The 243,218-nt window shown below is 37.5% G+C and overlaps 4 protein-coding genes and 1 long non-coding RNA gene across 17 annotated transcripts; 2 read left to right on the forward strand and 3 right to left on the reverse strand.

The window, feature by feature from the left end:
- Positions 1–30,765: 30,765 nt before the first annotated feature.
- Mstn (myostatin) lies at positions 30,766–37,372 on the reverse strand. The gene is made up of 3 exons (XM_069995654.1): positions 36,891–37,372; positions 34,781–35,154; positions 30,766–32,364 (listed from the first exon to the last, which is right to left on the reverse strand). The coding sequence occupies exons 1-3, from the start codon at positions 37,261–37,263 to the stop codon at positions 31,984–31,986; spliced, it is 1,128 nt and encodes a 375-aa protein (XP_069851755.1). The 5' UTR covers positions 37,264–37,372; the 3' UTR covers positions 30,766–31,983.
- CUNH2orf88 (chromosome unknown C2orf88 homolog) lies at positions 37,153–138,434 on the forward strand. Of its 12 annotated transcripts, none has more exons than XM_069995659.1 (4): positions 37,153–37,230; positions 80,864–80,911; positions 85,776–86,199; positions 135,689–138,434. In XM_069995659.1, exon 4 carries the CDS (start codon positions 135,845–135,847, stop codon positions 136,142–136,144), a length of 300 nt encoding a protein of 99 aa, XP_069851760.1. In that variant the 5' UTR covers positions 37,153–37,230; positions 80,864–80,911; positions 85,776–86,199; positions 135,689–135,844; the 3' UTR covers positions 136,145–138,434. The 12 variants fall into 12 exon arrangements, with proteins under 12 accessions (XP_069851760.1, XP_069851761.1, XP_069851758.1 ...); XM_069995657.1 differs by lacking the exon at positions 37,153–37,230 and adding an exon at positions 62,860–62,972; XM_069995660.1 differs by lacking the exon at positions 80,864–80,911 and having other exon boundaries at positions 37,158–37,230.
- Positions 53,747–62,516, reverse strand: LOC138809288 (uncharacterized). Of its 2 annotated transcripts, none has more exons than XR_011366774.1 (4): positions 62,445–62,516; positions 57,399–57,519; positions 56,478–56,868; positions 53,747–54,761 (listed from the first exon to the last, which is right to left on the reverse strand). It is a non-coding gene; the product is annotated as an uncharacterized lncRNA (long non-coding RNA). The 2 variants fall into 2 exon arrangements; XR_011366773.1 differs by lacking the exon at positions 62,445–62,516 and adding an exon at positions 57,867–57,938.
- Positions 138,435–139,222: 788 nt separating the features above from the next.
- On the reverse strand, positions 139,223–185,356 carry Hibch (3-hydroxyisobutyryl-CoA hydrolase). Its single transcript, XM_069995653.1, has 14 exons — positions 185,224–185,356; positions 177,995–178,037; positions 176,068–176,208; positions 174,988–175,072; positions 173,266–173,346; positions 171,834–171,886; positions 162,605–162,683; positions 159,057–159,202; positions 156,209–156,295; positions 154,337–154,395; positions 153,209–153,290; positions 147,272–147,391; positions 143,518–143,551; positions 139,223–140,418 (listed from the first exon to the last, which is right to left on the reverse strand). The coding sequence occupies exons 1-14, from the start codon at positions 185,256–185,258 to the stop codon at positions 140,303–140,305; spliced, it is 1,161 nt and encodes a 386-aa protein (XP_069851754.1). The 5' UTR covers positions 185,259–185,356; the 3' UTR covers positions 139,223–140,302.
- Positions 185,357–196,748: 11,392 nt separating this feature from the next.
- Inpp1 (inositol polyphosphate-1-phosphatase) lies at positions 196,749–226,044 on the forward strand. Its single transcript, XM_069995652.1, has 6 exons — positions 196,749–197,184; positions 213,936–214,210; positions 217,172–217,232; positions 220,008–220,208; positions 222,221–222,395; positions 224,183–226,044. Exons 2-6 carry the CDS (start codon positions 214,007–214,009, stop codon positions 224,739–224,741), a joined length of 1,200 nt encoding a protein of 399 aa, XP_069851753.1. The 5' UTR covers positions 196,749–197,184; positions 213,936–214,006; the 3' UTR covers positions 224,742–226,044.
- The last annotated feature ends 17,174 nt before the right edge of the window (positions 226,045–243,218 follow it).

Raw genomic sequence — 243,218 nt, forward strand, 5'->3', positions numbered from 1 at the left:
TGGTAGTCCTGCTGAATTAGGCTCAGAGGGTCTTACTCTATCTTTACAATTAGGACTAAGTCTGCAAGTTGTTTAACTGATCTGTGGTAGAGTCTCTCCCATGTCTAGGATCTTTGCTCAGACATTCTTGCTGACCAGTGTCTGTTGCATATGTCTTTTTCCATCATGTCAGCCTTTACATGTTCCCATAGTTAAAGGCAGAGCAACTGAGAGCATGAATGCATAAACATCAAATATTCTAACATCCCATTTGCCAGTGCAAGTCATATGGCTAAACCCAATGCCAGAAAGGGCCAGACTACAAAATTACATGGAAAACTACAGGGCATATTTTACTTGGGATTATTAATGTAATATACCAGAGATGATCAATAAAACTTTCCCCAATCATTCTCATGTTCAAATAAAATTATGAGAAGGAATTATAATGAAAATTTGAAACTAGAGATGAAAAGGAAGATCTAGAAATAGCTTGTTTTGGGGGCTGGGAAGGTGGCTCAATGGTAGAGCGCTTGCCTTGCATGTCTGAGGCCCTGGGTTCAATTCCTCAGCACCACATAAGAAAAAAGAAAAAAGCTGGAAGTGGTGCTGTGGCTCAAGTGGTAGAGTGCTAGCCTTGAGCTGAAGAGCTGAGGGACAGCGCCCAGGCCCAGAGTTCAGGTCCCGCGACCGGACCCCCCCCCGAAAAAAAAAGAAATAGCTTGTTTTAAAAAATAGTATATAATATGTACATAGCTTTTGACCTTTTCTACTTGTCCTACACATGTACTTGTTATTGCAAATAAGGGAAAGCATGGGACCTATGTTTCTTTGTGCCTGGCTTACTTCACTTAATATAATTTTTCCAAGTCTTTCCATTTCCTAACAAATGGGGCAATGTCAATCTTTCTGATGGAAGCATAGAATTCCATTATATAGAGAGATAGATAGATATAGATATATACCACATTTTGTTGATTTATTCATCTACCGAGGGGCATTTGGGTTGGTTCCATATCTTAGCGATGGTAAATAATGCTGCGATAAACATAGTTGTGCTGGTAGCCTTAGTATGGCCTTGTTTGTGATCATTTGGGTAAATGCACCAAAGTAGGATTGCTGGGTCATATGGGAGCTCTATGTGGAGCTTTTAAAAGCTATGTACATATGACCATATAAAATAATGTTAAGCAAAATGAACCCCAAGATAGGGACACAATTTTTTTCTTTCTTGCTATTGTTTCTAATGTATTTATAATGTTCCATATGATTTTTTTTGTTTCTTTGTATGTTCCTCCCCCACAGTATAACCCCTGTTTTCACTGTATTTGATGTCAGTGCCCTGCATCTTGTATATACACTTCTCTAATTTGGAGAGTGGTAGTGAAAAAGCAAAATGCTTAAATAAGGATACAGGTTGACCCATTGTAACAATGAGATGTACAAGACACTACCTTGAAAATGAACTTTACAACTTTGGCGGGGGTGTGGGGGGTATTTGTGGAAGTGGGAGGGCAGGGATGGTAGGGGAAAAACAAAGAAGGAGGCAACAATGTTCCATAGGAAATGTACTCATTACCTTGCACATGTAACTGTAACCCCTCTGTACAGTCATTTTATAATAAAAAACATACAAAAAAGAAATAAAAATAGTATTTCAAATTATTGTACTCCCGAGGTTCCTTTAAACATATTTAAATGAGTAAAATTAGTTTATTCCTAAATTCCAGTATTTATGATATGTCTAAATTATATTGTTATGACTACTTCAAGTTCTCAAGAATAATCTTAGATATAAATTAAAAATTTGTGAAGAGATAGATGTAGATTTAAAACACTGCTGGGAAAGATGAGAGAAAAAATTTGAAGAGTTGGGGCTGGGAAGGTGGCTCAGTGGTAGAGCACTTGCTTTGCTTGCATGAAGCCCTGGGTTGATTCCTCAGCACCACATAAGCAAAAAGAAAAAAGCCAGAAGTGGCGCTGTGGCTCAAGTGGTAGAGCGCTAGCCTTGAGCTGACAAGCTGAGGGACAGTGCCCAGACCCAGAGTTCAGGCCCCACGACCAGACTACCCCCCCCCAAAAAAAAATTGAAGAGTTTTGCTTTGGACTCTATTCCTGCTGTGGGTATAAACAGATGTTAACATGGCAGATGACAGAGATGTTGCTCAAATACAATGTTTAAATCTGAAATCTTTTTTAGGTTGATTTGAGGAAAGTATATAATGCTATGTTATGTTAGAGTCACTTACTCAAACTCCAGCAGCCATGATTGTCATCTTCTATTCAACTGTCAGCAGTTCATGTTCTGTCTGTATTTTCACTGGCAAGCAATAAAAAGTCTGGGATCAGCCTCAGGCATGTCAATAGCAGATACCTCAGTGTTTTCAAAATCACATTTCCTCAACCACAAGTGCATTTGTCATCCATGGGCTACATGCATTTAGTGTAGCAGAGGCTACAGCATGCATTCTAGATCTTGAAAATGACATCCTCTAGGGCCTCTCTTAATATGCATTTAATCATTCACTGGCATAACTTGGACTTTACATATCTTGACAGCTGGATCCAAGAGAGCTAGTCCTCTTCATTCCTAGGTCTGAAGTCCTAGAATACATTTCCATCCCATTTCATTAGGACATTTAAGCTAACTCCAGACAAAGTTTAAAAGTTGCAGATTCAAGGGAGGAGAAATGAACTCTACTTCTTGATGTGAGAGGGAGATGTGTGTGTGTGTGTGTGTGTGTGTGTGTGTGCGTGTGTGTGTGTGTGCACGCACACAGTAATAGATGGTCATTTATACTTATTTTTTAATTAATTTTGTTTTTATATCTACTTTTCCCTTAAAATCCTAGGTTGTTTTGTCCTAGCAGTCTTTAAGAGCTCTTGCTATGTCATAGATATCTGTTCATCTCTGTTAGTTACCTAAATGTGTCATAATTGTTAATTTGTGTATGTTATGCCAAATATGTAGTTTATTTTAATTTAGTCATACATTAAATATGCAATCTTAAAAGCTCCACTAATATTTTTTTATTATTTAGCTTTCTGTTACTCTGACAAAATGCCTGAGGTAAAAATCTTAAAAGGAGGATTTATTTTGGCTCAGGGTGTCTGAGGTTTCAGTTCGAGGTCATTTGGCTCTGTTGCTTTTGGGTTTGTGGTGAGGCAGTGCATCATGGTGGGAGTGTGAGGCAGAGATAAGTGAGAAAGGGAGGGAGGAAGAAAAAAAAGGAGGGATGGAAGAAGAGAAGGAGGGAGAGGAGAAGACAGAAAGCAAGAGAACACCAGGGTTCCCATACTTCTTTTAAGAACATACCCCCAATATCCTAATTTACTCTAACTAGCCCCTACTCTCTTGAACATTCCACTATTTCCCACCATGAGATCAAGAGTTGAATACATGGACATTTGAGGTACATTCTTGATCCAACCCATAGGATTCATTGTATATTTAAAAATTTGAAATATCTTTAATCAATCTGTATTTAAGTTTTTCTGTGATGTAACATTGGGACCAGAGTCTTGTATTGATTTATCCATTGACTCAGAACCCATGTATCAAATAAACCATCTTTTTTTCCCACTGAATTATGGATCATGTTTGTCACATAATATGCAGAATTGTTTCTGGGTTATTTTTCCTTTGAACTATTTTCCTGTTGACTTTTTAAAGTTGGCAAGTCAGTGTCATTAAGTCTATTTACACCATTGTTCATCTGTTACTAGCATCATCTCTAAAAATTTTCATCTTTCCAAATTGAAACTCTTTACCCAGTAAATATTAACTTTTCTGTTGCCTTTCAGGCCCCAGAAAATATTTTTCTGCTTTCTATAAATTTTATTACTCTAGGTACTTCATATGCATGAAATCATACAATATTTTTTCTTTTGTGGCTGGCTTATTCCATTTAATATAATATCTTCATTATGCTTTAAGGCTCATCCTTATAATGTGTCACAATTTCTTTCTTTTTTTGGGGGGGGTCCGGTCGTGGGGCCTGAACTCTGGGCCTGGGCGCTGTCCCTCAGCTCTTCAGCTACAGGCAAGCACTCTACCACTTGAGCCACAGCACCACTTCTGGCTTTTTTCTTTTTGCTTATGTGGTGTTGAAGAATCGAACCCAGGGCCTCAGGCATGCAAGGCAAGCGCTCTACCACTGAGCCACCTTCCCAGCCCACAATTTATTTATTTTAAAGGCTAATACTCTGGTGTACATAGATGCCACATTTTGTTTATTTATTCATTTATCAGTAGCCCTTCAAGTTATTCCAATTTTTGGCTATTGTGAACAATACTGCTATGCATATTGGTATACAAATAAATATCCTCTTGAGATTCTGCTTTCATTTCTTTTGTGTATTTACACAATGTTGAACTGTTTTATCTATTTCTAGGTCAATGCTATAGTGATTTCTGAGTGTTTTATACATTTTATTTTTAACTAAAAGGAATAACTTTGTTCTAAATGCTTATTGATATTACAAAGGCTATTATATGTGTTTTGTTGCATATATATGTTTTATTACAATTAATCACCTCACTAGATTCTTGTATTATTTCCAATAGAATTTTATTATAGCTTCTTGGGCTTGCTATGTTGTATTTTCAAGTATTTTAGGAGAGCTTTTAGTTTCAGAGTTATCCTGACCTCATTATGTAATTGAGGGAATTTTACACTGTTGCAACATAGAGAGTTACTCTTTTAAACATCTCTGAAAAAGGAATTTGCCATTTAATGTCAAGCTACGTGGTTGCTGATAGCTTCCATCTGTAAATGCCTTTACAATCTGTTTCAACCAATGACTAGATATGGTGTAGACACTAGAACACCCATTTATGCCAACACCAGACTTCCCTAAAGGGCAATATTTGCTCCAGAGTTTCCCATTGGGTGGAAATTGTCCAATCTGGATGAGATCTGAGTCTGTCTTTATCCAATCCTGCTTCTTCCTCTTTTTTTTTTTTAGGTATCATCCCTTTTGCATTTTCAATTGAAATAGCTATATCACTGTTCAAAATTATAACTGTTGTGCGAAAGGTCACATATTGATTTAACAATAAATATGAACATAGATTTAACTTCTTACATTAGTTTTTTTTTTGGGGGGGGTCTGGTCGTGGGTCCTGAACTTTGTGTCTGGGTGCTGTCCCTCAGCTCTTCAGCTCAAGGCTAGTGCTCTACCATTTGAGCCACAGCGCTACTTCTGGCTTTTTTCTTTTTGCTTATGTGGTGCTGAGGAATGGAATCCAGGGCCTCATGAATGCAAGGCAAGCACTCTACCACTGAGCCACCTTCCCAGCCCCTTACATTCATGTTTTTAAAATTAAAATTCACAAGAGATAGAAGGGAAGTAACAAAATATTTTCTCACCATGAATATCTTGCTTTAATTTTATATTTCCCTGGAGAGATGAGGGACTAAACAATATATTTCCCAGGGATTGAAGCATATCCTGTTATAAATATTTTAGTGTAAGCATCTGGCACCAAAAGGACCCAGAAACACATTTTAAAATGTGAATGTGATCTATTCTTTCTTCTTAGTATGAAAATCATGCTTTATCCTAGGAGCAAATAAATTTATACCTTAACTGGTTCTTATTAGTCTTCCAATTCCCTAAATAAGTGCAAATACATTTTTCTTGCATTGAATGATGTGCTGTAATTTTTTATTAAATTTGTTTTTATACTGTAGAGACAGAGCAGGAAAAAGTCATAAAAATCTAGATCCTGACACCTATTAGCTAGGTGACTTTTAACAAGTTATCAAAGTATTCTGAAGTTTATGCATTGCATAGAGAATGTTTATCTCTCCAGATCGCTTTTAAATTTAGAAGTTCAAGGACAATGTATACCAAATGGTAAGTCTCAAATGTCCTTTATGGTTTTTAGTTTTACTGTAAATAGAGATGAAAATATTGTAAATATTAGTTTTATTGTAAATAGGTCTTACACTAAGAGGCACAAACACACTTGCACTTGTTCATTTGTATCTAGTCTGGAGCCTTTTAATTTCTTAGGCTTTTTCATAACAGTAAGTAAAATGATGTCACTTCACAGTACTTGGTTGAGAGGACCTCTCAGAGAAGAGAACTTACAAAATGAAGAGAAGATATAGTATCTTAGACTTCAGCCCAATATCTGTGGTTCACTTTGGCTGAAGGTCAAAAAGAGAGATGCTTCCAAGATGCAATTTTATCTATTCCAAGCTTTTCATTTACATATAATTGATATTAGTATCTATTTATATAATATGATAATTATATCTACTACTTTATGTTATATAATCTATAAAATAAATGATAATGTGCTTTGAAAAGTTTTGAAATTTTTTTTAACCAGTTTATCCTAAGAGAAAGAGCATTGGAGGTAGAGAGCCCTGTTGGCTCCATAGGGGAGCTAGTCAGAACCTCTTCCGTTGAGTGCTGAATTCACTCCACAATAGTGTAGTAATTTGGAATAATTTTTGCATAGAAACAAAAAAGGCCCATTATAGAAGTAAATAAAGTGTCCATGATATTTTAAGATAAAATTACTCATCTATACCTAATGATCTTTGTAGTAATGTTTACTCTAAGAAAGGATGTGCTGACCAAACTTGCCCACTATCATGGAGCTAGTTATCCGAAAAAAAATCTATTTTTATTCCAACATGCTTCTTATGTTTTAAAAAGTCAAAACTTATAACTTCTGGAATTTTTTCTTGTAATACAACAATTGATTTTTGTTATAAGAGGCTTATCTACCTATAAACTTTGGTAAAAAGAAAAGCTACTTAGAAACTTCAAACATTAATAAAGTCTCAAAAGATCACATATGTTATCTGATGGATAATGTGTATTATTTTCCAAATTGTAGTTTGAATTAAAGATTTATTTGTTAGTTATAATATTTTCTAGTTGTCTTTTAGATGTTTCTCAAGAGGCTGTCAAAAACTCCATCAAAGTAGGAGAAAAATATTCATTTTTCTTGTACTAATTTTCATATATATATATATATATATATATATATATAAGGTCTATCTATTATTGTCTAATGAAGTTCTCCATGTCCTGCAGGGGGCACTAGATACAATAGTGACCATATTTGATGTTATGGTAGTACAAATGACATGTGTTGAGAGGTAGTGAGTTCATAGGACCGAATCCTGAGTGCCATGGCAGTGATACTAGAATTGTCACTTATAGACCCTAACAAATATGGGTTTGCTAGGGATACAATCCAAGGTCAACCAGTTTGCCTATAGAATCTTAAAATCTCTTTTAAAAAATATAGTTTTTATTATCTTTAAATAGTATACAAGCAGGTTTCCATTAAAGGCTTTTCAAAAAATGTTTAAACCATAAAAATAAGATTTGCAGAAGTGGTGTATGTTCATTTTTCACTGTATACAGGGAAGAAACAAAGGCAGAATTACATGTGCAGCTGTAGAATGAGCACAAATCCTGTGTGATAAAGAAACTCTACTGAATCTATTTAACACAAAGCATATGAAGGCATATTCAGTTATGACTGAGAATGGGTAGGGTTGGGAGAGAAGGAGGAGAAAATGATTGAAAGGGTGTCATTGATTAAGATGTCTTGGTACACATAAACTGCTATGTTGAGTTGAAACTCCTTTGTAAAACAACTTAATAAAACAACATAATATAAAGAGAGAAATTAAGAAAACAAGAAAAAATATGTCATTGAGGCCTAGAACACATTTGTTGCGGACCTAGAAACAGTCTAGGCCTACCAGAATTGGTATTTGAATTCACTAATGCTGATTCTATAGTCAACTGTAAGCCTCCAGAGCAGCTGGAGGCACCTACACAAGGTTCTAAATATCTGGTTCTGATCCAAATTCCACATCACAATTTAGTCCTTTCCTGTTTTTCGCTAGACCGTTGATATGTGATACTTAGAAATATCAAAATACATTTGTAATTGCTTTAAAGAAACACTGCCTAATCTTGGCTTTTCTCTACTTACTGTTTATTCAACACCCCCCAAATGGAACTTATTATCTTAGTTTTAAAAAAATCACATTCTTGGTCTATTTTTTTCTGGTTTTGGGGCCTGGGATCTCTCCCTGAGGCTCTCTGTGCTCAAGGTTAGCACTCTACTACTTGAGTCACAGCGCCAACTTATTCTGTTTATGTGGTACTGAGGAATAGAACCCAGGGCTTCATGTATGCTAGGCAAGCACTCTACCACTAAGCCATATTCCCTGCCCTCTTGGAGTATTTTTAAATTCAACTTTTGCATCACTATGTCTTTAGTTCTATAAGGTGAGTTATGGTCCTTATAAACACCTCTTTCCATTTTAGCTCTCACGTATTATCAGTTGGTAAATTCTAATGTTATTATTTACCAAATATCTTTTCAGGATTACCATTCTTTACTTAATGTTCATGCTGCTAGTCTACTACCACTCCATGCTAATAATAATAAACCTATCTGCAAATTGAATTTACTTAAGTCATATACTATTTAGTACAGGATACTGTTGCTTTAGGATCTGGTTCTAGTTATCTGTTGATCTTTAGTGGTTTTTTCTTCTCTCTTTCCCCATATCATGTTTCTGCAATAGGTGAGTATTTTATATACTTAAAATATTTGCATATTGTTAATTACACTTTGTATGCTTCCATGTATTTTGACAAGTGTGTAAATTATTTAACCACAACAGTCATCAATGAGCAGACAATTTTCATCACCTTCAAAGATGACTGATGCTATGTCTTTGTAGCTCATTTCTAATTCCTATCTCCTAGTGAACCTCACCTGTTTTTAGACATAAATTTTACCTTTGACAGAAGGTCATATAAATACAGTAAATGCAGTCTATAGCCTTTGAGATTCTTTTGCTTAATATAATAGGTTTAAGATTTTTTCAATTGTGTAGAACACTGAGTCTGAAACATTTATATTCATTCTACTTCACTCTCCTTCATCCCCTCGTATTTTTCATGACTTTGAGCACTCTTCCTCTGGAATGCCTTGCTAGCCTTATATCATTCAGTTATTCCTTAAAATTCCTTTTCAATTCCTTTGTCATATAACATGCCTACACAAGGTAGATTTTGAGTGTTTCTTTTTGTATTAGTAACTACTGTTAATGGCTAAGATTGGCAAACTATGTTCTGTGGACTAAGTCCACAGGCCAAATCTATTCCCATTTCCACCATCTCTTACCATCTCCTACTTTATGAAATTATATGAAACTATGAAGCTATAGGAGTTAGGGTTCAGTCAGGAAGACCGAAATCAAGTTAGGTACTTCAACATTGGTTTAATATAGGATAATAGTTTTTAAAATGTTAGAAGGATGGGTGAAGCATATGGAGAAGGTTGTGTTAACCACAACCTTGGAACCCACTTTCCTATTCAATTTATAAGAGCTGGGAGGCCACATGGCTCCTTTGCAGCTTCAGAATAAAAGAGAAAGAATGGTTCTTCTTGTCCACAATTGGCAGAATCTTGCAGTAATCCATTTGACAATGGAGTCTGCATAATGTCTTTTTTAAGCTATGGAACATGTGATTCTAAGGAGAATATACAAGTAATGTGGGAGCTGAGTGTCTGTGGATAGTACTTGGAACTTTGGCACACCTTTGAACTTAGTAGATACTTGGTAAGTGTTATGGAATTAAATTAACATTCCTGAACATCCTGAGTGCTAGGAATTTTACAGAATGTACAGATTAATAGAATCATTTCTTGCCTCCCCTTAGGGAGAGAGGCTGAGTGGTAAGCAATTGACTAGGCCACTGTTGAACTTACAAGGACAGTACTGAAAGAACAGAGGAAGGGATGCACTCATCTTGGAGGATGTAAAGGAGATGGAAGAAAATGGCGGCCAATTTGAAAGGGGTTTGAAACTGAGACAAGACTGAAGGAGATTTTACTTGAAAGGCAAAAAAAGAGCCATGGTACCAAGATGTGAGCACAAATGGCATTTTCAGATCTAGTACATATAGTTGATACTTTTGATGTTAAAGAACACAAACTTTTAAGATGAGAATTCAACAGGTGCAGTTGTTCATACTGTAATCCAAGCTACTAGGAAGGTGGAGATCAAGATGCAGTTTGAGACTAGCTAGGAAAAAACTTAAGACCCTAATTGCAATATATAAGATAGATGTGGTGGTAGATGCTGGAGTTCCCTATTGCAGTAGGATGACGGCAGTCTAAGGCAGGCTCAGGCTTGAGATGAGATCCCACCAAAAGGTTAACTAGAGCATACTTTGAGTAGTAGAGCACTTGCCTGGTTCAAGGCCCTGTGCTCAAGCCCCAGAAATGCTCCCTCCCAAAGGATTATTTTGTTATCCTATGAACATATTAATTTATCCAACTAATCTTTTCTTTATGGGTACTTTAGATAGATACTTCAATCTAACCCAGGTCCAAAATTTCATGGTTAGAATTTATCTAGCTTTATCTCATGCACTAAAACACAAGTACTAAAAATTGATACTTGGAAAGACTGTGTACATTAGCGTTAATTTTATGCCCAATACCATTTGTTAAAAGAGTGATATTTCATGCCCCCTAACCCTTGCCCTCACCCTACATGCCACATTATGTTCGAAACCCAAGCCTGACCATGCATGCACAGTGCTCTAGGCTTAGTGGAGTTATAACTCTGTTCTCATCACACTCAACTAGAGGTTTCAGCTAACCTCTTTCTTATCAAGTTTCACATGCTGTATATACCACTCACATTTTACATAGATACTGGAGTCTTTTTGCAGACATTTAGTTTTCATTTAAGCAGGAGGAATTATGAGAATGGTTTAAAATGATATCCTTATTTTTAAATTAAGTGATGTACATAAGGCTGCCACAATTAGCACCCAGAATTCAGTGTGACCTTTATGGCAGCTGGTGACACTCTAATACTTGTGAGTAGTGAGTAGTATCTAAAAGGTGAAAGGGCATATCTTCTTTCAATGTGCATATGTAATTGCAATCATTATTAATAGGAGTACATACTTGTGGATAATCCTGGAATGTATATTTATAATTAGGAACAGTTATGTGAATTTGATATAAGTATCTGCCATCAGTGGTGTACAATTATCAATTTATCTTGTTCATTTTGCAAGAACTATAAGTTCAGGGTAGCCTACTATTCTTGGGTGTCTTCTTGGGTGAAAAGTGCTTAGAATTTTTATTTACTTATTTTATGTACAATATTCAAAATCCATAAATTTGAATGTGAAAGTTTTTTGTATCTGTTTTATTTTATAGAATCAAGTTAGGCTTTGGATGACTTCAAAATGTAATTCTTAACAAGGACAACTTGTATGCCTTTAGTTTCAGGATCTTTTATGTAACTAGGTTGGCCTTGAATCCATGGTCCTCGTTTCAGCTTTCTAGAATATAGGTATATACCTTACACCCCACAACTACCTCAAGAGGAAAGGGTAGTTTTATTAGGCTCTGATACTCTCTGCATAGATGTGTTTCCTGGCTTCTCCATTTTTTCCCAATCTTTGTTTTGCTTTTATTGTATTTATTCCATGCCATATGAGAGATGGACAAAATTAGTGAAAAGAGGTAAAAATGAACATAAAGGCCTATTTATGTGGAAGACTTTATTTATGCTTTTTTGTATTGTTCATGAGTTATATGCATTAGAACAAAATGAAGAAATGGTTATTTTTAATTACACACATATTTGGGGTGCTGGAGGTTGAACCCAAGGCCTTGTGCATGATAGGCAATTTTCCTGAGCTACATCCCCAGTCCACAGAGGAAACTAGTACTAATGATTTAATAGGGTTCTTAATTTTCAAGCTTATTTTTCTCAAGATTAATTTTCAAATTAATCATTTTCATTTGTTCATGATGTCGATCTTCCTAAGACATGTTTTTGTGACAAAGCATGGAATCTTAGGAAGGGCTTTGTAATTTATATGGCAGACAAAACAGCTCTTTTTTCCTCTAGATAGTCACTGTGAAGGAAGGAAACTGTACCTGTTTTTTTCTCAGCTATATATTCCCTATGATTTTGCACTTGGTAAATGTTTGTTGAATTATTTAATATATAAGTACACTTACAAATCAGTGTAAGGAATGCATCAACAGAAAACAGGATGAAGTACATGAAATGTATCATTACCTAAATATAGCAATACAATCTAGTAAGTACAAATGGCTGGTAGTCATAAAATAAGTCAACTCTTTAAGAATTAAACAATATGGATGGAAATAGCTAAATATTTTTTCCAAAAATTTAAAATGCTTGTTTATACTCAAGTTTGACAAGGAAATAGAGAAAAGAAGCACTTTAGTTTCTCTGTTGATGAAAGTGAAAATGATTTCCATTCATCTTCAAATTAGTGTGGAAATATATATCAAATGTAGAAGATATGGATCTTTTATCTCAACAATTCTATAGTGTCTCCAAGGTTTATAGCTGCATAGAAGATCTGGAACTCTGAATATCTGTCAATGGAAAATATATTAAATAAACTATGGCTTGTTAAATAATGGCATCTCATGAATCTATTTTTAAATCTAGATGTACTTTTATTGATCTGCAGAAATAATGATAGATAATTGAGTAGAAACAAGTTATGATACATATAAAACATTTCTATATATAAGAGATTGGCAAAGTTTTTCTATAAAGATTAGGAGATAAATATTTTTAAGTTATAAAGTCTCTTATTATACAACCTTTGTTATAGTACAAAAGTGGCTAAGAACAATGTACAATTAAGAGAACATGGATATGCTCTAGTGAAACTATTTACATAAACAAGCAGTCACCTAAGTTCTCTGACTTTTATTGATTATATGCCCAATAATTATGTGTGTCTGTGTTTAAATTATGTATGAATATATGAATAAAGAGAATGAATATATATTTTTGGTTGTATTTTCAGTCATAGTAACTATCCATAGTTCTATGTGGGAGAATCATGCTGGTCTTTATATTGTTCTATATTGTTTGATTTTTGCAGACATTGCAAACCATCAAAAAATTATAAATACTTAAATAAACAGTGTATTTATTATTTCACAAAGAGTGAAGTTACCATTCAGAAAGACAGGTTAATAGCATAACTTGTTGAGGGGAGGGTTCAAAGATCTCCCATGTTTTATATATGTCAGATAAAGTAATGTCTTTAAAATTTTGTCATCAAATGTATTTCTGTTTGTCAGTTTTAATTTTCATAGAACACTCTCTGAACATAACATGCTGTCAAGAATTTCCTTACATTGTTGTATGGAATGTGGTTAACCTTGTAATGTTCATTAATTGCTTTATTTGGTTATGGTGGACTTGATTTGATTTTTGGTTGACTACACCAAAAATGACTTCAAGGGTTTCTTATTTTTATATTTAATTAATCCCTGGTGATGAATCACTTGTGTCTGATTCACTCTTACCTCATCCTGTTGTTACAATAAAACACCAGTGTAGATGACCAAAAACTTAGTTTGCCATTGTATTCACTATACAACCACATCATGGCTGTATCGTTGTACAAACTTGTTTCTTTACCAATTTCCATGTGCCTGTTTTATAGCCCTGCTCCATCCTGTTATATAGAAAGTGGCTAGACTCTCTAAGGTATATATATTTTAAATCTCAAACTCTATTAGCTAGGTCTCTTGGAATATATCACAAGTGATCCAATCTTGTAGCAAAATGTATGCATATATAATATGAAATTGTATATGTGAACATTTCATATAATGTATATATGTGTATGAACACTACTTCCTTGGTCCTTTTATTACTGGTATTGTTAGTTTTCTAGGTTTCCTCAAGGAAACACTTTATTCTCTTCTTTTCTCAAAACTGTCTCTGTGGGCATGCTCATGAGTTTGTACACCACCACACGTGGGGACTCATCTGAACATTTGTGGATGTAGATTACAAGTAGCCAATTCTCTTTGGGGATTTTTTTCTCACAACCATTTACAGTATGCAGTTATAGCTACTTTCATCTCTTTATGTAGGCTTTGCCCTTATAAAGATGGGCCTATAGATGGGCCAAATGTGTGTTTACTAATTTAGCTTTAACAGCTGGCTTACCCCACAGTATGTAATTCTGTGAATCTCCCTTTCCAACATTAGCACTTTGGCTCCTTTTGGAAATATGTGTTTGGAAATAGAGAAGAGAGAAAGCAGAGTAAGTTGCACGTGTCATTATTTAGGCAAGATTTGTACACACCTAAATAATTATTTAAAATAAAACAAATAGATGTACTTTGGAGTTTCAAGAAGGCAAAATTAGCAGTATTTAAAAATGTCTACATTAGAAGAGTAGAAGTAAAGGGTTCATCAAAGATTACTCAGTTTTTGGGATAGTGAGAATAGGGGGAAGAGATCCTCCTTTTCACCATGAAGTGCAAGACTTTCATCATCCACTGAAATATAAAATTGAGAATTCAGAAGTTGCGGACTTTAGCCTGACATGGTGGATTATGCCTCTAATTCTAGCTACTTAAGAGGCTGTAATAGGGAGGACTTTTTTTATAGCCAGCCTGGGCTATAAAATTTATAAGACCCTCCACATCTCAATCAATAAACATGGGGATGTGCTGGGTGCTTGTCAACCCAGCTATGTGGAAAGTATGAATAGGAAGATCATGGTTCAGAGAAGTAAATAGGACTGGGGCATGACTCAAGTGGTAGAATCCTGCCTAACAATCATGAGGCCCTGATTTCAAACCCCAGTCACCTCCCTTTCTTCTACTCCCCTTCATCCCCAAAAAAGACATAAAGGATGTCAGTCCTTTAGTCCTTCAGAATGAAGGATGAGTACTTGAAGCGGAAGAGAAAAGGCTTCAAGATGTGGAACTTTAATTTTCTATAAATTACAAATACTATAGAGGAACTAGAACACATCGGCTGAGGAGAGGAGAATTTGGAAAAGCAAGCTAACCTCTGAAAGCTAAGGGCTGGTAATGCCAAGGTAATGAATTTACCTTATCTTCATCATTCATCTGTTCTCAGACATTTCCTTTCACAGACTTGAAATTTTACATGCACTTGATGGACCAACATCAGCCAGCTTTTATGTTGTTAATAAATATTAAAGCAAAAATAAAACCCACTATTTTGCTCAAAATTTCAGAGCTCTCTTAAAATACTTTATTTTTCATTTGATAAGGGTACAAAATAAAGTCTAGACTCAATGTAGAAATTGTTAGCATAGAACTTTATTTTAAATTAACAAATGGCTTGAAATTCATAAACGCTAAACTTCTATTTAGAAGGAGGAACTCAGAAGCTGCTTGCTTAACTTCAACACCTTAGACAAACAGCCACAAATCACCAGTCAAGTGGAGTGCTTGGGCAACGAAGAATAGTAGTAACAGCATTGCTGAGCCTTACCATATGATAACATGCTTAAAAGGGCTTGGCAAATGACTGGGCTTCGACTGTCCTGGAGAGAATAATGATTTATGTTTAGTAAACAGGACAAACGCTGTCCTGGGATCTGCTTCTTTGAATTTTTAGTTTCTAAAATGTGCTAAGAAAGCACTGGAGTTTATGTGTTAGTTTCAGAATTTTAAAATCGATCATTTCAATGCCATTTCTAAAGATTTATCTTCAGTGTATATTGATGTTTTAGAATATTTTGTTTATGCATGTTTTAAAATATGCATCAGTCCTAAGCCTCAGGGGCAGTTATATGTAACTGAATACAATGATCTGAATTACTCAAATATTCACTTACTCTTTGGCAACATTAACTGTATTTTTCATCTGTATTCCATAGTTCATGCTAAGGAAATCTCACAAATTAACAGTAGGAATTTTCTCATTTACAGGAATTATAAATTTACAAGAATTTCAGGAATTGTACTAGAGCTGACATAAATCTAAATTATTTTATAAAGGAAGCTAAAGACCATATAAATCATGCCAAAAATACTTAGGATTGGGAGGACTAGATGCCTGAGGGAATTGGTAATTTGATCCAAAGCCTGTCACCTGTTAAAATTTATCCTGGGTCAGTAGTGGCTGAAAAATCCTCACAACCCAACAGGTGTTCAGGATCGTGTGTAAACTGAAGGGGCAGACTCGGTATAGTTCCTATTTGACACGTGTGTGTATTACTGAAACCACTGCAGCATTAATTGATAACTATGCTAGCAATCTTGATGGAGGTGCCAAGGACTAAATGGCCTGAACTCGTTTCACCCTACTAGTATGCCTTTTAATATAGGTTCAAGTGTGCTGTGTAGTAGAAAACTTGGTTAGGGCCTGTTCCTTTGACTAGATTATTCTTAAAATTGATCATAAATATTTTTTACAGCATATTCCTTCATCATAAATTTTATGGTACTTTCCCAGTGTAGTGGTTTTTCTATTTTTGAATCATCACAAAATATAGCTGCTTTTTAACTATTTTAATTATTTAAGCCCATTCTTTTCAACTATTCTCTATTTGAAATTTAATTTGGAGGTGCCAATATGCTCTTAAATATATAAGAATGTTACATCATCTGTAATTTAAATACCACCAGAAGAATTATTTTTCAATATTGTTAATATTAAGCTACTGTCCCTTATTGGTAAAGGAGGAAAAAACAAAGGAAAGATTTGATGTCACAGGTATAATATGGGAAGAAAACAATACCTTCTTTCTTACTAAATGATTATGGATCAATACACCTGAATGCATCCACAGTAATGAGATTTCAACCAAACAGAACAAAACAGACTTAATAGCATCCTATTGCTTTTATGAATTACATGTGCTCTAATTTCTATTCTTTAGCAAGAACATGATTACACTGATTTAAAAAGGCTGTAGTAGTATAGGTCTCTTGGATTTGTAGTTATAATTTTATTTTCTTTCTATATGTCTTTGCAGAATGTTACAGAAACACCATTGGGTATTTTAAAATATATTTGCAGCAAAATAACAAGTTTAGTGTGGAGTTTAAATTGTTTTTCCAGCAGAAAGAATAAATAGATGTTCCTTTTTAGTTTCATGGTTAACAGTATGTCTTTGCTGTATAGATGGTGAGGTTTAGAGACTTAACTTGTGAATCCAGAACAAGACCTATTATCTACTTGTGGGTTATATTCATGAATTAATTAAGATGTATATATAAACTAAGCAGTTCAAAGACTTCACAATAACAGATCAGGCTGACTAAAAATGAATTATTTATTCTGCTTGCTACTTTTTAAAACAAATATTCAAAACATTTCTGAAACATTTTTTATACTCTGCCTTTATATCTTTTTTAAAAAAAATTATTTATTTATGTTTTTATTGTGAGAATACCTTACAGAGGAGTTACAATTACATGGGCAAGATAACGAGTACATTTCTTATCAAGCATTGTTGCCTCCTCGTTGTTTCCCCTTCCCATCCCTTCCCATACTCCTCTCCTCCCCTCACCCCATCCTTCCCCCCACCCCCCACCAAAGTTGTTAAGTTCGTTTTTCGACATAACGACTTGTACATCACATTGTTGCAATGGGTCCACCTGTGTCCCTAGTTAAATGATTTGTTTTTTTCCCTTCCCTTCCACAAATTATAACAACATCAAATACAGTGAAAGTATGGAAGTATACTGTGGGGGAGGGACATACAAAGCAACATAGAAATCATCTTATAAATATGATAGAAACAATTGCATGAAAGGAAAAAAACATTTGAATACTTATCTTGGTGTTCATTCCACTAGCATCAACTTTTCTGACCTTTTCTGCTTGACTCAGACATATACTAGTTATTGCAAATAAGGGAAACCATGGGACCTATGTTTCTTTGGGCCTGGCTTACTTCACTTAATATAATTTTTTCCAAGCCTTTTCATTTCCTAACAAATGGGGCAATGTCATTCTTTCTGATGGAGGCATAGAATTCCATTGTGTATATATACCACATTTTCTTGATCCATTCATCTACTGAGGGGCATCTGGGTTGGTTCCATATCTTAGCTATGGTAAGTAATGCTTCAATAAACATAGTCGTGCTGGTAGTTTTAGTGTGGTCTTGTTTGTGATCATTTGGGTAAATGCCCAAAAGTGGGATTGCTGGGTCATAGGGGAGCTCTATGTGGAGTCATTTGAGGAACCTCCATACTGCTTTCCAAAGTGGTTGAACAAGTTTACACTCTCACCAAAAATGCAGTAAGGTTCCCTTCTGTCCGCATCTGCCTTTATCTCTTATTTCATGCTTTCCTGTCTCTTTTCTTTCTCTATTTGTTCTTATCCTATATCTTAAACCTCTTTCTTCTGGCTAGCTTTAGACTCTGTACATTCTTCTCTTATTCTCTTACTATCTCTTCCCACTCACATCTACTTTAACTAGACAGTATTGGTTTTGTTTGGGTTTGCTTGTGGTATGGTGTTTGAAGTTTGGTCTTTATACTCACCTATGACCAATTTTCCTCCATCTATTCTCAAATCCATTGTTCTTGTTCCAGAATAACTTTTCTTTTCTTCTTCTTCTTATTAAATAGTTTTACAAAAGGGCTAAAATTTCATAAGGCAGGTTATGAATACAATGCTTCTTGGTCAATGTCACCCCTTCTTTGGTTCTTCCCCATTTTCCCCTCAAGCATCCTCACCTAAAGACAGATATATTATGTATATAATATTTATTTATATAAAATCCGATATACCTTTCCTAAATATAAAGATAGAAAAAGTGGGATGAATAACTTGCTGGACTATTTCAACTGTCACAAAAATTGTCCTTATAACACTTTGTAATCTTTTTTTTTTTTGCGGGGGGTTGGGGGGGAGTCCGGTCGTGGGCCTGAACTCCAGGCCTGGGCGCTGTCCCTCAGCGATTCAGCTAAAGGCTAGCTCTCTATCACTTGAGCCACAGCACCACTTCCGGCTTTTTCACCACTTCCAGCTTTTTTTTTTTTTTTTTTTTTTTTTGCTTATGTGGTGCTGAGGAATCGAACCCAGGGCCTCATGCATACAAGGCAAGCACTCTACCACTGAGCCACCTTCCCAGCCCCACTTTGTAATCTCTTTACCTCCCATTACCACTGACAACTACTGATTTTTATTCAAACAGCATGTAGCCTTTTCCATGTGGCTTTTTCCACTTAACAAAAGCTTTTGATAGTCATTCATCTGTTACAGATATCAATAATTCAATCACTTATTGTTCAATTGCATTCCATTTATAGATATGCCACAATTTCCTTATCCCTTTAACATTTAGATAACACAAGTTGTGTTCCATTTAGGGTTATGAATGAAAAAAAAATGCTAAGCATTCACGAACAGATTTTGTTGTAGATGTATGTATTTATTTCTCTTAGATGAATACTTTTTTTTTTTTTTGGTCCAGTTGTGGGGCCTGAACTCTGGGCCTGGGCACTGTCCCTCAGCTCTTCAGCTCAAGGTTAGTGCTCTACCACTTGAGCCACAGTGCCACTTCCGGCTTTTTTTTCTTTTTTGCTTATGTGGTGCTGAGGAATCGAACCCAGGGCCTCATGCATGCAAGGCAAGCATTCTACCACTGAGCTACCTTCCCAGCCCTTAGATGAATACTTATACATGGACTTACTAACTCATGTCTTAAGTATGTTTGTTTTTACAAAAAAAATAGACAAACTTTTCCAAAGTAGAATATTTCAGTGAAAAGAGTCAATGCAAAAAAATTGTATCTAAATGTTTTGTTGTACATTTGTGTTACTAATAAATCTTTGTTTTAAAGGGCTTGGTTATTTTTATTACTCAAAGCAGTAGAACTCACTGAGGCAAACTATCAAGACATCTTATTGCTTACTGCTGGCAAGATCCTGGCTAGAGTTCTCTTGGAGAGACTGCTTGGTGGTCTTGCCAACTATGTGCTCCCAGAATCACAATGTGGCCATGGGCCATGGCACAATACAGCTGACTCAATCTTTGCAGCATGTTTGGATTTAGGAAAGTCAAGGCTTAAGTCAGGCTGGATGTTACAAGATTAAAGATTTCAGAAGATTTGTATTTTCTGGTTAAATGATGCTACCACTGAACAAGTAAGCTTTATAGGATAGTCAATTTTTTTTAAACTTCAAAAAATATTCTTGACATAAAGTATTTTGGAAAGAAAACATGAACAATAGCATCCTAATACATTTACCTTTACCTAGTGAAATAACTTTATTTAAAGTCATCATTCCTCATTTTTCACAATATTTCTAATTGTCGATTTTGAAAGCTTCTGGGTTAAACTGTGACAAATTGATCAACTGCATTAAAATTAATTAAAATTAATTCTTATTTTGATACAATATATGATCAGCATTTCTTTTTCTGCTACCATTTATTGATGTCACAATGCTAATGCCAACTGTCCTACTACAGCTTAGTCCTAATAGTTTGAAGAAAATTTCTAGAACAACTTTCTAGTAAACCAAATATATGGCCTGACTGAAGCAAGGTGCAAACAATGATACACAGAAAGAAGCAAATTTTGGCAGTTGATAAAGGAGGAAATAACTGTTTTGATATTTATAGCAAAAACTCAATTAAAATATAAACCAAGAAATTCTGAGATTATTTTTAAAGACAACCAAACAGCCTCTTAATAGTTATTCTGTTAATAACTCCTTGGCATAAAGAAGAATTCCAGTGAAAAATGACATAGTTCTACCTACCCAGGCAGACATTCTTGATTTATTTCCTGAATAATCAGAGTTGGTTACTTACAACTTTCTATGACTCAGTATGATTCTTTGCCATAGCTACCAAGACTAGAAGATGGATGTAGTCCCATATTAATATTTATTCACACGAAATGCCATGGTCAATCAGAATCAGAATAGGATGATAAAGGATGTAAACACAGCTTACATTTGCTTCAGAAGGTTGTTATAAATCTTAGATCTATCCATATCTAGAGTCAGTTGTGGCACACAGTCTTGTAATTTCAACAGAGGAAGCATAAGTAGGAGGATCACAGTCCTAGGCCTACTTGGGCAAAGAAAAGAAAACATCCTATCTGAAAAAAGCAAAAAGGATTTGGGAATATGGCTCTAGTGCTAGAGTCCCTACCTAGCAAGTGCAAATCCTGGAGTTCAAAAGTCTTAGAGATCCAAACTAACCCGAGGCCAGGGCCAAGAACTTGTAAACAGTCAGTAGCAACTCAAAACGGCTTGAAGACCTCTACATCATGCCTGAAACTTTGAAACAACTTCAAGATGGAGTAAGAGACATTAGAACCTATAGGCCTAGGCAGAAACTTTTGGAGAACACTCTCAGAGGCACAGCAAATAAGAGATGGTCTTGACAAATAGGATCACATCGAAATAAATGTTTTCTGTACTGCAAAGGACATAGTTACTGAACTAGAATGACATGATCTTTACCAGTTAGATATTTAACAGCTGTATTCCAAGAGGGTTCTCCTACCCAAAACATAAAATGACCTCAAAAAATTAACGACCCTTAAAACTAATAACTCAGTCAATAAAGGGGAAAGGAATTTAAGGGAGACTTCTCAGAAGACAAACAGACACAGGAGGAAAAGCTCAATATCCCTGCCCATACAGGAAATACAAATCAAAACAACTTTGAGATTCCATCTCATCCCAGTTTGATTGGCCACCAACAAGAATTTGAACAACAACAAATGCTAATGGAGATATGTGGAAAAAAGAATCCTACTGTTCTGTTGGTGGAGATGTAAACTAGTACAACCACTCAGGATAGGTAGTCTGGATGTTCCTCAAAAAAAAAAAAAACAACGAAACATAGATCTTCCCTATGAACCATCCATACCACTGCTGGGCATCTATCCAGAACAATTTTTTTTTCTTTTTCTTTTTGCTTATGTGGTGCTGAGGAATCGAACCCAGGGCCTCATGCATGCAAGGCAAGCACTCTACCACTGAGCCACCTTCCCAGCCCCTATCCAGAACAACTTAAGTCAGGCTAACGATACTTGCACATCCATGTTCATTAATGCATTATTCTCAATAGTCAAGTTATGGAAACAATCCAGATGCCCTACAATAGATGAATGGATCAAGAAAATGAGATACATGCACACAAAGTATTTTACTCATCCATTTAGAAAAAAAGAATATGTCATATGCAAGGAAATAGATGGACCTAGAACAAATTCTGTTAAGTGAGGTAGGCCAAACTCAGACCAACTGTGCATATTTTCTCTCATATGTGGAAGTTAGTTCTAAAATACAACTAGACATGAGAACTTATACAGGGATCTATGCATTTACACACAGTCAAATTAAGGAGGATACCCTTAGGTAGGAACCCAAAGACATAACTCCTTTAAATATTAAAGTATTATTTATCATAAAATGAATTCCATGAATGGAAACATGGGGATTTTTAGGTGGGGGTTGGGGGAACAAAGAGGAGACATGGGAATGGAAGGAAGAAGAATGAGCAAATGCAGTCATTGATTTCAATATATACTACGTGAAAAATAAACTATACGATCTGTGGGTAGGTTTAGGAGGGAGAAAATGGGGGAAAGTGAAAGAAAGGGTAACATTGTCCAAGAAGCATAGTACTCATTACTGGACATATGGATTGTAACCCCTTTGTACCACTTATTAATAATAACAATAAAGTGCTATATAGAGAACAAACATGGTGGCACAGACCTCTAATCTAGTTACTTGGAAGGTGGAAGAAGGAAGACTGCAAGGTCAAGGCCAACTCAAAAATGAGACAACAAAAGGCCTTTGGCATTGCTCAAATGATAGAGCACTTACCTAGCATGCATGAGGCCCTGGACTCAACCCTTAGTACATGGGCGGGGGGGGGGGGGCTATGTAGGATGGGGTGGGGTGAGGGAGAAGAAAAATGCTATGTAGAGATTGGAAGGGCAAATCTTTCACTTGGCTCTGAATTTTCCAAGTATGGAGACTTTCAGAGGGGGAAGGAAAGATAACTGTGGTCCAAAATACAGTAGTTAGGGACCTTGGGATAGATAGATTATCAGTAGCAAGTAATGTGAAAATTAAGAGCAGATAGCATTACAAAAACCATAGTGAATTTGGCTTTTAAGAGACAGAACTCATATATTATTTTAGGGGAAAAGTACCAGGGACATAATTGTTTTTGCAGCCACATCTCCTGGTATAGTGGAGGAAAGCTTTACTTCTTTGGTAACCAGAATGACATATTGAGCAGAACTAATCAACTAATGAAGTGGTTAGGGAGAAACTTTGTGACTTTGGGTACGAAAATGTATGCATTATTTTCCTCTGGAGTAAAGAGAGGGAGGCTCCAGTAGAGGTAAGGAATGATGTCCTAAAAGGACATCCAATTTCTAGAAAATTCTTCATTATAAAAATGAGCTGGAATATGTGGTTGAGCGATAAATATTGCCTAAAATGTATGAGACTCTTGGTTCCCTCATTACCACTGCAACAAAACAAAGTCAAAACAAAACAAAATAAAGTCAAAAGTAACAAAATAAAGTAAAAAAAAAGTCTCATCACATATAAAGGTCTAACTTTTAAATATACAGAATTTCAAAATTCCAGTAACTAAGTAGAAGAAAATAGAGGATAAGAACAGACAATTAAGAAAAAAAGGAATTACATTTTTTTTTGCCAGTCAGTCCTGGGCTTGAACTCAGGGCCTGGGCACTGTCCCTGAGTTTCTTTTGCTCAAGGCTAGCGCTCTACCACTTGAGCCACAGCACTACTTCTAGCTTCTTCTGTTTATGTGGTACTGAGAAATAAAACCCGGGGCTTCGTGCATACTAGGCAAGTACTCTACCACTAATGCACATTCCCAGCCCAAGGAATTACAGTTCTTAAGTCTGAAAAGGTTGATCATCTCACTCAAAATAGAGAAATGTAATGTAAAATCATGGCAAATAACCATTTTTTTAAAACTTACTCGACCAGAATAAGTAATGAATATGAGCAAAGTAGGTAACCTCATACAATATTAATGAAAATATAAATAGAATAACTGCTACAAGGTAAAAATTGTGTTACATATTAAAATTGAAGCGAGTTAGTAGAGTGGATCAAGTGGTAGAGCATTTGTTTAGGCCCTGAGTTCAAACCCAAATGTTACCAAAAAAAAAAAAAAGGAAAAATTTCAAGTTGGCAATAAAAATCATGAAAATGGTTTCATGATATATCATTAAAGACAGAGTATTGCCAGAGGTGTGGCTCAGCAGCAAAGCACCTGCCTAGGAAGCACAAGTTTGAGGCTCTGAGTTCAAACCCCAATATAGGAAAAAAACACAAAATTAAATATAATCATCTTCTTTGCTTCTGCAAAGAAAATTTCTCTTTCTTCTCCTCCCTTATTCCTTCCCCCCAATATACAGACACCTTTTTCTTCGCCATACATGGACAGCTTAACTACAACATCAATATTTAACTATGGTGCCAACTCAAAGTCTAAATGAACACAATGAGAATGGCAGAATGATGGCTAAAAAGAACAAAGGTCTTCATTGATATTATTAATCTCCTGATCATATCCTACCTATAGCTGCCTTATATCTGGACCTATGTAAAATAACACATTTATCTATTCTTTAAGCCACATTGGAATTGTGACTTCTGTTATTTGTAGAGGAAAATAATCTAAATAAATGTGTGTAGAATCCATGTCAATATATTCTGTGTATTTCTGTACATACATGCTGTATGTTTATGTATATATATAATGAATATGCTATTACTAGCTCTATTACAAACATTTCTGTATATTTGAAATGAGTTATTTTAATCTTGAAAATAATTTAAAATTGTGATTTTTACATAAATTTAAATTTCTGCATTTGTTTTGTTTTTTTTTTGATAAATTTTAGAAGTAAAGTCAACATATAGAACTTCTAAAGATCTAGTTTTTTATTTTTTAAAAAGACATTGAACAAACTAAGCAGAATTTACTTGAACAAAGACCAATTTGTTAATCAGGTGACCTTCAAAACCAGAAGAAATTTTTTTATTAATTTTTTTGTAAAAGTGTTGTACAGAGGGGTTACAGTTACATGAGTAGGGTAATGAGTACATTTCATAGCGAGCATTGTTACCTTCGCCTTTATTTTCCCCTACCATCACTTCCCTCCCCACCTCCCAACTCCTCCTGCTCTCCTGATCCCGACATTGTAAAGTTCATTTTCAATATAGTGTCCTGTATATCTCGTAGTCACAATGGGTCAGCCTGAATCCTCATTTAAGCGTTCTGCAGTATCCCTTCCCCTCCCCAAATTTCAAAGATTTTATATATATATATATATACAAATATATATATATATATATATATGTATATATATATACAAGGTGCAGAGCACCTTGTGAAAACAGGGGTTATACCATGGGACCATGGGGGAAAAACAAACAATAGAAAGAAAAGAATCACATAGTGTATTGTAAGTACATTAAAAACACTAGCAAGGAAAAAAGAAAAGAAAAGAAACCTCTTGTATCCCTGTCTTGGGATACATTTTGCTTAACATTATCTCATATGGTCATATGTGATATTCGACCTACTCTGCTTGTCCTAAACATGTACGAGTCACTGCAAACAAGGGAAACCATGGGACCTATGTTTCTTTGGGCCTTGCTTACTTCAATTAATATAATTTTTTCCAAGGCTTTCCATTTCCTAATGAAAGAGGCAATGTCATTTTTTTCTGATGGAGGCATAGAATTCCATTGTGTGTGTGTGTGTGTGTGTGTGTGTGTGTGTGTGTGTGTGTGTGTATCTCACACTTTCTTGATCCATTCATCTACTGAGGGGCATTTGGGTTGGTTCCATATCTTAGCTATTGTAAATAATACTGCGATAAACATGGTTGTGCTGGTAGCTTTGGTATGACCTTGTTTGTGATCCTTTGGGTAAATGCCCCAAAGTGGGATTGCTGGGTCATAAGGGAGCTCTATGTGGAGTCTTTTGAGGAGCCCCCACACTGCTTTCCAGAGTGGTTGAACAAGTTTACACTCCCACCAACAATGCAGTAGGGTTCCCTTTTGGCCACATCCCCTCCAGCATCTGTTGCTATTAGATTTCTTGATTATAGCCATTCTAGCTGGGGTGAGGTGGAATCTCAGCATTGTCTTGATTTGCATTTCATTTATGGCTAGAGAGGTTGAGCATTTCTTCATGTGTGTATTGGCCATTCTTATTTCCTCTTCAGAGAAGTCTCTCTTTAAGTCTTTAGCCCATTTGTTAATCGGGCAGTGGTTTCTTTGAGGATTTGTTGTTGGGGGATTTAGTTTTTTGAGTTGTAAGTATATTTTAAATATGAGGCCCTTGTCCATTGTATGGCTGGTGAAGATCTTCTCCCAGTCTGTGGGCTTTCTATTGATCTTGCTAGCTGTGTTCCTTTGCCTTGCAGAAGCTCTGTAATTTCATGCAGTCCCATTTGGCCAACCTTTCTTTGATTTGTTGTGCTTCTGGGTCTCTATTAAGAAAATTTCGGCCTTTGCCAAGAAGCCCTAGAGTTTCTCCTATTCCTGTAATGTTTTCATGGAGTCTGCTATTATTTTGAGGTCTTTGATCCACTTGATTTTGGTGCAGCGTGATATATACGGATCTAGTCAAAACCAGAAGAAATTTGAGAGCTCCACAAGGGGGCAGGCAGCATTTATAGAAAGAAAACAGAAACCACTTGATTGACAATAGATTCAACTTTACATTAATTGAGCAAGATCTGATCAGTTGATAAGATATGATTAACTGAAGTCAGCTGCTGTGATTGGCTAATATTCAACTATTTATTACAAAATACACTGCTTAAATAGATGCTTAATTTGTTAATGTACTAAGTTACAGTGAAGGGACTGATCAGGACCTTCACATCTATCATATCTATTTCTTATCACCCTTACAAATAACTCTAGATATTAATATAAAATTTTAGTAACATTTGTAGCATTTGTAGGTGAACAGGTGATAGGTCATTTTAACATACATTTTTTTATTATTAGTAAGAATTAACAATGCATATTATTAACAAGTTAAGTTTTCCCAGGGAGTTCTTTCAAATCAGAATCAAGAAAAATATTATAAGTATTTAGCATAGGCTTATGTACAATTAAAAAAAGAGTAAGTAGAGTAAGCCTGTTCCCATATTACACATAAAGATCTTTTGAATCCATAATTAGTAAGAATTTATTGTGAAAAGAGAAGCTTCCAATATCGATTCATTGATCTCTACTTCCTCACAGAAGTAGAGTCACAATGTACCCCACCTTTAAATTCATACTTTTAAGAATAAGGGAATATTGAACATCATTTTCTGAATAGGTCCAGAATGAAGATAGGCATCTTGAGTAATTCCAATGATGATGTACCTATCAAGCAAAAGTGGTAATAAAGTAAGAGAAGACTCGAGGAAAGAGCTGAAATTAGCTGAAATTAGTCTTTCAACAATTAGAAGGTTATATATTTTTCACATCTGAGATGTTTGTAAAAAAACTTTACAATAGTATTTGGACTTTTCATCTGATGTGTGCACCTAGCTTAGTCACTTTTCTTTTTAGTCATGAATCTGAGCCTCAACTTCCTTATTTTATAAATGAAGATAATTGTTGGGCACTAGTGGCTAATGACAGAAATCCGAGCTGCCTAGGAGCCTAAGACCTGAAGGACTTCAGCTAAAGGCCAGGCAAGGAAGTTTGAGACTCCATCTCCAAAAAAAAAAAAAAAAAAAAAAAAAAAAAAACACAGATGGATGTGTGAGTCAAATTTAAGAATGTTTTCTGAGCAAGCTGAGCAAGTGCAAATCCCTAAGCGCAACAAACAAAAACTACACAAACTACTACACAAATACAAAGAAAAGAAAAGGAAATGGAGATTTCCTTTGAGTATTTTTACATGTGTTGTCCAAGATCTTGTTCTTGACAGATTAAACAAGAGATATGGAGGCCAAACATTATTAACCAACTAATGTTACTACCAGGTAAAGTATATAAGTTATGTCTATGAATGTGTTCAAACTCTAGCTCCTGTCACAATGGTTCTTCAAATAAAATACAACCAGAAATCCTTGATCAAATATCTGATCAATCTGGCAGGGTGTATTGTACATACTATACATCTCTATCTGCAGAAGAAGCTACTGTGCTACCTCTCTTCCCATGAGAGGCCTACTTCATACAATTTGCTTCAGTCTTAAGGATGTACCTTAACCTATCAAAAGATGGAAATGAAACTAGGTTCCTTGTTCAACTTTGTGGGAATTCTGTCTGACTCTGTAATCATAAGGATACTTGTTTAATGTAAGATACATGTCCTGTAGCTTTTAGACTTTGGAATACATTTACTGCCTATCAAAGTACATCTAAAAGTAGGGGAACTATTCATGTCTGCTTTTCTTTGTTGTAATTTATACCTGGCCTGATTAAGAGCTGAAAATGACCTGAGATTTCTCTGTAGAACCTGTAACCTAGGTTCAGGCAGCCACCTAATTCCTCTTATGAAATAAGAATTAAGTCACCTTCTTCTTAAACTGACTAAGAAGTATGAAGCTTTTTAGAAAGATATTCGTGGCTTTGGAGGCCAAATAGTTGCCTCAGTGACTTCCTAATTATTTCCATTTAAGAATTTGGTTTTTCTCCAACTGCCACTTGAATGTGTTGAGTAAACTGGTGGTTTATTAATCCGCTTTCAGAAATGTATCTCAGCCTTAACAGGATCTGATGACATCATGTAGGCAAACCTTCTGTGTTGCTTTATTTTGGCATGGACTATTTGGAGGTAACACCAAAATTCCGAGTTCCCTAGGAACAAAGCCAAGAGACATTTAGCCATTTGGTCAAAGTTAGTATCCATGGGGGCAGATCTGGGAAACTGTTGTGGAGGATCTATGGCCAAAACCGCATAATCAAATTTGGTACTGAATGAGTCTTCATAATGTATTAGGAAAAACACATGATCCTTGGAAAGAAAAGTTGCAACTGAATAATGTTGAATGGTTAGGAAAACAAATTAAAAGGGAATAAATAAGTAAGTTAATTTTTTTTAATCTGCCTGAAAATTACCTTTAAGGTTAATTGAATCCAATAGATTTCTTTAGGATCCATTTCTGGGAGTATTTTTAATATATATTTTATTGTAAAGATATGTACAGAGGGGTTCCAGTTACCTGAGTAAGGTAGTGAGTACATTTGCTATCGAGCATTGTTACTTCCTCCTTTGTTTTTTTCCTCTGGGAGTATATTTCATAAGTTATTTCTAATGAATGATGTTTTGCATAGTACAATACAGAGGTGATAAAAGTTTTGGTTAAAGTTTATTTAAAAGACAGGATGTAGGTGTATGTAGGTACAATAAAAAAACACCAACTTGTTATGAAGCATATTACATTATTAAAACTTTCTTCTAGTAATCTAAAACTGGAATCAATGAAAGTTAAAGATTTGTCTGCTTCATTGTCATGCAAAATATTTCTGCCTTAGAAATATTAGTATAATATTAAACCTGATGTGAATTATTGCATCTTTATGAGTGAATCTAATAGGGTCTATCTATCATTGTTATACATACATTTTATGCCTGTCAGAAAAATTAGGTAGCCTACATAAAACCTTACACTCAAAAACATCATCTATTCCTGATAGGATGTGATATTCATTGGGATATTTTGACATATAAGAGTATTATATTTAAATATTCTCTCTAGCTAGTATTTTAAATGGGGGCAAAGATGATTTAGCTATAAACCACTCTTGCTATCTAATGCAAATATACTCATTTTCCAAAGACTGCCATTGTAAAATACCTTCTGGATATGAATGACCTAAATTAAGTACCGTTTTGGATTGCTTGACATGTTATTCAGGGATGACCAAAATAGATATAGTTTTCTTTGATATGTTTTGCAGTCTGTTTACTGGAACTGAATTACTATATAGTGTTATATATAATATTATATATAGTGTTCAACACTATATATCATAGGCCAGTCATGCTAGAATTTACATATCATTGCCCAAAGTTAAATTTGCTAGTGATAATATTGGTAGTATTCAGGTTTATTTTATAAAATGATCATTTGATTTTTAAAACAAAAATTTTATGACCTCCTCTATTAAACTTACTGAATGCTTTATGGCTAAGTTTCTAAACTGATATAAGTTGAGGGAAGGGATTGCTTCAAAAATGCTTAAGTACATTCATCAATGTACATAATACATTAATCATTAATCATTTAAATCTAGGTACTTTTGTAATTGTTTTTCTATCCAGTTTGGAAGTTGGTATTCCCAATCCTCAGATAAATGTTCTGGTACCATCAAGTGCTAGGTAAAAGATGGCGCTTCCCTGTGTCCCTCTGGCTTCAGTAGAACTTGTAACTCGAGGACAATACACCCTTGCCAACTGCAATGCATTTGGAAATTGAACCTATGAAAACATATAAATAGTTTTCAGGTCAAGATAGGGAGAAATAAGAGAGACAACTAGTGCTTGCTTTTGTATGTGTAAAGTAACTTGAACAGGACAACTTTAACAGGAATTTCACTCATGAAGACTATAGTAGCAGACCCAAAGAACCTCTTCTGCTAAATCATTAGACTTTTATAATAAAGCAAAAATTAGAAACCCACAACTAATCATTAGAACATAGACTGTTATGTCTTTCAAAAAATGTGAAAACACTTTAATATAATTTATATTGTTTCTACACAATAGATGTAGGAAATAATTTCACTTAGTGTAAGTACAATGATTAACAAAATCCCAATTTACAAAATAAAAGTAAATAAATGCAGAAATATATTCATTATCAAATTATAACATAAAATAACATTTTTTATTGAGATGTGTTTATTTGTCATTTCAGATAATGGAGTTAATCATTTTGGTATGCTTAGTAATATTCATAACTAATACAATAATGGAACGTTAAGATTGGAGTACAATGACAGTAAACCATTGAAATTTCACATTCACATTGTATAGCCACCGTGAATCCAGAAGTGAATGTTAATAATGTAAAAAAATATAAAATGATTGTAATATAACCATCTAACCATTAACATGTGGAGTTTTAAGACCACTGTTTAATCTGCTAATTTTCTCAGAAATATAAGCAGTTGCTCTTTTGTGATACATGACATGTCCTTGTGCCTTCATACTTAATTTGAAATATCTTTAGTGTAAAAATATACCAAAGTAAATAAAAAAGGAGACACCTATTTACAAAACAATATTGTATACATATTATATAAATGCAGTTATTTCAAAGTCTTTATACAATATTGATAGAATTAGTCATTTTTCATTATTTTACCACAAAACTGCAATGTTGCAAAGGCAGGTTGTAGTTTTGAGATTTTTGATAAAAATGAATACTATTTGGCTGCCTTTTAAGATACTGCAGTTTCTCCCAATATGCTACAGAATTGAAAGTTGATTTGTGAAAACATGATGCCTCTTTCATGAAAGAAAATCCATTCTCCATTTGGAGGTGATGAAAATGCACCTGAAGAAGGGAGAAACTTATTATTTAGCTGAATGTGTTTTGTTTGATAAGCCTGATAACATCAGTCTATTGTATTAGCACCATTGGCATGGATTGTTAATATGTCAAATCACAATAAGAATGGAAACTTGCACATGTTGTACCATCCCTACTTTTGTGGAATTTTTATCTTACCAAGTATGCTATCATACAATATAAATTCAAGTGTATAAGAATGTTTCAAAAGATGGTAAATAACAACCCTCCATTTTTACCAATATTATATATAGATTCTTTTCTGTAAATATTAAGCAGAACTGTAAAGAATTAGACTTTAAAGCAAACTCCTATAATTCATCAGAACAGAAGGAGAATTGCTTTGTTTCCTTGCCTGTGTTGTAGTTGTAATACATAGTACAATTTGATCTCCTCCTAGTTCAAAAACACTGGAAATCATAAAACTTCCCGTTATATGATTTGTTTTGATGGTTAAATGCCAACCATTGCATATATTCTCTCTTTAGTTCATATACTGTAACTTGTGCTTAAGTGACTAGAGCATACTCAAGGCCTATAGCCTGTGGTACATAATTTCACAGTTTCAAAATTGTTGAGGGGAAAACCTTCCATGTTTAAGGGAGCTATGAACTAATGTAAATCTCATGAGCATCCACAGCGGTCTACCACCATGGCTGGAATTTTCCCATATATTATTTGTTCTTTGCCATTAAAATATAGCATATTAATGGGTGACATTTTTGTAGGTGTACAGCAAGGGCCTGCTGAACCTCTGGGATTTGCTTGGTGTACAAGATGAGTATGAGGATATTTTTGTAAAAATACAAATTCACACTCTCCAGAGCAGTAATTAGCCTTGTATCTTTTGGGTGCAATAATCCAATCCCATCCAAAAGCTTCAAAATCCACAGTTAGAGGGTAACGACAGCATCGCGATTCTGTTGAGTGCTCATCACAGTCAAGGCCAAAATCTCTTCTGGATCTTTTTGGTGTGTCTGTTACTTTGACTTCTAAAAAGGGATTCTGCATGAAAAGAACAATTAGAATTAGAAAGAGAGACTGAAACACGTTTCTATCTAAAAGAAGTCATTATTAGAAGAAACCAATCATTCATATACCAAATTTATTTTTCACAAGTACAGTCTTAAGGATCTTAATCTACATTGGGCTTGATTTTCCTCTTACACAGTATAAAGAAATATACAGCAATATACATGTCCCTCAGATCAAATTGTTCTATGTTTTTTTGTTTATTTTACTTTTATCTTGACAGTACTGGCATTTGAAGTCAGGGCCTTACACTTGCTCACCAGGTACTCTAGCACTTCAGACATGTTTTCAGCCCTTTCGGCCTTAGTTATTTTTCAGGTAAGTCCTTGCATTTTACCTGGGTCTTGCCTTGCACTCCGACCTATGCTTCCTACATAGCTGGGATCACCAGTATATGCCCCACACCTGACTTGTTGGGTATGTGGAATTTTCCTAATTGTACCCAGGCTGGCACTGAACCTCAGTCATACTGATCTCTACCTCCAAAGTAGTTTGTATGATAGGTGTGAACCACTGCACCTAGGTTCTATATCTTTTCCATTTTTGTTTTGTTTGATTATCAGATATTCTGTTCAAATACTATTTTATTTTATTATTTATTCATTTTTTTTGGGGGGGGGTCCAGTCATGGGGCCTGAACTCTGGGCCTGGGCGCTATCCCTCGGCTCTTCAGCTCAAGGCTAGCACTTTACCACTTGAGCCACAGCACCACTTCTGGCTTTTTTCTTTTTTCTTATTTGGTGCTGAGGAATTGAATCCAGGGCCTCATGCATACAGGGCAAGCGCTCTACCACTGAGCCACCTTCCCAGCGATTATCAGATATTCTGGAGCATAGGAGATGTCTTGGAAATATGTCTGGGAAGAAAGAGAGGGGAGAAAGGGAGAGTGAAGAAGGGAGGGAAGAAGTAAGCATCCTCTCTAAATCACCCTTAAGCACATGTACTCTCCCTTTCTGTACATAGGTCTGGTGAGTATAGGAGGAATAGATGGCCTCTCCCATCCTCTTCCCTAGGTCTTTCTTCAGGGAACTTAGAGAATAAAAACCAGAGCAAAATAGCTACCTCTGCACAGCATATGGATTGAAATGGGCAAAAGGAAGGTAGGGTGATAAAGGAAGCTCTAGCTGTTCATATACTAATATAAAAAGTAAAACCCCTAAGAAAGAGGACAGATTCACAAGAAGAGATGGTGATATATCTCTTCTCTTTCTCTTTCACTTAAAATTATTTCTTTTCAGATATTCAAAGAGTAGTTTCTTAACCTTGGTATTGGCTCAGTCTTTCCATGCATTTAAGACTTTCCTTGTGCAAGGAAAAGTCTAGAGAATATGTCTTATTAACCACCTGCTTAATAATAAAAGCTTGCCAAATTTGCAACTTTGACAATTAAAATACCTATAAGAAGAATATTTTCTCAAATAATTGCAACTTTGACAATTAAAATACCTATAAGAAGAATATTTTCTCAAATAATTGCAACTTTGACAATTAAAATACCTATAAGAAGAATATTTTCTCAAATAATTGGTAGTAGTTTTTAAATCTTATATCAAAATTAAAATAGACCTGGTTGTTTCTCATGTGGAAAGTTAACAGTTTCAATAGATCATTTTGAAAATTATGTAGTCTTTTAAAGTATTTATTTTTAACTTATAGCAGATGAGATTTACTAATTAGGTATTTGCTATATCCTTGGCTTGATGTTATATAAATCAATCAGAATTCACTAAATAAACTATTACACAAGTAATCTAACCAGGTCAAAAGTAAGTTAATAAATGAAACTATAATTTTATTAGGGGTATTCAACAAAGTAAACTATACATGAATCACTTCATCACATCATTATCTTGTAAGTAGCATATTGAATAGGAGAATCTTACATGAAACCTTTCAATAAAATATGTCTATACATATGCATAGTTAATTTCTGTAAGTAAAACATTTTCATTTAATTTTTTCTGATTTATGCAAAGCCAAAATTTTTAGCACATTTAGGGGAAAAATGGGAGAGAAAAGTTTTGGTTTGTCAGGTATATATACTAGAATCTGCTATGTAGACTTTATATTTTAATCCATTTAACTATGTATCATATCAATGAAAAGTACTTTATACTTCATTCTAAGCTCAGAAAAACTCTTTATGAAATTAAGAACCATGATATAATTGTATTAAACCTTCATGCAAAGTAAGAGTAATGGGAATATTTCATGGGATATGAAATTGGACACCCACTTTTTATTGGGTACAGGGCTACCAACAGGGTAAAATACTTTTGTCTGGTTTATGAGCATGGGAAATTGGTATTTATGTCCCACTATTATTCATTCATTTTATGAATAAAATCCTAACTACGTTGTTAATAAGTTATTTTCAGTTATCACTTACCAGCCCATCCTCTCCTGGTCCTGGGAAGGTTACAGCAAGATCATAGCCATTCTCATCTAAAGCTTTTATTTCAATGCCTAAGTTGGATTCAGGTTGTTTGAGCCAATTTTGCAACACTGTCTTCACATCAATGCTCTGCCAAATACCAGTGCCTGGGTTCATGTCAAGTTTCAGAGATCGGATTCCAGTATACCTTGTACCATCTTTCATGGGTTTGATGAGTCTCAGGATTTGCACAAACACTGTTGTAGGAGTCTTCACGGGCCTCAGATAGATCCAGAGTTGGGCCTTTACTACTTTATTATATTGTATTTTAGAGCTAAATTTAAAGAAGCAACATTTGGGCTTTCCATCCACTTGCATTAGAAAATCAGCTACAAATAAATAAGGAAGAGTTATTGAAATTATTTCTCATGAAAATAGGAATAAAATCCCTCAATAATAATAATTGAGCATTTTTTTCATTTGGGAAAATGTATGCATGAAATATAATGTAGAACTTCATTCATGACTCAGAAAAAAATGCCAAAATAATTACTCCAGCTTTTTAGACTTCCTTGGATTTATGTGTTTTCAGCTGTTTTTAAGGAGTTCCCTTTCCAGACAATTGTGAACTAAAAGCTGTTTTGGGAAGGAATGAACAGTAGATGAAATTTTAAAATGATGATGATTAGAGAGAACAAGAGACACTGTGAAGGAACATCCACTTAGAATTCTTTGGGAATCTGAGTAGTTACACTTACTGAGCAGCTGTACCAATCAGTCTGGATGAAGAAACCCTTCCCCCAGGCCTGAATTACCTGGGGACAAGACACACTGAGCAACTTACTGAGCCTCAGGAATGAGCAGAAAATATAGTTCATCTGTTATATTTTGGCTCAAGATTAGCCTTTCAAAGGAACAAAATGAGGCAGAAATAACACAAAAACTTATTTTATTCAATTCATTTCCAAAGCTAGAAAGTATTATGCTTAGGATTAGCCTGTCATGGTTAGCACAAGCACTAAGAATTTCCTTTTGCTTAAAAAATTTGAGATAGGACTATTTGATGGTAGATCAAGTAAAAAAATACTTTTGAATGGTAACTTGATTATTTAATAAAGGAAACTATTTTGAAACACTTTCAAGTCTAAGTTAAAGTGAACAAAACACTGTATAAAAGCAAGATTCCTGATGGAAGGAACAAAAATCTTCCTTATCATGCTTACTCTGACAAGATACCTCTCTTCCTTTCCTGAGAAAGTATTCTTTCTAAGCTGACTGAAAAGATAGATGAACTATATTATCTTTCAGAAACAATATTGTTAGAGAGAAGATAGGTGTTAGTCCTCTCTTGCATGAAGAATAAAATATTTTGAGAGGTTACTAAGCAATGTAACTGCTTGGAAATACGCAGACAGGCTGCTCTCAATAAGAGGCTCATGACCGAGGTCCAAGTAGGACTTTATAAGCCATATGCTACCTGATTAAAATGTCTATTTCCTAGAGTTTTTCTGATATTATCTCATGATTATCATGATGGTATCTTTGCTTCATCATTGCCTTGACTAATACATTAAATATAACTTTTTTCTTACTGTTCAGTGGAATCGTTTTCACAGTTATTTAATTGGTGAGCAACATACAAAACTGTGGAAGATAGATTTAAACAACAGAAACCACTGTAGGTAAGCAGCAGTGCTCAAAGTAGCTTAAAGGAATGTCTTCTTATTTATAAAAGAACTTTTTCTAAATGCATATTTTAAACAATCCAAAGCAATTACAAAATGTCATGTAAGCTTTTAACTTTGCTGTAGTGTCTCCCAGTCCTTGCCTCGGAAAAAATAGACAGTGAAAACATAGGCATTCTATATTTTCCATACTAAACTGAACATTAATGCTGTATAAGTATTTAATTTTCAGCCCTTTAGTTCTATCAGGAAACATTTAATACAGCAGCTTTCAATCACAATGTATTTCTTAGGAAATCTCAAAAAAAAAAAAACCCTCTTTTCTCTCCCACTTACATAGAAGCCAACAGCTTGTTAAAAGAGCCTGAAAATAGATCTGTTTCTCATAAACAGTAGAACAGTCAGCAGAACTGTTGCTATACACTAACAGAACTACTTACACTCTGTAGGCATAGTAATGATTGTTTCTGTTGTTGCATGATAATCATCATCTTCCAAAGAACCATCACTGCTGTCATCCCTCTGGACATCGTACTGATCAATCAGTTCCCGGAGTGGAGGAGCTTTGGGTAAAAGTTGTCTTATGGCATCTTTGCTGATGTTAGGAGCTGTTTCCAAGCGAAGTTTACTGAGGATTTGAATTTTTATGGCTTCTATCCGTGAATATTTAGTGTTTTGTCTCCAAGTACATGCATTACACAGAGCCTCTTTTTCCACATTTTCTTTTTGTTCACTGTTCTCATTTAGATCCACGGGACCAGCAACAATCAGCATGAACAGGTAAATAGAAACATAGATTTGAAGCTTTTGCATGATTTAATTCAGCACAATCTTTTTTTTTCTGATTCTTTTTTCTTCCTTTTTCTTTTCTTTTGCTTTTGAGTAATGCCAAGCAAAATCTTAATGCATGTACAGTCAGAGAGACAACTTGCCACACCAGTGAATCTTGTATACTGTATTCCAAGTGGCTTTTTATATTCCTACTCAGATGAGACAAGTGTCGTCAGGATCTATGATTGGCTCTTGCTCCACAATGAATCTAGCTGTCAGAGGTTAAAACCCTGTCTGTCACAAGTCACCAAGCAGTATTTTGTTACAGTCGAGGGTGAGCTGATTCATTTGAGTACTTCATAGTCGAAATAAGTCCTCAAATAATGAAAGAAATGTAACATTTGGAAAATTAAAGTTTATGTAATCATATAAACTGTACTTGCCTTACTAATCTCTATAAAATCCTTGTTATAATTTAAATGAGGAAGTTTCTATTTACACTTTATACTTTAAATGTGAACTATACAAACTATTACTTTCTCAAAAGTTAGAATAATGTTTTAATGTTTAAGCAAGCATTTAAAGTAAACAATATCTTAGGTCACTTTTAGAGCTGTATAATCAGGGAAACAAAATTTAGGAATGCCTTAATTTTAAAAACAACAAAGTTAAGAATGTATTACCAATAAAAGATTTTCATCTGTAATTTGAGAAACTTGTTTTCCTGACTAAATTCTCAGCACTTGCTAAAATTGTTCTTACTATTTTGCATTGTGTTTGAAATTAGTTTTAAATCATTTACTGTTTCATTAATATGAAAATTATTCTTAATGGTGAGAATTATTTTATTATTCCCAATCTAAAGAATTAGATGATTATGTTATTCTTAGTCTAAAGAATTAGATTACTATCACTCAGAAGTATTTCTTCATTATTACCAAGAAGGTAATATCAGCTCATACAAAAATCCCAGCACTTATATTAAGAAGATAATGTATTTAGTAATTGGTATTGCAAGTTTAGTACAGTGTGTCTCCGTTTTCCAATAGTAAAACAGTGAAATATTTATTCTGTATGAATTGTACCAGAAGACTGTGAACACATTAAGGAGAAAGAGTGCCATAGCAGAGGGACAGCCTTTTGTTCTTTCCCAATACTGGGATAGGTTAGCATCCCTTTGCCAGTTTCTCATTTTGACCAGAGGGCAGACACCTGGCAGGGATTTGGGGTGAGATCTGGGAGCAGAGAATGGAGCTTTTTGTTCTCCCAACTTGAGTGGCCTCTATAGGGCTCAAACTCTCACCCTTGGCTTTGGGAGCCACAAGGTCTAATCAAATGAACTATTAAAGGGCAGAATAAACATGGCCAGTGAGAAACAGAAGATGTTTCCAGGCCACAGGAGATTTTCTCTTAGTACTTCTTTTGGGGACACTTGATTCCTAAGAGATTTAATCCATCACTTTTCTTTCCAAGACAGTGTAGTGCTCATATCAAATATTTATTTTTTAGGTCACTACCATTTTTGCACACTGTACACCAATTTACTGCCTCAGTGCACTAAAATGCAACTCAGGAGCCTGAAAAGTTAATGCATTTTCATCAAATTCTTAAAAGGCATCTACACCTCTTGAGAAAAATGGCCTTACATAATGCATTGGATTTGCCCATCATTAAAGATTAAGGAAAATCAGACACAAACCATATGCCCTCAGATTTTTAGATCCTCTTTGTTGTGGAACAATATTAGCTCAGGTTTATAAAGTTTTATATATTTGTTTGGAATTTTTATTCTGCAATATATAAATTTTTATAATATAATTATTGCAACATGCTACTAGACACTTCTGAATAAATCAAATCTTTTTTAATGTGCTTAGAATTTCATAGCAGTTGAGTGCTCAGTCAGTAGAGCCAGACAGAACCAAGTTCAAATCTGAACTTAAGTTACTTCTAACTATATGACAACAGGTGAGATAATACTTAACTTCTCATAGATTGAGTTTCCTCATACAGAATATTGGATATCATCTAATAATACATGTATATTGCTAAATATACCACTGTCATATGGCATTGCTAAATGTTGCAATGTCATAGTTATCATCATGTTGATGATAACTAGCACTTAGGGGCTTACTCTTGATTCCAGGTAAGCACGTTTGTTATACTTAAAATTATCCTTCACATAGCAGCTGCCAATTACCAGTGTACAAGGTAGGCCTCTGAAGAAAGTAAAGCAAGTTAAAAGACAAATTTCAGCTCTTGTTATTTATTCTTATTATCTGGAGTAAAACAAAGATTGTCCTTTGTCCATGCAGACAATTCTCATTATTATTGTTTCCTGGCGAAAATTTATTTATAAATATTAGTACTCCTGGTACTTTTACAGTTATTCGTTGACCTTGGGCAGAGTAAACACATTGAGACTTCTGACACAGAGGTTCACACTGAGACCAGGAAGGCAGAGCCTTTCTTTGCTGTTTCAGCTCTCATGGGACAAACAAGGATCCATCTTTCAGCCTGCATTTTTTGTTGGTTACATTTTGGTGTGTGGGTGTTTTTTTTTGTGGCTCATTTTGCTCTTTTAAAAACTGTCCCTAAACAGCATACAGAATGTGGTAGAACAGTGGCTGCCTGCAATAGTTACTGATGGACACAGAGCTTCTATTTCAGGTGAGAAGTTCTGGAGATAAAGTAGGGATAGTTGTACAGTAGTGTGAAAATGCTTTCTGTCCCCAAACCACACACTTAAAATTGGTTAAAAGAATAACTCTTATGTTAATTATATTATACCATAATTTTTAGAAAGCTGTTCTATGCCACAAGAAAAGATTGTACTGTAAAAAGTGCATGTATTAGACAAACGACTGAGGCATGAGTTTAGTGCTGTTGGAGGTGAGTCCAATGTTAATAAACAGATGCTTTAGATGAAGTAAGATGTCTTTACAAGGAAACACAAAACAAAGAGCCATATTAATTGATTTATTAAAACAAATTACAAGTACTAAGTAGCTCACCGAACCCTGTATTTCTCTGGCTTATTATTTGCTAATTCTTGAGAAACTAACTACCATCAATAATAATTGATGGTACCTAATAAACTTCTCTAGAGGATAATATTAAATGGGTCATGGAGTACCCCAACAATTTCAGGTCCTTTTTTAAAATAATATGACAAACTTGTAACTGTAACCCCTCTGTACAGTATTTTCACAATAAAAAACTTATTAAAAATATTATGACAAACTTCCTTCATCATATTACAAATACTTGCAGATGCTCTCAAAATACCTTTGAGAATATAAAATGTGTTTGCCAAAGCATGCTTATGATTTTACTCTTTCTAGATTCTAGAACTACTGAGTACACTAATGTACAGATCTACAAGAAGTTTAATAATATACATTTTTAAAAAAATGAGGCATTAGGAATTTGAATAAGAAGAGTTCATAATAAATTCAATTATTTGGAGAAAACACCCCGAAAGCAAACCTACCTTGTATCTGAATATTCTTTCCACTTCCTTTTAATAATCTTTACTATTATTCTTTCGTGATAATTCTTTTTTTGGGGGGGTGGGTCCGAACTCTGGGCCTGGGTGCTATCCCTCAGCTCTTCTGCTCAAGGCTAGTGCTCTACCACTTGAGCCACAGCGCCACTTCTGGCTTATTTCTTTTTGTGGTTCTAAGGAATCGAACCCAGTGCCTCATGCATGCAAGGCAAGCGCTCTACCACTGAGTCACCTTCCCAGCCCCTGTGATAATTCTTATAGTCAGAAAAAGGCTATAGGGTGCTTAAATCGCAACAACATGAGAAAAAAAGCCAACCCACATTGAACCACACTGTTACATGAACTGTATGCTCTAAAAACATTTTTAAGGTCCCCAAAGCCTTTTGTTTGTATAGGTCAAGTCTATGAATCCTTAATATATTTCCAAGGAAAGCTGAGACATTTTAGTGAATAGGTTTATGCAAGCGTACATTCTATTTGCTGACAGAGATGATATATGCCTCCATCATAAACCCTCCAGGAAACTCCATTGGACACATAAGAAAGAATGAGACAGAAAGACAAAAATAATTTGAATTATTATGAAAATACATTTTTACTTCACACACTGTTTTGGAATCGCATCTATAAGCTACATTCAGGGAACCCCAGCCCTAAAATAGTAACTTTTATACTATTACAGTTTAATATTTCCCCATTACTTGACTCCTGCTCTTCTAAATAACTGATTTTGCTTTTAATGAGATGAAACTTTCAAGTAGGGTAATTTTGAGGGCAAAGAATTACTTTGTTCTTTCTTGCTCCTGTACCTTGTGTATAATTACATGGGGAAATTAGTGTCTATTGAATAATCAAGCCAATGAATGAACAAATGTCTCCTTAAAACTCAGAAACATCAGCTCCTTGATTTTTCAGTAGTCTTAATTATATATTGGTAGACTTTACAAATGCCTTTGCTTGGATTATTAGTTTGCTCTGATTGTGGTTCATACTTTTCTATGTGCTCACTCAAAGTTGGTATTATTGGTCCGTGTGTTTTTGCCACCTGTACTTTGGGAGGGCACCAAGAGCACTGTGCACATTTGATGATCTGTGGCTACTGGAACTATGTGTCTCTTATGGGAGACAGTGTCAGGATCTGTCATGCTGGCTATGTCACTGCTGTTTAAGATGACCAGATCCTTTACACAACATAGATTCATATTTACTACATTTAATGTGCATTAAACATAACCCTAGAGGTTACACACACATTTTAACTCTCAAAGAAGCTGTGTGTGTGTGTGTGTGTGTGTGTGTGTGTGTGTGTGTGTGTGTGTATGTGAACAAGGCCAGGACAATATACTTTGACCAAGAGAGCCAGAAATCAATGTGTTTTACAGAATTCATTTTCTCTGTGTCTCTGTCTCTCTGTATATCTCTATCTCTCTCTTTCTCTCAGCTCCCAGAGAACCTGAGTTCCTTGTTTTTTTATAGATCTTAGATATTTATTCATATTCTAGGTGATCTAAATAACTATCTAGTATTTGAGTATTACTGCTATATTTTTTGTTCCAAGTGCTACAAATTCAAAGCTTAAATTTAGTTTTTTTTGTTGTTGTTTTACTTTCATTAAGTTTACGTCAAGTGCTGTCTAACACTAGAGAGGCTGCTTTTTATACAGTATTCATAGGAGATTTCAATTTTTCCTCCTTTAAAAGGGAATTATTGAACTATTCATGTTTGAATAGCTGATTCAGATAATGTTCTTATTCTAGAAAATGCAAATAAATATATCCATTTATGTCCAGTGCCCCAGGCTGTGGTTTATAGATGGCAAATCCTATAGGTCACTCATTTATGCCCTCTTCCCCCCCCCCTTTTTTTTTACCGGACTTAGAATTTCTTTCTGTTTATGTTGACTGTATGAACAGTGAAATAACATGTAAGAATATTTCAGATTGCCTCACATAAATTATACCAGTCTTTGTTTCATTTCTCATATTTGTTACATCATCACCAGTGATGTATAAACTGCTGTACCAGTGACTCCTTCCCTGAATTAAGAAAGTGTAAACTTCTGCTTGAAGCTGTAAATTTTCCTTACCAAATTTAAAGCAGTTAAACGTCTTTATAAATCTTCCAACAAGAAACTTTAATTTTATTTTCATTATATTTGGTGACCAATTTTCCTCATGATGGCTTAATTTGCTTTAGAAGAGTCACGTGGTTTCCAGGGCAGATGACAATATAGATTAAATTGGCAATGACATTGTTTTAATATCTAGGCCCTTACGGTTGGTGAGTTACATTTGAGATTTTCAAAGCTTTGGGTTTTTTTTTTTTTGAGGAACTTTAATACAGAATATGTTTCTGCAAAGAAAATAATTTTAATTGTTTTGTTTGAATGTTTAAAGTTTTATAGCATTTAAAACATTATTTTACTACCTTAGAATTCAATCTTTCCATGAGTGCTCAGAAACGTTTTCTTTTTTTTTTTTTTTTTTATTGTGAAATACCATACAGAGGGGTTACAATTACATGGGCAAGATAATGAGTACATTTCCTATCAAGCATTGTTTCCTCCTCCTTTGTTTCCCCTTCCCATCCACATTTTTTCCCCTTGGAATTGCCTAAAGCATTGCTTTCATAATTCACAGAGAGCTGGCTTTCAGAGCAGTTCTGTTCTCCAGATTCTTTGGTAAATTCCTACAAAGAAGCTTTTAAAAATATAGTTATTATTTATTATTCATTAAAAACTCATTAAACTGATTTTTGATAGATACTATGCCAGATATTTGAAGCAGGAAAAAAACTTTTTGCCTAAGGAAAATAATTTAATATTAGAAAATAAGGAATTTAGGATTGTTATATCTAATCTACTCATAAGCAGATGGAGAAATGGGCCCAGAAGGAGGCTAGGTGATGATGATGATGATAACAATTAAATTATAAATAATTTATTTCATTTGTATATTTGAAGGGAAAAGTATTCTTTTGTGTTGTTAATGTTTTCCTGTTCTAAAATTTGCAAAGCCAGGCCTCAGTCTTGTAGGTCAATGCTACAGTGGTACCCTTTGTTCCTAGATCCATTCATGGCTCTGGCTTGACAACTTAAAGATCCAATATGGCTGCTTTCAGCAATGAGTCTGTAGGGTTTAATGTCCACTGATTAAATGATTTTTGGATCTTTATTTACTCAGATACTAGAGGTTAGCTTTTGTTATACCATAGCACTGTTAGCTTGAGCTTCAGTATTTTAAATTATATTTTAAAATTTGCGAAATTTGAAATTAATCAGTCTATACTTTCTAGTCATTTTAATCACGAAGAGTTTTATATTTAATTTCTACTTTGTTTAAAAAATAGTTACAACCGTGAATTATAGTAGAAAAAGAAAGAAAGAAAAGAAAAGAAGGAAAGAAAGAGTAAAGAAAAGAAAGAACGAAAAAGAAAAGGAAAAAAAAATCATTGAACATGAACATTCTGGCCTCTGCTGGGAACTCTAAGAACTGCATCACTTGCACTCTGAAATTTTCCAAGGTCAAAAGAATTTTAGCATAAAGCTTAGATTCAGTTTTATATATATAGCTTTTCTCTTTTGTTCTGTCTCAGGCAGATTAATAAGACAGATTAATAAAATGATTGAGAATTGGATCTGAATTCAATCTAGGACATTTTTACATGACAAGTTGAATTTTAATCCTTGAGATAGAATACAGAAAGCTTCTACCTTTGTTTCAAATAAATAGAAAAGCAGTATTTTAAAACAACTTCACAAAAACTCAGAAGAGAAATCTGATGAATTAAGCAACATTCACACGTTTGATAAAATATGGTATGGTAAAGACTTCTTAAAAAATTTTGGCTCAAGTGCTGGGAAGGTGGCTCAGTGGTAGAGTGCTTGCCTTGCATGCATAAGGCCCTGGGTTCGATTCCTCAGCACCACATAAGCAGAAAAGCCAGAAGTGGCACCATGGCTCCAGTGGTAGAGTGCTAGCCTTGAGCTGAGGAGCTGAGGGACAGTACCCAGGCCCAGAGTTCAGGCCCCATGACCGGCAAAAAAAAAAAAAAAAATGGCTCAATCACACCCACTATATGTGGGCAAACATTGAATATATTTACATAAAGCATTGCCCTAGCTACAAAAGAGGGCAGGTAACGGTATCAACCAACACTTCAGCAAGCACAAAACCACAGAATGGAGCTGGAGTTGTAGGATAAGCCAGTAGTATGGTTGGGTATAGGTGATTATACATTGGAGACTGGGGAATAAAGAGTAACGATAGATAGATGGGACACCAGAAACAGGGCTATAAAGTCTCATCCAAATCCGTACTGTTCTGGTTCTAGGGCTTGAACCCAGGGCCAGGACACCATCCCTTTTCACTCAAGGCTAGAACTCTACCACTTGAGCCATGGCTCTACTTTCTGCCTTTTGGTGGTTAATTGAAGAGAAGCTTCTCATGGACTTTCCTATGTGGGCTGACTTGGAACTGAGATCTTCAGATCTTCAGTTGCTTGAGTAGCTAGGATTACAGATATGAGCCACTAGTGATGGGCAGATTATTAACCTTTATTTTCTTACTTATCATTTTTATTGTAAAGGTGATGTACAGAGGATTACAGTTGCATAAGTCAGGTAAGAAATACATTCATTTCTTTTTGAACAGTGTCACCTCTTCCCCTCTGAAAGTTGTATAGTTTATTTTCAACATAGTGCTTAGTATCACTGATGCATTTGTTTTCTCATCTGCAAAATGGAAATACCAGCCAAGCTATGGAAACTAAATGAGATCATGTAAGATACCAGAAGAGAAGAATTCAGGCAAGACAAGGATGTAATAAAAAGAGATAGGTAAGATTATTAGGAAAGAACTATGGCAAGGAAAGGAAATTATGTGGCATGGTTAGTTCAACCTCAGCCATCCTCAGGGTTCAGTCAGACCCAAACATTAGGTTTAAATAGAAGACAGTTTAGGAGAAGGGGAAAAAGGTAAATAGAGTTAAAAAGTTACGGTTGTAGATGTGGCCTCTCTGGTTATTATCTCAGGTCTGGTTCTCCCAGAGTCTAGGATCTGGAGAAGAATCTCATTATCCTCATTTGGGATCAACCTGGCTTCCCTGAGGTGATCTCTCAGCCTTCAGGGTGCATTCTGATTATTATTAGTTACTGTGTTTGCTTGAGGGCTATCTATCCTGAAAGACTATGCTATTCCTTAAAGTTCAGTTTAGTACTTTTCCATAGAAATATTAACAACCAGTCCTGACTTTCCTGGAACCCAAACTGGTTGCAAAGTGACTGTGGAGAGAATAGCCTAGAACAGTGACAACCCCAAAATGGAAGCACGGATGCCAGGCTTCCTTCCTCTTTTTGGTAGCAAAAAGAGATTAAGTTCCTGTTACAAATACAGATTGGAATCAAGTTGTCTCTATCAAGAAATAGAGTATATATTGAGATTGCTGTGAGAAATTCCTATCCCTAGGTCCATTCTATAGGGTGGGAGTCACCAGTGGATTGGGAAGTCTTCATTACAAGAGCGACCTTGTGATCTCCTCCATTTTAGATTCCCTTTGCATTCTCCATTGCCCATGGATAGTTGCTACCTGGCCCCTGGAATTGAATAAGTTCTTTTTAACAGTGACACTCACAAGACAATGTGTTGGAAATGAACTTTACAACTTTGGGAGGAGGGTTGGGGATGGAAAGTGGGAAAGATGAGGGAGGGATAACAATATTCAACAAAAAATGCACTCATTACCTTATGTATGTAACTGTAACCTCTCTATACCTCACCTTGACAATTAAATTAAATTAAAAAAATTGAAGTGTCAACATCTAATAATAACAGTAGTCCCTTGAAAATATTAATATCATTAAAAGTAATGTATATTAAAATCTTTACAGCACTGAAAATCATATACTGATTTTTGTGAGAGATGGATATAAATGACATAAATGATATGAGCAAGATAAAAAATCAAATGTCTAGAAAACTAGAAACAGTGGGTAAAGATATCTAGATCTATATCTACATATGTTACAAAATACAGAATTTTACTGAAATTGGCTACCATAATAATAAAATAATAAAAATCTAGCAATTGAAATAAGAAAAAATGATCTAAAATGATACAATTTATAATTTAGAAAATAGGAATTTGCAGTGCATTTAAATTACTGTACAGTTAGAAAACCTCACCATTCCAGCAGTGCAAATAATAAGTCAGTATCAAATCTGTTTATATCATTCATTATATACATAGAAGAAGAAGGAAAACATGACAATCTTGTGTGTGTGAATGGGTGTGTGTTTGTGTGTGCACACATGTGCACATGTGTGTGTGCCCATCCTGGGGCTTGAACTTGGGGCCTAGGTACTCTCCCTAAGCTTTTTTGCTCAAAACGAGTGCTCTAACACTTCAGCCTCAGCTCTACTTCTGACCTTTTGCTGGTAAAGTGGAGATAGAGGTCTCATGGACTTTCTTGCCCTGGCTGCCTTCAAGCAACGAATCTCAGATCTCAGCCTTTTGAGTAGTTAGGATTACAGGCGTGAGCCACTGGCACCTGCCCAAACATGACTTAATGGATTTCTACAAATCATTTGACATAATTTAAATGACTCCTCTAATTATCTCTATAGTTAAAACGTTTCAAAAGATATAAGTTGTTTTATTTATTTTTATGGAAGTATTAGGTAATACAAAAGAGACAAGTTAGAATAAGGATAGTATAAACCTAATAAAGCAAAATTCTCATTATGTTTGCTACTAGTATATTTTAATTTCTCTAAAAGAAAATTTAAAGAACCTTCCCAATCTCCCAATAGCTGGGATTTGGGATTACAGGTACACACTGCCATGCCCAGCATAAATGGTTATCTTGACCTTCATGAAGTCAGGAACCAAATTTATATTTATCAAAAATTAAATCTCAAAAATGAAATCATATGAGAAGAAAATGAGTGACCACCATGAACAGCAATGAAAATTTAGAGTGTCAGTCTTTGCAATATCTAGTATATGTTTGAGTCAAGCAGAAAAGGTCAGATAAGGTGATGTTAGGGAAATGAACCCTAAGATATGTATTCAAATGTTATTTTTTTCTTTCATGCGATTGTTTCTAACACATTTATAAGATTATTTCTTTGTTGCTTTGTATGTCCCTCCCCCACAGTATAAGCATCTTTTATTTTAACCCTTTTATTTTTTTTAAAATTAATGCTGTGGTCCATCTTGATGAGTGCTCCAAGAGCACTTGAAAGAATTTACATTCCATTGTACTTGCTTGCATGAGTCCCTAGATGTCAGTTAAATCAGGTAAAATAAGTCCTATCCATTTTTGCTTTTCATCTAATTTATTCTACTAGTTAAGAGTACTATTCAAAATTTCCAACTATGATGATGGGTTTGACCATTTTTCTTTTTAGTTCTGTCAGTTTTTGCCTTAATCATTTCAGTGCTCTGTGTCTTGAAGCTATCTGTGTCTTGCATACTGTAATTCCTATGTTTCCATGATCAATGAAATGGTGTTTTGCCATTATGAAATCTTTTTTATCTTGGGTAATATTCCTCTGTCCTGAAATCTGCTTTGCTTAATATTTAATTTATCCACTCCAGCTTTCTAGGATTAGTGTTTGTATAGCATGTCTTTTTATTGGCAAGGTGATGTAAAAAGGGGTTTCAGTTATATAAGTTAGGTAATGGAGTCTTTTTTCACGCATGACTTTCAAACCTATCTATAGCTTTATTTTTTAAAGTGTTTTTCTTGTAGATCACATAAATCTGGATCTTACTTTTCTATTCTGTCTTGTAATTTGTCTTCTCATTGGAGTGTTTAAACCAATTACAGTTTATGTAATTATTAATATGGCTTTAACAATATCTTCCTATTGTCTTATATTTGTTCCATCTGTTTTTTGTTCATTTTTCCTCTTTTGTGTCTTTTTTCCATTTTTTCTATATTGATTTATGAATTATTATTTTAGTAGTGGTTATTATCAAGTTTAAATAATATGTTTCTTTAAATTATCAACTTATCATAGTCTACTGGCAAATTGTATTTGACTGCTTTTCATGTGATATAAAAACCTTAACAGAATATACTTCATTTTTCCTCTCCCACATTTTGTGTGGTTGTCTTAAGTGCAATTTTAAAAATTCCCTAGTGCATTATTATGGTTTGTCCTAGGTTTTCCAGTGCTCTTCCCAGTCTCATTGTAGATCGTTACCTCTCGACCTCAACACCACTGACTCTTGGACTGAGTAATTCTAGTTGAGAAGAGCTATCTTATGTGCTGAAGGACATTTTTTTGCCTCATTATCTCAACTTATTAGCTATCAGTAGCAACTTTCCCCCAAATAAACACCACCAAAACTGTCTACAGGTATTTCCAAATGATCCCTGGACGTTAAATTGGCTCCAACTGAGAACCACAGTCTCTTGAGCCTAAAAGTAATCTTTAGCATTTCTTTTACTTTAAGACTTTTGTGGAGGAGGCAGGGAGAGTAGACAATAGAACTGAAGGCAAATGTTTTACCATTGCCCTCAGGGAGCCAGGGCTCCAGCCCCACTTCGGACCTCTGGTAAGAAATTCTCCCAACTGTTTGTCTGAAATAGACAATATTTTAACCTTTTTGAGAAATAGTTTCACTGGACATGTACTTACATGTTATCATATTTTTCTCCAAGCACTTCAAATGTTGTTGCAATGCAATCCTTGAGTTGCTTGTTTCTAACAAGAAATCTGTATAATTCCTGACCTTGTTTTGTATTCAGCATGCCTCTTTCTACATTTAAGAATTTCTGTGCATCAGTGGTCTTAACATTTCTGTTATGATATGCCTTGGTATAGGTTAATATGTTAATACTCTTAGGGACTAGGTTTTCTGAATTTGTGGGTTTACAGATTTCATCAAATAAAAAAGCCACTGTTTAGGTATATATTTTCTTGCCAATCCCTTTCTGAGATGGACTATAATGATGTATATATTAACTAGATGGTTTAATGTTAGCTTAAAAGACACAGTTTCCACTCATACTATTTTTCAGTCCTTTCTCTCTGTAAGCCAGTGTAAGAGCTCCTATTGCTTTTTGTTTTGATGTTACTGCAGTGTCTATTAACCTTATCAAGTTAATGTTTTATTTCTCTGATTATTTTATTCCTCTAAAGTCTATATTTTGTTTTCTTTCCTTATTATGATTATATATTTCTTGAAAGTCTTAAGCATATCTGTAATGGCAGTTTTAAAGACCTTAGTTACAAATGTCATCATCTGTCTTTTTTGTATTTATTTGTCTATTTCCTCTTGTGTGGTGGTGCTAGGGTTTCAACTCAGGGCCTTTGCTTGCTGAGCATGTCTTATACCACTTGAGCTCTTCCCCTAATCTTTTTTTTTCCCCCTGGGGCAGCCTCTGAATGCAATCTTATTACCTACCATTCCCAATCTCACATAGCTGGGATCACAAATGCACACCACTATCCCTGGATTATTGATTGAGACAAAGTCTTGCTTTACTTTTTGCTTGGACTGACCTGAATTCTTTGACTTCTACCTTGTGAATAATTAGGATTACAAGCATGAACCAATATGCATAACTTTTCCTTTTTGTTTTCTTTTTCCTTTTCTTTTCCTTCCTCTCTCTCTTCCCCTCTTTCTCACTCTACTTTTATTTTGAGAAAGGGACTTGCTGTGTAGCACAGAGTGGCTATGAACTCACAATCGTCATGCCTCAGTTTTCAGAGTGCTGTTGTCTGTTTCTACTGATTGTTTTCCCTTGACTATGAATCATATTTCTTTTTCATTATTATGTCTAGCAATTTTGACTGGATATAGGGCATTGAAACTGTTATACTATAAAACAACAAAACTTTGTTGTCTTTCTTTGATGAGTGTTGAAGTTGGTTTAAGCTACTTGTGGATCGCTCAGTCATCTTGAAGCTGGCCTTTAAGCTCACTAGGATATATCTGCAGTAACCTTTATTCCAGGACTACTTAAGTCCAGGTACTTCCATATATAACTTTTCTTGGGTCTGTCAAAGTCCTAGTTTCTCAGAACTTGGAATCCATTTTGAACTCACAAAAGCTTTCAGTTTACGGTGCTCAGGAGTTCTTTGCCCAGTTCTTGAAGTTTTATTCTATTCGTCTTACAACATACTTCAGACTCAAAAGGACTCCTGCGTAGAGTTGTTCTAGAATCTTATTTTGCATATCTCTCTCTTCCTCTCTGGTTCTCTGCTCCATAAGATCCAGTGTCTCGGAAGAGGCGCTGTGGCTCAAGTGGTAGAGCGCTCGCCGTGAGCTGAAAAGCTGAGGGACAGCACCCAGGCCCAGAGTTCAAGCCCCACGACCGACCAAAAAAAAAAAAAGAAAAAGAAAAAAAAAGATCTAGTGTCTCAGTTTCTGCAATTATTAATCTGTGTCATCAAGGCACAGAAAGGTTACTGCACTATGCTTGTTTTTCTCCAATCTGCATTATGGCACTAGTACATTTTCCAATTTCCTTTCTCTTAAGGTTCAGGGCCTAAAAACATCAATTTTTAAGATATTGTATCCTGTGTTCTGATTACTAAGACAAGTATAGAACTAGATAGTGAAATGTGTCCTGAGATAGATCCCCTAACAAAGCATAAAAAAAAAGGATGTCACTTACCTTTATTCCAGAACCCTTAAGAATAAGACTAACAGATGGGCACCTGTAATAGTAGCAATTTTAAGAGGCTGAAATCTGAGGGCTATGCTTTGAAGCTATCCCAGGAAGGAAAGTCCATGAGTCTCCTGCCTTCAACTAATCACTGAAAAACTAGAAATACTGCTGTGGCTCAAGTGTAGAGTGTTAGCCTTGAGCAAAAAGCTCAGGAATAGTGCCCAGAACTGAGTTCAAGTTCCAGAACTGTCACAAAAATAAGAAGGAAAGAAAGAAAAAAGGAAGGAAGGAAGGGAAGGAAAGGAAGGAAGGAAGAAAAGAAGGAAAAGAAAGAAAGAACAAGAAAGAGAGATAGGAAGGAAGAAAGGAAGGAAGGAAGGAAGGAGCAAAGGAAGGAAGGAAGGAACGAACGAACAAACGAACGAAGGAACAAAGGAAGGAAGGAAGGAACAAAGGAAGGAACGAATGAAGGAAGGAGGGGAGGGAGGGAGGGAAAGAGAGAGAAAGAAAAAGAAGAAAGAAAGAAAGAAAGAAAGAAAAAAAAGAAAGAGGAGAGAAAGAACAAGAAGGTTGACAGCCCAATAAAAATGACATTATTATTTTTATTGTTAAAACTCATATTTCCAATATATCTATGGAAATATGCTCAACCTAGTAATAGAAATAAACTTAAATTTGCAATAAGATATAGTTTCTCACTTAAATGTAAGGACAAGCATTGGGGAATAGCTCCCTCTTCCCTCTTGGTGGGTGCTGGAGTTTGGATGTGAATGTCCTACTAAGATACATACATCACAGCCTCCAGCCCAACAGTGGCTATCAGTGGGAAGTGCTGTGGACCTTTGGAAGTGTGGCTTTAGAAGAGGTTCTTAGGATGTACTCTCATAGAGGATTGTGGAGCCTTCAGTCTTTTCTCATTCTTTATGCTTCATGGCTCATGCAGTAAGTGGTTTTTCCCTCCCATGGACTCCTCCATGGTGAGCTGCCTTGTAAGAAAGCCAGCCCAGCATGTCACCTGATCTTGGGTTGATCCCTTCAGAACTGTGAACTACATAAACATTGCAATAAGTTTATTGTCTCATGTGTCTCATGGTAATCATAGAAAGCTAACACATTTTACTGTGCTTAAAAACTTAAACTTTTCTCTTAAAATTTTAAATATCTCACGTTCTTTGGCCCAGAAATCCCATTTTTTGTACATTTTTCCTTCTAATCAATTTTCATAAACTCCCAAAGACATCTCTAGCGCTTATCATGTTGAAAGTTGAAACAATTTAGAAATTAAAACTATCAATTTAGAAATTAAACTTTGGTATCTCGTAAGTAAATCTGTATGAGCAAATATAGAAAGATGAATCTAATGTATAACTGGAAAGAAAAGTTTATAATAGAATCAATTTACTAACTATAAAAAAGAAAAGCTACAATCCATATATATGTGCTTTCTTTAATATTAAGTATTTGTTTCAGACTTACATTCCACACTCTATATCAATTTTGATAGTCACTAGGAATTTCCAGTTAAATGTGTTCAAGGCAGAATTCTTGATTTGACAGCCATCTCTTTAAGCCAATTTCCACTTCAGAAAGGGGACCAGCACTGAACCAGTTACTTAATCAAATATCTGAGTTAAGGAATCTTGTTCCCAACCACTCAGTGAAAATAATCAGAAAGGAATCAGAAAGGCAGAGGGCTGATACGCTGTGGTCTGGTACAGGCCATCAGTAGTACGAGCTTTTAGTCTGGTAATGAATTAGTCACTGTGGAACTTCATATATAGTACTTCCATTTGTCCTCACAAAACTCGATAAAAATCATTCCATAGTACGCAAGTGACCTCTGACTTACCATGGTTTACCTTACAACTTTCAACTTTATAATAGTGCAAAAGTGGTATGCCTTTAGTAGGAACTTTCTCCAGACTCTTTCCCAGTCTACATGGTAAGCTTTCTGCCACCGTGACAAAATTCCTGAGAAAACCAGACTGAAAGAAAGAAGGATTCATTTGGGCCATGGTCTTAGGTTCTTCAATCTATGGTAGACAGGTTCTATTGATTTAGGCCCTGTGGTGAGGCAGAACATCATGGTGGGGAGCACACGGTAGAACAAAGTTGCTTACTTCATGGTGTCAGGGAAGCCAAGAGAAAGAGAGAGGAAAGAGTCGGGTCCCCATAAGCCCTCAATGACCTAATATCCCCTGCCAGACCCTATTCCTAAGGGTTCCACCACCACCAGAGAGAGCACCACAGAAGACTTCGGTGTGTAAGTATGTGGGGACTAAAGATGAAACCCTAGAACAGACCTGCAGCGTAAGCTCTTTCGCAGGGGTATTCATCCATTCTCTCACAGTGCTGGGCAGCCACAGCAGCGGTAGCCACAACTCCCAGTCAGTCACAAATCACAAAACTAAGTAACCACCCATGGGGCTAAGCCATGACATTGAGTAGGTAGTACATATTCTGTGCAGTTTTTGAACTTCAATATATCAGATTTATTTTGGGTTTGTTAGGATATAACCTCATTGTAAGCCAACAAACATATGTATTTGAGTTTAATACTTTCAAGGATAACACTTTAGTGAAAAATGAGCTCTGTATATGTATATATGTGTATGTATGTATCTATGTATTAAGCCTTTCATGCTTTTCTTTGTTGAAGCCTTGTGGACATGCCAGTAACTGCTTCTCAGGTAAAATAGATGCTAGGAGGAAAACAGTTTGGTCTCAAAGTAGTGCTAGTGTAGCATGCATATTAGGCACTTTTGGTGAGATTATGGATATGAAACTGATATGTGCAGATATAGAATTCATTCTTCCTCGGTTATATAAAAATGGCCTTAAATAAAAGTAGTAACTGACTTTATGTCTAGAAGCATGTAATTCTTTGAGTAAACGTGCTCAGTGCAACTTATTGTTTTGTAAACAAAATTCAAGAGTTTCAAAATCAGTTTCCTCAGATTCCACGTTAAATGCAATTGACAAAAAAGTAATAAAGTCACGATGCCCCTAATGACCTCTCATTCCAGGGGGGAGACAGACTTGTAACTAGATATGTTAAAGTAGAATGTGGTAAGTGCTCTTCTGAACGTTGAGCAAAGAGCTGTCAGTGCAGAAGCACAGAGGGTGGTGCCGGAGGGAGTCAGGAAGGTTTAACAGAACAGGTGACATTTGAGCTAGATCTTGAAGGATGGACTGGAGTTTGCCAAGTGGATGAGGTGATCTCTATATACAGTGCCTAGTACAGGGCCAGGCATTTGGTGAGAACCAATAAATGTTCACATCTAGTTCCAGTCAAGGAAGCATTCCAGGCAGAGGACACCAGTCAGCTCAAGGAACACTTATTGAGTACCTTGTGTATGTTAGGCAATCTTCCAGATTCTCCAGCCCTCTGCCAGGCACATCCTGTGAAGACAGATAATTATACAAGGTATAAGTCATGGTGTGAGCCATGTTCAGATCTCCTATTTATAGAGCTTGTTCTCAAGATGGAGCAGGGATGTTTGTTTAATACTGCTGACACATTCCACCCTGATTGCAAACCTCAACCACTCCAGCACTGACAGCATGAAGATGAAGGCAGCTAACAACTGTTCTAGACTTCGTTCCAGGAAGGCAGTAGTGATGGTCTAACCCCCCTGCCCTCTCCCACACCCCCTCTCCTAGGGCTGGCCACTGTGGGTGAGGTCCAGCAACAACCTTTCCTCACATCTTGGATGGAAGAGTCCTGAGTTGTGTTTCTTTTCATCTCACTGACACCAGTATCTCTAGGGGCATAATGGGGACTGGAGTAGAGTATGAATTTATACGAAGATGTAAACGTATTGTACTAAACGTGGGGCCTATACTTCTATATCTACCACAAACATTTATAAATGCAAAGAGTGGTCTATGACTTTTCAGTAGCAATTTAATTAGTATAACTGGGTTATAAACCCTGGAAGGAATATACTAGGTATTTAGCAGCCATTATTTTATTTAATCCTCACTAAGAGAGGAATAAGTCTTAGCCTATACAAATTAGTAATTAAAGTACAAAACATTTACCAAAGGCTGAAAAAAGTAGGATCAAAATATAAAGCCAAATCTATTCAACTCCAAACCCTCTTCCTTTCCACCATAACATTCTCCCAGTGCTACCGCTACCATTATTGGGGTCCCACCTTACTCCAAACACTATGTAAGATACTCTTGCTAGTCTTCCTGACTTTTATGCAATGTATTTCTTGTTATTTTAATCAACAAATGAATATTATGTATAGTTATGATATACAACACATCTTGATATGTGTATAATTTGTAATGGCCAAATCAGGCTACTTAATGTATGCACCACTTCATATAGTTATTTTTTATGTAGAAAAGAGGTTTATACTCTCTTTTCTTTTTGGTGTGTTTGTGTGCTTATATTTGTGTGTGTGTCTCTGTGTGTGTGTGTGTGTGTGTGTGTGTGTGTGTGTGTGTGTGTGTGTGTGCGTGTTTGGGTACTCAGAGCATGGGTGCTACCCTTTTGTGGGTTTTGTTGTTGTTGTTGTTGTTCAATGCTGCACTCTACTCCTGGAGCCAGAGCCTAACTTCCATCTTTTTCCTGCTTAACTGGAGATAAGAATCATACAGATTTTTCTGCCTGGGCTGGCTTTAAACTTCAGTCCTCAGATCTCAGCCTCCTGAATAGCTATGACTATAGGTAGGTGTCAACTACTAGTTCCCCGGCAATAATCTACTTTCTCAAGGCAAGCAAATACCTTACTCTGAGTCACACATCTAGCAAGTTGTGGCTCTGTCATCCAACCTAATTCTGAAATTCTAAAACCTATTTTCTTTATAGTATACTACAAGAATGGTTCTTAACCCTAGCTGTACATTAGAACAAAATGGGAATGTTTTATCAAATCCTGTCCTCAGTCTAATGTAATTGTTCTGAACGGGGTGATGATTTAAAAGTTTCCAGGTAACTTTAATATGCTATGTGGCTTAAGAATACTGCTCTCAAAAGTTAGCATGGGTAGAAAGCGTAACTTCATTTGTTATGATAAATAGGTGGAGAGTGCCACTTATGGGCTCTTTTTAGTGTATTTTTCCTACAAAGTACTGAAGACCCTTAAATAAAGAGACACCTACCATTGAACCTTGGCTTTGACACTTTGTTCCTGAATGATCCTTAATGAGTTGCTTAGCATTTTGTAAGATATTGATTATGAAAAAAATAGAGGTCCATGACAAGAAATTGTGTCTTTGAACAAGAGGAATGTTGCTTCTGGTGTTCTTTTAAGTGGGTGAGGACGATGTGTATATGTTGCCTTGAAAAAGCTGATGGAAAATATGTTTTCCAAATCTACACGGCTGTAAACCCATCTTCTGCTTCCCACTGTCAATATTTTCCAAGCTTCCAGCCTTTCTCATTACAGTGACTCATCGGTGATTCCTTTACCCCATCACAAACAGTTGTTGGGAAGGGACCAGGAGAGGAACATTTCCCTTTCAGCCTTGGATGTCAGGGTGGGACCTGTGTCTGTGGGTAGAAGGAAAAGGAAAAGGATATTTTTAATGTCTAGACTTTAAATATATTTTACCTAGACAATATGTGGGTGTTAATTAAGTGACCTACTTATTCAATTAAATCTCATAAATAGTTTTACTAGAAATTTACTCTGTTACTAAGAATAGTGCATTTAATATCCTTTCTGGTTAAATATATTTTAAGGAAATAATGTAGAAGTCTAACCATCATTTGTAATATTATCTCTATAAGAAGTATAAGGTCAATACTTGGGATGCAAGAAGTAATTTCATGTCTAATTCAGCTTAATACATGCAATGGCTGCTATTCATCTAGTGAACAGGAAAGTAGGCAGCTCAAAGAATCCTGTTTACTCTCCAGAGTGTAGCGGGACTCTTAGCTACTGATTATAAGAGTATAACACACATTTCTAAATAAAAATATTTGGATAGACTCTAATGAATCTAACTAGCTTGAATTACCGAGTCCCACTGAATCATAGTTGTTACTATGGGAAGTCCTCCTCTGTCTGATAATCTTACCATTTCATTGTCTGATAATCTGTAATGATTGCCCCTGTGGCAGCTGACCTTGAGCTTAATCCCCATGATTCATTGCTCACAGACCTTGACCTTCTGTAATTAGATTCACATAGTAAGAGACCTAAAGGAAGCAGAAAAAATGCATCATTTTGGAAAATGTACATGATGACTACAGTTCTGCCATTTGTACCATTCATGAGGCCACATTTGGGCATTTGTAACTCACTCTTCCACTCATTTTCCCAAGCTTCCTTTCTCTCCTTTCAGTTAGTTATGATTATCATTCTGGAAATATCTTAACTGTTAGCAGTTAATCTTTGGCTTGATTTATTTTACTCTTCCAAGAAGTTTTACAATGGACATGGGAGTTCTATGACTTGCTCAGCGACTCAATTAGCTTCCACACATAGTCCCACCTACCCACTACTGTATAATTGATTTCTTAGACTTACTTTGAGCTCGACTTACCTTCCTTCCTTCCTTTTGTTCTTCCTTCCTTCTCTTTCTCTCTCTTGCTTCCCTTTTCTTTTTCTTTCCTTCTTTGGTGTTGGAATCTGAACTTAAGGTTTGTTTTTGGTTACCAAGTGCTCTACCATTTGATCCATACATATCTCTCCTCTCTTTCCTCATTCATTGGTTCAATGGCATAAAAATCCCAACGTGGCTGATATGATAGCCTCAGTTCCCATTCAGTAGAAACTTTTGAATTACTTTCTAGTGTTTTCTAAAGGAATTAGTATGCCCTTAGAAACTAGGAGTACACCATGGTGAGATTAGATATAAAATTTTGTGAGACATTAGGAATAATAATATAGAGCTACATTTTGCTTCTTGATCCTAAGTCTTAGTTTCTGGCTCCACTCTCTCATGAGTGACCATATGACAGTGAATAAATCATCCCACTATTATGTCATTTTATTTCCTTATCACAATGAAATAATTTCTTCAATTCTGATTCTTAAATGAGGTTCCTTAGTTATAAGCAATATTTTCCGAGGGCCCAAGTCAGTGATCAAGACTGTCCTTCAGACCATGGAGAGTGGTGTTAGAAGAAAAGTAGGCAAATTTGTATCCAAGTTGTTTTTTAACTCCATGATGATGGAGGAACAGTGCAGTCTATTTGCCATCAAATGGCTGGAAGGTACTAGAAATAGTACCGTCTTGGGAGCTCAGTGTTGGTCAGTGATACTGGTGAAGATGGACACTAACCGGTGGTAGAAGCCAAACTGGCACTAGAGTATGGGAAGCCTAGGATCATCACTGGTTCCTGGTCATGAGTTCATTGTACAAACACTAGGGCAGCTGAGGATGGAAAATAACTGGCATTCAGAGGAGTGGACATATCTTTACTTGATCATTCGATTTATCTTTTAGTGATGTTCATTTGGGTCACAAATATCCTCACATTCTGCCCACTTTTAAAGCCCATCCTAAAACACATCCTCATACATATCTTTAATCAGTCTTCCAATATTGGTTTCCAAGTTCCTCCTTCCTTTACCAAATAACTAAAACTACTCATCCATGAATCAGGGGAGGTATCTACCGCCCCCCCACCTTGGTCTTTTTTGCTAAATAGACACTCAGCTCTTGACACATATATCATGAAACCCTGCATGCTAAGGTCTTGTCACCTTCTTCAGAGAGCCTTTGAGTAGTTTTGACAGTATTCCTATTTGTCCTAAAGCCAATATACTTCTACCACCTTTCTAGTTGGAATGGAACAGACTTAAAACACTTTTCCCTTCTTCTTCTCCAGGGTTCCCCCACATGATCTTTAACCTTACACAGATCAATTATGCTTTATGCCAGAAGCAAAAAATCTATAAGAACAGCATAGCTACCTGCTTTAATAGTTGAAGAAGAAAAAATCATAGGGAGCATCATTGAACACAGTGACATAAATGTAACTAATGTTATTATACAGACTAAAATGTGGAAGGAGTAAGTGGTTTTGTGAAATTTATTTAACTACCTAAGAATATAAGCAGGGAGCAGGACTAGAAGCTCAAAGCATGGTCGTGCTATGCCTGGAGAAGCAGAAATGTTGGTTGAATGGAGGAGGAGGAGCAAGAGCGCTCAGGAATGGGTTATTCTGAGCACTAGGTAGATGGTAGGAATCAAGGCTTTCCAGAAACCCAGTAAAAGAACCGTTACCACCTGCTATTTCCTTCCTGTCCTGTTTCTTAATTAATTATCAAAAGGTTTAGAGGTAGAAAAAAATGGACAGATGATGATATGAGAGTCTAAAGCAATATTTCAAAAAATTAAAATGCTGAAGTGGGGAACATAGGTAACCTAGTGAAGGACAGAACATCTCATTCAAAAAATTATAGGAACATATATGCATGTATGTATTTATGTATACTTATATTCATAAATATGTATATATATATATATATTACATACATACGTATTTTTGAGGCAGGATCTTGTTGTATAGACCAGCCGGGTCTCAAACTTGAGATTCTCCTGTCTTCCAAAATTATGAGATTACAAGTTTATGCCACCACACTTGGCCAAAAATAAATTTAAATGTCTGTTAATATTAATTAGGAAAATTGTCTGCTTAACAAAATTAAATCTAGTTAGCCAGATAAAATGAATGCCTTACTATCAGTGTAGGTTCCTAGAATTTCACTTGGCTTACTCATTTTGTGTGTTCCACTTTGTGACAGAAAATTCCACTTGTATAAGCAAGACCCAGAATTGAACAGGTGTCTTTATATTCTAGCAATTTTAGTAGTATGATATAAATTATATCATTTAACCTCTCCAGGCCAAAAGCCTGTTTTATCCATTTTCACATGACTAAATAATATAAAATGTTCTCCCAAATTTCAATCCAATTATTCCAGGAAAGTTTTAATTATTGTACACAAGCCCTGATGTAACTCCTGGAGTTGAAAAATAAGATGGACTCCAGCAGGGGTCGCTGTAGTCACACCAAGCCCTAAATCTGCTTGTTAAGTCATAGTTGACTGTTCACACACTGTATCTGCTCTTTCTTTGCCTTAACTCTTTTTGAGACTGCATATACTCTCTCTATTCACTTATCATATCTAAATTGTCTTTAAAGGCATTTGGAAAATCAATTTCAACTTTTTTATTGTGTGATTCTTTTCCTTTATTGATTTGTTTTCAGCCTGTCATTGGAGGTCATTTATCTCCATTGACTCTGGGATACTTCAAGATAATTTATTTCATTTAGCAAGACCAGACTTTTTATCTCTGAATATATTTCCCTTAGTATATGACATGACATTTTTAAAAAAATACATAAAATTCAGTATTGAATTGTTAGCCGGGCGCCGGTGGCTCACACCTATAACCCTAGCTACTCAGGAGGCTGAGATCTGAGGATCACAGTTCAAAGCCAGCCCGGACAGGAAAGTCCGTGAAACTCTTATCTCCAATAAACCACTAGAAAAACAGAAGTGGCACTGTGGCTCAAGTGGTAGAGCGCTCACCTTGAGCTGAAGAGCTGAGGGGCAGCACCCAGGCCCAGAGTTCAACCCCATGACTGACAAAATAAATAAATAAATAAATAAATAATATTGTTTCCCTCCCCCATTATTCTTTTGTGTGTGTGTGTGTGTGTGTGTGTGTGTGTGTGTGTGTGTGTGTGTTTAAATGGTATTAACTCATATTACTTTGGTGTTTTGTGTTTGTGTGTGTGTGTGTGTGTGTGTGTATGTGTGTGTGTGTGTGTGTGAAAATACTGTACAGAGGGGTTACAATTACACGGGCAAGATAATGAGTACATTTCTTATCAAGCATTGTTGACTCTTCCTTTGTTTCCCCTTCCCAGACCCCCCTCCCCGATCCTCCTCTCCCCCACCAAAGTTATAAAGTTCGTTTTTCAACATAACAACTTGTACATCTCATTGTTGCAATGGGTCCACCTGTATCCCTATTTAAACAATTTGTTTTTGCCCTTCCCCTCCACAAATTATACCAACATCAAATACAGTGAAAGCAGGGGTTATACCGTGGGGGAGGGACATACAAAGCAACAAAGAAATCATCTTAGAAATATGTTAGAAACAATAGCAAGAAAGAAAAAACACTTGTGTCCTTATCTTGGGGTTCATTTCACTTAGTATCATCTTATCTGACCTTTTATGCTTGTCTCAAACATATACTAGTTATTGCAAATAAGGGAAACCATGGGACCTATGTTTCTTTGGGTCTGGCTTACTTCACTTAATATCATTTTTTCCAAGTCTTCCCATTTCCTAACAAATCCTCCCCCATTATTCTATGAACCTCTAAATAGGTGTTTATCTCCTTTGGAACCCAGAAATTCTATTCTCTCCCTGATATAGCTACAGTTCCATAATTGTTATTTTCTACCCATAGTTACTTTGCCAGGCATGTGAAGACAAACATGGATTAGCTCATATATTCAATAGGAGGATAAAGATTTCAGTGCCATTTCTAATTTGAGTGTTAGGTTTTTGCCCTAAAAATACAGTGACTGTGCATATGCATAGACAGGGTCACTGTGTCTGTAATGCTGAAAGCTCTAGGCTCCCAGAAAGTCACACAACTCCCTAGTGTCCACAATTTTAAAACTTAGTCTTACGACCTAAGATTTAGGGTACTTAAAAGCAGAATATTCATAATTCAATGTAGGAATACTCCAAAGGGGTTCAAATTGCTCTAAAGCCTCACTCCGTATGTCATGAAAAAACTGAAAAGGGTTTCTTTGTGTCAAAGAAAGGAACTGGGGCTGGGAAGGTGGCTCAGTGGTGGAGTGCTTGCCTTGCATGCATGAGGCCCTGGGTTCAATTCCTCAACACCACATGAGCAGAAAAAGCCAGAAGTGGTGTTATGGCTCAAGTAGTAGAGCACTAGTCTTGAGTTGAAGAGCTGAGGGACAGTGACCAGGCCCAGAGATCTAGCCCCAAAACTGACCCCCAAAAAAGGGAAAGAAAGAAAGAAAGAAAGAAAGAAAGAAAGAAAGAAAGAAAGAAAGAAAGAAAGAAAGAAAGAAAGAAAGAAAGAAAGAAAGAAAGAAAGAAAGAAAGAAAATGAACTTACTCCATGAAAAGTAGTTTCTGATCCTTTGGCCTGACATACAGGGGGTACTACTCATGTCAGAGGAGTCCTTGGTGTGTATATAGTGGGCATTTTTAATCCCATGCTCCCTTTCTCACAGCCAGCTGTGTCTGTGACACAGGTTAATATTGCCCCAGTCAGGGCAACATTTACTTATGCTGCCGTCATTCTTATTAGAGGTTAAAGTTCTAGGTTAGGCAAGTAATTGGATTCCTTTCAATTTGCCTTTAAAATTAAGGAAAATCTTTGAGAAAAGCCATCTAGAGTGTCTTTCCACAATGTCTCAGGGACAGCCTGGTGACAAATATAGTCAAAGTGATGTTATATGACTTCTGAGATTAGGTCATAAATGGCCCTGCAGTGTCTGCCTTGGTCTTGTGTTGATCTGTGTCAGGAAAGGCAGCTGCCATGCCTCCAGCAGCCATGGGGAGAACTGAGGCTTCCGGCCAGAAGCCGGCACCAACTTGCCTGGCACATTAGTGCACCACCCAGGAAGCAGATTCTTCCCAAGTGAGTGGTACAATTCCCCCCTCCCATCCCTGATTTCGGTCTTCTTTTCTCTGCTTTTATAAGGACTCAAATATCCACCTCAGCCCCTGCATTCTCACAGCTATAGTTAACTGCCATAGCTAATTGGTCAAGTTTCTCTGACTTCTGGGCTGGATCACGGGTGGACCCCTTTTTCAGTCATCTGAAGCTGGGGCTGGGTGCATACTACAGTCATGCCTGTGATTAGGAGGTGAAAGGGAATTTCCAGATACAAGTGCATGGAATGCAAACATCCTGCAGATGGATTCTGTCCACGAGCTACCCTTCTCCCTACCACTGGAATTTATCGTAATACTTAGCATTCTGTCATGCTGTATTCTACAGGCTCCTGAAGGGAAGAACTCTGGATTACATATCCCTAATATCTAGCACAATGTGTGTCACGTAGCAAGAAGTATGATAAGGGATTAATCCTGTGTTGAATGGGTAACACTTATCAAAAATCTATACCACCAGCTGGTTTAATAAAAGAACTGCCTATACAACTTGAGAACTGAATTGCACTATGTACCCATCAACGTTTGGCTTAACAATTCAAATGTCTATAAAAGCTGAACAATATACTTACATTAAAAAATCTTTTGCTGCCATATACACCAGAGAACTTGACTTGTGATACATGTCATCCTTCAAGAATAGACACAGAAACTCATTTTAAATTCTTAGTTATTTATTTCTAAAATTCACCCACTTTATTTTTAACAGCTAGGCACAATTTAATTTTGTTTCCCATGTCTGTAATTTCAGCTAGCTCGTAGGAAAGAGAGGAAGATTGTTGTTTAAGGTTGATCCAAGCTAAAAAATATTAGCAAGACCCTATCTCAAGTAACAAGCCAGGCAATGGTGGTTCATGCCTGCAATACCAACTACTTGGGATGAATAAGCAGAAGGAATGTGAGACTCTATGTACAATATAACTAAAACAAAACATGTTGGAGCCATGGGTTGAGTTGTAGAGTAAGCACAAAGACCTGAGTTCAAAACTCAATTATTACCAAACACACGTGTGTGTGTGCATGCACACACACACACACATATGCATATATATATATATATATATATATATATATATATATATATGTGTGTGTGTGTGTGTGTGTGTGTGTATATATGGATGACAGTTCAAACCCAGCCCGGGTAGGAAAGTCTATGAGACTCTTATTTCCAATGAACAACCAAAAAACTGGAAGTGGAGCACAAACATTGAAAGAAAAAGCTAACAGTGCCCAGGCATTGAGTTCAAGCTCCAGTACTGGCACCAACACACACAGACACACAGACACAGACACAGACACACACACACACACACACACACACACACACACACACACACACACACACACACACAAATATACTGGTTTAGAAGTCTAACAGAAAATTTTAAAATGCCTATTTTCCCCAAATCCTGTCAATCCAGAGTAAAAGCCTGCTTGAGCTGAAGCACTAGCAGAAGTTGCTGGCTAGCACGTCGATGAAAAACAGTTTCTTGTTGCAGGCATACATGTATAGCTGAACAAAGATGACTACCTATTAAATAGAATTCTACTTATATCAAGTTTATAACTAGAAGCAGAAGAAAAGGAAAGAAATGCTGTGTTGCTCCTTTTAAGGGATGTAATATTGTCTATATTTATTGAATGCTCTCCTGGACTATATGTGCCATAGGCAGAAAGCCGAGAGTCCAGATATGATGATAAAAGTTTGCAGTAAAAAGTCATTAAATAAGCCAGGCATCAGTGGCTTGTGCCTATAATCCCAGCTATTCAGGAGGCTGAGATCTGAGTATCCTGGTTCAAAGCCAGCCTGGGAAGGAAAGTCCATGAGATTCTTACCTTCAATAACTAATCAGAAAAAAAACCCAGAAGTGATGCTGTGGCTTAAGTGGGTAGAGTGTTATCTTTGAGCACAAAGAAGCTCAAGGACAGTGCCCAGGCCCCAGGATAGGAAAAAAAAGCCATTAAATTGTAAACTAAAATAGTTACACACATGTAACATGAGTCAGAAGATCCACATTGTTAAATGCATTTTAGCAAAAGGTTATTGGCGGAAATATTTGTACCCTGATGAAAGTGTAAACTATTGTCTCTAACATAACGTTTTGCCTTCATGTCGCCCCTTCTCCATCTTTATTTTTCCTCAGCATTGGGTCAGTCCTATGTGATCTCTTCATTACCATTCGGTCTTTTGAGGATAAGAGTCTTATACTGTCAAGGTCACATTTGGCCCTGTATTTAACTGTTCAAATGTTGTGAACAGATTCCAAACACAGCTGTGATTACATTTCTGTCTGGGAATCCCCAGGCTTGGCAGCTTGTTTGTGGGAACCTACAGACCAGGTGAAAAACTGGTTAGAAAGGGTAAAGCAATCTCCCCACCCACTCACTTCCCACTTACCCTGTGACAAGTTCTTGGTGCAGCTCCTGCAGTAGCAGCTTTCTGACTGAGGTCCAGGCCTTGCGGTTTTCTGAAAGGACCCCATGTCCATGCCAAGACTTTCTCCCTCCTCTCCTTAAAGAACAGGGTGAGCTCCCACATTGCTTCAGTTTGACCTAAGACTCTAGTAGAAAGTTTAGTGAGCTTGTGTGTAGACCTGCAATGAGTTTAAGAAGGAATTTTAGGGTTAAAAATATTTTAAAAGGTATTAATGAAGGACTTGATGATTTCCCTAGAACTTTTGTGTTCTAGAAGTTTTACATACCCTTTCAGCCATCTTGTTTGGCTGGTACTCTAAGTGCCATTTTGGAAAAAATGAGCTCACAGTCATATGGCTCTGTGGTACCAGAACCTTGATTGAAACCCAGCTTTGTCTGGCTACCAAATCCTTCACTCCACTCAGCTTAAGTTGTTTAAAAGGGTCAGGGAGAGTGGAGTTCTCAGATTACAAGTATTTGGTCTACTATTTCTATCTGTTCTGTTTTTTTTTTTTATATTGGGAGCCATGGTTTTCAACAATCAAAGGATTTATTTATTATGTTTTAAAAGGATTATTTATTTATGTTTCCCTGCAAAGACTATTGAGCTGAATCACACACATTGCCATTGCTTGTCACTTCTCATAATTTATTCATAGATCACTGGTTTCTTATTAACATTCTGTCTGAGTTCTGTATTTTGAGGGATCCTTTTCCTTTGAGAAGGATGTTAAGAAGGAGGTGAGTAAAGACCTTCTATAGATCACTTTAAGTAGAAAACAAATGATTATCGGAATATGTGTGGTACTGATTTTGCGGGTTCAAGAAAAACAGCATTCAAGAAAAAAACAGTGAGGGATAAGTTGAAAGAGTAAATGACCAGGATAACACTCAATTAAGATAAGAACAATCAATTAACAATAATTCCTACAAGCCCCAGAAGTCAAAGATAATTTTTGGTCATATCCGTGAAGTAGATGAATATTTACGTCTCCTCAACGTTCAAGTGTTGAAATCCTAGTCTTCAGTGTAATAATACTTGGAGATGGGACCTTTGTGAAATGATTAGGCCATGGAGATAACCTCAGCAAAGCGATTACTGACCTTATAAAATAGGCCCAGCCTGGCAACTAGTGCAGTGGCTCACTCCTGTAATCTTAGTTACTCAATTGGCTGAGATCTGAGGATCATGATTTGAAGTCAATCTGGGCAGAAAAGTCCTTGAGATACTTATTTCCAGTTAACCATGAAAAAGCTGAAGTGGAGGTGTGGCTTAAATGGCAGAACACTAGCCTTGAGTGAAAAAGCCAAGTGAGAGCATGAGGCCTGAGTTCAAGCCCAGCTACAGTACTAGCACAAAAACAGACAATAAATTTAAAGAGAAAAAAAGAAAGCCCAGACCCCAGGCAGCATCCTTGTCTCTTTCTACCATGTGAGAACACAATGAAATCTCCATCCCAGAACCAATGCAGGCTGACAAGTCCTTCACTTTCACACTCCAGCTGTGAGAACTAAGCCACCCTGTCTATGGTACTTGTTGAAGAAGCATAAAAGGACTAATGATTAGAAACAAATATGATGGTAAATTAACTAAGATTCAATCGCAGAAGTAGGCTGCATATATACGTTATATGTAAGTATATGTCTGTATAGGTACATATGCATGCCTGCACACAGATTACAAGGTTTTGACTGTATATAATTGGGGGAGCTGTTTAGGCTGTCAGGACTGTCTTTGAATCTGATCTTGGAGTTTGCAGTCCACAGGTAGGAAGTGTGCAAAAGGGAGATGAACTAACACTGGAATCCACAGTGTAAGATGGAACTCATAGGACAGACTCAAACCTACACCATTTCTTGTCTCTGACCTTGTTGGTATGGGTTGCCTACAGAAATCAAGCCTTTCTAGCCAGGTGCTGGTGGCTCATGCCTGTAATCCTAGCTACTCAGGAGGCTGAGATTTGAAGATCACGGTTCAAAGCCAGCCTAGGCAGGAAACTCCGTGAAACTCTTATCTCTAATAAATCACCAGAAAACCGGAAGTGGCGCTGTAGCTCAAGTGGTAGAGCACTAGCCATGTGCTGACGAGCTGAGAGACAATGCTCGGGCCCAGAGTTCAAGCTACATGACTGACAAAAAAAAAAAAAAAAAGAAAGAAAGAAAAGAAAAGAAAAAAAAGAAATCAAGCCTTTCTTTCTGGAACTGTAAACACTTGTACTTATCTCAACAGTCAAAACCAATTGACAAAGGACAGAGTGCAAGTGAAACAGCTTTGATCGTGTCTGTCTGTGTTCATGGGTGCTGACACAATCAGTATGGTTAACCTGAAAAATGGCTGTTGCTTCACTTCTACCTTATGAACTCCTGCAAGTATCCATGACCTACCCTAAACAGAAATATGGAGAAAAAGGTTAGTCAGGCTGGCACACTACAAGATGACCAAACAAAACAAAAAGATTAGATAGCACTAGCATGTAAAAGACAAAGGATTGTTGGTCAAAATAAAAGGAACTCCTGATAAAGGTGACTCAGGTACTTTCCAACCCATGGCACACGGCATTGTGCTTGCATCTTGCCCTCGCTCTGCGCTATGCCAGACAGGGAGCATGGAGAGAAAGGCTGCTGCTTGCCTGTTTGTTGGCCCTCAGCGCAAGGTGCTCACTTTCTCTCTGCTGTTTCTCTGGTATTGTTTATTCTTTCCTCTTCCTAATAATTCCTGCTATAGTCCATGTGTGCTGTGATGACAAAATACTATAGTTCAAGAAATTTATAAACAAGTTTGTGAGGTTTATTTTCTCATAGTTCTGGGGGCTAGGAAGCTTATGATCAAAGTCTAGCAGATTCTACATCTGTAGAGAACTAGCCCACCCAAGAGCATCGCCACAGTATAGTTCTCATCAAGTTCTCAAAATGGGTTTTTTTTTGTTTTGCTTTTTAAAAAAAATTAATATTAGTGTTCTATTGCTGCCGCAGTATCCCAAATGTGTCTTACAGTTGTAGAATTCAGATTCTGGAATGAGTCTTGCTAAACTAAATTTGAAATGATGGGAAGGCTGTGTTTCCTTTGGAGGCTCTAGAAAAAGATGTATTTCCTTGCCTTTCCCAGCTTCTAAAGGTCATCCAAATTTCTTTATTCATGGACCTGTTTCCATCTTCCTTGATGACTTCCCTTCAGCTGTTACTCTACCGCTACTTTCTTGGCTCCTCTTTACACTCTGCCTTCGCTCTTCGGGAAATCTCATTAATTTTAAAAGTTCAGTTTTCTTTTGAGTTCCCACATAGACCCTATTGCTTTTCTTAATATTTCCATGTGGATGTAATACTGATACCTTCATGGCAACAAGGCCCATACTAAACTTGAGATAGTCTTGCTCCTTCTCTTTTTTTAATCTTGTTGTTGGTCTTAACTGCTCAGATGTTCAAATCAAACACCTGAGAGTAAACTTTGTCTCATTCCCCAATTCAATGCATAACAAGTTCTATGAAATTAATTAACTACATCTCTTTTAAGTAATGCCCACTGGCATTACTTTAGTTCTAGCCACCAGCAGAAACCACTAAACTAATGCATACTTTTCCCTGCATCTCTCTTATTTTGGATCCAGTAGTCTCCATGATACATTAAAAATGAAAATACTATTAAAATTTAACAGCTGTTCATTTGCTACAGGGGAATATCTAGATTAGGAGGGAAACAATACTGGAGTTTGAATGCAAGATCTCACACTTGCTAGGCAGGCATTTTTATCTCTGAGCCTCACTGTCAGCAACCCAAAATCTAAATTCTTAACGTGACTTATACAACTCTGTCTCATTCTTCTATTTAACCTTTCTCCAATCCTATAAATGATCATAAATTATAGGTACCCTATGAGTATTCTTTGAAGAGTATGGGTTTTAAAGAATTTTTCAAAATTTACTACATTATAACATGAGCTTATGAGAGACTCCTTTGGTCACAGAAAATAAAACAAAACTGTAAGTATGTAACTGAGCTTGAACTCAAGAAAGTCCATTAAGTATCAGAATGAAAGAATGACTCCAAAATCAGAGCATAATGAAGAATCGGAGGCCCAAACAGATCCTAGAATATAGCAGATATAGGTCTTAGAACCTCTCAGGAAGCTGAGATCTAGGATTGCAGTTCAAATCCAGCCTGGGCAGGAAGTCCATGAGACTCATCTCAAATTTCAAAAAAAAATTGGAAGTGGAGACATGGCTCAAGTAGTAAAGTGCTAGCTAGTCTTGAGCAAAAAAGCTCAAGAACAGCACCCAGGCCCCAAGTTCAAGGCCCAGGACCAGGAACAACAATAAAAACCTTCAAGTGGATTCTAGTAACTTCCCTCAACGCAGAGTTCAGGGTTCAGGCACTGGGAAGAAAGCTTGAGCTGGTATGTTTAGATAAATTGGGGAGCCACACAGGCTTATGTTGACTTTGAAATTATACTAGGAATTCTACCCATCATCAGGAGCAAACAATGTGGTTATTCATATTCCAGATTGTGAATGAGACAATATCACCTGCCAGAAATCAAAACCCTGCATCTGGGATATGGGTTGCTTGGTATGCCTGAAATCATGTGACCTGCTTGGAGCGAGGCGAAGCTGAGAAATCTACCTCAAAAGAGATCTAATTCTCTTACTTGAGACTATAGAAAGTATCATGCAGACCACTTCCCCACATAGAATTCCTTTCTCATGAGTAGATAATAGTCAGTATTGAAAACTATACCACAAAACAACCATGTGGGACAGTGAGCAGATGAAAGAAGTAGGACCTGAAACTTGGAAGCATGAAATCATGTGAAACCCACCTCTCAACAAAACACGTTCAAAAATGTTCAAAGGGATGAAGAAGAAAAAGTATACTCCACAGGGGAAGAAAAGAATAATCTGAGGGGGGTGGTGGTAAGAAAGGTTTGGGAAAAATTCTATTAGAAAATTAGAAGCCAAACAATGTTCTATCCCATCCCAAAACCTTAGTAAATGTTCTCCCCTCAGTCTTGGAGTCTCATGCCTTGCTTCTTCTTGAAACTCCTACTCACCTTGATAATCACAGCTTGATTGCTATTTCCTAAGGAACGCTTTTCCCATAACTCCTTACTCTCTCTTCTTGTAAATCATCACTCAGCATAGGTATGGCTTCTTGCTCAGTGTGAGTCCTGGCTCTACCAGACTGCAATGGCAGCTCCATTTCTCCTCATTTTCCACCTTCTCCACAGTACCTGGCTAAGTGCTTAGCATGTGGACAACTATACCCCAGCACAATCCCAGCTTACCCCCACTGCCTCAAGTACATAGCAATAGTCTCTTTCAGTCTTGCACTCAAGGATTCCATTTCTCTTTATTTCTTACCCATCTAAAAAGAAACAACAAAAACAGTTATGATATTGAGAACTAAAGATATTTGAAATTTTTGTCATTGGACATTTCTAGTTCATCAGTTTATATTGCAAATATGACTCGACCTTATAAAACTCTGATTCACTGAGATGCTGTAGTTTCTTTCTTTTTTTTCTTTCTTTTTTTTTTTTGTCGTTTATGGGGCTTGAACTCTGGGCCTGGGCGCTATCCCTCAGCTCTTCAGCTCAAGGCGAGTGCTCTACCGCTTGAGCCACAGCGCACTTCTGGTTTTCTAGTGGTTTATTGGAGATAAGAGTCTAGTGGACTTTCCTGCCCAGGCTGGCTTTGAACCGTGATCCTCAGATCTCAGCCTCCTGAGTAGCTAGGATTACAGGTGTGAGCCACTGGCGCCCAGCTGTAGTTTCTAACTTAGAAAAATCTTCACCTAAGAAACTCTTCTCAAATTTTCTGTGGAAGAACTCACAATAATACTGTTCTTCATTGTCCACACTCTATTTGCCCTACCTTGTCCTGCTGACTTCCTCTACTTAGCTGTTGTCTAGCTCATGGCCATTGATAGTTTTAAAACTTTCTGGCTTCTGTCCTCTTCACCTATTACCTAGATGCATAGGTGACTCTGAATTTGGCAAGCTTCATGCCTATTTCTCTTTAATACAGATAAGGCTTCTCAGTGTGATTTCTTATCACAGTCCAACAGACCTACCTTACAGCAATATAAATGTTCCCAAAATCAGCAGATTCAACAACATGTAGTAGATTTTTTTCAAAAATCTTTTTGAAAAAGCATTAAAGTTCACTAAGACATGTTTTCTTTTTAGGCTTTGGGGTAAACTTATCTAGCAACTCAAGAAGTGTGGGGCTTTTTTATTGTGGTAATGTTCAGTGGTGCCTATCACTGAGGAACAGCTTAAATTCACCCAACTGAGGAGATTCTATTCCTAGACTCTACTATTCTGCCAGCAAGAAACATAAGCTGGAGAGAGAAGAGTTGAAATTAGAGACTGCCAAGTAATCTTTGGCAACGGTATGAGCTACATCTAGGTGTACTGAAGAGAAGGGTCATCTTTGTATGAAATAACGTTCTTCTTACTCAACTGTCCTATTATGCGTCTGTGTATTGATAAGAAATGTTTACTGCTTCATATGTAAAACGTGAAGAGGGGGTGATGTAGTGGAAAGAGTATTCAAACTAACTGAGTAGTTTTTATGATTCTGATATTTACCAGCTGTGTGACTTATGGCAAGTCACCAAATTTGTCTGAGACTAAGTCTTCATCACTAAAATGAGAAGAATAACACTTTTGTCACTAATTTTGTTATGGTAATTAATCTTAAAAATCAAAGTACCTGTTGAGACATCTAACACAAAATAGGAATTAATTACTAAAACCAAGTGTTCATTGCAGTGTCATTCCATCTTTTTTGCTCTTGCCTTCTTTTTTACATACATTGGGTGGGTTATCACCTTTCAAGTTAGAAAAGAACAGGAAATTGATTTTTCTTTTTGTTTAAAAAGCATGTGCAGTGTGGTTTGCCAGTAGAAGTAGGCTATTTGGATGAGTCTATTTGGTTTAGGATGGTGTCCAGCTCCATCCTTCAGCAGCAGCCTGAGTACTGCTTGTCCCAGAGGCGCACTGCTGAAAGAGTGGCGTCGTACGAAGTCAGGTGTGGGTGTTTCACAAAGTCGATGCCAGGACACAGTTTTGGAAACAGGGTCATCGGGTAGCATGCATTGCAACTCTGTGCAAAGAAACCCAACTAGACAATGGAAGATGATGCAAAAGGACAGATCAAGTAATAGTGTGTTATAGTATCAGAAATATTTTTGGCTGCACTATCAAGATTTTAAAATTGCATTTCAGACCAGGATCCAATACTTTTATTTCATAGGTTGTTTTTTTTTTTAAGTGGCCCATGTTCACGAAGTTTGCTCTTTACTGAAATCAAGTGCACTTACCTCTGAATGTTTCTGGTGACATAATGTCTGCTTCATGGAGACATTTTTTAGTTGCTCCAGAGGTCGACTCAAAAAGACATAACCCAATGTAATCATTTCCCTTGTCATGAATGTTTCTTTGTTATAAAATATTCTCTTGTGAAAATGGGAAGACCACGAGTCATTGTCTATGATTTGGCTGGGAATGCTAGAATAATAATATACTTGAATAATAGTATTTGTCATGTCAAGTGAAAGCATCATTTCAAGATATAGGAAAATATTTTCTTCTAAAAATTTAAGCATGCATGGTAATTTCCAAAAAAAGTCAAAGAGGCCTGGATGTTGACTGAAACTCTAAAATTTACCTCACTTTCTCAAATTCTTACTGGAAAGGAGCAAAACCTACTATCATCCTCAAAGTTCTCATGTGGGATTTCTACTTTCATTTTCTTGTTACTTCATGTTCATTGGTTTGTATTTTTCTGGAAAAAAAATGAAGGAAACATCTGTATTGACATGTACCTTTGTAATATCCTTCATTTAACTATGAAATTATATTTCCTATTTTTGCAACCTTACTGGCTTTGTACATTTTATTACAGGGCCAGAGGAAAGGCAATTGTATTGTGAGACATAGAAAAATCAGGTAATCAAGAGTTAGAATAGGATTACAATATTTACTTGTAGTGCCAATATTACAATGACCTCAACTTGTCTTTAACCTATATATTATTTTTTAAGGTTTTACTGAAAGGCAAAAAAAAAAAGAGTTGTAAGAACTGTTACATAGGCTCCTTCCTGCTCAGCTTTTCATACCACCATGTCTGCTGACAGTGTCTTCAGGAAATCCCTCTATAAAGAATCACACCTTCTCTTCTGAGAACTCCAGCAGAGAGTGCTGTCACTGCCACTCCATGTGCCAGCCTCTAGGGAGGGCATTTCACTTGGCCAACTTTGTCCTAAGCTCAGATAGACTTTTTCCTTTACTTACCAAAGCCCAAATAATCTGCGATCCTTGAAAAAGAAAGTGCTTCCCATTCACCTGAGAGCTAAGGTATCTTCTTATTGTCTCTGTTGTATGTCTCAGGATCTGCCTCTTCTTAGAGTTCTTGTAGTGGGATGGTCTATTTTCTTCTGAAGAACGTCATAATTTCATGGTGTGGACTTGCTATACAAACCCTAGGAAAATGTGACACCTATCACAAGATGAAACAGTTCAACACCAATTTCACTTAGACATCCATGATGTTACAATAAGTGGCACATATTGAGGGTATTAACCGGGGGCAATTGCTTTCAAACTTCAGCTATATCACAGTCACTCAGGGTGTTTATTAAAACAGAGATTGCTAGAACCCAACTCCAGAGCTTGTGATATATATAGTAAGCGTGGTGAAGAGTAAGCATTTGGAATGTTGCTGAACCAAGACTGCATTTTTGAACAAAATAAAATAAAATAAAATAAAATGAAACACTGGCCAGAGTGTAGATGTTGCCTAGAGAAAATCACAACAAAATGTAGTAGTCCAACATCAGAATGTCTGTACTACTTAGTATATGTTGTTCCAATAAGTGTCATGTAGCAAGGGTATATTTGACCAAAGAATAGAAACCTATATTACTTTCTTCTTTAAAATTGATGAATTTAACACAGAACAAATAGTGGGAGATGGCAATTCATCAAGCATCCCCAATGGCATAAACTCTATTCAAATTTTCACTGACAATAAACAATCTTATCTACATCCATCTAAAATTGTGTGGTTGTAAGACAGCAGGAAGTGAACTAAATGGGAATTTTTCTTTAAAAGTTTAAAAGTTTCTAACAGATAATCCTAGCTCAGTCTCTGCTGAGTAAATTGAAATGAGTTATGATCAAAAGGACAGATAATAATACAAAATAAGCTGAATAAACAAACTACTAGATAAGCAAACGTTCTAGAATAGTAATAGTAATAGTAATTACAATAGTAATTAGAAATGCACTTCCTTCTCTGATATAGAGTGATAATGGAACTTCTTCCTATAGATGTTCTTGATCTCAAAAATCACCTGACTGTTGTAATCCATGATCCCTGGGAAGATGAAATTTGGAAACAAAAAACATTTTTGTCCATTTTGCCATGTCCTATGCCTGCTAACGGATGCTAGCATTTTTCACCATTATGTTTATATCTCTGTTCTTAACCTCTGTTACCCAATGCTAAGTTTACCACAAAGAAGAGACTAAGAATTAATGTGAATTAAGGCAAAGCTGTCAATTAATGTCAAATAAGCAGCTCAGAGACAGCATGCAAGCTCACAATGATTTCTTCATGATTCCTGCATCTTCCTCAAGGGTATTGGTATGGAATTGGAAAGCAATGTTTCTGATTCTCTGTTAAAGGCACTGATTGGCTTAGGCCTCTAGGAGAGCAGAACCCTGTCAGAGTCCATGGAAAGTTTTGATCTGTGCGTGGACACAGCAAGGAGACTGCTGCTAGGCGACCCTGATATCTCACTGAAGTGTCTGCATGGAAAACAGACACAAACAAAACTTAGGGTTTACTTATTGCTTTGGTTCTTTCCACCCCAGAAATGAAATCAGATTCCTTTGCATGGCTAAGTCCCAATACTGGTAATCATATTACTGAGTAACACATCATCTCACATAGAAGACTGAGCCTCAGAGTGCCCAATGTCCATTAGCCATCAGGTGATATTGCATTAATAACTCAAGGAGCTGGATGATGTTACACTGTAAATGCACTTGGAGGATTTTTATTATCATGCTAACCTAGTGAATGTGCCAGCATCATCTCTTTCAACCCTAGGTAAACTAAGCTTGGTATTTGGAGAGATTAAGTCTTTCAGAACCAGCCTTGGTTACCATTTAAGGAATTTGTGTGGTTGGTAATAAGCCTGCCTCCCTGGGTCTTTAGTGTTTACCAGGAGGTGGAATCAATAAGTAGAGAGATCATAGATAAGCAAGATTCATATCAGAAATATACATATATATATACACACTTGTGCTCACATACATTTAGTATTATTTTGTATTAGTATATACAGTTTACTTGCATTACAAAATTCATCTCTATCTTTTCATTCAAACATTAGTGTTTAAAATTTCTTCACACATTCAAACACTCGTGACTCATACCTATTAACCTAGTTACTTGGGAGGCTGAAATCAGAAGGATTGCAATTCTAAACCAGTGTGCACAGAAAAGTTTATGAAATTCCAACCCCAACAGGGATCCTGAATGATCACCGTCAGGTGTACAACCAGGCAGAAAGTGAGGCCCTATCTCAAAAATAACCAGTGCATAAAAAGCTAGAAGTAAGTTCAGTGGTTGAGTGTCGGCTTAGTAATTGCAAAACCCTGGTCAGGCAGGTCACATCCGTGGCCAGGACTGTTTATGAATACTTCTGACCCCTGCCCTAGTTCCCTGCCTATTCAAGCCACAAAGCTCATGTCTGTACTGAACTGCTATGTTCCTGAGGCTGCCATGTAATAACAAACATCTCTTCTCTGCCCTTCGCCATGTCTCTTTGACGTATAGAGGCAAGTAGTCCTGGGGTCTAAACATTCTAGTTTCATGTTGATGACTTTAAAAAAATGAATACAGCAGCTAGGTACCGGTGGTTCACACCTGTAATCCTAACTACTCAGGACGCTATCTAAACACTGTCCTTTGAAGACAACCCAGCCAGAAAGGCTTGAAAGACTTGAGAGATTCATATCTTCAAATAAACACACACAAAAATGTTGGAACTGGAGCTGTGGCTCAATTAATTGTTTAAATGCTAGCTTTGAGAAAAACTCAGGGAAAGATCCCAGGCACTAAGTTCAAGCTTTATGATTGGTGTGCACATGCACACACACACACACACACACACACACAATTAAAATAAGAAATGTATTTCCTACAAAATTAAGAGTGAGGAACAGAGGGTGAGAAGGGAGAGGTTAAAATGTTAAAAAAAGAGTGACATTGATCAACTTGTATTCATGAACTGTTTTGTTAAATGGCAATTCTTTGTACAACTACTTAAAGACAATAATTTTTCATATTTTTAAAAAAAGTTCACTTGGGGAACTATTTAGTTAAAGAGCCTGCAGTGAATCCAGGGGGTGTGGATTCTTCAATGGAATCAACACAGCAAGATTATTTCTGTTTGTATGGGGTAGGGACAGAGGAAGGGTGTCTGAGAACAGATCAAAGTAATGGAAAACAATGGTAATTGTGTACTTATTACCTAACTGTTGGTTCTATATTGAAACCAGAGGCTTGGAATACCGTGGAATGACTCTTTTTGGTGCCTGATTGGCTCTTTTAATGGGGCTTCTTGCTGATGCCTGAGAACTCCTGAGGGTAGCACGTGAGTGTTGATGTGCTTAGAAAGCAGTGTGCATGTGCTATGCAGTCTAGGCAGGCTCCTGCACTCACTGATACACTAAGTGTTGTTTGTGTCAATGTTTATCTTAAGAGAAAAGTACATTTTGTTCAAGCATTTAAAATTGTAAACTGAACAGAGCTTCTAAAAGAAGCACTTGAGCTAAGACTGCAACCTAGTGGTGAGTTTGTAATTGAAAAAAGAAGCAACAGCCTTCATTCTAGACCAGGGATAAATGAGACATTTGCATTCAATGTGAGTAAAAACAACAACAACCAAACATGAAAAGAATTGTGTTTTGTTTCTGGTGAAGATGGTCTTCAACTCATGCTGGAGGTGGACCACCAGGGGGAAAGGATACCCGTAATCCAGGCTCTGAAGCCATTGAGGTCAGGTAATTTTTCTGAAGCTTCTCATTCAAGATGAAGACCTTAATAAGACCACTGTGGTCTGTCTGCTCACATTCCTTACACTAACTTACTTTTCTAATCAATTTCTACTTTATGGAAGATTTTTATTTGCTTTCATTTTGTATTTGAAGTAAGACAAGTCTTTAATCCAAGTAATTTTTTTCGTTACATGATTATTCATGCCATTTTCATTATTCATTGCATCAACAATGATATTCAGCTTTTGAAAATTTGATTCAGCCTTCCAAATGCTAGTTATCAATTATATAGATTCCTATGTGACACTGCATTTTGGCTGTTGTTGTTTTGTTTTGGTTGTGGGGCTTGAACTCAGGGCCTGTTGTTTTTTGTCGGTTGTTGGGGTTGAACTCAGGTTGTGGGGCTTGAACCCACTGTCCCTCAAGTTTTCAGCTCAAGGCTATCCTTCTACCACTTTGAGCCACAGTTCCACTTTGAGTGGTTAACTGGAGATAAGAGTCTCATGGGGACTTTTCTGCCCAGGCTGGCTTTGAACCTCTATCCTCAGATCTCAGCATCCTGAGTAGCAAGGATTACAGGTGTGAGCCATGGGCGTCTGGCTGACATCGCCTTGAACTCAGGTGGAACAATTTATTCACATGGTAACACTCAGGCTCTGTTCTATTTAAGATGATCACTCGTCTTACACTAAAAACTTGAATTCAGGAACCTCACTAGAATTTCAATCTTAACTACTGCATATCTGAATCTGATTTTTAAAATCTACTTTTTTTCTCTAGCATTTTTTATTTTTTTATTGTGAAAATACTGTACAGAGGGGTTACAATTACAGGGGCAAGATAATGAGTACATTTCTTATCAAGCATTGTAGCCTCCTCCTTTGTTTCCCCTTCCCATCCCATCCTCCCCCCACCCCCCCTAAAATCTACTTTTATCTTATCTTTCCTTATTCTGCATTAATCTGTTTTAAGTGTATACTTAAAAGTTAGGTCCAGCAGAGTTTCTTTATTTGGGTGTGAAAGAGTATTGTTTTCTTAGCACTCTAATTCTTGGTTTGTAATAACTTCCCTATCATGCACTTTTATCTTATTTTTTTCTTTCTCTGTTTGATCCTTGTAAATATTTTTTACTGGCAGAGCCTGATATTAAGGTGTAAATTTTGATTCGTTTGGTTATTTTGAATGTAGTAAAATCAATCCTGTGCTTTTAAAAGGACAACTGTTACAAAGATTATCAAAAGATAATATCACTAGCTTTAAAATTCCTTCTCTACCACAAATCTTTTACACTTAATTCAAGTGTATTTTTAGGAAATATCTTAATTCTTCCCAATAGAGATTGTGCGTGATTGCAAAGCTCGCTGCATACATTGATGGCAGTGAGCCTGTCCCTGTCAGGGAACTAGGCCCTCCACATAATTCAAAGGATTGTCTCCATGACTGCCCCAATGGAACTCCTGGATTCTCTTTTGCTTTAAAAAACAAACATAAACCAGCTCTCTGGACATTTTTGTATTTGATCTATGTGAGGTCAACAAAAAAAGAATCATCCACTCTGTAATCAATCAGAAACCAATGTTGGAATAGTGAATGATCCCGTTTTCTCTTTTCCTACCACTCCATGTACGCAGAATCATTTGTGCTGTTTCCTGGGAAATCTGTCACACAGAGATGATAGCTAAAGTGCTAGTTTCTACAAAATAGACGTCAGTGGAGCAAATATCTTTCTATTCGTCCATGAGTGCATTACTGTGGAAAACAAAGTTAATGTCCCCACACACAATTGGTTTGGGGAAGAGACAAATCAATGGAACTAGCATGGCAAGTCTGAGCTATAAATTTTCAACAGATTAAATAAAACTCTGAAAAATGTATGACACAAGATAGTTTTAGTCACTCAAAATCTTTTCAACAACAGTAATGTGCTTAGTTATCAAATTTATTAATTATTCTAGAAGTGATATATTGAGAGTGAGAATATACTAGAAAGCACCACTACATAGCTAAATTTTTATTAACAAAATTGTGTTGCACAATATGTACAAGATGCTGCAGTACTATGAAACCACTTTTACATAGTTCTTTTAAAAAATCCTTCAATAATTCCTTGATTGTTACAATCTCAGAGTTATTTTATCAGGCACTCTAACTACATATTAAAGAAATATAAGGGGCAGGGAAGGTGGCTCAGTGGTAGAGCGCTTGCCTTGCATGCATGAGGCCCTGGGTTCGATTCCTCAGCACCACATAAGCAAAAAGAAAAAAGCCGGAAGTGGCACTGTGGCTCAAGCGGTAGAGCGCTAGCCTTGAGCTGAAGAGTGGAGGGACAGTGCCCAAGCCCACAGTTCAGGCCCTACAACCAGACCCCCCCACCCCCCCAAAAAAGAAATATAAGGATAAGGTTCCACATGCTTTAGTAATTATGAAAGTATTTGGTTGGCTGAAGATTAGTTAATCAGAAATCCATTCTGAAGTCAGTGAATTGGTTCTGTGCAGCTTTGGGTCTGCTTATCTGATTTCTTTATCCAGCACCAGCACTGAGGAGCTGTAATGAAGGAGGATGGAGTAGAAGGCACTAGAATTCCAGTGTTGACCCTAACAAGGACTAGCCATGTGATCTAGCCACCCCTGTGAGTTAGGATATTTTAAATGCATAAATAATACATGCTTATGATTTATGGAAAGTCTTCAATGAATATTTTATAAGTGGATTGCTTTTTTTCCCCCACACAGATTTCTCGTTTCTGGTTTGCTTGCATGTGTATAGATATATAAAGCTTATTTAATGTGTACTCTAAAATAGAACCAACCAAATAACAAAAACACTTAGTGAAAGATGAGTAATGAAGAAAAAGTATAGGTTGCTAATAATATAGATATCCTCAGATGTCAGTATATGTACATCTGTTTGGCTTTTTCATAAATCAGTACAAGCACATCAACTTACCTCATTGTTTGGGAGCCATAGAACAATAGAGTGTATATTTCATCATTTAATCCATTTATTGAATTCTAGTTTATTTCTAAATTTTTGCTATAGCAATGTAATTGTGACTGTGAAAAGTTGGATGTCATAGTATGTGTACAGTCAAAACATAGGTGATGTTCTCAATATCTTCGTGAAACATTTGACAGAATTACCCTCAACTCTCATCGTACATGTTTTAAAGACAGGTAAATACTTGTTACGTGATGGGCTATGATTATGTTGTGTTTTGTTTCTTCTGTTTTTCAGGATGTTGCAGCTCATTTCAGTTTATTCAAAATAACCACTCTAAGCTTAGTAACATATGAAAGGTTTTCTAAGGTGATAAGGAAAAATGTGATTTATGTATGCATAGTACAGTCTAATTTTAGTTCTTCTCAATAGGGTGCAGCATCTGTTACAGAAGAAAACACAGGCAATAATGTCAAACAAGTAAGTCATCACATTCAAAAAAGACTGCAGCAGCATTACTGTCAGAGAACCTATGCAGATTAGGCTCCTGACTGGCAAAGGAGACTGAGGAGCTGGTGAAACAGGACTGAGCACCCACCCCTCCTTCAAGCAGCATCCCTTCCGTCCAGCTCAGGAAATCCTTTCTCTGGCTGTGACTGGCTTTCATGTTTTTATTCTGGTTTTCCATATTCTTCTTTTATATAGGACTGAGTTGGGCCTCAAGATATCATTAGTTAAAATAAAAATTGACTTCTAGGCCGATCTTTGAGCTTACAGATGAACAAACCAAAACCAAGGGAGGTTAAGTGATTTATTCCAGGTCACACAAATAGAAGAAAAACACCTTTGGTTTCCATTTCCAGGAGTTCATTTTGATAAATATTATTTTATATGATCAAATGCACATATGTATTGAACCTTTGTGTTCCTCCCCTAAAAGTATCCTCCTTTGGTCTCATTGGATGTGAATAGCTAGAGTCCTGTATAATTTATCATGTTGGGGGAGGAAAGGATGTGAATTTTAACTGCAAAAAATTCTTGAAAATTTTTCAGTCTTACTATTGGAATTTAGAGATTGGTAACAAATTTAGAGATGCATTGGGTAAAGAGACCATCTAATTAATTGTCTTTTGCTCATCAGGACTATCATAATTACACGCATTTTGGCTGGATCCAACTTTAAATTTGTTTCTAAAATTTTACTATATGATTATAGCAACCAAGGTGAGAGAGAAACAGCAGGAAAGAGGGAAGGAGAGAGAGAGAGAGAGAAGATATATCTTGGTGAATCATTTCTCTGCCTCTGTTTAATATCTTGTTTGAATTATGATGAAACCCTACGTACGTGGGGGCTGTGGCACAGGGCTTTCCTGGGAGCCTCTAGCAACAAGCCATGAGAACATATTTTGCTCTATAGCTTAGATCAGAATTTGTAGAGGGTGAATGTGAGAGAATTCTCATCCACTTTCTAGTTGACTTGATTCAGCTTATTTCAAGACCCTCTGGGTCTGCCCTAATGTGGATCACAGCCTGGGCTGCTTGGCTTAAAATATGGACCCTCAATCCTACCTTCCAGAGATAAGACCCAATATAGACAGGGCTTAGTATGACTATTTGCTTCTCCCACACCATTTTCCCTGAAGGTTTTGGTGCCTGTCAACGAATTAATACTCCCCACTCTCTGCCTCCAAAAATATTCATCACAACCAAGGAGTCAATGCTATTCTAGTTTAGATTCTGTTTTCTTTCTATTGATTTGATATTGTCTGATTGTATCCTTGCCAAATTTCATGGGTTAAATGCTTGGTCCGAGGGCAATATTACTGTGAGGTTGTGGCACCTTTAAAAGGCGGAGCCTAGTGGATGTTCATTCCCTTGATCAACTGGAGGCATGTCTTCTTAAAGGATGGTGAGTTAGCCCCCCTCCTGTTTTTCTTTTTTTACAGCTCATTGTACTCTCACCATTGCCATCCACCATTCACTTTGAGGTCCTCATTAGTACTGAGCCATTTACTCCGCATGCCCTTTGTGAAAGTTTACCCTTTGGAGGGGAGAGAAATACTGGAGTTTGACCTCAGAGCTTCATACTTGTTAGGCAGGTACTCTACCACATCAGCCATATCCTCACGCTTTTTGCGTTTTTACTTTTCAAATAGTATCTCATTTTGTGCCTAGGCCCAAAATCCTCCCGAACTCTGCCTCCTGAGTAGCTAGGATTACAAGCATACGCTTCTAACTCTATAACCATCACAAAAATGCTAAGGCTCATAAGAGACAACTATGACAGCTATACACCAACCAATTCAATCAACTAGAATAAATGGGTAACGGTACATACAATCTATTCAGAGTAAACCCAGGAGTAAATAGAAATCTGAAAAGATAAATAACAAAGACATTGAATCAGCAATAAAATATTTCTGGTAATGGAAGAGCAGAGACCTGATGGTTACCCTGATAAATTTTCCCCAACATCTGAAGAATCAATGATCAATATTTCTTAACCTTTTCCACAAAGAGGAAAGGATACTGTCAAACTCATTTTATGAGGCCAGCATTATCCTCATATCAAATCCAGACAAGGACATGATAAGAAGGAAAAAAAATTACAATGCAAAATTTCTGATGAGGATAGATGCAAAAATCCTCAATAAATACTAGTGTCCAAAATTCAATAGTATAGGATAAGGATCATTCATTGTAATCAAGTAGTATTCATGTCTAGGATATATCAAAGTTTCAACATCTACAAACAAACAATATATATGATATGTATAGGCAGTTTTTAGAAAATAAGAGCAACTGTGTAAACCCCTTAAACAGGTGACAGTTTAATCAAATGAATATCAGGAAACTGGAGGCTGTGGTGGCGATGGGGTTCAGGTCAAGGGGAGAGATGTAGAGATGGAGAGAAGGGTGGGTGAACACAGTCGTAATAGTCAATGTACATATGTGAAACTACTAGGAAAATTGAAGGGATGGTTACACTTGAAATAGGGTGAGAATTATGAAAGGATAGACATTAATGAAGATGCATTGTACTCATAAATGCACATGTTGAATTGGAACCCCTTTATAAAACTACTTAAATATAATTTAAAAATGTTTTAAAGTAAATGAAAATGAAACCTATTGAAAAGGCTGGATAGCCACATGGAGGAAAATAAAATTACACCATTTTCTCAAAACATACATAAAATTCAACTAAAATGGATTAAATTCTTAAACCAACAACCTAAAACCATCATGAGAAAAAGAAAAACTACATGACATTGATCTGGACAATAGTTTTATTTGATCCCAAAGCAAAAGCAGCAAAAGCTATAATAGACAAATGAATTTTGTGAATTTTGTCAAACTGAAAAGCAAAATAAAAATCAACAACTCTTGAAGAGACAGCCTGAAAAAAAGGAGGAAATATCTTCAAGTCATATATTTGATAAGAAATTAATATATAAAATATGTAAGGAGCCCAAACAACTGAATAGCAAGAAAGCATCAATCAATTTTTAAAATAGGCAAACAATACAACTATAGCATGCCTGCTGGAATAAATGTATTAGGTTTCAATTCGGCTCTGCCACTTACTGTTACTGTGCAGCAGATTATATAGTTCCCCTGTACCTAATTTCCTCATTTGAAATTAGGAACTATCCATAGGTATCTATTTCATAAAGTTCTTATGATAATCAAGTTATATATACATTACATATATATTAATGCTTTGCATAGAATAAACAGTATACAAGAATCAACTCATATTGTGACTCAAGTTGCTTCCTTGGCTAGCATTCTAGAATGCTTGGATATGCCAAGTGATTGACCAAGAGACAATAGAGTGTTCTATTAATTAGTGCCAGCTTGACATTTTAAGGAAAGTTTGGGGGAGGAAATGAGAATTTGAAACCATTTCAAAGGAAACATACTTGGTAATGATTGGTATTAATGGTATTTTAGGTGAACAGACTTAGGGATAGAAGTAAATAAATGTATGTATGTGTACCACATGCCAGGAATTCTGAGGAAGCTATAGGATCAGTAGAGCCAGAAGGCTTTGTTGGGCAGCTAAGGAGGTAAGATTAGATCCTCCCAATTCCAGACTAAAAACAAAAAGAAAGCCTTAGTGGTGAGCAATAGTCATTTTTTATTTGGTTTTGGTTTCAACACTTTATTAGCAAACATCTTAAGTATAAGAAAGTGTTATAGGATGGCTGAGTAGAAGAGGGCAAGGGAAAAGCAGTAGCATTTGAGCATTAGATTCTAGAGAGAATTTGTAGAGGAAATAGGCTTGGCTGCAGGAGGTGAAGGCTGAAGGACCAGCACTGAGCTGGTGCTTGGGGCACAAATAGAAATGTAGAAGCCCCTCTGCTCCTGGACGCACTGAGGGCCATGTGCCCCAAAATGAAATATAACGTGGTCTAGCAGGTGCACCAGCAAGTGCTGTGTTCAGAGCAGCATCAATTAAGCCTTACCTTTTAGTCTCTGTTACCAAGCATGTGACTAGCATCACACTTTTAAAATTATCATGAAATGTCATATTACCAATAGGCTAGTCAAACATTCTTTTTTAAATTTATTTATTTTTTATTGTGAGCATACTGTACAGAGGAGTTACAATTACATGGGCAAGATAATGGATACATTTCTTATCAAGCATTGTTGCCTCCTCTTTGTTTCCCTTTCCCATCCCTTCCCATACTCCCCCTCTCCCCCCACTCGATCCTCTCCCCACCCCCCACCAAAGTTGTAAATTTCATTTTTCTACATGAGGACTTGTACATCTCATTGTTGTAATGGGTCCACCTGTATCCCTAATTAAAAGATTTGTTTATTCCCTTCCCCTCCACAAATATCTAGTATATGTCTGAGTCAAGCAGAAAAGGTCAGATAAGTTGATGTTAGGAAAATGAACCCCAAGATAAGTATTCAAATGTTTTTTTTGTTTTTTTCCTTTCATGCAATTGTTTCTAACATATTTATAAGATGATTTCTTTGTTGCTTTGTATGTCCCTCCCCCATGCTATAACCCAAGTTTTCACTGTATTTGATGTTGGTATAACATTCTTTTTTTAACCTAATGATGTCATTAGTACAGGAAATGGCTAAAGAGCAAAACCTTGAGCCTCAAATTTATGATGAACAATAAGAAAATACAAAGCAAAGAATCTAAAACTTCTGGAAGGGAATCTTTCTTTTCTTTCTATGTTTGCAGTGCTCAGAATCTGCCTACTAAATACATCTTAAAATGAATTTAAGTTAAGTGAATTACAGTATTGATTTTTCTGTGAATTAACAAAAAAATTGACTCTCAGTTCCTTTATTCCATTATTTTTGTCTCTGGCAGCATTCCTATTCACCAAAAAGAAAGTAAGAGCAGAATGGAAGATGTAGCCTTCAGACCTGGATAATCTGTTCCTAGACTTTGATGGCAAAGGTCTTCATCTTTTTGCCTAGGAAATCAACTAGCATAATGCACTGTACATGAGACTCGTGATTAAAAACAAAAAAAGAAAGAAAACATTTTACCAGTGCCTCTTGCCTTCAAATGAAACAGGAGCAGAAAAACATGGCTGAGAGGTGGCCTGTGTGTTATCATAATACTGATCATTGGGTGAAAAGTGCATTTGTGAGCAAATCTGGCACTGCCTAGCAACCATCTCTAGACAGAAGGTGCTGAGAGCTGGCTGCTGCTGCCTCTCAGGAGCCATCAGCCTATTTCTGAACACTTAGAGGATATCTACTTGGATCATTTGGATTCCAGTTTTAAGGTACAGTTCTTAGCACTTCTGAAGTCTTTGGTTAGTCACTGGCAGAATGAACTTATTATCACTAGTTTTTATCCATCTCTGAATATATAGACCTCAGAAATATACAGATGATTTTTAACTGTAATGGAATAGAATATCTAGAGTTAGGAGTTTTAATATTTTTTAAAAGATCATATATGTTTATTTCCTCTAGAAGTAAACCATGCCACATTCTGGGAGGGTAAAACGTATGATTCAACATAACCCAGAAAATTTTTTACTCATCCCTGAAAAAAATCCTTTCCTAGACTCCCTGCTTGTCCTTACAACTGATCTTAAAATATTTGTTTGCTCCTGGCTCTTCCTGAAGAACACAGCTGTGTTGATTACAATGAAGCAGAAGTTTCTGGAGTAATGAAGGGAACATGCTAAGGAGCAGAAAGTCCCTTCTAGTGGGCCCTATCTGTCCAGGGAAAGCAGTGCTCAAAAATTGGAGAAGTATAGTTACTAATATAGCCCTACAAGCACTTCATTATACTCCTTCCTGAGTATCTCAACTCCTCTAATTGTGTCTATACCTCTGGTTCCCAGAGTTCCCACAGCTGTTCACAGGTATACTCTTGCATTCAGTCCATCTACCATTCATCCCATCATCCCCACCCTCTTTTCTGCTCATTTTCTCACCATTATCCACTTAAGTCACTCCACCAGATCCTCTGACATCACCATTACTTTGTAACCCCACTTCTTCCATACCCTCAACCTGTTAATAAAATATCCTGTCCTATCTTTATTGTGGTTGACCCCCCCCCACCTCCAAGGACCTCCTCTCATTTCAGTCTCCTCAAATAGAGCTGCTTTTCTTCCATTCCTCATAAAACAGAGCCAGGAGATAGATAGTCATCATCATTAATGACCTGTGCTACTTCCAAGATAGCCTTTTTTTTCTTTTCATTCCTATTTATTTGCTCCTTAGAAGCACAGGACTTTGTATCCATACTTTGGGGATGCTGGAAAGATCTGCACATATTTCTGAGCTTTACTTTCCACATGTGAAAAGAAGAGACAAGAGTATTACTTTACAAGGTTATATGAGCATTAAATTCATTTTATTTTCAAAAATCTTCACTAGTGAGTATTTGTGCCAGGCTGCTTCTCCTTGTTTTTGTCATTGTCTTTGTCCTCCTCCTCCTCTTTTTCCCTCCTCCACCTCTGCCTCCTCCCTCCTCCTGCTGCTGCTTCCTCCTCCTCCTTTGTCTTTATCTTCTTCTGCCATCCTATGGCTTGAACTCAAGGCCTAGCTGCTGTCTTTGAGCTATTTTGCTCAAATCTAGTGCTCTACCTCTTGAGACACAGTTCCACTTTTGGCTTTTTGGTAGTTTATTGGAGAATAAGGGTCTCAGATTTCACTACCGAGGCTGGCTTCACACCATGATCCTCAGACCTCAGCCTCTTGAATAGCTAGGATGACAGTTGTATGCCACCAATGCCTGGCTAGGGATGCTCAACAAAACCATTGCTACCCTCATGAAGTTATGTAAATCCTTCTTTAATGAAGCAGAAAGCAATGATGTCTGTTAGGAATGAGGTTTAGGATGATTGGAATACAGATATTGAAATTGACCAAAGGTGAACAAAAGTAAATTATAGTTTAAAAAAATACTAGTAATAGACTATAAAAGAGAAAAAATTTAAAAAATTATTTGGAAAAAGAATTAAATGTTATATAAAATTACTAAATAATATTTTTAGATACATTTAATATTATAAAACCACATTTTTTCCAAAATTAAGTAACTAGAATATAGTTTTGATAAAAGGTTGGGAGAAATTGGATAGTTATTTTAAACTTTAGGAGAGAGAGCTTAAGAGAGAGAGATAAAAGGGCATTACTAAGGAGTGATTTGTCTCACTACATTGAAGTATAGCATGACCTCCTTATTGACTTTGGTATGGATTTAGAAAAAAGCAAGAGGAGTAGAATAGAGAGCTCACGAATAGATCCTAGTGCCTGGCGGTATTTTATATATACCCCCCCCCCCAAATGGTATTTCAGTTGAAAGAGAAAAAGATGGGTTATTTTTAAAATAGTACTGAATGGTACTTACTGACCTAACAGACTATTGATCTGGAAAAAAAGTGTGTCAAGATAAGTTCCAGATAGCTAAAGAAAAGGAAAAACAAGTTTATTTGCATACAAACATCCCTCAATTTGCTTAAAGAATCTGGAAGCTATTCAAAAAAGATACAGACAGTTTAAAAATCTGTATGGCAAAGGATTGAACATAAATTTTTTAAACAGTGAATATGATGCTTCAGTGAAAGTTTGCTTTACAATTTTACAACTTGGCGGGGGCATTGGGAGGGAGGGAAAGTGGGAGAAAACGGGGGGGGGTAACAATGTTTGACAGGAAATGTACTCATTACCTTATATATGTAACTGTAACCCCTCTGTACATTACCTTGACATTAAAATTAAATTTTTAAAAAAGAAATTTTGCTTTAAAAAGGGAAATAAATTAAGAGGAGTTACTTGTTCAGAGCCTATTACAGAGAACTGCTGAAGAACACAGAGATGCTTCCAAATGGATGAAATGTGAATAACCAAACCAGGCAGGGACAGGTGAGCTCTATAGAAAGCTAATCCAGTGGCTTGCCTAAGGGCTGAGCAATGCAACGAAAACAACAGCACTTCATTTCATGGCTGCTAGTAACTTAGAAATTCCTGGCACCGAAGAGATTGATGAAGAAGACTATGTTTCATGTAGGTGGAAATGTAACCTAGCCATATCTATTGAAATTAAACATATTCCACTCTGAGGAATCTACCTCATGGAAGTGAAATTCTTGCTGAGTGAGATAGCACATAATTAGCACATAACTGATACTATGGAAAGACTGAAGACAGAGATGATTGTCGCTCAGCAGCACGGGGCTCAATACATTATGGCACATCCCTGCCATCCAGTATCTTGCTTGTGTGTGTGTGTGTGTGTGTGTGTGTGTGTGTGTGTGTGTGTGTGTGTGTGTGATGCGTGCGTGCATGTGTGTGTGTGTGTATGAGGGTACTGGGGCTTGAACTCAGGATTGTATGCTCTTATCTTTGTGTGCTCAAGGTTAGCACTCTATCACTTGAGCCACTTCTCATTTTGCTTGTTAATTGGAGATAGGAGTCTGAGAGACTTTTTGAACCCAGGCTTGCTTTGAACCTTGATCCTCAAACTTCAGCCTTGGGAGTAGCTAGTATGACAGGGCTCAACCCTTTGCAGTGATTTAAATAAATCAATTTGATCTAAACAAATTAATTTGCTAAGATGTAGCAAGGGTGTTACAGGGAAGGAATATGAAGCAGAGGTTTTAACAAGACCTGTAATGCTGTACAGAAACCTACTATGATTTCTTTTTATGCCAGTTGAATTGGAATGAGATTTCAAAATACACTATTCATGATGAAAATATAACTATAAAAAGATACAAAATAAGATCACATTATTATAAAGCAAATAACTCCCTACTTTTACATAGTGCACACATGCACACAACACACTCAGTCATAGAATGCTGCATACCTGAAAGAAGATTGTAGAATGTATTTCAGAAAAAATATGGAAGGTTACACATAAATTTGTTAACATTGTAAGTTATAGGGGAGACAAATATACAATTTGAATTTAAAAAGTCATTATCTTCTACAGAGATATGACGATGACTATAAAGGTCCTTAATATATATCTCTATGAATTTATATATATATAATTATATATTATACATTATATATAATTATATAATATACATATATTATGTATACTATAACTCATATAATTTATTATACAATATTAACTATCTTATACATTTTGAGTCTATATAGTAATATATTATAAATTATATAATCAATTATATAATATAATCTCTTAAAACTATTATATAATCAATTATATTACATAATCTGTCATCTGTGGGAGTACTGGATTCTATGTGATTTCTATTTTATTTTATTTTTTAATAGTTAAATTGTATTAATTTAAGAGTAAACATGCAAAACTATATCTATTGTGGAAAAATGCACATTAATGAAGACATACTATGACCATGTTCTATAAATTTATCTCAAGGTTATATCTCCCATATTTCTAGAACCTAAGAAAAAATTAACTACTTGGTTATACATATAAAGGATTTTTAGCAGTAATAAAGTTTATATTTAATATATAATAGATTTCTTAGTCATTTAAAAATTTAGTAACATACTATTTTTCATTTTCATTATTTGAAGTAAATTGAGCAATCTTTCACCTATTGAATAGAAAATGGTAAGATTGTGTCTTTATAAGCCTAAGTAAATATTTATATATTTAAAATTAATTTTACTTTATATAAGTATAATCACAATATTTTAATATTACTGATTAAATTATACACTTTTTAGTGGATTCCCAGTGACTTTGGAGGGGGCTGGATTTAACTTATTTTTGAGTCAGGGTCTTGCTGTGAAGCTCAGGTTGACAGACGACATAATTAGGCAGGCCTTGAACTCAGTATCCCACTCCATCTCCCACGTGCTGGGAGTTGCACCACCATGTCTGCCTCAGGATGCTATTATCACTAAAGAAATCTGTCCACTTTCTTATTCAATTCTTCTTCTCATGGGTAGCCTTATTATGCAGACCCAGGGGTAATAGAGAAAGAATGAGGATTCAAAATCCTCCAACCAGGAAGAGCAGACCAGCAAGTGAGCCCAGGACAGAAGCCACACTGGGTCACAGGTTGTGTCTATGTTGGCGATAGAAGGATTGGACTTTCCTTAGGACCTAGAAGACAGGACAGAATGCAGGGAGTTGATTCAAATGGGAGTAGGATTTCAAAAGGCTGCAGTACAGGAGCTGATTACAGAATGACAGAGAAGGAAGACCCAGAACTACAGAAAGTAGGGGTCTGGATTAGGACTGGGCATTTGCCTTTCTTCCTGCACAAGAAGTGATGAGGGCTGGGTGCAGATGGCCCACACTATAATCCTAGATACTCAGGATCCTGGCATCTGAGGATCATGGTTCAAAACTAGCTGGGGCAGAAAAGTCTGTGAAACTCTTATCTCCAATTAACCACCAAAAAACTGGAGAATGAAGCTGTGGCTCAAGTGCTAGAATGGCAGCCTTTGAGTGGGAAACCTCAGGACAGCACCCAGGCCCTGAGTACAAATCCTAGCACCAGCACATGAACATGCTGAGCATGCATACACACACACACACACACACACACACACACACACACACACACACACACACACGTTACAATGACAATGAGTAGTCACTGGCCTTCATCAATTTGTTTGTGCTGTACTTGCCTGAGAGTCCCTGGCAGTGTGACCTGTCACTTAGGTTTGTGACATGGGAGTGGAGCTGGAGGACAAGAAGTCCTGGGAAGCGTGTAGGGGCTCTGGGATGATGGGCTTGTTCTTTAAGGGTGCTGTTGCTTCCATTACCTTGTAAATCATTATTAATAGTGGCACTTTTGAGAGTATAACATATCCCCTCTGAGTATGAGCTAAACAATGTAGCCTCATTTTTTTTCTTTCTTTCTTTTTTAAATATTTTTATTGTAAAGATACTGTACAGAGGGGTTACAGTTACATGAGCAAGGTAATGAGTCCATTTCCTATTGAGCATTGTTACCCACTCTTTGTTTTTCCCCTGCCATCTCTTTCCTCGCCACCCCTCCCACCACAAAGTTGTAGCATTCGTTTTCAACATAGTGTCTTGTACATTTCGTTGTTACAATGGGTCAGCCTGTATCCTTATTTCAGCATTTTGTTATTTCCCTTCCCCTCCCCAAATTAGAAAAATTTATATACAAGATGTAGGACACTGGAATCAAATACAGTGACAACAGGGATAAACCATGGGGGACGAACATACAAAGAAACCACAACAACAATAGTACATTATAAGTACATTAAAAGGAAAAACAAGAAAGATAAAATCTCTCATGTCCCTATCTTGGGGTTCATTTCACCAACATCATCTTCTATGGTCATATGTACATAGCTTTTGACCTCTTCAGCTTGTCCTAGACATATACTAGTTATTGCAAATAAGGGAAACCATGGGACCTATGTTTCTTTGAGTCTGGCTTACTTCACTTAATTTTTTCCAAGTCTTTCCATTTCCTAACTAATGGGGCAATGTCATTCTTTCTGATGGAGGCATAGAATTCCATTGTAAATATATACCACATTTTCTTCATCCACTCATTACTGAGGGGCATCTGGGTTGGTTCCATATCTTAGCTATAGTGTATAATGCTGCAGTAAACATAGTTGTGCTGGTAACTTTAGTATGGCATTGTTTGGAATCGTTTGGCCCAAAAGTGGGATTGCTGGGTCAAAGAGGAGCTCTATGTGGAGTCTTTTGAGGAACCTCCATATTGCTTTCCAAAGTGGTCGAACAAGTTTACACTCCCACCAACAATGCAGTAGGATTCCCTTCTGTGCACATCCCCTCCAGCATCTGTTGTTATTTTATTTCTTGATGATAGCCATTCTAACTGGAGTGAAGTGGAATCTCAATATTGTTTTGATTTGCATTTCTTTTATGGCCTAGGGAGGTAGAACATTTCTTCATGTTTCTATTGGTCATTCTTATTTCCTCTTCAAAGAAGTCTCTCTTTAAGTTTTTAGCCCACTTATCAATCAGACAGTTCTTTGAAGATTTGTTGTTTTCCTTCTTTCTTTCTTTCTTTCTTTCTTTCTTTCTTTCTTTCTTTCTTTCTTTCTTTCTTTCTTTTCTTTCTTTCTTTCTTTCTTTCTTTCCTTCTTTCTTCCCTTCATCCCTTCCTTCCTTCCTCTCTCCCCCCTCCCTTTTTTTTGAGCTGATTCTAGATGTACTGTTCCTGAGCTATTTTACTCAAAGCTAGTACTCTGACACTTAAGCCATAGCTCCATTTATGGCATTGTTTTTGTTGTGTTTAATTGGAGATAAGAGTCTCAGGGACTTTCCAGCCCAAGCTGGCTTTGGACTATGATCCTCAGATCTCAGCCTCTCTCAGGTTAGCTAGGATTATAGGCATGAGCCACCAGCACCTAGTTTAGACTCAATTTCTAAGGATTTTTTTCTTTACTAAATTTACTATTTGACTTGGGAAGCAGATTAGCTAGTATGTTGTGTTGTGTGACTTATCTCTTTGAGACGAGTGTTCCAAGTTTTCTTGTCCCTGTGGTCCTTGGCTGATGACGACTTTGTAATCATATTTTTCTAGCCAACATAATACAAAGTAGAGAGCTTGCCAGTAACATTCAGTATCACAGCCAAGAGATCACTGTAAGAATGAAGGCTGGACCTAGTGACTCTCAAAACCAAACTCTTGGCATACAATGGGATGATAAAGCATCAAGAAAGCCAGTAAGAAAGAGTGTGAAAAGGTCCAAATTACAACTTTTAGTCTGAAGAGCCATGGTTGGCCCTTTCTAAATTTCTGTTTAACTTTTGAAACTGGCTTTTGTATCTGAAAACATGAAGCTATTATGAACTAGAATCTGGCAAAGCTAAACTAGGAGTAAATTAATTTAGAACCTTATTGCAAAAAAATTTTTTTTGCACACTTTTCGTGGGACTGCGATTGAACTCTTCAATCTCTTCAGTCTCTTCAATCTCTTCAAACTCTTCAAGGGCTTCACACTTACTAGACAGGTATTCAACCACTTGTACACCTCAGCCCTTTTTGTTTTATGTGGTGTGTGTGTGTGTGTGTGTGTGTGTGTGTGTGTGTGTGTGTGTGTGTGTGTGTGCATGCACCAGACCTGAGGCTTGAACACAGGGTTTGAGCACTGTCCTTAAACTTTTGTGCTAGTACTCTACCACTTTGAGCCACAGTGCCATTTGGGTAGGGGTGGGGGTAGTTAACTGGACATAACAGTCTCACAGACCTTCCTGCCTGAGCTGCTTTGAACCTTGATCCTCAGATCTCAGCCTCCTAAGTTGCTAGGATTACAGGTGTGAGCCACCAACACCTGGCTCCTTTATGCTTTTTGTTTGTTTGGTTTTGATAGACTTTCATGTTTTTACCTGGGCTAGCCTGCTTCCTTTATGTGATTTACCCATAGCTAGGATGACAGACTTTTCATGTAATGGAGTCTGACTAATTTTTTGATGGGCTGACCAAGAGTCATGATCCTCTTGATCTCTACCTCCTAAGTAGCTGGGGTTACAAGTATGAGCCATTGTAATCAGCCTGAACATTTTCTTTTAATGTTTCAGTTTAGAAGTCACATCCAGGGCTGGGAAGGTGGCTTAGAGGTAGAGCGCTTGCCTTGCATGCATGAGGCCCTGGGTTCAATTCCTCAGAACCACATAAGCAAAAAGAAAAAAGCCGGAAGTGGAGCTGTGGCTCAAGTGGCAGAGCGCTAGCCTTGAGCTGAAGAGCTGAGGGACAGCGCCCAGGCCCAGAGTTCAGGCCCCATGACCAGACCCCCCCACACACACAAAAAAAGAAGTCAGATCCAGGTCATTATGCTAGCAATTTGTTTTTGAGATATTATGAAATTTTAAAGAAATTTAAATTTAAAATTAGGAACTAACCATGAATCTAGTCTTGAGCTGACTAAGGCTCATTATTTTGGTAATTATTTTTCTTTTTCTTAGGTCAGCCTGCCTTGCAAATAGTCTCAGAGTCAGTTGATGATAATATCATAATATGGTTATTTGGGGGAGTGCTATTGGACATTGATGGCACTACTTAGCTTGATGGCACTAATCAGAGTAAAAGATTTTTTTGTTGTTGTTCTGTTTTTGTCGGTCGTGGAGCTTGAACTCTGGGCTTGGGTGCTATCCCTCAGCTCTTCAGCACAAGGCTAGCGCTCTACCACTTGAGCCACAGCACCACTTCCAGTTCTCTGAGTGGTTTATTGGAGATAAGAGTCTCACAGACTTTTCCTGTCTGGACTGGCTTTGAACCAAGATCCTCAGATCTCAGCCTCCTGAGTAGCTTAGATTACAGGCATGAGCCCAGTCAGAGTAAAGGATTTGAGAGAGAGAGAGAGAGACGGAAAGACAGAGAGACAGAGAGACAGAGACAGAGACAGAGCAAGCCATGATCCTCACATATTAATTCATGTTCCTCTCTGGTGAGCCCCACATGGAAATACCAAATCCAAAATATTACTCTTGTGACCTTTTATTTAATCAAATACTGAGCTTTGAATATTTTTTCTCCCATTTTATTTACAAAATAAAATCAAATGATGAGTGTGTTTTAACTTGTGGAATGGGAAACAAATTGGAATAGTAGACTATTCTTTTGTGTGTGTCCTACACTAAGTCAGTAGAGTCATATTAAGGCAAAAATATTTCAATGATTCCAGGACAGATTCAGTATAATTCTTATATAGACAAGTAAATTTTAGTTCTTATTGTAACTCACATTTTCTTAATGCTTCCATATACCCATTTATAGTTTCATAAAAATTGAGTCATGTTTGCTCTGAATAAAAAAGAAATATATATCAGATAAGTTACCTGAATGAAAGCATGGTTTCTTTCATTCAGTTAAATTCTGTACATTTGTAGACAATAATCATTGAAAAGTCAATCCTAATGTTGTATGCGATAAAATGAATACATTTTGAAGTGATTATGTGTAAGAACCACTATGTAAAATATAAGTGTATGTAGACATTGACTATAATTTTATTTTTTTGTCGGTCGTGGGGCTTGAACTCTGGGCCTGGGCACTCTCCCTATGCTCTTCAGCTCAAGGCGAGCACTCTACCACTTGAGCCACAGAACCACTTCCGGTTTTCTAGTGGTTTATTGGAGATAAGAGTCTCATGGACTTCTCTGCCCCGGCTGGCTTTGAACCATGATCCTCAGATCTCAGCCTCCTCAGTAGCTAGGATAACAGGTGTGAGGCACCGGCACCCTGCTAACTATAAAATAAAAGCCTCAAAGAGAATATTTGTCAAAATATTTATATTATACATGTGATATATATACCAAATAAAAATATATCAAAAAGTGTGATCTTTCAAAGACATATTTTATTATCATTTTTGTTGTTTAAATAGAACTAGTTCATAGAAAAATCAGCTATGATTAATCTCTTCAAGTCATAAGTAAAATGTGAGGTTAATCAAATATTAACAGAATAAGAGTGCTTTATACTTCATCTTGGATGATTCATTGGAAAATCCTTAATTCATAGTTGAGCAAATAGTTTGTAAGAGATTTGAACATTTTTAAAGCTTCTCAATTATTTAGGAAAAAGACAAGGGCTTCAGTTCAGCTGTATGGATTACTAAAGTTTTTTCTCAAACTATATATGGTACAAAAGCCAAAAACTTTTTGAGTTAAAGATCATATAATTAGTGGTTTTTTAATGAATAGCTTTTCAATTAATTGCATCCTGAGCTTTCAACTTCTGTTAAAGATAAGGGTAATTTTCTGATGCTGCTTCTTAGCGTTGGCAACAATTCTAAAATATGACTTGTCCTATGCAGAAATTACTTCCAGGAAAAATAAAATGGCTTCAAATCAGCTTTTCCAAAAGCAAGATCTTTATTTTTGGTAGACATCTCACCTGGCTTATATTGATCATCTTACTGTGTTTCCTCAAACTGATTGCATCCTAGGATGCTACTTTCTCATGCAGAGGGAAGACTTAAATGGAGACACACTACTCGTGGATCCAGATGGTGCAGTGAGCAGACATGTTTACTTCCGATCCCAACTCTCCCCTTCTCTATGCCTCTTATCTAGCAGAGTGGAAGGTTCAAAAATAAGATTAAAAAGCTAGATTACAGAAAATAGAAGTTATTCCTCTGTTAATATGAATAATAGTATGTATATTATTCTTATACAATAACTTTTTAAAATGTATGTAGTATTTGTTTTGTGATAACTTACGTTAGAAGAATATTTTTCTCCCCAACTGCTCTAGGGCAGAAATAGTTGGGAAGAAATGGAGTAAAAAGCTGAAAGAGAAACTTACAATGGAAAGTCTGTGAAAGACTTTGAAAAAGAAAATAGAATGGCTAGTAGAGCCACAAAGGCAATTCTTGAGAAAAACAAATTCTACAATAATCTCTGCTAATATATTTATGACTCCTGAGGTAAGGCACTAAGACTTGACAAGTTTTGTTTTCTCTGCAAATATCATTGGAATGTTTCCTCAACAGAATACTAGGAAAACAAGCTGCCTGTTTAAGAGCATGTTTATCATTAATGAATGTAACTCAAACTTAAGACATACCAGAAGATTTCTCTGGGGTTTTCTTAGTTAAAATTTGGGCCAAATGGGAGCAGTTTTTAAAAGACTTTCAATGAGAATATTTCTTGCTGCACAAAAGTGAAGGTAAGTTTATATCTGAGTATTTATTTGTTCAGATATTTGAGAGCAAATTTATTTTTCATATGCTATTTGAAATACAGGAATAACAAAAAACGTTGTTATGCAAGAAAATACAGTTGAAAAACAAGCAGAAAATTTAATAATAAATATGAGTAATAACAAATATAGATAACAAAATGAATGCACCTGTCTCAGCATTGACCTCATCAGATTGTTGGATCATTTACCCATTTGGTGGTTTTAGAAGTTAGGGTTTTTTATAAAACCCTAAGGACTTACCCTGGGCTTTACAAATATGAATACAAATATGAAATCTAAACCTGAAATTTACATTTCTTCCTTATGTATTGTAGTTTGGATGTAAAGTATGCCTCTCAAAAAGGCTCATGGAAGGGCTGCAGGTGTGGGTCAAGTAGTAAGGCCATGCACCTAACAAGATAAGGCCCTGAATTCAAAACTCCAGTTTCACCAAACATAATTCTCATGTTGGAGGCTTGCTTTCCAGCTGGTGGCACTATTTAGGGCAGTTCTAAAAACATTAGGAGGTGGGCCCACTAGGGGAAGTGGGTCACTGGGGGAAGAAAGGAGACTGGGCCATGCTCTGTTTCCTACCTACCATTGTGTGTGTCTTCCATCATCTTCCCCCATGACAGAATGAAAAATCTCTGAAACCATGAGCAGACTAAAGCTTCCTGCCTTAAGTTGGTGCAGACATGGGGTTGGGGGAAAATTGTCACAGAAATGCAAAAGTAACTAATATATAGATTTAAAACTGCTTCTGTATTCATTATTGTACTCATGCCTACTAGGAATTTGGAATGCTAAAATGAAATGACAGCAAGCCTATCACTTGAGTAAGAAGATATAAATAGAAATAACCCATCATACAAAGTATTTCTTGTTATGGATATGGATAGTACTGAGAGAATAAGGAGGAGATTGTCTACTAATTTACATTAAACTACTTTACATCAATCCAATATTCCACTAAATGCATATAAGTTTTCATAGTATACATAAAAAATTTTAACTAGTACTTTTAACTAGTACTTTTTTGGATTAAAATTGCATCTATTAAATCTTTTTGGCCATTACTTAGAAAGGGAGCATGCAATACTTAGTAATAGCTAGGCACAACAAAAGCTTTATATAGAAAACATATGGTTGGCTTCACAAATACTGATGGTAATATTTTAGTTGATTTCCAAACTTTTATCTGTAAGACAAAATAGGTTAGTAACTAACTCATTAAGATAATAAAAGTGTCTACTGCCAAATATCTATTTGAAAAGCTTACTTCTGCAATTCAAAAGGAAGAAGTCTCTACCCCATGTAACAAGATAAGCTTATTAAAAATAAAGTCAAATCAATTTTATGGCTAATTTTAAATGTTCATATGTAAAAGTAAAATAAATGTTAAGTGCTTAAATCTTATTACAAATGTTTGAAGTAAGAATTAGTTAATTTGGGGATTTTTATTTTAATCAGATACTTCTAAGAAGATACTATAGGTTTTCAGCTGGGCAGATGTTTGAATTCTACAAAATTCAGAAAGATTTTCATAGGCTAAAAACAAATAACTTATATTTGTTGAAGGTATAATATTTGCTGGTTGTATTCTTTTAATACTCACGTCCATTTCCAGATTTGTAGCTATTATATACAATGCTATGAGTATCCTCATCTCTGGGTGCACATATGCACACAATAATGTGTGCATATTAGAAATAAGGGTTGAATACTTATAATCTTCAACTCTAAAATACAAAATGGCCTCAAGTCCAAAATGTAGGGCACAGACATAACACTAATGTAAAAAACCTCACAGAATTCTATATTTGACTGTATGGACTAGTGTCAAAAGATGGGTTAACTAAACATAATGGATAAAATTATTTTCAGGCCTTATGACTAAGATGCATACAAAACAAATGGGATGTTCTGTTTAAAAGTAGATCCTTTTTTATTCTTTATATGCAAATACTCTAAAATTCGAATTCTTTTTTATATATTTTTTGTGGTTTTTTTGCAAGATAATGAGTACATTTCTTATCAAGCATTGTTGCCTCCTCCTTTGTATCCCCTTCCCATCCCTTCTCATCCTCCCCTCTCCCCACCCATTTTTCGACATAACGACTTGTACATCTCATTGTTGCAATGGGTCCACCTGTATCCCAAGTTAAACGATTTGTTTTTTTCCCTTCCCCTCCACAAATTATACCAACATCAAATACAGAGAACGTATGGGTTATACTGTGGGGGAGGGACATACAAAGCAACATAGAAATTATCTTATAAATATGATAGAAACAATTGCATGAAAGGAAAAAAAACAAAAAAAAACATTTGAATACTTATCTTGGGGTTCATCCCCTAACATCAACTTATCTGACCTTTTCTGCTTGACTCAGACATATACTAGTTATTGCAAATAAGGGAAACCATGCGACCTACGTTTCTTTGGGCATGGCTTACTTCACTTAATATATTTTTTTCCAAGTCTTTCAAATTCCTAATAAATGGGGCAATGTCATTCTTTCTGGTGGGGGCATAGAATTCCATTGTGTATATATACCACATTTTCTTGATCCATTCATCTACTGAGGGACATCTGGGTTGGTTCCATATCTTAGCTATAGTTAATAATGCTGCAATAAACATAGTCGTGCTGGTAGCTTTAGTGTGGTCTTGTTTGTAAACATTTGGGTAAATGCTCAAAAGTGGGATTGCTGGGTCATAGGGGAGCTCTATGTGTGGAGTCTTTTGAGGAACCTCCATACTGCTTTCCAAAGTGGTTGAACAAGTTTACACTCCCACCAACAATGCAGTAAGATTCCCTTCTGTCTGCATGCCCTCCAGCATCTGTTGTTATTAGAGTTCTTGATTATAGCCATTCTAACTGGGGTGAGGTGGTATCTCAACGTTGTTTTGATTTGAATTTCTTTTATGGCTAGAGAAGTTGAGCATTTCTTCATGTGTCTATTGGCCATCCGTCTTTCCTCTTCAGAGAAGTTTCTCTTTAAGTCTTTAGCCCACTTATTTATTGGGCAGTTGTTTCTTTGAAGTAAAAATCCGAATTCTTAATCCAAAAAGGACCAATCGAAAACACTTCTAGTCCCATGCACTTTGGATAAAGTATACATAGACTGAATATATAGGAATTATGATTTCCAAGTCATGCCATAAACATATAGTGAGTTTCAAATGAGAATTTCAAGCATCTTCCAAGGTAATTTCAGGATATAAGAATTCTAGTCACTTCTCAGCCTAATAATATTTTAATCATTTTGTGATACTATACTAGTGTCTTTTCCCCCCTGTTCTTACTAAGGATTGAATCCTATGTTTCACACTAGTTGTAATACCACTTGAGCCACATCCTTAGCCATTCTGTCTTCATTTTGTTTTTAAAATGCCAGTCTTACTACCTCAAACTGGACTAGTCTCAAGCTTCTGATTTCCCTACTTCTACCTCTGCTCTTGCCTCCCAAGTAGCTGGAATTCCAGAAGTGTGCCACCATGTTTGGCTTTAAAGTGATATCTTTTGCTGTTCTTAAAGTGCAGTTCTGATGTGACTAATAAGTTTGGGCATTTTCATATATTTATTGATCATTTAGATATCTTCCTTTGTGCGGTGCTGACTATAAATTTTATTTGCTGGTTTACTCCTTTATAGAAGTTCTTTTTAATGAATGTGTGAATCCTATATAAGATAACTATGTGGCAAACCTCTTTTCTTCTGATATGGTTTGCATTTTCACTCATAATCTAATTAATGAAAATAAGTTCTTAACTTTAATGCTATATGTCAATCTTTTCTTTATGGATATGATTCTTGGGTTCTGTTTAAGAAATATTTGCCTTGATGAAAACTAATACGTTGGCAGGTTTTATTTTTTTGTTTGTTTCTTTTTCAGTATTTTGATGTTGTTATTCCATTCTTTTAGCTTGTATTGTTTGGGCTGAAAGACAGCTGACAAACCTGTTCCTGAGCTTTTCTGTTTGTATTTAGTTTGCAGCTGTGTTACCATGGTGTACTTAGGTGTGGTTTGACTTTAAGTTTACCTGCTTAGGTTCCATATGGGCTTTCAGTTCTATGGCTTGATGACTTTTATTAGTTTGCAACCATTCCTGGCTACAATCTATTCAAGTATTTCTTATGTTCTATTTTTCTCTTTCTTATAAATATAAATATAAATATGTTTTGTCTTGTTCCCTATATCTTACATTGTCTCATCTTTGTAAAAGTTCATGATTTAGTCTAGATAATTTTTATTTTTAATATTTCTCCCCACTATTTCTCACATTAGTTATATCTAGTCGGCATTCAATCTGTTTATGAATTTTGGTTATGGCATTTTACAATTTTTTACACTTCTTTTTATTATCTTCAAGTAGTTGTACAAAGGGCTAGCATGCAATCTCCTATTTTTGAACTTACTAATTATAGTTATTTTATAGCTTGTTTGAAAACTCTAGTATCTGCATATCTTGTGGACCTGTTTGTTCTTCCTGGGTTTGGGTTTTTGTTGTTGTTTTTGTTGTTTTTTTGTTTTGTTTTGTTTTGTTTTAGTGGTCGTGGGGCTTGAACTCTGGGCCTAGGCACTGTCCCTGAGCTCTTCAGCTCATAGGCTTGAGTCACTTCTGGCTTTCTAATGGTTAATTGGAGATAAGAGTCTCATAGACTTTCCTTGCCTTGGCTTTGAACTGGGATCCTCAGATCTCAGCTTCCTGAGTAGCTAGGATTACAGGCATGAGCCACTTGCACCCAGCTTGCTTTGTTTTGTTTTGTTTTGTTGTTTGTGTGTGTTTTTGCTTAGTCTGATCTTTTGTCTTCAGAGTACACGTGATAATTTCTAATTGAGTGATAAATGCTGTTAGTTGAAAATTAGAACTTGAGACTCCAGATGATGCTTTTGTAGTCTGTTGGGCTGAGAAAGATACCAACACAAAATTAAGCTAATCAGAGACTGAATTTTAGTCTTTGTGAGAGTTGATTTATTGCCTGTGTATTCATAGCTTATTAACGGCTTACTCCTGGACTATCTATTCATTCAGCAGTTCAATTGAAAGCCAGTGGTATTTGCTTGTGTTTTTCTGCATTGATGAATACTGAACTACTTTTTTTCTGCCACACTCTGTGGAAACCCTGTGAAGATTCTCAGCCTTTGGCTGTTGCTTGTAAACTGGCAAGTGGATGTACTACAGAAAATAACAGACTCCCTTCTCAGCATTTCCATTCTAAGTAGAATCTTGGCTTCTTGACAGATTTGGAATACCTTCAGTGTGATTTTTTTACATTCTATTCAAATTTCATAGTTTTTTCTCACTAGAAGTATTGGTGCAATAAAAACTAGACTTCTGGAAATGAAAATATCTTATTTGTTCAGGAAATCGTTTGTGCTTATTGTATACAAGGCAGTATTTTTATTAGCTCTGTTGTTTAAGCATCAGTAAGTTATTCTTGTCCTATTGTACATAAAATATAAACAAATGAGATTATTTCAACTTGTGATAAGGACTATGAAGGAAATAAACAGTAGGCATGTAAAAGAATAGGGGTTAAGGGAAGATGACATTTAAAACATTAAAGATGTGAAGACAGTTAAGTGAAAACCTGGGGAAAGGGAGGAAATAAAAAGCATGAAATTCAAATGTAGGAGGGGTACTTACTTACTATGTTTCCCTCCTGAGGGAACAGGAGGAAAACTGGGAGAGTATGAAGGCAGGAGTGACATTTTCCAAAAAGAAATGTACTTATTACTTGACTTATGAAACTGTAACACCTCTATTATCTTTATAGTAACAATAAAACAAGAAAAGAAAAAAATAATCTGAATTAAGAACTGTATCACAAATCCTTGTTATTTTTGTGACACATTTCTAATCATATAGATCTTCATAAAATTTTAGTATGAGCCAAAAAATGCTTTGAACCATTTACTAAATATGTGAAATTTTCAAAAAGCATGAAGATCCTTTTGGATAAGATCACCCTTCTCTTTCTTGCTCTTCATTTTTCTCCTCCCATCCTTACCCACAAAGTTGTATAGTTCATTTTCAGCATGGTGTCTAGTGAATACTACTGCTACATTATTTCCCCTTTGTCCCTCCATTTCTGTGCTCCCTCACCTCCCAAAGAGAGAGAAACAAACAAGACTAAAAGAAAACAAAAGCAGCAACAAAGAAAAAACTTTCTTGTCTCCACGTCTTCCTGGAGTGAAGTTCTTGAGGAGGCCAGTGAGGCTAGGAATTTATGGGAGAAGGAATTAATTAAAGGATGTAAAATTAGAGAGGCAATCCCTGAAAGAGCTCCATGCAATGGAAGAAGAGTTATATGTAAACAGGAGATGCTAAAAATAGCTACGTTTCTGATTTGAGCCATTAGTTATCATTTTAGGTTAAAGAAAACAAAAAAAAACTCATATTAGGGAAATGAGTATTAATAAATATATTTGTACCTGATCCTGGTGGCATATGACTGTAGCTTCAGCTATCAGAAAGACTGATAAGAGGAGCATTTGAGTCCATAATGTAAGACCATCTTGGGATCCAGACATGGTAGTATATGCCTGTAATCCCTGTACTTGGAAGGTGAAGGCAGAAAGGTATTGAGTTCAAGGTCAGCCTGGGCTAGATAGTGAGGCTCTGTCTCAAACAAAACACAAAGCAGAAGATGTCAAGTTGAGAAATTCTAGTATAAAGATAGTTTAATACTATACAATTGGGTAAACTTACCTGAAGAAATACCATAGAACAAGAAGAGAACCTACGTCAGGCCTTGGGATGATGACAATATTTACAGATTAAGCACAAGAGGAGAAGCAGCTAAAGTCAAAGGAAGAATACCAGAAGAATGTGTGGTCTCATAAGCTAAGTAAAAGTGCTTAAGTAGGAAGAGACAGAAGGTAACTATGACTGAGAAATGCCATCGTATTAGACAGTACAGAAAATATCAGTGTCTTTGACAAGACCAGGCTTCTTATCTCTATGGAGCCCGCACTTCATATCAATGTTGAACCGGGCAAGGCAAAGAGGATGAAATGCACAGGTGCCTGCCTCTCACCTTCTCAAAGCACAGTCACTGCTCAGTCATCAAACCATTTGGGGAGGGGCCTCAGGGAAGCGCTTATTTGTTTTGGCACTTCTTGGCAACGCTATCCAATTGTACAATGCAGTCTCAAGCCCCAACAGCATATATCCAGTAAGCTTTTACCCGTGTTCACTTCATACCTCAAGGTGTACTTTCATTTTGGTAACAAATCATTACTTGCCATCAAGGAAATGAAAGGGAAAGAGAAAGGGACAGGGAAAGGGAAAAGAAAGGTTGGTACTGGTGACTCACACCTGTGGTCTCAGCTACTAACGAGTCTGAGATATGGGAATTGTGTTTTGAAAAAAGACCCAAAAGAAAAGTCTATGAGACTCTCTTCTCTGTTACCATCAGAAAGCTGGAAGTGAAGCCAAGAAAGAAGAGGGCTATGGGTTCAAGCTCCAGTACTAGAACCAGTGAGAGAGAGAGAGAGAGAGAGAGAGAGAGAGAGAGAGAGACAGAGAGACAGAGAGAGATGGGTAAGGGAGAGAGGGAAAAGAGAATCAATGAAATAGCATGGTGGACTTAGTAGCAAGACTGGAACGTGCCAAAGAACAAATGGAGGCTTCCAGTTTTAGCAGCGGGATTCACTAATACAAAGTTCACCAATCTCTAAATACCTTAATTCAAATAACTAACTATGTAGCATGTTCATAAGAATCAAACAAAAATTATCAAGTATTTCTTAAAGAAACAGAAAACCAAAACATACTAGTATATAAAGGAGTAACTCCAAAGGTGAGGGGAAGGAGTGGAAATCAAAGGGCAAGGACCAAAGAAATAAAGCCCAGGAACTTACATTGTAATTTACTGGCAGCAACAAATATGTCTAAAATTGGTGCCCATGAAATGCTTTAAGAGAAAGGTGAAACTAAGTATCATCTCAAGGAGAAAACAAAAACTAGTCTCTGTTTGGTTTGGGGTCATCAGATAAGATGGAGCAGCCTTATGTAGTGCTTGACTTTAGAGTGTGATTTATATTACCTGAATGGTACAGTAATCTTAACCCAATAAATAAATATCAATTTATTTCCCAGACTACTGACACTCTTCAATTGCATGGAGAAGCAAATCCATCTGTAGTTTCCTCTGCCCCAATCCTCCAGAGCCCACTTTCCTTTTTGGGGTAGGACTATACCAGGACTATAGGATCCTATTGCCAATTGTGATTTTTCTAATTCTGGGCTTGATTCTGAGACCTTAAGGTAGCTGTTCCTTGAATTCTGTCTGGATTTTATAGCTACATTTCAGTGTCTGAGAGAGAATGAAGAACACAAGAATCAAAATCCCAATCATATTATGTTAAGTAGAAAATGTAAAACCCAAGAGAATTTCCAGAAACAAAAAAGTAATAAAAAATACTCTCAAAGCATGAGCTAAATTGGTAATTAAACACAGCTGAAGATCAAACTCTAATCCACAGAAATTACTCAGTCTGCTGCTGCATGAACAGATCAGAGATGGAAAATGTGAGCAATTATGAGATGTTGAAGACAGAATAAGATGTTCCAACGTGTGTATAACAGAAATTCCAGAGGAGAGTGTCAGGGGAGGTGTAAAGACATGACAATTGAACATCTTTATGTTCTATGACAGACATTATTCTTCAGATTTAAGAAAGTTGAATTCCAGACTGAATAATTAAGAGTCTATACCTGTCTGCAAAACTTCAGTGCCAATTATGAGAATGAATATTAAGCCAAAAGAGAAAAAAATCCATGCAGAAAAGTTAGAGAAGAAATTTCCTCAAAGGTCTAAGGTAAAATATCTCTTGGATTAGATGTATAACCCCAGATAAAATATTTAAGAAGACAAGTCAAACATTGCCATATTTCGACAGAAACTGAATAAACTACTTATATATTGACAGAAAGATTAACTCAAGGATGTACTCACAGCAGAAGGAACTAAATCTAGAACAAAGGAATCTAATGTAAATAGCATTGTTGAAAAAGAACTATTACTAGGAATGGGAAAGAGAAACAGCAGTTATTTAAAATATGGAAGAATAAAAGAGAAACAGCAGTTGTTGAAAATATGGAAGAATAAAACTACTTAATCCTGATAAATTGTAAAGCTTAGAACCTTCTGGAAAGCTACAAATTTTCATAATTATTCCAAGAATTATGATACTTAAATATGTAAAGGTTTTTTTTAATCTACCAAACTTATTTTTTTTCCATTTTGGGTGAAGCCTACTAAACTTGTAAAAAGAGATAATTCCTATCTTCTATCACCGAAGACTAAAACAAGCCACAGGGCTTTCAAATGTATTCTATGATACCATAACAATATCAATACAAGAGAACCATTTAGAAATCATAGCCTAATCTAGGTGTCAGTGACTCATGCTTATAATCCTAGCTACTCTGGAAGGAGATCTGAGGACTGCAGTTCAAAAGTCCATGAAACTCTTATCTCCAATTAGTCACCAAAAGACCAAAAGTGGAGCTGTGGCTCAAGTGGTAGAGTCCTAGTCTTAAGCAAAAAAAGTTCAGGAATGGAGTCTAGGCCATAATTCAAGCCCCAGGATCAGCACCAATAAATAAATATATATAAATTAATAAGTATACATATATATATATAGTGATAGTATTTGTGAACATAATTCAAAAGTGACAGAGCAAATCCTGTAATTTATTTAAAAAATGACTACAAGAAGTTTGGTTTATTCTAAAAAACATAGGGGGAAAAGTTTAGCATTTGGAAGTCTACTTTTGCAAGTTATCGCCTTAATGGTGATCTCCATCCCCCAGGTATGAAAAAAATATCTTAGAAAATTCAGTAAAGAGGATGTCTTAAACTGATTCTTTATGGTTAACTGTACATTCAAAATAACAAAGTTAAAATTTCAGAATATATTTTGGGCATAACAATGGCAAATATAGCATTAAATATATTGGCTAAGCCAATAATCAGATTTAGGGGGCAAAAGAAAAGAAAAGCTACCAGCTAGGTACAGCTCACACCTTGTAATCCTAGATATTCAGGAGGCAGAAACATTTGCTAGATAGGATTTCCACAATAACCAGCAAAAGCAGGGCTCAGGGCCTGGCTCAAGTGGTAGAGCACAAACCTAGCAAGAGTGAGGGTCCTGATTAAAGCCTAGCATTACCATCCCGCTAAAAAGCCAAATCTCAGAGCAAGCAAATCTCTAAACATAGAAAATTCCTCTTTAAAATCAGAAATAGAACAAATATTATTATTGCTATAAACTAGAATGGGAATAAACTAAAAATAAATGATACAAGGATTAGTAAGTAAGTATGCTGGTACTAAGGCCTAAACTCCAAGCCTCCAACTGACTTGGCTGGCTTTCTTGCTCACAATTAGTACTCTACCACTTGTGCCATGTCTCCAGTCCTGGATTAAAAAAAGAAGAAACAGTTATTCAGAGTGGACATGACTCTCTACATTTTAAAACTTCTAAAAATTTACACATGAACTATCTGAAGCAATTCACCAACCTGACACACATAAGGCTCTAAATTAAACTCCTCAGTGTCACTCCAACCCTTCCCCAAGCCAATTCTTATAGCAAGCATTGTACTACCCAGCAAAATAAACTTTCTCTCGAAATTCAGAAACAAAAAGAATGTTCCTATTGCTATTTGTATAAACTATAATATAAGAATTTGTATGTGTGTACTGATACTGGGGCTTGAACTCTGAGCCTCTCATGCTCATATAGTTGAAACAAATTTCATTCCTGCATTATCCCCTAGCTTGTTTGGGTTAAGATACAGCATGTTAGCTGGATGCTCCCAGAGTAGGATAATGGTGTTCTACACATGAAGCACTATTAGAGAAATATTAATAGCTTTAAAATTGGGAAGAAATAAATTAAGGCTGCCAAAACCCTTCTCATTTGTATTTGAAAAGGAGTACACAAGGAAGTAGAAGCCATTCAAAGGTATTTTAAAAAAAGAGACAGCCACAATGGCTCATATAGTAGCTCATACTTGTAAACTCAGCTTCATGGGGACATATAGATAGGAGGATCACTAGCTGAGGCTATCCTTGGGAAAATACTAGAGAGCCTTTCTGAAAAAATAACTAAAGCAAATGAGCTGTTAGTATTACTTGAGTGGTAGATCTCTGGTCTACCAAAGGCCTCATTGAGTGAACTCATTTGAGGACCATGAGTGAGATCAAACCACAGCATTGTGAGGGAAGGTTATTCAGTTAAAAAAGAAGGGGTAAGATTTTGTCTTAGATCAGTATAGTTTAACAAAAATAGACTAGGTGGTATAAACAAGAGGAATATATTTCTCATTGTTAGAACTATGGGCAGTCTGAGATGAGGTTGGCCATGCAGTGGGGTTCTGGAAAGGCTCTCTTTCTGAATTGCAGATGGCTGTCTTCTTGCTGCGTAGTACCCAACAGAGAGAAAATGGTGGGAAGAAGCTTCCTAGAGTCTCCTCTTATAAAGACACTAATCTCATTATGAGGGCACCACTCTTGTGACTTCATTATGTCCCAAAGACCCCATTGCCAAAAGCGATAGCATCGTAACCTATAGCTTTAACATATGACTTTGGAGGTAATGCAAACATTTAGGCTAGAATAGTCCTACAAAACTGAACCTTATTAGATTATTATGACAAAATGTGGTGATGCTTTCTCTTCATCAATAGTGTAGAATGAAGAGAATTAGAACAATTTGGTAGAGAAATACTTAGGTTTTAAGTTTTTCTTCATCTATATATTGTTACCTGTTTCCTAGTTTTTCAGTTTAAGTTATGTTAGTTTCCCTGTTACTGTTTTCCCCATCTGTTCTCAACCAGGACTCATAAATGGGCTATGGGACACTGACAGATCTTAATTCTACACTTAGAAAATATAACTAATATTAACCATAGACCAATCCCTGTGACACTTTCCTTTAATGAAAGAGCAACATAATTCATAGCTAATCCACAGGTGACACAGTGCAATTGCAGTAAAGATGTTCTAATGTACCTTACCCTTCGTTAGAGTGACTATGTTCTGATTTGTTAAATTGCACTTTGTAGTCTCAATTCTTGGATCAAGATGGTGGGTTGTCTGGGATGAACATCCTTTCAAACTGAGCTGGCCACTCTCTTTGGAAAGAATTTTGACTTACATATCAGATGGGTTCCTAGTAACTGTCTTTAATTAGAAGTAGTTCTACAATTAAGATGGTCATGTAACTCAAAACTGGAAAAGCATAATCAGAAGTTAGAAGGACCAATTAATGGGAAGCCAATCAATGAACTGAAAGGATTTCATTACATCAGGTATCAGTTTTTTTGAAAAAAATAAATGAGATAAAAGATAAAAATAGTAAAATATTCATACTGTCCAAAGTACTTTAAGGTCAAGGAAGAACTAGAAATTAGATCAAACCAGGTGGTGAAACTGTGCTGGTAGCTAATTTCTACTTAAGGACACCATAAAATGATCATAGTTTCTTGACAATCAAGTTTTAAAGACATATCTTTATAAAATCTTTTGTTACATTCACCATGAAATCTCTTTTGCCTGTGTGTGTGTGTGTGTGTGTGTGTGTGTGTGTGTGTGTGTGTGTGTGTGCGTGTGCGTGTGTGCAGACACAGTCTAGGTAATGTACCTGAGCTTTTTTGCTCAAGTCTAAGACTCTGTCCCTTGAGCCACAGCTTCACTTCTGGCTTTTTGGTGGCTAATGGAGATAACAGACTTTCCTGCCTGCTGGCTTTGAACCGCAATCCTCAGATCTCAGTCTCCTGGGATGCTAGGATTACAGGCATGAACCATTAGTACTTGGAGAAAATTTGTGTTTCTTGAAGTACATAAACTCAATGGATAGTGGTTCTATTAAATTTAAGAACTTCAGATCTTGGCAGATGGTATAAAGAGTAACCACAGATAAACAAAGTTTATGGAAAGAAAATAAGTTGTGGAGAATGAATGTTTTCCCCCAAGCATTTATGGTAAGCCAGACAAGTTAAACTTTGCATTGAGCTTCCCTGCAGCATGGTTGGTCAAGGGCTTTAATTTCTACGCTCACAGTCAGTGTTGCCCTGGTAATCATAAAATCTAATCTGTCAGGAATAATTTATTATATCCCTTTCATAATTTAAGATCCCTCAGTGTGCATTGTTTGTCTTAAATCACCTATGGTCCCATTGGGCACCATGGCTTTAGAGCTTATATGAATTTTTTTTCCCTTTCAGATGAATGCTGTCCTCATGGCCTCCCCTGTTCTTTAGCATAGAGTATATATACTAGACTACATATACTTTCTCCCTTCTCATGATTGGATCAAGCATGTCCACGTCTCATTGACTTCTTAGGATTTGCATATTATATTCTGCCTTCTTCCATTATTCTACATTTGCTGGCTAGTTTGCTTTTGGCTATACTTCAGTTATCTCATAATGATCTTATCTCTGGGGCTGGCCTTATAAAAGTATAGCATTCTTGATTTGAAATGGTTCATAGACTAGATATTTGCTCAGAGTTACGGAAGAAAATATTATTCAGAACAGTTTCTGAATTGCTTTGGTAGCAATACATCTTTGTTCCAAATCACAATACCTTGACAATGGCTATTGCCTGTAAAGAGTTGAAAGATTAGGAGCTGGGTAGGAGGGATGTTGCCTAGAATGTAAAAGCCAATATGAAGACACCTGAGGCTTTGGAAAACAACACAGAATAATAAAAGGAGCACTTGTTTTGGAGTTTGGCCTGGGCTCAAATTCAAGTCCTACCTTATATTAAGAGTTACTTTGTCTTGTCCATTTCTTTATATTTAGAAAAGCAATCATACATGACTATGAAGAATAAATGAGATAGAATGTGAAAGATTATTGTGCATCACAAAACATAGTTTAAATTTCATTATTGTGTCTGCTAGCATAGCTCTGTACTTTATTAGAAGTTAGTTAAGGGAAATATCACAAGCCACAAAGTAGTACTACATGGATAGACTATTCCTTGTGTTGAACTAGATGGAATTCTTTGAGTACTGTTTATTTAATATTTAACAGTTGATTTTCTAAAACAAAAACAATTTAAAATGATTGAAAAACTCCCCTTAGCCAAAGACCAGAGCAAGACACAATCTAGGCTTGTAAGGGCATACAAAGAAGGACATCACGATGCTCCCTATAGTGTTGAGATAGAGAGAGTCCTCAGTCAAGAGCAGGTGAGTTTTCATGCTGCGAAGCAACTTTTGAGAATATAGATTTTGGCTTTGTAGGAATTTTCTTAGAGATATGGAATTTTACTATGCACTTAAAAAAACCATATAGTAGGTAGGTCATATCACTTACTATAGAAGAAAAATCTACTTCATCCCAGAACACCCTATTGTAAATTATAACCAACAGGCAATCCTGTCTCAATCAAATTCAACTTCCTGCAGTGACTTCTTTCCATTGGTTCTAGTACCACCTATCAGAGCAGTGTAAGACTACTCCTTGGATAGCCAGCCTATTTTCCCTTAACTTACCAGAACATCTTACTATCTTATCTAGCTGTTTGTGTTTGTCAAATAGAAGTTTAAGGTTGAAAGTACAAGCTAACCAATGGATAAAAATCCAGAATTCCAAGGGGAGAATAAGCTATTTTGATGGAATCAGGACAGATTATTTCTAAATCCTGGGGCAATGAGATAATGGAAAGTGAGTCATCTTGAAAGACACATATGTCCTAAAAACAGAACACATGATACAATATGATACTTGAAAATGGTACATTCTTAGACAGTGAAGCTTGCAGTAGTTATTTCATTTCAACAATGTCCTTTTTTAAAAGAAAATTATTGTCAAGGTAATGTGCAGAGGGGTTACGATATCCCTCTTGTTTACAAACATAACCTGGTCCCATCTTAATGTCAGGTAATCTGATGATTTGGTCTTTCATTCTGGAAACATGTTCACAAGAAGAGGTCTTTTGCCAGAGTGTGATTGAAGTTTATCACAAGGATTTGAAGCCTGTTTGAGCACAAGAATAACTGGGAGTAGAATGACAGGAGCAGGAATAAAAATGATGGGCACATTCACACATCGCTAGTTCTTCATCAAAAACATTCTTAGATAGCATGGGCTAGAGTGTTGAAGATCGATATACCATTTCTGCTTCTGAGTTGTGAGCACTTTGCATCCAAAATCATAGGGTCTGACATGAAAATGTGTCTGTCACCTACTGAAGATCTGAAGCTCTTAGCCAAATTTAAATAAAATCTGAACACATACAAGTTTTCTTTGAAAGAGACCATTTCAGCCCAAATCCACAAAAAATAGCACATGAAAGCTGGATCCATGAGAAATATATCTAGGAGTAGTCATGTTTTCCAATAATCAATAAAGGCTTCCCCTATTATGTACTCTGTATGAAATGAGGAGACAGAACCTCAAAATTCATTTTCAGATATTGTCGTGATGTTTTCCCTGGCTCTTCAGTTGCTTAATTTTGTTAGCATTTACCCTGTCCTCCACCTGCCCAGTTGAAGTTGTTTCCTTTTTCATAACCTGAAATGTTTTCTGGGTGGGTAATGAGACTAAATCTTCCCTGTGACTTCTATGCCTCTTAAGCAAATATATGCTCTAGCCTCATATGAGTGAACACTCATTCTGTCTAGACACTTCATTGTCTGAAAACAAATAAGGATCTTTGGCCATCTGATATGCCAGTATGATTCCACCGCAGAGAGGTGAGCTCCGGGGCACAGATTTTTCTGTAGGGTCCCCTTGTCTTACTACTTAGAGTTCGTTTAGAGAAATTCCTTCTGCTTGGCAGATTGCTTCCTGCAAAGGTTCAAGTTCTGGCAGATCTGCCTGAAGCAGACCCATTAGATAGAAGGTTAAATAGAAGTTAAATCGAATGTTGAGACGTTCTGTGCTTAGGGAAACCAGTGGAGGGAATCTGTTGCCTTCACGTCTGTGATCTGTCTGTCTGGAATTGGGAGGGCTATTTTATGGGACTTGGAGTAGAAACGAGAATTCTTTACCAGAAAGTATATGGTGATGGTGATTCCTTGATTCTTTCACTGAAGGTTACTGTTTGGCATGCAGTCCTCATTGCAACTCAATATTTCTTTGTCAACAGTATGGTCACTAGGGACTGATAGCTTGTGTTCAAAGTGCAATATTTTATAATTGTTTTCTTTCCATTGCCTTCTGGCAAAGAGAAAGCGTACTAAAAAGCTTGTCATATCCCAAGTGCCCTCACACTAGTCACACTGGTATTAGGTCATTCCTGGGGGCTTCCTCCTCTTTCTAATCTCATCCCCAGATTTTAGTGTGTGTGTGTGTGTGTGTGTGTGTGTGTGTGTGTGTGTGTGTGTGTGTGTGTGTGTGTGTGTGTGTGTGTGTGTGTGTGTGTGTGTGTGTGTGTGTGACTCTCTGTCAGTCCATCCTGAAACTTGAACTCAAGTCTTTGGCACTGTCCCTGAACTTTTTTGCCCAGGGCTAGTGTTCCACCACTTGAGCCACTAGCACCATTTTTTTTTTTTTTTGCTTTGGGTGGTTTCTTGGAGATAAGCTTCACAAACATCCTGCCTGGGATGGCTTCCAACCATGTTCCTTATATCTTAGCTTTCTGAGTAGCTAGGATTATCAACTGGGAGTCACCAGTGCCTAGCCATTCCCCTGCTATTGAAGTTCTGTTCTTTCAGATTCCTATAGTTGGTCTATACTACTACTGGTTCTGAGGAGCTCTAGGTCCCATCTCCTCTATCCTTGTCAACAACCAGAGTGAGAAGATGAAAAGAGGCTGGAAATACCAGATCCTGATTTCCAGTTCCAGGCTGAGGTAGCTGTGACTAAAGGCAGCCTTTCTAAACCCCAGCAGCAGAAGAAACCTTACTTCCTCCAGCCATCTTTAAATCTTAACCAAGGCACCATCTTGACCATAAGTACAGCCTGCAATCTGAGAGAAAAGCCAAGGCTGTTCCCACACAATCAGCTCAGTATTAGGACTCTGGATTTGAGGAAGGCCCTGTGAAAAGGCAAGAGGGTTGTGTTCAGAAAAGTAATTGTGTGGGGTCCTAATGGCCTTCAGCTTGACCTTATGACATGTTCTTTCTGTTTGCGCCAAACAAGGCAAACAGGCAGTGGCAGAGGTTTTGCCTACGACACTCAAGTTGGACCTCTACTGTCCACTGTCCAGCTTGACAAGATGGAGGATGGAGAAGGAGGAGTCCGGCTTTGCCTAGAGCAGTTCAGTATGGTACACACCTGCCTTGTTCCTCAATCACCTGCCTCAATCTTAGACCAAAGGCTAACTGGGGTAAAACTCGGTAAACATGATTCAGTGTATTCTTCAACTGAGTAAGACAAAGTAATGTACATACACCTGGGATTTTTGTTTGTTTTTGTAGGGGCCAGAGACAGATTGCTCACTTAATATTTTTCATCTACCTTGGTAATTGGAACAAATTTCTGTACCAATTTCGGTTTCTTCGCTCCTACCACCTGCACATCAAGGATTCACATCCATTACTCAATGTGGAGCCCCTGCAGTGGACACTCAGAAAGATTCTAGCATGTCTGGCAGCCTTAAAGCTGGAGAAGGAGAAGGCAAACAAATGCTAAGTGTAGAATGAGGCCTAAAGAAAACAGCATTTTATAATTATTTAGCATGGAGCGTCTGCATTATGTACAGCTAAATTTTTTCATCTAAGTATGATGATTTATATACACTAAAATTGACGCTTATCAAACTAATTAGTATAAGTATATTCACATTCTATGCTTGTCAGAATGCATCAACCCCAATTCTACTAAGCATCATAACATGAAAATTTTCATTTCAGCACTACTATATTTGAATATAAACATTACATTAGTAGCGAATTTAAGCATAGTAAAAAAAAAATCTCAAAGGTTCCCAGCTAGATTTTGTGTAACTCCTGTTTCTCAATTCCTGTGCTATCTGGGTTTTTACTATGTTTTACCCTAAAATAACTAAATCTTCAGGCTTCAGGATTTTTTAACTCTAGGATTTTCCTGTTTCATTTGGAAGCTGAATGTGGCCTGAGCATCTTCATCTGTAAGGAGAGCCAAACAAAGTTATCAGTAAGGCCCCTTCAGGCATGAATTTCGCATTGACTCATCCATTGTAGAACATGATGAAAATAATAGTTCTTTTGTTGTTCTCTTGGGGCAGTTACTGCTGCTGGGAATCGCTGGGCAGATGCAGGGATCACATGGAATGTGGGGAAGAATGACTGAATCATGGCTAGTTGTGAGCGAGAAGAGGGCCTTTTGCCAGATGTTCTGAGGAGAAACAAGCTTGGAAAACGTTAAGTATTGGAGAAATATAAAAGTGCAAAACAGATCAGTGCTTAAAGCACTTGTGCTGTGCACACTCGCAGAACAAAAACTAGTTAGGAGAGCAGAGTTGCTGGCTGGACCACCCCACAAAGCATGGGGCTTGGAGTCCAAGGAAGTTTGGTTGCTAAACTTGAAGCGGAGCGCCAGAACTTAGTGGGGAAGGCTGGCCCTCACCTGCGCAGGCAGGGCCTGGGGACGCGCGCAGGGAGGGCCCTGGAGAGCAGTGCCACCTTCCAACCCGGATCCAACTCAGTGGGTTTGCAGCCTCGGTGGTCCCCGAGGCGGGTGCGGAGAGGGAGCTGGGGGCTGGACAGTGCAGGGACCTGCTGGTTCAGCTCTCATAACTTTGGGGCTCTAGAGTCTGCCAGGGGGTGGCAGCCGAACCGGGTGGGCGTGCATGCGTGCGGTGGCCAAGGAACCACAGGTGAAGCCAACTCAGTCTTGGCCCATCCCTCCCTGCCCACTTATTCCTCTTGGCCGCCACCGCAGCTGAGGTCTCCGCTGGCCCTGCTCAGTGGGCGTATCCTGGAACCAGCACGCATCCCTCGGCCGCCACCTGCGGGGCCCCGCGGGCGGAGCGCGGGCCGAGCGCGCGGGGCGCGAACCCGCGAGGAGCGCGCGGCTGGCACGGCGGCGGCGGCGGCGGCGGCAGAAGCAGAAGGAGGGGCCGGGAGCGCGGCCGAAGGACGCCCCGTCCTCCACGCGCGGTCACCGGGCGCTGGCGGCGCCGCTGCCCCGCCTGCACCCCAGCTGCCCGGCCTGTCGCCAGTAAGACCCTCCCCCGAGCAGCGCCCGCTCCGGGGGTTCGGGGACGGTCCCCGGCCGCCGAGCCCGCCCGCCAGACGCCGCCTCGGCCCCCGCGGCGTCCAGGCCGGCAATGGATGGCGCGCGTGGTGGAAGTGGACATCGGCGAGGCAGGCTACCCGGGCGTGGGGCTGTCGGTCCCTGCTCATCAGCTGTGCCCTTTTGATTTTTCCACCCGGAGAAGCCCATGAGTTTCCAGGGGACTTTAATGAAAGCCTAATATTTCTGGGCCAGCTGTCTCGGTGACAGCCGCCCATCTCGGTCCCCTGATCTGAGGAGAGTGAGCTTCGCCCCTTCCATTTTGTTCTCCTCCTCGTCAGGAGCTGCGGGCTCGCCCTCCTTCCCACCTGAAGAGTGAATGAAGACTTTCAGGTAAAGGCTTTGCCCGTGAGCATTTCATGCGTATGCCAAGCTGTCAGGCTCATGCTCTTAAAGTGGCACATGATGAGCTAAGTACTAGTTCTTGTACTCTTCGGAGCTGTGGGCGGCTGAATGTTGGGGGGAAGGGGAATAATGCAAATGAATCCCTCTGCAGTAGAGAACTCTCCCCCCCCCCCCGTTAAAGCAGAACCATTTGGGGTTGTTTCTTGTGTCTCTAGTCTGATCTCTGCCCCACATCCTTGATGGAAGTAGGTTAACAGAATTATCCACTAATAAATACTCAGGTCAAAACTCCTTTTTAAGGATTTGGTGTATATGATATTATTTATCATCGGGAAATGTTTAGATATGAAGTCACAGGAGAAAAGAACTTTTATTATAACAAAAGTATACATCAAACCAAGATCAACAGTTAGACATTCCTTTCTCCCCTTTTAGTTTTCATACCTGAAATAGTTGTCATATATAGATGGGAAATATCATAATTGAGCTATAGCAGGATGGAACGGAAAATAGTAACGAATTTGTTTTGCCATAAGCAAAAATTATATGTGTAAAGCAAAGGGGTCTGTGCATTGTGCTCCTTCCAGTCCAGTCCAGTCCAGGGCCACAGTTCAGTTGTCTGCCAGTGACAGGAAGTTCGCTAAGTTTGAGCCATCTATCTTTCTTGTATGTTATTAGCAAGGCCTTGTTTACACGGAAGACAATTGCTTCCTTGAACCTGTTTCTTGTGACTTCTACTTCTGTCAATAACCCTTTATTTATATGCGGAATTTTTCTAAGAATTATTCTAAGAATACTTCTATCAGTCTAGAAAAAGCTCATAATCAAAAAGTAGTTAGATGAAATGTCTCTGGCCATACAAAATAAGGATTTTGATCTATTTGATAGCCTTTCAGACTGCTTATCTGTAATACAGTATCTGCCCAAGGGGGTGTGAAGATAAAATGAATAATCTTCATAAAATACATGTAGGTGCCAGATTCAGTAAATATTCATTGTCTTTATTAATCATTTTGTCTCTACATCCTTACCTAAGACCCTTCTTTGTGCTGAAGATCTTTAGCCCCAAGTTAAAATCAGTAAACCACGCAAATCTTAAAGAGTATAATAAATTCTACCTTCAAATAGAATTTATTGTGCTGAAAAGGTAAATTTTTTTAAAATTGTGTAACTGAACCAAAACATTTTTTTCTTTCATCATGCACTGATTTAAAAATCTTCTCTGGTTTCTATTTTGTTAGGCATAGTGGTGCTTTGTTTTGTTTTGCTTTTGTAGAGAAGTAAGTAGTACCAGAGTATGGAGTCAGAACTTCAAATTTTCTAGGCACTTGAGCCATGCCTCCAGCCCTGATTAGGTATATTTTAATAGTAACTCTCATATTCATCATGTTACTCCTATATATTTAATAAATTTTTTCATTCAAGTCACTGATAATACATGGGAAAAGTCATTTTGCTATGGATTTTTGGGGGAAATTTGGGTTTTATTGTATTTTTATTGTAATTGACACATAGTAATTATACCTGTTTATGGGGGTAGTATGGCACATATATATATTCATACATATAATGATATATATGATATGATCTATGATAATTATATGTATAGTTGTAGTAGCCAGATAAGGGTAGTTAGCACTTTATCAAGTCTTTGTGTCAGGAATTTTCAAAACCTCTGTAGAACCACTGTTCTATTCTTCTGCTATGAAGGATTTCTGAAGCTCTATTTAATAGTTTGGTGCTGACATCTGCTAGCTTCTTGACTTCAGAAACATCTTTCATCTAATCTAAATTCAAAATACTGAAAGGCCAAATATAATTATGGTTGGAAATCTAGTTTGTCTTCAGTAGGTATTACTCAAATTAAGGGATTAGGTGAACTCAGCACTGATTTATTTTACACTGTTCCAGTCCATAGAAGATAGTCTCCTCATGAAAACAATCTTATGTTGTTGGGGGTCGTGGGGCTTGAACTCAGGTACTAGGCATTGTCCTGGAGCTTTTTCACTCAAGGCTAGCATTCTACCACTTTGAGCTACAGCTCCACTACTGGTTTTCTTGTGATAGTTGGAGATAAGAGTCTCACTGACTTACTGCCCTGCCTGCCTTGGAACCCTGATCCTCAGATCTCAACCTCCTGAGCAGCTAGGAAGGATTACAGGCATGAGCCATCAGCACCTACTTTATGAGAACAATCTTAATCAAAATCAAAAGACCTTGAGGATACCCTAATGTATCTCAGAAGTGACTTTAGTTGAAAAATGAATGATTCTTCAATTGCTAATTCCTAGAAATTTCCAGTCATTTTGCCCTCTATGTGTTGTGTGTTCAAGTCCTGACTTTTGCCCTATGGTAACCAACTGACCTGTAATACTTAGGAATTCTAATACTTTTCTTTAATTTTAACAGTTCAAGGGAGAACGTTGATGTGAGATGTTAACTTCTTGCTATCTCCCTCCACCAGGTTATCTGGATTCTCAAAAAATTCCTGTAGTCATACATGCAGTTCTTTTAGGACCCTAGAGTCTGATTCATCTAGCTGTGAGGTGTGCTAAGTTCTCTTTTTATGATGTTTCTATCCTTCCAGCATGAAGCTCATTTGCTGTAAGTCAGCAGAACAGCTGCTGAGCAGTTCTGTTTTCTTTAATTAGTAAATATAGCATCTGCCTTTGGATCTAGGAATTCTCTAACTGGAGCCTGTTTCCCATAGCCAGTGTTCAATGAACAATACATGCACAAAGTTGGGGAATGACATTATAATATTGACAGGGCAGGAGTGTGTAACTCAAGTTCGAATTTGGTATGAATAGAGCCTTGTGTTTTAATAATTCCTTAAAAATTAAGAGTTGTAGCTGGCATGGGTGGCTAGCACCTGTAATCTCAACTACTCAGAAAGAAGACTTACATCTGGAGAGTCATAGTTTCAGGTCAGGCTCAGCAGACTCAAACTCCAAAATAACCAGCAAAAACCTTGGCTGGAGGTATGGCTCAAGTGGCAGATTGCCAGCCTAGCAAGTAAGCTGAGTTAAGAGTGTGATGCTCAGAACAAGCAATTATTCATTGAGTTGAGAAACTAAGCAAGGTTTCCAAGGAGCTGAAGGAAACAGATTAGTGACTGGGCATGATAGAGACCTGGAAACCTGAGCTTGAAGCCCCAGCTCAGAGGTATACTAACCTACAACACTGTAACCCTGCCCTCAAGCCTTTCTTTTTGAGCACCTAGAACAGGGAAGAACAACAAGAAGTTCTCTCTTTGATTCTAAGTGTCTACCACACTGCAGGCAGGCACGTGGATATTTGGCAAACCATCAAACTTTACCTAAGTGCCTTGATGTAGAGAACTGTTGTTTGCAAGAAGGGGAAAAATGACTTTTGCCCATAAGTAATATTTAGTCTCATTGGAGAGATAACATTAATAAATTTCAGTTAGAGGATTCTGAGAAAGGGTGAGAGGAATTCTGGGAAGTCTGAATGGAAGTGACCTTCTCATGAAGCTAGTACTTTCGTTTAAGTAGGGATGAGGGGAAAAGTTGCTAGAAGGAGATACAAGGAAGGGTCCTGATTTAAGGAAGGAATAGAAGAGGAGCTGGGTATGCAGTGGCAAGGAGACTGGCTTGATGGGAATGGAAATTTCCTTGAATTACTGACTTCCCACCATATAAAGTACTTTACTCCCTACCACAAACAGCAGGAAATCCAATAGCTTCTTGGGAAAAGGGATGTAGGAGATATATAGCCTGAAGAGTGATTGTAAATGGCACACTTTCTGATTTTTTGTTCTTTTATCTAGAGTCCAACTGCAACTGAACACTGTGTTCTCTGATGTCTCCACATCAGAGTAGTGCTTCTTTTCAGTGTTTAAAATTAAATATACTGCTGCCTGGAATTTAATCAGTGCATAGCACTTAATACTCTTTCATTATTTATGCCTCCTACTTGTTCTGAAGTATTTGAATTGGTTTCAATACATACAGACTAAAATTTATAGGGGAGAAAAAAAAAAGCTCTTCTTGTATGCTCCCAGATTTGGTGACGAGGGCCTGAGAATCAAACTGATGAAAGACAGATATGATGAGAAAAGAGTTTCAATTACATATGGATGGGCAAGAGCTCAAAGAGGAATTTGAGGCTTATCATAATGGGCAAAAAGTGTATAGAGAGAGTCTACATTGTATTTTCTTTACTAGTTGTTTAGAAGCTACTTTTGATTTCCTGCAAGGACTTATTTTACAATGACAGAGAAGTTGCTGTAGTTGCAATATTTGTCCTCATAAACAGGAGTGGCCAGGTGAAACCACATGGTAGCCCTAGGAAAGCCCAGAAAGACTGAGAGAAATGCCTGCTTGTTTCCTCCCCACTGGGGGACCTGAAAAATGGGATCAAGTATTCACCTGTGACCTAAAGAATGTATCACCTTCTTTGACCTTGAAACTCTTACATGGCTATTGACATTCATAGGTCAGACTTCTTTCTATAATTTAAGTTTTAAGATATAAATCGAGCACTTAAAATAATAATGGCAGTAGGTTAAAGGAACAATCTGAAATAACAAAATACTGAAATAAGGATACAGGTTGACCCATTGTAACAATGAGATGTGCAAGACACTGTTGAAAACAAACTTTAAAACTTGGGGGTGGGAAGGAGTTGGGGAGGAGGGGAGGAAAAGGATGTAGAGGAAAAACAGAGGAGGTAACAATGCTCAATAGGAAAAGTATTCTTTACCTTACTCATGTAACTGTAACCCCTTTTTACACTATTTTTACAATAAAATATGTAAAAAAATAAAAAGGAACAATGAAAAAGGAAAAGAAAGTAACACACCTCTGCTCAAGGCAGATCATTTATACATAGGACCACATTTAAACTTTTTTTTAATTTTATTTTTTGTAAAGATGCTGTACAGAGTTACTGTTAACCCTTCCCTTGTTGTTCTCCCACTATTCCTTCCCTCCCCAACCTCCCTCACTCCTCCACAGCCCCTCCCCTGAAGTTGTAAAGTTCATTACCAATATACTGTCTTGTGGGTATCACTGTTGCAATGGGTCATCCTGTGTCTTTGTTTCAGCGTTTTGTTATTCCCCTTCCCCTCCCCAAATTAGACTTAAACTTTTATGATGACTTAAGTGGAGCCCAATTTACAGGTAGAATCATACCACCAAGCTCAATTCAGGCTCAGCAAAATCCCACGCATTGTCTTTTCACTAACCACTGTAATTTTCTCTGTCCACACCTGTCCTGCTGGCCCGCAGCTGCACACTGCGTGCGTGCTGTGTGCCACAGGAAAAGCCAGCTACTTCAGTTTCTTAAATCCTTATTGAGGTGGTTGAACTTCTGCTGATTTTCAGATAGTTATGTATTTCATAGTTATGCATTTATAGCCGTTATGCCTTTCCTAGCTTATGCTTTTGGGTGAAAAAAAAAGAACAGTAAATTTAGTCAATTTCTATTTGCTTGTTTAACTGGTATCACTGTTGTTATGAATTGACCATCCAAATTAGTGTTTCTAAATATCCCCGTTAATGTCCAATTTTCATGATCCCCACAAGAAGGAAACCATATCCTTTGTACCATCATTAGAGAACAACTAGTAACAGACAGGTGGATAGGAACTCAGTTACACATTTTATATGAATTATGTATGTCTTTAGAATTAGAATTTGTATTGTCTATCTACATAACTACATTTACATATGCATAAAACTTTTGAAAAGACCATAATATGGCCCCAGAGAAGTGGCTCGGTGGTACAGGGCTTTCCTGGTATGCGCAGGGCCCTGGGTTTGCTCCATAGCATTGCTTATTATATAGAGATCTGCATTGTTTAAAAGTAAAGCTCATTTTAAGTCATGGTTTCATGCACCTGTATAAAGATTTAGAATATGTCATAAAATGGGACAGCCATAAATGGTCTGTTAATTTAGAATTCAAGTGGATTTGGAAGGCACCAACAGCCTCTAGATTTTGGATTTTTCCCCCTAGATTTTTGTCTGGGAGAAGGTCAGCTCATATCCAAGTTGTGGATTTTTCTGTCATAAATTCCATGCATAATCTCAAGGATCAGAGCCCTTTTGATTGCATTACATCAAGACAGAGGATTGCAGCTCCAGAATGCACTATGCAGAATGGCTAGGGTAAGTCACACCCCCAGAGGCAATCTGTTCCTCCTGTGTGACTAGCTGATGTGCATGGCTGTGTCCATACACTGGGATTCCGAGGAAAGAGAAAGGAAAGACACCATTCAATTTTATTTTTGGTTAAAAATGACAAAACCAAGTAGTCAAGAAGTTGAGAACTTGACTGAGAAAATGAGACCTTCACTATCACAATTCAGAAAAGGAATTACAATAATGTAAAATGTATGAATCAACCATATTAAAGTCTTTGAACTGTTGTAAAAAATAAACAATTAGTCGACCTCACTTATTGGAGCAAAATAAAACAAAGATATTCTTCCCAGTATCTTTCCTAATTATGACCTCAGTAAATTCTCATCTCATCCCACCTCCCAGCTTTTAATTTTATTTTGTTAGATTTTGAAGGCAAGTTCTGCTGAATACTGGTCCTGAACACACAGTTCAATACCCCATATAATCTAACCCGTTAAGGGATATTCTCAATGCAAGGTCTATTATCCACCCTGGGATTGTGTACTGAAATATAAAATATATTGATGTAAATATTTTTGAAAAATGTATTTTTGACTATTTTATATTTATGTAATGAGCCAGTTAAAAATGACCAAAAATAGTTTTATTGGATAATACCCAACATTAAATGTTGGATTTAATGCCTTCAACTAACAACAACACTAACTTTCCAACCTGAAATATTTTTAATATAGTCCAAAAGTTAACTTAGGACAGCTAATCCTGCCTACTTTCAAAGACTAAGCATGTAGTCTGCTAAAACACTTTTATTATGAAAGGCCAAATCATGCGTACCTTATTTGTTCTCCAATAGTGTAAAAGCTTAGGTTGTAGTTGACTTTCATGTCTACCAAGTATTTAGACAATTGCAATTATGAATAGAAGATGTGGAAGACAAAATTCCTCCGCTTTGGCTTTGACTTTAAGAATCATACTGCATGTATGGGGGGAGGTGCTGGGCATCAAAGCTTTATACTAGGAAAGCACCTACCGCTGAGCTGCATTCTGTGTCTTGCCTCACTTTTTAATTTATGATTAATCTTGAGGTTTTTGTGGGATAGAAACTACCGAGCTGAGATCTGATTAATTTGTGGTGATTAAATTAATAATTTACTGATTATTTAAATCTGATTAAATTACTATAGTTTTCTAATTGTGTTCTATTATGGTACCTGCATTGCTTTAAAATGTGACACACAGTTCCATTAGATAGTTACTGGAGCTGTTGATGGAATATATCAGTGATATTTTACCCAAGGCAGGACCTTGAAGATCAGGTTGACAGTGAGTCTAGGATAGTGACTCCAGACTTGTCTGGGACCCTGGAGTTCTGATCCATGGTGTATATCTGAGCCATAATGTATATCCTGCTGATGATCAAGGATTACAGTAATGAGGCCTGAGAAGGAGCTACTTTGGCTTAGAACATTTCCATTACTAGAAAGTGATCCCAAACGCTTTTCCAAGAAACCTTATCACCTCCCACCCAAAGGCCACTGTTATGGTTTCTAGTGATGGGCAGCACACCTTGAAATTCATTTAAATATGATATAACTTTCATATCTGGCTGACTGTATTTCTGAAATTCCTCCATATTGTCACATATATTAATTGTTCTTTTTATAATTGTTACATTTGGGGATTTTTCCAATAGGGAATTTTGCTTACCTATCGACAGGCATTTGGGTTGTTTGTTTCCAGTTTGGGCTATTTATGTTTAAAGCTGCTAATGGCATTGATACATGAGTTTCTTTTATAGGAATCTCTTTATTTTTTCTTAGACAAAGACCTAGAAAGGAAATGAGCAGTACACAGGGAAAGTACAATTTTGCTTAGAAACAGACAAATAGTAGTCCTTCACTGTATGCATGTATGCATATGTATATCCAATTTTAATAGGTATACAGTACTATCTTATGATTTTTTAATTTGTATTTCCCTAATGGCTCAAGATTAGTATCTTAGAACCAGGCATTTTTCATGTGCATATTTGCCATTCAAAGGGGTTCTTGGGTGAAATATTTATCTGCATCATTTGTATAGCTTTAAATAAAGGTTGTTTTCTAAATGTTTGCTTCTCTATTAGCACATGTGAATTATACTAAGGGGCTTCACTGCGCTATTTTCATACAGGTTTTCCTATCCCTCTGAATACAATGTAATGGGTTACCTTATTTCTCTGCATGCATATGAATGTTCTGATCATATTCAACCCTCACCCTCTGTCACCATGCTCACTGTTGTACACATCCAGCCCTTAACCCCACTTTACATCCGTGTCATTCATTTGGTTTTTAGGTCTGATTTCTGCATATATGCAAGAACTTGTCTTATTTTGTCTTATGTCTGAATCTGACTTATGTCACTTAATGTGATTTTCAGTTCCATCCACTTTCCTTCAGATTACTTAATTTCATTCTTCTTTATGGCTGAATAATACTCTATACTGTATATATACCACAATTCTTTATTCATCTTCTGATAAGCATTGGCGCTGAGTCCTAACTTGGCTATTGTATATAGTGTTGCCCTAAATATGGACGGCATATCATCATTGCATATGGACGTACATTTGTTTAGATATACAGATTCCCAGGAGTACAGATTCCCAGGCAGGTTTTTTTTTGAGGCTTTTTTTTTTTAAATTTTGTATCATTTTGTTTTTTAGTTTCTGAGGTTACATTCCCACTCAGTTTTCAGTGTTTATATATTCTAGGTATGTCATTTGTTGGATACCTGATTTGCAAAGTTTTAAAGTATTTGCTAATATTTTCATTCCCTTAACTGTTCTTTTTTGGAGAAAACATTTTTTTAATTCGGTTGAGTTTACTTTATTGATGTTTTCTTAAACCGTTTCATACTTTTGATGTCACATCTAGTGAATGTCTAACCCAAGATAATGAACATTTTGTGTGTGTTTTTTCTTGTGTTATGGTTTACCTTTTATAAGAATTTATTATCTCTACTGAGTTAATTTGTATATTAAGTACAGTTATCTCTCTGTCTGGGTAAGAAGTGTGTGCATAATTGAACCAAATGCAAACCAAACATACTTTAAAAATGTATTAAACACATTCAAATGTTTGTCTCACCATTATTCCATAAACAATACAATACATTGTACTTGGTACTGTAAATAATCTAGGGATAATTTAAAACACCATTTTATATAGAGAATTGAAGACTTGGACATCTCATGGGACCCAGGAGTCATTTAAAAACAAAAAAACAAAAAAAAGGAACAAGCCTGTAAGGTAGAGGTAGATGTTTTCACATGGATGGGACTACACAGATGTCCAGTTGTTTTATCTTATTTGTTGTAAAGATTATACATTTTTGTATTGAATTGCTACGTTTGTCAGAAATTGACCATACGTGTGTGAGTCCGTTTCTATATTGATTCTTTTACACAGATTCATGTCGGTAGTATCACATTGTCTTGACTTCTGAAGATTTTATATACTCATACTCTGCTCTTTCTCAAAATTGTTTTGGTCATCTTAGTTTCTTTGCATTTCATACTTTGGAATCATCATGTCGATAATGATAGCAAATTTTGCTGCAATTTTGATTGGAATTTGAGTTTATCAATACTATAAAACAACCTGCTGGAATTACATTAAATATGTACATCAATCTACACAGACTTGAATCCTGACATCTTGACATCTTAACAAATGTTCTTTACATTTTCTAAGTTAAAAAGTATTTTTCAGCTGGGTGAAGTTGGCTCATGCCTGTAATCCTAGCTACTCAGGAGGCTGAGTTCTGAGGATTTCAGTTCCATGCCAGCCCAGGCAGGAAAGTCTATGAGACTGTTATCTCCAATAAACCACTCAAAAAGGCCACTAGGGGTGCTATGGTCAAGTGGTAGAGCACTAGCCTTGAGCAGAAGATGCCTAAAGACAGCGCTCAGTTCAAGCCCCAGAACCAAATATATGTGTGTATGTGTGTGTGTGTGTGTGTGTGTGTGTGTGTGTGTGTACACACATGTACAATATATACAATTTATAGTGTAGTTTTTCATATACTTTGTTAAATTTAACATAGCAAATGGCTTTGTCTTTATTTTCCAATTACTTCATAAGTGTATAGAACTTCAGCTGAGTGTTGTTTTGTTAGGCATGAGGCTTGTACTCAGGGCTTACGCGCTGTCTCTGAGCTTTTTTTGCTCAAGACTAGCATGCTACTACTTTGAATCACAGTGCCACTTCCATTTTTTGAGTGGCTAATCAGAGATAAGATTCTCAAGGGGCTGGCTTCAAACGGAGATCCTCAGATCTCGCCTCCTGAATACCTAGAATTACAGTGTGAGCCACCAGCACCTACCTTGTATATCAACTTTATATTCTGAGATCTTGATAAAAAGTCATTATTTTAGGAATTTAGGGTTATAATCTTTAGGAGTTTTCTATATTATAATCAGGTCACCCACAAGTGAAGGCAGTTTTCCTCCTAATCTTATTTTTTTTGGGGGGGGGTCCGGTCGTGGGGCCTGAATTCTGGGCCTGGGTGCTGTCCCTCAGCTCTTCAGCTCAAGGCTAGCACTCTATCACTTAAGCCACAACGCCACTTCTGGCTTTTTTTTTTCTTTTTGCTTATATAGTGCTGAGGAATCGAACCCAGGGCCTCATGCATGCAAGGCAAGCGCTCTACCACTGAGCCACCTTCCCAGCCCCCTCCTAATCTTTAGGATCCTATTTATATACACTTCTGTTTTTTTTGTTTTCAGTCTTAAAGATTTGTAAATTTTCCCTATTTCCTTCCTTCTTAAGCAAAACTGGCATATTAGGTAGAAACCATGAGAATGAGTTGCCTTACTGAGGGAAAAAAAATGTTCAGTCTTTTACCACTGGAAAGCATTAGTTTGAAAACCCTTCTTCTAATGTGACTTTGCTGGAGATTTCTATCAATATTTGTTTAAGCAGATGTTTTCTCTGCTTCTACTGCAATGATAATCTGATTTTTATATTGACACGGTGAATTTTTTTTTACATTTTACTTTTTAGGCATAAGTACTTTTGTATTCTTGGTATAAATCTTAGGACTAGTTTTATCATTTAAATACTTGAGTCCATGTTTATGAGGAATACTGGTCTGTAAAGGTTTTTCTTACTCTGCCATTAGTCTTGGTAACAGAACACTCAGGGCTTCATATAGACTGAGTTTGGCTAAAATTGGTATGACTTTCTCCTTGTGTTTGACATAATTCTCTAGATAGCCATTGGGCCTTGAAGGATTTGGTGGAGTAAGATTTAAATTAAAATTTGTTAATTTAATTGATATTAGACTTTCTAATTTTCCTTGTGTCCACATCACAGTTTTGTAATGGTTGTTCATATTCTTCCAATGTATGTAAGATCAGTTCTAATATCATTTTTTCTCTTTGTAACTACACATTTTTGGTAATTCTCTTAATCAGTTTAGATAGAGATTTGTCTATTAGATTCATTTTTGGAGACAAGATCTCACTGTATAGCACAAGCTGACACTGAACTCTCAATCTTTCTGCCTCTATTTCCCAAATAGCATGTGCTACCAAGCCCAGCATACTGCATGTTGCTTTTTATTTCTTCTTTTGGTGCCAGTCCTGCAGCTTGAACTCAGGTCCTGGGTACTGTTCCTGGCCTTTTTGCTCAAAGCTAGTGCTCTACCACCTGAGTCACAGTTATATTTTCAGCTTTTTGCGGTTAATTGGAGGTAAAAATCACAAGGACTTTTCTGTCCAGGCTGGCTTTGAACTGTGATCCTCAGAACTCAGCCTCCTGAGAAGCTAGGATTACAGGCGTGAGCCACCAGTGCCGGCTTATCTTAAATTGTTTTAAACTTTTGTTCTTTCTGTTATAAACATTTAAAGATATTTTCTTGAGTGTAGTGTTCTATAAATGTCAATTAAATCACGTTGATCGTATTGTTTTTTAATTTACCCATTGGGTATGGTAGAAGTGTTAGCTCCTGCCTGTAATACTAGTTACTTGGGAGGCTGAGACCTGGAGGATTACTGTGCAAGCCCAGCCCAAGGCAGAGAAATTCAATTCTCAATTCAATTCTCAGAAAAGTATGTGAAAATCCATCTCCAATGAAGAAGCAGTTGTATTAGAGAGCTTCTGTCATACCAATTATGGCCGGAAGCAGAAAATAGGCAGATGATGCATGATCCAAGCACATTCCTGGGCAGGGAACGAGAACCTATCTCAAAAATAATCAGCAGCAGGGTGCCTACTTACCAAGTGCAAGACCTGAGTTGGAAACAAACCCTGTGAATTTCTTATTTTGTATTTATTGTTTCTGTTACTGAAAACAACATGCTGATGGGTTTGTTCCTTGAGTTCTGTAAACTTTGTTTTCATGTTTATAAAGTACACCTCTTTTAGACAGCAGACAGTCTATATTTAAGGTAAGTGTTACAGTCATGGAGAAACTGAACAGGAAATGCAGAGTCTTCACATATTTTTGACAGCATGCACCCAGAGACATTGTCTTAAACCCAGAAGGGTAGATTTGCTATAATTGAACCTATATTGGCATATCATGACCATCCAAAGTCCAATTTATACCTGTTCATTCTTGATTTTGGACAGTTCACAATGTTTACGGTATGGGGCTTTCAACTTGGAGCCTGGTGCTCATTTGGCTTGCTGGCTTGGTTGGCACTCTACCACTTGGGCTATAACTCCAGTTCTGCATTTTTTTTAAAGCTGCTACTTTGCAGATGGAGTCTAACAGACTTTCTTCCAGTGCTAAGCTTGAGCTGCAATCCTCTGGATATTAGTCTCCCAGTTGAAGTTGTAAGCATTGGCCACCATGTTGTGTTTTGTCACACACATAATGATGTATATCCATCATGTATACAGAATAGTTTCACTGCTCCCTCAATCATGTGCTGAACCTGGCCATCCCTCCCTCCCTGGCATCCAGTGTTTTGTCTTTTTCATAATGTCATGTAATTGGAATGATAATGTAGTCCTTTTAGACTGACAACTAAGAAAGCATTTAAAGTTCCTCCTTTAGTTTTCATGGGTAGGTAAGTTATTTCTTTTTAAGGCTACATACTATTCTGAAACTTACATGTACCATAGTTTATCCATTTGCCAACAGATGGACATCTTGGTTACTTCTAAATTTGAGCAATTACCGATACAGACATCTGAGTGTAAGGTTTTGCATGGACATGTTTTTGCTCATTAGAGTAAATATCAGGCAGTATTGGAGTATATTTAGTTATATGAAGAGTGTTTTGTTACACAGAAAATTGCCAAGCTGTCTTCTGAAGTGACACTTCTGCGTTCTCCCCAGCCATACATAAGAGTTCTGTGGCTTCACATCCTTACTAGCATTTGGTATTGGGTTCTGGATTTTGGCCATTCTAAGTTTATGGTGGTATCTCACTGTTATTTTAATTGTGCAGTTCCCTAATGACATATGATGTTATTTTTATATGCTTTTCATGTGTATGTCTTCCTCAGTGAGGCACCCATTTAGATCTTTTGCTCATTTTTTTTTTTTTTTTTTTTTTTTTTGTCGGTCGTGGGGCTTGAACTCTGGGCCTGAGCGCTGTCCCTCAGCTCTTCAGCTCAAGGCGAGCGCTCTACCACTTGAGCTACAGCGCCACTTCCGGTTTTCTGGTGGTTTATTGGAGATAGGAGTCTCACGGTCTCTCCTGCCCGGGCTGGCTTTGAACCGCGATCCTCAGATCTCAGCCTCCTGAGTAGCTAGGATTACAGGCGTGAGCCACCAGCGCCCGGCTCTTTTGCTCATTTTTAATCAAGTTCATATAATTATTGAATTTTAAGAGCTCTTCATATATGTGAATGACAATTCTTATCAAGTATGCTTTTAAAATATTTCTCCTAGTCTGACTTATCTTAATGCCTTGGAAGTGTCTTATGGAGTTTATTTCATAAATTACACCTTTGGTGTTGTACCTTAAAAGGATCACTAAACTCAGTTTTTTCTTTGCTGTGTTTGATAAAGGGTGCTGTTTTGGGGGGTGTGTGTGTGCGTGTGTGCGTGTGTGTGTGTGTTGCATGTGGATGTTTAGTGTTCATAGCATTTGTTGCAAAACCTCTTTTCTCCATTGTACAGCTTTGGCTGACAATCAGCTGACTATCTTTGTGTGGTCTGGATCTTATTGTTTAACAGTCTGACCATCATCTGCTTTTTTTTTTTTTTTTTTGTCGTTATGGGGCCTGAACTCTGGGCCTGGGCGCTGTCCCTTAGCTCTTCAGCTCAAGGCTAGTGCCCTACCACTTGAGCCACAGCACTACTTTTGGCTTTTCCTGCTGATGTGGTGCTGAGGAATCGAACCCAGGGCTTCATACATGCAAGGCAAGCACTCTACCACCTTCCCAGCCCCAATCATCATCTGCTTTTTAATTGGAAATAATCTTTTAATTGCAAGTTAGTCATCTTGCTGATTTTTGTCACATTTTCTTTCTTCTTATGTTCTTTCTTCTGGATTCAATGTATCTGTTTCTTCACCATTTTTAAGTCATACATTATCTCCTTACTGATTGCTCTATTTAATTTTTGGTAAATGCTTCCATATTTCAGAATGGATAAATCTGTAGATAAATGTTCACATTCACAAATCCCACCTTTTGCATTAGCCATTAGTGTAGACAGTAAATATTTCAGATACTGTATTAGATCTGAGTTTCTACTTTCATTATATAATTCCCATCCTCTAATGACATTCTTTACTTGTTCATTTTTGTGACCATTTTTTCTTTTATGTACTTGAATATATTAACTATTTTAATTAACATTTTTGTAAATTCTGTTACCAATGTTGGGTCATGGGGGGGGGTCTATTTGTAATCTTCAAATAGTCGTTAAGATTAAAATTTAATGTAGCCACTTAGGGTCCAGCACATCTTGACCAGTCACTCTCCATCCTTCTCCATCTCCCCCACCTCTTGCCCCTGGAGACACATCACATTTCAGGGAGTCCATTTATAGCTATTTTTCTTCCATGTGGATCCTCTTCTTCTCTACCTCAATAGCTAGAATTATAGGTGTGAGCCATTGGCGCCCAGCCTAACTAGCCATTTTTTTGCTTACTAGATGATGCACATTGTGATATTTTATATGAAGTCTGGATGGTCACCTTTGCTTAAATATACTGAGCTTTACACTGTGTTAGAGGAAGACTATGTCTGTCAGTCCACTGTGAGCCATAAATGACAGCTTGTTCTTGTAAATGAGGCTTTGAGTAGAAATTATGTCCACCTATTTATGTTTTTGCTTTTGTAGTTGTTGGTCAAGTACCATAAACTGAGTGACTATAAATAAATAAATTTATTTTTCAAAACTTATTTCCCAGCTGCAGGCTGGAAAATCCATCTAGTTAAGATACCATGGGGGGGGGGGGAAGGAATAGGATTGGGATGGGGGGGAGGGGGGAGGCTGGGAAGGGATGTGAAGGGTAAACAAAGGAGGAGGCTGCAATGCTTGGTAAGAAATGTATGCATTATCCTGCCCATGTAATTGTAACTCCTCTGTACAGTATGTTCACAAATAAAATTAAATTAAATTTAAAAAAAAAAACAACATTGAGGTACCACCTCACCCCAGTTAGAATGTCTAGAATCAAGAACTTTAATAACAACAGATGCTGGAGGGGATGTGGACAGAAGGGAACCTTACTGCATTGTTGGTGGGAGTGTAAACTTGTTCAACCACTTTGGAAAGCAGTATGGAGGTTCCTCAAGCTCCCCAATAACCCAGCAATCCCACTTTTGGGCATTTACCCAAATGTTCACAAACAAGACCACACTAAAGCTACCAGCACAACTATGTTTATTGCAGCATTATTTACCATAGCTAAGATATGGAACCAACCCAGATGCCCCTCAGTAGATGAATGGATCAAGAAAATGTGGTATATATATACACAATGGAATTCTATGCCTCCATCAGAAAGAATGACATTGCCCCATTTGTTAGGAAATGGAAAGGCTTGGAAAAAATTATATTAGGTGAAGTAAGCCATGCCCAAAGAAACATAGGTCCCATGGTTTCCCTTATTTGCAATATCTAGTATATGTCTAAGTCAAGCAGAAAAGGTCAGATAAGTTGATGTTAGGGAAATTAACCTTAAGATATATATTCAAATGTTTTTTTCTTTCATGCGATTGTTTCTAACACATTTATAAGATTATTTCTTTGTTACTTTGTATGTCCCTCCCCCACAGTATAACCCCTGCTTTCACTGTATTTCATGTTGGTATAATTTGTGGAGTGGAAGGGGAAAAAAATTGTTTAAATAAGGATACAGGTGGACCCATTGCAACAATGAGATGTACAAGTCGTTAGTTGAAAACAAACTTTGTGTGGGGGATAGGGGGAGGCTGGGAAGGAATGGGAAAGGGAAACAAAGGAGGAAGTTACAATGCTTGATAAGAAATGTACTCATTATCTTGCCCATGTAATTGTAACCCCTCTGTACAGTATTTTCACAATAAAAAGAAAGAAAGAGAAAAAAAAAAAAAAGACACCATAGATTCAGCATCAGTTGGTGTCCTGCTATGTTGTCACATGAGGGTGAGAGACTCCTCTGAACTTTCTTTTTTATAGACCCAGTGATCCTATAATGGCTTCCTAGAGGTTCCACCTCAAGTACTATCACATTAGAGATTAGGTTTCAGCCTTGGACCCTGAACAGCAGGGGATAAGCATTCAGTCTTCAGTAATATGGATCACAAGCCTAAGACATACACTATCTAACTCCTTAATACTTTCACAAACCCATCTCTTAAGGTGTCATATTTCCCTAGTAGTATTCTATTTTAGCTGGTCCTTAACTCCAAGGATTCAACAAGCACAATATAACTTTAAGCATCACTGTTCAACTCAAGTTCCAAACAGCTAACCTTCTGCAAGATCCTTACATATCCTTGTATTATGTATGCACATCCAATCATTATTCTGGATGACTTTTCTCCCTTAGTTTAGCTCTTGTCTCTTATAAATTCCACTTGCTGTCTGCTTCTACAACATAGCAGAATTGCCACTCTCTTTGTATTCAACTTCTCTGTGATAATGCTGGAAGATTACCTCAAACAAACATCCAGGATATTTACAGCTTATGTCTCCCGTCTCTAAGACACACTGTACATTGCTCGTGTTTCAGTGCCTGGAATACCTGCTGACATATTAGTTGATTATGGTAAGGGAGAAATCTGGCACTATTTGTATTGCTATGTAAAACCAAAAATCCTAGGAAAGAGCGTATTCTGATCATTCTCCCCACTGCCTTGTGTTTGACACTCATTGAATTCTCTAATCTTTCGTGTTATTCATGCCCAGTTCCTTAACTACCCCTCACAGTACAGAACAGATATGATGGTAAGTCACCACATGCGGGGCTACACAATCAGACAGTCCTCATCTCCAAGTTGCTGAGTCTCATAAACAAGACAGACCACCCACATTCCTTGTTCCCTTTTGAAATCCATTTCTGAAAGCTGAAACATAAAGCAGGGTGTGCAGAACTAAAGGTTATTAAAAGCCTTCTCTATTATCCTTATTAGACAGCGATAGCGGCCAGATCTACTATTGTGAGAAAGAAAATGGGGGAAGAATTTATAGAAAAAAGTATACCTGACAAAGGTTGCCTTTCCAAGTCTTAATTACAAACCATTAAAAATGAATTCGGCTTATGCTGTCTTTGGCCATCTAAAGGTCAGAGAATTCAAAAACAAATTTTATGAATCTTCAGAATTATACCTGAAACTCAAAAAGTAAGATATTAATTGGTGACTATAACCTCACACCCTCTCTCAAATGGCTAGTGGTCCCTACAGTGAAATTGCTCTGTGAGGCTTTATCCTTAAGTCCTAGCTTTAAACAAGTTTGGTCAATAACACCTTGGCAGCCTAGGAGTCACATCCACTCTGATCAAATCAGGGTAGGGATGCTATTTAGGAGGAGAAACCTGCAACATAAACCATCATTCTCTGCTAAAGCAAGTGGTAAATATTCAACCAGAGAATAAAACCAGATTTTTAATAGGCCATAATGTGCTGGCTCACAGGATATATGGCAGAAGCACATTTTGCTCTGCCTGTTTCTTGTCACATTCAAGATCAGCATCAGCAAACGTTTCCTATAAAGGGCTAGAAGTATTTTATGCTTTGTGCACCACAGCCTATTCAATTCTGCCATTGTCAGCATGTTTATACACAACATAGAAACGGTGGTGTTCTGACAGTTCCACAGGAACCTAGAATTTGGTCCAACAGTGATGTATCTGGTCCTGTGATGCCTGCTATAAATAAGTGTAGATAATTAAAAAGGCTGAAAATATGTTTTCATATTTTGTAAACTGGCAAGTGAAATGAACTTGGTTTTCACACCATGAATCATATTTTGCATTCTATGTTATACTATCTCCACACATTAATGAATCATATTTTACCTTCTATAACTCCAAAATGAAAACTCCCTTCTCTCAACAGGTAAATACCACACGGGAATAGTGAGAGGGACAGTGATTATCGACGTGGCCTGGTCAACATCGAGTGAAGGTCCCCTCGTTGTTTTCCAGTGATGCTGCAGAAGTAGTCTTTGCCAGTACTTCTTTCCTTCATTCAGCCAGAGCTCTTCATACCACCATGGGCTGCATGAAATCAAAGCAAACCTTCCCATTTCCTACCACACTGGAGAATGAGAAGCGACATGAGAGTGAAGAAAACTTTATACCAGAAGAGAGACTTCTACCTAAGATACCCTCTCCAGATATCACCCAAACAGCTGAGAAGGAAGTTCCACCACCGAATACTACGATCCTTGAATATGCAGAGTCCCTAGCCAAGGAGATCATGGAGGACGCTGTGAATCAATGGGCAAGCAATAACACCAAGTACTGCGACATCCCATACATTGAGAATGACAGCTCTGACACTGCAGGATGACAGAACTTTCCTGAACTTTGCATATAGCTGGTGCTAGTTTAAATACATGAGGCAAAAGCAAATGTTGGTGTGAATAAGTACAAATAAGTCTATCTAGATGTAAAAATGGGTGAAGAATGCCACAAGTGTAGGAATAACTAAGAAGAAATGTGTTTTAAGCAGTTCTCTATTAATGGCAATACCCATTGCACCTGGGGTCACAGGCTGGACAGAGGCCCTGTGTCTCAGTAATTAGCTGTAATGCCATAGCACATCTTCCCCATGCAGTAATGTGATCACCAAAGAGAAATAAGTGCCCAAGTTCCAAATGGCTGTTTTAATAGATTTTGTTGTGGTGGTGGTTGTTGTTGATTGTGGAGCCTGATCTCTGGGCCTGGGCGCTGTCCCTCAGCATTTCAGCTCAAGGCTAGCACTTGTACCACTTGAGCCACAGCACCTCTTTTGGCTTTTTCTGCTGATGTGGTACTGAGGAATAGAATCCAGGGCCTCATGCAGGCGAGGCAAGCACTCTGCCACTGAGCCACCTTCCCAGCCCCTTACTGGATTATTTTTTTAATGAGTATTTCTTTTATACCCCCTAAAAACCGCCCCTTTTTTTTTTCTGAACACCTTGGCAAGCGAATGGCTCTCAAGTCACAGTGATCTACATGTGTCTTGTTGGTTAAAACTAACTGGGTTAAGGATTCCCAGGTCTTTACATCTACAACCCAGGATTAGAAAGTGACCACAGTACCATCAGGGCCACTTGACCTCTGTTCTTAAGCATACTGCCATCTTGAACCCCATGCCATAAATAGAACAAGAATAGGAGAGATTAGACTTTGCCATCTTAAAAAGATAAAATTATTAGAAGCCATTACATGCTGTATTGCATTGAATTAGGCCCCTTTTATAAATACCAATTCAGTAAATCTCAAAAATAACAGAAGCCTAGTGTGTAGGCATAAAGCAGAGAGTGGGGTTAAGGTTAACTGTGTGAGGCTTTACTGACAGAGATGCTGCTGTAAAGGGAACTCATGCCCAGTTTTGTGATGCAGTCACTTGCTACATAACTATGGGGAGCTGACAGATTTGTAGCTTATTATAAAATAGAGCACTCCTCTCTAAAGGAAATGTGTTTTCAGTGGTAATACTTGCCATAGGGTATTTTTAGCCATATGTTATAGAATTTTCATAATTTCAAGCACCTTTTTTAAAGTACTACTTAAAGATCAACAGCAACAGAAGACTGGATGAGATGAAAAACATTGAAAAGACAAAACATATAGGAAAGAAGGAACTAAGATAGGTAAAAGGAACTGAGCCTCTAGAATGATTTTTTCCATCAAGATTGTTGGAAAGGCAGCTAAGCCCAATTTATGTTTGATACTTTTATAAAGGTGTAACCTACCAGTGTCATTGATAACTAAAAGCAGGTGGAGAAAGGCTGTGGATCTCTAAAAGCAGAGATTAAATATGCTTTTTGACTTTGTAAGCAGGTAGAAAAAGCTACCTCTAATTTTAACAATACTCTGACACCCACAATCAAATAGAGCAAATTCTCCAACAAAAAGATAATTAAAATAAGCAGCATGCCATCTTCCAGCTGTGCTTGGACACCTGATCAATTTTAATTTTCCTGTACCACAGGATTTGCAATCTAGAAACATGTATAGAAACATGTATAGAAGAGGCCCACTCACTCTCATTCATACTAGGATCTGAGTTTTAAGGCTAAGTGCAGAAAGTTTTCCATTAAAAACAAAACAGATTTTTCTAGATCATGAGTGGAAGATTTAAGGTGGTGAATGTTTATACTAATTACTCAGACAAAAACCTAGGTTATGTTGCTTTTCATTCATCTTATTTCATGACACTTGTTGCCAAGTCATTCAAATACATTCAAAATACTTCAGGGAGAACACAAAAGCCATATAAAGCAATATGCCACACTAAGGTTCTCGGCATACATAGGGACCAATACTCGTGGGTTAGGGTTATATCTAAATATTTAACTTGATTTTCCCTCATTGCTCTGTGCCCCTATTTTCTGGAAGTGAGTCAGGTTGTTACCTAGCTAGAGTTCTAAATCTCTCCAGCCACCTCTCCCAGCAACTGTGGCGAAACACTTTTACCAAAACAGCCACCACCCCTTTCCCTGCACCATTTATTAATGGAGTATGATGTGTATATGTTCCAGGAGACTTTAAGCAGAGTTAGTAGATAAACCAGGTGGGGAGAAAAAATAGCTGAATGAAAATGTATAACACAGCTGACAGTTATTAAGGTAGGTTGGCCTATAACTAGTATTCTTAAATATCTTTATATTCAAATATTGGCTTTACTTCACTTTGAAGATCTTTCATGTTCAAGGAAGAGAATAATACAGAAGAGAGGGGAGACCTGAAAAATGGAATACTGAAAGAATTACTAGTTTACTAGAAAGGGAAACATTAGTGAAGGGCAGAGGAAATTACTAGCACAACCTCCAGATTGGAAGCAGGTCTTCAGAAAATACATGTGCCAATTCCTAATACCAATCCAAAACCAAGACATTCACTGCTGCCTTCCACACTTGCCTCTCTCGTAACTGAACTACAAGCCTGTGACCCTAGAATTTCCCCCTTTTTGTTGCCTTACTAGTTGTTTGCAATCTGTGTATGGTTATTAGCACTTAAAGCACAATTTAAAAGGGGACAATAATGATTACCATCTTAGTTCCAAAGGAATAATTTGTGTCAAATTGCCTTTTGAGTACGAAAAATAAACACAGGACTAAAATGGGGTTCATTTTGTACTCAATATCACCGGCAGTTCATAAAATGAGGCAGAAATATTTGCTTCCATATTACATGATCTTAAAGCCAAAAGTTAGAGATGTTACCTATGCCAAAAAAACAAGTAATTTTAAAACAAATTTCTAATAGAGTTTTTAATCAAACCGCCTTCCATCACTGGCTCTAAGAAACTACCTGCATCTTGATTTACAAAACACAAATATTATTAGCAAATTCTCTTCCCTGTTAGTGATGAAGTAGTATTATTTTTTCCAAATACTTTGTCACCTTTTTTGAAACTGCACAATAAATCCAGTTGCAATTAGCTATGAGTTTCTCATTTAATTGATGCAAATTCTTTTCAATATTTTATACAAAGACATTTTTAACATAAAAGACTTAACAGTCTATATTAAGTATGAAGTGAATAGAAACCAAATATATAATAATAATTAAATAGGCTAATTTATGAGCCTTGAAAATATAAATATGTCCAATATTGTTGGCATTTTATTCCAGACATGTTCCTGAATTTTTTGGAAGAAAAGTCCTCATGACAAATAGATTAGGAATGGGGAAAATTCAAAACAAAAGTGATGGGCTGCCATCTTCCCTCTATGAGAAGGTGCAGGATATAATCTCTGATGCCCTTTCCAGATCTCATGGCTTTTTGTAAACTTATTCTTGCCTAGAACTTCAAGGTCTTTTCCCCTGGAACTCCATCAAATTTCTTAGATGGCTTACACACACTTTTCTGCCAACAGTACCAGTTATTGAAGATACTTACATTTTAAACTGTTTTGAATTTTCTCAAGTAAAAATTTAATGTAAAGGCCAAGGCTGAATTTATACATTGGATAGATTAATTACATGAACCCTCCCCTCTCTTGTAATTCAATTATTTCATACATACATACAAGAAGGAAATTCTATGAGACATTTTAACATTCTCCCCCCGAATCCCAGGGTTTTTATTTTTTATCATTTATACTGAAACCACTACTGAAAGGCAAATATGAAGCTTCCATTTCAGTTAGATATCTCTAGAGACCTTCAAAATTTCCCCTTTTCTAAAATGGATTGGCAAACTGACAATGATAAAACAGATGGTATTTCAGGTGCTACAGGCCATATAGCCTGTGTTGTAACTGCTTGACTCAAAGCAGCCTGTAAACTAAGTACAGCTATGTTTCAATAAAGCCTTCTGAACACTGATATCTGAAATTACTCTGACTTTTCACATGTCATGAAATACCTTTGATTTCTTTTCTCAACGATATAAAAGTAGAGCAGCCATTGCTAACTTTTAGGCTATATAAAAATAGGCACCAAGCCAGATTTGGCCCAGGTGGTGTAGTTTGCCAACCCATGCTACCAAATATATCTTAAAACATCAGCTACCTCAGAGTTTCAAATCATTGCTTCCCAGAGATTTAAAATAATTATTCACATCTTCATCGGTAACTTCTTTTAGATCAGCTGGTTTCCACTTTGGACTCTGGTCTTTATCAATTAAAACTGTCAAAAGAAGAAAAAGATACTAGCACATTTCCTTCTGGTGTGATCATATTTTAATTGCTGAGTTGACAAAAACCTGTCTTTTACTAGGTATACTTTTCTATAGCACTTTTTTCTGTAAAGTTATGGTTTTCTACATGATCCGTTTTTCTTTTAAATTAAACCTTCAAAGAATTTGTTCAGCTAGCCATATTCTTTGATGAACAGTGAGGGTATTTCTCACCTTCTGAGCTTCACATCTCTAGCTTTAATAGAAGCTAGATTAATAGAGTTCTTTGAACATTCTTCTTCCTTCTTCAAAGAAAATCACTAATGAAACCTCCATGTTACAAACAGCTAAAAATCAGCACTGGCATAGTTGAAACAGAAAGCCAGGGAGGAGGTCCAGTCCTTCTTTGGGAAGAAAATTAATCACTGAAGGTAGAAGGGAACTTTGTGCTTAATTAAATGTAGATACTGCTGTTCTGCTGAATCCTCTAGTTCAGACAGCTCTAAATTTAAAAAAATCAGAGCTCTGACAGGTTATCATGCAACCTTCTACTTCTCCTGTTACCACATAGTCATCACTGAGTGAAGCCACCTAATATTCCCAGAGGATGGAAAGTATGAGGCAATCTGTAACCTCCTCTTAAAAAATAGAGTCTCATACCCATTTCCTGGCTGCAATACTATAGTTCTGGTGCACACTGTAGTTATGTAAGTGTTATTTGGGGAAGTGGGTACAGGGCATGCAGGATTTTATTATTTTTACAAGTGCATATGAATCTACAGTTAAACAATTTTCAAACCATGGTGCTCAACGTTTATAATATGCATAATTTTAATGAAGAATAAAAATAACTCTGGATAACTGTAAAAATCCAATTTAAGTATTAAATGGCTAAATAAGGAGCAGTCTGGAAAACAACGAAGAAGGCTACCTTGTTAGGAGGAAGAAAAGAACCTTTATGTAAATGTGGAAATTAGAGAGGTGTTTTGTTTTGGGTGGTGTTTTTGTTTTTCTGTTTTTGAGGTGATGTGTCTCTACCTTTCCTAGACTGGTCTCAAACTATCTCCCAAGTAGGATGGACTATAGACATGCATACTGGATAGCTTTAAGGTTTGGCTGTCTACTATGGGACTCCAGAATCCAATCAGTGGTATCTTAAACACCAGTGTTCTGATCCATAACCAATTTCATTCCCTAGCTATTGTAAATTTATAATGGTGCATTCTTTCCATGTCATTCTCTTCCCTTTTAAGCTTTCTGGCCAATATTATCTGCCTCCTTGAGATGCCACCAAAGGAAACAGAAAAGACTATTACTCAAATCTGTACTAGTTCCTCTTAAGCTAACCAAAGTTTTTGCTTAGAAGAACATAACAAATTCTTGCCATGTAGGCAGCTCGGGTTTTTCAGAAGGTCTCCTGAGATCCCCAGACTTCATTTGTTAGCTACTGAGCTCTACTTAAAATCATCCATTTTATTTTCTTTCACAACTAGAAAGAGTTTAATTCTAAATAGTAAGCCTAAGATATTTAATAACCATTTCCCTAATCTACCTACTTATTTTATTTAATTTGCTGAATTTTTTTTTTGGCGGGGGGAGTCGGTCGTGGGGCTTGAACCATCTGGGCTTGGGCGCTGTCCCTGCGCTCTTCAGCTCAAGGCGAGCACTCTACGGCTTGAGCCACAGCGCCACTTCTGGTTTTCTAGTGGTTTATTGAAGATAAGAGTCTCACGGACTTTCCTGCCAGGGCTGGCTTTGAACTGCGATCCTCAGATCTCAGCCTCCTGAGTAGCTAGGATTACAGGCATGAGCCACCGGCACCCAGCTTTGAAATATTTTTATAGATAGCAAGAACACTAAACATTTGTCCCAGAGCAGATACTGCTTTCTAAATAAGAGGCTTTGTTAAAGAGGAGGCTTCATACGTTTATTAAAAATGTAGCTAGGTGTGGTGTATTTACTTGTAATTCCAGCACTTAGAAGGCTGAGGTAGGGAGATCAGCTCAAGACCAGCTGGATTACATAGTGAGACACTGATTCAATCATTTTTAGACTTTTTTAAAAATTTGAGTTTAAAAAACAATAGCTTGATAAAGTTTATGATCTAGCACTCAAATGCTGCTCGAGTTCAACTCTTTTTTCCTTAAATATATATTCTAAAAATATAAAATGTTTTTAGATAGATACACTCTCACAATAAATGATCATGATAGTGCATCTTCAACAAAACCAAATTTGTGCACAGTCTTTCTAAAATCAGAGGTTTAGGTTCCAGTACAGCAAGAATGTTCAGTGAGTTAGTAAGGAAAATATATGTTACTCTGTTTCTAAAAAAAGTGGAACCATCTGTTCTGATTCAATAACATGTGCTTTATAAAAGGATTTGACCCCAGTTCTTATTTATGATATTATATCATGCCAGAAATTAGGACAATTGTGAGTGTTTACTAAAGCTTAGGGTTCAGAACATAACCTCTTATTCAGATAAAAACATATTTCTAGCTGGGCACTGGTGGCTCATGACTGTAATCCTAGCTACTCAGGAAGCTGAGATCTGAGGATCATGGTTCAAAACCAGCCACTCAGGAAAGTCTGTGAGACTTTTATCTCCAATTAAGCACCAGAAAACCAGAATTAGTGCTGTGGCACTCAAATTGGTGCTAGAGTGCTAGCCTAGTTCAAGCACCATGACCAACAACAGTAACAAATTTCTAGGGCAGAGGTGTGCGACAGTGGTAGAGCGCTTGCCTAGCAAGTCTAAACTCTAGCACCAATCTCTAGGACCACAAAAAGAAATATAAAAGTATATCTAGTGACTGGTACCAGTGGCTCATGCCTATAATCCTAGCTACTCAGGAGTCTGAGATCTGATTTGTGGTTCAAAGCCAACCTGGGCAGGAAAGTCCATGAAACTTTTATCTCTCACCATAAAAGACAGGAAGTGGAGCTGTGGCCCAGGTAGTGCAGTGCTAAACTTGAGCAAAAGCTCAGGGACGGTGCTTAGGCCTTGAGTTTGAGTCCCAGGACTGCCATTTAAAAAAATGTGCTCTTTAGTTATATATTCACAAACCCTGATAGCCAAGCAAGACTTATAGTTATTTGTCACTCACCAGCTCTAACACCTTCATGAAAGTCATGATTTGCCTGAAAAAAAATTGAGATTAAATGGGTCAATCTCATTCTTGGTGCTCTCCCCCTTCTGCGCCCCCACCCTCACTCCCGCCTCGCCCCATGTTCGCCTCTCACTTCCATGACCTGAACTGTGACATCCAGAGCCTGGACTACTTCCTACTCTTTTTCCCTTCAAGTGTGTCCACTCGGCGTATTCTTGATCCTCCTGAGGCTGCTGCTCCTATGGCTCCCACCTGTGCAGGCTTCACTTCCCATCTATTACACAGTCACTTTCCATAGAAATTGTCACCTTCTGCAAACCTTTCCCTTTTACTCTATCCTAGCAAAATCCTTGTACTAGCTGAGTACCAGAGATTTCATTTAAAACAAACGACCCACAACCCATCATCTCTCCCTAGTCCTCAAAGCAACCATTTATTTTCTACTTTCTCAGATTCTGCCCAGGTGCACATTCTTACTATGTTATCATATAATGACTGGTGAGTCATCCATTAACAAAAGGAAGTCCTCTGATGTGAAAATCCTACACGCACCACTAAAACACCTGCCACCGACCCTGGCCATTTGACTACGTGGGAGGAGATTACACTCCCTCCCGTCTCAAAGACCAGGCCCTGTTGCAGATCCCCTTGTGCCGTCTTGGGAACTCTTCTTGATAAGACAATAATGTCTCAGTTCTTTGGACATTATGAATGGAGTCAGCATAATTGAATGGCTGAGTATACACAGTTCAAATGTCTAAGTTCCATGCCTGTTGTACTGCAAGTCACTATGTTGCCTTGGTTAGTAATTTCTCTAACCCTGTTTCTTCATATGAGTAGCACTATCAATACACCCATCATAGGGTTTTAAACCATGAGGCAGCACAGACTGATTATGTGCTTAGTGTTAACTATTACAATCTTTTTCTCTATTGGATTATTTCCAGTCATTTATAAACATGCTGTAGTATCTTTGATCTTTGTGTACCTGCTGTCTGCCCTTCCTCTTTCACCTCTTGCCTACTTACATCCTCTTCAACTCACTGAAGTCTAACTTGGACCCCAGAGCTTCAATGTCATCAAACTTAAAGGATACTTCCCAACCTTACTTGCCAAGCATTTTGCAATATTTGACACTATTTATTCACTACATTCCCCTCCAAACATTATGCTGTTGCCAGAACTTGTCTCGGCAAAAGCTTTAAACCCCCAGCCGTAAGCCTCTCTCATTTGTGTGACTTCATGCTCTTCTGATTCTTCTACCTGTCCTTTTGTTTTCTCTTCCCATTTTACTCTCTGTTCCTCACTTCAATAGGATAGACTTAGATTTCTCCCAGGCCTACATCTGAAATTTGCCTTCTGTATGATCATATCCAGACAGTGCTAACGCAACTGCCATATTGATGGCGTCTGGTCTAGTGTAAGATCAAAGCACGCCTGCTCAACACCAAGTCATGTCTGCTCAACACCATGTCATGTCTTCTCATTTTACACAGAACAGAACTTTCAGTCTTACACATCAGGGCCCTATGTGTCCCACAGGGACCTTGCCCATACTGTTTGCTTGGATTCCAGCTCTCACCACCATATCCCCTCCATTCTTCTCAACACCATGTCATGTCTTCTCATTTTACACAGAACAGAACTTTCAGTCTTACACATCAGGGCCCTATGTGTCCCACAGGGACCTTGCCCATACTGTTTGCTTGGATTCCAGCTCTCACCACCATATCTCCTCCATTCTTCTCCCAGAAGCTCTGCAGTTCCAGGCACTGGCAGGCATTCCTGCCTCAAAACTCTGTCCTGCAGTTCCCTCCACCAGCTCTGAAACTTGCCTATTTCACTTCCTATTTCTTTTCATCTTCAAAGAACTTTAGTGATGGTCTTTGTGAACATCAAAATCTTAGTGATGATAGTAATATGTCAGTTTTCTTTCAAGCTATTGTTAGCCCTGCAACGTATTTATTTGTTGGGTTAATAAATTCTTTTCAAGAGCTCTTTTTTAAAGAGGGGGAGGTGTTTAACTACCTTCAGACTTAAGTCTGAGCCAAGCTCCAAGCTCCAACTCCTAAATGAATCCTTTCCTTCCTATCAATCCTCATATCCTATCAATTCTATCTCAGACATGTGCCTCATATCCATTGACTCATGTCCTTTGGCACCATGATATTCAACACCACTTCTAGCTCACACTTAGGTCACTGCAGCACACTCCTATCTGGTCTCTACATCCACTCTTAAACCCCTCCTGCCCTGTCTCTACTTGGCAGCAATAATTATCTACTTAAAAATGCAATCAAGTCAAATGGAAAAAATTAAACCATCTCCTCCTTAAAACCCCCAAAGCTACTCCATATTCTCACTTCTCATCTGTCAGGTCACAGGTGAGGTAGTGTCTCACAGCTATCAACGCTATAATTTTATATCCGGTTTCCCCTTTGCCTCCTCAGCTTCCTCCAGCCTCTGTGATTCTCTTATTTCCAAGCTGTATGCGTCTTTAAGAATAATATATAGTTATTTCATGTATTTACAGTCTCAGTAAATAGAACTCCATGAAAAAAAGGATTGGGCCTCTCTATTCCAACAACATAAGCCCAATAAGAAGGCACCTGCCATGTAGTAACATCTGTGAGAGGGAAGTGAATTGGTCTATCTCAGCAGTGCACTAAAAGCACAGTCAATAAACTCCATGAGGCTCACAGGCTACTGGCTAATGATTATCAAGTTTACATGCCTTGTTTCTGCCTCACAATAGTTGAACAACCTCCGTTTCCTCATCTGTGAAACATAACAGTATCCATTTTCACAGACTTAATAGAGTGACTACCAGTAAATGCTCATAACAAACACTTAATAGAGCATTTTCATGGACATCCTCCAAGGGGTGACTTTCAGACATGGCTTATGAGAGCTTTACTTCTACCCAGATGTACTTTTCGTATCTTAATAAGTATTTTGAAGACATTAAATCCATTAAAAATCTCTGATTTCTGATTATTAAATCAAATATTCCTCTTTGGTGTTGTTTATTAATATAAATAATGTGATGCTTTTCAAAGGCTCTACCATACACGATGGTATGTCTTTGGAAAGTTTAACGTGTAGAAAAAGAAATGTTTCATGTGCATTTATTGTGCATTTATTGAATATGTATAAAATATGCTAATAACTATTATTCCTCTTTTTAACAATGAACTCAGATTTCGAGCACTTATGCTCCTTTGCCTATATTTTTTTTAAGTTTGTTTGTTTGTTTTTTGGGGTCCGGTCGTGGGGCCTGAACTCTGGGCCTGGCCGCTGTCCCTCAGCTCTTCAGCTCAAGGCTAGCACTCTACCACTTGAGCCACAGCGCCACTTCCAGCGTTTTTCTTTTTGCTTATGTGGTGCTGAGGAATTGAACCCAGGGCCTCAGGCATGCAAGGCAAGTGCTCTACCACTGAGCCAACTTCCCAGCCCTCCTTTGCCTATATTTGAAAAAATTATTTCTATTCTGAAATCTACATAAAGGCAGAGGTCTTACACTTACACACAAATATAACTGGTATTTCATAAAGGCTTACAAATAATCTAGAAGGCAATATTTTCACATACTTAACACTACCCGGCTACCCGGCCTATTTTCTTTTCACAAAAGAGATTTATAGGTAACTCATTTTCTTGTTTATACTTTTTTTTTTTGTTATACTTCCTACAAGGAGCATATATTACTATCCTAACTAGAAAGCCATAATTAATTAAAAAAAAAACTTACCATGCATGCTTGACTGAGCCGATATTCCATTGTTAGTACTTCCTGCAAGGTCTTTGAAGACCCCTCTATGAGTTGCCTTAGTGTGATCTTTAAGGACATTGGAGACATTTTACTAATGACCTTTTGGAGGAAAAATAGTAGTTGAAGACCAACAGTTCCTTTATTAACTATAATAAACTAGCTGACTTTCTATGTATGTTACATTAAAATATGCCCTTTAATGTTATTTTTTGTGCCAGGTCTCATAAAAGTTATATCTTAGCATGATCCTGCCAAAGCACCAAACACATTTTCTAAACTGATACAGAAAAGGAAACAGATCATTTGGCAAGTGAAAGGAATTCTTTACCCATTTTTTAAAATTATGATCTCAAGTAGATAAGCAAACATCAAAAATTAATAGACATGTTACAAATCAGTAATACATACAGAGGACTCTGCTTTATATGTAGACAAAGGGTAGGGTTGGGAGAGATGGGGAGAATGATGGAAGGGATGACATTAAGATACATGCGCTCAAAAACAGACAGGTAGAATTGAAATCCCTTTACAACTTCTGAAAAATAATAAATTAATAATAATAATAAAGGGAAGGGAGGAGAGGGGACAGGGGAAAGTAAAGTGAGGAAGGGGAAGGGGGAGGGGAAAGGGAAGAGAAAGGAAGGGGAAGGAGAAGTGGAAGGAGAAGGAGAAGGGGAAGGAGAAGGACAAGGGGAAGGAACTATTCTCCTCTCACTTTGTGACTCTGGAAAAGTACCTAAACTCAACTGGCTCAGCTAGAGTTAAGTCTACTTACCTTGGAGATATAAAAACAATTCATGTTACTACGAGGCACTGTTCTTCAGTTTAAATATTAAATAGGAATTTTATACATAGCTCCAATGCTGTGCCATTTGTTTTCAGCTTAAGATTCTACTACCTGAGTTGCAAAACATGTGTATGATTGTGACTACTTTGCTGGTACTAGAGATGTATACATCAATGCTTGCACTTTCATCAACAGATAGTCTTTTAGGCTATCTGAATAAATGTCTCAAACTTAAATTTTATTTTATGAGCTCAAAGAATTGAGAAAACTAGGCTATTAGTTTTCTAGTAATTATAAATTTCCTTTAAATGGAAAAAACATCAAATAGAATTGAGAAAGGGTCTCCCCTCCCCTTCCCCCTCCCTTCCTCCCTGCAAGCCAGCCTGGACTGTGATCCTCCTACTCACACTTCCCAGACCACAATTCTCCTATTTACACTTCTGCCATGGCTGGAATTAAAGGAGATAGGATTGCAACTTTTTGCCCAGGCTGCTGACCTACTACCCACAATGAATGTCAGCTTCCTTTTATTTACTTATTTTTGTCAGTTGTGGGGCTTGAACTTAGGTCCTGGGCTCTGTCTCTGAGCTTTTCACTCTACTACTTTGAGCCACAGCACCACTTCTGGTTTTCTGATGGTTAACCAGAGATAAGAGTCTCACACACTTTCCTGCCTGGGCTGGCTTTGAGTTATGATCTTCAGATCTCAGTCTCCTGATTAGGTAGGGTTACTGGTGTGAGCCACCAGCACCCAGCAATCTCAGCTTCCTGAGTAGCTAGGATACCATGTCTGACTGGCCTTTACTTTTTAAAATGAACAAAAAGATAGTGCTGATACTGACTTCTAAATAGAGACAATGAACAGGAAATGAGAGGTTCAGATACTAATTAAAGGAAACAAATTGATTTGTTCCCTACATAAATCAAAGGAACACATGAAGGTGTAGGATAATTATAATTTACATGTGTATAATATTGTTCTTCTCTGAAGAAAGCTATGATATATTTCAAATCTATTAACCTTCTATGAAATAGAACTTTCTAATCCCTCCAGTAAGAAATAAAATTCATGATTTCTAAAAACTTACTTCATACTAATAAAAATACTTTCAAGGGAAGAGTATAAGCTATAGACAGTAGCAATTTAAGCATTCAGTGTAGTGCTCACATTATTCAGGTCAGAGGAAAAGATTCCCTGCACTATTTTCTTTTTTTGTTTGTTTGGTTTTTTTTTGTTTTTGTTTTTTTTGGGTCCAGTCGTGGGGCCTGAACTCTGGGCCTGGGCGCTGTCCCTCAGCTCTTCAGCTCAAGGCTAGCTCTCTACCACTTGAGCCACAGCGCCATTTCTGGCCTTTTTTTTTCTTTTTGCTTATGTGGTGCTGGGGAATCGAACCCAGGGCCTCATGCATGAAAGGCAAGCGCTCTACCACTGAGCCACCTTCCCAGCCCCTCCCTGCACTATTTTCTGGACTCTGTAGTAAGTCATATAAATCTTACTCAACATATTAAGTTACAATTGTTTATGTGATTACTCTCTTTGACTTAGTTCTCCCAGGATTGGATTGCTTCTGTACTTCAAGTGGCCCAAACAGTATTTTGTCTACTCCCTCATCACACCTGTCACCTGACATTCTCTGTGATAAGATGCTAAAATACATAGTTAAGCAAACTCTGAGAACTTATAGTCTGACAGACAGAATAGTAGGGGAGGAAAAACCAACAGGATCAAGACAAGCACATAGAGGAACACAGGCCTAATAAAATAACACTGCTATTGTATGATGGTTTACAACATCACCACCAACACATTGAAAGCTGTGTCTGTCAGTTTTTGGGTCCAGTAGTGGGCCTGAACTCTGGGCCTGGGCGCTGTCCCTCAGCTCTTCAGCTCAAGGCTAGTACTCTACCACTTGAGCCACAGTGCCACTTCCAGCTTTTTTTTTTTCTGCTTATGTGGTGTTGAGGAAACGAACCCAGGGCCTCATGCATTCAGGGAAGCGCTCTACCACTGAGCCACCTTCCCAGGCCGTCTGTCAGTTTTTGTAAGGTTTAGTTGGCAAACAGCTCTTAGCTTTTGTCTTCAGGTTAGTGGAATTAAGTCAAAGAGAATCTTAAACCATATGTAATAAATCACATTAATTGTCATTTTAAAACCAAATAGTGAAAAAAGGGCTTTTATATTCTGGTCTGGTAAACTGATCTTTGATATTGAAAAGTTTAAGTGAACCATAGCTAAGTATTATGTTTTGTTATGAGATGTGAATTTATTTCTAAATCATATATCTGCAATATACTTATATCTGCAAATCTTCACCAGTACAACTCAATACAAACTCAAAACTACTTAAACTACAACAAACCAGACTTTCTGCTCACTGTATAGTGCAATTCCACAGAAACATTTAATTATCTGTTCCCTTGTTCAATTTGAGACAGTCTCACAATGCAGCCCTGGCTGGATCCTCAGAGTGCTGAGATTACAGGTTTAAGTCACCACTCCAAGCTCAACATTTAAATTTAATATATTTGTACCACTTTAAAATGTATGCAAAGTTCAAACAGCCCTCTACTTAAAGCACTACTTTTTTTTAGATATAATGTGGGGGGAAAAAAGGTATTGAGCCAGTATATTTTTAAAAATGCTTTCTGCAACCTTATTTCGAACTTCCCCAGTAACTTCTTAAATACAGGAATGGTTTAAATAACATTTGGCAAAGATGCCAAATACTTCTATTTCACAATATCCTAAAATGTTCATGATGGTGTTGAAGATATTAAGTGACTAAGTTCTACCAGCACACTGGAAAACGGTTTTCTCTTGTCTATATAAGTCCTTTTCCCCCTAAGGTTCACTCATTTTCTTGACAGTGTCTTTCAAAGAGAAAAACTATTTAATTAAAAATCAACTAACTGGTGGTTTTCCTTTTGTTGTTCATACTTTTGCATTAAAAAAACTGACAATAGAATTCATTTCAGCTGTGATCTTACATCTATGTCTATAAACTAATTTGAATTTTTGCATAGGGTGCAAGCTATATATTTTTACATATTTTTCCCCTTTACACAGGGATATCCAACTGTTCCAAAACCCTTTTGTGAAAAGACTACTTTACCCCCAGTAAAGTATTTTAGGCGTCCAGAGCAGCCTTTTCTGTAGTCTGAAAGAAGGTGTGAACCCCTGGCTGATAGGAAGTGCACTCACCCCAGCCAAGCCTTAATGAGCTGTGTTACTTTCTCAGCACATTGCCTTCCTGTACGTCTTCCTATGGTCTTGTGGAGTTCTGTCTGAGACATGTACAGATCAATATTCTGGAAATTCTTTGAGGAGGAAAGCTGACACAATCCCTATTACTCTTCTCTCAGGGATACAGGCAATTGCTTCACCTCTTTTCTTCACTTTTCCAGGTCTTTCCACAGCAGGAGAAGGATTCCTACTACAGTTAATTCTTCATGAAGGACAGCTGCTGATCTACTTTGAACTAGTATACTCGTGAATAGCTCTCAAAGCTTACAGAAGGATTAGTAACCTTTTAAGGTTTAATTTCTTTTTTTAGTATTTTGCTATTTCTTAAAAAAAAAAAATCCATGACCTGGCTATCATTCTTAGAGTCCTTATTTTTCCTCTTTTTTTTTTTTTACATAAATCTTGCAAAGAATTTTTGTCCTGTTTTTGTATGTTAACATCTTCAAGTATAAAACAGTTCCATTGACTCTTCCACAAAATAGGTACTTTAGGGGCTGGGAAGGTGGCTCAGTGTTAGAGCACTTGCCTTGCATGCATGAGGCCCTGGGTCCAATTCCTCTTCACCACATAAGCAAAAAGCAAAAACCCAGAAGTGGCACTGTGGCTCAAGTGGTAGGGTGCTAGCCTTGAGCTGAAGAGCTGAGGGACAGCACCCAGGCAGAGTTCAGGTCCCACGACCAGACCCCCTCCCCCCCAAAAAATAGGTACTTTAAAATTAAACATAAATCTAACCGTTGTAACTGGAAAGAAGACAAAAATGTGAGATTTCTGGTGCTGAAAAAGGAATTTACATGCCCTCCCTTTAAGCCCTTCATCCAGAATGCAACAAGGGGCACACCTAAAAGACTGTAGGTAATGCTGGCTTCCTTGGCATGGGTCCAAGGCATGATCCTGCAATGCTAGCTACTTGGAAGGCTGAGACTGGAAGGATCATGGTGTGAGACTAGCAGGAGCATAAAGGTTCACAGGACTCCTTCTTACTCCTTCTTGACCAATAGTGAACATGGTGTCACACACACCTACCATCCCAGTGTGTGAGGAAGCATAAATAGGAGATCACAGTCTAAGCATGTACTCAGGCAGAGAGCACCTATCTCAAAAAGAACCACTGCAAAAAAAACCCAAAACCTGGAGGCATGACTCATCTATAGAGTGTCCACTAAGCAGGCACATAAGACTATTAAATTTTTGTCAGTAAATTTCCTGAGAGCTGAAATGCTGTAGCTATATCTATAAACAGAATATCAGCAGATGAAGACAACCTAACTTCCTTTAAGAAAACAGTAATACCTCAAGTTTCATAATCTTATGATAAATGAAGGTCGTAAATAGTAAATAGTAAGGGTGTACACATTTATATTAAAACAGCTTTTCCCTTGTTCTTACCAACTGAGTTACATTACTATTTAAAAGATGATTAAAAAGTCCCTAACTCTGAGAAATACTACTTAAGGCTCAGCTTTGGCTGTAGGTGGGTCTCTTTCTATTTCAAATAGGATCACTTTTTCATGAACTCTCTTGCTTACAAACACCATATTCCATATTAAGCACAATTTATAGATTGATGTAATTGCAACATATCATTATGTGGCTATCCTTCAGCTTCTCAACTTTTCTAATAAATATGGAACTAAAGCTACTTCCAGAGAACAAGAAGAACTATTCAGAAATGAAACAGAGTTACTAAAGTCCTTCTCTGTTACATACACAGGACATACAATCGGCTCTCATTTGCCCTCAGCAGCTGGTCAGCAGGCATGGCAGTTGGGTTTGGACATGGTTTGATGCCACTGCTGTCAGAGACTTCCTGTGTCATTACACCCAGCAATGGCTTCTCTGTCTGAAGAATACACCATACTTGGGGAAGGAAGGGTCAGTTGATTACCTTCAACTGTTCTAGAGCAAAAGGTGAACCATCTTGCTGTAAATTTTCAATAATCTGCTCCACAGTATTGGCTGAAAAACAACTATTAAGAAAAAAGTGTGATTTTACCAAAGTGCAAGTGAATTCCTATCTCTAGGATAACAATAGATCTGACTGAACGCTTCTCCCTAACCTGGTACCAATAATGAAGAATTATTTAGCCTGTTTTATAGGATAAGGAAATAGAAAGCTCTTTCCTTGTGAAGGGTGTTGACAGCCTACCATCATTAGTTCAAAACAAAACTTAAATCTCTTTTCTTTTGTTTTTATTACATTGATGGACCTATGTGTGAATAAATATCTCACTGTGAAAAACTGATGCTTTTAAAATGAAGAGGTGGAAAAATTATCTTCCAACAGTGTTTTTTCTTCCTTCCTTAGACAGTGTGCAATTTCTTACATCACTGCACACTTTTCCTGGCTGACTTAATAAGCTCTTCAGAGAAAATGACTTTACAAAGATAAAAACTGATTCAATTTTTATTTTGTAGCCTCTTTCTCCATTTTTTAAGAAGTTATTTTGTGTTGGGTGCTGGTGGCTCATGCCTGTAATCCTAGCTATTCAGGGGGCTGAGATCTGAGGAATGCAGTTCAAAGCCATCCTGGGCAGGAAAGTCCATCAAACTCTTATCTCCAATTAGCCACCAAAAAACTAGAAGTAGAGGTATGGCTCAAAGGGTTGATTCCTAGCCTTGATCAAAAACTATCAGGGACAGTATTCAGGCCCTGAGTTTAAGCCCCAGGACTGACACACAGAAAAAAACAAAGTTGTTTTGCATTTAAATGGATTAGTATAGAAGAATATTTAACTAGATAGTGATTACTTATTTCCCTTTCAGGAGGAGGCTGCAATGCTTGGTAAGAAATGTATGCATTATCCTGCCCATGTAATTGTAGCCCCTCTGTACAGTATGTTCCCAAATAAAATAAAATACAATTTAAAAAAAAATAAATAAAAAAAAATAAAAGCACTATGCTATCTGAACTCAGAATTTGCTACATAAACACAATATAATAAAAATGTTCACAAATTCAATTGAACAGACTCTTTCCAAAGGAATATAGTAGATATAACTGAGTTAAAAGTACCTGTTTATTCTGTCCGTATGTTCCTCAAGTATAAAAGACTTGTCTTGATCAGTCTTGCACTGTTTAAAAATAATTTGAAGAAATTAAAAATGCTTTAAATGCTCCAAAATTTCCTACTTAATTATACACTTTGTAACAGATTATCACTTTCAGTAAAATTACATCTAACACTCTCATAAATAACTACCACCATATGCTCAAAATTCAGACAGTATGTATACAGTATTCTAGACTGGTTCTTGTATCTTTATTTAAATATTAAAATTGATAAACTATTGTATAAATCCAAGAACTTAAGAGATCTGAGAGGTCACCCTGACACATCTATTTAATCTACCATTCCCGGTGTCCCTGCAGCTCTGACCTCCAGGGATAGACAACAGCACCCCAGGAAGGTGCTCCCAAGTACTTGGCAATACAGTAACTAGGCCTCTGTTGTTTTAATCCTGGGCCAAAAGTCTGTCTTCTAGACTTTCTACTTTGATTTAATCCCTTGATTACTAAAATTGTTTCTCATATAACACAGCTGTGTGTATCTTCACAATCCAAGTCTTCTTCATGAACATGTTTCAGTTTACCAAGGTCATTCTTCACTGCAGGTGATGCAGAATCATAACACAGTACAATACTGGATACAAGACTTTCACTAAGACAACTGGCTCTGGGTTTGGGGAAGGCCTATTGTAGAACTTATTTGCACGGACCTCCAATTAATTAAAATTATTTAGGAAAAAAAATCAGTGTGTGGTAGAGCTCACTCATCCTGTACTCATGAGTATAGTACTTTGGATGGGTCTCTCTTATAATTTTATATGTAATGCCAACCACAGTTATCAGTTGTACATTGCATTATACAATCTGATAAGTACCTGGATGCATCATTAAGGGGTCCATGCATATCAAGGGTATACAGTATTTCTTTTCCTCCCAATGTATTACTTGGGAGTGGGATGATATGCATTTGGTTCTTCAGGCCAGGTAGTCGAGGGAGGTACAGGTCTTCTTGATATACACGCTCCAATTCTTCTCAGTAGAGCACCACTACTCCTGTTCTTGGCTAGATCTGCTGGACTTTTGGAGTTCTAACTGCTGATTTTTTTTTTTTAATTAAACACAATCTTCTTATCATCCTCCCTCTCCTTTTCCTTTTAGTAGATCTGGAGACAGAACCTAGGACCTTGCACAGGCTAAGTAAACACTCCACAATTGACTACAATTTAGCTTTAGCCCAACACCTGCACACATCTTCAGAGATTCCTGGCTCTTCAGAAGGGCTGAGAGCAGGAATCAGGTTACTTCTTCCTGGCGTCAGCACTGAAGGATGATCATAGCGTTTGCAGGTCTAAGTTAACTAGCGAAAGCCTTCTCCTTGCAAGCTTTCATTATAGACATCTCATTTCTGTTGTCATCTCATTTTCCCCTTTCACTGCTCTATTATAATTTTAGTTCAGTTTCAGGGGAATAAAGCAGATAGTTAGAAACTACAGGTTTTTATAGATACTTGGCTTTTATATAAAGGAACTCAAGTTAGGTAACATAAGGAATTAAATCCTGTAATACATTATTAAAGATTTAAAAGTTTTATTTTAGTAATCGCAAAAATAATGTGAACACTGGGCCTCCAGTACAAAAATGCAGTGTGTTGTAAAAATCTCTTCCAAGGCTAATCACAAGGCAAGTTGTGTAGCTGCACACTAAAATGTCATCTTTTCAGACAGCAATCCTAAGGAGTGTGGAGGGCTGAACTTCCCTCCATGCTTTAAAGTAAAAAAATCCCCAGTACATGTATAATGTTTCTCAACTATTAATTTTTTAATCACTTTTCTTTCCCCATAAATGAAAACCTTCAGGTTAGAATACTGACAAGATTACCTCTGCATGGTAGGTTGCTAAGACATTTGCAACATTTTTTGCTGAAGGAGATTTCAAGGCTACCAAATCTTGCTCTAACATGGACATCTAAAGGGGAGAAAAGGAAAACAGATTTGAAACACCATAAAAACACAGAAAGCTTTTCTTCTCCTAATTTTATTTTATGATTTTTATTTTTGGTGGTACTGGGGTTTGAACTCAAAGCTTCCTACTTGTTAGGCTGAGAGATATCTGAGCCCTGGCACCAATCCTGTCTTGTAGACAGGGTCTTGCATTTTCTCTCAGGCCATCCTTGGACCTTGATACCCCTCCCTGCACCTCCTGAGTAGCTGGGACATCAGGCATGAACCATCACACCTAGCTTGTTTGGTTTTGCTTTTGTTCCTTTTGAGGGGATAGAGTCTTGCTAACTTTTTTCCTGGGCTGGCCATATACCTGAATCCTCCAGATCATTGTCTCCTGAGTGGCTGGATTACAGGCATCAGCCACCACACTGGCTAAAAGCTTTTTGATAGAATTCTTGTCTAAAATTATGCTACTCTCTCTTCAGCTGGGTCATTGAAATAAACTGGATTGAAGGCAGCAAATGCTGCCTTGGAAGGAGTGAACCAAGATGGCACTTAAAATGTAGTATCTACAGTCTGAAATCCAAAACACTTCTGGTCCCAAGCATTTCAGATAAAAGATATCCAAAGTATATTGCAACCAAAGGTCTGACTTATAAAATTCACCACATGACTAGTGGCTACTCTGCTCCCTGCCTAACACCATATACAATCCACTTACCTTTCTATTTTCTTATATACCTAACTTACAACTAAATGGGACCATTCACTATTTTCAAAATAGCTGAGGTTTTCCTGTCCTTGTTTTTTTTATTCTATGTGGAATGCTTTTTCCTGACAATACACACCCTAACGCAACCTGTATGAAACAATTCTGGTATTTTCTTACAGGAAAGCTCTTCTTTTTTTCATACACTATCCTTAATGTGTACCACTCTCTTTTTTTTTTATTTATTATAGGCCCCCAAATGGGCCATTTACCTGCTACAGACACTCTCATTGGACAAGCTGAAGAAAAGTGAGAACTATGCATCAGCTCTCTCTCTTATGCTAACTAACTAAATCCACCATACTAAGGGTGTCCCCAGAGTGGACAGTGGAGGGCCCACATTTGCTAAGGGTAAGGATCAGAGAGTTGCTTACTCAGTGTAGCTAAGGATAGGCAAAACATGGAGAGAGATCTGAAATTTCAGCCAATTAGAGGGGCCTTGTAACAAATGTGCACTTTGCACATTTTACAGGATCTATAATAATGTGAGAAAAATCTAAGGCTCATTAAAATAAAAAATGTTCACTGCCAATTTATAAATTTCATGAAGAGAATTCTATTAGCGTCCAAACAATGCATTTTATACTATCTAAATGTTTTAACTTCAATGGTAGGCCAGAGGGGATACATGAGAGTAAAGAACTTTATAATTTGTTAGTAGCCTTTAGAGATTCATACAATAGTCCAAAAGTCAGAGTAATCTCTAGTATCAAAATAATTAAAATTTGAATTCTTTCTTTTTTGTTGTTGTTGTTGGCCAAGGGGCTTGAACGTAGAGAGTGGGTGCTGTCCAGGAGGCTAGCACTCCACATTTTGGGCCACAGTGCCACTTCTGGTTTTCTTGTGGTTAATTGGAGAGAAGAGTCTCAAGGACTTTCCTGCCCAGGCTTGGCTTTGAACCTTGATATTCCGATCTCAGCCTCCTGAGTAGCTAGGATTACAGGAGTGAGCCACCAGTGCCCAGCTGAATTCTTAATCTATGCCAGTTATTGCACTACGCATGTAACATAAATTTTCTAATTCAACTTTTATAATAGTCCTTCCACTATTCTAAATACCATGTCCTCAAGATCAGATATTCATGTGAAGACTATGTACTTCCTGGGAAGTAGATTTCACCCCATAGCTCCACAGATAGAGACCATTACACAGGACAGGCCCGCCAGCTGGTGCATACACTTATGTGGTTCAGAGGTGAGATAAGCCAGTTCATCAAGAAAAAACCTAAGTCAGAGGAAGTAGAAGAAATCACAGATCTTTGTCTGAGACTCTGGGATAAAATCACCTCACATTATTTAGCGCTTCATGATATTACAGATAATATAAGAAGCTTGAACTATGATGATAACACTAATACCTCATTTTGGAAGCCAAAGTTAAATTCAAGAAAGGACTAAAATTAAGGCCTATCTATCGGCATACACTTCATCACTATCCAGTGCTAAGAACATTGGCCATCTAGTTAGAAAAAGAAAATGATGAAACAAAACAGGCAGATAAATAACATGCAATCTTCTTGAAGCAAATATGCTTTAAAAAGTCACAAAAAACATACTTTGCAATGCAATTATATGAACTGCACTAAGGAAACTTAGAAACAGAAGAATTCTTCAAGAATATTCTTACAGGAAGTAGCCTGTTGGCTGAGGGACAGCGCCCAGGCCCAGAGTTCAAGCCCCACAACCAACAAAAAAAAAAAAAAAAAGAAGGAAGAAAAGAAAGGAAAGAAGGAAAGAAGGAAAGAAGGAAGGAAGGAAGGAAGGAAGGAAGGAAGGAAGGAAGGAAGGAAGGAAGGAAAGAAGAAAGAAAGAAAGAGAAAAGAAAGAAAGAGAGAAAGAGAAAGGAAGGAAGGATATTCTTACAAAATAAAAGGTTCCTTTCATTTTACATAGGGAAACTGAGAATCAAGATGCTTATACACTTTCTCTCAGAAGGTCAAGGATTCACACACACACATCTACCTTGGGGTCTCAACTACCCATAACATTTTCCTCATACAAAACAAACCAGTTACCTTTCCAGAATCTACAAAGTGTGTGGCAATTCCTGCTCTGTACACATCTCTTCCTTTTAGTCTGAATCCTGTTAATGCAAGAAAGTAGCCCAGTTTTCCTGGAAGTCTTGGCAAAAAATAACCTCCACCCACATCAGGGAATAGTCCTGTAATTAAATATAACAAAAAGTGATTAACGATGACTCAGATAAAGATGAACATACATTTTTTGTTTGCCTATTCATTTCTCTCTGGAGTTCTCATCAATATGGCAAAGAGTATTAAACTAGGTACTACACAGTACAACCAGTACAAAAAACTTGCTATAAATTGTGCTAAATTAGTATTAACATTTTTCAAAATCTGCTTATTTCATGTAGAAGTCAATAAATTGTCATATGGCACAATATTTTGCATAGTATAAGTAATCAATAATGCTACCTAAATTTTCTTATCACTAATTAATATAATTCATATAGTAAAACATTCAATCCAAGGACTATTATATTATATGCAAATTACCATTTAAATCACTATTAAGTTCATGATTAAGTTCTCTAAACTTAATTATGTAATATTGTAGATGAAGACTGATACAATAACCATTACTTCTATTGAATGAGCAAGTTCCTAAGTAATAAAATCTTTTGCACTTGTTCTTTTCCTAACTGGCAGCATAAATATGAGCATAAATCTTTAAATTCTTTCTGGTTCTAATTGCCAAGAAATTCCTAGAATTAAAGAGTAAATAGAATGCTACTGAAAGTGGAGATCTTAGTACATCAAACCAGAAGGTCTGAAGTTGAACCAACCTCTCCCTAACTTCTACCATTACTCACCTCCACAAAGAGAACAACCATCCAGCCTGACACCCATTATCCTCACCAGAACCTACAACATCCTACTGATTACCCTCCAGAGTGATCTTTTTCAAACACAAATCTTGATCAGATTCCTTGCATTCAACTCCTTAAAACCTTTCCATGGTTTCCCTTAAATTAAAACAATCACGCTTACCAATTCAAAATCTTCCAGGGCCTATTACATATCTAACTACTCAAGACACTCCAGTCACTCAGCTTTGTTTTTAATTTGTCCAATCTGTCTAGGGGTTCAGCTTGGCAGTGTACTGCCCAAGTGAAAACACCCTCTTATCCTGAAACATACTCTCTTCTAGGTCATTATATTCTCCCAATTACCCTTGCCTCCACTACCAGTGGCTGTTTTTTCTAGTTTCCCTGGCTGGCTCTTCCTCTTTTGACTGTCAAATGTTACAGAGTCCAAGTTTGATATTAGATGACTTCCTCTTCCCTGAGTTTACATTTTCCTTAGATCTTCTGGCTTTAAGTAACATCTACATGCTGAATAGTCTTGTTATAGACTGAACTGTGTCCCTCCAAAATTCATATATCCTTCCAATATTCATAACTACAATATGGTTATTCACAGACAGAGCCTTATTAAGTATGGCAGCCTAGCAAATTATTCACTGCTAAAACCAGTTACACTTTTCCCCTTGAATATCACACTCTTACATCTGCCTTGTAGGTAAAACTATAGCTAATAAGTATCTCCTAAACCACATGCTGACACTACAATGCACCTTCCTTGATCAGCCTTAACCATTGAGTAGCACAAATAAATACTTGGGAGTCATCTAGGATTCCATGTATGAGTGAGCTAGTTAACTCCCGTAATGTTTTCCAAGTCTATTCCTCCTATTCAATGCTATTCCTCCACACTATTTCAAACTGGAATTTCCTTTCTCTAGCTCTGTACTGTCCAGTACAATATGCTGCACTGATAAGAATATTCTGCTGTCCAGTGAGGTAGCCACCAGCCGTATGTGGCCATTAAACAGATGAAATATGGGTGATGCAACTGGAGAAGATTTTTACTTAAAAGTTTAAATTTGCAATGTGTAGCTAGTGGCTAAGTACCAGACACTGTAGTTCTAGCTTGGTGTAAGGACCTCCTAACCAATCTCACTGTTAATATTAGGGCACCTTTACAAGACATTATCTTCAAAGCACCAAATGGTGATCTAAAAGTAGACTGTGTCACTCCCTACTACACAAATGTCCCATGGTTTCTTACCAAACTCACTGCAGGAGGTGCCTGTGTCTCTTCAAGAGCACATTCCATCACTCTTTCCCTAGACTCAGACCCACTTGCATTCATTTGATTTGCTGAAAAGGTTCATTCTCACTTTTGGGTTTTTGAGCCAACTTTTCTCAATGCCACACATTCTATTCTCAGGCCCTACTTAAACTAGCTGCTTCATATCATTTCCTCAGCTTGTCTCCTTAACCACCCAACCTAACATGACCATCCAGAAAAATTACACCATGGGCAAAACAGTCTACCAAGGACCACGATTACATCCCTGCCTGAAACAACTACCAAAACAGACACATGGCAAGTATGGTAGCCCACACCTCTAATCCCAGCACTTGAGAAGCAGAGCAGAAGCATAAATGGCAAGGCCAGTTTGTACTACATAGTGAGATGCTGTATTAAAAACCCAAGGGTGCCATGAGCCTGTAGCTCACACCTATAATCCTAGCTACTCAGGAGGCTGAGATTTGAGGATCGTGGTTCAAAAGCAGACTGGACAGGAAAGTCTGTGAGACTTATCTCCAATTAATCACAGAAAAAGCCAGAAGTGGTGCTGTGGCTCAAAGTGGCAGAATGTAAGACTTGAACAAAAGGAGCCCAGGGACAATACCCAGGCCCAGAGTTTTGCCCCAGGACTGGCAAAAATAAATAAATAAATAAATAAATAAATAAATAAATAAATAAATAAATAAATAAATAAAACAAAACAAACAACAGAAAAAAACCAAGGGTTAGAAATACAGCTAAGGAGTAGAGTGCTTGCCTAGAATCTGCAAGACCTTTGCTCTGATCCCTAGAACCACAAAAATATATAAACCAATGTGCACACTGCACATCAGACAATACAGGAAAATAATCTCTAAGTATCAGAAGACAAGCAAGGTACAATAGCTCCAGTTTAATGCCTTGGGAGTTTCCAGGCCTGGCATAATCCTTCATTTGATAAATGAAGTTAAGAATCCAGAGAGACACGGGCATCTAGAATTACCAGAAAAGTGTATTAAGGAGGAGATAGCAAGCGAGAGTGCAGCAGAGAGAGGGGAGAGAGAAACAGAAAGACAGGAGGAGAGAGGGAAGAGAGAAGAGAGAAAAGAGAAGAGAAGAGAGACAGAGAGAGAATATGAACTCTGAGTATCTGAGAAATGGGCAATACATGTGTGTGAGGCAACTTCATGAGACTAGGAAAAGTTTAGAAGAAACTGAACTGGGAATCCACAAGAAGGCTGAGACAATGCGTTTCCCCACTAGTCAGACTAGCAAAAGTAATCATTCATAGGCACTGGAAAGATGATGATGCCTGGGGGGAGGGAGGATGAGGAGGGTAATAATTAATTAGCATTCACATTAGCATTGCTCCAATTTTTCAAACAATAACAACAATAAACAAATCCAAAGTAGATGAAAGGAACAAACTGCTTGTAAGTAATTATGAAAACTTTCTGGTATTTTACCTAGTCCTGTTTCTGGCATTGCAAAAACAGACCGTTCAGTAGCCACTCGGAATTGTCCATGAACTGAGAGACCAACTCCCTACGGAAATAAGAAAAAAGATTTTGGCTTAACAGTATTGCAGAAATTAAAAGCATAAACCCACACATATCATAAAGCAAATAAAATATATTTATTTCCCACCAGAATGTGTTACAAAGGATAGGTTGGAGGAAAGCTCTAAGCCACAAAATTTCAAATGAACTCTCTGAATGAAAAACATAAGGAATCCTTGATATTTGAAATTGATTTGTTATAACCATATACTCTTTGTCTCTTCCCTAACTCTGTCACTTCAAAATAGATGCAGTTTAAGACATGGTAATGGGGCAAAGTGAGTGTTATCAGAGTATATTATATTCACAAGAAAGTGTGGTGATGAAATTCATTAACACATACCAAAAACACTGACTCTGCCCGGAACAACTTAGTGTTGTTTATTGGCAGCATAAATAATAACCATCACAAGCTAGTCCAATAAAGATATATTGAACCTATCTTATTTACTTACATATTTTATCACTTTTCTCATAACACTTCATGAGGCCTTAAAATCAGTTACTAAAAGATTTGACTGAGAATCTACTTCAAACTTACATGTTATTTTAAAAGGTATGTATTATTATCGTCTTATGAGGAGTCCATGAAGACAAAGTTCATAAGCTTGAGCTTGCGCTTATCCCTGTAATTGCCTGCATTATTATGCTCTTTCTCCTCACTCAGAACTTCTTATTCTTGTAGTTCTTCTCATTCTTACTTCTTTTGAACCACTACTCTATCACTGACATCACAGAGTAAAGTAAGTTAAAATGTGTATTTGCTCTCAACAGGAGTTTGGTAAGCGTTAGCTAAATATAAAGGGTTTCAGTTCTATTTGAGTCTTCTAGTTTTTCATTAAAACCGCCTCAATTCAAATGCTTTCATACTCAGTTTAGTCACTTGCAAATTGTTAAAACTACCAAGCCTTTTTTTTGGGGTCGGTCGTGGGGCCTGAACTCTGGGACTGAGTGCTATCCCTTGGCTCTTCAGCTCAAGGCTAGTGCTCTACCACTTGAGCCACAGTGCCACTTCCAAATTTTTTCTTTTTGCTTATGTGGTGCTGAGGAATCAAACCCAGGGCCTCATGCATGCAAGGCAAGCGCTCTACCACTGAGCCACCTTCCCAGCCCTACCAAGCCTTTCTTTAAGAAAATACTTAGACATATACATAATTTTGCATAAACTTTTTGTGCTATACTACTTAAAATGTAATAGATCATGTTCATAAACATGGAAATGAATAAAATTCTTTGGTCACTACATCTTTTATGGCCACCACTTATCAGTTATATCTATCATATTATAGATAGTAGAATTACGTTTTAGGTACTATGTTAGGACATAGTCAACTGAAAATATTAACCCCAATGAGACTGTACATACTTTATAATGAAATCTCACAATTCTTATAAAAATAAAACACTAGTTACTCTGATAATTTCCTGATTTTTGGGAGGAAGGGTGGCACTGGGTTTTGAACTTAGGGACACTTGCCAGGCAAATTCTCAATTGGTTGAGTCATGCTCAGTTTATTTCTCAATTAGGGTCTTGCACATTGCCCAGTGCTTACCTCTATTGCACACCTTCTCCACATCATGTGTCCTCAGATTACAGGCATACACCACCATTCTCAACTTTTTTTATGATACAGGGTCTCCATAACTCCCTTTCACCCCTAGGCTGGTCTCAAACTACAATACTCCTTTTTGTACCTCCCATCTAGATAGATGTGTTTACATGTCTATACCGTAACACTTAGTTCATCTATATTATTTTAAGAGCCCTTGCCTTGCATTTTATTCTCGACTTTTCAGAAATGTATTGCTAAGAATTTATAAGAAAATGTTGAGCTAAATCAGCAGTTTTTCAGCTGTGTTCTATGGATCCCAGGATTCAGAAGAATTGTCTCACAGTTAGATCTCCAGGTCTTAACAATCAATAGTGCCTCTGCTCTAATCCTTCTCCTTACCTCTCCCTACTCTTTTTTTAAAATGTATTTTATTGTAAAGATGCTGTACAGAGGGGTTACAGTTACATGATTAAGGTAATGACTACATTTCTTGATGAACATTGTTGCCCCCCCCCCCGCGCTTTGTTTTTCTCCTACTATCCCTTCCCTTCCTCCCCCACTCCTCCTTCCCAACCCAAGTTGTAAAGTTCATTCCCAACATAGTGTCTCATGAGTATCATTGTTGCACTGTGTCCTTGTTTCAGTATTTTGTTATTCCCCTTCCCCTCCCCAAATTTAATTAGCTATGAATTCCACAAACAGTACATGATTTTCTTATATTTGGAGAAAGTACAACACTGGATAAAAACAAATGAAAAGGAAGTATGTGGCCTATACGCTTAGAAATTCCTTTTATATTTCCTCTCACAGCTTCTGCTAGGTTACTAATATCTCAGCTAATGCATTTTTTTCATTTCTTAAAAGAATTTTAAAGTGATTTTTTTTTAAAGATTTAAAAGATGTGGGATTGGAGTGGGAAGAAGTTCAAAAGTTTCCCTAAAAATCTTAACTGAGTTCATAAAATTATTTCATCCCTTCTTTCAGGTTTCATTAAGCCCTAGATTCTATTAAATGCTTTTAAGAAAAACCTAATACTTCATGACAATATAAAGAAAGCTTTCTTATTTTCAATTGTCATTAGCAGTAGCAAAGTCACTTCAAACCAAAGAGTACCAATTCTAACAAACCTTTGCAATACATTAACATATTTTTATCATAGAGGATTGTTCATTCTTTTCATAAAAAAGGACATGTCTCAAGTAACACTCATCAGTAGCTAAATATAATCTGATTGAAAAGCTCCCATTTAATGGCTCACGTTCCATGTGGTTGGTCTATGTCCTGTAAAACCATTTGGGAACCATACAGGCTCACTGTTTCTATTCCCACTACCATTTCCCAATCAATCACAATATACAGAAAGAAACATACAGAAACATACAGAAAGAAAGAGTTCAGCCACAAGCCTAGCTAGCTCCATTTTGTCCCTTTCTAGCTCTATTTGGCCTCTAACTTTTTGCCTTCTGAGTAACAAAACCAGCAGAACTGATGGGTAAACATCTTTATGACAAGGAAATGAAATCATCCCCAAAGTATAGTGAGATGTGTATACTATATCACCCCAATATAACTTCCCCAAACCAGAACTAAGACAATAACCAAGTAGTCCACTGGTTTTACCAAGATGACCTGTGCTAACCTCTAACCCTAGCTTTGTTTCCTTTGCTATCCAACTCAAAATTCCTGTCAGCTCCTTGGAAACAGACCTGGGGTCACTGAACCCCTTTGATCTTCCCAAGGTGATCACTGACTAAAGCTCCTTTCTTGCTCTCCAGCACTGCTCATCTCTTCTGCATGTGGGGATAGGTGGCCAGCTGAGTCTGTTGACAGTCTCAGAGCTGAGCTTTATCCCTGTAACAATCCCTTCCTAAAACATACTTTCCAACTATTTTCATTATTGATCATGAAAAAAGGGTAAAAATTATTTTCTTCTACCCTTCTAAGTTTTTAGCTGGGACCTCCATTACAGAAGACAGGTCAATAAAGAGAGAAAATAAGCAGGTGTACATGGGAGGTATAAATAGGAAAGTTGGACATCTCCAAGAAGCAGCCTAGAATTCTAGTTTTTATAGTCTCTTCCACTAAAGAAAGATATAGGGAGACAAGTTATAGGAAGATGTCCAGGAAAAGGATGGAAAACAAGAGTCATGTTTGTTTTACAGGATAAACATTGGTGTCTTCTCCACAGGTAGGTATTTCAGGTGATGCAGGCATCCCTCTCCTGGGGGGGGGGGAGAGAGAGAGAGAGAGAGAGAGAGAGAGAGAGAGAGAGAGAGAGAGAGAGAGAGAGAGAGAGAGAGAGAGAGAGAGGGAGGGAAGGAGGGAGGGAGGGAGGGAGGGAGGGAGGGAGGGAGGGAGGGAGGGACAAAGAGAAAGTGAGAAAGAGAGAGGGAGGGAGGGAGGGAGGCAGGCAGAAAGACAGACAGAGAGAGAGACTCCCTTACAAATACAGATTTTTCTTATGGTGTAACTTTCCTTAGAAAAGGATAACTTGTACAGTTTTCAGAACTCTTCCTGTTCCTACTGTTTCTCAAATAGTCCTATGACAAAGTGATCTATTTGGTGTGTCATATCTTGTTTGTCTACAATCGCAATCCTTCTGTTAGTAGCAACTTAAAGGTACTTTGAGAAACACAAAAACAAGTCCACCTTATACCCATAATTTAAGTTGGCTTGGAGGAGTCAATACTGTCTTCTTTATAAAATTTAAAGGTGGGGGGAGGGTTGGAGGAGGGAAACAAGTTTTCTTTAAATCCAGTTCAGTATACGTAACTTCAAAAACTGCTTAAGGGCTGGGAAGGTGGCTCAGTGGTAGAGTGCTTGCCTTGCATGCATGAGGCCCTGGGTTTGATTCCTCAGGACCACATAAGCAAAAAGAAAAAAAGCCGGAAGTGGTACTATGGCTCAAGTGGTAGAGCACTAGCCTTGAGCTGAAGAGCTGAGGGACAGTGCCCAGGCCCAGAGTTCAGGCCCCGCGACTGGACCCAAAAAAAAAAAAAAAAACTGCTTAAAGGGAAAGCCAACAAATTTAAATATTTTTTTTCTTGGAAATAGAATGAAGTATTATTTTAAGTATCTCTCTAGAAACAAATACACTAAAATGTCATAATTTTACAGAATTTTGATCAACTATATAGAGAACCACTTAGTAACATTCATTGTTATTTTACTGTATACCAAAATACTTAGTATATATTTGAATTTCAGAAACCTGCAACAATAGAATATAGCCTTCTCCTCCATAAAATGCTGTGTGATGGATAATGAAACAGTAAAATAATGCTGGAGAAAAATACTTTCTACAGAAAAAAAAAAAAGTGGTGGGGTAAAAATGAAGTTCTGTAGCGCCATCTTTTGGACTGCTAAATTTGCTACATTAGAAGAAAAAAATTACTGACCAAAATCAAAATAATCATTATTCATACTTTTTATTAAAGCCTATTTGTCTCATTTTATCCTGTGTTCAGTTTGTTAAATTAGCTGGTTATTGATCTGAGTCTGTATCTTGAGTACCTGTGTAACAAACTATAACAAAACCCAACCTTAGTCTACTTTAGTAAGCATCTATGTTTCAGCCGATCACAGGAAACCAACTAATTAAGACCATGCCCAAATGATGCAAATTTTACTTTTCCCCTTAGCTCAATCTACAAAAATTACCTGCTTTTGCTGCCAAGCTGAGCTCACGAATGAGTGCTGTCTGACCATGAGATTTCTTTGCTCATTCCACTCAAAGCATTGTAAAAAGCATTAATTTGTAGAATTCTGACTAGAAGGGCTGATATAAAGTATACTTTTATTTAGAAAGTTATTCGTGCACTTTTCAGTAAATACAGAAAGAAAACCAGTGGGAAGAAGATTACACTTATTCAGTTCTACGCAAGACATCTGAGATTGCTTTGTTTTTGTTGGGTTTCTTTCATGTTTAATTGGGCCACGTTTTCTTACGTGCGATTGGTTATGCTCATTGCTCTTGCTTTCTCACCTTTTCCTCATTCCTTATTTACCCACAAAGCAGTTATACATCAGTACTTCCAGTTATTTCTTTTCCCCTGTTCTGAAGAACTTTCTTCATACAGTATTTTGTGTTTATATCTCTTTTCTTGAAGCAGGGCCTCATTACGTAACCCAAACTTCTACTTCCCAAGTACTGGGATTATAGGCGTGAACCACCATTACTGGCACTCTGGAGCTTTTAATATCCCTAAGTCAGCACTTCCTTGAAAATAGAAGAACAACAAAACCATGGACAGTATCTACCAACTAGAAGACAGGCATTGCCTGCTCTTGATGATGCTTTCTCACTAGACAACTGCTAGTAGAATCTCTTTCCAAATGATGTGCAAGATCTAAGCCAATTCTTGGTACCCAAGAGGCTTCGCTGAAGGTGGTTTTACAAGAGGAGAGACTTCTTCCTTTCTAAATAACGAAATCTCTGAAATATTGAGTCAGTAGAATTTTTAGAACTTCACCCACTGATCTTGTACAACCTGCATACCTAAGTCCTATCTCTTGTATATATTTTAGAGGTCATTATCTGAATTTCAGCCCTTCCGAAGTAGGGCTGATACCAAAGGAATTGCCTGATCTATCTCTACTAAAAGCACTTCACCCCTATGTGAAAGGCCTGCTTTATGCCCAGAGAAAACAGAATGGAATGTTAGAGTGGCTGACAAGAATCTGTACAAACAGGCCTTCCTAAATTGCCTCTAACTTATTACCATTGGATCATATCACTCTTGTCCATCCATTCTTTTACTCAGCCATCTGTTCTGCATTGAAAATAAATATTAAACTACAGTTTCATTTCAGAAGTTCCTGTGACATTGTATAGCTTTGACAAATAGATGTGTCCCTCTTGACCATCTTCAAGCAACATCAGCCATGATGGCTGGGTCAGAACGGAAGTTACTTTTTCTCCTCCTCATCATCTTTCTAGGATCAGCTCAATCCACCAGCCTTGCCACGTAGCCCCTTTTCTGACCACTCTCTTCTTTAAAGGATTGTCTTTGTTATACTCAGGATCATCCAATTCAGCACTTGTTCTAAAATTATTTCATGTTAGCCAGTTAGATTTCTGTATAATAACAGAGGCAAAGCAAAAATGATTTGTCAATTGGTTATCTACTTGTAGAAAACTAAAGCTAGATCCTTATATATCACACTGTGCCAGAATCAACTCCAAATGGATCAAAGACCTCGGAGTCAAAACAGACACTCTGAAAACATTACAGGATGGAATAGGAAAAACCCTAGGTCTCCTTGGCACAGGCCAAAATTTTCTTAATAGAGACCCAGAAACACAACAAATCAAAGAAAGGTTGGACAAATGGGATTGCATGAAATTGCAGAGCTTCTGCATGGCAAAGGACATAGCTTGCAAGATCAACAGAAAGCCCATGGATTGGGAGAAGATCTTCACTAGCCATACAATGGATAAGGGTCTCATGTCTAAAATATACCTGGAACTCAAAAAATTAAAATCCCCCAACAACAAATTCTCAAAGAAACCACTGCCCAATAAATAAGTGGGCTAAAGACTTAAAGAGAAACTTCTCTGAAGAGGAAAGAAGGATGGACAATAGAAACATGAAGAAATGCTCAACCTCCCTAGCCATAAAAGAAATGCAAATCAAAACAACATTGAGATACCACCTCACCCCAGTTAGAATGGCTATAATCAAGAACTCTAATAACAACAGATGCTGGAGGGGATGTGGACAGAAGGGAACCTTACTGCATTGTTGGTGGGAGTGTAAAATTGTTCAACCACTTTGGAAAGAAGTATGGAGGTTCCTCAAAAGACTCCACATAGAGCTCCCCTATGACCCAGCACTTTTGGGCATTTACCCAAATGTTTACAAACAAGACCACACTAAAGCTACCAGCACAACTATGTTTATTGCAGCATTATTTACCATAGCTAAGATATGGAACCAACCCAGATGCCCCTCAGTAGATGAATGGATCAAGAAAATGTGGTATATATACACAATGGAATTCTATGCCTCCATCAGAAAGAATGACATTGCCCCATTTGTTAGGAAATGGAAAGACTTGGAAAAAATTATATTAAGTGAAGTAAGCCAGGCCAAAGAAACACAGGTCCCAGGGTTTCCCTTATTTGCAATATCTAGTATATGTCTGAAACAAGCAGAAACCATCAGATAAGATGATGTTAAGGGAAATGAAACCCAAGGTAAGGACACAAGTGGTTTTTTTCTTTCTTGCTATTGTTGCTAACATATTTATAAGATGATTTCTTTGTTGCTTTGTATGTCCCTCCCCCATGGTATAATCCCTGTTTTCACTGTATTTGATGTTGGTATAATTTGGAGAGGGGAAGGGAAAAAACAAATTATTTAAATAGGGATACAGGTGGACCCATTGCAACAATGAGATGTACAAGTCGTTATGTCAAAAAACGAACTTTACAACTTTGGCGGGGGGGGGGGGGGGTGGCAGAGAGATGGGAAGGGATAGGAAGGGGAAACAAAGGAGGAGGCAACAATGCTTGATAAGAAATGTACTCATTATCTTGCCCATTAATTGTAACTCCTCTGTACAGTATTTTCACAATAAAAAAATAAAAAAAAAATGTACTCATTATCTTGCCCATGTAATTGTAACTCCTCTAAATGGTATTTTCACAATAAAAAAAATGATTTGTCAATGGGCAGAAATACCATTTTAAAGAATTTCATATAAATTAAAAGCACTAACCAAGGCGTGGTGATATATGCCTGTATGATCTCAGAAACCAAAAGGCTCAAGCAGGATCATGAGTACAAGGCCAGTCTAGCTTCATAATAAGTTCAGACCAACCTGGGCTCCACAGTGAATTCCTGTCCCAAAATCTTTAAGCATTTCTGGTAAAGTTTTATGTACTAGCTATGATTAGCCAACCATTAAAAGCCTAGAAAAACTTAACATGCCTGTGGACCCAGCAACTCAGGAGATGGACATGAGAAGAATTGTGGTTCAAGGCCAGTCATACAAAAAGTTACTGTGACATACATCTCAATAAATAAGCCAGGTGTGGTGGTATACACCTGTAACCAGAGCTACTCAGGAGCTGTAGGTAGAAGGATCATGGTCCAAGGCCCACTCCAGAAAAATAACTTGAGATCTCATTTTGAGGGGAAAAAAAAATGCAAAAGAGGATTAGGGGGTATGACTCAACTGTTAAGAGTGCCTGCCTAGCAAGTATAGGTCCTGAGTTCAAACCCTAATACCACCTAAAATTTAAAAAAAGAAAAACAAAAACAACAGCTGAGAATATCTTCCAGTGGTAGTGTATTGATTCTTAGAATACGCAAGGCCATGAGTTTGATTTCCAACACAAGAAAAAGGTCCTATAGGTAAAGAAAAAGTACAAACACTCTGGCAAGCTACCTAATTTAAAAAATTAAAATATTATATACTGTAATTGGATTACAATCCAAAATAATTGGATTAAACTCCAAATCACATATAATTTTGTTGCAATGGCTTATATTGTATTATATTCTTCGCTTCTGTTTAATAATTTTAGCTTGTTTTGAGTATAACTCACATCAATCAAAAGAGTAGCATCTACTTACACCTCCCATTGTGATGCCATCAATAAGTGCAACATATGGTTTCTGACAAGAGCCTAAAAGAAATAGAGCTATAATGTTAGTTGTAATATTTAAAATAGTTACCTTTCTGTTTAAAAAACACATTATATAGATCTATTTTACCAAGGAAACTTTTATAAAACATATTAATATTCATAAATATGTAATTTTAGATGTTAATCTAAGCACAATACAGATTATTCGTTATCATTTAACAACTCAACTTTCAAGTGGAAATAAAAGAATGTTTTGTTTTAGCTATTGGGAAGTAAATTCTGCCTTAATAAGGCACCAATGTTTATGTACACAATTGGTTTTCTTTTCTTTTCTTCCTCCCGCCCCCACTGGAGCCAATATTTTCAGTCCAACATTTTGCTTATTAATTAAGAAAGATTGGCACAGTTTTGGATGTAAAGAACAGACAGATGTCCATTCAGTTTGACTCACTGAGCTTAAGTGGGAAACTTTCCCTGTACCCCAGTCGTACTTGTAACCCATAGAAATTACAGAAAAAGCAATTTCTAATTTTATATCCAATTGCATGTCAATGAAGGAAAGTCCCCAGGTGTCAGGAACACAAAAGAAACTTGAAGCCAATAGTTGAGTGGAAACAATAGTTAAAGATTATGAGCTAACCAATCAGCTAAATGAATAAAATTTCAGTTAGGAGCTCTTCCACTTGCAATGAAAACTAGAAGAACTTCACTGGTTGATTCTAGAACTCATAAGAACACAAGCCCTCTGCCCAGGAGAGAAAAAAATCCAAGAAAGTAGATGTTCCATCACTTGATAAACAACCAGACAAAACAAAGCACTCTTAACAAATAGGGAACAAAGTAATAATACCCTTAACTTGCTACAGGAGATATGAAACCTTCAAAACTTTGCTTCCATTGAAACCTACAACTTTGACCATAAAAATTTTTTCATTGTGGGGTTCCTTAAGAATTAAGAAATGATTCATTTTACATAGAAAGCTGAACCCCAAGATTTTGTTTCCCACAAAGCTAGATATATGATCAGAAATCCCTATTTTTTAATTTATTTAAATTTAATTTTTATTGTTATCATAAGGTGATGTACAGAGATGTTACAAGTTACTTAAGTCAGGTAATGAGTACATTTCTTTTTGGACAATGTTACCCATTCTCTCACTCTCTCCCAGCTTTTCGCTCCCAGCCCTATCCACAGTTGAATCCCTATTTTAATATTAACTTTATAACAAATAAAAGTAGAGTCTACCAAAATTAAAGTGTAATTCTTCTGGAATAAGCAGTCAGAAAGTTCAACCAATTTTATTTATGCCCAATACATTTTACATAAAATTTTCAATAAGAGTGCCTATTTTAACCAATCATACCATCTTCCCCATTTCTCCATTGTATTTTTAATGCTCTCAACAGAGTATACCTACCAATCGTATTGTTCAGTAAATATTCTTCTCTGAAGAAATCCTGAGCCAGATTCTGCTTTGTCTTTGCAGCTTCTGAGACCGCTATGGAAGGAAAGAAGGAAACACACTGCAAATCAAAAAAGTGTTTTCTAATCAATATAGTCAAATAGATTAAAAATACCGTGGTAAGTACTGGAGTGAAGGTTCTAAAAGGGCTTAACACACTTAAACTGCCCATGTTACAGACATACTACACTTAGACACAGACCAATTGTTAACATTTTAAGGCAAAAATTTTTGTTCGATATACTGGTGTATTATGGTATATATTTCATAATTCCCAAGGTAGGCTATAAGGCAGGCCATAGGCTTCCCCAAAGCTGGTCATATGTTCGAATTTTTCCTGCTGGCTCTTGGAGCTGGTCATGAAGACATTCTCGGCCTCACTTGTCCAGATCTGATGCCCTCATTTGAGGAGTCCTGTACCAGACCTGGGAGAAGGAATGTTGAACAGAGGCCAAAAGGAATGTGAAAGTGCAGGCAGTGGGCTTCCTTCCTCTGTCTATTAGCATTCATCATACCCTTTTCATCCAGTCACATTTCCATGTAGCTACCCATGCTCCATTGCTCATGCAATGAAGGCTCCATAAAAATCCAAAAGGATAGAGTCTGGAGACTTGAACAGGAGATGCCTAAAGGGTAGTTCAGCTAATGGATGCTCCTCACTCCTTATCCCATGTCTTGCCCTGTGCTCTATGCGTTAATGTCCTGTATCCTTTATAGTAAATACCCTTATAATAAACCAGTACATCTAAGTACTCTCTTGATTTCTACAACCATGCAAGCATACTAACCAAATTCAACAAGTAGCTTATGGGAAGCTGGGTTTATACCCAGTGAGTCAGGAGCATAGGCAAAACAAACTTGGGTCTTAACTATTGGCATCTAAAGTGTAGGGGAAGGGAGCCATGTTGAGAATTGAGCCCTTGATCTTGGGATCTGGACACTACCCCCACCTAGATAGTGTCAGAACTGAATGGAATTATAAGACAATCAACTGTCATCCTCAACAAAATTGCCTGCTTAGTATGTGAGGAATAAATCCCACACATAAAAGTGATCTGTGTAGTAAGGAGTAGAAGAAGCAAAATTTGGGTCCATTTTTCCATTTACATTCTCAGACTTACTATGTTCAGATTATACTACTTTGACAAAATTATGTGAGTTTCAGATCTAAACTTTACTACATGTACAGTGAAGTCAAAAACAAATCTCTAAACTGTAACCCCTCGTACACCTGCGCAATAAAAAAAATCTCAATTCCCCTCATTTTCTAACACTAACAACAAAAGGTTAGGTCTCTATTTTTCTAATTTCTTAATAATTATTATCTTTAATGGTTCTAGAAAATAAGATGAATTATAAACATCCTCAAACATTTACCTTTGTCAGCTCTTTTTTTTCTTTGTTTTTTTGGTCATGGGGCTTGAACTCTGTCCTTGTGCTCTTCAGCTCAAGGTGAGTGCTCTACCACTTGAGGCACAGCAACACTTCTGGTTCTCTAGTGCTTTATTGGGGAAAAGAGTCTCATGGACTTTCCTGCCCAGGCTGGCTTTGAACCGTGATCCTCAGATCTCAGCCTCCTGAGTAGCTAGGATTACAGGCGGGAGCCACGGGTGCCCAGCCCCTTTGTCAGTTCTTATCAGAAAAAAAAAATCATTAATATAGGAGAAGGGAATTCACCTCTTACATCACCACCAGCACAGAAAGCCTTTTCTCCAGTCCCCTTTATAATAATCAGAAATGTTTCAGGATCTTGTTCCCATTTCTATTCAAACAGAAGAAGATGGTATGAGCAAACTGTAAACATAAACTCATTAAAGATACATCCATATGTGTACATATACATACATGTGTATAGATACATTGATGGTTTTATAAAACATATCTAAAGGAGTGGATCTCATTCATTTCCTTAAGCATGGAATGAACTCTGTTTTCTCTTCTGAGATAAATTAAGATTGTATTCCATAAAAGGCTCCTACTTGAGTACTTTGTGATCAGATTTATTCATGGCATCACAAAATTAGTAAGCCAATTAATATTATTGATTCAATATTAATAATATCCAATTATAGTATGTGGTTCCAATTGAGCCCAAGATGAATAAATAAGGGCTTAATGATAGATTACATAAATTTGTAAGTCTGGTAAATAGCACAAAGATTGCTGATAGGGCAATTGTCATAGAGCTCTGTTCTAAGAAAAATATGCACACAGAATAAACAACTTACGATGTTGATGAAATATGGAATTGACTTGAACTTGGTAAGGATGACTAATAGACAAGCAGGATGGGGCACTAGGTAGAGCTGAGTAGTAGAGCAACTGTTTAGCATTTGTGAGTCCCTGGGTTTAATCTCCAGCACCACCAAAAAATAAATGAAAAATAAAAATAGAATGAAAGAATCATGAGGCAAGCATTTTGAAAAGAACTGTCTTGAAACCAAAAGGTGACTGTCATGTGCAAGAGATTAAAACCTGCTAACTTACATTCAAAAGTAGAGCCAGGTTCACTGTTTGAAAGGTCAGAGGAACAAAGAGTGGCAGACAGCTACCCAAAAGCTTCTGGAAAGGGCTGTCTCATGAAGAAAGGGCTTCCTATCACCAAGGGCATTCAATGATTATTACACTGGAAGGAACAGAGGGCTCAAGAATCAATGGGGCCATGGTGCATATGCAAGAGAGTTTTGAAATTCCTTCTGATAAAATTCCAGAAACGTTGCAAAGAATCTAAATAAATGCTCTCAGAAAATGACAAACCTTCAGCTGGGAGTAAATCTGCCGAACCATATTCAGGGACAGCGCATTGAGGAACTTTGGTCTGTTTAGTGTTATCACTCCTGCACAACCTTTCCTTTCCAACAACACTTCACCCAAGCCTGCCGAGTGTGTAGACATTCTCTGTGCAGATTAAAAAAAAAACCCAAAAAAACAAAAACTTAGTGAAAACATTTCATCACAAGCTCATAGCAAATCCTTCATATTAATAACTAAAGGAATGGATAACTAGGCATATCTCAAAAGTTTTGGAGACTGTAAGTGAACAAATTCCAAAGTAAATTACACATGACTTTTGAATTATTTATTTTTATTTCTGAGTGAATTACATGATTTAGAATCCCCTCATCTCCTAGTGTGGAATTCCTTGGACTATAACATACTCCTAAAATTTTTACTTTATTATTATTATTTGAGTTCTGTTATGTGTTTAGAAAAGATAACAAGTCTTAAAAAGTGACATCTGGACTGGGCTTTGATGTTTGTAAAGAAAAAGAGAGACAAGAACTACTAGGTAGAAGAAACAGTACATGCTAGGCAAAAAACAATTGATATTTGATAATGTTAGTGTGTTAACTATGAATGAAATATGGCTGGTGGAGGAAAGGAATAATGGTGGGATAAGCAGGAAAATCAGTTTGAGGCCAGATTTGCATGTTACAGAGTTGGGAAGAGATAGATTCCTGAACACTAACTTAGGGGCTTACACTAATTAACTAATTTTCTAAGATTCCATTACATACAATCACTAAAGTTCATGGTGCCACCAACCATAACACCTTTTACTTATTTTAATATATTTATTGTAAAGGTGATGAACAGGGGGTTACAGTTATATAAGGGAGGTAATGAGTGCATTTCTTTTTGAATTTTGTTATCCCCTCCCTCATTTTCTCCTCCTTACCCCTCCCCAAGTTATAAAGTCCATTTCCAACAGTGTCTAGAGCAAGTATCATTGTTGTATTAGTTCATCTTAACACCTTTCTTTATACAAACACAATCCTATAAACCTCACATAGGAACAGTGTGGAAAGTAAAACAGGAAGTTAGGTACACTGGAGAATTATAGCTGGAGGTGCCTACTGGGAGAGTGCTTGCCTAGCATGGACCTGGCTGGCTCAATCCTCCATATTGAAAAAAAAGAACTGAAAAATCTTAACTGGGATATGCTAGTTCAAACTAGACAACATACATGTAGCAAAAATCTAATAAAATGCAACAATCCATCTTTTATATGTTGCACTTTTAATGCTGAAATTAATTTCTATTAAAAATTCATTCTCAGGCAAAAATGTTTGTATTTACCTAGAAGACTTTCAGGGAAGGATATTAAAAACAAAAGACTAACCCGATGCAACTATGAGAAGTACAAGTCGTCATGTCAAAAACGAACTTTACAACTTTGGTGCAGGGGGGGGCAGGACTGGGGGGGCGGGGGGAGGCTAGGAAGGGATGTGAAGGGTAAACAAAGGAGGAGGCTGCAATGATTGATAAGAAATGTACTCATTATCTTGCCCATGTAATTGTAACCCCTCTGTACAGTATGTTCACAAAAAATAAAAATTTAAATTAAAAAAAAAGACTAGCAGGCACTGTGGTTCATGAGCCTAACTACTCAAAAGGGGGGCTGCAAGAGACTAAATGTCTACATTGTAGACTCATTATGTAAGTCCAAGCAACTTAACTTACCCATGTTCAGTGGTATAACTAAAACTATAGTTTAGCTATATAATATTGATACATAAACTTCATGGGAGATAGCAAGTATAACATTACAAAACCAAGAATAATGATGCTCTAAGAGTAAGAAAAACTTGTTAGTCCTGTTTTACCTGACTTCCCTATAATAACAACATGTTAAGTTAAACATTGTAAGTAATAAGGCCAGCAAAGTGAAGTCCAAACTTACCAAATGTTGTAGAATGATACTGGTTCTTTTAAATGAACCAAACCTGAAACACATGTAAAATACAATGAGCATGGTCCCAGGGGCAATCATGTCTCCATTTTCAAACTCTATAATCCTTTTTTACTTAAGCCCCTTCCAAAAGTTATTACAGCACTGGGGAGGGCATGGCTTAAGTGAGAGAGAGCACAACTGTGTACATAGTCAACACTAAGCCCTGAGTTCAAATCCAGTGCCACCAAAACAATAAGGCATTAGAACAAAATATCTTTAAAGGACTTAACTCTCATTCATTGCTGAAAGATTCAGCAATGAAATGAGAGCCATTTTGGAAGAGTTTGTCAGTTTCTTACAAAATTAAATATATTAATATATTCTTGTCATATAATACAGAAACCCACTTCTTGAGTTTTGCCAAATGAGTTGAAGACCTACATCCACAAGAGAAAACCTGTGAGCCAGGAACCAGTGGCACAAACTTGTAATCTTAGATACTCAGGAGGCTGAGATCTGAGGCTTATGGTTCAAATTTCTGTGAGACTCATCTCCAATTAACCACCAAAAGCTAGAAGTGGAGCTGTGGCTCAAGTGGTAGAGTGAAAAAGCAAAGAAGCTCAGAGATAGCACCCATGCCCTGAATTTAAGCCCCAGGACCACACATGCACACACACACACACACACACACACACACACACACACACACACACACACACACACACACACACACACACACACACACACACCTGCATATGAATGTTTTGCTAACTCTATCCACAATTGCCAAAAGGTATCAGTAACTAAGATGTCAAAACAGAAATGAGCAATCTTCACTCACATACACACAGACACACACGTACACAAAACACATGTATACATGTACAAACATGAGGAAATGTGTGCAAAGCAGAAGTTAATCTGAAAAGACTACCAAATACATGAATTACAATATCAATATACTGAAGAAGGCAAAGGTTGGCAGAGGTTTGGGGAGGAAGCATGGGCAGGTGGAGACAGAACATGTTTAGGACAGTGGGACACATTTGTGTGACATTGAGCAAATGAAATTGAGCATGACACATTGCTCACCTTTTCTGTAAACCTGAAAAACGCTCTAATAAGTATTAATTTGAAGTGTTTGGTAAGGATGCAATAACATGGGCATTTTCAGACACTGCTAAGAGATTAGTACTAACTTTCTAGTAAGCAGAATGAAAAACAGATTCACAACCTTTAAAAAGATTAACTTTGTGTTATGGTATACATCTGCAGTCCCAGATAAACAGGATCACTTAAGCCCAGGAAATTCAAGTCTAGCTTGGACAACATAGCAAGAGACTCTATCTAAGTACTGTTTTATTTTTTTAATTTAATTTTTTATTGTAAAGATATTGTACATAGGAGTTACAGTCACACGAATAAGGTAATGAGTACATTTCCTATGGAGCATTGTTACCCTCTCCTTTGTTTTTCCCCTGCCATCCCTTCCTTCCCCACCTCCCCAACTCCTCCCTCTCCTGCTCCCCCAAGTTGTAAAGTTCATTCTCAACATAGCATCTCGTACCTCTCATTGATACAGTGGATCAACCTGTATCCTTATTTCAGCATTTTGTTATTTCCTTCTCCTTCCCAAGTTATAAAAATGTATATACAAGATGCAGAGCACAGTTATATTAAGTGAAGTAAGCCAGGCCCAAAGAAACATAGGTCCCTTGGTTTTCCTTATTTGCAATAAACTAGTATATGTCTAGGACAAGCAGAAAAGGTCAAAAGCTATGTATATATGACCATATAAGATGATGCTAAGCGAGATGAACCCCAAGATAGAGACACAAGAAGTTTTGTCTTTGTTGTTGTTGTTTTTAATGTACTTATAATGTACTATGTGATTTCTTTTTGTTTCTTTTGTATGTCCTTCCCCCATGGTATAACCTGTTATCAGGATATTTGATTCCAGTACCCTGTATCTTGTATAGACATTTTTCTAATTTGGGGAGGGGAAGGAAAATAACAAAATGCTGAAATAAGGATACATGTTGACCTATTGTAGCTATGAGATGTACAAGACACTATGTTGAAAACCAACTTTACAACTCGGGGTGGGGGGGGAAGAGTTGGGGAGGTGGGGAGGGAAAGGATGGTAGGGGTAAAACAAAGGAGGAGGTAACAATGCTCCATAGGAAATGTACTAATTACCTTACTCATGTAATTGTAACCCTTCTGGACAGTATCTTTACAATAATATATATATATATTTTTTTAAAAGATGCAAGGCACCAGAATCAAATACAGTGACAACAGGGGTTATTCCATACAAAAGAAACATACAAAAGAACATACAAAAGAAACAAAATATTACATAGTACATTAAAAACAACAGCAACAAAGAAAAAACTCTTGTGTCCCAATCCTCAGGTTCATTTTGCTTAGCATCATTTTAGATGATCATATGTATATAGCTTTTGACCTTTTCTTCTTGTCTGGTAAGATTATCATAGATGTATACTAGTTTTTGCAAATAAGGGAAACTATGGAAGAAATGCAAATCAAAACAACATTGAGATTCCACTCACCCTAGTTAGAATGGCTATAATCAAGAAATCTAGGGGCTGGGAAGGTGGCTCAGGGGCTGGGAAGGTGGCTCAGTGGTAGAGCGCTTGCCTTGCATGCATGAGGCCCTGGGTTCGATTCCTCAGCACCACATAAGCAGAAAAAGCTGGAAGTGGCGCTGTGGTTCAAGTGGTAAAGCACTAGCCTTGAGCTGAAGAGCTGAGGGACAGTGCCCAGGCCCAGAGTTCAGGCCCCACAACCAACAACAACAACAACAACAAAGAAATCTAGTAACAACAGATGATGGAGGGGATGTGGCCAAAAGAAAACCCCACTACATTGTTGGTGGGAGTGGAAACTTGCTCAACAACTTTGGAAAGCAGTATGGAGGTTCCTCAAAAGACTACACAGAAAGCTTCACTATGCTCCAGCAATCCCACTTTTGAGCATTTACTCAAACGATCACAAACAAGGCCATACTAAGCTATCAGCACAACTATGTTTATCGCAGCATTATTCACCATAGCTAAGATATGGAACCAACCCAGATGCCCCTCAGTAGATGAATGGAATAAGAAAAGGGTATATATACACAATGGAATTCTATGCCTCCATCAGAAAGAATGACATCGCCCCATTTGTTAGGAAATGGAAAGACCTGGAAAAAAATTTTATTAAGTGAAATAAGCTAGACCCAAAGAAATATATTTTATTAATTTAAAAAAATCTTCCACGTCTATCTAGTAATTCCACAAGCATTTGCAGTTGATTTATACCAATGTTCACAGCAATTATTTATATGAAGGAAAAAACTCAAAACAAAATATCTAATACAAGCTGATCACTCCTGCAATCCTTAGCTACTTAGGAGGCTGAGATCTAAGGATCATGGTTTGAAGCCAGCCCAATAAACTACCAGATAAATGGAAGTGGTGTTGTGGCTCAAGTGATAGAGCCCTAGCCTTGAGCTGAAGAGCTGGGGGACAGTACCTTTAGTTCAAGCCCCATGACTGACCAAAAATAAAAGTCTAATACAGCAATGTTTTTAAAGGCACACCCGTAAAACAGCTACAAAAATGCTTAAATACTTACATCATGTAAAAATAGTTACGACACAACTTACAACAATACCAAAACCACAAGCTACAAAGCAACAGTTTCCAATTTTGTTATTTAAAAATGCTTAGGCTAGGAATACAAAACTTCTAGTGAAACAAGCTAGACTTATAGTTTTTTCAAGAATCTAAATCTTAAACAAAAAAAAAAATTAGTTCACTTAGGTGGAAGACTTCTTTGGGGTGAAAAATGGAATGGGATAGAAAACATGAGAAAGGCAGAACATGATTAGAAATATTATGTGTGCAAAGGTCATAATGAAACTTATATAAAACATTTGTAAGAAACTTAAAAGGGGAAAGGTTGGGGGAGGAAGGATAGGGAAGAGTAATAGAGGAGGATAAATATAAGCCAGAAACATTGTATGCATGCATGCAAATGGACCCGCACTGCTGGAATGCATACTTAAGAAGTTCAAAATGTATGAAGAGAAGTCACAGCAGGGATCAATATCCACAGCAGCATGACAGGAATTGTGCACATCTGCAGACCCAGATTTTAGCTGATGGAACTTATTCTTTCAAGGCTAGTTTGAGGTCATAAAAAGAACAATAGCTAAAGGCAAAGGAGAAGAAAAAGCAAGCAAGACCATGTTTACCACTTGTAACCACATATTAGATGTCTGAATTTATACTTTAAAACTATAATCTAAGGACCTTTGAGGAATTTTTGTTTCTTTCCTCTTTGATATATTCTTATTGAATACTACTATAAAAAAGAAGGAAATCAGTCACTTGAATCAGTCACACTTTTCATCTCTGGCCTAGTATTTTAAATTTGCTCCACAAGTAAAATATTCTCCCATCCTAACTAGTAACTCCTATTACAATCACCCCCCAAGGACTCATAAAAAATTCCAAAGCTCAAGTCATATCCAAGACTAATTAAATCAAAGACCACGGGGTGGGATATAAGCGTAAGTATTTTGTTTTAAGCTCTACAAAATGACTACAAAAGGCAGTGATGTTGCCATTAAAAGCAATAGCTGAAAAAAAGTAAACTAAAGTGACAGATTATAACTTACTAGGGAGTATTCCCCTCCCACTCCCCTCCCTGGGTGGGGCTTAAAATCAGGGCCTGTGCACTGTCCCTGAGCTTTTCCTGTTCAAAGCTAGTGCTCTGCCACTTTGAGCCACAGCACCACTTCTGGTTTTCTGATAATTAAGTGGAGATAAAAGTCTCAAGGAGTTTCCTGCTCCAGCTGGCTTTGATCCTCAATTCTCAGATCTCAGCCTCCTAATTAGCTAAGATTACAAGCATTAGCCACTAGCACCCCATCTATTAAGGAGTATTTTTAAATCAAGTTTCCATATTTTTTTGAAAAATCTGAATATGCTTATCCTAATACAGTATTACTAAAAATGATTTTCATCCTGATTCTATTTGTATGCATAAGTAAAAACACTATATAACAAATGAAGAAAAGAGCCTGGGGCCTGAAAGAAAAGTTAAAAGACCACAGACAAGCTGGAAGTCACATGCATGGACAATCACAGAGGAAGAAGAACCTCTCCACTCTCTGCAAAAAAGAAAGAGGCTGCCCTTGGAAACATAATGGTGGTAAGATTGAGGCCTGGGTCTGCAAATGTGGTTTGGTTGTGGTTACTTGGATTTGATAGTGCAGTGTTTTAAAGCCACAAGCATTCACCTAGCTAACAACACTACATGTTTCCTGATCTCTAAATTTTGGGTTACATTTCCTGGCACAGAAAAATATAACAGCATTAAAGACTGACCCTCTAATCAACTAAGAAACAACTAAGTCGAAATAGAAGAGAACAGACAGCCAAAAGAGCAAGAACCAAAACAAAGTAGTTAAAGGAGTAGAAAGCTGATGGGCCATGAGGGGAAGAAAATAGTATTATCAACAAGTTAAAGATCAATTCTTTTTAAGAGTCTGACCTCCTCCTTCTCACATCTATACTTTTGCATTAAGACCCTTACAAGAGTTGTTAACCAAATTCATGTTTGTCTAATCATTTATTTAATATCTGCTCTTTCAGATGTCAAGGGCATCTGGAAATCTTATGTAAAGAACAGAAGAAACACATAGTCCAGATAACAGAAATGTGCCTCTCAGTAGCTAGAATGGATTAAGTACTGTGGTACTCATGAAGTAAACTGAAGCCAAAAATCTTGAACTCTAAGCCTTCAAATTTTTATTTAGTTCCACAAGCAGGAGAGTATTCCTGTAAGTATAAAACTTCGTTAATATTAATCTAGCAGTATTGTACAGAACTTACTAAATTGGGAGGCAGTCTGTCAGTCAAGCTTCCACAAAATGAACTAGTGATAAATTTGAGAATGCATATAAATTTGTTTGGGAGTGTGAGAGAACTTAGCATTGGGAACCCAGAAGTTGGTGGATGTAAAGAGTAACATTTGGATGCATTTGGGTGCACTTACTCTTCAATGGAGACATTCAAATAGTTTTCACCAGCACCAGAGCTTACAGTAAATAAGGCTAGACAACTAAATTGTCCATTATCTTCAGGAGAGTGAGTCTGGGGGCAAAATTTAAAAAATAAATTCAAAGGCAAAGCTGGCACTGGAACAGATTGGTAATAGTGATACTAGGAACATATGACAGTGCTAAAGAAACCAAAGACCAGCGTTCAAGCAGAATTGCCCAACAATGCCAGCCATGGAAAGCAGGCCCTTTCCCTCTCTGTCATGGGAATCCCTTTCGTATTTGTGGATTACACTACTGTAGACTGGACGGCCGTGGCCTCACCTCTGTTTTAATAGGGAAAATCCTATTCCAGGGCTGCCACAGGAAAACCACCTCTAATCACCCCCCCCCCCAAGCTAGTCCTGATCTAACATAGTCAATCCGCATCCTGAAAGCTAGGATGGAATAACGAGAAGCATGGAAATGATCGTCTCTACTAATTAGGCTGTTAAAAATCTGTTTCTCAAATAATTTGGTATTACTAACCATGTCAAAAGGAAAAAAAGGCAGTAATGAGTGTACGTACTCTCTCCAAGAGCTGGTTAACTGTAAAGTACTAAAAAAGCAAAAAGTGTAAAAAAAAAAAAAAAAAAAAAGTATCCACGTCGAACAAAGGTTTGAGAAGCAGGCAAGTGGATACAATGTTAGACTCTTTTGCAACAGTAACTATTAACTTCCCCACAACGTTTTTGTCCCTTTGTGGGAAAACATCAAGCAAACTGTTGAGGCTTTGCACACGGGATAGTCGTCCTTATTTGATCAGGACAAGCGCTGGCTCCGAAACAAATGCACCCTCACTTTCTGAAAGAATGATGACCCGATTTCCGCGAGGAACACTTTCAAAGGGCTAACGTCTGCACACATCTCCCCCAACCCCACGTTCAGGGGCCTGCGAACGGCAGCCGCCGGGGTGAAGCTGGAGCCGTCCGACACAGCCCCAACCATCGAGTCCCACCACCCACCACAGCCGGCAACGCGCGAGTGTGCTCGCTGCACGCAGCAGCCCAGGCAGGGGGACTGGCCGGGCGGGCGAGCGGACACCCCGGCCCTTCTCCCAGCTGGGCGAAAGTAGCCAACGGCCCCCGCCGCCGCTCTGCTGGCTTCTTCGCCCACTCACCTCGAGAGCAACCTCCACAAGTCTTGCTGCCCCATGCCCACAATATTTGTCTGAGTGAAAGCCGTCGGGAGGGCCGCAGCGAGTCCGTACCCGGCGTCAGCCCCGCCCACTTCCGTGAGACACCGAGAGGTCCTCCAAACCGCTAGAGCGGCCCCGAAGCCAGCTGTTTTGTTTGGTTGCGAGCTGCCAGGGGGCGGGGCAAAATAACCTCTTGAAGAAATTGGGTTGCGAGTTAGGGGCGTGGTCAGGGTCGGAGGCGGGGTGAAAGCCAAAGCAGAGAAGATGCTGAGGCCGGGAGAAAAGAAAAAAAGGAAAAACAAAAAAGAGAGATTGCCCTCTAGAGGCTGTCTTGGGTAAAGACGAAGCGGTCATCCAGGTTTGGCCTGCTGCTAACAGGACCAGAGTATTTAAGTAAAGACTTCTCTATTCTAACGAGGGTGAAGTGGAATCTCTCATTGTTATGATTGGCATTTCTTTTATGGCCAGAGATGTTGAGCATTCTCCACGTGTCTATTGGCCAGTCTTACTTCTTCTGAGAAGTCTCTCTTTAAGTCTTCAGCCTATTTACTAACTAGGTTGTTGTTTCGTTGAGGATTTGTGTTTTTTGGGTAAGGGGAAAGAATGGGTAATTTTTTTTAGCCCTTGTCGAATGCATAGCTAGTAAAGATCTCTCATTCTGTGGGCTTTCTATTTATCTTGCTAGCTATGTCCTAACAACACTGAGATTCCACCTCGCCCCAGTTAGACTGGCCATTATCAAGAAAACTAATAATAAGAGATGCTGGTGGGGATGTGGCCAAAAGGAAACACTACTACACTGTTGGTGGGAATGTAAACTAGTTCAACCACTCTGGAAAGCAGTATGGAGGTTCCTCAAAAGACTAAACATACAACTTCTTTATGACTCAGTAATCCCACTCCTGAGCATTTATCCAATTGACCACAAGCCAGGCCACGCTAAAGCCACTAGCACAACCATGTTCATTGAAGCATTGTATCCCGTAGCCAAGTTAGGGATTCAATCCAGAAATATCTCAGTGGATGAATGGATCAAGAAAATGTGCTATGTATACACAATGGAATTCTACTCTTAAATCAGAAAGCATGATATTGCCCCATTTGTAAGGAAATGGAAATAAGGACTTGGCAAAAACTATTAAGTGAAGTAAGCCAGACCCAAAGAAACAGGTTGCATTGCTTCCTTCATTTGTAATAATTAGAACATGCCTATAAATATATAAGTAAATACAATGGATGGTAAAAGACAAAAAAGTTACACTTGGACATGATAAACAAGACATGGACATGATAGGATTTGATAAACATTCACACAGTGAGACAAAGGGAAGATATTCTTAGGATCACAAGGACTCAAATAGCTATGTGCATATGATCATATAAAGTAATGCTTATTGAAATGGAAATACTGTTTTTCCCCTTTTGTTGCTATTTTTTATTTCTGTACTTTTTGTCTTGTATGTAAGCTTATTTGATTGGAGGGACAGGAAACATAGAAATGGTGGGACAAAGGGTGAACAAATATAGCAGTGATACTCACTAGACACTATGTTGAGAGTGAACTATGTAACTTAGGGGGAGGAGGGGAAAACTGGGAGAAAAAAAAAACGAAGTGACACTGTTCAAAAAGAAATACACTCCTTGCCTGGCTTACCTGTAAACCCCTCTGTACATCACATTTACTATAAAAATCAATACAAAAAAGACTTTTCTAGAATGTTAATAGCCTTTAAATAAAAATAAAAGCCAGGTACTAATTGCTCATGCTTTTAATCCTAGCTATGTAGGAGGCTGAGACATTGGTTTGAGGTCAGCCAGGGAGGAAAAGATTGTGAGATTCCATCTCAAATATACCAGCCAAAAAAAATGACTGAAGGAGTGGCACAAGTGGTGATCCACCTGCCCAGCAAGCAAACACCAGGCTCTCACTTCAGATCCCACTATCAAAAAGAAAAGAACAATAACATTTAATATTCTTTGAAACTCAAGCAGATGGAATACAGTTGATAACAAATAAATTACCAATATAGTTTGTTCTTAATCCAACATAGCTGCAATCTTTTACATTGATATTGGGACATTTCCAGTTTAGTTGGCAAGTTACAGATCCTTCTTCCCAGTGACAAAAGAATAAGTGATAGATATGATCTCACCAGCTAAACTAAACATTACAGTTAACAGCAAAAGCATAAGCACATTGAGAAAAAAGCTTATTAAGTCAAGATTTAACTATGCCATTAGGATCCACTGTAGAGTTGTTTCCAGATCCACCCAAAGGTCGACAGAGCAGTAAACATTCATCATGAAAGGAAGTATTGACTTAGTATCAGAAATAAGGTAACAGGTGAAGAGTTTTAGAAAGTTTTTCAGAGCTAGGGTTAGAACTCAAGCCCTCCTTCAGGCTAGATAAACACTACCAGTGAGCCACACTTTCCACCCTAATAACAACCAAAAAAAAAGGCAGCTTAAAATAACAAATATTTATTATCTCATTCAGATTCTGAGGTTCAGGAATCAGGGAGAGGCTTAGCTTGGTGTTTGTAGTTCTCAGTTTCTCATGTTAGCTGGGATTGTAGATATTAGAATGCTCACTGGAGGAAGGAGGATCCTTTACCAAACTTTTGATTCTTGGTAGCTTTCTAACCATCTGGGCCCTTTCATATGGCTGCTCACAAGTAGAAGCTTTCTTCCTCTAGAGTAAGAGATCCTAGAAAGAGAACCACCTAGATAAAAGCCAAAATATGGTTTATAATCAAAAGCAGTACAGAGGTGCCTTAAAAGACTGAACATACAGCTTCTCTATAACCCAGTAATCCTTCTCCTGGGCATTTAGCCAATGGACCATAAACCAGGCCACACTAGAGCCACCAGCACAACCATGTTCATTGAAGCATTGTAGATAGCTAAGATATGGAATCAATACAGATGCCCCTCTGTAGATGAATGGACCAAGAAAATGAGGTTTACAACCAAACACTTTATGCTTGTCTAACATTCATGAAGCCCTGGATTCGATTCCTCACTACCACATAAACAGAAAAGGCCAGAAGTGGTGCTGTGGCTCAAGTGGTAGAATGCTAGCCATAAGCAAAAGAACTCAGGAACAGCACCCAGGCCCTGAGTTCAAGACCCAGGACTGGCAAAAATAAAATAAAAATAAAGAAGAAAATGTGGTATATATTCACAATGGAATTCTATGCTTCCCTCAGAAAGAAGGACATTGCCCCATTCATAAGGAAATAGAAAGACTTGGAAAAAATTATATTAAGCAAAGCAAGCCAAACCCAAAGAAACTTAGGCTGTATGGCTTCCCTCATTTGTAATAACTAGAATATGTCTAGGATATTCTCAGCAAAGGATCCCAAAGCAAGTGAAATAAGTTTTCCTGAAGAGATAAGTTCAGTGAGTAAGCATCAGATGTCCATATGATTGTTAATACATCAATAAACTTTCTTGAAGTCACTGACTTCAAGGAGCTCCTAAGAAGCACTGGTGAAGAACACTATGATATAGCTATACACAAATAGAGACCCATCCCCCTGAATCCACAGATGTCTAGATTCTTTGAGGGAGATGCTACTCCATGGTGGTAATGCTTGCACACTGGGAGACCTGTGCCTAGAACCTATGAGGCTCTTTTTCCCTTTTTTAGGACAGCCTGCAGGCTGCTGCACACCAGAGTTGACCTCAAAGCAAGCATGGTACCGTAGTTTCCCATTATTTCAAAGATAAATTATTTCTGCCTTTTATATGCTTGTTCTAATCATTTGGGAAGTCCGAATAAACAGGCTGTACCATATGCATTATGATGGAGTTACTGAAATGATCATCGAGAACAAAACTGGAGGATTCTCCTCCATCTCCCTGTCTCTTTGACTGCGTGGATTCTCAAGCAAACGTGTGGGCTGTTTGCTTTATCTAATTATGGACAAGCTGATAGGATCTAAAGACTATGCCAGATGTTGGACCCTGGAGGTTGCATGGTACTATGGAAACCTCTCATAAGGCTACCTGTCAAATAGTCTACATATGCTTCCCCTCCCAGCAAGTTATGAAATAATGCATACAGCATGACACTATTTATATTTTAAAATCTATCAAGAAAAAAAGAAATATGTCAGCATACAACAGCAATGTACTATTCACAATAGCCAAGTTATGAAATTAACAGATGAATGGATAAAGAAAAATGTAGCACATATACATAATGCAGTATTATTCAACCGTGAAAAAAAAAAGAATGAAAGTATGTTATTTGCAGGGGGCAGGGAATGGATGCAACTAAAAAAACCATAATGTTAGGTAAAATAAGCCAGACTAAGAAAGCTAAATACCTCTTTTTCGGTTATATGAGAAATCTAGACCTAGCAAAAAGAACATGAATATTAAAAGGAGAATAATTTGGTGGTAGGGAGTCATGAGGAGGGAAGTGCACATGATCAAGGTACATTATATGCACATATGAAAATATTATAATGAAACCCATTGTAAATTTTTTTAAGACCGAGCTGGGTGCTGGTGGTTCAAGCCTGCAATCCTAGCAACTCAGGAAGCTGAGACCTGAAGATTACAGTTCAAAGTCAGGCCTGACAGGAAAGTTTGTGGGACACTTTTATCTACAATAAATTACCAAAAAGAAATTATATAAATAAAAGAAAGCCAGGAGTGGAGCTGTGGCTCAAGTGAAAGAGCACTAGCCTTGAGCAAAACAGCTCAGAGATAGTGTATGGGCCCCGAGTTTAAGCCCTAGGACTGTCATTAACAAAAAGCAATAGTGTAAAAATGATCAAATAGTGTATGTATGTGTTGAAATGTAACACTGAAGCCTCTTTATACAATTAGTATATGTCAAGCAAAGTACTCACAATAAAAAATATGGCCACACTTAAAACAAAATAAATACCAACTAACAAAGATAAGAGCATTAATAAAATAGGGTTTTTTTCAAAAGATGGTTTAAGAGAAAGGAAATGTGTGTATGGGGCTGGAACCAACTCAGTGGTGGAGCTCTTGACTCACAAAATTCACTTCCCAGCACCACAAAAAAAGAGACAATAATGAAATGTGCATCCATTTACAGAAACGTTCTAGAAGAATGCACATCCAAAATGAGCAATGGGTTTCCTTGGGTAGTGTTAGAAATACGAATGACTGCTTGTCTGTAGTTATTTATATTTTATTGTTGGGTTTTTTTTGTTGTTATTGTTGTTATGGGGCTTGAACTCTGGGCTTGGGCGCTGTCCCTGAGCTCTTCAGCTCAAGGTGAGTGCTCTACCACTTGAGTCACAGCACCCAGTGTTCTGGTGGTTAGTTGAAGATAAGAGTCTCATGGACTTTTCTGCCCAGGCTGGCTTTGAACCATGATCCTCAGATCTCAGCCTCCTAAGAAGCTAGGATTACAGGCATGAGCCACCAACACCTAGCTTTATTGTTCTTTTGAGAGTGGATAACTTTTGATACTGGAGTTTTTTTAAACAAAAGTTAATATAATTTTATGGAAATAAGGGAGATTACATGCATTCTGCCATATTTTTCTTTATTGGGAATTCCCAGAATAACTTGGACAAGTTTTTTCTTTGCTGTATTCACTTCATTTCTAGTGAGTCCATGAGGTGAATCTAATACACCCAAGGATATGGAAAGGTTTGTGTTCTAGTCCCTCCAAAACAGATCTATTAGATAAACTCTTAATATATGGTTTGATTTTTAGCAGATAGCATGCCAAATTATCCAATAATTAAAATACATGCATAATACATCCACAGCATTTTAAAGAATTTGCATGGTATTTTCAAAGTCTATGCATGGACTTTACCACATAGTAATTGTACAAGGTTATTTTCAATAACTTGCATGTAATGCAATGCCAGTTTAATTCCACTATTAAAAAAGTTTTGTAATGTAGATATAATTTTAAGGATTTTAGTTTTAAATTAATATTTAAAATTACCACTAATATGCCTGCAAATAAATAAGGGAATTTGCCTATAAATTTTGAAATTTTGGCAAGTCTTACATTGAACTGGGCGAATAAGGTCCTTTGTAATAATTATTGCGTTAAAGTCTGCTGGATTTCCCCAGACTTATTTCTACATAAGAATACATAGCAATGGTAATATGTGAACATAAAATACCTAACATGTTTTTAGATTAAGTGTATGTTTCCCTCTGATAAACATTAGATTCCTGAATATTTGATTTTTTTTTAATTTTTGTTTCATTACCAGGATTTGAACTTAGGAATTTTCTTACTAGTCATGCTATCACTTGAGCCGCTCATCCATCTTTTTGCTCTGATTATTGTTGAGATAGGGTTCTCACTTTTGGGCCAGGGCAGACAATGGATCACAATCTTTCTTTTTACACTTCCTGCCCTAGCTGAGGTGACATATACATGTTGCTACATCTAGATTATCCGGTCAAGATGGAGTCTCATGAACTTTGTGTCCAGGCTGACCTAGAAATTTGATCCTCCAATCTGTCTCCTGAGTACTAAGATGACATATGACCACTATTACCTAGCTATTGGTTAAGATGGAGTCTCATGATTTTTTTGTCCAACCTAGCCTCAAAAAAACAATGTTCTTGATTTCCACCTAATATATCAGATGTGAACCACTAGTACCCAGACCAGTGTCTCTTTTAATGTTCTACTATTTGGTATTTGGGAGGCTTCTGCTATTCACAATGGTATCATTTCTTCCCCCTTGGAAGATTAAAAAAAATAGGTAAAGAAAGAGAAAACAGTAAATATTAATAAGTTGTATCCTGATATTCAGCTACTGTGTTCAAAAATCCTCCATTGAAGTTCCTGCCTCCAAATCCTAAATTAATAAAAAGTTTAAAATGACATTGCACAATACTAGTGGTAAAATGGTTTGAAATATGTATAATTTCTGCCTGCATTTAGTAGCAAGAGTCACTTAGAGCAAAGAGAGTGAAAAGCAAGCCAGCAAGGTTTGACATGGTTTTTCAGCTTCAAGGTAAATAAGATAAGAAATAGTAGCTGATACAAAATTTCTTGTTGGCAGTAACATCAAGTATTTTTCAAGTTTAACTTTTGGTATCAACAGCGATGACAAATCAGAGGCAACTGTCCATGCAAGGATCGCCTTCTAGACTTAGTGATATGTTGAGGTCAAAAATACCCATATTCATTCACAAGATGAGATTATCTAAATGGATAGGATGTGGGAGGCAGAGGGAGTGGGAGAGAAGTGGGAACTGAGAATTAGCTTTCTCTTTTCATTTTGGGGATCAAGCAATGGTGTGCAACCTTCATTTATCTCATGGGTCCTCATAGAAATATCTAGCTATTGCATCTGTTGCTGTTTCTAAGACAGAATTTAATTATGTATAACAAGTCATGTAACTTTTCTTCACAATATTGTAGAAAGAGTAGGACAGGAAAAGAGAAAGTATGAGAAGAGAAGGAGATGCTTATGAAAAAAGGAAGTTCAAACATAACTGCAGTCACGTGCATGTTCTTTCTGTTTTTTTAATGTTTTCTCTCCATGGATAGCAGTTCCTTTGTGGAAACTCTAGATTAATACGCTAAGCAGACATACTTGACAAAGAATAAAAAATATGGGCTGGGAAGGTGGTTCAGTGGTAGAGCTCCTGCCTTGCATGCATGAGGCCCTGGGTTCGATTCCTCAGCACCACATAAGCAAAAACAAAAAAGCCGGAAGTGATGCTGTGGCTCAAGTGGTAGAGCACTAGCCTTGAGCTGAAGAGCTGAGGGACAGCACCCAGGTCCAGAGTTCAGGCCCCACAACCGGACCCCCCCCCAAAAAAAAACCACCTCGGGGAAAGCATTTAGGATCAAGTATTCAAAATATGTGAAGGCCTTTTGAAATTTTAAAATTATTTTTAAATAATGAATTAGTAGGAGTAATAATATAATTCCCAAATATATTTATTACATCTCCAACAATTATCTAAATAATGAAGCACAAGGAAATTGATAAAATTTAAAACACAGCATAATAATCAGCATATTAAAGATCTATCTTTTCCACTTGTCTTTCTAGTCTCTAATTGGCTTACCAATAAAAGTGTTTGTATGATTTAGATATAATTTTAAGGATTTTAATTTAAAAATAACTACTTAAAATTACCACTAAGATATCTACAAATAAATAAGGGGAATTTGCTTATAAATTCTGAAATTTGATTATAAATTCTGATCTTTGTGGTAATTTTTTTGGGGGGGTCCGGTCATGGGGCCTGAACTCTGGGCCTGGGTGCTGTCCCTCAGTTCTTCAGTTCAAGTCTAGCGCTCTACCACTTGAGCCACAGTGCCACTTCCGGCTTTTTTCTTTTTTGCTTATGTGGTGCTGAGGAATCAAACCCAGGGCCTCAAGCATGCAAGGCAAGGCACTCTACCACCGAGCCACCTTCCCAGCCCTTTTTTTCCTTTTTACCAGAAGGATTTTCTATCATGAGGTATGGAAGAGAAATGAGGCATATAATTTAAGAAAAAAGTAATTCTGTATATTAGGTGGTTTTAAAAGTCTCAAAATGTCCTGTTTTCGTGCCAAAAGTAAAGTGATTTTTAGTGAACTATTCATAGGAAATTAATTATATATTGATGCTTTCTACAAAATATCAAAAGATAGATTACCAAATTGCACACAGTTCTAAAAAATAAAGTTAGGCAAACTTAACTTCAAGGCAGAATGAGCAGAGGAATTCTCAATCAGGATGTAAACAGTCAAGCTGAGCAAGTGTGTAATAAATGATTTCATAAACTATAGTGGATCCAACAATGTTTAATTTTGAGTCACCTATAGAAAGCTAAAGTTAACACAAAAATGTTCAGGAAAGCTTAAGAATTGAAGGAAGCAAGCCATTGATAACAGTCTGTTCAGAGGATAACCTTTGTCCTGAACAGCTGTTAATGCTACACCTACTAGGTAGATGTGGAAGAGGCACTGACTAAGGCAGGTCAGGTGAAATGCAGGGGAAGACAATCCAAGGCCCCTTCACTAAAGTTTTCCCCCTCAGGTTTTAGGCTTTAATTTCCTGGAAACAGGAACTCAAATCCTAATTACCCATATACTTCAAAGCTTTAGTATTTACTTATTTTACTTCTGGGACTTCAGAAAGCAGTAGTTCTGTGGAAAGGTAAATAGAAAAAAAGAGAATAACATTTTAGATGATTTAACATACATATATATGTGTGTGTGTGTGCATGTGAAATGACCATAAGGTATAACCATAATTGTTGCATGGGCAATAACCATAAGGCATCTGTAATGAATTGTTTTTACAAATTTCTCTTTTGCTTTCACTTTTTCATGCTTATATCTGTGGTATTTCAGCTAAATGCACTACAAATAATTTCCATTTCCCCTAACTTAGATACTTTAGTACACTCAGAGAGTTTAAAAAACTATCACAATTGTTAAGAACTCCTCTCCCAAATCTTTTTTAAACAAATCCTAGTTATGATTTGAATTCATGTGATTCAGTCTTTCCTAAGTTGATTAGCTAAGATTGATTTATATTGGTGATTTAATGGGAACACAAGAATAAGATTGTGCAATATGGTGCAAGAATTTCTTACAACTAAATCATATCTGGTCATTGATGTAACTCACATTTTATTAACTATGCACAACCCTGTGAGTTATTTTTATGTATGCTTAACCTGAGAGACAGAGGTGGCAATTGCTGAAAATACTCATTATAATCCAGTGAACTTTAGCCAAAACTAGTATCACATTTCCAGTAGCTGATTTCAGGTACGAGGCACAGTCGTAGCAAGCACACAGTGTTGATCTGTGTGACAGTAATTGTAATGCCAATGCCAGTTGATATGACTGCATTGACAGAAACAGTAATGAGGTAGGCAACATGATTCATGGTAAGGAGTGTGTTGAAGGGTAATTGGTGAAATTATATTAATGACCATGTAATTCTAGGCCTTTAACCTGAAGAAATATAACAATCAATACTTGTATCTTGGACTCTGAGACTCCAAATTTATACGCCAAAGTCTGCTTCAAAGATGAGGAGATGGTTCCTAAGTCCTATCTCAGCTACAGCAATGCAATCTAGATCTAGACTATATAAGAATTGTGAGCCAGGCATGGGTGGCTCACACCTGTAATCCTAACTACTCAGGAGGCTGAGGTCTGAGGATCATGGTTCAGAGCTATGCCTGGGCAGGAAAGTCCACAAGACTCTTATCTCCAATTAATCACCAGAAAACCAAAAGTGGAACTGTGACTCAAAATGGTAGAGTACTAGCCTTGAGCAAAAGAGATCAGGGACAGTGTCCAAACCTGAAGTTTAAGCCCATGACCAACAAAAACAAAAACAAAAGCTAAGAATATTAAAGTTTGAGTATCACAATGCTGTGCTGTATAATTTCTTTAAATGCAAGAGTGTTAGTTTGCAAGAACTACTGGAAGCATTAAGAATGATAGTCATGAATGTGCTGTTCCTGAACAGTGGCCTCAAAGCAGTAGCACAAATTCCTGCTCAGGAAACATATAAATCATTCTGTAATTGCCTCACAAATGATCAAAAACTTGGATGTAAAATCTGACATTTTACAGAGCCTGCTTCAATAAAGAATAAAAGATTTGTGTTCTGTGATGATCAACAGTGTTCCTCAGTACATATCAGTCTGTCATAACAGGAACCAACCTTTACTCAGATGTTTCAACTGAAGAGATTTTATTGAAGACACTATTTACAGAAGTTGGGACTAGATTTAGGGCTGGATTTGGATGGAGGAGGGGGAAAAAAAAAGAAGGGAAAGACAAGGATGACCTTGGGCACTTGCAGCAGTAAGGAACAGACTTGAATAAATAAGGATAGGAAATCATGTTTGCAGAACCCAATGGAAGCCTTGGAAGGAATCTTGGAAGTTCAAATCTACTGTCAGAAGTCCACCAGAAGCCTGGAGTAAAAGGGTCACAAGCGTGGCCCTGGAAGTCTCCAGGCACTCACAAACATTCCTCTGCTTGGGTTAGCGTATGCCAGCCCCCCTTCTACTCAACTCGCTTTAAGTTCCCATTCGAAACAGAAATTCCTACCCGTACTCCCCAGAACTGCCTAGTCCTAGTCCCATCTGCCACCCCAAACCATCCTAGAGCTAAATCCATTCCCTACCCATGACACACGTCTGTCTAGGTCGCCTAGGCCCACACCTTGCAAAGGAGATGTGGCTAAGGTGAGCATTCAGCGTCCTTCCCACTAAGACCCTGGACCCGAGTGCCTCTGGCCCAGCTGCCAACCCAGCCGTCAAATCCGCAGTCATTTCCCACAGTACCGATGAATGAAGGAACAGGATTTTTAAAAGTGAATGCTGTGGGCGGCTAACCAGGAAACAAGAGGAACAATGCGGAGTCCTTTCCTTCCTGGCCCTCCCATCTGACTCATCACGTTCCACTTGTGACGTGGTGGACGCCGGGCTCTGCAGGCGTGGGATGCCCTCGCCTGCCCTAGAAGCCTGGAGGCGTCACCCCGCCTCTCCGCGCCACAGCCACCGTCCTAGGGGAAACTAGGGGGCGGGGACCTGGCAGATGCTGAGCTCCAGGGCTTCCAGGCCAGGCCGTCGCCCGGGCTCTGCCTTCCTCTCGGGTGACCTCCGCCGTCCTCCCGGCCCGGGGCTCTGGCGCTGAGCCCGCGCCCAGACGCCTGGCACCCCTGTTCTAGCCCGCGGCGCCCCTCCACGCCTCCCCCCGCGGCGCGTGTTCCTCCTCCCCCTCCCCTCCCCCTCTCTCTCCTCCCTCTTCCGTTTCTCGAGGGAAAGACTGTAAGCCTTCTTCCCCGCTCTGCATCCCCGGCTTAGGTAATACGTTTTCTCCTTACGCCACCGACACCCCCGGGTCCCCGCCGCCCGGGCTTCCCCATCCTCCTCCTCGGATCTGGGTGCCCGGCGCTGGCCGGGCGGCGCGCGCGCTCCCCCGCGTCTCCGCAGGGCAGGTGAGTCAAACAGGCCGGGCGGGCTCCCGGCCTGGGGCGCCCCGGCCTGCGGGGTGCGGGGTGCGGGGTGGGAGTGGGGGGGACCCGGCCTGGCCCTGCCCACCCGGCAGCGCCGCCGCGATCATCCGCGGGGAGGAACTCGCGGGTCCCCGCGGGTCCCCGCCGTCCCCCGGCTCTGCAGAAGCCATCGGAGAGAAATCCGCGCGGGGAGGAAAGGAGTGGCGGGCAAACTTGAATTTGTATTTCTTTCAAGTCGTCCCCTTAGCAGGTCTAGGTTGGAGAAGCTGATCTGACACTTGTCAGAGCCGTGGTTCAGCAGGTAGAGGGCGCCGCTGGCAGCGCCCTGGCCCCGTCCAGAGACGCTTCCCAGGTAGACACTACCCGCGGCCCCCAGACCTACCTGATGCCCTGCGCTTAGGAACATCTTTACCTCCTTGCTTTTCGTTCTCCCTGCCTTTTGAGGTGTAGGTTCGTGAGTCGTAGACAGTGGGTGCACACTGTATGTAGGTGGAAAGATGCTCAGACTAGAATCACCTAGGGTGTTAGACACAAATGGTAAAAGAGAATGCCTGGATTACTTAGGACGCGCGTGCGTGCACACACACACACACACACACACACACACACACACACACACACACACACACAGAGTCACTCTAACCCAGCACATTGTGGAGGCTCCCAGTTTTTAACCTAGTCTTAAGGTGTGGAATAAGCAGAGGTTTGTCCCCTGTGTAGAACAGTTATGGCCACATCGACCACGGCTTGAGTGCCTCCTGTGTGTTTGAATGGTTCCCCTCCCATGTGTTTGAAACCAAAGTTGAGAAAGCTCAGCTCAGCTCAGCCTAGTGAAAGTGTAATGAAATTAGTCCACTCAGCTACAATAGCTAGGTGATCCCATTCTGACCCTTTAAATTGGGGAATCTAAGGAGAAAAAATTAAGACAAAATGAGAATAGTTTGATTTTCCCATGCAAGTATTTGCCATCTTACTTAGAATCTTGTTTTTATTTTTAAGGAATTTTATATTATATCAAAACCAATTCTTACTCATGAAGAGAATTTTTGCATAGATAAGCTACATCTTCTTTTCCAGTTTTGCAACTAGAGCATAACTTGCTTGGAAATTGCAGCTTAAACTCATACCCATTAGTGTGACATACCTAATTATAGGTTTAAATTATAGCTATACTTGTGATAGTACTAAAAATAAAAGGTAATTTCGCATTAGGTATAAAAGGCCTGCAAATCCTCAAGTTTTAAAACTTAGTATATAGGTATTTCCTCTTTCTATTTTTAATAATCATATGAAAATGTCATATTCTGTTTTCTGGTACACAGAAATTGCTTTAAAGATAGATAGATAAAGCAATCAACTAAAAACAAATGTCTATATTATTTATTTATTTATTTATTTGTCGGTTGTGGGGCTTGAATTCTGGGCCTGGGTGCTGTCCTTCAGCTCTTCAGCTCAAGCCTAAAACTCTACCACCTGAGCACAGCGCCATTTCTGGTTGTCTGAATGGTTTTATTGGAGATAAAAAGTCTCACGGCCTTTCTGCCCAGGCTGGCTTTGAATTGCAATCCTCAGATCTCAGCCTCCTGAGTATGTAGGTGTGAGCCACTGGTGTCCAACAAATGGTGTGTATGAGAACTTTATACAGAGGTATGTACCTGTGAAAATTCTATGAGGACAGGTATGACATCTCAAGCCTGTTATCTCAGAGACTTGAAAGACCACAGGAAGGAGGATCACAGTGGTAGGCCAATCATGAAACTGTGTGGGGAAAAAAATAAGGCAAAAACACTGGAAGCATGACTCAAGTAGTGGAATGCTTGCAGAGCTAAAGCCTGCAGGTTTTTTGGTGATGGTAGTGATGGTGGTGGTGGTGGTGTGTGTGTATGTGGGGTGTGTGTGTGTGTGTGTGTGTGTGTGTGTGTGTGTGTGTGTGTGTGTGTGTGTGAATTTCCTAATGAAACTAGTAGAATTCTCTATGTTGAAGTTTTGGTTTGGCTTCGAGTTTAGAAATAAAAGCTATGCTATTCATCTCCCATAATTTATTAGACTGATGTTTCCCAAATTTGTCTGGTTTTTTAAAAAAATTACCTGGGATGGTGGGCAAGTGAGAAGTGGAGATACTGGCAGTTTTGAAAAGATCCTAAGTTACAATTTGGTACTTCCTGAATCTGAATTTCTAAGGAAAAACAGAGTAGACAAAAATGATAGAAATTTCGAAAGACAAAATTTTGAAAACACAGATGGAAAATGACTGTTGCTGGAATAAATGGCTAACATAATCTGTTAGGATTCCTCTACATAAAATGTTCTTAAATAAAAGGTATGGTTTTATTAATGTAATGATGTTACCTAAGAAATCCAAATGTTTATATCCCTTTGAGGTCAAGTTTCTTATGTTTGAACTTTGTAAGCATATATTTGCAATTTAGTTTCCTTTAATGTGGTATACAATGTTAATTCAAATTCTTTCATTTTATTAAAGAATCTTTAGTGCACTTTTTGTGACTAGTAATCCACAGGAAAATAAAGCACTGTACATGTTAATTTCTCTTGTTATCATATTAGAGATGTTATCTCTTCTGTGTTCTGGTTAAATTATAGGCAATCATGACAATTTGAGTAACTTATTTGTAACTTTTATTGAAATGATTCATCAACCATCCAAAAATGAAAAACAGAAACTTGACTTGCCCATTAAAGTAATGGTGAGTTATGTATAACAAGAGAGTGTTATACATCTAATTAATCAAGATTAATTGCTATCCTTATCATCAACAACCTTTCTTCCTCTTTCTGAGAGGGAGATTGTTTGATTTTTTTTGGTTTAATTTGAATTGATTAAATATTTCAAATCTCCTAAATTATCCAAGCTTAAATTATTTTAAATACTTGCTAACTTTACTAGGGAGTTTTTAAACTTGTGCTTTTTTGGCATAATAATGGTAATTTAAAAATAGGAGTTAAAACTAACATCAAAGGAAGTTATTCAAATAACCAAAAGAAATTATTCTCTTGATACCCCCAAGTTTTCATTATTATCAACCTTTTAAGTGGAGATTTGCTATTCCAAACTCTAGAAGCTTGTTCCAGTTTGTTCTAATAACTAAAGGTCATTAAAAAAACTGTTTTAAGACTTAGGAACAGAAAAGAATGGGGAAATCAAAATAAAGGTGAGATCAAGAAGATAAATATTAACCATTGTACAACATTTATCTGTGATTCCAGGATCAGCAAGAATGTAAAAGTACCTAGTATATTTACTAATGAACATTTGTATCTTTTTAGTACTTTGAACTTTTCAAATAAACGGTATTATATTCTTTTATTAGTTTATGTTCCTTTAGAGGAAAATGTTTCACTTGAAATGTGTGTCTTCTATCAAACAGTTTATAAACATCTTTAATAATAAACACTTTTTTCTACAAAGTTTTTCTACAAAGTGGAAGAGTAAATAGAAATCTTAACAGTTATACTGCTAGTCCCATCCATGATGCATAACATAATCCGTAAGCTCTACTTTCTAATTATAACATTTGGGGGATGTATGTTAGATCAAATAACTCATTTATGATTGCAGAAATAATCATCATCATCTTGTAAAAGCTTATAATTCTGGCTTTCTGATTGTTTTAATTCTAAAGTTTTTGTAATGAGTAATCCTTTACAGATTAATTTTGCTGCAAGAAAATCCTTTTAAATAGGTTTATCTCTAGTGGAATGAGAACTTGTGGATTTCTAGAACTCCCACTGTGTGTCATGGGGGAGATGGAATGTGTTTCTTGCTCTCAAAGCAATCTACAGCCTTAAAGTGAAGAACAGTAGATGCCCCCAAGAAATGACTTGATTGGGGAGCTTTAGGCTCTTCTTGTAAACTGCACTAATTTCTTTGTTTACACCCGAACTACTGAATAGAAATGCATAATCTATTAAAAAATTAGTTTAACTGCTATACAAAATCAGTGTCAAGACAAATAGCCTAGGGCCCTTCTTTCAAAATAATTTTCATGACTCTATTGAAGCTTCTCTTCAATCAGCAAATATTTATTATGCTCTTATTAGTGCCAAATGCCTTTGAAATGTGCATTTCCTTGAAACTCTAGTTTTGTTCTATAAAATATATATAACATGAATTTACCATTTAACCATTTCCTTCCATTCCCTCCCTTCCTCCCTCCCTTCCTTCCTTCCTCCCTTCCTCCCTCCCTCCTGCTTCCTTCCTTCCTTCCTTCCTTCCTTCCTTCCTTTCTTCTTTCCTTCCTTCCTTCCTTTCTTTCTTTCTTTCTTTCTTTCTTTCTTTCTTTCTTTCTTTCTTTCTTTCTTTCTTTCTTTCTTTCTTTCTTTTTTTTTCTTTCTGCCTGGGTGCTGCCCCTGAGCTCTTTAACTCAAGGCTAGTGCTCTACCACTTTGAGCCACAGCTCCACTTCCAGTTTTTGGTGGTTAATTTTAGATAAGAATCTCATGGACTTTCCTAGTCAGGCTGGCTTTGAACCTCAATCCATAGCTCGAGGGTAGCTAGGATTACAGGTGTGGGCCACTAATGCCCAGCCATTTAATTATTTGCTAGTGTAAAACTGAAAAAATTAAGTATGTTCCACATTGTTGTGCAACTATCACCACTTTCCATCTTTAGGATGTCATCATCCCAAAATAAAACTCTATAGTTATTAAATAGTAACTCTCCAGCATCCTCTCCTCCTTGCCTGACAACTACTATTCTGCTCTTGGTCTCTATGTGTGTCACTGTTCTGGGCAGCTCACATATGTGGAATCCTATAGTGCGTGTCATTTGTCAGGCTAGCTTATATTATCTTAGCATTATATATTCAAGATTGTTGTAGAATGTTTCAAATTTCCATTTCTTTTTTTAAAGGTTGAATAGTACTCATCCTCTTTTATATGAAAAGTTAATTTAAAAAAAACAGGGTTGGGAAGGTGGCTCAGTGGTAGAGCGCTTGCCTTGCATGCACACGAGGTCCTGGGTTCGATTCCTCAGCACCTCATAAGCAGAAAAAGCTGGAAGTGGCACAGTGGCTCAAGTGGTAGAACACTAGCCTTGAGCTAAAGAGCTGAGGGACAGCGCCCAGGCCCAGAGTTCAGGCCCCACAACTGGCAAAAAAAAAAAAAAAAACCCACAAGAAATTTTGCACTAGAGGAGAGTATAGAGACATCCCCTCCAACCTTGTCTTTCTTCTCTTCCTGTTTTGTGTTTACAAAAATGAGGATAACAAGGCCTTCAGAGCCTAAATCATATGGCTAAGATTATGAACCTAATGGGTGAAGTGCCAAGACTCAGAGCTCAGTGATCTTGTGGTTACCTATTCTATTGTGGTTACCTATTCTATGGACTAACAGGGGCTATTTCTATCACACACTTGAATGTCTATATGGACAATAAAAAGTGTTATGTGAGTTGATGTTTCTAGTAATTGTTCGGAGAGTTACGAATTTCCTTTAATGACCAAGAAGCATTACTCTCAAAAAGAAATACTCAAAACAGATGTTGGAATTTTAGTTAACAAGTAACATTCTACAGGACAAGGTTCTTTCTATAGAGCCTATACCTTCTTTTTTCTGCCTTGAGTTATGCACTAATACCATTTTTTCTAAATTTGTATTTTTGAAAATATTTTCACAGAAATTACTTTTATTTTTACATAATATCCAGAGTCTAATTTTATTTTGAAACTTCAGTTCTAAATACATCTCTCAGAGTACAAATGTACAATTAAAACACAGCTGGTAGGAAAATATAAATGAATAGTTTCTATATGGAAAATGTTCCTAATGTAAAATGGGTTCTCTGTTAGTTTAAAACTATTTCTAAAAGGGTGGAATATTGTTCATAATTTTCTTTTGAATTCTGGGACAATTTTGAAATGCCTGCTTTATGTAAGTGTTATACCACAGTGGAATTGTTATGATGTAGGTCACCTTATGGAGTTTTTTTTTCCCACAAGTATTCCATTTTTGTTACAAAAGGTACTAAGAGTTGACCCAGCTGACTGAGGGATCTCAGCCATTCTAGTTGGCAGTAATCAACACGAGTCCTTGTTCTGGCTGGCAATAACCAAGAAGGGACAGAAAGAACTGAGTTACTTTTCTCCCTAGTGTTTCCTTACATTACTGGAGTAAAATCAATGGAAGCACCCTTTTTTCCAGCTCAAATCTAGTAAAATATAGTAATTTCAGGAGCAAAGTAAAAATGAATCTGTATTTTTAACATGTTCCAATTAAAACTGATTCCTAGTTACTTAGAATGCACTGTGCTAGCATAGGCTCCCGTTTACGAGCTAGCAGGACAGTAGGCTTCTTTGTGGCCTATTATTTCAAACAGCATCAATGAATGAAAACATGAGCTAATGTGAGCTCACAGTAACCTCAGCAGAACTAGGGTGAATAACATTAGCCAGCTTGTAAATGATGGGTATGTTACAACTACTTGAAGGTTAACGATGAAGGGTAAGAAATGTTGGGGTTAAATGGAATAGAACTGAAGACACAGAAATGAACCTACAGACCTATAGTCACCTAATCTTTGATAAGGGAGCTAAAAACACAGAATGGAATAAAGACAGCCTCTTCAGTAAATGGTGCTGGCAAAATTGGTTTAACACCTGTAGAAAAGTAAAGTTAGATCCTTATATATAACCCTGCACCAGAATCAACTCCAAATGGATCAAACCTCAAAGTCAAAACAGACACCCTGAAAACATTACAGGAGGGAATAGGAGAAACTCTAGGGCTTCTTGGCACAGGCTGAACTTTTCTTAATAGAGACACAGAAACACAGCAAGTCAAAGAAAGGTTGGACAAATGGGATTGCATAAAACTGCAGAGTTTCTGCATGGCAAAAGGCATAGATCAATAGAAAGCCTACAGACTGGGAGAAGATCTTCTCTAGCCATACAATGGACAAGAGTCTTAGATCTAAAATACACTTAGAATTCAAAAAACAAAATCCCCCAAGAACAAATCCTCAAAGAAACAACTGCCTAATAAATAAGTGGGCTAAAGACTTAAAGAGAAACTTCTGTGAAGAGGAAATGAGAATGGCCAATAGACATGAAGAAATGCTCAACTTCTCTAATCAAAACAACATTGAGATTCCTCCTCATCCCAGTTAGAATGGCTATAATCACGAAATCTAGTAATAACAGATGCTGGAGGGGATGTGGCCAAAAGTGAACCCTACCGCATTGTTGGTGGGAGTGTAAACTTGTTCAACCACTTTGGAAAGCAATATGGAGGTTCCTCAAAAGACTCCACATAGAGCCCCCCTATGACCCAGAATTCCCACTTTGGGGCATTTACCCAAACAATCACAAACAAGGCTATACTAAAGCTACCAGTACAACTATGTTTATTGCAGCATTATTTACCATAGCTAAGATATGGAACCAACCCAGATGCCCCTCCATAGATGAATGGATCAAGAAAATGGGGTATATACATATACAATGGAATTCTATACCTCCATCAAAAAGAATGGCATTTCCCATTTGTTAGGAAATGGACAGACTTGGAAAAAAATTGTATTAAGTGAAGTAAGCCAGGCCCAAAGAAACATAGGTGCCATGGTTTCCTTTATTTGCAATAAGTAGCATAAGTCTATGACAAGCAGAAAAGATCAAAAGCTATGTAATGTTACCATATAAGATGATGTTAAATGAAATGAACCCCAAGATAGGGACATAAGTTGTTTTTTCTTTCTTTCTATTGTTTTTAACATATTTATAATGTATTCTGTGATTTTTGTTTCTTGGGTATGTTTTTCCCTCAGGTATAACCCCTGTTTTCACTGTATTTGATGTCGGTGCCCTGCATCTTGTATATACATTTTTTTTGTAATTTGGGGAGGGGAAGGGAAATAACATAATGCTGAATCAAGGATACAGGTTGACCCATTGTAACAATGAGATGTACAAGACACCATGTTCAAAACGAACTTTACAACTTGGGGGAGGAGTTGGGGCCATGCAGAGGGAAGGGATGGTAGGGGAAAAGCAAAGGAGGAGGCAACGATGCTCAATAGGAAATGTACTCATGACCTTGCTCATGTAACTGTAACCCCTCTGTACAGTATTTTTACAATAACACACACACACACATAAAGAAATGTTGGGGTTAAATAGGTAGATTTTTATAACCCATACCTAAGACATTTTTGAACAAAACTAAATTAACTTACTATTTTGGGTGATTAAATTAGTCTTGTCAAGGATAGGTCACCCCTAACTGAGACACAGGATTCTGATTCAGTGTTCCAAAAATACAGCTCATCAGCTAATCATCCAGATAGCTCTGCACTCTGTTTTCTATAAATGAAAACAGATATGCAGACTTTTGTATAAACAAATATGGGCCTCTGTGCCTAACAGCACCTGGCTAATTCTGATAAAATCCAAGTACATTAAACACAACCACAAGAATGAATTCTGTATTTACAAAGCTAAGAGGAAGTCATCAGCCAATATTTATCGAACACCTCTGCAGTATCTGTTCAAAGTCATGAGAAATAACACATGTTTAAATATTTTGCCAGACAGACCATAGACATGTAAGCAAACTACATATGTGTTACAGTGATGGGTTGAATATTTGGCCTGTCTCTGTTCTCTGTCTCTGTTGGCTCAGGAGCCAACCATGTGGGACAATGCAGGAATGACTCACTTGGAGTAGCCAGCAGGTGAACTCATTCTCCCCTTCCACAGATACATTAAACACACAAACATGCTCTTATTGAATGAGACACGCAAATATGGAAGTATTTCTCAGTGTATAGTTTAATGAGTTAACTCCAAGTCAAGCCACCTATGTAACTAGCCATCACTCAGATGGGGACAATTACCAAGCCACCCTCAGCTGGTATGCCATCAAAGCAGAGTTATTTCTCAGCCTCTGAGAGACCAAGTTTCTACACAGAAGCCCAGAAACCAAAGCAATCAGATCTGGCCCACATAAAGGAACTTTATTCTGGGTTATGTGGAGAATCACAAGTAGTTCCCAGGCTTTGGATTTAATGAGCTAGTAAATTTTCAGAAAAGGTTTCAGTGACCCTTATAATCTTGCCAACCTCTTAGATTCTCAAGTAAGGACATGTGACTTTGGTTTTTGTGCATTTGTATTTAATAGTCATAGCTGGCACTTATTAGCCATGATGTACACGGCTCCATGTTCAATACCTTTCAAGAGATCACTTGATCAGATATCATTGCAAGGAATTACCTTCCTAGTATAATGAGGAGAGGCTCAGAGAGACTAATTGACCTGATGCCACACTACACAGTGACAGGAAATCCCAAATCTATTCTAAAGCATATATCTAGTCAGGCTTATGTCTTAAATATATATATAATTTCTTTGCCCCAGTATTAAAGATTGAACCCAGGGTGTTCACATGCACTTTATACTGAGCAACTCCTAACTCCAGATATTATTTTTAAGTCTTGATGTTCTAATGAGATGATAAAATGGCTAAAAATTAGAGTTTAGTCTTCATAGAGTGGTTTGGGTTTTCTTTTCCTGACCTGTCGAAGCTTTTTCAATATGAGGCTTGAATATTGCCCCAAAACCAAAGAGACTAATTCTATCTCACATTGTGACACAATTTAATGCTAATCTATGTATATACATTTAATGTGAGATGGTGAGCTATGAAACTTGTTTTTGCTGAAATGAAAAGAGGTTGTTAAATAGGTTGTTACTAAACAAGGCTCATGAGGCAGCGATGCTGTGGGATCACTAATGATGCTCCTAGCCTGAAAGTTTGCCTGACAGAACTTATTGGCCTAATAATTAGGGGGAAAACTCTGTCCCATTTTTACTGTTTGGCCCTCAAACAAATGACAAAGGACTGGATTGTGCTAGCATTTGCTGAGATCAACAAGTCTTCTCTTTCAGAAGCATTATGAGCTGGATTGCATTTCTGCAACATTCAGATATTGAAGCCTTCATCTTTAGGACCTCTGAATGTTATAATGCAACATCCATAGATTCAACTAACTGCAGATGAAAAATATTTGAAAAAAAATCTGTACTAAACTTTTTTCTTGTCATTTGTTCTAAGCAAGACAGTAGAACACTGTTATATCAGTAACACTAATGATTTAAAACATACAGAAGGCTGTACATCAGTACCATGTGAATACCACAGCATTGGAACTAAGCCTCTAAGGATCTCAAGAGATGATTATTTGGGGAGAGGACTTTTAGTGGTTACATGAGGCTATATGGGTGTGTCCTTGTCCAGTCTTACTGAAGTCCTCATAAAAAGAGGTAGAGACACCAGAGATGCATACCCACAGAGGGAAAGGTCAAGTGAGGACAAGGGGAGCTCCCAGCCTCCAGAATGACGAGAAAGCAAGCCACTCTTAACAAAGTAATAGAAATTAGGTATTAGGCATTAAGTAGACCTTCTTGCTATCCTTCCCACCACTGTCACCAAAGACACACAGATGTCAAAAAATCAGGCACTGGTGGCTCATGACTTTAATTCTAGCTGTTTGGCACACTAATATTGGGAGGATCATGGTTCAAGACCAACCAGGGCAGAAAATTTGTAAGGCACACTTATCACCTGAGAGAAGAACTGGCCTGATGATACATACTTATTATCTTAACTACCACAGGAAGCTTACAATAGGGGGATTTCAGCCAAGGCTGAAAGTGAGACCCTATCTCAAAAATCAACCAGCTGTTGTGGTAGAGTACCTGCCTAGCAAGTGCAAAGCCCCAAGCTCAAGCCTCCATACTAACAAAAGAAAAGTGGAAATTTAAGCAATGTGAGAAAGTCTTCTGGACTTCCAATTCCCATCATATACTTAAAAGGATCTAGACTGCAATGAAACCCTATTCATGTAAACATTGTAGAAAGACTTCAGGAGTTCCATTTGCTTCCATGGAAGAACTCACACTGGAGAACACATGCAATGGGGGATAACCTCAGACATTTCAGCTTGTATGAGCATGGAAGGACTCACAGTGGAGAATAGTCCTATGAGTGTAAATCATTTGGTAAAGACCAGTCATTTTAGTGTAAAGTACATTAAAGATTAATATTTCATGGGAACTCTATGTTCTCCAATTCCTTTCAGAAGCATTGCAGACTCATTGGAAAGAAAACCTACCTGAAGAATGTAGAGCAGCTTTTGCATACAACCTTCCTAGAACAGGCTTGGTGGAGAGAAAGCCCACTGTAAGAGTAGGAAAGCTTCAGTACTGAAAGTTCAATTGAAGCCATCAAAGGATTCCAACAGTAGAAAAGTTTGACTGGAAAACTCTTAAACACTGGATCAAAACTCTGTAAATAGGAGTATTTGAAAATTTTGGCAAATACTTTCAAAGTCATGTGCAAACAATGTTTTGAAATCCTGTAAGCCTAAGAAATATGAATGGCCTGGTGCAGATTCTCACATGTGTAATTAAGTGTATCCCAGAAGCCACAGTTGTAAAGAAATCAAATAAAAGTTATGTTCTGTGTGTGAGAGATGGACAGAGAGGAGAGATGAGAGACCAAAAAAGGGGAGGAGGAAGACAGAAAAGATAGAGTATCAGAGAGAAAGATCTATTAGTGGACATGATGGGCAAAAATTTACTATCCAGCAGGGCACTAGGCAGTGAATCTGAGAATCAGTGAGGAAAAAGGTTTTCTGAGGGCAAAAGAGAAATCAAGTGTCAGGATTAGCTAGTGACGTCAACTGGGGACAGGTACCAACTAAATGTGTTTACTTTTTGCTATACAGCACAATCCAAATGACGATATGCTTGTGATTATTATCCAATAACTATTTTCCTATACTTTAACAGTTGACATTCTCTCATATATATATGCATATATTCACATATATGTAGATATACATAGGGAGATATAGATATATGTCTTTTCCTTGGCTAGAGTACTAATCAACAACCTGGGTTTCTGCTGCATAGTTGAGCTAGAATCTTCTCCTGTTACCTCCCAGACCTGTGGACAAATTGCTTAATTTTCTTTTACCTAAGATTCTTCACCTGTAAAGTGAAAATAATTGTACCTACTTCCAGTGGTGTATGAGCTAAGTTACACAGAATGCTTAGTAGATATCTGACATGTAGTAAGCACCTAGTAAAAGTTCACTGCTGTTAACTGAACTGTGTTTCTTCTCATGAATAATAACAGATCCATTGGTTCCACTAAGATACCTGCCACAAGGTGCTAGTCACCCCTGAATTATTAGTATATGTATAGAATAAATATCCTGGAGAAAAATAAGTATTAAATCTTAGTGCTTAGAGTCATCCAGAATGCTGAAAAAAATACAGATTCCTAGGCTGTGTTCTCAGAGACTCTGATTCCATAAACAGGAGTACAGCCTGGGAATCTGTCAAGTTAGTAGGCACCTCAGGTAGTTCTGTTACAGCTGGTTCTCAGGATACTCTTTAATAATACTAATTAAATACCTAGCAGGTACAAGGCTCTGAGTTCAAATCCTGGAAGGAAGAAAGGAAGGAAGGAAGGAAGGAAGGAAGGAAGGAAGGAAGGAAGGAAGGAAGGAAGGAAGGAAGGGAAAGAAAAAAGAAAGAAAGAAAAGAAAGAAAGAAAGAAAGAAAGAAAGAAAGAAAGAAAGAAAGAAAGAAAGAAAGAAAGAAGGAAAGAAAGAAAGAAAGAAGGAAAGAAAGAGAAAGGAAGGAAGAGAAAGAAAGAAAAGAAAGAACAAAAGAAAGGAAGGAAGGAAGGAAGGAAGGAAGGAAGGAAGGAAGGAAGGAAGGAAGGAAGGAAGGAAGGAAGGAAAGGAAGGAAGGAAGGAAGGAAAGGAAAGGAAGGAAGGAAGGAAAGGAAAGGAAGGAAGGAAGGAAGGAAGGAAAGAAGGGAAGAAAAAAGGAAGGAAAGAAGGGAAGGAAAAACTGTAGTAAGGGATATAAATTATGGTAAATGTTATAACTTTCTAACCATAGCATGATTTGTGTTTCAAAGTAACTTTGGCCTTTCTTTGCGCATTAGTAAATGGTTGCAGAACCATACCAATAAGGTTCCACCAAGTTATCTGCCATTAGGTGCCAGCTAACCTGAAATGAGGGCCATAGTAACAATGAATGTGAATAATAGGTGTGAATTGACTTTAAAAATCATCTGAAACGTAATTTCCATGTAAAATTGGAGAAATCTTGTATTAGATATGGTCCCTAATTTCTCCACAGAGATTTATCTCAACTATTCCAGGTAAGAGTGACTGTTTCAGAGCTCCCTTCTTACCTGAAAGAGCTGAGTTGGGGATGGATGGAGAGAGATAAAACAGCTTATTAGTGGTGTGGCTTGTTCACCCAGAAAATGGTAGGTCAGCTATGCAAAGTAATTAGGAAGTTGCTTTTCCTGGAACTCTGGGCTCAAGCAATTCTGTCTCAGCCTTTGCAGTAGCTGGAAGAACAAGCATACCATACTGTGCCAGCAACAAGGCCGTGGAAGGATATTGTTTGTTTGTTTGTTTGTTTAGAAAGCTAGAGATCTGCAGGAAAGGCAATAGCTGTATAAGTGCTGGTTGGGGGCTGGGAAGTTGGCTCAGTGGGAGAGTGCTTGCCTCATATGAATGAGGCCCTGGGTTCTATTCCTCAGCACCACATAAGCAGAAAAAGCCCGAAGTGGTGCTGTGGCTCAGGTGATAGGGTGTTAGCCTTGAGCTGAAGAGCTGAGGGACAGTGCCCAGGCCCACAGTTCAGGCCCCATGACCCCCCCCTTCCCCCCAAAAAAAGTGCTGGTTGGTTAGGAGTGCTGGAGAAAGTGTAATCTCAACTGGGCAGTTCTGCATGGAGATCGGCAAAATCAGACAATGATTCCCAGAGTGAAGAGTGACTAAGTCTGAATCTTGGAACTGAAAACTTACTGTATTATGAATTCTAAAATTCATATACCTGTCAACTATATGTGTTCTCTATGGCTCATTGGTCACGTTGCTATGCTTGCTAAGCAGCAACTGCTGGGCAGAGGAGAGATGGAGTGGGAGTGGGGAGGAAAGAGAATGGTTCTCTATGAGAAAATAAAAGGCCTGGGTCCAAGGAAGAGAAATTCAGCTGGGCACCAATAGCTTGTACCTGTAATCTAGCTACTAAGGAAGCCGAGATCTGAGGATTGAAGTTCAACAACAGCTGGAACAGAAAAGTCTACCAGAATCTTAGCTCTAACCAGTGCCATAAGTCTTGAGGAAAACAAAAACAAAACAAAACAAACAAACAAACAAAAACAGAGAAATCCCACTCCTGATTCCTGATAGCTGCTTGGTGCAGAAACCAGGAGTTATTTATTCATCAGTGTGGTTGGTACAACACTTCTTTTCAGAAAATAATAGATTTTAATGAAGTTCAGTCAACTAGACAATATTGATATTGTCTAGTTTGATATTTCTCTTGGTCATTATCAAAGTGAGTTCCTTAACATCTTTAACAGTGTCGAGGTGTTACTGGTTTGTTTATTCCCCCTTCATTTAAATAATTACAGAACATTTACTAAGAAATCAAAATAATGATTATTGAATTTGTAGTCTTGAAGCACATGTGTCATGGAGTATGTATGCATTTTTGTGTGATTGATACATAATTGTAGCAACTATATGTTACATGTGCCATAAATTACAACTCCTAGGTCCATGTGTCATAGCTTTTATTAATACAATTATGTTTTTAATATATAGGTTCAAGTCAAACCAAAGTGAGTCAAGATAAGTTATTCTTGAAAGATAAGACATTGACGCAGGCAGGTGTTTTGTTTAAATCTTATCTGCAACATCTCTACTACCTGAAGGTTTTTGCCATAGTTATATTTTGTTTGGACACTTGCCTTGAAGAGTTAAGAAATTCCTGTAGCTTCAAACATAATTGTTCTAAGATGATTTTAAATGGCATTTCTTACTATAAAAGTACTATATATTGACTGTTGAATATTTGAAAATTATTTTTAAGTCCAATTATGCCATCCACAATTCTATTACTTGGTGATAACTACTATTGAAGCACACTGTCTTCTCTATCTTTCTCCCTATGTCTTTCTCCCTTTCTTTCTCTTTCTGTCTCTCTTCTCTGAATAAACATAAATGGATTACATGCTTCTATACTATATGTAGTCATAGCTCAGTTTCTTACTTAATATTATAACATTCACATGTTTTTCTTATCATTAAATATTCTTCCCAAACCACAAATTTACTGACTACATTGTCTTCCTTTTCTTGTTTCCATTTCTTGTTCATTTCATTAAATATTATTTTATATGATCACATGCACATAGCTACTGAGCCTTTGCATAGTTTTCTTTACTAATGTTTAAAATTAATTTTGCTACTATAATTTTAATCCACCTTGTGCGGAAATGTCTTAACTTTTCTCTCTTACTGTGTCAGTATCTTCGTACTTGTACTTCTACAGCCCGTACAGGAAACTTCTTTTTTGAAAGAAACTAGTGTGATTATAAAGAGCCCAAATAACTGTGTATGACTGATCCTGAGCCCTGCCAGTTAATCTTGTGCAACCCTGATGGAGTTACTTCACCTCCCTGAGCTGCAGTTTCCCTAACTGTAAAACAGGACAGATAATCCTCACAGTAATTCTTATCATGAGAAAGGAATTAATCAAGTTTTCAAGTTTTATTTGCTATCCCAGAGTGAGAAGTATTTCTCTCCTATTTGCAAGATAGGCCTAATAGATAGATCAAGGTATGAATGATAGATAACACTCTTAAAAATAATCTTCTTTTTGAATTTGCATACATTTTAGTGATATGAGAGGATTTCATTGTGATAATTCTATACCAGCATACAGTGTATTTGCAAAAGGTCATCCCGCCCGTATATTCCCTTATCTCATCTTCCTTCCCCCTTGTTTCAGTGTTTGGGGGGCTTTATTATATCTAGATAGATAGATATATTGCACTTTAATCCCCCTTTACCCCTCAGAATCCTGTCCTTTCTCTCTTCTGCTTATTTCCCCCAGCTAATCCCCCTTTTAAAAATTCAAGTTCCATCATCATCATCATCATCATCACCACCACCATCATTTGTGTGACATTCCTAGAAGCCAAAACTTTCCAATTCCCAACATGTTGCTTCATTTTATTTGAACTTTCAAAAAGATCTCACAGATAGAAGTGTTTTAGTGGCAAAAGGGGAAGTTGGCTGGGAGCTGGCATGTGCTGTAGCCCAGGAATGGCCTCCATGCCTGGCGAGACTAAGAGTGCTTGCTGCCCTATCTTAGTATTTGTGGAGTTGGTCTGGTACTTCTCCCTCTGCCCCTGGTAAAAGAGAGGCTACAAAGCCAACACTTTCGGTCTAGAGTCATTGTAAGAATCTGGCTTTGTCCATCTGTCTAGGAATCTGTAAATCTAGTCTCTCATTCAAAGATTTGTCTTTCTGTCCCTCAGCTCTCCAGCTCAAGGCTAACGCCCTACCACTTAACCACAGCGCCACTTCCGGCTCTTTTTCTGCTTCTGTGGTGCTGAGGAATCAAACCCAGGGCCTCATGCATGCGAGGCAAGCACTCTCCCACTGAGCCAACCTCCCAGCCCACCATTATTGTTTCTTTAAGATGTTTAAAAATAAGTTTCAAAATTCAGATTCTACTTACATTCTGCCATCCTGAGGATGTGACTATAGCAACTATAAAGCAGGTTCAGCCAAGCTGACCAGGTTATGCCCAGATGAGCTGCTGTGGCATGAGAGTCACCCTGACATCACGCTCTGAACTGCTTTCTGTTTCACATTCTTGTACTTTTCCAGCTGACAGCCCAAGGAGAGTGGGCGCCACTTCCAGCAGCTGCCACTGAGTAGCAAGCAAGCAAGGTTCAGAGATGTCGGAGATCCTCCGAGAGCTGCTGTGTGTGTCTGAGAAAGCTGCCAACATTGCCCGGGCATGCAGGCAGCAGGAAGCTCTCTTCCAGCTACTTATTGAGGAAAAGAAAGATGGAGAAAAGAACAAGAAGTTCACAGTTGACTTTAAGACTCTGGCTGATGTACTGGTTCAGGAAGTTATAAAACAGAATATGGAGAACAAGGTAAGAAAGGTCACAGTCAAGGTAACTAAAACATTTACCACTGTAGTTCTTTCTCTCATAGCATAACATGCTTTTACTCTCCTTCTGAATAGGACGAGCCCTGGGATTCAGGTAAACACCTCCTCTCCTTATTTTGATTATAATTGTAATTATAATTGTTCATTGCAGAGAATTATAGAAAACAAAATAGGAATCACATAATTTGAACACCTACAGATAAACATTCTTTATAGAACCTTTCATTTGTTGGAGTTTCCTCTTAGGAAGTAGTACATTTTCTAGAACACTGGTGAAAGGAAAGATTCTCCTGATGCTACTACTAGATAAAACCACAGTTATGTTTCATTCAGTGTTCTGGAAACATGTCTTTCTGTGTGTGTATGTGTCACAGAGAGAGAGAGAGAAAGAGAGTCATATAATTTATTTCCACAGAAACAAGGGCACACTGTTTTGTGACCTTTTTTTAAAACTTTAATAGAGTATCTAAGTCTCATCTTGTTTTTTTGTTTGTTTTTTTGTTTTGTTTTTCCAGTCCTGGGGCTTGAACTCAGGGCCTGAGTGCTGTTCCTGATCTCCTGGGGACTTTCTGCTCAGGATGGCTTTGAACCACAATTCTCACATCGCAGCTTCCTGAGATTACAGACTTGAGCCATTGCACCCAGCTCAGATAATAGATTTTTTTTCTGTCAGTCATGGGGCTTGAACTCAGGGCCTGAGTGCTATCCCAGAGCTTTTTTCCCCTCAAGAGTAGCACTCAGCCACTTTGAGCCACGGTGCCACTTCTGGTTTTCTGGTGGTTAATTGGAAATAAAAGTCTCACAGACTTTGCTGCCTGGGCTGGCTATGAACCACGATCCTCAGCTCTCAGCCTCCTGAGTAGCTAGGATTATAGGCATGCACCACCAGGGCTTAAGTCTCATCATTTGAATTTAATCCTTTGTCTAATGTTTGCCTTGATTATTAGCTTGTAAGTAGATATTCTACTAGTAAAACATCATCAAAATTAATTCTAAGAACGCTGAGCTAACTGGAGAAAATAGTATTCAAAAATAGATGTAGCAGTAGTGGTAATAATAAATGTTTACTATGTACTATACACTATTGTAAGACTTTAAACATATTATTTAACCCTTATAACAGTTTTATAAGGTAAGGAATTGTTATAAGGGTTAATAGTAGTCATAAGGTAAGAACTATTGTTCCATATGCAATAGATGGTAAAGTGAAGGCACAGAGAGCTTAAATAACTTGCCTAAGATCACACAACAAACAAATATCAGGACAAGTTTCTGATCCAGGCAAACTTCTCAAGTCTAATTGCTTCTCAGTATTGTATTGTCTTTTATGTGATAAAATGTCCTATTTTTTTAAAGATGGGAGGCTAGAAGTTTATGGCAAAAGCATTACAAAATACTGAAATTTTCTACGGAGTTCTTAAGCTTTCAGGAGCCACTTTGTAGAATTTAAGTGAAATCTTGACTAAAGGGAGAAGAGAATAAAATCGCTCAGGAAATGTTTGCATTCTATTTATTTTCATGTGCTATAATATGAGGTGCCAACAAACTACTATTTTTTGTTCCTATTTTTTGTTGAGATACTGAGTTAAAGGAGAGTTGAGCAACTGGATTAGATATATATTGACATTAATTTTTATGCATTAATATTTGTCTCAGAACATTATAACAAGTTTAGGTAAGTGGTCATTCATGAAAGTGAATGCTTTAATTGATGACCAACTAAACATTATCTACTTGGGTTATCTAATGGCCTTCTGTGCTATGGTGTTCAAAACAAGTCTTTAAGCAGGCTTTGAAACTGAGTTTTAACCTTCAAGGAGTGGGCTGATTGCCAGCTTCTGTTGGTTTGTTCTCTTTTACAAAAGGCAGAGGGAAAAAATAGTTATATATAAAACCATTATTAAGGCTTTTGACCATCTCCAGATGACTGAGCTAAAGTATTTAATGATTTCTGGCTTTTATTCTCTGAGAGCATCACACATACAGTAATTAAAAACTAAAACCTGTGCCTCCTTCCAAGATGATGGCTGCCTGTTTCGGCTTTTGTTGTTTGTTTAAGATTAACTAATACACTATTTAGAAAATAATTCAAGCTGGATACCTGTGGCTCAGCCTGTAATTCAGAAGACTGAGATCTGAGGATTGCAGTTTGAAGCCAGACTAGGCAGGAAACTCCATGAGACTCTTATCTCTAGTTAATCGCAGAAGAAGCCAGAAGTGGTGCGGTGGCTCAAAGTGGTAGAATGCTATACTTGAACAAAAGAAGCCCAGGGTCAGCACCCAGGCCCAGAGTTCAAGCCCCAGGACTGGGGGAAAAAATCAACACTTGAGGAAAATATAATTACTACTGAGGACCAGAAGCACAATGAATCTGAGAGATTCCTTATATAGAGACGAGAGAGAAGATTCTTACTCAACTCCATTTATTCAGTCACATTGATAAATTAATTATTTCTTCCATCTCACCTTTCTAACTTCAAAGCTAATGGTATGTGCGGAAACCTATCTGAAAATTAAGACAAAATGTAATGTTATCCTCTTATTCTCTTCTATCCAGTCTCAAGAATAAGTGGGTATTTGATCAATAATATTTACTTAACTTACTAGAGTGATTTTTAAAGAGCAATGGTAAAACTATCTCCTTTGCAAATATTCTAGTTCTATGGCCCTGTTTAGAAGGTTGACAGGACATAAAGAAATCAGAGCTCTACCATGATTTGGACTTTATAGAGGGGATTAGAAGTTGGGAACTACTTGAAGATTAAACACTGAATCAAGATAATTTTTTGTATTGACTTGCTTTCTAGAATTATAATTTTCTGAGTTTCAACTCTAATTGTATTACTTAATTGGAAATGTAAAATACAAATCTGTTCAAATTTAACGTTGTGGGATAAGGTTGTTATAGTTTGGGTTTTTTTAAATCATATTCTGAATCATTCAGTTTCCAGGCTTGGGGAAAAGGATTTTTGGAGAAGAATCCAATGAGTTTACTAATGACTTGGGTAAGTATGAGAAGTTTAATGTGTCTTTGTAACCTAATTATCAATGATATTCTAATCTCCAACTTACACCATGAAATAAATGGATGTTTGGAAGGCTTTCAGTGCAAATAACATAATATATTGGAGTTTTAAGCTTCATTTGTGCTTTACCTCAGAAGAGTTGTTAGCATTTAAGTTCAAGAGATGGCTCTTAGCCAATTCACATACCATTTTAAATACAAACCTGTACAACCATTTATAAGATAACATTTGGGAAAATGTCCTGATCCTTTGGGAATGTAATGGAAGTTATTGCGTGTCTTTCTAAGATGAATCTGTGTGCATCTACACAATTTTCCAGGCAATTTTAGGCCCTAGATTTATGCCAATTTGTGGGCGCCTTGTAGTTCCTATGGGCGTGGCTATAAATGTAGAGGAGTTGTGGTGTTGAAAATACTGTGTCATCTAGAGCCAATCACCTCATCACTTCTGTGGATCTCAGAACCCATACTTGAACCAACTGAAAACTTCCTTTCAGTACCAAGGTTTCTGTGTGATATGGAGTATCAGTGTGGTACCCAGGCTGCTTTTTAAGTCTTAGGCTCAAGTTATCCTCCCACCCCATCCCCCAGAATAACTGAGATACAGGTATGCGCATCACTATGACCTTATATCAGGTTTTTAGTCTGCTTGAAGTTGGTTTCCTGTTGATATCCATATTCTCTGATATTTTAGGGGAACATATCACAATTTCTGTTTGTTTTTCTTCCAGACAAATAATTTATATTAATTGGGGAGGGGGATGTTTATATATAGTGGTAGAAAACTTATAACAGTGGGCCTTAAGCACCAATCATGTGACAAAGATCACATTTACAAGAATGACTAATTTCTAGATTAGCTCTGAGGTGTTTTTTTTTGTTTTTTGTTTTTGTTTTTTTTTTTGTTTGTTTATTTTGTCATGGGCTTGAACTCTGGGCCTGAGCACTGTCCCTCAGCTCTTCAGCTCAAGGCTAGTGCTCTACACTTGAGCTACAGTGCCATTTCCAGTTTTCTCGTGGTTTATTGGAGATAAGAATTTCACGGACTTTCTTGCTTGGGCTGGCTTTGAACCTTGATCCTCAGATCTCAGCCTCCTGAGTAGCTAGGATTACAGGCATGAGCCACCGGTGCCAGTCTTATCTATGAGCTTTTAAGTCTTTTTCACAGGCTACATATTAAGATGGACTTCGTTCTATGACACTTGTGAAGAAGAGAATCTGATTTAAACTTCACAAGGTTAAAAATAACTCCTGTGATTAACTCACAAGATATTCTCATTTAAAACCCTCTGTTTGACTACTTCACCAATGGATATTTTAATACTTCATTATCTGGAAATATGTGGGCAAAAAGGCATCCCACATCCATTTTCCTGTTATTGAAACTGTAGAGAAAGGAAAAGGCAAAGGGAAGAGACCATGGCTGATTATGTAAGGGCAGACTGAACAAAGTCATGAGCAGGAGTTTGGAGACAGGAACTCACTAGCCAATTTTAAGCAAAGGAGTGATATGTATGATGAATTCTTTGTACAATCCCATGACTTTAAGTAAGCCCAAAGCAGTATTCTATATGTGCACGTATTAACATTATGCTTCCCCAACTTTAACATTTTACTTTTGTTTGAATTCAGCTTACACAAATCGAAGTGACTATTTCTTACTGGTTCAGAGTATCCCTGTATCTGGGGATGTAACTCTGTGACAGAGTGCTTACCTTGCGTATGTGAAGCCCTGAATTTGACACCCCATGCACACACCATAAACAGAAAAAAATCTAGTGTCATTATAGTAATGGCTTCATACTGTGCTTCATAAACTTTACTGATCAAACCATCATCTAAGGATCTTGTTATAAGTCAATTGGTCAGAGTGGGGCCAAGCCTGAGATTCTGAATTTCTAACAAACTCCCAAGTGCATATGCTGCCAGTCCCTGGAACTGACAGGCTGGGAACATAGCTCTAGGTATCTAAAAGGCCCCAAATTACCATGGTTTCTTAGTTTTTAGAGTACCTAACCGTCCATTGCTGTCACTTCTTGTTAATGTCGATTTGTCTATATTTACCAGCCTCTTCTCTGCCATCTATTGGAGGTTGAGAGCCAAATGAACTGAGCACTCTGAGACACATGTTTAAAGTGATGGCAAAACACCTGGACTTGGTAACTGTCTTCATTTGGAGAAGCAGCTTTGCTCACATCCTGCTTCCAGAAGAGGGCTGTTTCTATGTGTATCATTTTGAGTTACACAGTTTTATTACATTTAAAAAATATTACTGAACGTGCATAATTTTTAGTGAAAAGTTGTATCTTGGATGAAGGTAGAAGCACTTTAGTGTGTTGATAAAAAAAAGCCCTGTTTTCAAGAACATACTCAGACACAGACAGGGTGACCAATATACAGTGAATATCAAAAAGCAAAAATGAATACAAGATTTAGGATGTTTGTAATTGGTCTCTGGGTCCCTTAAATTATATACAAAGTTAAGTCCTTTTTTTGGAGTGGATGTGGGGGGAAGCAGGTATTTGATTCCTAGAACTGGCCTTCTCTATTGTGATTCCATGAGACCACCAAACATCGGTGGCCTTGTGAAGCTTCCCCCGTGATGCTGGCAGTTAGCCAGCTTTAGAAACCACTGGTAAGGAAATATTGCCTTCAACTAACATAAGTGCATGCCTTTTATGGATTCCTCCTCCCTCCTGGTCTTTTTCCACTGCAACTCCTGAAATGTAATGGTTTTATTTTGTCTTTACTCTAGGGGAAACAATTACTGTGGAACTTTGTTCAACAGAGTTAGAAACAGCAACACTTCTTTGCAAAGTCCTTAATGGCAACAAGTTGGCATCTGAAGCACTAGCCAACGTTGTTCATCAGGATGTTGCCTTTAAAGATCCAACACTAGATTCCATAGACATCAACATTCCACAGGACATTTTGGGAATTTGGGTGGATCCCATAGGTAAGTACATGGTAATAGGTTGGCTTTGTTTGCTTTTGCTTATGTGTTGATGTTCACAATCTTTTGTAGGGGAGCCTTAAAAATTAAAAATTATGGACTATAGAAATAGAGGTAGGAAAATGGCCGTTAGAGACCAGCTAGGGCAAAAGCATGAGACCCTGAAAGATTAAAAGCAAAGGACCATGGACAGAGCTAAAGTGATAAACAGTTGTCCTGCAATTGTAGCCCCAAGTTCAATCCTAGTACCATAAAAACAAAGATAAATGAAGGGTTGAGATGTGAGATGTATCTTTATAGATATGTGTACATATACATACATGTTACAGCTATGTGTATATGAGCATCCACATAAATAAACATCTCATCTGTAGAAGACTTCAGGGACAAATAAGACTATGAAGTGATAGCATTAAGGACCAATTGATATGCCACTTACAGAGCAGTCAGCTCCAACTGATTGTTTACTGCCATATAGTCACAGACAATATCTTCAGGGTTTTGTTTAAAGATGCTAAAATCTAGGTTTTTAAATGAGAGCTCTCGGTTTTTAACTACGGGCTAGTAACTTGACCAAACAAGCCAATGTCCAAAAACAAAATACAAAAATGCAAAATGCAGCTGAATGTGTCTCATGAGCAGTTTGTGAAGCTATGTAAAACTTACAAATATTTTTTCCTTATTGTGACAGAACCATAAACAATAGCTCATTGCTTAAAAAGTGGACGTTGTCCTCAATGATGCTGTTAATATAACACTATTGGTATTCATTCAAAGAAATATGTACTTCTTTTTTTTTCTTTCCTACTTCCCTGGCATATTTCACCTCACAGCTGAGCCATTCATTGTACTGAGCCTGTAAACTCTTCTACCCTTCCCTTCCAAGCAAAAGCACATAAACACAATGTTATGGAAATGGGTTTAGCCTTAAGGGAATTGCCTAACACTCAACTAATAGATTACATATGGATATTTAAGAATCTGTCCCAAATTCTTTTATCACTTCAAGATAAGTTGGTCTCTGTTATGATTTCTGAGGGACAGGAACCTCTTGCTTCCAGCTTCCATCTGGAATTGATTCTGTTATTTCAATCTCTAGACTTTTGCCAAAGAGGTGCATCCTTAACTGGTTGTTGGCGGTCAGCTGCTGGCATCTTTATTTCTTAATGGGAAAGGTCTTTAGCCTCTTTCACAGGAACACCAATAGTTTCTTCCTTTTTATGCCAATTTCATTTTCTTGTAGCCATATCATCTCCCTTTAAGAGTTCTTATACAAGTTGAGTGTAGTGATACACATCTGTAGTACCAGCACTCTAGAGGTTGAGATAGTAGGATCAAGAGTTTGTGGTCAGCCAGGGTTACACAAAAACTAAAGAGTTCTTAGGAAAATGAAACATAAGCAACTTAAGATTGAAAATGCCAATAAAATATCAATTCAATACAGTGGACATACAAGGCAAACTCTGATTGGTTACTAAATTCATAGAAGGAAGAAGTTAGATAGGACAGTTTCTACAGTAAACTATCCTTGTTTGTCCACCTTTACTACATGTGGTTTTGACAATGCACATTTTTTAAGAAAAATACTTTTAGAAATTTCAAAAACAAAAAATTTTAATATCTATGCACTATTTTGCAGCTCAGTTGATGCAGACAAGCTCTCAGTCCCATATTGTCCTCCACTGTGTTTCATTGTATAATCTAAGTGTGTTTCTTTGCCCCCTGAAAGGCAAGTGGTTAAAAGCAAGGGCAAAGTTAATATAGTTAATTTAAGTGATAACGTGAAGATTTTAGATTGTTGAAAGTTGGCATATTTTCACTGTCATTATGAGAAAAATGAATCAAGCATCCTCAGTATATTACTGAACTCAGTGCTTGGAGTTTTTCTTTAATGGTGGTCTCCTTGGAAATATATACCTGCAGAAACCCGGGGTCCATTGTGGATGTGTTCACTATTATCTTCTGACGGCGAATACCTCTTCCATGAAACCTAACACATCTACTTCACCTTTCAGATTCAACTTATCAATATATTAAAGGTGCTGCTGATATAAAGTCCAACCATGGAATTTTTCCCAGTGGACTTCAGTGTGTTACCATTTTAATTGGTGCCTATAACATACAAACGGGGGTGCCATTGATGGGAGTCATCAATCAACCCTTTGTGTCACAAGACCTAAATACTCACAGGTAAAACACGAACATTTCTGATATATGATGGCCTTTTCTTTTTAGGATTTGTGACCTCAGCTTTTCTTTTGTCAGGATTGTCACCTACGTAGCATTCCCATTGTTGGAATCATTGGGCTGTTCCCACAAAAAAGCTGTGGTGAAGTTGTTTTCTGTCCTGGATTTGGCAAGTTTTTATTTAGGGCCAGCTGCATGTTGGTAGAAATTTTTAATAGAAACTATGTTTGAAGAAACCATGGATTTATATATGTGATGGAGCAAATTTTGTTCCCTGTTTCCAGAGTACACTTAAACCCAAATGAATAGAATGGTGTTAATACTGGCCCTAAATATATTTTAAAGATAGCTGTAATCACTGTAGTGTTAAATTTTTGTACAACTTTAAAAGAAACTCAGAACAAAATGTGTTTTATCCTATAAAAGGATAGATAGGTATTGATAGGTAGGGTTAGGATTGAAACCTGAGGACCTCTTCTTATAAGCGCTGTCTGTATCACTTCCGATTCTGCCCTCTGCCTTCCTGCATGCATGGAGGATGGCCACAGTTCAGCTGTCTCACTCATGGCTCATGGTGAGGGGTTGACTCCAGGGAAAAGCAGAGTCCAAGTAAAAACAGCACCTTCAGGTTTTTTTTATTAAAATAGGTCATAGTTCTCTATTTATATGGGTCTAGATATTTTATTTTCAAATAAAAATGTATTTTAATTATCTTTAAAGAATCATTTAAGCCAAGCATGGTGGTGCTTGCCTATAATCATAGCACTAGTGTGGCATAGGCAAAAAGGCACATGAGTTCAAGACTAGACTGGGCACATAGCCAGACTCTGTCTCAATTTTGAAAGAAAGTCATTAATAAATTAAAAACATTGAGATAGTACATGGACATACTCATGGCCTAGTCTCTGGAGTGAGACTTCCAGAATGTGAGTGCAGCCTCTTATCACTTATGAGCTGGGTGTGCCCAATCAAGTGTTTCCTCATTCCTGTACATAGAACAATTTACCCAACATAGATGAAAAGTTCAACACGGAAGAATGAAAGATATTATTGTGCTGTTGAAAGTAACAACATTATGAGTAAATCTTGTTTAGTGTTAGAAGCAAAATTGGATCTAGTGAATAAGAAAAAAAGAAGGATGATCAAATGATGACAAACTTGGGACAAAAATTATGAGAAGCCAGGCCTGATGGCACAAGTCTGTAATACCAGTTAGTCAGGAGGTAGAGATGGCACCATCTCAAGTTTGAGACCATTCTGTGCAAAATGAGGGAGAATTTGACAAAAATAATTTTTTTAAATAAATAAACAAATAAGGCCAGGGCCCTTAGGATATAGCCCTTGAGTACTTGGGTTCAATCCTTAGTCCTGCAAGTATTTTAAGAGAATTGAGGATTGATTTATCTATTCATCTTTTCCCCTTTTAAAACTTAAATGCCAAAAGCATCCATTTTGCAATGTTTCCAGAGGCCAGACGTCCCATACATATTTTAGTGTTGCCCTCTATTGACAGGATAATCCTAACAACACTGGAGGAATTCCTCTCTGCAACAGCACAGCTGTTTGCATATAGGAACTCTTCAAAATTAAAATTCATCTGTGTGTCAAAATGAAAGGTTATCTACTTGTTAACTACTTCTAGGAATAGAGACATTACAATTCATTATGGTTATGATGAAGTGTGTGTGTGTGTGTGTGTGTGTGTGTGTGCTATATGAAGCTTGAAAGCAGCTGCATAAATAAAAAGCAAATGTGACAATCAATTCACTGGTGGAAATATTTTTTTGCAGCTGGAAAGGACAATGCTACTGGGGCCTTTCTTACCTGGGGACCAACATCCATTCCCTTCAGCTCACCCCCTCAAAAAGAAATGGCACGGAAGCGCAGACAGCCAAAGCCAGCTCGGAGGGAGAATCCACCCAGCCTTTCTCAGCAGTCATTAGTACAAGTGAGAAAGAGACCATCAAAGCCGCACTGTCACGTGTATGCGGAGATAGCATATTCCGGGCGGCGGGGGCCGGCTACAAAAGCCTCTGTGTCGTCCAAGGCCTTGTTGACATTTACATCTTTTCAGAAGACACGACATTCAAGTGGGACTCTTGTGCAGCTCACGCCATCCTGAGGGCCATGGGTGGGGGAATCGTGGACATGAAAGAATGCCTGGAAAGAAATCCAGAAACAGGGCTGGAGTTGCCACAGTTGCTGTACCACGTGGAAAATGAAGGTGCTGTTGGGGTAGATCGCTGGGCCAACAAGGGAGGACTCATCGCCTACAGATCCAGGGAGCGCCTAGAGAGCTTCCTGAGCCAGCTTGTCCAAAACCTCATGCTTTTGGAAACACAGACTTAGAAAGGTTGTGACTTCAGTGCACAATGTAACCCAGACTTAACCCGTACCTCATTATCTTGATGTTTGCAGATAGTTTTGTCCTATTGATGGTTGACATTCTTATTCCACTTTTGAGGAGAGCTTTTCATTATGTGTAAATGATGTTAATTTCGGCTTATTAATGACATTCATATAGCAATTAACTTGATATATGATATTCTTACAGTGAATATTGAGTTGCTACTGTGGCTTGAAACACATCAATAAAATATTGAATGGGGGGGGGAGTGCTGGTTAATTAGAAAAACTACTCAGAATATCTATGGTAAGAGCATTGCCCCTGAAATAAATGAAATATTAGATTTCAAGAGTTCTCTTGAATTTTGTTTCCTGTTTTAGTAAAGGGCAGCACATTTCAAATTTAATTTTACAGAATTAATTTTACCAAGTTCATGTAATTTTGAGAATATTCTTGGTTTTTTTTCTTTCTTTTCATTTTTTCAGGAAAGCCTGGAGCTCTCTGGATTCCTTTCTTAATTCACAGAGGCAGGAAGAGAGTTAGAGATACAGGAGATGTGGAAGAAAGGTTGGGAAGGGAAAGAATACCATGCACATGCTCAAAAAACACACTCTTGATTCCTGGACATAAAGGCAGAAGGGGGTGGAGTAAAAGGTTATAATTTTACCTAGTTACTTCACCAGAAAAATCAGAGGTAGGATTTTGTTATCTACAATCCTTGTGTGTAATATCCCAGACTGAATATTATCTGCAATGTACAACACAGATCACAGACACCTTTAATATTCTCCTGTAACCTCTCTGACATGCGCCCTTAAGGGCTGATGAACATTTCCACAGCACCCTCTATTGTACAATTATAAATGAAAGAAGCATTTTTCTTCTAGTCTTCATTTTTAAAATGTAACAGACAAATAAGATTTGTTTTTATGTTGCACAGCATTGATGTTTTGAATTCTGTATGCATTTGCATTATCTCAGCATATATTTTATGGTAAGAATACTTAAAATCTCTGAATATTCAAGTATTCAGTGCATTGTTATTTATTGTTGGCGGGTTGTAATACATATCCTAAATATATTGTTCCTATCCAGTTGAAATTTTGTATCCTTTTACCAGTATCTCTCCTAACCCAAAAGTATCTCTCTACACTCAATGGTGGTTTCTATGGAACACCATTCTACTTTCTACTTCTGAGTGTAACTTTTTAGATCCATAAGTACATGCGAGCATGAAGTTGCTTTCTCTATGCTTGGCTTATTTCTCTTAACATAATGTCTCCAAAGCTCATCCATGAGTCACAAATGATAGGACTTCCTTTTAGTTTACAGCTGAGCAGTCTTTCATGATATATATATATATATATATATATATATATATATATATATATATATATATATATATATATATATAACATTTTCTTTATCTATCAGTCCATTAGGTTAATTCCATATCTTGACTTCTGTGAATGAGGAAGTATTTCTTTGACACAGAAGAAATTAGATCTCCTAAATCAACATTTCTTAGTATTTTGTGGGATGCAAAAGTTTCAGTGACTTTTTTAGTTACAGCTCCTGAAAGTGCATATTGATCTCTGTGCTTGTATATTTTGGTCACTGAAAATCATTTCAAACAATAATGTAAGACACAGTTCACTCTTTACAAAACATATTAGAAATGAAATCTCAGACTCCTGCATGCTTTCTGCATACAGATTTAGAACATAGCTCCAAAAATACAAGTGTGTGTTGTCAGTGTGAACAGTTCTAATGTATGTAAATTATCAACAGCATACAGTGGAAACAGTCATCTTTAATGAGATTGAACCAATTTATCCATTAGTTGGAAGGAAAAAAATCAAGAAAAATCAAAATAGTCTGTTAACATGTATTTTATGGTCAGCCTCTTTAACCAGTGGCTTTTGCACGCAGAGAATCAACCAACTTTGGATATAAAATAATCAAAATTGTTCATTTGTGCTGAAAATTGACTTTTTCATGTCATTATTCTTTAGATAATTCAGTGTTACAATGACTATGCATGGATTTTACATTGAATTCAGGTATTATGTATACTCTAACTTTTAAGTACATAGGTATAGATTATATGCAAACATTTTGCCATTTTATATGAGAGAATTATGAATTGGGGTGTCCATGGAGGGAGTCCCTAGGAACCAGTCCTCCTGGATACTGAGGAACAACTGTATATTCATTGTCAATGTTTGCAGGAAAGTCAAGTCTCTACTTTGAAGTATACATCTTCTAGCGGGTCTGCATTGTCCTCACATAAGCCACACCCAGGTGAGTATGATTTCTAACTTTAGTTTTTTTAAAGAACATAAAACACATTTGTAAACTAGGAACAAGGGTTCAAGCCTGTAATCCTAGGCAGTTAGGAGGCAGACATCTTGGTTCGAGGTGAGCCCAGGCAAAAAGAACTTCAGAAAACTGTCTCAACCAATGGCAGGGTGCAGTGGGAGCATGCCTGTCATCCCCAGTGATACAGAGAAGCCTAAGAGGATCACAATCCATGATGCCTGGGCAGAAAGTAAGACCCTGCTTTGAAAAAAGCTAGTGGAAAAAGAGGACATGCCTCAAGTGGTAGAGCACCTGCTTAGCAAGCAGAATGCCCTGGGTTCAATCCACAGCACTAAATGTACCTAGGAGTATATATGTGTGTGTATGTATATATATATATATATATATATGATTATGAGATAATAATATATAATATCTTAATATATAACATATGATTATGGGATAGTTCTTGTCCACCATTTTGCCCCAATAAACTGAAGTGAACCACATGTAAAACTGATGTAAGGAGAGAGTATGAATCCACGTAAAGCAAAGAGAATGGGCTTCATAGGCCTGGACTCGCCACCACCTGGTATATGGTCCTAGTAGATTCTAAGACATGTAACTCCTATGAATCCAAGTCCTTCATCTGCTAACAGCATCTCTCCTTCTTTCATTAATAATGAAGAAGCAAATAAAATAATGTTCACAAAATGCCTCTGATGGAGACTTTCAATAAAACATGGCTACTAATACTATTTATGTTAAATCTAGTTAGAGTCAACCTAAACATATCAGGAAACAAAACTTTAAATAAATGAAGGTATTCCCTCTTATTCAGTTATTCAGATAATGCATTAATAGACTGAACGTGTTAATTATAATATAATAACATAACATTAGCATATTTAACACTTCAGTACAAATTCTAGATCAGAAATTTATGTGCATATTACTTAAGCTAATAAGAAAAATTGTATATCCTTGAATGTAATGTCATAACACTATCTTTGTCCATAGACTAAATGTTTTACTTTCGTTGTTAAAAAACCAAGTTAACTGGGCTGGGAAGGTGGCTCAATGGTAGAGTGCTTGCCTTGCATGCATGAGGCCCTGAGTTCGATTCCTCTGTACCACCTAAGCAGAAAAAGCTGAAAGGGGTGCTGTGGCTCAAGTGGTAGTGGCTAGCCTTGAGCAGAAGAGCTGAGGGACAGTGCCCAGGCCCTGAGTTCAGGCCCCACAACTGACCAAAAAAAAAAAAAAAGCCACGGTAATTAACTATTCAGTCTGTGTGTGTGTGTGTGTGTGTGTGTGTGTGTGTGTGTGTGTGTGTGTGTGTGTGTGTGTGTGTGTTCTGGCTTTGAACACAGGGCTAGACTTTGAGCATTTTTGCTCAAGGCTATCACTCTACTACTTGGACTACAGCTCCATTTCCACTGGTGTTAATTGGAAATAAGAATCTCATAGACTTTCCTGCCTGGGCTGGCTTTGAACTGCAATCCTCAGATCTCAGCCTGAGCAGCTAGAATATAGGCATGAGTCTCTGACATGCTGCTAAGATCTGCTTTTCAGTACATCCTTATATAACCATTTTACTTGTTACTGTCTACACCATCCACTTACCACTAGCTCTAACTTAGCTCAACTATTCTTAGGAATTAGACATGCAGTAGAGGCCATAAACCATTGTCTTTTCTTTTTTGGTACTAGAATTTGAATTCAGGGCATTCTACCTTTTAGGCAAGAACTTTACTACCCAGCCTGAGGTCCTAGTGTCTCCTGTCATCAACCTAATTTTGTCTACTGATTTCTTAGAATATAGACAGACACACTAGTATCATTTTTTTTTCTTTAGAAAGCTTGCTTAGTGGGTCCATTTAAGGAGCTTTTTAGCTCCACCCTGTCCACAGTGGCTGGATGCAACTGACTACATTCTCACCACAGAGAAGGTCACTATTAACAAGCTTTAAACAAGACTATTCCTCCAAAACTGGCATATATATATATATATATATATATATATATATATACTGTTTTCCCAAAGAGGAAATCAACACAAGTCTCTTACAGTTTTCTTCTTGTCCCCAGATTTATTTGTATGTTATTCTAAATGCTAAATATTCAAAGAAAAAGGAGTAGACACAGTAAGTTGTAAGCTTTTCCATCCAGTTAATAGCTCCACGGGGTCGAGCTGGGTAATTGAAGTAAAAACAAGGTTAAGCACCTGCAGAACATAAAGCCCAGAGTACACACAAACAGATCTTTGAAACCCATCTGATAAAAACTTCTGAAAACGAGTTCACTTATTATTTCTATTGATTCTCAAACTAGTTAAAAGTCTACTTCTAATAAAATAGTTATAATTTTTAATATATAAATAAGGTTCTTCTTTTCTAGGCTGTACTTTTTTTTTGTTAGTTCTGGGGCTTGAGCTCTGGGGCTGGACATTGTCCCTAAGCTTCTTTTTGCTCAAGGCTAGCACTCTACCACTTGAGCCACAGTGCCACTTCTGGCTTTTTCTGTGTACATAGTACTAAGGAAATGAACCCAGGGCTTCATACATGCAAGACAGCCACTCTACCACTGAGCCATATTCCTAGCCTTCTAGGCTGTACTTTTAAGATTAAGAGCGTTTTCCATATGTGTGTGTGTGTGTGTGTGTGTGTGTGTGTGTGTGTGAATTATGTATATAATATATATTGAATATTAAATATTATGTAGCTATGACCTGGTGATATATTACATATATCTGACCTGGCTTCAGGGATTAGTGAGAAGATTCTCCCACTCAGAAGAAGGTCACTGAACTTGGTCTAATGATTTCCTACTACTATGTTGAAATTACTAAACATTTTATCTTTAAACTTGGGTTTTGTGAGCTTCAAGTAATGGACTCCAAAATGTACATGAACCTAAGACTTGACCAGACAGACTGAAGGCTTAGGCTATGACTGGTCTTTGAGTGCTTTGAAGCCAGCTCATGTGTAGGTGCTTGTGTATATCCAGAGATCTTATCTGTGATTGGGGAATCTGCTGTGTGTGTCAACCATATCTCCTGAGGACCTCTTAAGAAAGATAGCCTCAGCCAGGTGGCAGTGGCTCATACCTATAATCCTAGCTACTCAGGAGGCTGAGATGTGAGGATCGCAGTTCAAAGCCAGTCCAGGCAGGAAACTCTATGAGACTCTTATCTCCAATAACCACTCAAAAACTGGAAGTGGTGCTGTGGCTCAAGTGGTAAAGCACTCTCCTTGAGCTGAAGAGCTGAGGGACAGTGCCCAGGACCAGACTTCAAGCCCCATGACTGACAAAAAATAAAAAATAGATAGCCTCAACTTTACATCCTCAGAGGCCTGCTTCTATCCTACTTTTGGCATTGGATTCTAAACAAAACTGAAGCTCACTGCATGGTTAACGTACCTCTTCTCAGGAGTATGTTCTTTGTAAGTTTTAATTCGTATTATTTTCCTAACCTTTGAACATTTATGATTTAAAAAGTTGCTTCCAGCCAGGCACTGGTGACCTATGCTGGTGATCTTAGCCACTCAGGAAGAGTCTGCAATCTGGAGGATCATAATTCAATGTCATGCTGGAGTTGGCATCTTCAAAATAACCAACAGAAGGTTAGCGTGGAGGTATGGCTCAAGTGGTAGAGTCTCATCCAAGCAACCCAAGTGAATGTGAGGCCCTAATTTCAAACCATGGTACCAGCACACCCACACACTCACAAAATAATTCCCCCTTTTACAACAAATCACATGATCTGTATAATTATATTTTGATCATCAACTAATTGTAAAAGTATTATAAAATATTCAATACCAGGAGAGTCATATAATACATAAAGTTCCATTTATAGTGTTATATAACCTGAGCCACATGTTCCCACAGATCTTTGGTATGTGGGAGTCCATGAGATTCAGAGCAGAAAGTGTGCAGTACCTGTAATTAAGACTTGAGACTGACAGCTCATGAGCATTACAGCTTGCTTGGAACAGGAAGGCAATGAACTTCCCAGGATGCATGAGCAACCCAGGAAACCTATCGTATCCTTTCTTATGTTTGTTGTTTTCCTGTAGGAGCCAATCACACAAGTTGAAAGTGATGGCATGGAAGGCACAAGAGTGATAGGGCCACTTACAGTTCTTCCTTTCCAGTCCTTGCTAGCCAGTAAATTCAATGTAAAGACAGCTGGCAGAATGTGTGAGAATCAATGAGCAAAATAAACAAAGCCAGTTGAGTGAGTTTCCCACAGTTTTCCCCTTTTCCAGTAATAACTAAATGCACATCAAAGCACAGCTATGAAAAGTGAACTGTGCAATGTGCTAGTTTCACCTGTGAGTGAAACACTCTGAGTTGCTTTAAACTGGCATAACACAACATACAGATGGCAAGTAACATTCATGCTAACCCATATGTGTTAGTTTTTGCAGAATTGCATTAGCTTGCAAACAAAGACTAAGAACAAAACCCGTGGTAAGCTGTGAGACACAGAGGTAGAAAATAATTCTTTTTACTTTGCTTCTTTTAGTGGCACCTTGCCTTCTGCTTTCACAACAAGATCCCCTGATTTTTTGTTTGGGATTGGCTTTTTGTTATATAGCCAGCTCTGAATCAGTCCCATTACATCTTCTGACCTTTTGTTCTAGCTAAATTTTTGTCCTATTTGCTAGTCAGGCCCAAATCCAAGCCACCAGGGAGCAAAGTTTACTCCAACTGAAGATTTGCAGTGGTTATTTGAAAACCAAGGTGATAAGGGTGTAATAACTCTGGGTGGATGTGAGAAAATGCCTTACTTGGCAATGTCTAAGCCGGCAATTTCAGAACATTCTAATATTTGCTGGAAACTTCACATTGCCCACCAGGTGGCTCTAGCAGATTTGCACTGACACAGATACAAGAGTCCAGGAAAATTGTTGCAACATTGGAGTTTTGGTTAATCTCTTCAAATCAATTGGTTACTTTTGATCTGTAACCTTACATTTTAAATAAACATCTTCCTTAAACAACGTTTTAAATGTTCCTTACACTCCTTCATGAACTGGAAAACATGGAGGAGTGGAAAGGGAAATCCAATATTCACATACAACTCCTGTTAAATTTCTCTAGACTTATTTTTCTTGTAGGAGATGAGAGAAAAAAAGCCGAACCACAAGAATGGGAGGAGGTCTTTGTAATATATATCTAACAAAGAACTTGTATGCAGAACAAAGACCTAGAAATCAATAACCAGAAAAAATGTCCATTTTTATTTTAAATAATGAGCAAATGAAAAGGTACACAACAGTGTAAGCAATCCAGAGAATGAACCAAAACTTCATGGAGATGCTACTACACCCACCAGCATGGCTGAAATTCACTCATCAATATCAAGTATCAGAACAACTAAAACCTTATATTGCCAGTGGGAACATAAATCTGTACAGCTTCTGAGACGTAGGAAAATACTTGGCAGCATTTAACAATGCTGAACAAATATTATTCTGTAACCCCTTTCTCAGCGTGCACCCAACAGAAATTCATATAAATGCACATCAAAAAGGAAAAATATCAACAACACAGTGGCTTGCACCTATAAGGCCAGTTACTCTAGAGGTTAAGACTCAAAGCTAGTCAAAGCAAAATGTTCATAGGAATACTCCATATTGGCCAATGAAAGCTAGACACAGTGATGCATACCTCTCAGCTACATGGCAAGCATATATGGAATCATCATGGTCCAGACTGGCCTGGACAAACAGACCCTCTCTCAAAAATAACCAAGGCCAAAGGCTTGGTTATTTGGTTCAAATAGAATGCTAACCTTGCAAAGATGAGTACTTGAATTCAAACTCTAATGCTATAAAAGAAAAAAAGAATGACAGAATATCTGTGGCACACTAGTCATACTAGCCAACATGTAAAAAACTAAGCAAATGCTTAATTTCCACAGACAAAAATACGATATGGTATAGTAAGTGAGACAATATGGATTAATCTCACATAATGTTAAATGAGAGCATTACAATAGTACTTACAATACAATACCATTTCTATAAGCAGAACTGATGGAATATACCATCAAGACTCCAAGAAGATCCAGGTCTTCTTAGGAAGTACCTTACTGAGGAGAGCCACCAGAGCAAGACCCCATTCCCAGCCCTAGGGAAGAAAGGCCCACATTCCATTTTCGCTAACTCTGAAGGTCGCAATGGCCAGTTGCGTAGAGATAAGATGATTCAGTGCCTTTTGGCTGAATTACAGGCGGCCTCCCATAAGGTTGAAGAAATGACCAGAGGGGCAGTTAATCAGCATCATCTTCTCCACCTGAACACTCACCTGCCGACTACCCCTCCGATGTCCTAGGCAACTGGCATAAAGTAGCAAGAAGTAGCCAGGACTATCAACGTCCTATTACCAAAAAGATGCCAGCATGACAGGCTGCTGGAGGGCAGAGGCAGCTGAGAAAAGCCATTTCTTTACACACTACCTGCCCCAGTTATACACCACCTGTCCCAATCGTCCTGTCCTTCGGGGGCACTAGCCCTAACTGTTCAAACTTGCAAAACAAGTTAGTGCTAAAAGTTCCTGCTGGCCCTGGTCATATAAACCCTTCTACAACCAGACTCAGTGCGACCTCTCTGATCCTGACCAGGGAGTTTGCCCAGGAGCATACCCCAGTAAACTTTCCTTTCTCACCTTTACCTCCTCCTGCGTGTGCTTTCCTCGCCTAAAACCTTACAGTGAGAAGCTCTACTGAAAGACCAATTTGTTTGCTTGAATTCTCAATGTTGTTGGTGCTTTTATAATACATACTCTAAATGAATGACTAAAACACATAACAACAAATAAAAACAGATGAAGACAGGTACTGATAGCTTATGCCTATAATCCTAGCCTGTCTGAGATCAGGAGAATTATAGTTTAAGGCTAGCTCTGATTAAAAAAAAAACAAACCATAAGATCCCATGTTAACAGAAAATGTTGAGCACGTTGGGTTATGCTGGCCATCCCATCTAAGGCCAGAAGCATAAATAAGAGGATCATGGACCAGACCAGCCTGGGGAAAAAGCCAAGACCCACTTTCAAAAATAATCAGAAGGGAAACTAGGCTGAAGGCCTGACTTAAATGGTAGAGGATCTAGCAAGTGTGAATCCTGGAATACAAACCCAGCACCAGAAGAAGAAAAAAGTAATGGAGGAAAGAGCAAACATAAAAAATGTACATTTAAAAATTTGTCTTCCTGACAAAGAGTCCTCCAAAAAGGAATACTAGCTGAAGTTATCAGAAGATGGGAATGTTAATTTCCCACATCCCTGCCAATGTAAGACACTATCACTTAAGTCTAGTGGAAAAAGAGATCAGGTTGACAACATTCAATTGCTTTCCTTTAGAGTTAATTGTATACTGATGATATTAGTTGTAATTAGTGTAGCCTACTGTGTTCCTTAAATCGTACCAGTATATTGTGGAAAGTAGAAAAAAGACTAAACATTTATATTCTAGAATCAAGGAGCAAACACTACAGAAAAGCAAATTTGAACTCAGAGTACGAAGCCTTCAAAAGAATGCCCAGCAATGAAAGACCAGTATCTGATTGCCATTGAAAAAGTCCATGCAAAACCAGATGTCCCATAACATTTAGGTTTCATGGTGAGTCAGATTCTCTGTATTGTTTTTTTAATTACTTGTCTAATTTGAATATATGACGCTTATTATTATTATTCCTTTTTTCACCAAAAGGTTTCCATTTATTTCCATAGCTTCAACTATGATTGTATGTACAATTTCCAAATTTGCAAAGGAAAGTAATAATGCAAGGCTGGATTTGAACAAGGAAAAGCCTTCATCTTTCTTTCAAATTCCAGACGCACATTTCCAGTTATCTAATGATCATGTCACCCTCCATGTCCTGGAAGTCCATGAAACTCAATCGATCTCAAACTCATCTTTCCTACCTTGTCTCCCCACTTGGAGCTTCCTCTAGCATTTGTAAGTTTCTGACTCTCCATTCCCTATCTTTCCCCCAGGGAATCTGCGGGCCCTGTTCTCATCCTTGAGTGTTTTCTCCCTGCTCTCTCCTCATCTCCTTCTTACCCTTGGGAGCTTTCTCCCTGCTCTCTCTCCTCCTGGCTTCTGTCAGCCTTTCATTTACCAATCCCAGTCACCACTTTGATCAAACCTCAAATAACGCCAGCCACACTGTGTATACATACACAACCAGCAAGGCTTTGGGGGCACAGTGATAGTTTTTTAACAGCCTAGAGTAGGGAATAGAAGTTCTGGATCTGCCATAGTGAATCATGTGTGACTACAGGTGGACACAACCCCCTGTGTCCCAGACTCTTCACTGTCCCAAGCAGTCACCAGAGGCACTTTCAATACTAACATTGTACGACCAATTCTTAGGTCCTAATTGCCCTAAAATCCCTCTGGTGACTTTCTACTAGCAACTTTCACTTAGGCATCGAAGGCCTGTCACCTGCCCTTTCCCCCCTGCAAAACAGGAAATGAAGAAAACAAAATAGGTGAGAACATCAAAATCACTCCTTCCAACTTGAGCCTCATGCTTTCTTCCTGCTTTTAGTTGAGTTTCTTTGTCTCCACTCCCAGCATGTGCCGCTTCAGAATTAGAAAAGTTTTGAAGAGACATTGTATGAAGAGGGCCAAGATCATTATTGCACATTTGCCTTTCTCTAAGATCTTAAGTCCTAGGATACTGGCTGTCCCCAAATCCCTAAAGTACAATTGCTGTCTTCTCAGCCCATTGAGAAAGCTGAGAGGTAGAGGCGTTACTCCCCACTTCTCTCTCAATAGTTCTGAAATCAAACACTGAAAACATGGATCATAATGGAAAAATCAGAAATAACTCTGACAATTACTAGAAACTAGTTGAAATAATCAGACTCCATACATAACAGAATAATATAAAAACAATAAAAATGGTTAGACCTAGGTGCATTGCTATGAAAAAACAGCTACAGTTTAGTGTATTGCTAAGTGGGGAAAAAGCAATTTATAAACAGTGCCCAAGTTAATTTTTTTTTTACTCTTTAAAGCCAAGTATGGTAGCATATACTCATGATCCTAGTTACTCTGTAAGCACAGACAGGAAGATTGTGAGTTCAAGGACAAACCTGGAAAAATTACTCTATCTCAGAAAAAAAAAGCAAAACCAAAAATGGTTGGAAGTGTAGCTGAAGAGGTAGAGCATCTGCCTAGCAAACCCTGGATTTCCTCTTTCTCCAAAATTTAAGCCTAAATACACCAAATTTATTCATAGTAATTATATATACCAAGGGACAGAATTAAATATGTATGTATCTTCATTCTCTATCTTAAGGTTGTTTTCAATAAATAAACAAAGGTTAATGCCACCTTTCCTTAAGGAAAAAGTAGTTTGGGGGCTATAAGTTACAGATCCTTTCTGGAATGAGTTTTTTATACATGTCTGTCCTCCTAGCACCTTAGGATAGTAGAAGTTACAAAACAGGCCTTGATAAATATTGCATTGGTTAAATCAGGGAATGAAATGTATCCATAATATTTGATGTAAATATTAGAACACTGGAGCTAGTTCCCTATATCTAGTTATCTTCAAAGGAAGGATTTCCTGTGGAATTATGGAAGAATTTTTTTTTTGAGGAAGATCACTTGAGCATGCCCACGCAGTTTTCTTCAAATAGCATGAATTCTGAAATATGCTGTAAGGGTATGTATTTCTCTGAGATCTCAAGTTCCTTAATATGCTTTCTATGCTCTCTCTTTATTTTAATACAGACTGTACCAGAAGGTTGAGTGCCTGATAAATATTAACTGAAAAAAATGCTCAATTATTAATATTTCATTACTTATTTATCAATCAGAGAAATGATGATCTGGTATTTATAGTTGAGAACTTTATTTCTAACTTAGTTTAGCAATATTAAATTGAGTAGAGAGCCAACATTCATTGACCTAAGTGAACATAAACAGAATTATAATTTCTTTGATCCATAATATTTTTAATATAAGATACATAGAAAACCCTAACATTACAGTCAAATCTTCAAAACTACCAACACAGAAGTTGCTTTTTCTGTTGAATGGTTAGCATTCTTACATATTCTTTTCTTCATTCCGTGCCACAATACTTAGCAAGTTATCACATTTTAACATTGTATTAAGAGTAAACATTATTCATTTTTATTCATTCCAGTTCAATTATTATTTTCTTTAATAGTTTTCACATGACATATCCTAGTACAGAAAATTTCACAAATTAAAGGCATTTAAACTTTGCCCCTCTGTTTTCTTCTGGAAGTTCTATTTTTATCAGAGCCACCTTTATGTTTTTAACTTAACTATTATTTGTATATATTAACATGATTTCTCTATGTTTAGGATTTTTTTCACCTTGGTTTGCACTAATGCAAAATGAAGGACTAATGAAGGACATTATTTTGGATAGCTGAGAGGCTGGGAATAGGAATGCCACTATGGATACTTCTGCATTAGGATCTGAGTCAAATATAGGTATGGAGAATGCTAAATAAAAGATGAAATTGATAAAAGATAACTGAAGGTAGCTAGAGACTTTGGACTTTATACTCTAGGCCAGAAGAATTTAATAGACTTTACATTGGATGGGAAGAATATGATGAAGTATTATATTTGGAAAAATCTGTGTGTTGCTTATACTTCATGCTTTCTATTACATAATTACTTTAATTATAATAGATTTATCATGGCCATGTCCATTCTTGATGAGAGTCTTGATGGAAGGAGCCTGATTTTTATAATTCCTTATATCTCCAGAACATAACTCTCTGTTCTATTATGGTAGATTTATTATCATTTAAGAAGAGCAAAATTAAGAGACCATAAGCATCATAAGATGTATATAAACAACAAAAGTCTTAAAAAATACATGAACTTTATACCCAAACATCCATTATTGCTTGTTAAAATTCTTATTAAGCAATATATACGATACTTTATTAATCTAATGAAGAATCTTTATCAAAGCAATAGCCAGCTTCATACTCAATAGTAAAGTAACAGTAATCATAGTAGTCATCCTTGGGACAATATTAATCATCACATGTTCACTAATGCTTTTTTAGTGCAATAATTATTACAATTATTGATAAGGAGACCAAAAAAGGACTTATTATTATTATTAGTTGTATATGATCATGTCCCAGAAAACCTCAAGAGCAGTAAATAAAAATATATATGAATAAATGATTTAACTTAGCTTTTCTTTCAATTTACATTTTAGATCTTTTGAGTCCATTGTAAGTCACACTTTCTCCACAGCTCATAGTAAGGAAAGAAGAGATGGAAGAGGGAGCTAAAAAAGAGCCAATTTCATTATGATTGTTATCACTGTGTTTATCCATTTATTTACCCACTAATTCAATAAGTATTAACTCTCCCCTGGTGTCCCTTCCATTTCCACCTGAATTAATCAATGTCAATAAGTTGGTGTTTATCCTTCCACATCCTTCTAGGCTCACAGGAGCACATTCCAAATACCAGGCTCTATGTGAGGTGTGTATACTCAGCACTAACACCACAGAATGTCACACAGGCTCTGTGACACATTATCATGATAGGTCATGACTGCTAGTTGTAAGCAGTGGTCATTCCCTTTTCCTTTCATTGTAATGGAAGTAATATCTGTGAACATGGCTGCTCACTTAAAGATGATATTTCACAGTCCTCTTTGCCCATACAATGAAGTTCTGACACCGGAACTTAAGTAATATCTACAACTTCAGTTCGTGTATTTGATATATTTTTTGCTGGTCCTGAGGCTTGAACTCAGGGCCTAGGCTCTGACTCTGAGCATCTCTATGCTCAAAGCTAGCACTCTACCACTTGAGCCACAGTGCTACTTCCAGCTGTTTGTGTTTATGTGGTACTGAGGGCTTTATGCATGCTAGGCAATCTTTTTACCACTAAGCCACATTCCCAGCCCCAGTCCATGTATTTGAAAGAGATGAACACAGCTTCCTCTGTCTCAATGACAGGAATATGCACACAAGGTAAGGGTTGCATGTCGCATTTTGATGATGCCATAATATATTTTGAGGTAGAAGTTTTCACAGTGAAGAGGCATTTAATGAGCATCAAAACCTTGGTGCCCAAAACACTTGAGCCACTGACTTGCCTTTAATTTTATTTGGGGGAGAAAAATTATATTGTCTCATTTAAACCACTGTAGGCAAGCTATTACAGTGGATTATGCTGTACTCTAATAAAAATGTTGAGCAACATTCAAATGTTCCCTGTCTTTAAGATACAGTTTAACACAGAAATCAAACAAATCGTTTTTTTTTGTTTTTTTGTCGGTTGTGGGGCTTGAACTCTGGGCCTGGGCGCTGTCCCTGCACTCTTCAGCTCAAGGTGAGCACTCTGTAGCTTGAGCCACAGCGCCACTTTCAAACAAATTGTTATAATGGTATTTAACATGTGCTGTGATAGAGAAGGCACATAGTAAATGAAGCCTCTGAGGACACGATTGGTATATGGAAGTCATAATGTTGAAAGAGCAGAGTGTAAACCACTCACTCCCTTCTTGAAAAAATTCTACTCTAGATTGAAGAGGGACAACACCCTTCTGAGTTCTCGCCTACCTCTGTGACTGATCTTGCTTAGTTTCTTCTATAACAACAGGTAAATATTGACCTTTTCAGTGCTCTCTCACTATAGTCTCTCCCTAATACTTCCTTTCCTTATTGTCAATGGCATCTGCTGCTGCTGCTGATTGCCAAGTCCAGCCCTTTCTTCTGAGCTTTGGATTCATATTTAATTGCCCACTTTACTGTTCCACTTGCAACTCTCACAGCACCTGAAACTTATGTCAAATGTGGATTCATTTTACTTCCCTCCAACCTGCTCCTCCCAAAGTCTCTTTCCTCAATAAAGGTTATCACAATCTACCCAACTGCTCCAGCCAGAAACCTGAGTCATTCTTAACACATCCTTTCCCTTGCCTCACACTTATTATCTCACTGATCAAGTGTGTTCATACACACCTAAAAAGAAAAAACAATTTTCAACTCCATCCTCTTTTCTCCATCCTCACTGCTACCACCGTGGTTTAGCAACTCTTCACTCCTGACTAGTTCCTAACTGAGCTTTACCCCCACTTTACCCTACTCCTTGCCACTCTCTGACAGAAGCCACTGTGATTTTTTAAAAGTATGAATCACATCTCCTAAACATATTTCAGTGTATTATTTTGAATTTAAAATTTTCAGATGTTTAATTGGATGATGTGTGTGTGTGTGTGTGTGTGTGTGTGTGTGTGTGTATTATGACCTAGCTCCTATTTCTCCAACTTCATTTCTCCTTAGCTCACCATTCACTTTGCTCCAGTGACAAGACTCCAACTTTTTCTTGCCTCAAGATTATTCCTTCCTGAGGGAAAAAGTCTACTCACAAACTTTTCCTGGCTATTTCCTACTTAGGCTTTAGGTCTCATTTTTTCATAGATGGCTCTCCTTATTATCTAATCTAAATGATATTCTTTGTGCATAGAAGTCTGGCTTATTTTCTCTAGTGAAGACTTCTGTTTTCTCCCCCAAATCCACTGTCCCTTTTTTAATTTTTTGTACGAATAGAATTTAGCTGGGCATACAGCTAATATGTGAAAGACATTTCCATCCTTTGCACTGCCATATGACTAAGTGTAGCCAATGGAAAGTGAATAGATGTCATGTGCACACATGACAGGACTTCCCCTAAGTGACTGTGACTATAGTTTCTATGCACATGAGGGAACAGTGAGACCTGAAGCAGTCACCATGCATCAGAGATGGGATCCACATGTTGGCAGGGCTAATTTGTCTGGAACAAAATCTGATAAAAACGAAAATTAAAATGGAGTATATAAAGTGGTGTGACCAGAGAGGAAAGGGAAGAAGACAAAGGAGGGAGTTTCCAGGAGAGAACAATGTCCAATATCACTAGCAGTGGAGAAAGAAATTGTTATTACCATTTCATAAGAACAAAATCTCCAAGGTTTTCTGTATGAATGCGCGTGTGCATGCACACACATATGTAAATGAGCAAAGATTAATGAGTGATTCAGAGTCAGGGCTTGAAGCCAGTCCATATAGGTTCTCTCATTTACTAGTGGAATGGTCTTGGTCATGTTGCTTCACTTTTATATGGACCACTTCCCTCATTTGTAAAACAGAATAAAAGCAATCCTGCCTGCATGTGATGGATGTTAAAGATTATGTGACTAAAGATGTTGAAAGTACATTGAGCACTGTCTGCCATATGGCAAGCCTTGTGTAAGCTGTTAGGGTTTTTTTGTCCCTGTTAACCAATGCATCCTTTATTTGATTATTTAAGAATACGTAATTCTGACAAGGAAAAAGAAACTTACTTTGTAAGAAAGATAACTGAAATTAAAGTACAAGGAACTTGCTTGTAGAATACAGGAAATAGTGAACATGATGAGGTGAATATAAAGAAAGAAGGACCAAATAGGCATCAAATATTGTAGATATGTGGGCTAGGAAGTTGGCTCAGTGGTAGAGCGCTTGCCTTGCATGCCTGAGGCCCTGGGTTCGATTCCTCAGCACCACATAAGCAGGAAAAAAAAGCCGGAAGTGGCACTGTGGCTCAAGTGGTAGTGTGTTAGCCTTGAGCTGAAGAGCTGAGGAACAGCACCCAGGCCCAGAGTTCAGGCCCCACAACCAGACCCCCCCCAAAAAAAATTCTAGACATGCTAAATATGCATAAGGCACTCAATATTCAGGAAGTCATAAAATAGTCAATCATGTGTGACACCTATGCAGGCTGTATTTTCTTTCTGCCTGTGAAATGCAGATAAAATTCCCAGATTTCTCTTTAGATTAGTTAGTGGGCTATATCCAGGCATACTTGCTGCTCTGTCTCCTTATAAGACAAGAATGTCCTGTGTATGACACCAGGCAACTTCTGTCTTCCAATACTCCTTGTTTAGCCTCATCTCTGGTCTTCGTAACTACAGCATTAGGCAGGGAAGAATATAGTCGAGAATGCGGAGGATGGCACGTGAATCATAGCATATTTCCTAACACACCATCCATTTTTGCGCTGTCTTGTGTGTCAACCTAGTCTCTTTTGTCTGGCTTCTTGCCATGTGCTTCAATAAGCCTTGTGATTTCAGCATCTCTGTCTTTGAACCTTTCGGTGCAATGCCCTCTGGGATAGCTTGACTGGCTGTGTATTTAGAGGCTCGTTTCCCACACCACACCCATCGTGTTTAGCTAACAGAAGGTAGTAGAAACACAAGGGAACAGAGGCAGGTCATTTTTTTCTCCTAGTACATTTCTATCTTCTTGCATTATGTTGTATTGTTAAAAAAAAGAAGAGAGAGAATTTTAAATATAATAATGTTTAGTAGTACAATGACCCACTAGATAGATAGCCCCAAACTCTGGTCTTCTTAAAAGAATTGTGCTTGTCAGGAAAAGAAATCTTGCCCTAAGAAGGCCAATTAAAATAACACATTTTCCTCTGCTGCCCCAGGAGGCTGCCCTGTTCTATCTGAAACACAAACACCAGTTTTGATCTCTAGGATGACTTGGCTTCCCTTTCCAACATGGAACAGCCTTTATAGGTCAAGAACTAGCCTATTGTTCCCCTAAGTTCTTTATGTTCTCTTCCATTTCCTCTCACCTGAAGCAAATTAGAACTGCAGCCTTTTGGTTTACTTTACTTTCTTTTTTTAAAAAAAGTTGTTTACTAGCTGGACAGATCGGAACCATGCTGATTCTATTATGCATTTCTATTATGACAGCTACCAACTGGGTACTTTATGAGCAGCCCAGATGCAAACAATGCAGTAGGAAGCCACACCAGAGGAGAATCTTCAATCTCAGTCCAATCATGACCTTAATTGTTTCATTTGAACCTCTAGTGCTCACTTTTACTTTTATGTGTAATGTTGTAAGTGGATTTATCACGAGGCTAATGTGTCATATGCTTCAGGGACCTTTCACGGATGTCAGAAGGGACCTAGCAGTTAGATTTATAGCTGTTTTACTTTTTCCTAAAAAGGGACTCCAAATTCTGAAGCTCAGGGATTGTTAAAATTCATATTTCTAAGATTGTGTAGTTAGGAGCTCAGTGCCTGGATTTTAAGGCTAGCTTCTTCTTCTCCTAGTGATTTGGGGCGGATTATATTAACTTCCAGCTTCGGTTTTCTGGT

This window comes from Dipodomys merriami, unplaced genomic scaffold (genome assembly GCF_024711535.1).
Source record: "Dipodomys merriami isolate MVZ:Mamm:240054 unplaced genomic scaffold, mDipMer1.0.p SCAF_49, whole genome shotgun sequence".
Taxonomy (NCBI): Eukaryota; Metazoa; Chordata; class Mammalia; order Rodentia; family Heteromyidae; genus Dipodomys; species Dipodomys merriami.

Coding starts and splice junctions, on each gene's coding strand:
- Mstn (XM_069995654.1), bottom strand. CDS start 37,263: ATGCAAAAGCTTCAAATCTATGTTTCTATTTACCTGTTCATGCTGATT. Junction 35,155..36,890: donor CATTACTATGCCTACAGAGT/GTAAGTAGTTCT, acceptor ATTTATTTGTAG/CTGATTTTCTAATGCAAGTG. Junction 32,365..34,780: donor GACCAGGAGAGGATGGGCTG/GTAAGTGATAAC, acceptor CTTTTCATGCAG/AATCCCTTTTTAGAAGTCAA.
- CUNH2orf88 (XM_069995659.1), top strand. CDS start 135,845: ATGGGCTGCATGAAATCAAAGCAAACCTTCCCATTTCCTACCACACTG.
- Hibch (XM_069995653.1), bottom strand. CDS start 185,258: ATGGGGCAGCAAGACTTGTGGAGGTTGCTCTCGAG. Junction 178,038..185,223: donor TTGTGGAGGTTGCTCTCGAG/GTGAGTGGGCGA, acceptor CATGTGTTTCAG/GTTTGGTTCATTTAAAAGAA. Junction 159,203..162,604: donor AATGCCAGAAACAGGACTAG/GTAAAATACCAG, acceptor ATTTAATTACAG/GACTATTCCCTGATGTGGGT.
- Inpp1 (XM_069995652.1), top strand. CDS start 214,007: ATGTCGGAGATCCTCCGAGAGCTGCTGTGTGTGTCTGAGAAAGCTGCC. Junction 214,211..217,171: donor AACAGAATATGGAGAACAAG/GTAAGAAAGGTC, acceptor TGAATCATTCAG/TTTCCAGGCTTGGGGAAAAG. Junction 217,233..220,007: donor TGAGTTTACTAATGACTTGG/GTAAGTATGAGA, acceptor TCTTTACTCTAG/GGGAAACAATTACTGTGGAA.